The 288,358-nt window shown below is 39.8% G+C and overlaps 1 protein-coding gene across 1 annotated transcript; it reads right to left on the bottom strand.

Moving 5' to 3' along the window:
* Window positions 1–87,426: 87,426 nt before the first annotated feature.
* MAN1A1 (mannosidase alpha class 1A member 1) lies at window positions 87,427–260,962 on the bottom strand. The gene is made up of 13 exons (XM_061427451.1): window positions 260,873–260,962; window positions 259,793–260,660; window positions 215,030–215,126; window positions 212,003–212,118; window positions 197,469–197,549; window positions 160,227–160,321; window positions 114,129–114,252; window positions 112,189–112,282; window positions 104,383–104,498; window positions 97,445–97,664; window positions 96,295–96,467; window positions 90,913–91,028; window positions 87,427–90,102 (listed from the first exon to the last, which is right to left on the bottom strand). The coding sequence occupies exons 2-13, from the start codon at window positions 260,411–260,413 to the stop codon at window positions 89,976–89,978; spliced, it is 1,980 nt and encodes a 659-aa protein (XP_061283435.1). The 5' UTR covers window positions 260,414–260,660; window positions 260,873–260,962; the 3' UTR covers window positions 87,427–89,975.
* Window positions 260,963–288,358: the final 27,396 nt, after the last annotated feature.

The raw sequence follows: 288,358 nt of genomic DNA, 5'->3' as shown, positions 1-288,358 counted from the left end.
GACTCCTCCCAGCATCAGGGTCTTTTCCAATGAGTCAAGTCTTTACATGAGGTGGCCAAAGTATTGGAGTTTCAGCCTCAACATCAGTCCTTCCAATGAACACCCAGGACTGGTCTCCTTTAGGATGGACTGGTTGGATCTCCTGGCAGTCCAAGGGACTTGAAAGAGTCTTTTCCAGAACCACAGTTCAAAAGCATCAATTCTTCGGCACTCAGCTCCTTCGTAGTCCAACTCTCACATTCATACATGACCACTGGAAAAACCATAGCCTTGACTAGACGTACCTTTGTTGGCAAAGTAATATCTCTTTTTAATATGCTATCTAGGTTGGTCATAAGGTTCCTTCCAAGGAGTAAGCATCTTTTAATTTCATGGCTGCAATCACCATCTGCAGTGATTTTGGAGCCCCCAAAAATAAAGTCTGACACTGTTTCCACTGTTTCCCCATCTATTTCCCATGAAGTGATGGGACCAGATGCCATGATCTTTGTTTTCTGAATGTTGAGCTGTAAGCCCACTTTTTCACTCTCCTCTTTCACCTTCGTCAAGAGGCTTTTTAGTTCCTCTTCACTTTCTGCCATAAGGGTGGTGTCATCTGCGTATCTGAGGTTATTGATATTTCTCCTGGCAATCTTGATTCTAGCTTGTGCTTCCTCCAGCCCAGCATTTCTCATGATGTACTCTGCATAGAAGTTAAATAAGCAGGGTGACAATATACAGCCTTGACATACTCCTTTTCCTTTTTGGAACCAGTCTGTTGTTCCATGTCCAGTTCTAACTGTTGCTTCCTGACCTGCATACAGGTTTCTCAAGAGGCAGGTCAGGGGGTCTGGTATTCCCGTCTCTTAAAGAATTTTCCACAGTTTATTGTGATCCACAGAGTCAAAGGCTTTGGCATAGTCAATAAAGCAGAAATACATGTTTTTCTGGAACTCTCTTGCTTTTCCATGATCCAGTGGATGTTGGCAATTTGATCTCTGGTTCCTCTGCCTTTTCTAAAACCAGCTTGAACATCTGGAAGTTCACGGTTCACATATTACTGAAGTCTGTCTTGGAGAATTTTGAGCGTTACTTTACTAGCGTGTGAGATGAGTGCGATTGTGCGGTAGTTTGAGCATTCTTTGGCATTGCCTTTCTTTGAGATTGGAATGAAAACTGACCTTTTCCAGTCCTGTGGCCACTGCTGAGTTTTCCAGATTTGCTGGCATATCTAGTGCAGCACTTTCACAGCATCATCTTTCAGGATTGAAATAGCTCAACTGGAATTCCATCACCTCCACTAGCTTTGTTCGTAGTGATGCTTTCTAAGGCCCACTTGACTTCACATTCCAGGATGTCTGGCTCTAGGTCAGTGATCACACCATCGTGATTATCTGGGCCGTGAAGATCTTTTTGTACACTTCTTCTGTGTATTCTTGCCATCTCTTCTTAATATCTTCTGCTTCTGTTAGGTCCATACCATTTCTGTCCTTTAGTGAGCCCATCTTTGCACGAAATGTTCCCTTGGTATCTCTAATTTTCTTGAAGAGATCTCTAGTCTTTCCCATTTTGTTGTTTTCCTCTATTTCTTTGTATTGATCACTGAGGAAGGCTTTCTTATCTCTCCTTGCTATTCTTTGGAACTCTGCATTCGAATGGGAATATCTTTCTTTTTCTCCTTTGCTTTTCACTTCTCTTCTTTCCACAGCTATTTGTAAGGCCTCCCCAGACAACCATTTTGCTTTTTTGCCTTTTTTTTCCATGGGGATGGTCTTGATCCCTGTCTCCTGTACAATGTCACGAACATCTGTCCATAATTCATCAGGCACTCTGTCTATCAGATCTAGTCCCTTAAATCTATTTCTCACTTCCACTGTATAATCATAAGGGATTTGATTTAGGTCATACCTGAATGGTCTAGTGGTTTTCCCTACTTTCTTCAATTTAAGTCTGAATTTGGCAATAAGGAGTTCATGATCTGAGCCACAGTCAGCTCTCGGTCTTGTTTATGCTGACTGTATAGAGCGTCTCCATCTTTGGCTGCAAAGAATATAATCACTCTGATTTCGCTGTTGACCATCTGGTGATGTCCATGTATAGAGTCTTCTCTTGGGTTGTTGGAAGAGGGTGTTTGCTATGACCAGTGTGTTCTCTTGGCAAAACTCTATTAGCCTTTGCCCTGCTTCATTCCATATTCCAAGGCCAAATTTGCCTGTTACTCCAGGTGTTTCTTGACCTCCTACTTTTGCATTCCAGTCCCCCATAATGAAAAGGACATCTTTTTTGGGTGTTAGTTCTAAAAGGTCTTGTAGGTCTTCATAGAACCGTTCAACTTCAGCTTCTTCAGCGTTACTGGTTGGGGCATAGACTTGGATTACTGTGATATTGAATGGTTTGCCTTGGAAACGAACAGAGATCATTCTGTCATTTTTGAGATTGCATCCAAGTACTGCATTTTGGACTCTTTTGTTGACCATGATGGCCACTCCATTTCTTCTGAGGGATTCCTGCCCACAGTAGTAGATATAATGGTCATCTGAGTTAAATTCACCTATTCCAGTCCATTTTAGTTTGCTGATTCCTAGAATGTCGATGTTCACTCTTGCCATCTCCTGTTTGACCACTTCCAATTTGTGTTGATTCATGGACCTAACATTCCAGGTTCCTATGCAATATTGCTCTTTATAACATTGGACTTTACTTCCATCACCAGTCACACCCACAACTGGGTATTGTTTTTGCTTTGGCTCCATCTCTTCATTCTTTCTGGAGTTATTTCTCCACTGATCTCCTGTAGCATATTGGGCACGTACTGATCTGGGGAGTTCCTCTTTCAGTATCCTATCATTTTGGCTTTTCACACTGTTCATGGGGTTCTCAAGGCAAGAATACACCTGGTATATCTCAGCAAATATTACATTGGTGAATTAACTACTACTGGGCTTAAAGAGAGACTAGGTAGAATTTAATAACTCTTTATAAGGATAAGTTTCATGGATCATATTACCTGACATTATGGACACTAAAAGATTTATCAAGTATTAAGGCAATGGCACCCCACTCCAGTACTCTTGCCTGGAAAATCCAATGGACGGAGGAGCCTGGTGAGCTGCAGCCCATGGGGTCGATAGGAGTCGGACACGACTGAGCAACTTCACTTTGACTTTTCACTTTCATGCATTGGAGGAAATGGCAACCCACTCCAGTGTTCTTGCCTGGAGAATCCCATGGACAGAGGAGCCTGGTGGGCTGCTGTCTATGGGGTCGCACAGAGTCGGACACGACTGAATCGACTTAGCAGCAGCAGCAGCAATGTCTATAAGGTGGAACAAGAGTAAAAAATTCTCATTGTAAAAGGTCAGTAAATTAAACAGTGAAAGGCCTGGGTATCATCCAGAAACCTACAGGGTGTTATTGTTTTCTAGTGGTGTTTAGAGCCTAATTCAACTATCAGGACAACGTGGTTTTACTCAGGAACATATGGTGAAATAAATGATGTTTATTTTGAAATAGTAATTCTTAATGAAATAAATTATGCTTATTACACTGTTTCCCAGGTGGTACTAGTGGTAAAGAATCTGCCTGCCAGTGCAGGGGGTATAAGAGACGTAGGTTCTATCCGTGGGTCAGAAAGATCCCCTGGAAGAGGGCATGGCAACGCTGTGTATTCCAGAATACTCCAGTATTCTTGCCTAGACAATCCCATGGACAGAGGAGCCTGGCAGGCTATGGTCCACAGGGTCGCAAAGAGTCAGACATGACTGAGTGACTTAGCACAAGCACAACACTGTTTATAAAAAAAGAAAGAAAGTTGCTAAGAGAGTGATTCTCAGCAGTTCTCATTTCAAGAAAAAGAAAGTCTGAGAACAAGTGTTCACTAGACTTACTATGTTGATAATGTTACAGTATATACAAATAGGGAATCATTTTACACACCTGAAACTAATATAACTTATGTCAACTATACCTCAGTAGAAAGAAAGAGAGAGAGGGAGGGAGAAAGGAAGAAAGGATACGGGGCTGGGTAAAGTCAGGGAAAGGTATATTACTGAGCTAGTCACCACTGAGAGAAACAGAGCCCTAGTCTCTGAGGAGCCTCTAGTCAATGAGAGGTTGAAACACTTACCCCCAGGCTTCCATGCCCCATCGGTTGAAGTATGCCTAAGGCGCATTCCTTCCTTACATTTTGAGCTTATACAGCTTTGAGCAGGATAACAGCTCCTGCTTACAGCTGTATAAGCTCTTACTGCTTCAGAGAAAAGACTTGAAAAAGGAAGTCAGAGAGATAAAGAGGGCACTTGGGATGGGGCTCTGTCGGCACCTTGAGAACACCCACTACTCCTTCTGAAAATCACAGGTGCGCTGAGTGGAGGTGGCGCAGTTTACTAAAAGCTTCTGCTTCAGCACCAAAGCCAGTCCCATACACCAGTAAGTGGTCTCCTTGAATTAATATTTCCATTCTATGGGCCCTGTTTATTCTTATCAGAATAACCCTGTCTCCTCAAGGACACTGAATGAGAGAAGAAACGATCTATCTACATTTTATAAAGTTAGTGCTGAAGTTAGGAAAGATCCTTGCTCCTAGGAGTTGAGTGATTGTGTGACTTCTTGTCAAGTGTGTGTGTGTGTGTGTGTGTGTGTGTGTGTGTGTTAACCTGTATTAAGATATTGGGGGAAGTGAAAGTGATAGTCACTCAGTTGTGTCCAACTCTTTGTGAACCCATGGACTATACAGTCCATGGAATTCTCCAGGCCAGAATACTGGAGTGGGTAGCCTTTCCCTTCTCCAGGGGATTTTCCTAATCCAGGGATAGAACCTAGGTCCCTTTACCAGGTCCCCCTGGTAAAGAATGCTTTACCAGCTGAGCCACAAGGGAAGCCCAAGAATACTGGAGTGAGTAGCCTATCCCTTCTCCAGCACATCTTCCCAACCCAGGAATCAAACCTGGGTCTCCTGCATTGCAGGCAGATTCTTTACCAACTGAGCTATGAGGGAGAATTAAGCAAATTATCAGTTGTCCAATCTCTTGCTCCAAAATCCAGTGTCCAGAACATAGAACTTTGGTTCACCTTGCATGACAGTATCTGGGGTGGCCTCTTCCAGAGAAGATGCCAAAACACGTAGATGAGAAATAATACAGGTTTTTCTATTCTTTGGTGAACTTTTGGCCTATCTTCCATCCTTCCAGAGAATGGAAGAAAAGGAAGAAAAGGGTATCATTAGTATTGTGCCGAATCTAGGCTGAGAGTCAGTGTGAAGGAGAGAACACTTTGGGTAAATGTTTGGGTACATGTCCCTCCTCCCCACTTGCTCCTCTCGGGTCGTGGCCTGTCCCCGGCATTGGTAGATGTGGGCTGGTCTCCAGGCAGCCCATTCAAGTTCAGAACTTGAAGACAAAGCTGTACCTAATGGCACACACTGCTTGAAGCTCTTTTTTTTCCCCCCTTCATTTGAAGATTTGATGTGTCACCCTGAGGGGATGAGGAATGGGTTAAGAAGAAGGAATGAGGTGGGTACAAAGAGTAGGGGCCAGAAGAGACCGTAAGGAGAAGAGTCCAGATTTAGAAATTTTATATTTAAAGGAATATTTGGGTCAGAACACTGACATTATCTTCCATCCTTTCCAGCCAGTGGTTCACGCTGTTCGCTCTCACCTCTGCCTCATGACGGATTTTATTCACAACTTGGAATGTGCTACTTCCTTTTTCAAAAATGCTTTTTCACTTAAGTAAAGGAGCTTAGTTTTCAGTGCTCCACCTCTTCTCCTCTTTCTTTTTCCTGTCCTACTCTCCAGTGTCTCAGACCAGCTTTATAAAAAGAGCAATTAAAAGCAAAGACGGGAACAAAACGAGAGGCATCACAAACGGATGCCTGTAAAACAAGTTTCACACGTCTACACCAAACTTAGAGAATGGAAAGCCAAGAGGTCTTCCTTTCAGTTTCACCCCAAAGCAGATTCTGCAATAAGGATTTGGGGACAAGGAGTTTATCTGGGGAGTGATCGCAGGCAGCAGGGTGAGGGACTGCTGCTGCTGCTAAGTCGCTTCAGTCGTGTCCGACTCTGTGCGACCCCATAGACAGCAGCCCACCAGGCTGCTGTCCCTGTCCCCTGTCCCTGGGATTCTCCAGGCAAGAACACTGGAGTGGGTTGCCATTTCCTTCTCCAATGAGTGAAAGTGAAAAGTGAAAGTGAAGTCGCTCAGTCGTGTCCAACTCTTCACGACCCCATGGACTGCAGCCCACCAGGCTCCTCCATCCATGGGATTTTCCAGGCAAGAATACTAGAGTTGGGTGAGGGTGAGGGAAGGGGTCAGTGAAACAGCAAATGGAAGGAGATAGGGTAGAACGGTGGATTGTTTCCGCAAAGGTCACTGGGGTGAGCAAATGGCCCTCACTACCACTGCAGGCTCTCGGGGGGATTCTGTAAAACACAGCTGAAATAGTCCCACAGAGGACGAGGAAGTAGAAGTATTTTCCCCTCAAGATCCACTCAGTAATGGTTGAAGACCCGGGAGCCCTCAGGAATCGCTAGAGGTAAGCAAATTGTCTGCCTGAACACAGCTGGCCTCCTGGGTGGGCTGAGGGGATGTGAGCAGGACATTGGTGTCAGAGTTGTATATTTTTGTTTTTTGACTGAGTCTTTAGGGTTTTCTATACATAAGACCGTGTCATCTGAAGAAAGAAACAATTTTATATATTCTTTATCTCTGATTTGGATAATTTCATTTCTTTTCTCACCTGATTGCTGTGATTAGAACATTCAGTATTATGTTGAATAGGAGTCATGAGAATAGGCAAAGTGAAGTGAAAGTGAATTCGCTCAGTCATGTCCGACTCTTTACCACCCCATGGATTGTAGCCTACGATGTTCCTCCATCCATGGAATTTTCCAGGCGAGAGTACTGGAGTGGGTTGCCATTTCCTTCTCCAGGGGATCTTCCCGACCCAGGGATTGAACCTGGGTCTCCAGCACTGCAAGCGGACGACTTTACCATCTGAACCACCAGGGAAGCTCGAGAATAGGTAAACTTCTTCTGAATTTTAGAGGTAGCTTTCAAGCTTTCACCATTTGGTATGATGTTAGCTGGGGGTGGGAGAAGGCAATGGCAACCCACTCCAGGACTCTTAACTGGAAAATCCCATGGACAGAGGAGCCTGGTAGGCTGCTGTCTATGGGGTCGCATAGAGTCAGACACGACTGAGTGACTTCACTTTCACTTTTCCCTTTCATGCATTGGAGAAGGAAATGGCAACCCACTCCAGTGTTCTTGCCTGGAGAATCCCAGGGAGAGTGGAGCCTGGTGGGCTGCTGTCTATGGGGTCACACAGAGTCGGACTTGACTGAAGCGCCTTAGCAGCAGAAGCTGGGAGTGTAAGCATCATTAGTTTTAAAAGATTAATTTGAGTTAGCAAATATTCTAGATGCCATAGAAAGAGAAATGAGGAAAGGATTGGCTCTCTGGATATGGAATCTTTATGATAAGACTTAAACCTCTTGAGGGCAAGGATGATGTCTCAGATTTGTATTCCCAGAGTTCAGCATAGTTCCTGATAAACAAAAGGTTTTCAAATACATAATCTAAAAAACTGGAAACATTTAATAACACACAGTAAATATCCAAATGGTATCACACAGAGAGTATTCCTACAAAGATTCCAAGAATGGGATCTAAATTTTTCAAAGTTTCAAGATGCTAAAATTCACCAGGACTTTCATTATTTAAATGGTTCATACTTTCAAAATTATGAATTCCATTTTATTCACATGTAAAAAGTATATAGCTCTCCACTCAATTGTGAAGTGCACACTTCTTCCAAAAGAGCACTATGGAAAAAAGGGAAAAGAATAAGTTTAGGGTGCAGAAACTGACAAACACTACCTTAGCCAGATGATCAAGATGAACGTCAATGGTGATAAATCATTTTAATAGCATGCACCCTTGATTATAGGGCTTCCCTGGTGGCTTAGACAGTAAAGAATTTGCCTGCAATGCAGGAGACCCAGGTTCAGTCCTTGGGTCTGGAAGATCCCCTGGAGAAGGGAATGGCAACCCACTCCAGTATTCTTGCCTGGAGAATTCCATGGACAAAGGAGTCCATGGGGTCACAAAGAGTCAGACATGACTGAGCAACTAACACACACTCTTGACATAATGTGATGAAGTGGCACTTTAGTTTTGTGATCTTTCTCCCTAAAATTTATAAACCTAGGCTGATTATAAGAAAAGCATAAGGTGAATCTCAGTAGAGAGATGTTCTTCAAAATATTTACAAGCATACCTCAAAACTGTCAAGGTCATAAAAAACAAGGGAAGTCTGAGAAATTGTCACAGCCAAGAGGAGCCTAAGGAGACACATCTATTAAATGTAACTTGGTATCCTGAATGAAATCCTGGAACAGAATACTGACAGTAGGTAAAAAAACTAAGGAAAACTGAATAAAGAATGGACTTTAGTTGCCAGTAACATAATTATGGATGTGCGTGTTCAGTCATGTCCAACTCTTTTCAACCCTATGGACTGTAGCCCACCAGGCTTCTCTCTCCATGGGATTGTCCAGGCAAGAATACTGAAGTGGGTTGTCATTTCCTTGTCTAGGGGATCTTCCCAACCCAGGGATCGAACTCTTGTCTCTTACGCATTAATTTAATGTTAATAACAGAGGAAACTGGGCAGGGAATATTGGGAACTCTGTACTGTCTTCAAAATTTTCATGTATATCTAAAATAGTTCAAAAACTAAAATTAACTTTAAAAATATATGGACTACATTTCAAATGGATAACCAGTAAGGACCTATTGTATATCACAGGGAACTCTAATCAATGTTGTGTGCCAGCCTGGATGGGAGGGAAGCTTGGGGGAGAATGGATACATGTGTATGTATGGCTGTGTCACTCTGCTGTCCACCTAAAACTACCAAAACATTGTTAATTGGCTATACTCCAATATACAATAAAAAGTTTAAAAATAAATAATCTTTAAAATATATATATACCTATATATATATGCTACAAATAGTCAAAACAGAAATATTAACTTTCTAGTTTCCTGTTTTTTACATCTCATACAAAACTGTTTTTGCCCTTCCAATAATAGAAATACACATAGAAGCATATTCATATCACAGAAATTCATAATAATCTGTACTTTGACACTAAGTATCAAATACATTTACTGCCAAGATATAAAGTAAGTTAGTCTGCAAACATTAGTTTTAATTAACTATGTGTAAGGAGATACAGGTTCAATTCCTGGGTCGGGAAGACCCCCTGGAGAAGAAAATGTAACCCACTCCAGTATTCTTGCCTGGAGAATCCCATGGACAGAGGAGCCTGGAAGGCTACAATCTATGGGGTCACATGAGTTGGATACGACTTAGCGACTTAACTACTACTAACTAACCTAAAGACATCATAAACAGCCAAGTGTCAGTAGGTTACCAGTTCTATGTTTAAAGAAATTGTATCACTATCCACTGTTAGAGAATTGTCTTGGTATGCTTTTTATAAACTGTCATTTGTGAACTGGATATTACCAAAAGACAGAGGCTATTAAAAAAATCAAACTGATTTATCTTATAAAAGAATATGTTACACAATAATTTGTATAGCAATTACCCAGAATGTTACCTTTTTCTCTCATCTGTTTTCAGTCTTATGGTTTTTAAAATAGGAAGCCAAGTACTGACAATGCTATTAGGTTATTTTCTTATTTCAACTTTTATAATTAGAGGTCATATGAACTATTCAGAGTAAAGTCAGTATATCTACTTAATTGCTTGGCTCCCATCTTAGCTTTAAAACTAATTAACTGGATGAACTTTGGCAAATTATTTAAACTTTTTGTTTAAATATCAATCTCAGTTTCCTCATCTCAGTTTCCTGAGGAAATCTCAGTTTCCTCATCTCTAAAATTGTTGGCTAGTATTATTTCATATGACACAAAGTTGTCATGATAATAAGTAAAGTAATAGGCATGAAAAGTATACGGTAGGTAAGTTATCTTTCAGAGTACTAAAAGTTCTTTGTAAACACAAACATTCACTGGAAAAAAATCTCTGAAGTTATGGGAATGGGAAAGATTCTGTAAGAAGAAAGATTGGTAACTCGGAGTAACTTTTTCCAAAAATGGGGGGAAAGCCTTATATATATTTGTTATACTAATTTATTCAGGTTACTCACTTGATGAACTGTTTCTGTAGGCCATATATTCCTTTCACAGCTCTCAAGGGAATATCAAACTTTGTGGCTAAATCCATTATCTTAAACTTGTAATAAAAGATAATTAATAAAAATAATTAATTGAAAATACTACTTAACATATAGTAAACATTAAATGTATAAACTGCATATGAAAAAGAATTTCTGCATGATCTCAATTTGCTACAGCCCTTAACTTCTCTCACAGATACTCATGTTCAAACTACTTTCCTAGGTTGTCATGGTTTATTAATATTAACCTGAATATGAACTCAAGGTTTCTGAAGCAGAACAGACTAATATTTGCTTATAGCAAAAAACTGTACCAGTTCCCTTTTGTCCCAGTTCTTAGCCGTACAACAATGCGATGAGAGCTGGATCTGGTATCATCACACACATACCAGAGTTTGTAATATGGTTAAGAACTCTAAGAATATAAATCTGGGCATTTACATAGAGAGGGACAGCTCTTTCCCCTCCTCTCCTGAAAGGTAAGGACAAAAACCTTTTTTCCCTTGAGAAGAATCCTAGGTTGTTGCTCTTACCCTTTGAAATAGAAATAAATCTCACCAGGGGAAGATAAGACTAGCATCTCCATGGAGGATTTTATAGCAATTTTATAGCTTCCCCAAAAGGGTTGTCCTGAAATATGAAATGATAAGTATCCCATTCCTGCAGGCTATAAGGATAAATTTGATGGGCATATTTTTAAAAGAATACCAGAGGTGGAATTTCTGTAGTAAGAAGGATGATGGACTAGAGAATCTTCAAAATTTTCTTGTTTTTGAGTTTTTGGTAAAAGTAAAAAAGGCATTGATTCTTTCCTGCTATTCATAGTCTGAGAAAATTGAAGACATTCATTAGGTAGCAATATTCTTTATAAATATCAACTGAATTGGGAGAAAAAGGTCAGTCAGGTTAGGTTCTCCAGAGAGCAGAATCAGGAGAGAGTGAGGTCCAGAATCTATGTTTTAATGAGCTCTCCATATCATTCTATATTCTATAGTTTGAGAAGCACTAGCGATAATGATGTGATAGTCATGATGATTTTTCATGCAGAGTTTTGCATGATTACCATAATATTGCTTTTCTTATTTGTGGTTAATATAGGTGACGGACTTCATTTTATTTGGCTCCAAAATCACTGCAGATGGTGACTGCAGCGTTACAGTTAAAAGACCCTTGCTCCTTGAAAGAAAATCTATGACCAACCTAGACGGCATATTAAAAAGCAGAGACACTACTTTGCCAACAAAGATCTGTCTAGTCAAAGCTATGGTTTTTCCAGTAGTCATGTATGGATGTGAGAGTTGCACCATAAAGAAAGCTGAGCACTGAAGAATTAATGCTTTTGAACTATGGTGTTGGAAAAGACTCTTGAGAGTCCCTTGAACTGCAAGGAGATCAAATCAGTCAATCTTAAAGGAAATCAGTCCTGAATATTAATTGGAAGGGCTGATGCTGAAGCTCCAATATTTTGGCCATCTGATGCGAAGAACTGACTCATTTGAAAAGACCCTGATGCTGGCAAAGATTGAGGGCAGGAGGAGGAGGGGACGGCAGAGGATGAGATGGTCAGATGGCATCACCGACTCAATGGACATGAGTTTGAGCACGCTCTGGGAGTTGGTGATGGACAGGGAAGCCTGGTGTGCTGCAGTCCATGGGGTCACAAAGAGTCAGACTCGAATGAACAACTGAACTGAACTGATAGGTAGCTCATCCAGACCTTTTGATGCCTTGATATAGGATGTCTGCATTTGCCTTGACACCCTCACTAGTTACTTTTTTGTCAAATAAGGACGTGGAAGTGGGAGGACCTGGAGAACTTGCCTAGAGCAGAGTAGAACCATTGTATAGCCAGGGACCGAAGGTCTTTACTGTCTATTGAAATGCTGTACTCTAGAGATTGTTTTCTTGGATTTTTGTTAGGACTCCATTTGCCTTTTCAAATGGTATAAAGAAAGTCTCTCAGTCGTGCCTGACTCTTTGCGACCCCATGGATTGTAGCCTGCCAGTCTCCTCTATCCATGGAATTCTCCAGGCAAGAACTCTGGGGTGGGTTGCCACGCACTCCTCTAGGGGATCTTCCTGACCCAGGGATTGAACCCAGGTCTCCTACATTGCAGGCAGATTCTTTACTGTCTGAGCCACTACTCCTCTTCAAATTGCAAAAACTAGCTAGTTTTCCAGCCCCTCACCATGGATTGGAAAGGACAATGTCCTCTGTTGGTTAGGCTGGTTTCTATTTTGGAAGGAATCAACCAGGACTTCATGGATGGTTTGATGGAGAATGAAGAGAGCTGCTGGTCCATGAGCTGAGGTTCAGCACAAACTTGGGCACCCTGGGATGCTGCTAGGTTATCCAGTGATCAAGGGTTTGAATGGAGCTGGGAATGATAGAACCAATCATCTCTGTTTTTCAGGAAATAGGATTGCATCCTCCTAGTCCTCTTCAAAGCTTTTCCTTCCTAGCTTTTGAGGGCACCCATGAGTTGATGCAACACTACAAATCTAAATCTATTTTCACCAGTTTCCCTCTCCATCCCACAAAGAAGTTGATTGTGTTCATACCGCTTTGCCTTTCCTTCCTTTCTATTTGGGGAGTTCTTTTTTTTTTTTTTAACCTCTCCTTTCACAGTTTCTCCCTTTTCCCATCTCTTCCATAAAAACCTTCTTGAATATCATTGGTCTTATATTCTCAATTTCTGTAGCACTTATCCCCTGAACCATGTAATTTAACCATTAATTATATGTTCCACCACATTGTTTGCTCTAGCATTAACATGTCTTAAATTTTTTTTCTCCAACTAAATTATAAGTGTCATGAGACTTTTCACATCTCTCACTTTACAAGGGCAAAACCCTGCTCTTAGCATAGAAAAGAAACTCAGGTCCCAGATTTAGATCTGGTTTTAGCACGTGAGCCTCCGCCAGTTCTCCTATTTAATTCTACCAGATGCTCTGATTCTGGAATATTTTCTCTAAACTCTCTTATCTTACTTTGTAAATGATTCCTTCTCTTTCTCTCTCTTGGATGTTGATAAATGTTCATTTCACAGGATGAATGTGTTAGCTACATACATAGCCCACCAAATGTTCTTATAAAATATAATAGAATACTGATGGGAACAACATTATCTTGGCCTTATGGCATTTCACAAATGAGTTATTACAGCATGTGGTAAAATCTGGTAAGTTGAACTCTTTAATGAATAGGGACTCCCACATTCATGAGGATTTTTATGAGAAATATTAAGAAACTCAACTCTACATTTATTGTTCAAAAACGTCATTCTCTTCTGCTATTTCCACTGCTAAATGCCACTCCTTCATTTATCTACAGGTCTCCTAACTTGTTACTTTTAATGTTGCACAATGTTGGCCTTAGCCAATTATTTCTAGAGGCGTATCTGATTAAAATGTAATTCTGCACTATATTTTAGGCACCTTTTCTCGATTGAAAAAATGATCATATTTATTATTTCTATCTCTAAACACACCTTTAACTCATCTACCCATCTCAGAATGTCTATCCATCTGACTAAGGGGTTGGGTCTGCCTCACTGACATAAACTTGACGATGATGATTAAAATAAATAGGGGAACATTTTTCTCACATAACAGGAAGTAGGAAGTCCTCCTAGAAAGCAAGAATCCAGCTAGGGTAGCCCAGGGATGGTTATCACCTCACTTGGGTCATTATCTCCAGTCTCCTTTTCCTACTTTGAACTATCAAACATGTGCCTTTTGTTTTCATCATAGTCTCATGGTTACAATACACCTGCCCCACATTTTGTTTCCCATCCAACTCTGAGGTAGGAAGCCAACAAATTAAGCAAGAAGAAAACAAGGAAAACAATAAGGAAGGAGGAAGAGCCTATATCAAGAAAATAAAACTTTTGATCTGAATAGATTTGAGGCTACATGTCAAGGATAGAACTATGTCACGAGGCCTCCTCTGGCTATTGTGGAGATAAGGAATTATAGTTTTTTTTAGTTGGATACACTGTCAGCTGGGGTTTTTATTAGGGAAGAAGGTGAGAAAGATATTGGATAAGCAACAAGCAGTGTCTATCACAGAAAAGCCAGAGGCAAGTCACTCATGAACGATTTAACCTACTTTCAAAGTTCCAAGACATTGCAGCAAGGAGATTATAATGTGTGTGTGGTTGGCTGAGACATTTCAGACAAGATTGTTGAAAGCTCTGAGCAGAATTTCAACCCTTCAGATACTGCTCGCACTGATTCATTAGTCTTCTACATTTCTCAGTTAAAGGACGCCTTATTAGTTAAACCCAAATAAATGCCTCAAGAGTTCCTTATATTGAATGTAGGAGACTAGAGAAAAATATTCATTCTACTCTGAAGGGCCAAAAATAAACACAGGGAAAAAAACCATTTGGCAAGCATTGTGCTTAGTTTATTGATGTTTGCTGCCACCTGCAGTTTAAACTTGATATTCACTCTGGAGCATATTGACCCCGGAAGTAAAAAGAAAGAATTACACTAAGAGAACCTTTGCCACCGCTGCAGGGGTGTGTGTGTGTGTGTGTGTGTGTGTGTGTATGGGTGTGTGTGTGTGTGTGTGTGTGTGTGTATGGGTGTGTGTATGGGTGTGTGTGTGTGTGTTTTCATTCAACTGTTTACCTTTAGTTGAGTGATTATTTGATATTTAAGTGTAAATTAACTCATCAGCTATATCACTTACACCTGGCTTCATGCTCAACAGATTAGAAGACTAAGTGGATTAAGTGAAGTTGCTCAGTCGTGTCCGACTCTTTGCGCCCCCATGGACTGTAGCCTACCAGGCTCCTCCGTCCATGGGATTTTCCAGGCAAGAGTACTGGAGTAGGTTGTCATTTCCTTCTCCAGGAGATCTTCCCAACCCAGGGATTGAACCCGGTCCCACATTGTAGACAGACGCTTTACCACCTGAGCCACCAGGGAAGTCAAGTGGATTAAGGCAAAGTGATTTCTCAAAAAGGCGCAAAGATCTGAAATGTCAGTGAAGCTGAACGGTGGTATACTCTGCTTTGCTAAGAAAATGATGCAGTCCCTAACAGAATTTAGCTCTATTTATTATCCTTTCTAAGTAGACTGCCACTTTTTAGCGCGACTTTTTTTCTTTGAGAGTTAATTGACCGTTCTCTAGTAGGACTATTGCTCTTCTGTATTGGGTTGTGGATCATTAGAGAAACACCAGATGGGCAGCCCTCCTGTATGGAAACATCCAGACTCAGTGGTCAGAGAAGCGGGGGAAAAAGTCTCCTAAGGGCATGTCCCGCACACAGAGGGCTTCCGGGGGAATTCAGGTTTTGCTGGAAGATGTAGTTCCTTTGTTAAACCTCTGCTATTTACATTGATAAGTTGATTACTGCTCACCCTATTTGCAGTATGCACAGCTGTTTTGGTCACATAATCTTTGGTGAGACAGACTGGTATTTAGGAAATAAATCTAGGCAGTGATTTTTTTAAAACTGTAGAGAAATCTGGAAACATGGTTCCTCTCTATTCTATTTTTAATCCTGTCCGAGTCACCCATTTTTTTGTGGGTTTTCATTATAGTTGTAATATGCAGGTGTAGATGTTCTGACACAAACATTTACAAAGCACACCCCAAAGCATGAAGTTGAAGTGAAGTGAAGATTGCTCAGTCGTGTCTGACTCTCTGTGACCCCATGGACTATAGCCTGCCGGGCTCTTCTGTCCATGGAATTCTCCAGGCCAGAGTACTGGAGTGGGTTGCCATTTCCTGCTCCAGGGCTTCTTCCCAAACCAAGTATTGAACCCAAGTCTCCGGCATTGCAGGCAGGTTCTTTACCATCTAAGCCACCAGGGAACCCCAAGGCATGTTCACTATCAATTGCTATTTATGGAACCCCATGTCACTGACAAGTAAAATTGGTCTTGAAATTTTTCATTTCATTTCTTTTATAAATTGAAAATGTTCTTGGCTATTCATAGCCTTAGCTAATCAGTGTTTATGGAATTAAAGATGACAGTCAAAGAAAATTTTAATTAAAAAGATTCTTGTCTGTTCATTCATTTGGTTTAATTACCTGGCCAATGAACAAGTTAGCAGTCATGTACAGATGTGAGAGTTGGACCGTAAAGAAGGCTGAGCGCTGAAGAACTGATGTTTTTGAACTGTGGTGCTGGAGAAGACTCTTGAGAGTCCCTTGGACAGCAAAGAGATCAAATCAGTCAATCCTAAAAGAAATCAACCCTGAATATTCATTGGAAGGACTGATGCTGAAGCTCCAGTATTTGACCATCTGATGCAAGGAGCCAATTCATTGACAAAGCCCCTGATGCTGGGAAAGAATGAGGGCAGGAGGAGAAGGGGGTGACAGAGGATAAGATGGTTGGATAGCATCACTGAGTCAATGGACATGAGTTTGAGCAAACTCTGGGAGATAGTGAAGAATAGGGTAGCCTGGTGTGCTGCAGTCCACGGGGTCGCAAAGAGTTGGACATGACTTAGCAACTGAATAACAATAAAAATGGATGAGTTAAATTCAGGCAGAGTTTCTACTACTCCAATTCTTAGCCACTTCCTTAAAGACTTTTTATATATGTGTATTAATGATGCAAAGAACTTTACAGTATCAAAATTCATCTTATAAGTTCAACAACTTTTATTGACTGGCAACATTTTATGAAATTTTTGGATTAAGTTAGTTGGAACTTAGGATAGCATCTCTTGAATTTTTAAAGCAAGACAAAAATGATTATAACTAGCCAATCGGCTTCAACTTTGTGCTAGTGACTGTAATTATAATAAAAAAATCTACATTTACTTATGAAATTTTACCTGGGGGTGTAAAAAAACCTCATAGTCTATTAGAAAGATGATAGTTTTATATGCTATTAAAATGAGTCATGCTGAAATTATTGCTTACAAGGGGTCCATCTAAATGATAATGGGTACAAAATGTAGGTTATGCTCTGACAGTAGAGGTCCTATTTCCATCTGGCAAATCTAATGATACTTGAAAGATGTTAAGTCATGAACAAACTAATAGCCCAATTAGAACATCAAATAATCCATGACCCTACTGGTTTATTTTATCTTACACCTTTAAAGTACTTTTGGTAACAATTACTAATCTCTATGTTCCAAAAAGATATAACCTCAGAACCTCTATAGTACTGTGGTTGTTTTTAGCTCTCTTGGGGTTATGTATCTGAGGAGTATTCATGCCTAATGTTGCATAAAAATTCCTGGGATTCATAGCTCTCTAGAAATCCTGTTCTGTTAGGCATAGAAAAGAATACTAAATGAAATGGAGTTCACTTTACTAATGCTTTGAAAGGTATGATTTATAAATGATTCTTTATAAACATTGCTGTGACTTGATATTCAGAAATTTTAATTCATACCCAGGCCATAACATTTATTAATATTTTCTTAGGATAAACCTTCAGAAAATTTGCATACACATCTGGTCTAAGACTTGAGCTAGCTTTATTCTATCATTCAGTCAGTCAGAAAATGTATGGTTAACAATTACTGTTGTGGCCATCTATAAGGAGGTCACAATACATGAAATATTTCCTTCAGGTTTATTCTCTTACATTCATTGAAGAGCTAGTTATAAATTTTAGATGGACACACCAATTTGCTCATCAGTGTTGGGGATTTTTACATTTTCTGGCATAAAAATTACATGTCTACAACTTTGCACCCACAATTGGCAAGCTACGTTTGAATTCTCAGAGTTGGGTCTAATTCTACAGGGTGTCCATTAGACAATATTCTGTGATGAAGAATTTTTAGAGTCTTGTTCATAGCATGTGCCACAGGGAAAAAGCAAACATCAAGCCAACAAGTGGGAGATTTTCCCCAGGAGCATGCAGCCAGGGGAAGTTTGACAGTGGAAATGAGGATACTATCTTGAAGAGTTTCTGAGTGGTGAGAGTACCATTCAGGGTCCCAACAAGAAATGGATGGCACACTCAAATTAGGGTAATTTGAGAGAGGTCCATTTACAAAGAGAGGATTACAAAAATAGAGGTGGAGTAGGGAAATTATTACAATAGTGCAGGAAGCTGGGACCACTAACTGGGACTGTCACCACCCCCAGGTCTGAGGGGCCATGAGGAGGAAGAGGTTGCTAGGAGCTAGAAGGGAAAGTGCGATGGAGGTCAGGTCACCTCTATGTGGGGACACATCAGCCCAGAGTGGCCTCCTGAGATGGAGACAGGGAAGTAACTATCTCTGTGTTAGTCTCCTCCCACCTCTGATCTCTTGGGCTCTCTTTTAGCAAGAACCAATAAAACCCCCTGGGTTTCCCAGGTGGCTCAGTGGTAAAGAACCCGCCTGCCAAGCAGGAGACACTGGTTCGATCCCCGGGTTGGGAAGATCGCTTGGAGAAGGAAATGGCAACCCACTCCAGTATTCTTGCCTGGGAAATCCCATGGACAGAGCATCCTAGGGGACTACCATCCATGAGGTCACCAAACAGTCAGACAAGACTTAGTGACTAAATGACAACAACAATAAAAATCCCTATTGGTCAACCTCCTGGGGCAGAGAGTGATAACAGATAACAGGTGGAGAGTGACTCTGGGCAAAGTGAATGCTCTTCCACCCGGAAGCAAGATGTCTGAAATCCCTCCTTTTTCAATCGTTGATGGTATTTAAAAACTTATGAAAATACCATAGGGGTAGAAAATTTTTCTGTTCTGACCTTTTTTTCTCTGAACCTCATCCTGCTTTTTCCTCTCCTGAACCGAGTAAAACCAGCCGCTTTAAAATCAGACCCTCTGAGGATACAAAGCACAAACCCCTCATTTGCTGTGTTCCCCGGACTGAACCTGAACTATTAGCCATATTCAAACATTTTCCCAAAGTCACTGAGGATCCCCACAGATTTGCTGAGGAATTTAATATAGTCATTTAAACTTATCAACCTGGTTTCTCTGACTTTTATCAGCGAGTTCACGTGCCTCTCTGTGAAGGCCAGGCCCAATGGTGGATGAAAGCTGCTAACTGGGATGATCTGGAGAAGTCTTTAGAATTACATCTTGGAGACAAAGGAATCCCTGCTGTTTACTGTTTGATGTAATCATATGATCAGGTATGGAGAACTGCTAGGTGACTGCATCTGATGGTTTCTAGGGCTTTCCCAAATCCAGTTGATTGGAATAATAGTCAGGCTTTTATTAAAAAACCCCAGTGAGCTCATGCATGATCATTAAAGCCAGCTCCAAACTGTCTTTAAAGAAAACTCTTTTTTGTATGTTGAATCTACTTGAGAAGACCTTAAGTCTATGTTCATTGACAGGCTGAACTGAGATCTTTTTCTTCTAGTTAAAAAGGCCAGGATGGAATGGGAGACTATGTCCTGTCCAGATTTAATTTAGCAGACCAGCTCACCTGCACCCTAGATGATTAGACCAAAAGGAAGATCACTAAAGTCTTTAATTTTCAACTGCAAAAAATGGAGGCCCCTAAACCAAACCAAAACTCTCTTAGTCTCTGCCGTTTTTGCAAAAATCCAGGGCACTGGAGGAAAGACGGTTACAAGCTTAAGCACTCCAGGTGCCTTCAGACTTTTCAGTGTCCTCCTGACCCCCCAGTGATGGGACTCTGAAGAACTATAGGGGTTTTCCCCAATCCTTCCCCTTAAACAACTTGGGGAAACCACTCTCCAGATTGGGAATGAATCTTTCTCTGCCTTTATTGGCACTGGAGTTATACCTTTCGTGCTCAACCCCACTGTTATGGAAGTCCCTGCCTCAGAGTGCTAAATAAAATGGTTCAAATAGTAGGGGTCTCAAACTTGGACAAGTTACTGTTTCTAAACCTATCCTCTTTGGTTTAGGCACTCTAAGACATTCTTACCCCTTTCTCTTTAGTTCCTCCACCTCTTATTTATGTACCGGGGAGAAATTTCTTAGAAAAGCGTCATGCTGAAATATCTTTCTCCCAAAACGGGGAAATAATTCTAGGATTTGATAGTAGCAACCAAAACAGCCAAACAGGCAAAGCAAATAACCCTTCAACATCCCTTCTTTCCTCTGCCTCTGAACACAATAGAGCTAATTTTAGGGACACTAATCATTTGTCCCCATTGGATCAGCTACCACATTATCAACAAAATCCGTAACTGATATCGATAGAGTACACCTTCTTCTGAAGTCCAAATAGATCCCTCAAAGCCTCTCCCCAGAATTAATCAATACCTTATAAATAAAGGCTTCCCTAGTGGCTCATATGGTTAAGAATCTGCCTGCAATGATTTGGGTTCGATACCTGGGTTGGAAAAATCCCCTGGAGAAGGAAATGGCAACCCACTCCAGTATTCTTGTCTGAAGATTTCCATGGACAGAGGAGCCTGGCAGGCTACAGTCCATGGGGTCCTAAAGAGTCAACTAACACTTTCACTTCACTATAAATAAAGAAGTCCTGCAAGCCATTAATCTGATAATGAAAGACTCTAAGACCCAGGACTTCCTTATCCTCTTCACTAGTCCCTCCCATAACCCTATTTTACCAGTAAAGAAACCTAACATCTAAGGATGGATATTTGTCCAAGACCTCTGAACCATAAACAATATTGCTATCCCTCATCAACCTTTTGTTCTTGGTCTCAGTTTATTAGCCTTCATCACGCTGAAAGCAAATTGTTCACCGTGACTGATTTATGTAGCTCTTTCTTCAGTATCCCTGTGATAAAGCTGGTCAGTACCTCCTCGCCTTTATTTGGGAAAGAAAATAGACCTGGAAGTGATATCCCAAAGTTTTACCAAAGGCTGTTCTTAATTCTCATCTTGAAAGCAGATTTAGATAATATAATCTGTGTGACCTGTTGCCATTTCAGTGTAGAGAGTAGACTAGTTTTCTGTTGCCCTATAACAAGTTGCTGTTAACTTAAAGGCTTACAAGAACAATCGCTGATAGGCTCACAGTTCTACAGAGCAGAAATTGGCATGCCACGGTTACGTTCTCTGCTCAGCGTCTTCCTAGACTGAAATTAATGTGTCAGCCAGGGTTGTGATGCTTGTCTAAGGCTTGCGGTCATCTTCCAAACTTATTCAGGTTATTGGCAGAATACAGTGGCTTGTGGTTGTCTGTCTGGGGTTGCCACCTTTTGCTGGTGGCATTGCTCAGCTGCCAGGGACTGCCTATTTGAAAGTCATTTATTTGGGACCCTTGGAGATTATCCTTAGTGAGCTTGACCTAGTCAGATAAGTTACTAAAGGTATTTGACATTTTCTGGAAAGAGATCCAAAGCATGAGGGAGATGTGATGGAAGGGAGGGTCTCTGCTGCTGAGTGTGTCAATAGGAGGAATCATGTGGCCGCAAATAGTGGGCAGATGCAGTCACAGTTCTGAGAGGTGGAAGGGAAAGGCTGACAAGGAGGGGAGATGAGCATGCGGTGTGGAATTTTCCCTTAACTCATCCATCCATCCATCCATCCCACAGATATTCATTTAAGACCACCTGCTGCTGCTGCTGCTGCATCACTTTAGTCGTGTCCGACTCTGTGCGACCCCATAGACGGCAGCCCACCAGGCTTCCCGTCCCTGGGATTCTCCAGGCAAGAACACTGGAGTGGGTTGCCATTTCCTTCTCCAATGCATGAAAGTGAAAAGTGAAAGTGAAGTCGCTCAGTCGTGTCCGACTCTGTTGACCCCATGGACTGCAGCCTACCAGACTCCTCTGTCCATGGGATTTTCTAGGCAAAATTAATGACTAAAAGCACATTTAAGGTGACCCAAATTGTCACAGGTCGCCATACAAATCATGCTGCTGCTGCTGCTAAGTCGCTTCAGTCGTGTCTGACTCTGTGCAACCCCATAGACGGCAGCCCACCAGGCTCCCCCATCCCTGGGATTCTCAGGCAAGAACACTGGAGTGGGTTGCCATTTCACTCTCCAATGCATGAAAGTGAAAAGTGAAAGTGAAGTCGCTCAGTCGTGTCCGACTCTTAGCGACCCCATGGACTACAGCCCACCAGGCTCCTCTGTCCATGGAATTTTCCAGGCAAGATTACTCGAGTGAGTTACAAATCATGCTAATGAGTTTGAATTTTTCTTCTAAGCACAATGGGAAGACACTGAAAGGACTTAAGCAAGAGTAACTTGAAGAGACTGGCACTTAATATCATCCAGGCTTTAGTGTGAAAAATATATTGTAGAGGGTGGCCGTAGCAGAGTCATTGAGATGACTGCAGATGGGTGGGACCAGGAGAGTGAGGAGAGAAGAAGGCAGATTTGAAGGAGATGCATAGGGCTTGGTTGGACTTGCGTGATGATTTGTATATGATCAATTTTAGGAGTCGTAGGATTAAATGTGACTGCATGTAGTTGAGTTCACAGTTCCCCCTTTATACTACTCAAGATGTGTCTTTTCTGTTCCCAAAATCTTTAGGTTGCACCAGACAGCACGTCTTCCATCCACGTTGGGAATACTTGTTCCATCGGTTTGGAATATTTCACTGGGAATACGTTTTTAAGCAGGATAGAGAAGATCTGGATTCCCGTGCCTTTTATTTCCTTGTCTGCTCAATGAGAGGACTGAATTGTAAACCTCAAAGGCTGACTCTAGGACTGACACCCCGGAACTGGGCTCACTCTTGTTTCCGCCCAGGCCAGCCAGAGCTTCTGGCTGTAGTAATAGCAGAACTGGTAGTACCCCGAGAACAGTGCATATTTGGATCAAGGGCTGCTTTTGAACTTTTGTACTCCTCCAGTCCCAGGAGTAACGTAAAGAGAGTAGCCAGAAACAGTCAGGTCTACAGATTTAGCTTCATAGCCTGATGCCTCTGAAAGTTGCCCAACGTGTCACACAGCAGGGTCATCCATCTGAGCACATGGGGGTATTTAATCACTGTCAATTTCCCTTTAATTTCTCCTCTCTTAGTAGGAGAAGGTGCACTGAGTACAGTGAATGACATGAATTCCGCATAAAATTTATATTTTATGCATATATATATATGCAGAATTCCATACTGCATTTATAAACTTCATTTTGCTCTGTCCTCAGAGATTCCAATCAGCAGTGGAGTTCTGTGCCTGGGCAGAAATGCCTGAATGCACACTGCTGAGGATGGCAAGGGGAAAATTCTGTCTGCAGCTAAATCTACCAGTGCCAACCTGGACTCCCCCAGCAAAACCTGCCTTGAGGCAGATATAATGGAGATTTTCCCCTCTTTTAAGACCCAGACTCATTTTACTGGATGCATATTGCCTTTTTGTGAATGCATCTCATACTCCGTATTTCTGTGTATTTTAATCCAATTTAACTCTCCTAATGGCTTAGATGGAGAAGGAAATGGCAACCCACTCCAGTATTCTTGCCTGGAGAACCCTGTGGACAGAGGAGCCTGGTGGGCTGCTGTCCATGGGGTCGCATAGAGTCGGACATGACTGAAGCTACTTAGCATGCATGCATTGGAGAAGGAAATGGCAACCCACTCCAGTGTTCTTGCCTGGAGAATCCCAGGGACGGAGGAGCCTGGTGGGCTGCCATCTATGGGGTCGCACAGAGTCAGGACTGAAGCGACTTAGCAGCCATGGCTTAGATGAATTGTACAAAGTGCATTTTATTTTAATCCACTAGAGGGAGCCAGAGGGATTTAGACAATGGCACAAAGCAGACAATCAAGGTTCTTAAGCTCTAAGAAATTTAGACATTTAAACATTTAGAGAAATATCCAGGGTTTCTCAAAGTGGGCTTACTGTCAGTATTACTGGGAGGTGCTTTTTGTTTTTGCTTCTTAACTTGTTTGCATTAAAAAATAGACTAAGAGAAGTTTAGATTTACAGCAAAGCTGAGCTGAAGGGGAGTTTTAAAAATATGTAGATTTCCAGACCCTGTCTGAGATCCATAACATCAGAAGCTTTGGGGTGAGGAATCGCTACTGTAAGGGTTGGTAGAATGCCTGGCTTATAAAAAAAAATGTCTGCAAGCTTAAAACCAAGAACAGGGGCAGAAACACACTGAACTTTATGTAGCATACACAGCAGGATATAGGAACAAAGACTCACAAAGATTTAAATATTAAAAAAATATAGAGAGATTAAAAACTTAGAGGCTGTCAATATTTAAACTATGGGTCATATATTTTGCTAATTCCACTGTTATTAATAAATATAATCTATGTGATTTACATAGAATCAAAGGAAAATCTGAGAACTACCATTAGGATAAAGTTTCCAAGCTCCAGGATGAGATTTTTAGGGAACCTCCAAATCAGTAAAGAGTATACTATTTCGAAAATAAGCATTTCATGAAAGACTGCCTGATTCCTGTGGATCTTACCCAGGGAATAGAAATAAATGCTCTAGATCCGATTGCTACCAGACCCAGATGTCTCCATAGTGTCCTGTGCAATCTGTCACATTGGCCCCGACACAAGCAGCTTAAAAAATTAAAGAAAGAAAAGAGGGCACATGGATTAACAGAGTTTAACAAATTCTGTCCCTATAGAAAGAAATTTAAAATCAAATGAAAGTAATTGGATTGATTTACAGAAAAGTGTGTTAGAAAACCCAAGTGGTGTGATGAAAATTAGCAATCCAGCCCTTTGGATGCTGTTGGCCCTGTGGATATTTACAGATTTGTTTAAATCAACATCAAATAGCCAGAATCCTTGTGATAAGAATTGGTCTTTATAACTGATGTCTGAAACCTAACTTGAATACCAAATAAAAACTCAGAGCAATGCTTTAACCAACGCTACCAAGGTCCAGCCTAACTAGGTTTTCTTTTTTCTTATCTCAATTTATTTATTTGGCCACACCACCTGGCATGTGGGATCTCAGTTGCCAAACCAGAGACTGAATCCACGCGCCCTGAGGTGGGAGGGCAGTCTTCACCACTGGCCCTCCAGGTATCCCCCTAACTGGGTATTTACTACAATCTCAGGGTCAGAAGCATCTTCCTGATGATGATGCCTTTCCAATATCAAGAAGGAAAAGGGCAAAAAACAAAAACACCTCTTTTTGCCTCTATGTAAAACAGAGATTCTGAGCACAGTCAAACTTGAAATATTTTTCCTCAAAGATTAAATACAACAGTAATTTAAAAAGGAAAAATGGCAAGGCTCAATTGGCCCAACAGACCCTGATAAGTGTGGAAACAAGATTCTTCCCTTTGAGCTTCTGTCTGAGAAACCTGGACAGGTTGGCCACTATCTTAAGAGTTCTTCATTAGTTTTTCTTCAAAGGTTTCTTTCCTCTGTAAGTAGGGCCCTCACACTTTTATAACTGAATCTTCTCAATCATAAAGCGTAACAGAATTGTATTTTATGTTATAGATGTACTTCAACACAGAAATAAAGGGAAGTTATGTGATGGAGAAGGAGGTTATGTGATGGAGAACAATTTAGTAATGTACAGTCAACTCTGAGTAAATCATGCAAATGAATAAAACTCTTTCTAGCTAACTTGATTATATATCCTTCCTCTACATAATCATGTTCCATTTTGAAAATAAAATTTTAAAGGAATATTTTTGTGGATAAAAAATATTTTTGGGAAAATCTTTTGTTTTAAAATAGTGAATGACAGGGAATTCAGGGAACTATGATCCTGCATGCTCCGAGGTGTGACTAAAAAACAAAAACAAAAAATGAATGAAAAGTTCCCTCTGGATTTTAATGATATTGAACATAAGACTATGTGCCATTTTCCTCATAATGAAATATAAATACATTTACACTATTATTCACTCCCTTGATTGCAGAATCATTTTCAGTCCTCTGTCTGCCCCTACCAGCTAAATATTTTTCTCCTATCAGCCTTTGGTTAAAAATGAAATATTTCTTACAATAAGTTAGTTGGCTGCAAACCTTGGCAATTCCTACTAGGCTGGCTTGGCTAGAGGACAAGAGCTCCCTCTTGTTTGAGGTTCTGATATAGAGTCAGGCCCTCGAGATCATTAAAATTGTCAGCTGGTCTGTAACAGCTGCCTAGGTCCCAGGTTCAACACCCACACACCAAATCCACATTTTTGAAGAGAAAGGTAATTCTAATAGTAAACACCATTATTTTTTTCATTTGCAAATTTCTTATTCAATCTCTGATTTTTAAAAAAATGTTAACCACTTTCCATTCCTACCTTAGTTATCCCACCCCTGAGAGGCATATTTAATGGATTACAGTTGTTTTTTCCCTCAGAATGGGGATGTAGACTTGTAATCCATCTAGCATAGTGATCCATAGTTTCCTTTACTGGAAGTTGGCACTTGTGGTGAAATCTATTTACTACTCTGGCTTTAAGTTACATCTTTTGGAAACATTAGATTCCAATTAGCTTTTCCCTTGGTGGTAAGGAGCTTAGAGGAGGAGTTCAACTGGGACGCAGATGCTCATACAATGCTCCTTTCATTTTAATCAACACAGTGTTGAAAATATCAGGGGACCAAAAGTCAAACCTGGCAAGACAGACGTTGTTCATAAATACTACTGGCCTGGGACTTCTCACTGGGTTAAGAAACTGGGTGACATGTATCTTGTTTGATTGTGCTTGTTTCTGCTCAGTTGTAGATATTTTTGATCCACAATTATCTTCAATGAGTGGTAATCTCATCAGAAGTTTGCAAATTAATAAAGTCTCAGGAGGGAACCTGTATTCAAGGGAGAAATCTTGGCAAGTATTTGGCACAAAAGTCAACTCTGATTGGTTATTGCCAACTGCATTCTAAAACTCAGTTCCTATACAGGCTTTTTCACATGAGTTTTAACTGATTCCAAATTGTTTTACTATTCTAAATTATCTTAATTGATTAAAAATGTTAGATAATGTGGTAGATTAGCTATAACTTTCCTATATGAAACAGTCAAATCTTAGTTTTTCAAAGTCTCTCTTCCTTCCCACCTGCTTTGGTAAACTGACATTAAAGTAAGAAAACCCCAAACCTCCCAAACAGAAGAGAAAAGAAGAATTCTGAAAGCTAAGGAAGTTCAAACCAATCTTTACTCTGAGAGTTTCTGCCAAACCTTTGAAACTTTGAGATCTGTTTGATCAGGGCAGAGAGTCGGGGGCAGTAGATAAAACCTAGCATCTGCTCCAAGTGGAAAACTTGATATGAGGCACTCACATACAGCTGAGTCCCCAAAGAGCTTCACCCTCAGTCTCAGGGTGAAGGAGTAAAACTCCTTGCATTGAAGGGGGAGGTGAGAAAATATGTGCCTCTTGACCTTGGCACCAAGGGAGGGCAAGGAATAACTCAAGAATTCATAACCCTACTCTGTTCTTGAGTGGATGTATGTTTTTAATTCATTCTACTCACGTGGCCACAGAAAGCCTTACGTGTAGGATGTAATTTAATGTGGTTTCAGGCTGGTGGTGCTCCTGGATAACTGGCAGAAACAAATGCCCTCTGGAGAGACTCAGGCTATGAACAAATACAAATGGAAAGTTGCCATGAAATGATCCTCATTAGAGCGCCAACAAATTGATGCTTTCAAACTGTGCTGCTAGAGAAGACTCTTGAGAGTCCCTTATATAGCAAGGAGATCAAACTAGTCAATCCTAAAAGAAATCAGTCCTGAATATTCATTGGAAGGACTGATGCTGAAGCTGAAGCTCCAATACTTGGGCCACCTGATGCAAAGAGCCGACTCATTGAAAAATACTCTGATGCTGGGAAAGATTGAAGGCAGGAGGAAAGGGGACGGCAGAGGATGAGATGGTTGGATGGCATCACTGATTCAAAGGACATGAGTTTAACCAAACTCCAGGAGGTGGTGAAGGACAGGCAAGCCTTGTGTGGTGCAGTCCATGGTGTTGCAAAGAGCTGGACATGACTGAGCAACTGAAAACAACAAGAAGAAACTCTGAAATTTCCATTTATGCTGGAGAGAAGGAAGGTCTGAGATGCAAGAAAGAATGGGGAGCTAAAATATCACTAAATATGTGGATAGATGCAAACAAGATTGCCAGGAGAAATATCAATAACCTCAGATATGCAGATGACACCACGCTTATGGCAGAAAGTGAAGAGGAACTAAAAAGCCTCTTGATGAAAGTGAAAGTGGAGAGTGAAAAAGGTGGCTTAAAGCTCAACATTCAGAAAATGAAGATCATGTCATCTGGTCTCATCACTTCATGGGAAATAGATGGGGAAACAGTGGAAACAGTGGCTGACTTTATTTTGAGGCGCTCCCAAATCACTGCAGATGGTGATTGCAGCCATGAAATTAAAAGATGCTTACTCCTCGGAAGGAAAGTTATGACTAACCTAGACAGCATATTTAAAAGCAGAGACATTACTTGTCAACAAAGGTCCATCTAGTCAAAGCTATGGTTTTTCCTGTGGTCATGTATGGATGTGAGAGTTGGACTATAAAGAAAGCTGAGTACAGAAGAACTGATGCTTTTGAATTGTGCTGTTGGAGAAGACTCTTGAGAGTCCCTTGGACTGCAAGGAAATCCAACCAGTCCATTCTAAAGGAAATCAGTCCTGGATGTTCATTGGAAGGACCGATGCTGAAGCTGAAACTATAATATTTTGGCCACCTGATGTGAAGAGCTGACTCATTTGAAAAGACCTTGATGCTGGGAAAGATTGGAAGCAGGAGGAGAAGGGGACAATAGAGGATGAGATGGTTGAATGGCATCACTAACTCAATGGACATGAGTTTGGGTAAACTCCAGGAGTTGGTGATGGACAGGGGGGCCTGGCGTGCTGTGGTTCATGGGGTCGCAAAGAGTCAGACACGACTGAGCGACTGAACTGAATTGTATAAAACAAAAATTTTCCCACAAATAAAACATTAAGATTAACTAAAAGACTAGATAGACAGCAATAAACTTATAAGGTATAGAAAGGTAAGAGAGTTAATAGTTTAAGGTTCTTATGTCTTTCAGGAAGGGAATAAGGATATTAACTATAATTTTTAGGTATGTGAATTAAAATAGCTTGAATTGCCTTTAAAAGGCTAGAAATAGTATAACTCTTAAAGAAACGGAGAAGGAAAAATGGGATGGTAAAGATATAGCAATTTTAATCAGTTTAAAAGAAGGCAAGAAAGCTAGGAAGAAAAAAAGAAACAGAAATTTAAGACAGAGAAAGTACATGATTTGGTGCTAGATTAAATGCAAATATGTAAAAGTCCCTGATGCTGGGAAAGAGAAGGCAAAAGGAGAAGGGCGTAGCAGAGAATGAGATGGTTAGATATCACCACTGACCCAATGGACATGAATTTGAGCCAATTCTGCGATACAGTGAAGGACAGGGGGCCTGGTGTGCTGCACTTCATGGGTCTCAAAGAGTCAGACATTACTTAGTGACCGAACAACAACAGCAATATAAATAATTACAACCACTCTTAGCAAAATTATTACTAGACAAAGTATAATTAAGGGTTAAAGTCACTTTATGATGGAAAAAGTTAAATTGCTCAGGATGATACAAGTCAAAACTTGTATGCACTTAATGAAGTCTCAAATTATATAAACCAAATATACAACTGTGAAGATAAATTGGTAAGTCCACAAGCATACTTGGAAATATTAAATCTCTCTCATAGTAATAAATCTCTCTCATGTGTGTGTGTACTCAGTCATGTCCAACTCTTTGTGACTCCATGGGCTTGTAACCCACCAGGCTCCTCTGTCCATGGAATTTTCCACGCAAAAATACTGGAGTGGGTTGCCATTTCCTACACCAAGGAATCTTCACGACCCAGGGATTGAACACAGGTCTCCTGCATTGCAGGTGGATTCTTTACCGCTGAGCGACAGGGAATCTCCAATATCTCTCATAGTAAACAGTAAGGCTGACAGTATCTGTGAAGATAAGAGAAGATTCAAAGAGAAAAATAAAACTTAAGCCCCAAATTGGAGTATACACATCTTTTTGAAGCACAGATGAAACATTATGAAAACTGACACTTTGAAAATTGGTATTAAATTTCCACACCTATCAATGTAAAACCTCAAGTTAAAGGACTGGTGTCATACAGATCACTTCTCTAACACAAGGCAACTAAATTAGAGATAAGAAAATCCTACATATTTAGCTATGGTTTTTTGAAAAACCACACATGTCTAAGGGTCAAAGAAAAAAATCATAGAAATTAGAAAATGTTATGCTCTGAACAATGATAAAAGTTCAGTTCAGTTCAGTCGCTCAGTCGTGTCCGACTCTTTGCGACCCCATGAACTGCAGCACGCCAGGCCTCCCTGTCCATCACCAACTCCCAGAGTTCACTCAGACTCACGTCCATTGAGTCAGTGGTGCCATCCAGCCATCTCATCCTCTGTCGTCCCCTTCTCCTCCTGCCCCCAGTCCCTCCCAGCATCAGAGTCTTTTCCAATAAGTCAACTCTTTGCATGAGGTGGCCAAAGTACTGGAGTTTCAGCTTTAGCATCATTCCTTCCAAAGAACACCCAGGGCTGATCTCCTTCAGAATGGACTGGTTGGATCTCCTTGCAGTCCAAGGGACTCTCAAGAGTCTTCTCCAACACCACAGTTCAAAAGCATCAATTCTTCGGTGCTCAGCCTTCTTCACAATCCAACTCTCACATCCATACATGACCACAGGAAAAACCATAGCCTTGACCGGACGGACCTTTGTTGGCAAAGTAATGTCTCTGCTTTTGAATATGCTATCTAGGTTGGTCATAACGTTCCTTCCAAGGAGTAAGCGTCTTTTAATTTCATGGCTGCAGTCACCATCTGCAGTGATTTTGGAGCCAGGAAAAATAAAGTCTGACACTGTTTCCACTGTTTCCCCATCTATTTCCCATGAAGTGATGGGACCAGATGCCATGATCTTCATTTTCTGAATGTTGAGTGTTAAGCCAACTTTTTCACTCTCCACTTTCACTTTCATCAAGAGGCTCTTTAGTTCCTCTTTACTTTCTGCCATAAGGGTGGTGTCAAATGCGTATCTGAGGTTATTGATATTTCTCCTGGCAATCTTGATTCCAGCTTGTGCTTCTTCCAGCCCAGCGTTTCTCATGATGTACTCTGCATATAAGTTAAATAAATGGGGTGACAATATACAGCCTTGACAAACTCCTTTTCCTATTTGGAACCAGTCTGTTGTTCCATGTCCAGTTCCGGCTGCTGCTTCCTGACCTGCATATAGGTTTCTCAAGGGGCAGGTCAGGTGGTCTGGTATTCCCATCTCTTTCAGAATTTTCCACAGTTTATTGTGATCCACACAGTCAAAAGCTTTGGCATAGTCAATAAAGCAGAAATACATGTTTTTCTGGAACTCTCTTGCTTTTTCTATGATCCAGCGGATGTTGGCAATTTGATCGCTGGTTCCTCTGCCTTTTCTAAAACCAGCTTGAACATCTGGAAGTTCATGGTTCACGTATTGCTGAAGCCTGGCTCGGAGAATTTTGAGCATTACTTTACTAGCATGTGAGATGAGTGCAATTGTGTGGTAGTTTGAGCATTCTTTGGCATTGCCTTTCTTTGGGATTGGAATGAAAACTGACCTTTTCAGTCCTGTGGCCACTGCTGAGTTTTCCAAATTTGCTGGCATATTGAGTGCAGCACTTTCACAGCATCATCTTTCAGGATTTGAAATAGCTCAATTGGAATTGCATCACCTCCACTAGCTTTATTCGTAGTGGTACTTTCTAAGGCCCACTTGACTTCACATTCCAGGATGTCTGGCTCTAGGTCAGTGATCACACCATCGTGATGATCTGGGTCGTGGAGATCTTTTTTGTACAGTTCTTCTGTGTATTCTTGCCACCTCTTCTTAATATCTTCTGCTTCTTTTAGGTCCATACCATTTCTGTCCTTTATCGAGCCCATCTTTGCATGAAATGTTCCCTTGGTATCTCTAATTTTCTTGAAGAGATCTCTAGTCTTTCCCATTCTGTTGTTTTCCTCTATTTCTTTGCATTGATCGCTGAGGAAGGCTTTCTTATCTCTTTTTGCTATTCTTTGTACTCCCCATCAAATTTGGGGGGATTCAAATAAAGTGGTACTTAGGGAAATTTATATTAAGAAGAATCAGGTTTCAAAATTAGTAAGTTAAATATCTATCTTAGGAAGTTTAAAAAAAGAACAAGAGAATAAAGTGAAAGAAAAAAGTAATGCAATTTTAGAAGAAAATGATGAAATAGAAAAATAAACAAACATACAACAGGGAAATCGACATAGTCTCTAAACTGATTTTTTGAAAAAGAATACAAAAACAAACCTCTGTGAAAATTAAGGGAAAAAGGGAGAGTAGTCTCAAAATAAATGGGATGAACAAAAAAAATGCTATGACTAAAAATATCAAAATCATGACAAAAGTAAATTATTTTACAAACTGGATGAAAATATTTCTTATAGAAATACAAATTGTAAAATATATTTCAAGAAGAATTAGAGAACCTGAATAGTCTTATAACCATTAAAGAAACGAAATAGTTAAAAACCTTTGCACAGAGCAATTTTGATCTTCAGATAATTCCAGTCTTCCCCAACCCTTTCAGAGACCAGAAATGGAGGGAAATACTCCCCAACTTATTTTATGAAGCCAAGATTATCTTGATGTCAAATCTAGACAAAAAGATTACAAGCAAAATGGAAACCCAGGAAACCCTGAAATAAGCCAATCTCAATCATGACCACAAATACAAATTCTGAACAAAATTTATATTAGCAAATTGAATCTGAAAATGCACAAAGATAGTACATTACGAACAAAATGTCTTCATCCCACAAATGTAATTATCAGTTGACTTGTAAATTGTCTACGGCCTCATAAACAATAGAGAAAAATCAGATGATTACTCCAATTGATGCAGAAGAAACATTAGAAAAACTTGATATTCACTTAGATTAGAAAAATTGGAAAACTGAAAATAGTCACTGTCATAGCTTGAGTTTCTCAGGAAGAAGTGTCTGAGATAGAGGTTAATATGGAGGAAACTGATTAGGGAGTGTTCCCAAGGTTAGGATCTTTGGAAGAGAAAGTAGGAAGTAAGACTGGGCAGAGAAGGGAGAAGTCAGGCTGCAGTGTAGACTCAGGGAAAGCTTCACCCAACCCTAAAGAGAGTGCTGGAATGAGGGTAGCCCTTTGGAGTCGATTTGACTTGGGGTGATAGGTGGGCCTTTATACCTTGTGTCAACCAGCCACCCAAGGTGAGCTACCCCAGGAAGTGGATGTGATGTGGGCAGTTTACTCTCTTTAGCTGAAGAAGGTTGACGGTCCAGGGCTGTTTGCCAGTAGTACCGCCAGCTGCTGGAAGAATTACTTCAGCTCAGAAAAGAGGGACCTCAGAGGTACATCACAGAGTCTGTTACAGGCATGTACAAAAAGCCTACAGCAGATGCCACAGTTAATGTTAAAATGTGGAAAGCATTGCCTTCAAGATGAGAAACAAGACAAGGAAAACCATTATTACCACTTCTGTTTAGCACTGTGTGATGAGACAGGATAAACAGAAGGTTTAAGGATTAAAACGGAAATAAAATGAATATTGTTGTAGCCACACATTCCGGGAAACAAACTCACTCAGAAGGACCATGCAGATGGAGTGCAGTTTATAACACTGGCGGGCCCAAGGCAGAGTCTCCTCTTAGCCAAGGACCCCGACCGTTTTTGTGAAAACCTTATATACCCTAAGTGTACTTGTCCAAACCCACCTCCCCAAATTTCTTGAAACTAGTCTGGACAAGGTAAAAGAGAGATACGATCAAAGTTAACCCATGATTCATGTGTCACAAGACTAGATAAACAGTGAACGTTTATCAACAGGCCTGTGGTCATATCCCGATAAATATAATGGAATTTACAACTTTGTTCTGTTGCAGAGATAATTAGCGTATTCTTTTAGGCAATGGAGAGTCCAAGTACAAGTCCCGAGGCTCTTTTATTGGGGGGTCTGGTTTTCCATTGGTATGCCACTTCTATAGACACCAGGCACAAAGTTCAGAGTCCATTGGGAGGGTGACCATGCGTGTAGCCTAATGTTCGCAGCCTGGCCTAAGATGGAGTCCAACTCTGTCTGTTTCCTCCTTCAATATGATTTGCAGGTGATATGATTGTCTATGAAGAAAATAACCTACAAATGAATTATAACAATAAAAAGCTTGTCAGCACTCACTCCTGGATGCAAAGCAAATGCATATAAATGTGTATACATACGTGTGTTGATGCCATTTTTATAGACAATTATTTAGAAAACCTTATTCATAAATGGTATTTACAATGGCATAGAAATATAATAACTTGAAATAAATCTAACAAAAATGTGTGATACTGAAGAATATGTTAAATAAATATATGATGTTTATGGCTAGTACTCTGTTCTATAAAGATTTCAAATCTTCCCCAATTGATCTATAGATATGAAACTCCAATAAGCAAAAATACTGCCGTGTTGTTTGTGGAATTTGACAAGCTGATTTAAAAATTTACAGGGAAGCATAAAAGACCAAGGAAAATGAAAAGTGAAAAGACTTGCATTACTGGATAAAATGACTTATTATCAGATTATATTATTAAGAATAGGATGTTGATGCAGGATGAGATAAATTGACAAGCAAAACCGAGTGAAACAGAGTCAAGAAGGAAACTCCCATATACGCACATATAGAAACTGGATTTTCACAGATCACTGGGAAAAAGTAGATTATTTTGTTAATGGCTTAAGGATGATTTGGTTCCCATACACTTTTAAAAACCTGAAAATTGATTCTAATCTTGTATCATAAGGTCAATCTAGGTGTTAAAGACAATGTAAAAGGCACAACCATACAGTTTTAGAAATAGTGTATAGGGAATATATGAAAAATCTTTAGTAAGTAAAGTTTCTTAAAGAAGACACAAAAGTGAAAATTATGCAGGAAAAGATGAATACACTCAAGTACATTAAAAATGAGGGTTCAGATAGTCAAAGACACAATAAACAACCCCAAAATCAGAAAATTAAAAAAACCCAAAACTAGGAGATGATATTTGCAACCTTTATTAACAAAAATTTAGTATCTGAAATATATATAAAAACTTTGAAAAAAATAAGGAAAGACAAACCAACACAAAAATGGAGAAAACATGTGAGACAGATACTTAAACAGAAAAGGAATACAAGAAGTTCAGAACCATAGGAGAATGTGTTAACCTCATTAGTAACAGCATATTGAAAAGCAGAGACATTAGTTTGTCAACAAAGGTCCATCTAGTCAAGGCTATGGTTTTACCAGTAGTCATGTATGGATGTGAGAGTTGGACTATAAAGAAAGCTGAGCAATGAAGAATTGATGCTTTTGAACTGTGGTGTTGGAGAAGACTCTTGAGAGTCCCATGGAGTGCAAGGAGATCCAACCAGTCCATCCTAAAGGAGATCAGTCCTGGGTGTTCATTGATGCTGAAGTTGAAACTCCAGTACTTTGGCCACCTCATGTGAAGAACTGACTCATTGGAAAAGACCCTGATGCTGGGAAAGATTGAAGGTGGGAGAAGAATGGAACGACAGAGGGTGAGATGGTTGGATGGCATCACCGAGTCAATGGACATGAGTTTGGGTGGACTCCGGGAGTTGGTGATGGACAGGGAGGCCTGGCGTGCTGTGGTTCATGGGGTCACAAAGAGTCGGACACAACTGAGCGACTGAACTGAATAGGGAAATACAAACCAAAACCAAAATAAACCATGTGAATTACATTTTCCTTTGCTTCTAGACTTAGTAAACACTTATTATCTCAAAGTTTCTGTGGGTGAGGAATTTGAGAGTGGCTTAGCTAGGTGATTCTTGCTTAGGATGTGTCGTGAGGTCTGACTCAAGAAATTAGTGAGACAAGGATATCATACATCCAGGGAATATAGCCAATATTTTATAATAACTATGAATGGAGTACAACCTTAAAAAGTTATGAATCACTATGTTGTACATCTGAGACTTACATAACATTGTAAATCAACCATATGTCAATTAAAAAAAAAGAGATCATTTAAAAAAGATTTAAATGATCCTCATAAAATTGCCAAACATGACTGTTGGCCAAAAAAAAAAGAATAACTTTTAGATGTATTGATATCTACCTAGGACTTGTTCATTAAACCCACCTGTCTGAGTACTGTGACTTGATTGGGGTTTTCTTTAAGTCACTCCTGAAGCACTGTGATGGCTTTGTCTAACATTAATAGATTTTTTAAAATGATATGTCTTGGGGTATGGCTACGAATAAAGGGGAGAATCTGTTGCTATTGCAAACCAATTATGGAAGCGACTTAAAAAGAAAATCTGAATTGTAACTCTGTTTCTATTTATGTAAAATACTGTCCTTACCTTTCAGCCTGTAGCTGATGTGCACAGACACAGTGGTGGCTCTCGGGTTGCTGTTCTGCCATCTTCCTGTCTCCTTCAGTCCCTCCACGTGGGTATGAACTTCAATGATACAATGGGGCATTTAACAGAGATTGCTCTGTGCAATGCTGTATTTAGTGTTTCTATTTTAATTTTTCTAGGATGTGAATTCATGTGAATATGAAAATAAAATGCATAATAAAAGAAAAAAGAAAAGAAAGAAAGTAGCTGAGCTGTAGTCTTCTAAAGGCTCGACTGGGACTAGAAGTTCTGCTTCCAAGGTGGCTCACACACATGGCTAGCAAACTGATGTTGGCTGTTGCCGTGGGGAGAAACTGCTTGAGCATCCTTACAACATGGCAGCTGGCTTGTCTCAGAGAAAATGATCTAAAACAAAGGAAAGTCAAACTGTGATGTCCTTTGTGATCTTTCCTCAGAAATCATAGTTCACCATTTTTGCAATATCGTAGTGTTTACGGAGAAGTCTACTTTTAAGACCAGAGATTTATAAATAACCCATAAAAGGATAAACAAATTATGGTATACTTATCAAGCAGAAAATGATATAGTAATGTAAAATGAATGAACCAAGGTACATGCTTCAGTTTTAAGTAATCTAAAAACAATATTGAACAAAAGATGCAAGTCACAAGGAATACGTGCAATATATTCTTTAGAGACCATACATATGAGATGAAACTATCAAGAAAACAAGAGAATGAATGAACAATATAAAATATAGACTAGTGGCTACTTCTGTGGGAAAGGGATCAGGAATTCAAAAGGGGGTTTTGGTAATGTCCCATTTCTCAAAGGCCATGGTTCTTTAAATTCTACTGATACATTTTATACAGTCCTTTTGTAAAAAGGACATGTTTCACAATAAAAATGCAAATTAAAGTGTTCTTAAAAAATAATTTTAAATGTCAGGGCTATTTCAGTGAGCAAACAAATTGTTCTTAAATATTCATCATTACACATCAAGCATCTCCCCAGCCTCCATGCCTCTTTATCAAAAGAGAAAAGTATAAATGCATCAAGCCCCTCAAGGAGGACCAAGTTTCCTCAATTCGCAAATGTTACCACAAAAGTCATGGTAATTTGCCCCCAGAGCTCCCTCTGATTCATTGTCTGGCTCCACATCTTTGATGTGGGTTTTCAGGAGAACACTAAAATAGACTGAGAATAATAAGCCCAAATTCAACTTCATGCAAAAGAAAAATTAGAATTTAACTAAAATTGATGTCCTAGGTGGATTCTTTTATTCCTCAGGTCTGTGACATCATGCCATTTTAATTTTAAAATGTATATACATATAAGACTTGGACATCCCTGGTGGCTCAGTGGGTAAGAATCTGTCTGCCAAGGCAGGGGATGAGTTCAATCCTTGGTCTGAGAAGATTCCACGTGCCTCAGAGCAACCAAGTCTATGTGCGACAACTCCTGAAACCCAAGTACCTGGAGCTTGTACTCTGCAACAAGAGAAGCCACCACAGTGAGAAGCCCAGCAGAGCAACGAAGAGCAGCCCCCGCTCACTGGAACTAGAGAAAGCCCACGCACAGCAACGAAGACCCAGCACAGCCAACGATAAAAGGAAAAAAAAAAAAAAAAAGCAACTCCAAACATATATGATCCTCTTTATTCTCACTGTTTTGTAAATATTTCAGAATAGAAATTTCATCAACTCCAGATGAGTTACCCAGATGGCCCTAAATATTAGGGTTCTCTTGTTGATTAAAAAAAAAATCAGAAGACTATTTCCAGAAACATAGTACATTTTCCTATAGTACATTAATCACTAAACTCTTTTTTAAAATGACATTCTTTCCAAACCATGAGTAGCTTTCAAAGTGCATGCATTTTAGTTGCATAATTATACAAAAATAATTCATTGGCATTAAGATAAGATCAACAGCACAGATTTGACAGACCCACGTATCTGTCAGAGTTTCACGGTTGCAAGCAACCAAAACCAATGCTGACTAGTTAAAACTAGAAAGTAATTTATTGTGAGGATATGGGGTGTCACCAAAGTGAAGATATAATTGACCAAGCAGACTTTGGAAATGGCAGGATTTAGTGTAGCTCCAAGAATCTAGACAGTAGAAACTATTAGGCTGTATTTTTTCCTAGGTATTATCATCAAAATAAATTAGCTCCAGGCCTTCTCTGGTGGTTCAGTGGTGAAGAATCCACCTGTCAATGCAGGAGCTGCTGCTGCTGCTGCTAAGTCGCTTCAGTCGTGTCCGACTCTGTGTGACCCCATAGACGGCAGCCCACCAGCCTCCCCCGTCCCTGGGATTCTCCAGGCAAGAACACTGGAGTGGGTTGCCATTTCTTTCTCCAATGCATGAAAGTGAAAAGTGAAAGGGAAGTCGCTCAGTCGTGTCTGACTCTTAGCGACCCCATGGACTGCAGCCTACCAGGCTCCTCCATCTATGGGATTTTCCAGGCAAGAGTACTGGAGTGGGGTGCCATTGCCTTCTCCACAATGCAGGAGACACAGGTTCAATTCCTGATCTGGGAAGATCTCACATGCAGTGGGGCAACTAATCCCGTGCACCACAACTACTGAATCTGTGCTCTAGAGCCCGCTTGCCTCAGCTACTGAAGCCCATGCACCCTGCAGCCCGTGCTCTGCAACGAGAAGCCACCACAGTGAGCAACTCGTGCACTGCAACTAGAGAGTGGCCCAGGGAGCAACGAAGACCCAGCACAGCCAAAATAAATAAGATAATAAAATGAAAAAAAAAATTTAGCTCCAATATATTCCAGTCCTTATGTCACTGTGCTCAATTTTCACATTTCTGTGATAATCTGGTCTGGGCCACTTCTTGGCAGTAGAAAATATGGCATAATTGACAATTCCACTCAGGCTGCTGCAGTCAAAAGTTTGGGGTGGTAGTGGGAAAAGATTTGGTAGTACCCAAAGTAAAATCAGGTGCTGTTACTAAAAGAACAGGGGGTATTGATGCTGAGCTGGCAAATAGCAGATATCCACTATAACCCTCTTAACAGAAATTAATTTTGCTGTAATCTTCTTATCCAGAACCACTGCACAATTTAAATTAATGCTATAAACATTTGCACATTGTCTTAGTCTGCTTGGACTGCCACAGAAAATAAATAAATAAATGCAATAGATAGGGTGGCTTACACAACAGAAATTAATTTTCTCACAGTTTTGGAGGTTAGAAGTCTGGGTGCCAGTATGGTTGGCTTCTGTGGAGAGATCTCTTCCTGCTTGCAGATGGTCACCTTTTCCCTGTGTACTCACATGGTCCTTGCTGTCTATTTATCTTAAGGCCACCAATCCTATCAAATTGGAACCCCATCTTTATGACTTCATGCAATCTTGTCTTTTTTTCCCTTGACCTAGAAAGTTTCAGTTCATTTTAGCAGTTACTATTTAGGAGTGTTAGTGAAATGATTCTGTTATTAAAAAAGTTGTGAACCTACTATATGATGGGTACCATGGGGTTGTGCAAATAAGTAGAAAGTAGATAATTATGTCTTAATAGTCCTATCTCCTGGAGAAGGCAATGGCACCCCACTCCAGTCCTCCTGCCTGGAAAATCCCATGGACGGAGGAGCCTGGTGGGCTGCAGTCAGTGCGGTCACTAAGAGTTGGACACGACCGAGCGACTTCACTTTCACTTTTCACTTTCATGCATTGGAGAAGGAAATGGCAACCCACGCCAGTGTTCTTGCCTGGAGAATCCCAGGGACGGGGGAGGCTGGTGGGCTGCCGTCTATGGGGTCGCACAGAGTCCGACACGACTGACGCGACTCAGCAGCAGCAGCAGCAGCAGCAGCAGCAGCAGCAGTCCTATCTCCAAATACAGTCATACTGAGGGTTGGGGCTTCAACATATAAATTTTATGGAGACACAATAGTTTTTTGGCAGATACCACTATGGGATTCACGATTTGCTAACTCACTTTGATAGTCTTCTTGTCCTCACGCAAAATTTGGTTGTAAATTCTGGTGAACTCGTGCTGTTTTCTAAGTAATCTGTCAGAGGTTTGTGGGAAACGCTGCTTCTGCTCTTTAAGGACCAGGAAGCACTGTGCTCAAAGCCAGAGTCTCGTGTCTACCGTCCATATGCCGGACTGAGTCCATTACTTTTCTGCGCTTCCGCTCTGGAGCACTCTCTGCTCCGGTCTTGGTACTACTTTCTCTCCTGTTTTTCGCGAGGCCATGTGGAGTCGTGGAAAGATGTGGAAATCGGAACACCTGTGTCTATTCCTAGCTCCAGCACTTCAAGCTGTGTGACTTCAGGGAAATCACTTACCTTCAGGAAATTCATCTGTGCCACAAATGTGCCTTGCTTTCCTACTTGCAAATCTGCGGCTAGGTGTTGAGAAGTCAGATACATGCTATGAAGGAAAATGTGGGATGCCGTGAGAGCGTGTGGGCGGGGTGAGGAGGGAACAATGAATCTGGTGGTGTATAGGCTGCAGAAGGCTTCCTGGAAATGATAACGAAAATGCAGGATGAGCAGGAGTTACCTAGGAGCAGGCTGGGAGCTTTGTGGGAGAGGGAACACTCAAGACACAGGGCCCAGCATGAGTACAGCCCCTGAGGCCGGAGGGACTGGGCACGCTGAACTTCTGACTGGTCAGAGAGAGAGCCGGCAGGAGTGATGTCTGGTGAGCCTGGGCAGGCAGGCAGGGGCAAGAGTAGGGAGCTGCCAGGCTGTTGGAGATTCTGTTCTCTATTCCAGGACCTGGTGGGAAGCGAGGAGAGTAAAGGACACTCCAGTGTGTGTTTTCAAAAGATCCCTTAGTCTAGAATATGGCCGAGTATTGAGAGAGGAGCATGGACGTCCCTGGTGGCTCAGACAATAAAGAATCTGCCTGCAAAGCAAGAGACCAGGTTCTATCCCTGATTTGGGAAGATCCCTTGGAGAAGGGAATGGCAACCCACTCCAGTACTCTTGCCTGGAGAATCTCCTAGACAGAGGAGCGTGGCAGGCTTCAGTCCATGGGTTCGCAAAGAGTTGGATGCGACTGAGAGGCTAACGCTAAGAGGTGGCTGAGGCAAGATTAGTGAAGCAGCTGGGGAGGATGGTGGTTTGGAAAAGAATGGGGAGAGTAGAGATAAGCATACTAGTCATTTCTTTCCATTTTCAATATATACATGTTTAGCTGCACCGGCTCTTAGTTGCAGCATGTGGGATCTAGTTCCCTGACTAGGGATCGAACCTTGACCCCCTGCATTGGAAGCTTGGAATCTTGACCACCTGGAAGTCTCAACCTGTTAAGTCATTTCTAAACAAGGTTACTGTTTAAGTTACCTGTGAATTATATAAGACTACCCGATTGGCCCAGAGTGATGTTTACTGAGTAATACATTCAGCATATATTGAACTAAACACTTCTCTAGGTGCTGAGGACATAACAGTGAACAAAACACAGAATTTGACCTCTTACAGCTTTTTGCTAGTAAAATGGCTTGCAGTCTACTGAGGTTGTTATAGAGTCCAAACGAGATATGTAAACTACCCAAATGTGAATGCTTACCTTGGAATCTCCAGTTCACAGCTTCTAGAGAATACTGGTTTTCAGCTTTTTCCCAGTATTAGTTTACTATGGTTGCTGTAACACATTACCACAAATCAGAGGCTTAAAACACCACGCATTCGTTACCCTCAGTTCTGGAGGTCAGAAACCTGAAATGCATCTCAGTGGGCTCAAACCAGGGCAGGGATGAGTCCCTTCTGGAGGCTCCTTGGGAAGAATCTGTCTCCTTGCCTTTCCCAGCTTCCAGAAACTGCCTGCACTCCTGGCTCCAGCCCTCCCATCTACTTGCCTACAATGGCCAGTCTTGTCTTCCTCACACCCCACCACTCTGGCTCTCGCCCGCCTTCCTGTCTTTGACATGTAAGGATTCTTATCAGGATTCTTGTGATTGCATTGGGCCCAGCTGGAGAATCCAGGAAACTGGCTCCATCTGAAGATCCTTCACTTAATTACATTTGAGAAGTCCCTTCCATCACATAAGGTGCTGGGGGTCAGGACGTGGACACCTTTGGCAGTGATTGTTATTCTGCTGACCCCACTCCCAGTGCAGTTACGGTCTGTCCAAGTCATGACATGGAACCACGTTTTCTCATCTCTCTTGTTGGTGACATCCCCAGGGTGTTATGGAACAGTAAAGTGAATCACAGGGACAACCATGTTGGTTCAGTCCCTTTTTCCTGTGTCTGAGAAGTTTAGAGAATCGTGGAGGTTCCCTCTTTACAAGAGAATCTAGTGTCAAACCCCAGGCCTCGCCCGTGCAGCTGGGGAGGATGGCTGAGCGGGTGGTTCCTAGTTATCTCAGCTGTCTTGCTGCTCTCAGACTATTCCTGACAGTATCCGGAAATCTTTAACTGTGAGTGGTCTATCGAGCACAATGTCCTTCCTACAGGGTTACTAGTGGGGGAAAAAACAACACTCTCAAGAATGTACCCTGATGGTGGCTCAGGTGGTAAAGAATCTGCATGCAAGGCAGAAGACCCAGGTTCAATCCCTGGGTCGGGAAGATCCCCTGGAGAAGGGAATGGCAATTCTAGTACTCTTGCCTGGAGAATCCCATGGACAGAGAAGCCTGGCCGGCTACAGTCCATAGGGTCACAAAGAGTCGGACCCAACTGAGCGACTAACACACACAAAGAATATGCCCTGACACATTTTACAGCACAGAGGTAGGAAAAGATTCAGTTGATTAAGAAAAGTTCTGGAACTTGTTTCCTTAAGGAGGAAGCGATTCTAACCCAATTCCTTAAAGAATTACACTTTCCCACAATGCTGCTATTAAGGGATGAGGAAAACACCCCGGGAGATTTTTATGACCCATTTAAAACTAAATTTATTGGCATTTCTTCATCAGGGACCAGGCTGTAATTTTATAAATCTTTCCCATGGCTGTTAGAGGAGCAGCTCTGAAAAAGAAATAAAGGGTTAAGTTAAAAAAAGGTTAAGTTCAAATTCTCTCTCTTTTTTTTTTTTCCTTCAAGAAAATGACTAGGGTTTCCTGATTCCAAGTAAGAAACTGCCAACTCAGTAACAGCAAGTGAACAGTTACCCGCTTTAAATGCATGCGTTGTCAGAGGTGGGAGTGAGGGCTGGGTCTGCCGCAGTGCCCGGCAGGGTCCTTGGCTGCACTTTGCAGGCAGTTTGATTTGGATCCTCAGCTCCCGTGAGTTAGAGGGTATAAGGGCCAGCAGTAGAGAGTGGTTTCAAATATGTGGATGAAAAGGGCTTGAGACGGAGGATGGGTACTAGAGTGGTGCCAGGAATCAAGGCCATTATCCAAAGGAAAACAAGTCCATCTGCCCTATGAGTTGTCCCCGGTGTGACAAGGGATGGGAGCTGACAGTGGAAAGGTGCTGAGATAGAGGGCAGGAAAATGAACTTTCTGGGCCCATGTCTGGTGTTTTTTTTTTTTTTTGCTGTCATGGGTCTTAGTTGTGGCATGTGGGATCTAGTTCCCTGACCAGGGATTGAACCTAGGTCTCCTGCATCGGGAGGGTGGAGTCTTAGCCACTGGAACAGCAGGGAAGTCCCCCAGCCCCATGTCTTTATTGCTTGCCATACACCACACTCATGGGTCCTCTGGTCAGATTTGCTTCTTCAGTAAACAAGATTCTTCATTTTCCCCGGCCTCTGAGAAGGCCCGTGGGAGAAGCAGACAAATAAATTTCAGGAGGGACGTCTTTGAAGGACAAAAGCACGAGAGGCCCGCAATCCCCACTATCCACTTTCCTGGACTCACAGTGCCCGTCTTTCTTCCTTTCTCAGCCCCTGTCTGAACCCCGCTCTCTGCTTTCTTTCGGTCCTTGTAATCGCATCATCTCGTCCGCGCCTTTCAGCGGCTGGCCGGCCTCTGCTCCCCGAGCGGCGATATCGGTTCTCAGGGGCACCAGCCGGAGAACAGACGCTGCCTCTGCTGGGAGCTGAGTCTCCTTTCCCACACTCCAGGCAGGGAACTGGGTGAAAGGGAGGTGAGGAAGGGCCTCTCTTTCGTTTTCAAAACCCTGGCATCAAACCCTGCTAGGATTTCCATGCGGTACTTCCTCGTGCATTGTGGACTGCAGCCCATGTCCTTTCTATTTAAGCTAGAATTGATTCACTAGGTAACGAATGGAAAACTCCTCCCCAGGCTTCCCAGAGAAATTACATACGCTATTAGTAGCATTCAGCAAGCTTTTACAACTGGAGATAAGCTACCCCGACGTTCTGTCTGTCTCGATGTGTAAAAGCCAGAGCTTCTTCACCTGACCTCAGGTGGGTGACAGGGTCAGAGGAAAATGTGGCCGTTTGTGGCTCTGATTCCCAGCTTGGGTTTGTTCCTGTGGGGTATTGGTCTCGTTCTTTCACTAGAAAGCCATGGCATGTTAAAACCAACTAGACCCAGAGAGCATGAAAAACACACTTTAAAATGCTGACTTTGCTTTAGGGCTTCCCATGTGGCGCTAGGGGAAAGAACCTGTCTGCCAGTGCAGGAGACATAAGAGATGTGGGCTCGATTCCTGGTTTGGGAAGGTCCTCTGGAGGAAGGCATGGCAACCCACTCTAGTATTCTTACCTGAGAATCCCATGGACAGAGAAACCTGGCGGGCTACAGTCCATAGGATTGCAGAGTCGGACATGACTGAAGTGACTCAGTATGCTTGTTAGGGTTTAGCAACCTGCCTAGTCAAATTGCCCTGGTGTTTATCTTAAAGCAAAACTGCCTCTGTAAGTAAATTGCCAGGTGGACCTGTCCAGGCAGCTGAGGAGTTTGTGTCACCGTGTCTGTCGAAATTGCTGTCTGCTGCAGTTTCGACAGTCAGGTGTGGGGTGGGCCCACCTGATTGTAGGGCAGCTGAGCTGTTGAATGGGGGAGATCAGCTGAACTCCTTTAGAAGTCTAGCTCAGGACCCCAGACTTGCATATCTGGAAGAGTCTATGTGATAGATTTATCAGTAGCCCCTTTTTTCAGTAGATGAGCTCAGAAAAATTTTAAGTGAAATCTTTTATTATTATTGTGGCTGGTTGTTCAGTCACTCAGTCGTGTCTGACTCTTTGCGAGGGCATGGACTGCACAGCATGCCAGGCTCTTTGTCCTTTACCATCTCCCAGAGTTTGCTCAAACTCATGTCCATTGAGTTGTTGAGGCCATCCAACCATCTCATCCCTCTGTTGCCCTCTTCTCCTGCCCTCAGTCTTTCCCCGCATCAGGGTCCTTTCCAATGAGTTGGCTCTTCACATCAGGTGGCCAAAGTACTGGAGCTTCAGCTTCGGTGTCAGTCCTTCCAGTGAATATTCAGGGTTGATTTCCTTTAGAGTTACCTGGTTTGATCTCTTTGCCATCCAAGGGATTCTCAAGAGTCTTCTCCAGTTCAAAAGCATCAATTCTTTGGTGCTCGGCCGTTATTATGGCTCGTATAGTTTCATTTAAGGAGTTATTTTCATAGTCTCATTTAAGGAATCACATAACAAATCCTTTATAAACACAAATAATCATCCCTTAATTGTACTTCTAGAATTGCTGATTTTCATATGTTGGAAAATGGTTATTCCTCTAGAGAACAAGTTTCAGGGGTAAGTAAGCTGTTTAGCAGCAATATAGTTATTTAAAGTACCGAGAGTGAATAATTTCTGTTCCTTCTCTCAGTAAATCTGTTTTGTGTGTCTCAGCTTGAAGAACGTTGCAGAGGACACAGACAAACATCTGAAGATAATATATCAGCTAGGCAGCCTAAGCTCCTCTGGGGTGCAGTATTTAAGGAGGTGGTGACAATTAGATAAGCCAGGGAAGGACATGATGACCTTGCAGTCTCTATAGTCTTGCTTTCCAAGAGTGTTCAGGCACAACATTTTTGCCTGTCCTTTGGGACAAGGTGGGCAATGCAAAGCAGCAGAAAGTGTATTCTTCAGAGATCCAAAGATACAGAAAATACAAAGTGTGAAGACCAGACTTGATCTCCTGTCCACCCTTAATGTTCTTCCTTCTCCTAGGGATGAAAATGACATTGAACATTTAACAACACATAGCGAAGGCAGTTCCAGTTAGAACCAGAGGGGCACTCAATAAGCAAGAATGAACTCAGCAGTCCAGACCAAGAGGCAAAGGGAGAAGGAACTCCTTGCAGTCAGAAGACACACAAGCTAAATCTCAGCTTAGACATGATACTCCCACCCAGTATGATTCTTCAGTATTTACAAAATGCACTGAATGCTCACAGAGATCCTGGAGGCTAGCTGTTGGGGGTTGAATTGTCTTCCTGAAGGTAATGTTGAAGTCCTGGCCCTAGTACCTGTGTACGTGTGTATGTATATATGTATGTGAAAGTCGCTCAGTTGTGTTCAGCTCTTTGAAATCCCATGGACTGTACCCTGCCAGGCAACTCCATCCATGGGATATTCCAGACAAGAATACTTGAGTGGGTTGCCATTTCCTTCTCCAGGGGATCTTCCCGCCCAGGGATCAGACCCAGGTCTCCCACAATGCAGGCAGACTCTTTACTGTCTGAGCCACCAGGGAAGTCCTAGTACATGTGAGTGGGACCTTATTTGGAAATAGGGTCTTTGCATGTATAATCAATTTAAGATGATGTCATAGTGGATTAGAATGGGCCCTAATCCAGTGACTGGTATCCTTGTAAAATGGGGAAAATTTAGACACACAGAGAGGAGAGAATGTCATGTAAAGACACAGACACACAAGGCAAGACAGCCGTGTGATAAAGGAGTTGGGTGACAATGGATGCCGCTGAAAGTCACGGAGGCCAGGATTGCTAGCGACCACCAGGAGCCAGGGGGCAGACATGGAACACACTCCACCTCTGAGCTACCGAGAAGGAAGCAGCCTTGCTGACACCTTGATTTTGGACTTTATAGCATCCAGAATGATGAAAGAATACATGCTTGTGGTTTTAGGGCATCCAGTTTACAGTACTTGGTTATGGTATCCCTGAGAAACTAATACTGTGGGTGACGTATTACCAGTTGTATGAAAAAAAAACAAACACATATTTCAGAGATGTTAAGAAACATACCCAACATTATATAGTCAGTAGGAGGTTAGTATGGGCTTTCCTGGTGGCTCAGTTGGTAAAGAATCCACCCACAATGCGGGAGACCTGGGTTCGATCCCTGGGTTGGGAAGATCACCTGGAGGAGGGCGTGGGAACTCACTGCAGTATTCTTGCCTGAAGAATCCCATGGACAAAGGGGCCTAGTGGACTACAGTCCATGTGGTCCCAAAGAGTCTGACATTACTGAGCGACTAAGCACAGCATAGCACAGGGAGTTAGAATGGAAACTTAAAACCCAGATTTATGACTTTCAGTCCTCGGCCCTTCCCTCAACACAGCCTCTGAAACAACTGACATGAAGGTGAATAAAAAAGAGATGTGTAGATATTTCATTTCTGGCTATATACTCAAAAGTATTGAAAGCAAAGTCACAAAGTGACATTCATACACCTGTACTTATAGCAGCATTACAATGGCTAAAAGGTGAAAGCAGCCATAGTGTTCATTGATGGATGAATAGATAAGCAAAACAACGGACTATTATTCAGCCTTAGAACACAACAAAATTCTGACTTACAGTACAACATAGATGAGGCATCCCAGGTGGCTCACTGGTAAAGAATCCACCTGCCAGTGCAGGAGATGTAGATGTGGATTTGACCCCTAGGTAGGGAAGATCCCCTGGAGAATGGGTACTCCACTCTAGTATTCTTGCCTGGAAAATCCCATGGGCAGTGGAGCCTAGCAGGCTATAGTCCATGGGGTCTCAAAAGAATCAGACATGATTTAGCGTGCACGCACATACCATAACATGGATGAACCTGGGGACATTTTGCTAACAGAAGTAAGTGGATCACATAAGGACGAACACTGTATGATCCCACTTATATGAGGGATCTACAGCAGTCAGATCCCTCGAGACAGAAAGTAGAAGCCCGGCTGCCAGAGGCTGAGGGAAGGGGGCGGAGGGGAGTTGTTTAATGGGTATAGAGTTCAGTTTTACAAGATAGATGGAGTTCTGGAGATTGGTATTACAACAAGTAAATGTACTTAACACTCCTGCACTATACACTTAAAAATGATTATATGGTAAATTTTATGTGTATTTTACCACAATTTAAAAAGAGGGAGGGAGCATATTTTGATAACAGGATTGTTAGATTGGATTTTCTGTGAGCAGGCAGCCAGATTGGAAGGGCTGGTTTCTTCCCTCAAGAAAATATTGCTTCTACCTGGGTAGCTTAGCTGGTAAAGAATCCACCTGCAATGCAGGAGACTCTGGTTTGATTTCTGGGTTGGGAAGATCCCCTGAAGAAGGGATAGGCTACCCATTCCAATATTCTTGGGCTTCCCTGGTGGCTCAGAGGGTAAAGAATCCACCTGCAATGCAGGAGACCTGGGTTCGATCCCTGGGTTGAGAAGATCCCCTGGAGGAGGGCTTGGCAACCCACTCCAGTATTCTTGCCTGGAGCATCACTATGCACAGAAGAGCCTGGTGGGCTACAGTCCATTGGGTAGCAAACTACTGAGTTACTAACCACGCACTGCCTAGGCCGTCCACCCTAAGGGAGGCTTCAAATAAGGGGGAGTCACCTGCCTTCCTCCAAGAGGCCTGGAAGCCCACCCTCTGAGGGTGCCGGCCTCACCCTGCAGGTCTGTGCAGGTGCTGGTTATCCGCTCCCGAGACTTCCAGGGTTACGTTCTTCTCTCAGAAGACTTGCACATCCTCAATTTGTTAGTAGGATGGGGATTTTCATTGCTCTGCTTCCTGATTTTGCTGGTTTGTGGTGTAGAAGGGAGGCGTGGGGGTTCTTTGCATGGTTTGTTTCCTTTGCGGTCCTTGCTAACAGAGCTGTGGCCCAGGGCTGAGAGATGGCCTCCGTGCCGTTTCCTGGATGGGAGCCGAGGGCTGAGCTGCTCTGAGCGCCTGGGTGGTGGCCCTTGGCCTGTGTGGGGCGCTCTAGATGGGTGGTACATGCCTCTATTTCGCCTGTGCCTTCACTTGTGTTTGTGTCATTGAGATACACATTTACAGTCTGATTCGCTAAGCATTTCTTCGGAGAATTTAAGGGGCAGGATTTAAGTGGCAAAATTTAAGGTCTATCACATGCAGACAGATAAGCATCACAATATTAGTAAACGTGTTGGTTCCTCTGCATCCAGTCCTCAGCATTTATTTTCCACACTCCTCTGCTGACCTCTAAGGATGACCTGTCCAGTGCTCCCCTTGCCCTCTGGCTTCCAGTTGGGTTTAGCCCCCAGGAAACACTGGGAGGGGATGACAGGCAGGAAGAGAGTCCATTCACGCTAGGTATTTATTCTGTCTGCGCCCTCACTGCCCGACCATGGCTGAATTCCTCCACTAAGGCCACAGCTCCCACTGGGGGCAGAGTGGGGTGACCCTTCTTGGCTTTGGAGCACCCAAAGATCCAGGAACAGCCTCCTCCTAGTGACAAGACTCGGAGAAGGCAATGGCACCCTTCAGTACTCTTGCCTGGAAAATCCCATGGACGGAGGAGCCTGGTAGGCTGCAGTCCATGGGGTCGCTAAGAGTCGGACACGACTGAGCGACTTCACTTTCACTTTTCATTTTCATGCATTGGAGAAGGGAATGGCAACTCGCTCTAGTGTTCTTGCCTGGAGAATCCCAGGGACCGGGGAGCCTGGTGGGCTGCCATCTATGGGGTCGCACAGAGTCGGACACGACTGAAGCGACTTAGCAGCAGCGGTAGCAGCAGCAATGACAAAACGAAAACATTCTAGTTGTGAGTTTGATGCCCTGTATTCAAGAGAAAGCAGTCTGTGGGCTAGAGGGAATACAATGCCTCCAAAACAGTGGCACACTCTTCTCGAGAGAATTTAAACAAGAGCCAGTTTTACAGAATGTTAGAAAAAGCAACTTGGAAACAGGGCATGATTGGCTGGGGTTACATATCTGACCTTATTCAGAAAGGTCAGGGGAATAGGACATAAGTGTAGAGTCCAGATTGGCTTGGCGTTTGGGGATTGGATGACGGCTACACTGCATTATGGGTACACGGAAGTCCAGGCACATCTCCATCAACAGCTCTATTACTGGTCTCTTACATGACTCCTTTGGGTACCATCTAATTCCTGCTGAGACTCTGCCTGATACAGTGGTGTCAGGAGAAAACAAGAATATTATCACTGAGAACCAAGGGGCTGGGAAAGAGCAGGTAATATAAAAAGCTCAAATCAAAAGTTGATTGATATACTTTGGTTCTCTGACTCACCCACTGGAATTTTTAACATGAAAGGCCTAGCAGCTGCATTGACGAGGTCAACTGCATTTCTAGGACATCAAATATAGTTTCTCACCAAGATAGAGAAGGACCCCAAACTCTCATAGAGGAACCAAGATAACCCTATGGAACCGTGGCAGGCTCTGTTTCACATCTCTTGCCTCCCTCAGCTGCCCACAGGATGAGCCGCCCTACCACTATCAGCCCCACTGCCAAAAACACCACTGCCACTTCCTCCTCTTGAAGCTTAAGTTTCTTTCAAGTTCCTCATCTGATCCTGACTAAGACAGCAAGTATTCTGACTCTGGGTACATTTCCTCTCTGCCGCTGCCTGTCTACGTGGCAGTCCAGCAGCCCACCCCTGCTCTGCCTCCAATGGTCTTCTCAGTCCTGACTTTCCTCTCCCCAGCACACACTATTGCTGCATCTATCAGACAGAGGACCAGCCGGCCCTGCTCTCACAAGCCCCCCAACACAACTGTCCATCAGTCAGTCTCCCTGCCAGGCCTGGCTCTAGCTGAATTTTGGAAGACACTGAGAAGGGACCACATGATGGCACTAGAAAGCTGCCAATGCTCTCACAGAGTTGGCAACTGCAAAGCTCCAGGGAGTCGGGATCTGGGCTTTTCTGTTTTTGTGAATGTCACAAAACTGAAAACTGGTAATGGTCAACAGCCTCCGGAAAATCTTAATATTGTTTCACCAAGCACTCTTCCTAATCAATGGATATTGGTGTTTGACACTTGCCAAACGTCAATCCTCCTTCCTCAGCACGCAGCCACACTGCCCAAGGCTCTCTTCTCTTTGCACTCAATGCATTTCCATCCTAAGTAGCCTGCCAGTTGCTATGAACCCAAAATTACACACACAGAGACGTAAGAAAGATTAAAATGTCTCACCTAAGCATGACTGAACCGTTCTCTCCTTTTGTTTTGGTTCATGATTATGCTACATAGTTAGATGTCTTTTCCCTTTACACAAACAGAGCTGGGCAAACAAGCGCAAATGAAAACTGCCCACATTGGGAAAAATCCCTTGGCTGCCCCCGGCTGATTAGTCATTACATATTTACATAACACAGGCAAGGTTACCGGAGTAATCATACAAACATTTGCTAGTTTCCTGTACCTTCCCTGGCTGATTCAGATTCTTAGGAATCGAGATTTGCTCTGTGCATGCTTTTAAAAACAGCAATGGTGAGATTTACTTGGAAGTCTTCTGTTTTAACGTGACTGACTGACAGCCTAACGTTCTCTGAGCTCTGTATCAAACACAGTGAAGCAGGATGGGGGGAGTGGAATATATCTCTAGGATCTAGATGGAGGAAGGGAATAGAGTGAATCCTGGCTCGGTTCTTCCTTTGCAACCTTTGCCAAATGTTCTGTTTCTTTGACCTTTAATTTGCTTATCTGCGAACTGGGGTAAAGAATATTTGACTTCTGGAGTTGTTTGGGGGGATTAAATGAGATGAGGCAAATATGCACAGAAGGTACTCAATCATTTGGAGCTATTAATAGTATTCCTGTGATTCGGCTGGATGATCACAGATCCTAACCTACGGTCAAGCGGCTGAAAGGTCAGGAGACGGCCTTGTGCTCCTCCCAAAACGCCCCGTGGTGATGAAGAGCATGATCTTTTGAGTCAGAAGGTCTGGATTTAAACTGTGGTTCTGCCATTTGTGCAGCAGATGAATTCGGCAAAGGTAAAATAAGAAGCTTTTCAAGCCTCAGTGTCACAGTTTGTAATTGTAACAATCATAGCACTGAACAAGATAATCCCTGTATTGTGGATTGAGTTGTGTTCCCTGAAAAGATGCTGAAGTCCTAATTCTCAGGACCTGCCACAGTGACCTTATTTAGTGACAGTGTCTTTGCAGATGGTCAACTTAAGATGAGGTCATTCAGTTCATTTCAGTTCAGTTCAGTCACTCAGTCATGTCCGACTCTTTGTGACTCCATGGACTGCAGCACACCAGGCCTCCCTGTCCACCACCAACTCCCGGAGTTCACTCAAACTCATGTCCATTGAGTTGGTGATACCATCCAACCATCTCATCCTCTGTTGTCCTCTTCTCCTCCCGCCTTCAATCTTTCCCAGCATCAGGGTCTTTTCCAATTCTAATCAGGTGGCCAAAGTATTGGAGTTTCAGCTTCAACATCAGTCCTTCCAATGAATATTCAGGACTGATTTCCTTTAGGATGAACTGGTTGGATCTCCTTGCAGTCCAGGGGATTCTCAAGAGTCTTCTTCAACACCATGGTTCAAAAGCATCAGTTCTTTGGTGCTCAGCTTTCTTTATAACCCAACTCTCACATCCATACATGACTCCTGGAAAAACCATAGTTTTGACTACACATTAGGGTCATTAGGACAGGCCTTAATCCAATACAACTGATGTTCTTACAGAAAGTGGACATTTGAATCCAGAAAGAAGCTCACACACGGAGAACACCATGTGAGGAGGAAGAGATCAGGGTGATGCACCTACGAGTCAAGCAACGCCAAAGGTTGCCAGCAAACCACCAGGAGCTAGGAGAGAGGCATGGACAGATTCTCCTTCACAGCCCTGGGTAGGAACCAACCCTGCTGAAACCTTCATCTCAAGCTTCCAGCCTCCAGGGCTGTGAGATGCTAAATTTCTGTTAAGCCAGCCAGTTTGTGGTACTTCATTGCAGTAGCCCCTGCCCCCCACAAACTAACACAGTGTGTATGCACTAACCCAGTGGTGGGTACCTCACAAGCATTCAATACATCTTAGATATTATTGCTGTGGTTGTTGGCTAAGGACATGTCTTACCTTTTCTAACATTAGTTCCTTTGCACAAAAATATTCCCAGCTGGTCTCCCCTGCTTGGTTTCTAGAACATGCATTTTATTGTGATGTTTAAACACGTACAGAAAGGAATATACAAATGCAGATTTCAATCAAGCTGTTGTTTGGATTTTTAAAACATGTAAGCACCATGAACAGAGCTTCATTAAATAGAAAGCCCAGGGTATAAAGAATGATTTTATACAGGGTGAGGGTGGAACCAGAAAGCATCCCTGATTAAATTGTGAGGCATTTTGGCAGGTGTCAGGCCCGTGGCCAGCAACAGACAGATCAGCGGCTCAGTGAGAATGAGGCATCTCGACTTGCTATTCACACGTTTCCAGGGAGTGGAAATTCACTTCATGAAAAATACAAGATTCCTAGCGGGGCTCCTCAGTGGCTGTTTTATTTTACACTTGTCCTGTGACAGCACGATAGAAGCAGTTTTATTCTCTCATTTCTTGGTATGACCTGTCTTGCTGATGACAACTACTCAGGAGTCTTGACTGATCTGACCTGTGACTTGATTTTGTATCTTGGCATTTAAACTGTATCTAAAACCACGTACATAGCACAGAAGCTCACACAGTTTCTTACTCACTGTTCAACAATATGTATGTGCTGGAAGAATATGAACTGCAAAAATAAATATGTATTTTACCAATACTTGATTCTTGACCTTAAAGATCATTAGGATGGTCTCACTGGAAACACACTATAAAAGTTTCAGGTGGAAAGCATCGATGGTCTGTCTTTCCAGAGAAATTAGAATTACAAGCGTTCTCTTCCTCTCATACATACAATGTACAAACAATCCCTAGAAATGAACTGTCTGGAGTATTTTATTTCTTAATTAATCCAGTTTTGCTATTTGGTATAAATAGGATGATGTTCAGGCTGAATGAAAGAATAGGAAAGTTTAGGGAATACAATCCAAGGAGGAGTTTTAACTCCCTCCACATCTGCTGCTGTATTTTGCTTTAAATTAGATTTTAAAATTAATTTAATTTTTCATTTGAAACAGCTCAGCTTTCCCTCACCCCTTTCTTTTTTCATTCTATAGCTGGTCCTCCTGTCTGTGTCCCCTTGGAGGACAAATACTACTTTCTCCATCACCTGATAGTTCTTTTCCCATCTATTTTTTTTTATCATTTACCTACATTTCAATAAGAAGAGCATGACATTAGAAATAGGCTTATTGGAATATAAAAAAGATAAAATTCTCCCCCACTACATTAGAAATTCCAGTCCATAACTCACCTGTTTCTGAAAGCACTGCCTGTTTTCCCGTGCAAATACTCAAGGTAACACAATATTACACGACTCGACACACCTTCACCTTAGTTTCCTCACGTGGGAAACTGAGACTCACCACGAGGATAACTATGTCCCAGAGCTATTGCTGAAGATCGTATTTTCATGTATTTATTGATAAATACTCAGTTTTCCACCAAGCAAGATTTTTATCTGCTGACCACACATATAATACAAGAAAATAATGGTAAAATAAAATTAAGGAGCCAGAAACAAAGACGAAATAAGGATATTACATATGATAGTAGAAAGTCAAGATTGAGTTAGGAAAAATATGTTGGGGGTGGGCGGGCTGGGCCACCTAGTTTCTGTAATTAAGCTTTATTTATTTTAATTAATTAATTTTATTTTTTGGGCTGCACAGCATGTGAGACCTTAGTTTCCCTACCAAAGATCAAACCCCTGTGCCCTGCAGTGGAAGCACAGTCTAAACTGCTGGACTGCCAGGGAAATCCCTGAAATTAAGCTTTAAATACAACTTAGATTCTTGAGAATTCATGGGTTAAGGATCAGTTATATGCTCTTTATGATCACAGAGACGATAAGGGTTTTAAGAGATGACATGTGGAACTTGAATGTCCTTAGCCCCAACAGCATGTGATGCAATGAGGTCATGTTTTCGTAAATAATTCACATTCCCGTAACTTCTGGTTGTTGATATTAGCCCCTTATCTTCCACTTACTGCTCTACTTCCTGCATCTCTATGCTTCCTCCAGTCACCCTTGCAAACAGTAACAACAACAGCATATAAAATAAGAACCACAAAACACAACTCGTCACATGGTGGAAGGGATGAGGGACCTCTCTGGGGTCTCTTTTATAAAGGATGCTAATCTCATTCTTTTATAAAGGATGCTAATTTCAACTCATTCAGTTGTGAATGTGACTGGTGATGGAGACAAGGTCCGATGCTGGAAAGAGCAATATTGCATAGGAACCTGGAATGTTAGGTCCATGAATCAATGCAAATTGGAAGTGATCAAACAGGAGATGGCAAGAGTGAATGTCGACATTCTAGAAATCAGCGAACTAAAATGGACTGGAATGGGTGAATTTAACTCAGATGACCATTATATCTACTACTGTGGGCAAGAATCCCTTAGAAAAGACGGAGTGGCCATCATAGTCAACAAAAGAGTCCGAAATGCAGTACTTGGATGCAATCTCAAAAACGACAGAATGATCTCTGTTCATCTCCAAGGCAAACCATTCAATATCACGGTAACCCAAGCCTATGCCCCGACCAATAATGCTGAAGAAGCTGAAGTTGAATGGTTCTGTGAAGACCTACAAGACCTTCTAAAATTAACACCTCCAAAAGATGTCCTTTTCATACAGGGGACTGAAATGCAAAAGTAGGAAGTCAAGAAACACCTGAAGTACTAGGCAAATTTGGCCTTGGAGTACAGAATGAAGTAGGGCAAAGGCTAATTGACTTCTGCCAAGAGAATGCACTGGCCACAGCAAACACCCTATTCCGACAGCACAAGAGAAGACTCTACAAGTAGACATCACCAGATGGTCAACACCGAAATCAGATTGATTTCAATTGATTATATTCTTTGCAGGCAAAGATGGAGAAGCTCTATACAGTCAGCAAAAACAAGACTGGGAGCTGACTGTGGCTCAGATCCTTATTGCCAAATTCAGACTTAAATTGAAGAAAGTAAGGAAAACCACTAGACCGTTCAAGTATGACCTAGATCAAATCCCTAATGATAATACAGTAGAAGTGAGAAATAGATTCAAGGGACTAGATCTGATAGACAGAGTATCTGATGAACTATGGATGGAGGTTCGTGCCATTGTACAGTGCCCAGGTCCAGCCCCGGTGGATCCAGGGAATTCGAAGCAGGGACGGCGTCGGTGAGGATCAGGAAACAATTGCTTAATTACACTTTAATTAAGGATATAAAGGGTAATAGATAAGGATAGCTCAATGGGAAAATTTAGTGGAGAAAAGAGGCTGAATAATTCAGCCAGAAGGTGAGAGAAAGAACGACATGGGGAGACCAAGCTTCTGTGAACAAGGCCCGCACTTATTTTTCAAAGTAGTTTTTATACCTTAAGTTATGCATAGAGGATAGTGGGGGAAGGGGTAGAGTCATGCAGTAAGCCAGGCTTTCTTCCTGCAAACTTATCATATGCAAAAGTTTAGGTGATTTGCATCATCTTCTGGTCCAGAGGCCTGTTAACATTTTAAGACCCTTTCTTCAGAAAACTTACTTTTCTCTAAAGGTGATTAGTCAGGGGCCACCCTCCAAAAGCATTAGATAAAGTTGCATTCCTATAGGGCAAAGGTGTGGTGGGCTATAACAAGAAAAAGAATTAACTCAAGGGTCCCAGGTTACAAACATTAAAGCTACTACTTACACCAATTATATTAATCAATACACTGCCAGGGACACAGCAGGTAAGGGATATGGAAACTTAGCAGCAAACATTGGCCCAACAAGTGAAAAACCCTTCACCAATATAATTTCTAATCAATCTTTTAACTGCTCAAAGGAATCTGTATTCACACAGTTTAGAACATCTCACGCCTCTCACAGTTGTGAACTAAAACACTCTTGTCACGCCCAGGAACTTTATTAACTGGAGCTGTAATTTAACTCTTTTTCGGAGAGAGGTGGTGGGGGACAGCCCCCTGTAAAGTCAGAGGTGTAGGTGAGAGCACAAAGCAGCAAAGTAGGCAGACTCTGGTTTTGGGGGTAGATGCTCAAGAGTTTCCAGGGGGACTCCTGAGGCTCGATCCCGCCTTTGCGTATGCTGAGCCTCCTTCCTCATGACCTTTGCCATGGGCGGAGTTCTCACGCTGGCTCCTTGCAGTACAGGAGACAGGGAGCAAGACCATCCCCAAGAAAAAGAAATTCAAAAAAGCAAAATGGCTGTCTGAGAAGGCTTTAAAAATAGCTGTGAAAAGAAGAGAAGCAAAAAGCAAAGGAGAAAAGGAAAGATATACCCATTTGAATGCAGAGTTCCAAAGAATAGCAAGAAGAGATAAGAAAGCCTTCCTCAGCGATCAATGCAAAGAAATAGAGGAAAACAACAGAATGGAAAAGACTAGAGATCTCTTCAAGAAAATTAGAGATACCAAGGGAACATTTCATGCAAAGATGGGCTCAATAAAGGACAGAAATGGTAGGAACATAACAGAAGCAGAAGATATTAAGAAGAGTTGGCAAGAATACACAGAAAAGATCTTCATGACCCAGATAATTACGATGGTGTGATCACTCACCTAGAGCCAGACATTCTGCAATGTGAAGTCAAATGGGCCTTAGGAAGCATCACTACGAACAAAGCTAGTGGAGGTGATGGAATTCCAGTGGAGCTATTTCAAATCCTGAAAGATGATGCTGTGAAAGTGCTACACTCAATATGCCAGCAAATTTGGACAACTCAGCAGCGGCCACAGGACTGGAAAAGGTCCGTTTTCATTCTAATCCCAAAGAAAGGTAATGCCAAAGAATGCTCAAACTACCACACAATTGTACTCATCTCACATTCTAGTAAAGTAATGCTCAAAATTCTCCAAGCCAGACTTCAACAATACATGAACTGTGAATTTCCAGATGTTCAAACTGGTTTTAGAAAAGGCAGAGGAACCAGAGATCAAATTGCCAACATCTGCTGGATTATCGAAAAAGCAAGAGAGTTCCAGAAAAACATCTATTTCTGCTTTATTGACTATGCCAAAGCCTTTGACTGTGTGGATCACAATAAACTGTGGAAAATTCTGAAAGAGATGGGAATACCAGACCACCTGACCTGCCTCTTGAAAAACCTATATGCAAGTCAGGAAGCAACAGTTAGAAGTGGACATGGAACAACAGACTGGTTCCAAACAGAAAAAGGAGTACATCAGGGCTGTATATTGTCACCCTGCTTATTTAACTTCTATGCAGAGTACATCATGAGAAACGCTGGGCTGGAAGAAGCATACGCTGGAATCAAGATTGCTGGGAGAAATATCAATAACCTCAGATATGCATAAGGACATCACCCTTATGGCAGAAAGTGAAGAGGAACTAAAAAGCCTCTTGATGAAAGTGAAAGTGGAGAGTGAAAAAGATGGCTTAAAGCTCAACATTCAGAAAATGAAGATCATGGCATCTGGTCCCATTACTTCATGGGAAATAGATGGAGAAACAGTGGAAATAGTGGCAGATTTCATTTTGCGGGGCTGGCTCCCAAATCACTGCAGATGGTGATTGCAGCCATGAAGTAAAAAGACGCTTACTACTTGGAAGAAAAGTTATGACCAACCTAGACAGCATATTAAAAACCAGAGACATTACTTTGTCAACAAAGGTCCGTCTAGTCAAGGCTACGGATTTTCCCAGTGATCATGTATGGATGTGAGAGTTGGACTATAAAGAAAGCTGAGTGCCAAAGAATTGATGCTTTTGAACTGTAGTGTTGGAGAAGACTCTGTGAGTCCTTTGGACCGCAAGGCAATCCAACCAGTCTATCCTAAAGGAAATCAGTCCTGAATGTTCATTGGAAGGACTGATGTTGAAGCTGGAACTCCAATACTTTGGCTACCTGATGCAAACAGCTGACTCATTTGAAAAGACCTTGACACTGGGAAAGATCGAAGGTGAGAGGAGAAGGGGACGACAGAGGATGAGATGGTTGGATGGCATCACCAACTCAATGGACATGGGTCTGAGTAAACTCTGGGAATTAATGAGGGACAGGGAAGCCTGGCTTGCTGCAGTCCATGGGGTCACTAAGAGTCAGACACAACTGAGCAACTGAACTGAAACTGAATCTCATTCATGAATGTGCCATCCTCATGATCAAGCACCTCTCAAAGATCCCACATACTAATACCATGACAGGATTTCAATATTTGAATTTTTGGGGAACAAAAACATTCCATCCATGGCAGTGGCAGACTCCTCTGTTGGCAGTGAGTTGGGTACAGACATGGAGAACTCAGATCTCTTTTTTTGTTTTGTTTTCAATTAAAAATGGACTCTAAGTTGCCTTTTGAACACAGTTGAAACCCCTAGCATAGGAGGGATGATAAAACAGTGAGGGAAGTAACATAAGCCAAAGTGGGGTGGGAGAGAGGGGAACCATGAGGAGTTAACCTGAATTTGGGCTGAAGACTGGGTTCCTGACCAAGAGTCAGTTAGGCTTTCTTTCTTTTTTTCTTGGGAGATCTCACACTGCATCCTATGCCTCCTCAGGAGAGTGTTAGTCCTATGCTAGGTATCATCATCTATTAATCTGTCTCTCTCTGGATTCTGGCGTTGCCTGAGAGGAGACTTTTTGTTTTGTCTTTACCTGAGTAACGCTAATTCCTAGTAGCTTCTTAGCTACAAGAGGGCAGGGAATATATTTTGCTATCTTCTCTATCCCCTGCTCAGTCTCCAATAAATATTTGCTGCATGAATAAATAAATTACTCAGCAAATTTTAGGGATTAATAAATATTTATTCAACTAATGAATCATTCGTGGAAATTAAATCATGCTCTGCTGTGCTAAGTTGCTTCAGTCATGTCTGACTTTTTGCGACCCTTTGGACTGCCAGGCTTCTCTGTCCATTGGGTTCTCCAAGCAAGAATACTGGAGTGGGTTGCCATGCCCTCCTCCAGGGGATCTTCCTGGCCCAGGGATAGAACCCACGTCTCCTGCGACTCCTGCATTTACCATTGAGCCACTGGGGAAGCACAAATTAAATCATATTTTCATGCAATAAGGGAGTTAACTGCTTTGAGACACATTAAATATATCCTGTGTTAATTGATTCTTTTATCCACTTAAAATCTCTAGTCTTGTCTTTAGGTTTTCCTGATTGTACAAGTAATATGTATCCCAGACTGAAAACCTAGGAAACACAGAAAATATAAATGATACAGAATCCTCCCACATAAAATTAAGAACTGTTAATATAGCTTATTCATACAGCACACTTAGTTTTTTATTCTGCTTTTTACTTAATCATATTTTCCTTCATTGTCAAATCTTTTGGGTTAACATCCTTTTTAATGGCTATGCAATATTCTGACTAATTGATGTGCCTTATTTTATTTAGCTATTTCTCTTATTCTAATGTAGGTCAGTTTTTATTTTTCACTATTATAAATAACATTGCAAAGAAGACCGAATATAAATTCCAGTCTGCATTTCTGATTATGTGCTTAGAATCGATTTCTAAAAATCTTTTTTTCTCCCAAGCTGTTCAGGGCAGTATATCTGAGTAAACACTAGGACTTTCTGCCTTTTATTAGTGACCTTGGGTAAGCGGAAACATTGTTACCAGCTGTTAGTCTGCAGAGGGTTCTTTCTTCAGGATAGAGACCCAATGATTCCTATTCCTCTAGCCTGTGACTACCCTACTGAACTGTATCGTTACCGCAGCCATGTTTACAATGCTCTGCCACCCCACCCCTGCCCCTCCAGGGCTGTCTGAATGCTCTGGACATTTCCTTAACATCCACAAAAGGGTTTTGAAAAACCTGAGACTGATGGGGTCATTCAGGAGTATGCTCTTCAGGACAGAAAGGATGAAGGTAAGGACATTTTTATGACGGCATTCAGTCACCCTGAGCACCTACTGACCTCACTGATCTTCTGCATTTATGCCCCTTGTCACCCTCTGAAGACTACTTTGGACTCTAGCGTGAACTCAAGGACATGGTGATTCTGTCAACAGTGTGTGGCAGCAGCTCTCATTAGAAGACCAGATGGGTGCACCTTAGCCCCAACATTACATAAAGAATGCCAGTCTCCATAGCAGCAGAGGCAGCTTACCTTGACTGTCCCTAGGTAGCCTTGTTGTGGCTAAGACCTGAGTAGCTACAGTAGATTTTTAAACTGGACTGAACAGAAATTGCCACGAGGCTGAAGACACAGAGCTGGATCTGGTCCCCAGCTCCACACTGGGGCAGCTCCTGTGTCAGTCCCTAGGACTGGCCTATGATCTCCAGCTGCATAAGAGGCCACAGCTGTTGGCACATGATGGCCCTCAAGACGGTCATGGGTCAGGAGAGGGTCAAGAGGGTTAGAAGGCTAAGTGCCCACCTCTGCTTGTAGACATTTTCTGGGTTACCATTCCCTGGTGGCTCAGTGAGAAAAGACTCTGCCTGCAACGCCGGAGACCTAGGTTTGATCCCTGAGTCAGGAAGATTCCCCTGGAGAAGGAAATGGCAACTCACTCTGGTATTCTTGCCAGAGAACCCCATGGACAGAGGAGTCTGGTGGGCTATGGTCCATAGAGTCATAGAGAGTCAGATATAAATTAGCGACTAAACCACCATCACCGATACCTGAGAGATTGGCTGGTCCAGAAGAAAGGAAATCCTTAGAAAGTCAGGGGAACTGTGGTCATTTGTTGGAAAGCTGCATATCCCAGGTATGAGAGAGGCAGAGAGGCAAGGACAGCGTGGGAAACATGGTCAAGGGAGGGTGCAGGTAACTGTCAGTATGCCCAAGTCCATAGCCAACTACTTCATTCGTCTACTACTGAAATTTCTGGTTTTAGAACAAAAGAAACATTCGATCTGGAAATAGATGACAGGCAGGATTAAAGCAGACACTTATGAATTAACAGCATGAACTTTTAAACCGGTGATACACACACTTAACTGGTAGCCCAAACACTGTGGTTTAAAAAACATATCACGTGGCCAACAACCCTTGCCAATATATTTTTACAAGGTGGTTAATACTGCCAACACTCTGTGATGTTGAGCCAAATTACTCTGGGGTATTGTGCAGAGCATGATGCTGTGTTTTTGTGACATACTGGATACCCAGGGAGCAATCGCTATAACTCAAGAATATGTCCATGGGGCCAGAAGGCACTGGTAGGATCCAGGCCCTCGTGTAGAGCATCTCAGCTCCCTACCTTTGATGGTGGGGGGGTGGAGAGTTAGGCTGAGTGAGACATCTTCCTCAGAGGCAGGGAAACCAAGACCTGGTGTTGGCTTATTAAAACCCCAAGCATGTATCTCATAACTAGAATTGGGAACTTCTCCCAGCCTAACGTTTGCCTTAGTGCGTGATACCCGTTAAGGAGCCAGTGATGTTTTCCAAGAAACAGTATGAGCGCTGGCTGGAGCTCCGCTTGCAGGAGCCTGGAGCAGGTCTCCTTGAGGTCATCGATCTGCACACAGGCCCAGAATCCACCAAATGCTCACCACATCCATGGCCAGGCCAGACCTGCTGCTGCCTTAAAGGGTACCTTCCTCACCAGTGCCGCTTCCCCCACTTCCAACGGGACCGACTTCCTGTCTGACCAGAGCTCCTCTGGATTCCCTGACGTTCAGTCAAGCTGCCTAATGAGGATGCCATGGTTCAGTCTGTATTTCAGTACAGGAGATGCCAAGGCCTGCGAGTTTGGCTAAGATTCTCCTGGTAACCAAACCAGATAAGAGCTAAGAGGCTGCTGAGTGGGCAGATGGGTTGTTTACACCTGGCTCTTTTCAGAGGTTCTCTGCAGAGCTGGCTCTTGCCTTATTGTGCAGACATGGTCTCCCAGGGCTGGCAGAGATGGGCAGACCAGAGCTGGGTGAAGGCATGGAGAGTTCTCGGGGTTTAGCAACCACACAGACCATTAACATAAGCATCTAGCACTTGCCTTGGAGCATGGAGTATGTGCGCCCTAGCTATTCATTGCAAGAAGACAGCAATGTTCTCAACAGCGGGTAACTTTAAGGGAGAGGGAGAGAGGATGTATTTTTCATACAAACAGTAGTTCTTTTCCCTGCAGCAACCATCCTCCCTACCCCGACCTTCACCCTCTGCAAGAAGGATAATATGGAATATGTAATGGGAAAACACTTCCCTTTCCTTTTCTTCTCCAGTAGTTTTTCTGCCATCAAGACTAAGCTGTGATGGGAACTTTCCTGGTGGTCCAGTGGTTAAGACTCTGCACTCCCAATGCAGGGGGCTGGGGTGTAATCCCTGGTCAGGGAACTAGATCCTACTTGCTGTAACTAAGAGTTGGAGTGCTGTAACTAAAGATGCTGTGTGCAGCAACGAAGACCTGGTGAAGCCAAATGAATGAATGAACAAAAAAAATTTTTTTTTGAAAAATAAAGATAGACTAAGCTGGGATGCAAAATGGCTGTCTGGGAGGCCTTACAAATAGCTGTGAAAAGAGAAGCAAAAAGCAAAGGAGAAAAGGAAAGATATAAGCATCTGAATGCAGAATTCCAAAGAATAGCAAGAAGAGAGAAGAAAGCCTTCCTCAGTGATCAATGCAAAGAAATAGAGGAAAACAACAGAATGGGAAAGACTAGAAATCTCTTCAAGAAAATTAGAGATACCTAGGGAACATTTGATGCAAAGATGGTCTTGATAAAGGACAGAAATGGTATGTACCTAAAAGAAGCAGAGGATACTAAGAAGAGGTGGCAAGAATACACAGAAGAACTGTACAAAAAAGATCTCCACGACCAAGATAATCACGATGGTGTGATCACTCACCTAGAGCCAGACATCCTGGAATGTGAAGTCAAGTGGGCGTTTGGAAGCATCACTACGAACAAAGCTAGTGGAGGTGATGGAATTCCAGTTGAGCTCTTTCAAATCCTGAAAGATGATGCTGTGAAAGTGCTGCACTCAATATGCCAACAAATTTGGAAAACTCAGCAGTGGCCACAGACTGGAAAAGGTCAGTTTTCATCCCAATCCCAAAGAAAGGCAATGCCAAAGAATGCTCAAACTACCGCACAATTGTACTCATCTCACATGCTAGTAAAGTGGTGCTCAAAATTCTCCAAGCCAGGCTTCAGCAATACATGAACCGTGAACTTCCAGATGTTCAAGCTGGTTCTAGAAAAGGCAGATGAAATTGCCAATATCCGCTGGATCATGGAAAAAGCAGGAGTTCCAGAAAAACTTCTATTTCTTCTTTATTGATTATGGCCAAAGCCTTTGACTGTGTGGATCACAATAAACTGTGGAAAATTCTGAACGAGATGGAAATACCAGACCACCTGACCTGCCTCTTGAGAAACCTATATGCAGGTCAGGAAGCAACAGTCAGAACTGTACATGGAACAACAGACTGGTTCCAAATAGGAAAAGGAGTATGTTAAGGCTGTATATTGTCACCCTGCTTATTTAACTTCTATGCAGAGTACATCATGAGAAATGCTGGGCTGGAAGAAGCACAAGCTGGAATCAAGATTGCCGGGAGAAATATCAATAACCTCAGATATGCAGATGACACCACCCTTATGGCAGAAAGTGAAGAGGAACTCAAAAGCCTCTTGATGAAAGTGAAAGAGGAGAGTGAAAAAGTTGGCTTAAAGCTCAACATTCAGAAAACAAAGATCATGGCATCTGGTCCCATCCCTTCATGGGAAATAAATGGGGAAACAGTGGAAACAGTGTCAGACTTTATTTTTGGGGGCTCCCAAATCACTGCAGATGGTGACTGCAGCCGTGAAATAAAAAGGCACTTACACCTTGGAAGGAAAGTTATGACCAACCTAGATAGCATATTCAAAAGCAGAGACATTACTTTGCCAACAAAGGTCAGTCTAGTCAAGGCTATGGTTTTTCCAGTGGTCATGTATGGATGTGAGAGTTGGACTGTGAAGAAGGCTGAGCACCGAAGAATTGATGCTTTTGAACTGTGGTGTTGGAGAAGACTCTTGAGAGTCCCTTGCACTCCAAGGAGATCCAACCAGTCCATTCTGAAGGAGATCAGCCCTGGGATTTCTTTGGAAGGAATGATGCTAAAGCTGAAACTCCAGTACTTTGGCCACTTCATGTGAAGAGTTGACTCATTGGAAAAGACTCTGATGCTGGGAGGGATTGGGGGCAGGAGGAGAAGGGGAGGACAGAGGATGAAATGGCTGGATGGCATCACCAACTCGATGGACATGAGTTTGGGTGAACTTCAGGAGTTGGTGATGGACAGGGAGGCCTGGTGTGCTGTGATTCATGGGGTCCCAAAGAGTCGGACATGACCGAGCGACTGAACTGAACTGAATTGAAGCTGGGATGACCTAATTGAGGAAGAAGCCCTGACTTGGAGGAAGTCATTGCCAGATGGAAAAAGGAGAGGAGAGAGCTCCTTCCTCCGTGGGTGGGTTTGGAAATGACAGAGGACACGATGGGGAGGGCAAAGGTTGGCTGTGACAGTCTGGCCACCATCTGGTGCTGGTAGGTGAGGCTGCAGCGGCATCTGCCAGGTAGTAACAGACCTGGAACCCGCCTCATTGTCTCCCAGCCTAGCCCAGCTCCCTGTGATGAAATGTTCCCCCGGCCACTCTGGTTGGAAGCTGGAAACGCAGAATAAAAGAACAAAAATGGAGGGTGCCAGAGCCCCGCAGTCTGTGCTTGCCATCTGTGAGTTTTCTGAGTGATTCTGCTTCCATCCTCCCTCCCCTCCAGGGGCAACTGACATTATTTTCATAGGCAGAGCTTCTCATATCCTGGCAGCCTTCTTTGGCTGCCAAAAATAAGAGTCTCAGGGTCGAGAAGCTTCCCCAGAGATCTGATCCACTCAAGAAGGACTTTGTCTGCGGCTGACTACTCACGGGTTCTGGGGCAGAAATTGTTCCCGGTGAGGAGCTGAGAGTGTGATGTGCTGTCTGGGGGGTGGGGTGCGGTGGGGCGGGGGCGGGGGCGGCCTTACGCGTGATGTGGAGCTGGGCTTTTTCCTCGGCCACATCAGCCCAACATATGAAACCTTCAATGACCCTGCATTTCTCAGTGGAGAATGTTAAACTCTTTCCCCCACTTTCATCATGCTACTTAGTCTGGCCCCACCCTGCTTACGCAACTTGTTTTGTACTCACCCACCCTTAGCATCTCATCCTCTGTCCGGTCGCCCTGTTGGCCCTGTTCTTAGATACCTCATCTTCTGTAGACTCTCCCAGGTCTCCTCCTTTCTGATTACTGCTTGGCACACATTTCCTATACACTCTTCCAAAGCTCACTCTGGTCTCTGGTGTCAGTTTTGTCTCCCTCAGCTCGTTTAAAAATGCATCGAGGCCAGAGTCCCTGCCTAACTGCTCCGTATTAGTCAAAACAGACAAGGGCGAGCTTTCGCTGGGGTTCAGGTCTTGTATCTCTGAGCTAAGACCCAATTCTTGAGAGTTGTGACCTGCGTGGGGCAGGGAGGCACAGCGCGTTCTCAGAAGAGGAAGAGGAACAAGGCAGTGCTGGCCGCTGAGTGGGAACAATTCCTGGAAGTCAGTAACAGGCCCCTGGAACAGGACCTGCAGTGGCCACTCCTGCCCGCTCTGGTCGTTCCTAGTCTCTTCTCCCTCCAGGCGGTAAGGTAGGGCTAGAGAGGAAACCAAGGCCTGCGGTCCTGCTGGGAAGCAATCCACAGCACTTCACTGTGTTGGCTCCTCCCTGGAGGCCGAGGTCCATGTGAAGGGGGGCACTTACTGCAAGAGATGGTGCTGTGGGAACCTGGCTTCGGTGGACTCCCATCCAAGCACTGCACCTCTGCGGTAGAAAGCGGGCATTGCTCTCTTCACGTCAGCATTTCACCTCCTCTCATTGGCAGAATCCCAGAGGAGCCTGGTGGGCTGACGTCTATGGGGTGGCGCAGAGTTGGACACGACTGATGAGACTTAGCAGCAGCAGCAGCACTGTCAGTGAGTGGTGAGACATCAGCCAGAGGAATGATGACTAGTTCTCCCTTCCCCAGGAAGCGCCAGAGAGGGGCAGCCAAGCATGTCCTTCTGGGGAGGCCCCCACCTCCCTGCTTGTTGCCCCGTCTTCAGTCTGCCCCTCCTTCTCAGGGTGCTGCTGGTCCACACCTGCTTCACTCGTTAGTGTACCCAGTGGCACCCAATCAAGGGTCAGGCCCCCCGACCCTGAGCTGCAGGATAGAACCCCACGCCCCAGTTCAGGGCCTGGTCAGGCACGGGGGTGGAGGGGGGAGGGGACACCGGCCAGGGAAGGGGACGCCCCCTCCCCTGTGAACAAAAGTGCCTACATTTCTGACTCTCTCCCTCCACCCTGGGTCTCCAGGTGGCCTGTGGTGAGCAGGAGCTTGGACTGCTAGCTGCAGGGTGGCTATGGAGGGTGGTGGTGGTGAAAATGTTCAAATCTGTTGCAAAAAAGACACCTTGTTTTAAGATATTTGCCCTCTGCTACTCTGCTATAGGGCACAGCTTCTATTTCCCAGCCCTGATTTTGGGCTCATTTGCACTAGCTTTCGGAGAAGGCAATGGCACCCCACTCAAGTACTCTTGCCTGGAGAATCCCATGGGCGGAGGAGCCTGGTGGGCTGCAGTCCATGGGGTTGCTAAGAGTCAGGTACAACTGAGAGACTTCACTTTAACTTTTCACTTTCATGCATTGGAGAAGGAAATGGCAACCCACTCCACTCCAGTGTTCTTGCCTGGAGAATCCCAGGGACGGGGAGCCTCGTGGGCTGCCGTCTATGGGGTCGCACAGAGTCGGACACGACTGACATGACTTAGCAGCAGCACTAGCTTTGCTCCTGAGGTGAAAGAGGTGGAAGGAAATTCTTCTGATCTTAACGGAGCTCCACTTTGTGCTCTGCGGAGCCCTTCAGCCCTTATCGCGTTCTCACAGCCCTTCACAGAAGGCATTTCATATCCATCACACTCAGGAGGAGATGAGCGCCGAGAGGAGGAGGGGCTGGCTCCCACAGTGGTCTCCAAGCCCCCGCCTGCAGCCTCTCCTCTCTCTCGTGCCCTCATCCACTCCCCTCCTGGCCTGTCTCCTCACTGTTCCTTGACCTTCATGCCCTGTTGTATCTTTTTTTTTTCCATTGTATCTTTTTTTAAACATATTTTTATTGTGGTAAAAGTCACATAAATAAAACATACTATTTTCACCATATTTAACTGTACAGTTCAGGGGCACTAAGTACATTCGCACTGTGTAGCTCTCACCATTGTCCATCTCCTGCATTCTCCATCCTCCTAAACTGAAACTCTGTCCCCTTTAAACACTAATCCCCATTCCCCCAACCTCTCCCCCTCAGCCCCTGGCACTTACCAGTGTACTTCCTGACTATGAATTGGATTCTTCTATTCTAGGTACCTCGTGTAATGGAGTCCAGTAGTATTTATCTGCACCTACTGTATGCTGGGATGCATTTTCCTCCTGCGTTATACAGTAGATTCTCATTGGTTATCTATTTTATACATACTAGTGTATATGTGTCATTCCCAGTCTCCCAAGTTATCTCCTCCCTCCTCCATTGTATCTTAAATCCTCTGCTCTAGCCAGTTGCTCTGCCTGGAACACTCTTCTCCTGGGTGACCCAAAAAACTCCCTGCCTAATTCTTCGTATCCTTCATGCTTTTCCACCAGTCTCCCGTTCTCCATGGTGATCCACCCTGACCACTCGATCTTCATACTGCAACATGTACAGAAGGTATCATCCCCGGCTCTTGTGATGTCTTAGTCTTGTCCCATTTTTATATTTTCCTATCCTTCTCATCTTCTTCATGTTTCCCTATTTTCCTATCCATCAGTTGCTAAATAGTGTCTGTTCTTTGTGACCCCATGAACTTCAGCACGCTAGGCTTCCCTGTCCTTCACTATCTCCTGGACTTTGCTCAGATTCATGTTCATTGAGTCAATGATGCCAACCAACCACCTCATCCTCTATTGTCTCCTTCTCTTCCTGCCCTCAGTCTTTCCCAGCAGCAGGGTTTTTTTCAGCGAGTCAGCTCGCGCATCAGGTGGCCAAAGTATTAGAGCTTCAACTTTAGCATCAGTCCTTCCACTGAATATTCACAGTTGATTTCTTTTAGGATAGACTGGTTTGATCTTGCTGTCCAAGGGACTCTCAAGAATCTTCTCCAGCACCACAGTTCAAAAGCGTCAATTCTTCAGCGTTCAGCCTTCTTTATGGTCCAACTCTCACATCTGTACATGACCACTGGAAAAATCATAGCTTTGACCAGATGGACCCCTGTCAGCAAAATGATATCTCTGCTTTTTAATATGCGGTCTAGGTTTATCACAGAGAAGGCAATGGCGCCCCACTCCAGTATTCTTGCCTGGAAAATCCCATGGATGGAGGAACCTGGAAGGCTTCAGTCCATGAGGTCGCTGAGGGTTGGGCACAACTGAGCGACTTCACTTTCACTTTTCACTTTCATGCATTGGAAAAGGAAATGGCAACCCACTCCAGTGTTCTTGCCTGGAGAATCCCAGGGATGAGGGAGCCTGGTGGGCTGCCGTCTCTGGGGTCGCACAGAGTCGGACACGACTGAAGCGACTTAGCAGCAGTAGCAGCAGCAGGTTTATCATAATTTCCTTATTTATGAAATTTATCATTTTCTGCTAGTGGCCTGTTTGTCCACTGCTGTCTCTGAAGTGCCTGGCATTGTGACTGGCAGGTGGCAGGCACTCAGTCCATGGCTGAGGAATCAATTTCATGAAAGGTCACCCTCGCCTGGATCTAGACAGAGACAGAGCTGGATTCGAATTCTAAGGGTGTGATCTTGCTCTTCCATCTCAGAACCCAAAGCCTGTCCAGGTGGAGAGCAGGCTATTGGCTGCTCAAGAGATGCCTGTTAACTGGATTTCCCCATCAGACTGCTACAGCAGGGATATCAGAGGCTGTGAACACAGGGCCTGGCCTTGTTTTTCCTGGTTGACAGGTTTGCTGGCATCCGGAGATGGTGGCACACTCCTGGTCACAGGGCACCAAGCTCTGTGGTCCTCAGGAATGTTCTGAATGAGCTCGTCCAAACAACATTAGCCGCTAGGCCCGTGCTGCGTGCTCAAGACACAAGCTCGCAATCTCTCCAAGTCAGACACCTGTCAAATCCAGAATTGCCTCCCAGCCTTGCTCGAAGGATTTGCTCTTTAAGAAATGATGGAGGGAAACAGCTGGGGCTTGCAAGGCATGAGCTGGAGGTATCAGGGCAGACAGAGCTAGAGAGGATGCGAGGAGAAGCCGGTGGAGCAGGGGCAGCAGGTATCTCCCGAGAGGCTGCTCTCTGGGCAGAAAGGCAGCTGAGCCTAGAGGGCTGCGATGCGACAATGGTTTTGTCGTTTTTGTTTTTAATGAGGGTCTGGGGATGGAGACTATGAAGAAACTCTATAACATGAGGGTAGACTTGGGTCGGTTGGGGTCCACCGGCTTAAAGGATGAAGACATCTTCCTGCTCATTTCATAATCAGTTTCCTCAGAACAGATTCTCCCCTGAACTCCATTTACCTGGTCCTTTTACTTGTTATGCTGTGGTTCTGGCTTCTATTTTCTTTTTTCTTGTTTTTGTTCCTGTTATTAGCTGACCTTGTTTATGTTGGCATTAAGGACAGTTTTCTTCCTAATCTCAGTGGCTTGGTAATAGAAAGTTACACATGGTTTGGATTCTGGGTGAAAGGGAACATTTGTATTTATTCTCATACTTACTGGCTATGTTAGTGTTTCTAGGATAGCCCCAGAATTAATGTTTTAATGAACACTCCAACTGCTAGGAACACCATTCTGGAACATATTAACCCAGTCAGAGAACTGCCAGTTAGGCTGGTATTTGGTCAACAACAAGCATTTTCTTCCCCACAAAAGAGAGTAATGGAATTAATTTACCATTTCCTAGCTTATGGCATCTATCTCAACATAAATCTCTATATAGAGATCGATTGCACATATAACTATAAAACAGAGTATTGGGGGAAATATTATGATGAGGAAAATCAGAACAAAAGCACAAATCAGGCCTGGCTGATGACATACAGGCAACCAATACATGTTCTCAGGCACAGCATTTAGAAAATGGACTTAGGAACTTCCCTGGCGGTCTAGTGGTTAAGACTTTGTCTTCCAATGCAGGGGGTGTAGGTTCAATCCCTGGTCAGGGAGCTAAAATCCCACATGCCTGCAGCCAAAGGGCCAAAACACAGAACAGAAGCAATATTGTAACAAACCAATAGATTTTAAAAATGGCCCACATCAAAAAATCTTAAAAAAAGAAAATGGACTATAATGAAAATAAATCACCTCTCTATGACTTTTCATTGCAGATAATCTCAGTATTTGGAATGAGTGTGTCATTGTTTCAGTGAGTTCTGGGTAATTCTGGGTGATTTAGTCTTGCTCCCAGTGGATATACATTTTCTGTTCACGAGTTACTTTGTAACAGAAGTGCATCTTCGGATTGAGACTGTCACTTTTTGATGACCTAACAAGTAAATAAAATAGTTTTTAAAAATAGCATCCTGGTGACCTGAGAAAATCTGCTTGGCTTCCTAAAGGGTATAGCTTACCTGGATGCAGTTTGCCTCTGGCCCCAGACTGCCTGGTCTAGCAGAGCACACAGGGTGTCGACACAGTAGCAACAGCCTTCTTCATATGAGCATCTCTTCCTTGGTATTCTCACTAAAGCTCCCAGATGAATAAAAAAGAGACTCAACTTCTTCACCATATGCTATCTGGGATCACAGGAGAAAACCGAACAATTTTAGCGGAATTCTCCAGATCCAAATAGTGCAGTGAACCGACACTTGAGAGCGCCTAGGTTAACCGAGCGACTTGTTTTTACCTTGTTAACTGTAGCATCTATCTACAACAGTGGTTTCTAGTCTTTTTCCGGTCACAGACTCTCTTTCTCCCACTTTGGGAATCTGGTTAAAGTTTTAGATTCTCATTTCTGAAAACTGCACATAGAGGTATACCCTCATGTTTGAAAGTTCACTTTAGGCCATTTTAACGAAGACTTACATCCATTCTTTTTTCACTAACCGGAAGAAATCCAAGGAGGATTTCTGATTTTACAAAAAAGACAGAAAGTGAAAATAGCATTCAGCATGTGTCTTGCAGTGAGCTGTTACAGAGGCAGCTCACACCTTGAGCAGCAACAATGTCACCCCAAGCTCCTTCCCTGGGAACCATGCTCAGCATCTCAGCAACCAGGCATCATAGCTTTGAACTGTGTCTGCGAGCATCTGGGCTTTATCTCAGTTTGTGTATCCATTAGCAAGATGCCTCCTAAGGTAATTGCTTCTTTGCTTACACCATTTTGGCGTACAGAAGGTTTTTCAGATAACAGGGAATCCTATACATTCACAGGCCCCATTCATAGACTTCTAGGCCAACAATTGCTCATCTGACACCATGCCAGAAATCTCTTGTGTTTATGTTCTTTGGTGTGCTCTCTAGAAATGTGCTAAAATTTGCTGTTTATATTGAAACATGTACACATACTAAATATATATATACATGAAGACACACACTTGAGAGTCCCTTGGATAGCAAGGAAATCAAACCAGTCAATCCTAAAGGAAATCAACCCTAAATATTCATTGGAAGCACTGATACTGAAGCTGAAGCTCCAATACTTTGGCCAATACTGATGCAAAGAGCCAACTCATTGGAAAAGACCCTGATGCTCAGAAGGAGGGAAGGTACGAAGAGAAGGGGGCAACAGAGGATGAGATGGTTGCATGGCCTCAGCAACTCAATGGACATGAGTTTGAGCAAAATCTGGGAGATGGTAAAGGACAGGGAAGCCTGGTGTGTTGCAGTCCATGAGGTCACAAAGAGTTGGACACGACTTAGTGACTGAACAACAACAACATATATATATATATATATATATATACACACACACATATATATATATATGACATTTTCTCTATTAGAATGAATAAATGAAATAATATATGAAAAGATTTATCATAAAAAGCCAAATTGAGAATGTTGATATTGTTATTATTATTTGAATTGGCCATTTAAAATTCAGCACTAAAACTTTAGCTTCATATTGCAGCAGGTGGTATCTTTTATGGAAACTGCTCTATGACCTTTTATATTCTTATAATCCAGACTGCCTCTTTATTTTTATTTCACTCTAATCAATTATTTAAAAAGTCATGACACACCTGCTCACCAGTCTTTGTGGGACAGGTACTTTTGGGGTGTGTACTGTATGTGAAGTCTTTTTCATTCTGTGAAAAAAACCACTTCTCAATAGTACTCTGATGGGCCTGCACCTTACTGTAACTCCAATACAGGTCCTGACAAAAGCAATTAAATTCTGACCTGAATTAGAAATCTTATTAATTACACTTAATCGATCAGTTGCTTGTTTGTTTTGCTGATTTCTTATTATAAACTGATTATAGACCATTAGTGTTCATTAATATACCAAATTAGATTTCACATCTTCTTCATTATACACTGGAAATAACACCAGTTCACACTTTGACAGGGTCTGTTAAAAAGAATGCCTGTTGTAGCCATACTCTCCTATGTGATTCTGGAAGTAGATAAACCACTCAAGAACAATTTATGAGCTTGCTAATTCTTTTTTTTTTTTTTTCTGCTCCTTGCCTTTAGCAGTAATATACAGCTTTGATATGGAGAGCCCTCAGGAGTGCTGTCTCAATGAAATTCTTAGAGTAGGGAGGAAAATAACTTATGAGAAGGATAACTTTATTCCAGCATATGTTTTATGGAGAGTGAGACTTTTACTTAACATTTGGGGAGGAGGGATACTGAATGGGGGGAACTGGGAGTTGGAGAAATACACAGAGAAGAGTAGGAAGAGAAACAATATTTCCTATTTTGAAAAATAGCATCTCAGTTCAGTAGAATCAAATTTGAACTAATGAACTCATGAAAAGTTTTTGTTAAAGAAAGACCTCTCAATATACACATTTGTTGAATACATGAAAGAGTGGGTGCCATCTGTAGATATGGACTGAATTTAGAAGGAAAAAAAACCACAAAATTATATTTACAGTTAGTCCATTGGGGCTGCTATAATAGAATACCATGGACATTCGTTTCTCACAGTTCTGGGCTGTTTGAGATTCTGAAGATTCAATGTCTTATGAAGGCCCTCCTCCTGGTTCACAGATGACCTTGCTGCTGTGTCTTCCATTGGTAGGAGAGACGAGAAAGCTCTCTGAGGCTTGGGATCTCTTCTTATAAGGACACTTGCCCTTATAAGAGGTCATGAGGGGCTCCACCCTTATGACCTCATAACTTCTCAAAGCCCCACGTCCAAGTACTATTGTATTGGGAATTAGGTTTCAACATATGATTTGAGGGACACATATTCAGTCTATAGCACAAACTCATTTATTAGGTGCTTACTATATACTATGCGACTGCTAAGTCACTTCAGTTGTGTCCGACTCTGTGCGACCCCATAGACAGCAGCCCACCAGGCTCTCCTGTCCCTGGGATTCTCCAGGCAAGAACACTGGAGTGGGTTGCCATTTCCTTCTCCAATGCATGAAAGTGGAAAGTGAAAGTGAAGCTGTTCAGTCATGTCCGACTCTCAGCGACCCCATGGACTGCAGCCTACCAGGCTCCTCCGTCCATGGCATTTTCCAGGCAAGAGTACTGGAGTGGGGTGCCATTGCCTTCTCCGATTATATACTATGAGCTAGAGTCAAAGATGAATACGCATCATTATAGTATTTTCTATAAAAAGGAAAACAAACCTTAAATATTGTTTTCTAGCAATCAATTTTGGACTTCAAAATTGTTTCAATTTGTCACCTAGTACTAGATACTTGTCTTACCCAATGTCCTAAATTGGTATTTTGGTTGTTTCAACTTTTATAAATAATACAGAGTAGCAACTAACAGAGAAAATAATTTAGCAAAATGAGAAAAACTCCACTCCCAATTCTGGAAAAAGAAAAAGACCAAAAGAACCTCCCAAAAAACTAAAACACTGTTCTACAACAAAATGATTAAACTTGGCAACAGTGAATGAGGATACTATTTTTTGACCAAATTATAATGCAGACTGGCCTTAATTGTTTTTGATAGATTGTTTTGGTGTAAATCACTAGTAGAGAGAGATGGACTGGCACAAATAACTGCAGTATAATGTAATAAGTACACCCATTTAGGCTTATCCAAGATGCCAATACATCAAAAAGAAAGAAGACAGGGTTAGAAAGGTTCACAGGTAACATTTGAACTGGACGTAGCAAAGGAGGCATTCCCATCTAAACCCAGCCAAGAATGCAGAGAAAAATACTCCAAAATGTCTCCAAATAATTTTTTTTTAAATCACAGGATTCTATGATGCTAAGTATTATTAATTTCTATCCTTTATCTCTAATTTCTTGAAGAGATCTCTAGACTTTCCCATTCTGTTGCTGCTTTTAGAAGAGGCAGAGGAAACAGAGATCAAATTGCCAACATCCGCTGGATTATCGAAAAAGCAAGAGAGTTCCAGAAAAACATGTATTTCTGCTTTATTGACTATGCCAAAGCCTTTGACTGTGTGGATCACAATAAACTGTGGAAAATTCTGAAAGAGATGGAAATCCCAGACCACCTGACCTGCCTCTTGAGAAACCTATATGCAAGTCAGGAAGCAAGAGTTAGAAGTGGACATGGAACAACAGACTGGTTCCAAATAGGAAAAGGAGTACGTTAAGGTTGTATATTGTCACCCTTCTTATTTAACTTATATGCAGAGTATATCATAAGAAACACTGGGCTGGAAGAAGCACAGCTGGAATCAAGATTGCTGGGAGAAATATCAATAACCTCAGATATGCAGATGACATCACCCATATGGCAGAAAGTGAAGAGGAACTAAAAAGCCTCTTGATGAAGGTGAAACAGGAGAGTGAAAAAGTTGGCTTAAAGCTCAACATTCAGAAAACGAAGATGATGGCATCTGGTCCCATCGCTTCATGGGAAATAGATGGGGAAACAGTGGAAACAGTATCAGACTTTATTTTTGGGGGCTCCCAAATCACTGCAGATGGTGACTGCAGCCATGAAATTAAAAGACGCTTACTCCTTGGAAGGAAAGTTATGACCGACCTAGACAGCATATTAAAAAGCAGAGACATTACTTTGCCAACAAAGGTCCATTTAGTCAAGGGTATGGTTTTTCCAGTGATCATGTATGGATGTGAGAGTTAGACTGTGAAGTAGGCTGAGCGCCAAAGAATTGATGCTTTTGAACTGTGGTGTTGGAGAAGACTCTTGAGAGTCCCTTGGACTGCAAGGAGATCCAACCAGTCCATCCTAAAGGAGACCAGTCCTGGGTGTTCATTGGAAGGACTGATGCTGAGGCTGAAACTCCAATACTTTGGCCACCTCATGCAAAGAGTTGACTCACTGGAAAAGACCCTGATGCTGGGAGGGATTGGGGGCAGGAGGAGAAGGGGACGACAGAGGATGAGATGGCTGGATGGCTTCACCAACTCGATGGACATGAGTTTGGGTGAACTCTGGGAGTTGGTGATGGACAGGGAGGCCTGGTGTGCTGTGATTCATGGGGTCGCAAAGAGTCGGACATGACTGAGCGACTGAACTGAACTGAAGTATTATTAAACTAATAGAGTCAGTGTTTTGAAAAAAATCTAAGTTCTTTCTCTTGGAAGATCATTTAGCTTTCATCATTTTTATGTTCCACTAAGTAGGATATAAAACTAAGCTGATGTATATGGGTTGGCAGATAAAGGCTTAGAAAAGTGCTACTATTAGTCATGAGAAAATCTGGAGTTAAGATCAATTGTGATCCAAAGCAGGGTAGCCAAAGTTTAATCACTGACATCTGAAATGATCATTTTGATGGCCAAGCTTTTTTCAGGTTTTATTTCAGGTTCATCTGTCCCTCTATTCTCTGAGAACAGGTGCTTCATGGACTCACATATTTCCTTCTCTGAAGCCTATTCTTTGACTGAAAGCACATGCTAAACTTCTTGGATCTTTCATGGATAAGTAAATGTGACTTCTCACCAGCAAGTTCATCACTGAGATACGAAGGCTCAAAAATACATTCAATATTTTTGCTCTGCAGCTCAGGGAGGACTCATGGACTGTTGCAATCAAGGCTTTCAATCTATTAGTTTCTAGCAGCTGGTAGTCTTAAGGCTTATTTTTTTTCAATGAGGATCTCTCAAGCTAAGCGGAGGTTCCAAATGGTGAGTCTAGCTATAGCTAATTTGGTGACGTTTACCTGTTTCCTCTCCTATCTATTCCTTGAGCTTCTTAAGGGTAACTCTGCATCTCAGGGAACTACAGTTCTCAGACTCCTTTGTTCTGTTTTCCTGGTAGTCTTGGTCGTCTTGGCCAATGGGAAGCATTGGTAAAAGACTGTGAAGTAGGAGAAAGGAAGAAGCCAGGGTATTTTCCTTTCATTGTGCTTCTAGCCTAGCCATTGCTGTATCACCTTCATGATTCCAGCCTCTCCTGGACCATTCCTTCCCGCTGCGGTCTCGGCTTCTGCTGAGTCCTCCATTGCTGATCTAGCTCACGCTCTGGCCTTTTCTGCTCTCTTGCAGCATCACCTCCAGCTTGTGTCTTTCCTCCTCCTGCCCAGAGAGTGGCATATTGCAGTTGCTAATTTCTGAACTGCCATCAGAGTTCACCATCCATTGTTTGATGTCTCAGTTCTTGTATCAGCAATGTAACACGTTCTTCGTGTTAAATTTCTTCATTTTGAGACTGAGTGGTTTCTGGTTCCCTGGCTGACCCCACTTGTAATAATTACAAAGATAATGACCAGAGAAGAAACTGGAGGATTTCTCACTTTAAACAAATCTCTTCACAAGGTGATGCCTGCCTCTGAGAATCTAGGGATCTTGTATTGTAACCATGAGAATCACAGAAGAAAGAAGGTTTTGCCAACTTCCTTTGAGATGTGGGGCATATTAGCAGTTTCACCAAAGGTCTCAGGGAAGCTCCTAAAATGTACTGAGGAGCCACCAAGTAACCTCTGTACAGTGGAGCAGTAATTAACACTTGGTCGTGGATTTTTTCTCATGAGGTAAAATACGATCTCATTGCCAAACGTATTTTTTTTCTTGCTTCCAACTTTTTATAAAAATATCATGGGCAAAAAGGTAATACAGCATATATTTCTAGAGTAAGGGAGGAGTATGTATGTCTCATTTTTCCCTTCACACCTTTTACTCCAAAATAGAATAAAACATTTATTTTACAGCGTATTCAAGACTCATTTTAAACAGAATAGCTTCTACAGTTAATCAATAGATAAAGACTCTGGAGAAATCTTTGCTCTTGCTCAGACGTGCTGAATCTCCTATTTAAAGAATAAGCTGTGTACATGAGCCAAGAATGCTTTTTGGTTTGGCAGTCTTTATCTGATCTTTGGGAGAGGTTAAAAGCCCAGATACACAATGTGGAAATTTTGAAACTTCTCCTTAATGCACTCATCATTGTATGAAGAGACAGAAAGAAAACTAAATCTATTCTATACCGTTTTTACAATAGAAAAATAAATCCAAGATCTTGTGAAAATTCATTATATTTATTTACCTTTCAATCATGTTTTTGATGTATTATATGCTTTTATCTAGTGTTTAAAAGAAATTGTGTATATTGATTGATAATAACGACAAAAGTCGCTTTCAGATTTTCAGGGACTGATTAATCTCTTTGAGATCTCTTGTTACTCTCCCTCTCGGTTATTTGCTCATTTATATTAGCACTTCCACCAGAAATAAAGAGACAAGAAGATAAGGTTGACGACAGTGAAAATTCTAGCTAGCCATTCTGTCACCTGTTATTATCGCTGAAGACAGGCCAGCTTGCGAAAAGGAAGATGAACTTACTAGGAAGAATATAACAATGTCATTATTAAGGGATTTGCTTGACTCCTAAAATCCTTGATCCTATTTCTAGAGAGGATTACAAAAAGGCCGCAGTAGCTACAGAGGCGTTCTTCTTCCTTTACATCACTGACAGTGTCTCCCACGTGTTTCACTGACCAAAAGAAGGCAGTCTCAGATGTGTGAGCAGCCTTTAACTATGACGGCTCAAACAACAAAAAAAAAACCCATCCCCTCTAAAACAGAATAAACAAGCAAGCCTAATCCTAATGATGAGAGAGTATCTGGTGTGTCTGCTGATCTTACCAGCAGTGTGTAGTCCAGAATCAATTAAAATGGAGGGATACGGCTTGGGCTCCTGTGGGTTTTCCCTGAGATAACTGATATATTTTGAACATGCTAAGAGATGAGAAAACTGTCCTATCTTTGGTGAGTTTACTGTTGCAAGTACTGTGATGAGAATTTTCTAATGACAGATTATAATTAGGTATCTCAGTTAAGGTAAACATGAGATTACCCACTAAAAATAGAGTCTGCATTCAGTCTTGCAGAAAGAAGTACCACTTGGCGTTAATAGGGCCTAGCAGAGGCTGCGTTCTGTAGCAGGCAAACTTAAGATGAAAATTCTGTTTTTATCTTTTCAACAAAAGTTTGAGACTTTTCCTTCGTAATACTTTGTTTGTATGTGCTGAGTTACTTCAGTTGTGTCTGACTCTGCTACCCTTTGGACTGTAGCTCTCCAGGCTCTTCCGTCTGTGGGATTCTCCAGGCAAGAATATTGGAGTGGGTTGCCATGCCCTCCTCCAGGGGACCTTCCTGACCCAGGGATCAAACCCCTGTCTCTTATGTCTCCTGTACTGGCAGGTGGGTTCTTTACCACTAGTGCCACCAGGGAAGCCCTTAACACTTTGTTCAGTCTTTACTGTATGTTCTCTGAGTGCCTTCCAGTGCAGGATGGAAGGATGTAACCAGATTGAAGACAAATACATGCCAGATGCCACATTAAATCTTGTATTTTTATTCATTAATAAGCCACGGCAACTTCCTTTTAAAATCTTATATATTTTTGCATATTTGCCCCTTTTCTAGCCTCCAGCTCTGTTGAAGCAAGAAGCAAGTCTAACTTGCTCTCTGCTGAATCCCTAGGAACCCGGGATAGTGTCTGAAACACTCTGGGAGCTTAATGAATGTCTGTGGAATGAATGAGTAAAAAATAATGACCCAAGAGTGTGATGAATGTGAATAGGAGTTTGCATAAAGTCCTTTGGAGACTCACAAGAAGCAAGAACAAATTGGGGGACGAGAGAGGCAGACAGGTTACAAACATGTAAATTGAGACTTAAAGGTGAGTAGACATTTTTCCAAGAAGAGTAGAATACAGACAGGGAGGGCCATTTCAGGTGGAGTCCAGAAAAGTGAAAGCCAGCAGGGGTGTGGCAGGGGAGGAGAGGGGAACTGCGTGTACTTTGTTAGGCAGATTCTAGGGCAGAAATGCAAGCCCCTCTTTAGAAGTGCACAGTCTGCTTCACTGGTGGGGAGTACTCGATGAAAAGGCAAGTGTCACTCTGACATAATTCATGTCCTCAATGCTATAGAAACTCTCAGTTTCTTTTATTTTTTTTTTTATTTTTGAAGGTGGGGGACAGGTAACGGGACTCTCAATCAAAATCACTTTTGCATTTGTCTTTGAAAGGATGTGATTAGTTTTAAATTACTATAAGTACATTTCAAACATTTAAGCTGAGGAGCTTCCAGTTCAAGATGGGAGAGTAGAAGGATACGAGTGTTCATCTCTTCCTGCCAGAGCACCAAAATCACAACTAGCTGTTAAACCACCATTGACAGGAGGGTGCTAGAATCCACGAAAAAAAGATACCCCAGTCCAAAGACAAGAAGATGCAATGAGATGGTAGGAGGGGCACAATCACGAAAAAATCAGATCCCATAGTCACCGAGTGGGTGACCCACAGGCTGGAGAACAATAACACCAAAGAAGTTCTCCCACTGTGAAGGTTCTAGGCCCCAAGTCAGGCTTCCCAGCCTGGGGATCTGGCAAAGGGACTGGGAATCCCCAGGGAATCTGACCTTGAAAGCCAGCAGGGTTTGATGACAGGACTTCCACGGAACCGGGGGAAACAGATGTGACTTTTGGAGGGCACAAACATGTAAGCTGATCTTGGAAGCAATACTGGCTCTTTCAGAAATTATTTCAGCAATCCTTCCGAGTTCATTAAATTGATTTTGTTGGTTTCCAAAGCTACTTTTGGATGAAAACAAAACTATACTTCAATTTAAAAGCAGTTCTTAACTTGCAGCCACTGTTTTATTTTCATGGCATTATTTGAATACATCAATGACACAGCTGATAATAGTGCGCTTACTAGTGCGGCAGTCAAGCAGGTTGATCTCTATTTCTTTTCTTCTACAAATGCTGAAAGAAAACCGCCTGTTCTTTAATAAAAAGTATGTGGAAAAGTCAATTAGTGCAGCACACTGGTGTGAAGAAAGAGCTGGATATTTCTGTTCTCATCTTAGAAAATAAGAGCTAAACTCTGACCTTGGAAGATGAGCAATAACATGTGTTTGAAGCAGTCTGATTGAAGGACGGCATCCAAAGAAGCCTAGGGTAGTTGGAAACTGCAAGCAAAATAATAGCAAATGTGTTGTCATAACAAAACAAGCTGGAGGCTTCCCAAGGCAGAGGAGAGATGATTCTTTTGCAGGAGATGATTCTCTTTAGCTCTTTATAAAGCTAGAAATAGGGACTGGGATTCAGGGATTGAAGCATAATCCTACCAGGTACAGAGATAAGAACACATACATATATGAGCTGTATTAGTCCTCATGATGTAGGTGTTATTATTCCCATTTTACGGATGAGAAAAGTAAGGTTTTTGATGTCTCATAATTTGGGTGCGGTGGTCTCAAGTCCATGCATGGAACATTCCTTGCTTGTGTATTGCATTTCCTGCTCCACCATCCACAACAGACATTACTGAAGGGACAGCCTAGCTGCTCCACCTGGGCTGATCACTCCTCTCATTTTACAGATGAGCAAACTGAGATGGAAAGACTTGTTTCAAATCATACAGGAAGTTAATGCTATAGCCAAGTCTGGAACTCAGTTGTCTTGATTCTTAGTGAAATCTGCTTGCCACTGGCCCAACTATACCTATGTTCTTCTTCTCTACTGCATTATATAAAGAAAAGAGACTAGATGGATTTTTAGTGGTGGTATTTAAAATATATAAAATTTTGCAGCTCCTGGCCAACAGTTCATTAAGTCACAAAGTTATCCATCTGGAAATAGATGGCAAGGTGACCAGTACTTAAAATGTACTTAGGGTTTATTTAACCAGTGAGGCTAATGTGCGGTATTGACCGGCAGGGTGGTGGTGAGGTTTTGCACAAAGAAGGAAGAGACAGTTCGCTAGTCCTTCTGTCACTTGCTAAATAGATGCCTTGGGTCCCAAGAGTCAAAGCTGTCATGCCCACGATACGGGGCCAACAGCACCGTGCCTGCCTTAAGAAGCTGGTGTGGTGACTCTTCAGCTTAGTTCTAGGGCCGATTTGACGCTGTGTTTCTACTTTCTACCAACAACCACACAAATTCAAAGTCAGGAACAAAGTTCCTAAAAATTCAGTGAATGAGAATCATCATTTCTCCTTGGAGAGTCAAAAAACAAAACAGAATAGAACAAGCAAAACAAAAAAACTCTTAGGTGCCAGTCATTTTTTGGGAAAATGTTACTTGAAAATCTGTACATTTTATGGCCCTTTGTGCAGAATTATGAATTAATGTGTGTTCATAGCCTAAGGCCAAAATAACCCAGGATGTGGAAAAGTTGCTCTGCATCTATCCCTGTTCTTCTCTAGGCTTTCATGGTAATTTGCATTCACTGGGGAATTAAATGAATCTGTAACACAAGTTTACGTTAATTTATTAGTAAGTAATGTTTTAAGGGCATTCAAAGTGATCATAACAATGACAAGTCAAAAAAATCTTTGGTGATTAGCATTACAATGAATGTAAAAATAGGGCGGGTGGGAGGGGCAGAGGTGGGTGTGGATGGAAATGAAGGTGCTTTTCAGAGGTCATTTCCAAGAACATTTTATACATTTACTCGACACATGGCCCACTAGGAATTCTGTGTACTCTGCACAAGTGACAGCCATGTTAAAATTCAAGAAAAACAGAAGAAACAATTTAAGAATTGACTTTAAAAGCAGCTGTTGGGAGAAGAAAGCAAATGGAACAGTCATTGAATTAAAAATTGGGGTGATTGAAGTTAATACTTTTAAGATTCCTTCAATAAGAAAGCATTGTTTAAAAATCCAATATAAATCTGTTTCTCAAAGATTTAGGTATGTATGGCTTACTACTTAGAAATGCTTTTGTAAAAGGATGAATCTATGTTTCCAAAGTGATCCAAATTTTGTTTCAGGTTGCTGTTGTGCTTGAACCTTGAAGTAGAAATAAAAATTCAGAAGGTACATAGGCTTGTCATGACTTGCTAATTAATTACTTCTTCTGCTATTTTAGGACTTCCACTTACTTATAACTTAAAATTGTGGCTCTTGACTTTAGAATGGATGGGAATTACAGAAACAGCTCACTAAACGTGGATATTCCAGGCCACCCCTTAATTTTGATTTGCTTAGTTTAGACTAATGCTCTGGAATCTGCAGTTTAACAAGACTTACAAGAGATTCTGGCACAGGGGAACTGCAGCCGACACCTTGAGAAATACAGCCTTAGACCAGTTTCCAACAGTGAACTGAATTTACACCTTTATTTTGGAGTAGGCTGGTTGGATATAATGTACGCTCTCATATATTGTTCTTTCTTATAAGCATAAATCTTACTAAATCTCTGTGTCTGGTAGCAGAGCCAGGATAGAAAACAGTTCCTGACCTTGGGAGAATTTCCCAGTTTCCTCATATTTAAAATAAAAGAATTGGACTAAATGCTGTCTAGACTCCTATGTAGTTCTAATACTTTATGTGCATATCTGATGCCTGGCAAATATTTTGTAAAGGTTATGACTCATGTATTGGCCAATGTAGATGGAATGAACAAGAAGAAACAGAAATCAGTCTTTGGGCCATTAAATCAGTTAAAAAGATTTAAAAAAAAATTCTCTTCATCCCATTCTGAGTCCCCCCCAGATGTCAGGCACAACCTAAGGAGCTAGAATGGCAATTAGATATATGAACTCTAGGCTTAAATAAATTCAAAGAAAAAGATCTACATTGTTTTCTTAAAAATTTAAGCAGCAGTCTACATATAACTGGGCTTCCCTGGTGCTTAGTTCGGAGAAGGCAATGGCACCCCACTCCAGTACTCTTGTGTGGAAAATCCCATGGACGGAGGAGCCTGGAAGGCTGCAGTCTATTGGGTCACTGAGGGTCAGACACGACTGAACGACTTCACTTTCACTTTCATGCATTGGAGAGGAAATGGCAACCCACTCCAGTGTTCTTGCCTGGAGAATCCCAGGGGCGGGGGAGCCTGGTGGGCTGCCGTCTGTGGGGTCGCACAGAGTCGGACACGACGAAGTGACTTAGCAGCAGGTGCTTAGTTGGTAAAGAATCTGCCTGCAATGCAGGAGACCTGGTTTTGATCCCTGGGTCAGGAAGATCCCCTGGTCAAGGAAATGGCAACCCACTCCAGTATTCTTGCCTGGGAAATCCCTTGGGCAGAGGAGCCTGGAGGGGCTACAGTGAATAGGGTCACAGAGTCAGACACGACTTAGTGACTAAACCACCACCACCACCTACCTACACAAAAGTATCAGAAATTAGATGTATTGATTGCCAAGTTGTCATCTCTGTATGGATGGTTGATATTAGTGTAAAAAAAAAATCATGCTTAGAATCTTTTTAAGTAATCCTGTCACCAACAGAGTAAACAAAACCAACATTTGTGTTACAAATAATTGAATTCAGAAGGTTCCCTTTTGATTAATTCTACATCAAGTAAAAAAAAAAAACAATTTATTTGCTTGATGCTATTGAAATAGGTTCTTTTTATGATATAGTGACTGGGAGATTAAGTTACAGAAAATAATAGTAGGCTATTCAAATAGAAACACTGAAAAAACTCAATATTGGAGAAATCATGACTTACACTTTTTTTGGTATGTATTTTACACAAGTCTAGATATACACAGTACCTTAATGATATAAATGTTGTAAAAAAACATCTGTTGGTTGAAGGTTATTCCAATCATAAATACTAATTTATTCTATATTTCCCTAAAACTACTATGTGTGCTAAGTTGCTTCAGTTCTGTCCAACTCTTTGTGACCCCATGGACTGTAGCCTGCCAGGTTCCTCTGTCTATGGGATTCTTCAGTGTTCTCCAGAATACTGGAGTGAGTTGCCATGCCCTCTTCCAGTGGATCTTCCCAACCCACGGATCAAAGCCATGTCTCTCACATCTCCTGCACTGGCAGGCGGATTCATTACCACTAGTGCCACCTGGGATGCCCCAAAATTACTTTAGGGAGCAGTTTTAAAAACTGCCCATTCTTGTGATTAGTTATTTAAAACAATAGCAGGTAATACTGGTACTTAGTATTTTTTTTTTTAATGTACTACTTATTAAGACATTTGTAAATAGCTCTAGCAAAGCCTATGAATACAAGGTAGAATTTCATTCATTCATTCACCCGGTAACCAAGCATTCACTGTGTACACCAGGTATGAGGTGCCACTCCAGCACTGAAAACGGCAGGGGGAGAAAGACCCAATAAAGTAACTTTCTGTTCATATGGAGCTTAAATTCTAAGAGGTCAGGCAGACAACAGACACATAAGGAAAACAAATGTGTTACATAACAAATCTAAATAGAAAATAAAACAGAGTAAGGGGCAAAGGGTGACTGGGAATTTTATACTGATTTGTCAAGGAATCCACTCTGATAAGGTGCTAATTAAGCAGAGGCCTGAATGAAGTCAGGATGAGCCAGAAAAACATCTAGGAGAGATCTGGGCAGAGAGAACAGCAGCCCAAATGTTTGAAACATTTTAAAAAGTACAACCTGAATCTGAAGAACCTAGCCTTTTTTTTTTTTTTTGTAAATTTTATTTTTAAACTTTACAATATTGTATTGGTTTTGCCAAATATCAAAACGAATCCGCCACAGGTATACATGTGTTCCCCAACCTGAACCCTCCTCCCTCCTCCCTCCCCATACCATCCCTCTGGGTCGTCCCAGTGCACCAGCCCCAAGCATCCAGTATCGTGCATCGAACCTGGACTGGCGACTCGTTTCATATATGATATTATACGTATTTCAATGCCATTTTGGGGGTCTCCTGTAGCTTAAGTTGTTCTTTTCTATTAAGCCTCTTTGACCACTCAAATCCTAGTGACCTCCTTCTGCTCTGAACATCTATAGCAGAATTTAACTTGTCATTTAACATGATGAAATGTTTTGTTTCACTGGTGGTGGTGGTGGGGTTTGATCTCAATTGGACTGTCAACTGAAGAACAAGGACCACTGATGTCTCCCTGGTGGTCTGGTGGTTGACAGTCTGCCTGCTCAGGTGGGGGACACAGGTTTGATCCCTAGTCTGGGAACTGGGATCCTACATGTCTCAGGGCGACTGAGTCCCTATGCAACAACTACTGATCCCATGGGCCACAATTACCGAAACCTGTGCACCTAGAGCCCACGCTCCGCAACAAGAGAAGCCACTGCAATGAGAAGCCAGAGTACTGCACCTAGAGTTTTTTTTGCTTTTGCTCGCTGCAGCTAGAGAAAGCCCATGCGAGCAATGAACACCTAATGCAGCCAAAAATGAACAAATACATAATAATTAAAAAAAAAACAAACAAGAAACACACTTCATTTCTGATGCCAACTCCCTGTCTCTACTCCATGTGCCCTGGTGTTCAACATATGTCAGATTCTTAACAAAAGTATCTGATTAACCAAAGGTGGTTATGCAACATTATTTGCAATCTAAAATTTTTAATGGGAAAACTGTCCTTGTCACAATTCTCTGGGTATGGTACGGAATCACTGTTAGAATTTAATATGTCCATTTGCCATGGTACACACTCATCCCAAAACATCCAAAAGCTTACTTAAATGGAGAAAAACAGAACAAATGAGGAGATATATCAAAAGACTTTATTTACAATAGAGAAATTTTACAAATATAGTTTTTAAAAATTATGTGTCAATCTATTATGTTTCCCATAACATTAGAGATTTATATAAAGTTGAAAATGACACAGTGGATTTAAGTACAAATAAAAAACAATGGGAAGAACTACTGGTACACATGAAGGTGTCATGACAAACATCACTGAAGTTCTGTAAACTGCCATATAACTTACATGTGTGTCACACAATGTATACCAAACATGTGCAGAAACAAAATTAAGTGCTATTTTAATTATTCACCTTTTGGAATGTGAAAACATATGTAAACATAATTGCACAGTTTTTGCTGAAAATGAACGAAAGACCACCTCTACCTAAGGACTTCAGTTGTTTAAAATAATTAACACAAAATATAACTTTAATTAAATTATATCACCATAATAGTAATCTCTTATTTTGCTTACATGATTGGTATTTTGGGTCCTAGGCTAAAAATATCCAAGTTCTAGAATTGAAATAACTTTGTTCTTGCTATTGGCTGGGCAGCATGTAGTATAATCTTCTTACCTATTTATATCAGAAAGGAAAAGGTTCATCATAGTACAGTCCTATGTGTTCATACAACCTGACTTTAATATCCTATCTGCTGCAGAAATACCTATCAGCTTGTGCTCTTTCAAATCAGATTGAAAAGCAAAGAAAATAAATTATTTTAAATTGCTAGTTCAAAGACATTCATATGAAAGTTATAATCTAAATACATATGGCCCAATTTTGATGAGAATCTTCTACGTTTGCCTTTAAGTTTTGGAAATAGCAATCATGATGTCCTAAAGGATCTTTTCCACTTACTAACTTTACTGATTTATTTTTTGACATATACCAATGAATAACATTGAAAAAAGGGGCAGGTCATATGCCTTTCAGACAATGGAAAACTTTTGAAAAGCTTTCAAAAGCTGAAATAGCTAAAACAACTCAGTCTATTGAGATCTAAGAAAATAACTGTCTTAAAAACTATTAGGCTGAAGCATATGAAATCGCTGATACTGAGCAATTTTTAAACTACAAATGCCTTAATTTCATATGCTTCAACCTAATCTATGGGGTTGCACTGATCTATGTGACCGCTGTAGTTGAAAAGTACAGATGGTCAAAATCTCTGTACCTCAGTACATGCATCATCATATTAGCCCTTTCACAGGAATATATATAAAATATGAACCAATATGATAACCAAATCTATTTCTGGGAAAACGACTCATATCTCAAAAAATGTTTTGAAGACTCATTTAATTATAATTATTTTGATCTGCTACAGGACTGTAGAGGATTGGGAGTGTCCATTCCTATGCATTACTTCTAAGCCGAGATTGCTACGTTGAACTTAACCAGACAAAATATACTATATCCTAATTTGGCCTAAAAGTTTAATAGATTTTTCCTCAATCGAGGAATAGACACATTGCCAAAGATTCTCTGAGTTAAATCCTGCTTTCATAAACTGAAATGAATAATTTACTAAGTTTGAGAAAAGACCCTTTTCAAACCTGAAAAACCTAAACAAATGTAATAGTTTCTTTTTTTCAAGAAAAATACATTACAGATGAAATGCAAACAAAAAAACCATATGAAATACCCTCTTTCCAGAGAGTGGGCCCCGATTTCTTTACATATTCAGATAAAAGCAAAAGCTAACTCACTAAAAGTTATACAGTTTCCCTTTAAAAAATATAATTCGGTAATAGCAGAGCTCTGCAAAACTGAAAAGCTCACTTTGTTGTGTGGTGGAGAATGGAAGAAATTAACCAGTACATGATCCAGAGATGACACAGGGCATTTAAAATAAAATCTGAAAACTATTTCCCAAATTAGGAAACACTAATATAATTAACTGACAAAAATATACCGTGGATCTGATGAAATGAGGTCGACAGGAGATGATCCTTTGGGGATGATATTCTAATTTGAATTACAATGTGAGTAAAGTATTCTAGAAGATATTCTATCAAATAATGATAGACCCGCATAAGGACACTGTCACAGTTATAAGATCTGTCTCTGGTGGATAGACAAACCTGATTAACATGAAATTGAAAAGGAAAAAAGCTTTTTTTATTATTTAATTCATTATTATGGCTTTTTGCAACATGGCAAAACATTACAGCTTAAAGCAGACATCATCTCCTCATAGAGGAGGAAAAAGTTTTGCAGTCAAATCAAAATTGTAATTAAGAGATCATAGGTATACTGTTCTATTCAGTTTATTAAAAATAATACTACATCTTCATAAACTCTAGAGATAACAGATTACTTAAAAACAACAACAAAAAACCCTGTGATTCACTGGCTGAATAATAAAGGATACAGTAAGGAATTTAGGTCCATCTATATGTATGATAATAAACATAGAAGACTGCAAAACAATTTTAAAACTTAGAATAATCACAGATCTATTAATAAAAATTCATCATGTGCCTGATCACCAGAAAAAGAATTATTAAGGTATGCAGTGAAAGGAGTGGAGGAGAGTAAAATATAAAATGTCTTTTTATTTCCCATCGTCTTCAACTTTCTTTAAATTCCTAGAGAGTACAGGGAGAAGATGTGCCTCGGTGTTGAAGATCCAATGTTCCAGAGGAAGTAGATCGTCATCAGAAAATATTAAGTACAAATATCTGGAGAGAGAAACATGGGTATGTGAGGCCTGAGGGACCCGGTTATTCAGTGAAACCACAAAGACACAGAGAAAAACCACATCAGCGTCTCCCTTCCCCTTGTGGAGAAGTGTGGACAACAGTCAAGTACAGCAAAACCTTAAGAAGTACACTCGTTAATGCTGAGGAAAAGAAGCTGCTGTGTGCTTTGGTCCGTGGACAAGAACCATACAAAGCAGTCCCAAGGGGCTCCCCTGGTGGCTCAGTAGTAAAGAATCTACCTGCCAACACAGGAGACACAGGTTCAATCCCTGACCAGGAAGATCCCACACTTGGAACATCTGAGCCTGTGCACCACAACTATTGAGCCTGTGCTCTGGAGCCTGGGAGCTGCAACTCTAGAGCCTGTGCTCTAGAGCCCTGAGCCCATGTGCTGCAAGGACTGAAGCCCAGGTGCCCGAGAGCTCGTGCTCTGCAACAAGAGAGGCCACCGCAATGAGAAGCCTGCTCACTGCAACCAGAGTGTAGCCCCTGCTCACCACAACTAGAGAAAAGCCTGTGCAGCAATGAAGACCCAGGACAGCCAAAAATAAAAAAAAAGGTAGTACATGTAAAAATGTTAACTTTAAAAAAAAAAAAAAGGGTAGTCCCAAGCCGCCGAACTTACACAATGATGAAAACACACCCACAGTTACTGCCATGCATGTAGAATGGATTTCAGAAGCAGTCATGCTTGGTATTATTTGAATGTGCTCATGATAAAGACAACTTTCAGAAAGAAGGTCTGTTCAGGTATCTCGGTCACATGCACTGAGAATAACTTTTACTTACTTCAGTGTCTCTGCCAGGAAGAAGCTCTGCTGTACATCATCGTAGCTCTCCTTGGTGAAGTAAACGTCCCTGAGGCCGGAGTAGCCTCCTTTCACCCTGCAGTGTTTCTCCAGGGCCTAACCCGCAAAGAGGAGGGGAAAAACGGTCACGTTTCAGGAAACTGGCTGTCACAGAGTTTTACTACCAGACTGTCATGTTTAAATAAAATAAGGACTTAAACTGACCGGCTGTGCCACCCCATGGACTGAGGCCCATCAGGCTTCTCTGTCCATGGGAGTCTCCAGGCAAGAATACTGGAGTGGGTTGCCATTCCCTTCTCCACTGGATCTTCCCGACCCAGGGATAGAGCCCAGGTAGGTCTCTTATGTCTACCTGCATTGGCAGGAGGCTTTTTTTTTTTTTTTTTACCACTAGCGCCACCTGGGAAGCCCATGGACAGTATATCTCATCTAACTGGAAACATTTTTACATTTAATTTCAGAATAATTTTTAAACCATTTCATCTTATGGTCTAGAGCAAGATTCGTCAAACTACAGACCACAAAGTACATCCAGCCTGCTTTTTGTTTTTGTAAATACAGTATTATGGAACCACAGACACACTCATTTATATATTGTGTATGGCCATTTTTTCACTACAGTGGCAGAGCTGAGTAAATGCTTATGGGCCCCAAGCCTAATTCTCTTTGGCTCTTACAGAAAGTTTGTTGACACCTGGTCTGGAAAAACTGTTAATGTCAACTGGGACTCTAAACCGCTGGTTGAGCGTGCTGGGCTGCTATGGTCATCAGAACTTCTTATCTTTAAAAAATCGATGGCAGAGCACTAATGAGTGATACTGGTGACTGACAGATATAAAAGGAGAAAATGAAAACCAGTGGAAAAAACACGGCTGGCATCTATTTCTGAAATATATTTTTCTTTTCTTTAGACTGAGATGGAAGAAGATGGGATTAAACCACTGGTAACTAACCAGAGAGAAAGGATCCTACATTCTTATCACTGACTGACTACAAGTTCGTATTATAGTCAGAGATGGGAAAAGATAAGGGATGGGCAGTGTGAGAATGAAAATTTAGGTAACAGAATTTTAAAATGACTTGCCTTCCATTGTGTCAGTTACTGCTAACCTGACTGCTCTTTGTATTGGATATCTGGATATTACACTGGTTTGCCTTACTGGTTACCAGGCACAATCATCTCCAGGAAGTTATTTTCTACTCACTACATCCTATTAATTTTAATAACTATATGGTAAAATAAAGATTCCCACTGTATACAAACTCTTACTGGAAATCTGGTTCTAATTCATAGAATGTTGACAAAAATAATAAAGTGTAAGACTAAGTCCCTTACAATGTTTAATGAGATAAAGGAAACATGAATAAGATCAAGTTATTCTTCAGGTTCTTTTTCGGTTTTCTTCTATAGATCACAATCCTGTCCCTTTTTAAAAAAAAATTTGTATAATTATATTGCATTTTCCTCCTATTTAGCTAAACTACCAAGAAGCTAATGCATAGCTCTTGCCATATTAATTGAGAAAAATCTTCATCGGTGAGAAAAGGGTTTCGGAGGAAAGCATGGCTCTAAGAATGCGGAGCCTGGAAAAGGTGAGGTGGAAGGCGAAGGCAGGGAGCAGGAGTGTGGTGCTGAGCGACCCACTTCCATCTGCAGACACTGATAATGAGGATATTGATTCCACACCCTAGGGCTGGAGGGCAGAAGGGAGACAGCATTGGTCGGGAGAAAAAGCATTTAATTACCAGGTGAAAGAAAATCCAAGTGGCAGGCTACGTGAACATGTCTCCTAGTGTAGAACTTTTTAAAAGCCCTAGGGAACATAAGAACAATCAACTTAAAAAAAAGCAGTTTCGATTATACTCTTAGTTTCAGACAAAGAACTAAATGGAGGGAAAGCCTGAAGAAAGGAACTTTCAGGTTCTATTATATTTTTCCTTCCTTCCTTTTTTGATAACTGTTCTGTTTGATAAAAAGTCAAATGCCAGATACATGGAGTAGGCCAAAAATTATTTGTAAAAAAGGGTAAAAAAATAAAAAGATTCAGAAGAAGTAGGTAAATTTGTTGTTATTGAACGTAATGAAATCCTATTTCCAGACATTTCCTTAAAAAGAAGAATTTATCCGCAAAACTTTTTCTTGATTTTTTCCCTTGAAGTTCTTTGGTACTGTGATAAACTAAAGAGAGGGCCAGGCATGATAAACAGCTAACCCTCCTTTCTACAGAAATTTCTGTGTGATAATGTATTAGTTGCTCACTTGTGTCCAGCTCTTTGCGACCCCATGGACTGTTCTGTCCATGGGATTTTCCAGGCAAGAATACTGGAGTGGGTTGCCATTGCCTTCTCCAGGGCATCTTCCCGACCCAGGGATCAGAAATTTCTATAAGCTCCTTCTTCTGTTGTAGAAAAAAAGAGTTGTTTTGGGGGCTGGTGCTGCCCAAACAGTTTTCATCTTTTCAGTTCACTTCCACTCATTCTTTTTTCTCTCCCATGCCTAACGTGGTGAACCAGAGTAGTCAAGAACACAATCTGACATTTTAGAGGTGGGGGCTAAGTCCCAGCTCTAGACTTCCTCACTGTGGCCTCAGTTTTCTGGATCTAGGGAGCATCCTTTTTTTCAACATGAGGTTGTCCTGAGAATAGAACCAGAAGATGACACACTTACTATTATTAGCACAGTGCGGGCCTTTCAGAAGTTTAGAGAGGCCTGCCTGCATGCTAGGTCACTTTAGTCTTGTCTGACTCCTTGTGGCCCTATGGACTGTATAGCCCATCAGGCTCCTCTGTCCATGGGGATTCTCCTGGCGAGAATACTGGAGTGGGTTGTCACGTCCTCCCTCCAGGGATCTTTCCAACCTGGGGATCAAACCCCAGGGATCTTTCCAACCCGGGGATCAAACCCATGCCTCTTATGTCTCAGGCATTGGGAGGTGGGTTCTTTACTGCTAGGGCCACCAGGGAAGCTTAGAGAGGCCTAGCTACTTTAATATTTTGACATTTTTGGTAAATTAAAAAGAAAAACAAGGCTGGGAGAAATGCCAAAGAGGCATTTTTAACTTTCAAAAAATAAAAAATCCCTCATGTCAAGTCTAAATTTTAAGACTTCAGAGATGTGAAGCTGGGGACAAGCAGCTCTCCTGGGTCCCCATGACAGTCCCTGGCTTTAGTTTCTTGACAGTGGAAGAGGCCACGTACCCAGGACGCTTAGTCTGATCAGAACACATCATTTCACTACAATCTTTGGGACTCTCAGCCTCTGGACATGGGTTCCTCCAAAAACAGAGCAAGAGACATGGGCTGGATGCAGCGAGCTTTGCTTTTTACAGAGGTGACATCAGGAAGTGATTGAGCTGGTGGGAAAAGTGAAGTAAGGAAGGGAGGAGGGCCAGGGAAATACACACGGAGCAGGTCACAGCTGTGTGCATGGGGGCTCATTCCTGCCTGAAACCCTCTAAAGAGCCAAATAGAATGCCTCTCAGAATGATTCTTCGGAATAACTATTCTGGGATAGTGATGTATCAACTCCAAAACCTCAGTGGCCGAGGGCGGCCCTTGGGGCTGCAGCCTCCCACACGTCCCAGACCTCCGCCAGCTGCCTCAGAAGAGGCTCTGAGTCACAACAGCTGAGAAGCACTGGTGCTGGGCAAGACAGGGCCAGCAGGCCAGGGTGTTGTCCACTGAAGCTGAAGCCAGGACACAGGGAGGGCCGATGGGACAGGACACAGCACAAAAGGAAGAAAAGGTGCTGCCGTACCTTCTGAGTCTATGATCTCCGTGGCTTTTCACAGAAGGCAAGAGGCCCCAGCACTACCACCCCCCACTACATTTCAAGTTCTAACAGAAGTTACCACAGGCAAAAAACGGGAATTCCCGTGTTGCGACACAAGCAAACAATCTGACATCATATGCTACGGTAAAAGGAGTCAACAGATAAAAACCCTAACACATCAAACCAACCTTCATACCCTACAGACAACTCCCTCCCCAAGAACCAAGCAAATCAAAGCTTTCTGCCCACACGACAAACTACCGTCATACGATTTTTTTTCACACTTTAACATGTCTAAAATTGGCATGGCATAATTTAATTGGTATTGTATTTTCTTAATGGTATATAAAATAATGGTGTTTCTTATCAACTATGGTGTTTCATATTTGATGAAATGTTATTACTGAAATTTTTAATTTAAACTGATACTTGCAAGTGAGTATTAACCTTAATTTCCTTGCTGGCCTATTGAAGACCAAAATAATTCCCAATTACCAAAGCTTAGCTGAATCTCAATTTTAATATACTTTTTATTCAGAGGAAAAAACATAAAGAAATTGGAATTACAACTGACTAACCATAATTAGAAAATTTTTCAAAAAAAAAAAAAGAGGCATAAAGAATTGCTATTACTTAAAATAACTGACAACTGGTGATAAGATACATACCAAATGAAAAGAGTAATAAGCAAGATTCATCAACAGCTTCCTAAGATATTAGTTAAATTTTACACAAAGGCAATGCTCATTTTAGATTTCCTAAGAGAAGTTATTCCTAATGGTTTTAAAAGACAGCTAACTTTCTAACAAAGAGTACTAGACAGTAAGAGAGTGTATTGACAATTAAAGCTTTTGCCAGTTCTTATCCCCTGAATTTCCTCCCACTCCTTCTGAAATAATAGCTCTTAAAATTAGACATTGTTTGATGCATATAGTAAAGTGCACCTCCTCTGGCATTCAGCACACAAAGTGTTCAACAGATTAGTTCAGGAAGATTATACATCATATTCAGCAGGAAGAGACCCATGAAATGCCAGGATAATCCAAATAACACACTGGACAGATAGAAAGCTTACAGATATTCCGAGGATTCTGAGACCCGTGTTAGAATATTCATGTACAAAGTAGTTCTTCTATAGGTACTGTCTAAAAGTTAGATCTAAGTAGCTCATTTGCTCTAATTAAAAGCATACATTACCACTATGATGCTCAAAGACTAAAAGAAACAATCATACAGCGGTTTCTTGAAACATACAACAGGTAAGGGTGACTATTCCCAAGTTGCCAGATACCCTTTGTGGGATTAACTGGTCAATATTTTTATAAACATGAGAACTTAATTTTATAATAGGTCTTTCCAGATTCTCCTTCAATACCAGAGGAGGTATATTTATATACAAAAAACAGAGCTGAAGGCAGGGATGTGGGATGACTTAACTGAAAACACTCAGTCTTGAATGGAAAGATGGCTGGTCAAAGCTTTAAGCTCTAAGAATCATAGGAGAGTTAATATACTAGATTGATAGGGATCACTGAGTATTTTTTCCACACACATATTCCCATAAGAAACACAAGCAAACTAAAACGTCACCTCCACAGCTTCCCAGGCCCATTTCCTGTACTTTGGATCATGAGTCAGTCGCCACATGTACATGTAAGTCTCAACAACTTCTGGCCGTAAGATGTAGTATTTCTCATTTTGCCTCGTAGCAATGGCTTCAACACCACCATCGAATCTGAAAGCTTCTGGTCCCAGTTTCACAACTAAAAGACATGCAGGGGGGGACAAGGGTTATTGTCTCTGACAATGCTTAGTGTCTATAACTTAAATGAAATTAAAAGATACTTTAGAACACTCAAGAGGGGTGCCAAAATGATCATTTTAAGGAATAGCTATAAACACTGTATAATAAGCAATGTTCAATATATATTTTTAATTTATCTACTGAAAAGAGTACATTTAAGAAAGTGGTAATAATCCTTTACTTTCTTTCATTTTACCACCATTTACCGAGTCCTCACTGGGTCAGCGCAAAGCACCACCTTATTAGTGAGCTAAAAAATTAGTGTTTGAGAACTCTAAGTCATTATGGCATGAAGGTTATATAGTACTTGTGCATCAAACTTTCATAAGAAGGCAGCTAGACTCATCATATGGGGCTTCCCAGGTCATGCCAGTGGTAAAGAACCTGCCTGCCAATGTGGGAGACTTAAGAGACATGGGTTTGATCCCTGAGTCTGAAATGTTCCCTGGAGGAGGGCATGGCAACCCCCTCCAGTATTCTTGCCTGGAGAATCTCATGGACAGAGGAGCCTGGTGAGTTACAGCCCACAGGGTTGCAGAGTCAGATACAAATGAAGGAACTTAGCATGCATGTAGATTCATTGTATATTTCATGCAGATTCTGGGAAGATTAATAATGGTTTATAACATACCAAATTTCTTCTGTATTAGGACAGGGACTCTCGCCCAATGTTATTTACATAAAGCAGGGTCAATAAGTTAGACTTGACCTTTTATGGCCTGGATTTTTGTTTATTGGTAAACTAAAAGTAAATGTTTTTATGTAGAAAAGCAATGCCTCTTAAAGTAAAAATGTAAATTCATTTAAGATATTAATCATAATCATCAAATATTCACCAGGCACAGTGGATGTTTTTTTGATGGCAACAAATGGACAAAGTTACTTAATGAAATAAAAAAGCACAAAGACCATATATGAAGAGTAACAGGGACTCACAGGTGCGATTGTAAGATTCGTGACAGGTCCGGGCAATTTCAGCCCCAAGTTGAAGGTAGTGTTGGGTCATTCCTTCAGGAGCGTCGTCTGCCCCGAGTGCAAACATGCCTCCAGCAAAGCAGGTCAGGTGGCCCATCTTGTGTTCCAGGAGGCCCCCTTTCCACTCTGCGATGTAAGTCAGCCCGTTACGGGACTTCCGGATCAAGTGAGTCTCAATAGCCTGAAAATAATACTTATTTTCAACATTTTGTAATCTTTTCTCAGATTTATACTAAAAGAACATTGTGACTCAGATGGTAAAGAGTCCATCTGCAATGCAGGAGACCAGGGTTCGATTCCTGGGTCAGGAATGTCCCCTGGAGAAGGGAATGGCAACCTACTCCAGTATTCTTGCCTGGAAAATCCCATGGACACAGGAGCCTGATGGGCTACAGTCCATGGGGTCGCAAACAGCTGGACACGACTGAGCAACTAACATATTCACTTTTACCACAACAGTATGTGTATATATATATATATATATATATATATAAAAGAATAAAACCACTCACAATTTGAATTTGGTTCCATAAATACAACTCAACTTGAAATTTCATTTATTGCTCTTGTATATCTCCTCTAATCTATGCTTTGTTAGTTTGGTTCATTAGAATTAATGCTGTTGGGCCAGCCCCATAGGTTTTGCTTGGTTCCATGATCAAACACTTGTAGTCCTCAGACCAGAAAAGCTGTCTTCTTTTCAAAGACAGGCCACTGGTATAGTGTTGAGAGCTGCTTTAATGCATTTCCATTTTCAAAAATAACACAAAGCACTGGCTCAGCTCTGAATAATGAGGACAGCATATTTGTATATAAAACCCAGGCTAGTGCTATTACTCTTCCTTTCTCTCCCTTAGGCTTGAAAGGGTGGCAAAACAGAGTGGAGAAAAAGGAGCTGTTCTTTGGTCAGTCAGATTTTGTGTATGTATGTGCTTAGTTGCTCAGTCGTGTCTGACTCTGCGATGCCATGGACACCAGGCTCTTCTATTCATGGAATTTTCCAGGCAAGAATACTATAGTGGGTTGTCATTTCCTATGCCAGGGGATCTTCCTGACCCAGGTATCAAACCAGTGTCTCTAAGATCTCCTGCACTGGCAGATAGATCTTTACCACTGCTTGGTCTGGGAAGCCCCAATTGCTCGGCTTCAAATTTCAGCACTGACATTTACTATCTGCAAACTTTGTGGGTAATTTGCTTACTGTATCTTTAAATCTCAGTATCCTTATCCATGAAATAGGAATAGTAGTATCCATTGAGAAAACAGCAACATTTTGTTTATAAAGCAGTCAATACAGTGATTCAGTTCAGTTCAGTTCAGTTCAGTCGCTCAGTCGTGTCTGACTCTTCACGACCCCATGAATCACAGCACGCCAGGCCTCCCTGTCCATCACCATCTCCCAGAGTTCACTCAAACTCACGTCATCGAGTCGGTGATGGCATCTAGCCATCTCATCCTCTGTTGTCCCCTTCTCCTCCTGCCCCCAATCCCTCCCAGCATCAGGGTCTTTTCCAATGAGTCAACTCTTCGCATGAGGTGGCCAAAGTACTGGAGTTTCAGCTTTAGCATCATTCCTTCCAATGAACACCCAGGACTGATCTCCTTTAGAATGGACTGGTTGGACCTCCTTGCAGTCCAAGGGACTCTCAAGAGTCTTCTCCAGCACCACAGTTCAAAAGCATCAATTCTTCGGCGTTCAGCTTTCTTCACAGTCCAACTCTCACATCCATACATGATCACTGGAAAAACCATAGCCTTGACTAGACAGACCTTTGTTGACAAAGTAATGTCTCTGCTTTTGAATATGCTATCTAGGTCGGTCATAACTTTCCTTCCAAGGAGTAAGCGTCTTTTAATTTCATGGCTGCAATCACCATCTGCAGTGATTTTGGAGCCCCCCAAAATAAAGTCTGACACTGTTTCCACTATTTCCCCATCCATTTCCCATGAAGGGATGGGACCAGATGCCATGATCTTCGTTTTCTGAATGTTGAGCTTTAAGCCAACTTTTTCACTCTCTTCTTTCACGTTCATCAAGAGGCTTTTTAGTTCCTCTTCACTTTCTGCCATAAGGGTGGTGTCATCTGCATATCTGAGGTGATTGATCTTTCTCCTGGCAATCTTGATTCCAGTTTGTGCTTCTTCCAGCCCAGCATTTCTCATGATGTACTCTGCATAGAAGTTAAATAAGCAGGGTGACAATATACAGCCTTGATGTACTCCTTTTCCTATTTGGAACCAATCTGTTGTTCCATGTCCAGTTCTAACTGTTGCTTCCTGACTTGCATATAGGTTTCTCAAGAGGCAGGTCAGGTGGTCTGGTATTCCCATCTCTTTCAGAATTTTCCACAGTTTATTGTGATCCACACAGTCAATAAAGTCAATATTGACTTTTTTGGCATAGTCAATAAAGCAGAAATAGATGTTTTTCTGGAAGTCTCTTGCTTTTTCGATGATCCAGCAGATGTTGGCAATTTGATCTCTGGTTCCTCTGCCTTTTCTAAAACCAGCTTGAACATCTAGATTAGCACTTGATAAAAGCCATTTATTATCATCACATCACTACTGGTAACACATGAATTAAATTCCTCCCTAATAATTCTATTAAAAAGGATATTAATATATGATGAATAAGTTTTTTTTAAAAGAAAAAAGGTCTTTAAATTTGGGAGAAATGATTTTACAAAAATGACTAAACATCTTTGGCTATTTCTGCCCCAGAACTGTTGATATTCTTCTGAGTATATAAACAAAATAAGCCTTATTAGAAAAAAACAAAGTTGTAGTATAAGGGCTTGGGATTACTATTTTTATTACTTAAATAGGAAATACCCCCCCACACTCTCAATTATTAATACTTCTTGGAAGGAGAAGGGCTATGACTGTGTCTATAACTGTTAGAGTATCATCAAAAAAGAGATTTTAGGAAGCACATTTGAGAATACAGGCATACCTTTTTTTATTGTGCTTTGCTTTATTACACTTTGCAGATACTGTGTTTTCCACAAACTGAAGTTTTGCTGTGACCCTGTATTAAGAAAGTCTTCAGCATTGTTTTTCCAACAGCATTTGTTCTTTTCATGTCTCTGGGTCACACTTTGATAATTAGCAACACTTCAAACTTTTTCAATATTATTATATTCATTATGGTGATTTGTATCCGTCACCTTTAATGTTACTATTATGATTCACTGAAGACTCAGATGATGGTTAGTATTTTTAACTAGAGTATATACATTGTTTGCTTTATACATACTGTTATTGTACACTTAATAGCCTAGAGTGTAGTGTAAATATAACTTTATATGCATGGGACAACCAAAAATTTCATGTGAGTTGCTTTACTATGTTACTTGCTTTATTGCAGTGGTCTGGAACTGAACCCACAATATCTCTGAGGCATGCCTGTAGTAGATACAGACAAAATTGTGATAGAGAAGAATGAATGAAAATGAATGCATAGGTAGATCAAACCTCTTTTACCTTTATTAGAAATAAACAAATGAAACCAAGATGGTAGGAAATAAATGAACACACTACTGTGCTCATTAACTGTGGTTAAGCTAATTTTATTGATGGTCTAGATATTACATTAATATTTCATTCTTATTTAATGCAACTGAACATCTTAGTTATTTACACTTCTCATAGCACAAATTGCAATAAAGTCCTTCAAGCAGATACTTGTTCATCACCCAAGAAATTATTCTTTCTACATGGCAAGAGTAATAGCTTTGAGCATGCATTAGAGAAACATTATTACCCTGTTATGGATCCTGAATAAAGTACTACATTATTTTTGGTATGATTCTGACCAAGTCACTATCTCTCAAAACAAACTACAGTGAAGTTTCAAGACTTTTGAAACAACGTTTGTGTGGCAATGGGAAAATGTAAATAAATATAAAGGAGGAAAAATTAGTCTTCAGTGGTTTTAAAATATGTTCTGTCAAACCTATAGAGAATTGATTAGGAAAAAATAAACTTGTATATTTTGTGATTTCATCCTTCTATATTTGAAAAAAATTAGTTGGATGTGCCTCTAGAATCCTAAATGCCTAATACGTCACCTGTCCAGATCACTCCAATGGACTTTCTGGCAGCATGAGAATCTACCACCTTGGATTCTTAGTATGGCTTCCAGATGAGGCCACATTAACAGCCAGGTAAAAACTCAAAAGTATCTGTTATTAACACAATCCAAAAAAAACATGCCACTCTGGGATTAAATGATCTTCAAAAGGCACTAGAAGCTAAAGCTGATGGACTGCACGTCCAGTAAATTACCTGTCCAGAACAACACTGCAAGGGATCCTCTACTTCACAACAATGATCTTTTAAAGTACAACCAGGCGGTGATAATGCTAAAGAACTTGCTCGCCAGTGCAGGAGATGTGAGACGCAGGTTCGATCCCTGGATCGGGAAGATCCCCTGGAGGAGGGCATGGCAAGCCACTCCAGTATTCTTTCCTGGAGAATCCCATGGACAGAGGAGGCTGGCGGGCTACAGTCCATAGTGGCACAGAGTCAGACACGACTGAAGCGACTCGGCACGCATGCAAGCAGCAAAATGTAACCAGCACAAAGAAATTTTACTATGTAAGACGTGACTACTTCTTCAAATCAAAGTGCAATTGTTCTAACTTTGCTTTCTAAGTTGAAAAACACAATATGGATTGAAAGTGTTTTTACTATTAAGAGAAAGAGGAAACACTTTGACTTCATTTGCTCTTAATGGATTTTCCTGTCAATGGTTTGTCTAAATACAATATGTTAAAAGCTGGGGGCGGGGCGGGGGGGTATAGTTTTAGAAACCAAGGGAAAAGTATTTGAAAGAGTATTTTAAAGTTGTCTTTCCTGGAACATCAAGATCTTAGGGGGCCACTTTAAGATTAGAATAATTAAAATGTCTGCCAGGACAGTAATTAAAAATGATATAAGGGAAACCATACTGTATGGAGAACTCCCTGAGTTAAAACCTGAAACCTCACAGGAATGAAGAAAAAATAAATCTGGAAGAGGGCATATGGACCATATCCTAGTCTGCTTTTAATGTTTATCATGTGTCTTAAAGGCTGTGTGAAATGAAGGCCACGGCTCTAACTAAGGTGTCTGGTTCCAATACCTGAAATATTAAAGAGCTGTATCTGCTCTGTGTAGTAAAGTTCACTATTGACCTTGGAGGGAACCAATGTAATATTAAATCTAGAGAGAGGGGATATATGTATGCATATGGCTGATTCACTTCATCGTACAGCAGAAACGGACACAACACAGTAAAATAATTATATTCCAATTAAAAAGCGGTGATGGGAAAACTGGACAGCTACATGCAAGAGACTCAAACTGGACTACTTTTTCACACCATATATAAACATAAATTCAAAATGGATTAAAGACTTAAGAATAAGATCTGAAACTATAAAGCTCCTAGAAGAAAATATTGGCAGTGCATTCTTTGACATTGGTCCTAGAACTATATATATATTTATATGACTTCCTTGGTGGCTCAAATGGTAAAGAATCTGCCTGCGATGCAGGAGACCTGGGTTCAATCTGTGGGTTGGGAATATCCCCTGAGAAGGGAATGGCTATCCACTCCAGTATTCTTGCCTGGAGAATTCCATATATCGTTTTTTGATCTGTCACCTTAGGGAAGGAAAATAAAAACAAACAAGGGAGACTACATCAAACTAAAGAGCTTTTGCACAGTGAAGGAAACTAACAACAACAACAGCAAAAAAAGAAAGGCCACCTACTAAATGGGCGAAGATATCTGAAAATGTATCTGATAAAGGATTAAACAAAATCCACAAACTCATACAACTCAACAAACAACCCAATTAAAGTGGACAGAAAACCTGAATAGACATTTTTCTGAAGAAGAGAGAATACAGAGAGATGGCCAACAATCACATGAAAAGATGCTCAACATCACTAATTACCAGGGAAATGCAAGTTAAAACCACAATGAGCTATCACCTCACACCTGTCAGAATGGCAATCATCAAAAAGACAACAAATAACAAATGTTGATGAGGATATGAAGAGAATATGGTTGATAATACTGTAATAACTTTGTATGGGGACAGATGGTTACTAGACTCACTGTGGGTGATAATTTCATAACATACACAAATGTCAAATCACTATATAGTACATTTGAGACTAATATAATATCATACATCAACTACATTTCACTTAAAAAAAAAACTAAACTAACATAACATTGTTAATCAACTATCAGATCAGATCAGATCAGTCGCTCAGTCGTGTCCGACTCTTTGCGACCCCATGAATCGCAACTCCAATAGAAAATAAAAACACAAAAACTATTTAAGGAAACATATTATATATTTACCTAACACACTACTTATTACACAGTAAATCAACAAATATTTGTTCCCCCTTATTCCTCTTCTATCACAAGGACCTTTGAAAACTATTAATAATCGTCCCTTACAGATTAGTTTGGTTAGTTCAGGTTTTTATTTCAAAGTACTGTCCATAATTAAATGGAAGTAGCCATTAGGACTGTCTGTAATTGTGGGTAATTTTAACTTACTTAATTTTTAGAATATAAATTCAGGATTTTACAATAATTTTAACTGTGACTTTAACAGGGAAGTCACACTTGTTGAAGAAAAATACCTCATTTTCAGATGTGTGAATCTTAACTGAGGTTTGAACCATGAAAAAACTTTTAACTGCCCTATTAGAACGAAACCATATCAAGTATGATTATTATTGGTATAATTATACTAGCACATATTGAATTCTACCTAACTGAAAATATTTTGCAACCCACTCAGGTAGTATTTCATTTTTTCATTAAAGCTTGATTAATATGCAAGTTACAAGTTAGTTGAGTGCCAATAATGATTTAAATTTGTGTTTACCTTAATAGCATCAAAATACATTTTCTTAGCCTGGAGATCTGTCTTGTCAGACATTAACCATGCCTTTAGCAAATATTCATAAAAACTGTCTCCAAGTCCTCCAACTGATACATGATCTGCAAAGGAAATGAATTTTAGACTGATTCAGACTTTAATTCAGATAATGCAGTAAAATCACATCAGTAAGTAGGATACAAAACTCTAAGTCAACAGTAAGTCAATGTTACATTTAAATTCCAACAAATCTCCTGTTTTCAGAAAGATATTCTGAAATGAGCAGATGTGCTGTTAATTAATGTGATATACTTTAAATAATAACCAGTGTAGTTTTATAAGCATGCAGATAAAAAATAATCAACCCTAATTCTAAAATTCTGTTTCATTAGAAAAAATACTAAATTAAAATGTTTCATTATATATACAGAAATTTTAATTGCTTTATCTCTCAGTAAGATAATAAACCATGTCAAAGCTATGAGTATCATCATATCTTACAAAAAACCCCCAAAAACCTGGCCTGAAATATAACCAGAAACTCCTCAGTTTCTTCTAATTATTATTATTTGATAGCTTTTGTAGTATTATCAATCTGAAGGGTCAAAATCCTTCAGGGGAGGCCAGTAAGAAAGAAGACAGGGTAGAAGTTTTTCTTCCTATACAGTCACTCTGTATCTGTGGGCTCCCTGTAAGTAGATCCAATCAACTGTGGATTGAATATACGGAAAAAAAAATTTGAGGAAGTTCCAAAGAGCAAAACTTGAACTTGCCATGCACATCCAAATATTATTTTAATAGCATTACACATATTTACATAGCATTTCCATTGTATTATGTATTAAAGGTAGCGGGTAGTGCAGTGGTAAAAAATCTGCCTGCCAGCGCAGAAGACATGGATTTGATCCCTGGGTTGGGATGATCTCCTGCAGGAGGAAATGACAAACCACTCCAGTATTCTTGCTGGAAAACTCTTGTGGACAGAGGAGCCTTGTGGGCTACAGTCCATGGGATCACAAAGGCAGACATGACTGAGCAACTAAGCATGCATGTGCACACAGGTATTAAACATACTCTAGAGATGACAGGAGGATATGCATAGGTTACTTGCATATACTATGCCATTTTATATAAGGGAATGAGATCTGTGAATTTTGGTATTGTGGAGTCCTGGAAGCTACACTCTACAGATAGGAAGGATGGAATGTACTTCATTCCTACAATCCCCCTCCACTGTCATTTATTATGCTAGATCCACTATGTATGTTATAAACAATCTTGTAACTTGCAGGTAGGTAATCCTCTTTAAAAATGAGATAAGAGGCTTAGAGGAGCTAAATGAGATTTTAACACTGGTAGGTACCAGGTGACTCTCCAGCCTGCATAGGGTGTCAAATCTGTAATCACTCGCTCTCCAACATATACACCAATCATACGTATTCTTTTGCTTACTACTTGAATTAATACATTTTCCAAGCACATTTACCTATAAAAACAGAGACACAACTCTCTTTGAAAGGTCATTCCTAGAGTTCACAGACAATTTGAGCATTAATAATACAGTCTTATTTGGGAAATATGCATTTGAAGTTTCAAACCTTAAAACTAATTTTATGTATCTATTAAAAAAATCTTTTATTTGTTGACTTAGTTACAAAAAAGTAAACTGATTTTTATACCACTATCCAAACAATTTTCTCCTGAGTCCCACCCAACAATGAAACTTGGACATTGGGACCTAAAACTGAAGAGGTGATAAGAATGAACATACTATCTTTCCCTCCTCAACCTTATCTTAGCCTTGATCCCTACCTCACTAAGTGGCACCATCACACTTCCAGGTCTGCATAAGTCAGACATCAGATGGTCATTCTTTACTTCTCTCCCTCACTCCCATATTCACTGAGTTACTGAACTCTACTAATTTTACCCCCAATGTATCTCTTGAGTCCATCCACTCCTTCCTGTCTTCACTAATACGATTTTGGCCTGAGCTACCACTATGCCTGAGTCTGCAATGGCAAATTGTCTCCTGCACTGTGACAGCATTTTGCTATTTAAACTAATTAAAAAATCAGTTCCTCAGCCATACTAGTGCTCAAGAGCTACATGAGGCCTTGGTTACAGCACTGGAAGGAAGATACAGAACATTTCCACCATCACACAAAGTTCCAATGCCAGTGCCATTCCAATCTCTCCTCCACATTAATGCCAGAGCAACCCTTTTAACATGTGAATCAGATCACCCCTTTCTTGATGTCTTTAATGTTAAAGACTCAAATCCTGGGTGTTTGGAGACCAGGGAGGCCCTGCATGATCTCAACCTTCCCTATGTCATCAATCCTGCTCTCTACCCTCTCGATATATGGCCCTTCTTTTGGGTTTTCAAAACAATTAGACTCCTTCCCACCTCAAGGTCTCTCAAGGTATTGTTCTCTCTGCCTGAAGGGTGCTCCCTGACTCCTCTCCCCTTCCTTTAGTAATCCTTACTCACATTTCATGTATCAGACTACCCACTAGGCTCTCCATGCGCTTTCTCACAGCACACGTTTGCCACATCTGCACTTTCATAAAATGGTGAAATTTGTGTGTGTGTGTGTGTCTTCTCCATGAGATTATGGTTCAGGAGGGCAGGGACTAGACCTGTTACGCTTTCCAGTCCACGTCAACCCCTAAGAAGTATCTTGCACATAGTAGGTACTCAGTAAATAACGACAAACAAGGCCAAATTCTTTTAAGTTAATTTTATTAAGGACTACACCTATGAAGCCTAGAAGGGATATATTTTTAATGTGTGATTTTCTTTTGCAGAAAGCCCAGAATTACAGTTTAAGTTTTATTGTAAAATTAGTATTTTTATAATTCTAGGGTTGATTCTTAAAATAGCAGTTTGATATGACCTTTACAATTTCTTAAATAAACCGCCACAGAAACCTCTGACATTTACAAACTAAACGGACTAAGTACTATCTCATCAATAAGAAGCCTGTTGTTATAAACATGATCACAGGAGACAAATGCAAGCGATGCGTGGTAAAGCAAATCTCTGTTCAGTTACTTTCAAAATAACAGGGACTAAATGAAGTAATAGGAAATGATGGCCATGATTCAGACATGTCCTTCAGAGTTAAGGCAATAACAGTTGAAAACTAACAGCCAGAAGCAGCTTCATTTTCTTCCCCCTTGGGTTATTATGATTCTATAATGGAGGAAGATGCAAGCTTGGGCATTTGGTGATTTTTTAAAAAAGGAAAAGGGTTTACATATTTGCTTTAATGCCAGTTAGTTTTCTATTTTTTTCACCTATAAAATTTTTATATTTAGAAAGAATCAAAATAAAGGAACATAAAGGACTATGGATGAGAAACAAGAAAAATTCTTTTTAAATAAGTTAGTATTTCACTCACTAAGCTCCCCCCACCCCATGTCTGGATGACTATTTGTGTTGGCAACAAAGTCCTGTGTGGCTTTGTGGCTGTAAGAGAGAACATGCCTCATTTTATCAGCAGGAAAGGACTGTCTATTAGAAGGAACATATATGGTATTCTTATTCCCAAATGCTCTAAACATAATGTGTATGACAGCCACTCAAATATTATGCTCTTCTATAAAAGGGGCAATTTATTCTTTTCAATAGGAATAGGTCCCAGAAAAGGATGTCTGCTACTTTAAGAGAAAAAAAAAATCAAAAGAATCAAGACAAAAAGGATTATATACTCAATATCTTAACCCTTTAATTTTACAGACTTCATCTGAATGTGAACTTCTCTCTTCAAAGCAATCCCCCAATGATGCTCATTACACCATATTTTATACATAATACTGTGTTACTATATGTATATATAATAGGGTGTTACTAAACACACACAATGTTGTCTCTGTTAATTGAAGAAGGATGACAGTTGTTCTGTTTATAGACATGGAACCCCATCTTTGGCCTCAACAGTCATGACATATTATTAATGATCAGGACTAGATGCTGCCTCTCAACCACAACTGAGGAGCAGGAGACAAATGGTTCGGAGAGGAAAAACAGAACCATTACTAAAAGCAGAGGCAGAAGGGGTTAGATTGGATACATACTGGATGAGTATTCACAAAATTCAAGTAAACTTCTACTAGCTGTAAGACACTGGGTTAACAAATATGACTAAGCCACTGTCCTCAAAAGTTCTGGATCCCTAGGAAGATGGAAATGTATATGAACCATTAGGAAAAGGACTGTGACAGGAAAGTACCCAGAGTGTTGGGATGGGGGAGGAAGACGGGGGCAAGCAGAGGAGGGGTGGGTGAACAATTCCCAACAGTGTCTTGAGGAAGGCCACGTAGAAAAAAGGGTGATTGAGTTGGCTCTTGGTAGAGTTAGAAAAACAGGAAAAGGGCTTGAGGGAAAAGGCACAAAAGCCAAGACCCAGATATGGCCAAGCAGAACTTGATTAATGAACAAAAAAAAGTGCATCTTCCTTGTGGCTGGAACATTGGATGGGGATGGGGGAAGAGAGGCAGGAGATGCATGAACCCTATTTGTTTTTCCATCAGGAAATTGGCCCATAAGCAATTCAATTACAAAGGGCCCTTTGTGCCAGGAAGCATGGACAAATATATAGTACACTGGTGACCCAGAAGGTGAAACTGAGATGTTCCAGAATAACTGACTCTTTTTGTCCTTCTTCATAGTGACCTCTGAATCCTACAACACAGGAAGGAGAGAGCAACTCACAGAGACTTTTAACTTTTGAAATCTTTCATGAGGATAACTTTAAAAATAGTTTTCCTTTCAGAGAATCATATCTAGTTATCTTGAATTGAGAAAGTTACTCAAGTTCTATTTTTCCAAAATATTACGGTGGCCCTCCCATTTTTAACCTCAGTATGCTTTAACACTCTTAAAAATGAATAAGCATGCTGAAGAATTCATTTATGTAATATCTATCAATATTTGGGCTTCCCAGGTGGTGCTAGTGGTAAAGAACCGACCTGCCAATGCAGGAGACACAAGAGGCATAGGTTCGATCCCTGGGTTGGGAAGATCCCCTGGAGGGCAGCCCACTCCAGTATTCTTGCCTGCAGAATCCCATGGACAGAAGAGCATGGCGGGCTACAGTCTATGCAGTAGAGTCGGACATGACTGAAGCAACTTAGCATGCGTGCATATCAATATTTACCATATTGGAAATTAAAACAGAACTGAAAATATTTTATTAAAGTAATAATATACCCATTATGTTAATATATAGGCTTTTCAGAAGAATATGCTATATTTTACAAAAAAAAAAAAAAACTTAGTGGGCAGACACCGTTTTACATTTTTGCAAATCTCTTTTGCTGTACTAGAAGACAATTGGATTTCCATATCTGCTCTACATTCAATCTGTTGCTATGTGTTGTTCTGGCTGAAACATATGAAGAAAATGCAGCCTCACACATTTGTATAGTTGGAAAGCAAAGAGTATTTTGATAGTCTTTTCAGATAATAGCAGATAATTTTTTTGGTACTACAGCAAAACTTGACAAGTGGTTAAAGTTTCTAACAGTTACAATGTGGAGTTAGAAATCACATCAATGAATTTTTGCACTATTACATTAAAATCCACTGGGCCATCTTGCACTTTAAATGCACTTTTCCTCACACATGATTTTGCAACATCATGCATGGTCATTTGGGACATACTGGTTCCCTGAATTATGCACATCTTCCAGATGATGATACATTTGACTATATAGCATCACAAAAACCATAGTTGTTATATCATCACCAATCTTAGCAGAAGAATCTTTCAGTGTTGGTGAAAGGCATTAAGCTTATGGTGACATGTGCAAATGTTTCAAAATTCTAATTATAAGCTCAAGTTTTATCTTTGGTAGAGACACTCTTCATTATCCCTGAAGCAACATGCTCATTTTTGTGACATCTACCAATTGCCCAAATAATCAATTTGTCTTCAGCACTTCTTTCAAGTAAAAATGATGACCCATGAAACAGCACGGCAGCTAGTTCAGCTTGCAACTCGAATCACAACACAAGCGCTTTTCTATGAGGTTTCTCATCATGCAGCAGAAGCGTTTTGTGTCTTTTTCACTTAATCATACAGAATATTACAAGGATGTGATCTACTCAGTGATTGAGATTTACTAGAATCAGTAAATGTCTTGCTTCATTAACAGCATTCGTGAGTGAAAGTGGTATCTTTTTATTTGTCGTGGTTATCTGTAGTGAAGGACATAACCACAGGCAAATCTCATGTTACTGCTCTGCATTTTACTGCCCTTTGCAGATACTGAGTTTGTTAGAAGTTGGAAGTTTGTGAAAACCCTGCATTCAGCAAGTCCGGCATCATTATTCCAACACCACTTGCTCACTTCCTGTCTCTGGAACACAGTTTGGTAATTTTCCAATATTTCTAAGTCTTTCACTACTATTATATTTTTTATGGTCAACTGTGATCAGTGATCTTTGATGCTACTATGACTTGCTAAAGACTCAGAAAATGGCTAGCACTTTTTAGCAATAAAGCGTTTTTACATTAAGGAATGTATATTGCTTTTTAGATATAATATTGTACTATTGCAGGCTTAATGGACTGCAGTATAAACATGACTTTTATATGTACTGGGAAATTAAAAAATTTGTGTCACTTGCTTTATTGTGATATTTGATTTACTGCAGTGGCCTGAAACTGAGCCTGCAATGTTTCTGAGGTTTGCCTGTTAGTATCTGGTGTCTCTGACATGATTCTCACCATGGCTTCAGCAGTTTTACCCACTACTGCTTTTGCAACATAACTGCAAATGTCAACACAGTGGAAAGTGTTATTATAAAAATAGCTTTGATTGTAGAGATCCCCTGAGAGGTCCAAAGAACATCTAATGACCTAGCAGACCATGCTTAGGTTAAGTGGCAACCTTGATTGTGGAGTTATGATGTCAATGCCAAGCCTTCCACAGACATTACTAATGCAGACATAGATTTTAGCGCATTTTTTCCTACTAAATTATTCTTTAAGAAAAATACTTGTAAAGTAACAGTGAGGCATACTCATCTAATACCCTATTTAAATATAAAGAAAAAACTTGAGTAAAATCTCAAGGCGTCACTAACATCCTTGGCACTGCCAGACATCTCACTTAGGACTCTTCATTTGCTTTCAGGTGCTGCTTAATCTACCACTGTTTTCCCCAATCAGCTTGAGAACATTTCTTTCAGCTACTCTGAGTCTTTATAGCCTTGGTCAAAGTCCCTAAGGATCTTAAGTGAGGGCTTCTAGCACAATACTTTCTCCTATGGTAAAGGTAGCTCTCCTGGCGAGAAGCCTTTATCTGCCACCTTAAAACTGACTAAAGAAAAGAACCCTGTTTGCTCCTTCAATTTCTCAGCCCTTAAAGATTCAGGCTCCGCTTTCATCCTGTAGCCAAGCAGAAAGAGAAAATGTTATGAAATAGAATGCTCTAACTACTCTGGGCAAATCCTGCTAGTCATTAGCACAAAGGAACACTTTTCTTATCTGCATAATCAGTTTTTTAGAGGCTATCATCCCTGCACTACCCTGACCAGATCTTCCCTTTCTGATTAACACCTTTAAATGTGCTTACAGATGATCAGGCTCACAGTTATGCATGAAAAATAAAACAATCTAGCTCCCCTGGTAACATTTATAGTCTGCCTTATGACAGAAGCTTATTTATGAAGGGAACTTTCCTCTTTTCTAAGGATTCTCCAACAAGATTTGGGCTATTTTGGTGTTCCTTTTCTCTGTTACTAGAACAGTGCTGGGTACTAAAAAGAGCTGAAACAAGGCTTAACTCTTGACTTACATTGAGCCCACTGTCCACTATTGGGATTCAGATAGTTAGGGTAAAGGCCTTCTGGTTTTTCCAGGTTGTTCAGTACTGTTCGAATATTCATTACCTACAACAGAAAATGAAATGTTACTATGAAAAATCTAAAGAAAAAAGTTTGGTGCCATTCTTCTCTTTCTTGATTACATTTTTTCCATGTTAGAATCAAAGTTGATTTAAATGATGCCATATTAGAACAAAGATAGTTGCCACCAGCTTACAAATAATAACAGTAAGTGAATACAGTCACATTGATAACCATATGCAAGACACCATATAAAGAAGTAGAATGTATCAGTGGATATACTGGATAAACAAAGTCATTACTGTTTTAGAGTTTGCATCCAGTGGAGTGAGACAGCTAAGAAACAAATAAATACGTCAAGTGGTAATAAAAGCTATAAAAAATACAAAAGGGTAATGGGACACAGTGATAGGAGGTGGTGAGGCTGCATTCGGTTAGGGTGCTCTGGGGAGGTTACTGGGAGAGTGTTTAAGCACAAATTTAAAAGAATAAAAGAGGAAGTAGTGCAGAGCAATGGAAGAGTAAGTCCACAAAAGCCCTGAGAAGAGAGTGGGTTTGGCAAGACCACCGAGGCTGGAGGTGAGGAAGCAAAGGTAGCCAGACCCACACTGTGCAGGCTTCTCAAACCATATCTTAATCTGAGTAAGATGCAAAGCCACTGAAAACTTGTATTTTTACAGGATCAGTGTGACTGAGGGGTTAAGAGAGGACGTGGTAGTCAGACAAGCTACTGCACAGTCCAGGTGAGAGATGATGGGTCCCTGAACCAGGGTAAAGCACAGGGGATGGGACACAAAAGATGTCCTGATGGTTTGGACCTGAGGTTTATAAAAGAGAAGAACCATGATAACTTCAAGAGTCCTGGTCTGAGCCCTTGGGTAAACTGAGGTGTCTTTTCCCAGAGAGTAAAGACTAGAGTAGAGGCAGGTGTGAGGCATTTTAAGTGGGACTTGTCTGAGCGACCTCACAGTGAGGATGTTGAATAGGTACTTGGCTACAGAGCTTGGAGTTCAGGGGGCAGCTTGGGACTGGACTTACAAACGTGGAGGCAGTCAGCATACAGATAATACGTAAAGTCATGAGACTGGGGAGAATAACGGAGAGAGTGAGAGTAAGAAGAAGAGCCCCCAGTTTGAGTTCTGGGCTTTTCCAGTGTGTAGAGGTTGGGGTGATAAGGAGGATCCAACAGAAGAGACTGAGAAGGAAGCAACCTAGGGGAATACTGTGTGTCTGCATCCAGGGCCAGAGAAAGCCTCCTGGAGAAGGAAGTGATCCAGTGCATCAACGCTGAGAGGGCGAGGAAGACGCAGAGGCGAGAAAGGCCACTGGACGTGGCAACAGGGTGGCTGGGACAAAAGCCGGGCAGGAAAGCGCTCCAGGGAGTGGGAGTCAGGCGGAGGAGACAACAGACGCAGACAATGCGTCCAAGGGACTCTGCTGTAAAGGCGAGCAGACAAAGCGGGGTGAAAGCTAGATAAGGGCAGAGTGCTGGGGTGGTGGGTGTGTTTCTTGAAAATTAAAAATCAATTCAACTGCTACCTTGCATTTGTAAAACCGAGCTTAAAAAAGTCTTTCACATGTGTGGATCACATAGTCCACAAAACACTATGTTTTTGAGAAAAAGGAAAAAATTCAGAGAGGTAAAGTTACTTACTGGAGGTGCAGAGAATCAGACATGTAATTCAGGCCCTCTTGCGCTGAGTTAGACAGTGCCATGAAACAGTGCTTTATAGTTTGGTTACAAGCAATGCTGCATGTAACAACATTTCATGAAGGCTCCATTAGACTTGGTTGTTCTTTCCCACATTCCATATGCCTAAATCTCCCCAGAGAGGATATTTTTTTCCTACAAGTACTCTTTTGCAATGCCGGGTTGACTGGAGAATCTCACCTTATCAGCAAAGATGGGGTTTCCTGATAAGTAGCTCAAGTGCATAAACTCCAAGTGCAGAGTTCCAAATTCTGCCAAAATACTGCTTCCTCCTGAGGCCCAGGGCCAGTTCCTTCCAATCCCACTACAGAAGAGAAGAGAGTGAAGAGTTATGGGTCAGACTAATTCCATGTTTTTGCAGCTCTAAGTAGTAGAAGCTAAAGAGACAGCTTTTGAATAACGGCATCTTAGCTAACAGATCACTTTATATATTTTAAAATATTCACTGCTCTTTTCCTTGGCTACTGGTTTCAAGCTTTGACCTTTATCTCCAAATGGAAAATTACTTTTGATGTAAGTCAGAAAGAAGTTGTTATGTGCTTGCTATTGATGAACAAATATTTTAGAAGGTATAGGTGCCACATAGAGATACACACCCATTCCAGTTAGAATATAAAACAAAATCAGACCAAGATACCCCCACCGTGTTCCAGATCCCACATAAAGCCTTTCAACATTTTATTTAATAAATAAAAGTCCAGAGGTTTTATAGATTTTACATATAATATTTTCTATAAAACATTATTCTTGGATATAAGACCCAACACTCATTCCAACCCACTTCAAACTTCCTCCCCATTTACTTGATGTCCTTTCTTATGTTTCCCTTCATACAATATTACCTATTCTCTAAGGCACTCATGTATTATTCCATGATCTAGTTAATTTATGCTCAAAAATTTCAACAAAATTATGTAATTCAAATCTGAAAGAGGTCAAATGGATACACTTAAAAAATGATTGCCTTGTGCCTTATCTTAGTGAAATGCTTTTTAGAAAGAGTTAGTCCCAAACATGCACTGACACAAATACGCATAAGTGACTCTTGAGACACGGTCATACCCTTGGGTATGGTTTATTTTTGGAAGGCTATTTAAAATGTCAAACACAGGTGATAATTCAAATAAAAAATAAAGCTAATGATTCTCCTGACCAATAGATTCCCTTCCAGAAACTGAAAATCCATATTTTGGTTTTCATTCAGGCTCACGTTTATTGTATGCCTAATATGCAGATGACACCACCCTTATGGCAGAAAGTGAAGAAGAACTAAAGAGCCTCTTGATGAAGGTGAAAGAGGAGAGTGAAAGAGTTGGCTTAAAGCTCAACATTCAGAAAACAAAGATCATGGCATCTGGTCCCATCACTTCATGGGAAATAGATGGGGAAACAGTGGAAACAGTGGCTGACTTTATTTTTCTGGGCTCCAAAATCACTGCAGATGGTGACTGCAGCCACGAAATTAAAAGACACTTACTCCTTAGAAGGAAAGTTATGACCAACCTAGACAGCATATTGAAAAGCAGAGACATTACTTTGTCAACAAAGGTCTGTCTAGTCAAGGCTATGGTTTTTCCAGTAGTCATGTATGGATGTGAGAGTTGGACTATCAGATCAGATCAGATCAGATCAGTCGCTCAGTCGTGTCCGACTGTTTATGACCCCATGAACTGCAGCACGCCAGGCCTCCTTGTCCATCACCAACTCCCGGAGTTCACTCAGACTCACATCCATCGAGTATGTGATGCCATCCAGCCATCTCATCCTCTGTCGTCCCCTTCTCCTCCTGCCCCCAATCCCTCCCAGCATCAGAGTCTTTTCCAATGAGTCAACTCTTCGCATGAGGTGGCCAAAGTACAGGAGTTTCAGCTTTAGCATCATTCCTTCCAAAGAAATCCCGGGGCTGATCTCCTTCAGAATGGACTGGTTGGATCTCCTTGCAGTCCAAGGGACTCGCAAGAGTCTTCTCCAACACCACAGTTCAAAAGCATCAATTCTTCGGTGCACAGCCTTCTTCACAGTCCAACTCTCACATCCATACATGACCACAGGAAAAACCATAGCCTTGACTAGACAGACCTCTGTTGGCAAAGTAATGTCTCTGCTTTTGAATATGCTATCTAGGTTGGTCATAACTTTCCTTCCAAGGAGTAAGCATCTTTTAATTTCATGGCTGCAGTCACCATTTGCAGTGATTTGGGAGCCCAGAAAAATAAAGTCTGACACTGTTTCCACTGTTTCCCCATCTATTTCCCATGAAGTGATGGGACTGGATGCCATGATCTTCGTTTTCTGAATGTTGAGCTTTAAGCCAACTTTTTCACTCTCCACTTTCACTTTCATCAAGAGGCTTTGTAGTTCCTCTTCACTTTCTGCCATAAGGGTGGTGTCATCTGCATATCTGAGGTTATTGATATTTCTCCCGGCAATCTTGATTCTAGCTTGTGTTTCTTCCAGCCCAGCGTTTCTCATGATGTACTCTGCATATAAGTTAAATAAACAGGGTGACAATACACAGCCTTGACGAACTCCTTTTCCTATTTGGAACCAGTCTCTTGTTCCATGTCCAGTTCTAGCTGTTGCTTCCTGACCTGCATACAAATTTCTCAAGAGGCAGATCAGGTGGTCTGGTATTCCCATCTCTTTCAGAATTTTCCACAGATTATTGTGATCCACACAGTCAAAGGCTTTGGCATAGTCAACACAGCAGAAATAGATGTTTTTCTGGAACTTTCTTGCTTTTTCCATGATCCAGTGGATGTTGGCAATTTGATCTCTGGTTCCTCTGCCTTTTCTAAAACCAGCTTGAACATCTGGAAGTTCACGGTTCACATATTGCTGAAGCCTGGCTTGGAGAATTTTGAGCATTAGTTTACTAGCGTGTGAGATGAGTGCAATTGTGCAGTAGTTTGAGCATTCTTTGGCATTGCCTTTCTTTGGGATTGGAATGAAAACTGACCTTTTCCAGTCCTGTGGCCACTGCTGAGTTTTCCAAATTTGCTGGCATATTGAGCACAGCACTTTCACAGCATCATCTTTCAGGATTTGGAATAGCTCAACTGGAATTCCATCACCTCCACTAGCTTTGTTCGTAGTGATGCTTTCTAAGGCCCACTTGACTTCACATTCCAGGATGTCTGGCTCTAGGTCAGTGATCATACCATCGTGATTATCTGGGTCATGAAGATCTTTTTTGTACAGTTCTTCTGTGTATTCTTGCCATTTAAAGAAAGCTGAGTACAGAAGAATTGATGCTTTTGAACTGTGGTGTTGGAGAAGACTCTTGAGAGTCCCTTGGATGGCAAGGAAATCCAACCAGTCCATCCTAAAGGAAATCAGTCCTGAATATTCATTGGAAGGACTGATGCTGAGGCTGAAACTCCAATACTTTGGCCACCTGATGCAAAGAGCTGACTCACTGGAAAAGACCCTGATGCTGGGAAAAAGATTGAGGGCAGGAGGAGAAGGGGACGACAGAGGATGAGTTGGTTGGATGGCATCACTGACTCACTGGACATGGGTTTGGGTGAACTCCGGGAGTTGGTGATGGACAAGGAGGCCTGGTGTGCTGCAGTTCATGGGGTCGCAAAGAGTTGGACACGACTGAGCGACTGAACTGAACTGAACTCTTTGCCAGGGACTACAGTAGGACATTAGGTTCCAAGGATTTTTATAATGAAGAAATCACTCTTAACTGCCTTCTAGTATAATGGGAGAGAAAGACCTAAGCATAAATAATTCTAATCACATACGATAAGAGCCAAGTTAAATGTGTGGAGTGTTCTGAGAGCCCAGAGCCAGGACATGCAATCCAGCATGGCAGTGATCAAGATAGCTTCTTCAAGAAGAGTCTTGAGTTGATTCTTGAAGGGTTAAGTAAGGAATAGTGAGGGAAGAATGGAGAGAGAATCCAGACAGTGAGAGACTCATAGCAGAAGGGCTAGCCAGGAACTGGAGGAAGCTCCAGAGATTGGTAAGTCGGGGGAGGGGAAGGCGGGAAGGAGAGAAGGCTACAAGGTTAAGTGCAAGCTGGCACCCAACTCCAGTACTCTTGCCTGGAAAATCCCATGGACGGAGGAGCCTGGTGGGCTGCGGTCCATGGGGTCGCACAGAGTCGGACACGACTGAGTGACCTCACTTTCACTTTCATGCATTGGAGAAGGAAATGGCAACCCACTCCAGTGTTCTTGCCTGGAGAATCCCAGGGATTGGGGAGCCTGGTGGGCTGCCGTCTCTGGGGTCGCACAGAGTCGGACACAACTGAAGTGACTTAGCAGCAGCAGCAGCAAATCTTGGAGGCTAGAGAGCCTCTTGATGAGGGTGAAAGAGGACAGTGAAAAAGCTGGCTTAAAACTCAACATTCAAAAAACTAAGATCATGGCATCTGGTCCTACCACCTTATGGCAAATAGATGGGGAAAAAGTGGAAGCAGTGACAGATTTTATTTTCTTGGGCTCCAAAGTCATTGTGGACAGTGACTGCAACTATGAAATTAAAAGAAAGTTACTCCTTGGAAGGAAAGCTATGACAAGCATATTAAAAAGCAAAGAGATCCCTTTCTTGACAAAGGTCCATCTAGTCAAAGCTGTGGTTTTTCCAGTAATCATGTATGAATGTTAAGAGTTGGACCATAAAGAAGGCTGAGTACTAAATTGATGCTTTCAAATTGTGGCGCTAGAGAAGGCTCTTGAGAGTCTCTTGGACTGCAAGGAAATCAAACCAGTCAATCCTAAAGGAGATCAACCCTGAATACTCATTGGAAGGACTGATGCTGAAGCTGAAGCTCCAATACTTTGGCCACCTGATGCAAAGAGCCGACTCACTGGAAAAAACCCTGATGCTGGGAAAGACTGAGGGCAGGAGAAGCGGGTGACAGAGGATGAGATGGCTTTGAGCAAACTCCAGGAGATAGTGAAGGACAGGGAAGCTTGGCATGCTGCAGTCCACAGGGTCACAAAGAGTCGGACACAACTCAGCAACTGATCAAAAACAGCACCTGGAGGCTTGTGGATTTGTCGCTTTCCTCTTTTTTTAGTTGGCTCCACTGACATACTGCTATTGGTGGGCCCTAGGTTTCCCACCTGCTTTGTTTTTCATCTTGGGCATTCACAACCCTGGGTAAACCCTTCTGTTCCATCACTGCTTCTGCCGCAGGACTTCTAAGGACACTCAGGAAAAGGAAAATAATGACGACAAACTGGTATCTGACACGGCATGCCTTCCTCTCATTCCATTTCTTTTTAGAAAAATCTAGGTTTTGTTTCTAAAACATAGACTTATATAGTAAACCTAATAAAAAGAAATAAAAGACAGAGATCTGAAAATATTTATTTTAGAAAATGCCTTACATTTACTAACTTCTGGGACTGAGAGTCAGTTTTTATTTTCATGGTTGGCTTAGGTAAAAGGAATGGCCAGTCATCCAAATAGGATGAACAGCTACTTTCAAATTTTATTAACATATGGCAAATGCATAGAGTAACTGGTCATTAATTTGCTGTCATGACATATTATTTTTTTATTGTAACCGTTTTATCACTGACCAAAGTCAATAAGCCTATTTAGCAAAATTACAAATTTCCATGTTCCAGAGAATCTATAAAAAACAAAGCTACAAAACCAAGCAAGAGGGAACAATGACTTCATGCTAGAGAAGGAAGAGGACGGCACGTTTCCAGATCTTCAGGGACTGGTTCAAATTCAGGGTATCAGAGGGTGTGGGAGGGCACTCAGATGCAAAACGAGCAGTACAGGTTCTAAATAAAATTCAAATTACTTTTGTATGCAGGTATTTGCTCTCTGCTATTAATGTGGTTAATCAAGAGAATATCAGATACACACTGAAAATTTTTCAATGTGTTAAAAGATAAAGATTTTAAAAAGGGTTATACACACACACACACACATATATGTTCTCTCCTTCTCTGTCTTTGCACTCATTCGTATCAGAAGGAAAACAGCACTGTATCACTAATTATATAGGAAGCAAAACATTAAAAGCACTAGCAAAGGATGTGTCATATGAACAGAAAGGAAGCTGGGCTTCAAATGCATGTATTATGCTTATATGAAAGTATAGTTTTGGTTGCCATTCTTTCAACCTACAAAATTAATATATTTCAGTAAAATTATAAGATCAATGGTTACACTGGCTCTTAAATGTAAGTCCTGAAAGGGTTTCAAGAAGTCAGATAAGGCATCATTACATCTTTATATTAAATAACGTCAAAATGAATTTCATTTGAGAGAGCAAGGGATTTTAAATATCTTTAACTTTAGTTCTGTTGTCACAGTAAAGGAAATCATGTTCTTTATTTTTATTTTACAAGCACTAATATTTTAGAAAAGTGTTTTAAAGATAAAATAACAGTTTGTGCTCAGAAACTATAAATTCCATAAGGCAAGCATGAAAGGAAAGAATATTTAAATACTGCCAATCCTGTTATAGTGACTGCATATTAAGCCAAAATGATGACTCAGCATATGGAAATACATACACAGAAAGGCAATTAACATGATGTGAAGAGCTGCCAAGTGTTTGGTTCAAAGAATCCTAGAACAGAACTTCAAACTTTGGTATCATCCTAATTTTGTTTATTTCTATTTCCTCCAATCTTCAGTTCTTCCATTTTAAATTGGAGTATTATTTAATACATGTGTCTCAACTTTTAATTTAAAACATCACAATTCTACAAAGGTAATAATTCTTTGAAAATAAAACATCACATCAGAAAATAACTGATTTTGGCAACCGCAATTAGAAACATGTCTTTTAAAAAACTGAGTTGCTATGATTCTTTTGAAAATGTGGATTACTGTTTTGTTGCTTTAGAGACTGTAATTTGAATGTAGTTTATTAGCAGCTGTAATATACTTCCTCATTCGACCGCACTCGAAAGCAAGAAGGTATAATTATTTACTGAACTTATAACTCTGATAAGCAATGGGCGTTATGTGGTTCCCTTCTCTCTCTTGGGAATAGTTAACAGCACCAAAGAAAGGAAGTACAGTAGTAATGATGCTATTCTACTCACGTTTGAATCCTGTGAGATTCAACTCAAAAGAGATGCTAACTCTTTCGCCAGAGCTTATAATGAATCACGTAGCCGGAGGATTGCTCAGGATTGATGGTATACCCCCTCAAATTAATCTTAAATCCAGGTACCTGAAGTTGTATGTTACAGTTACTTCCCAGACACAATTTAGAACATTAACAAATGCACCTGTTTTCTTAATATCATCAAATGTAACAAAGAATTTATAGACCTGAACAATTCTAAAAAACTGCCAGATGAATATACAAGCAAAACATTAAATAGTTACAAAGTCCTGCTACAGACTTTAAATTTACTCTTCCTTGCTGCCTGCTCTTCTTTGTAAAATGGGAAATGGGCCAATAAAGAAATTTCTTGAGGATTCTTGCCTGAATAATTTCTGATTAGCTGATTAGTAAACAAACTCTTTCAAGTTCACAGTCCAAAATACAGCTTATTCCTTGGGGCTATAGAGTTAACAAGTTTTGGAAGAAAAAAAATTTCCCATGTTCTATGTATCATGGTAAAGCTTTACTTATGTTTGCAAATGAAGGGGGCACACGAGGATATTTAATTCAGAACAGCAGACAATCCAATATTATTCCTTTTGGATTTTAGCACAAATTAGGAAAAAATAATTAGAAAGTTCATGATGATTGTTTCATTTAAACGTATTCCCAAAGCTAACTGATTTCGAGACTAAGCAATTTCAGCTTCACTTATTACAAATGCTTCCTTCCTGCAAAGGTTCGCACAGTGCTGATCTTTGAAGTTTCTAGCCTAAGACCTCATTAAGACTTGGACTACAATTCCAGGGACTAAGACTAGTCATGATTCCACTGTAGCTCATGCACAGAAGTTCTGATTGGGGAGCACTGATCTCCTTAGGGCTATCCTTCCAGGGAAAGCTGTCTTAAAGGGCAGTCACTTGACTGAATTAATTCATAATCCAATACTTAACTGTTTCTGAATAGTAGCATGTGGATTATACGGCTAAAGAATTTTCATACTTGAAATTTTTTAACCAAGGGCCCATCGTAACTTTTTAAAAATTATTCAGATCTTGTTCCACTTTGCAGGTATTTAGTTTAGACAGAATTGGAACTGAATAGCTATTATTTTAGTTTATTCTCACCCTCAATACTGCTATCCTTGAACTTGACTATCTTGGATTGGAGGATAAGCTCAGGGCTACAAAGACTGAGGTGTTAAGTCCTCTCTAATTCCATAACGAATTTGCTCTCGAGATTCAAATATGCTAAAACTCTGTTTTCCAGCTGCTCTTTGGGTAAGGCCCCCCTGCTAACCACTTTCAACAGACTGAAAATAAGCTGAATGTAGTTTCTTCCCCATTATGGGGCACATGGAATATCCTACCATTAGGTCAGGGAACCCCACCAAAAGGCAGTACTAATGAGAAAATATTCCAGTGACTTTAGGATGTGTGAGCATGCTCATATATTTACTTTATCATACTTAAAAAAAATTATATTCTACTTGTTTGCTTTAAATATACATTACATTTTTTTTTCCACAGACATTTCCCATGTCAATCAATGTACATCATTGTTGTTGTGGGGTATTGAATGCATAGTATCTGACTGAATGGATATATTCTACTTTACTTAAATATACACCTACTGACTCAATGGACACAAGTTTGAACAAATTCCGGGAGACAGTGAAGGACAGGGAACCCTGGTGTACTGCAGTCCATGGGGTTGCAAAGAGTTGGACGTGACTGAGCAACTGAACAACAACCCCTACTGATGGACGCTGAAGCTAATTTATTTTTTATTTATGATTTTACCACTATAAGTAATTTGCTGGTAAGTGCAGACCTTTGATAAAGCTAACTTACTTTTACATAAAAAATGTTGACATCAATTCCAGCTGGAAGCTGTTAGCTTGTCTAAACTGCTAATGAGGATGGGCTTGGGAATGTATACTGGAGGCATATATGTCCACTGTTTACAGAGATATTTCTCCTTACCAAGTGGGCTCGTTACATACCATCACATTTGGTAGCTTCTAGAACTCTTGGGGTAGCTCAAATCCATTTGTTATAAATCCTCACAGTAAGTCCTTTAAAACTGGAGTGGTGGAAGTTACAGACAAGGACTCCACATCCAGACACTTTTCTAATAAACCTCGGGGTGGAACAGAAGCATAGGATGTTCCATCTTCCAAATGGCAATTCACTAATAAAATTAATAGTTTGCCAGACATTCCTTTCCTTTGATTTCAGATATAATTATTCCACTACTGTAAGAGTTTAACATATAACATCATTCCAAGACATTACTTAAGATCCAAGACGACAGTCAGATTTGATTATGTTTGTTATAGTGGCCAAGTTGTGTCTGAGTCTTTGAGACCCTGTGAACTGCAGCACGCCACGCTTCCCTGTCTTTCACTATCTTGTGGAGTTTGCTCAAACTTATGTCTACTGAGTTGGTGATGTCATCCAACCGTCCCATCCTCTGCCACCCACTCCTCCTCCTGCCCTCAATCTTTCCCAGTATCAGGGTCTTTTCTAATAAGACAGCTCTTCACAACAGGTGGTTGGAGCTTCAGCTTAAGTATCAGTCCTTCCAATGAATATTCAGGGTTGATGTCCTTTAGGATTGACTGGTTTGATCTCCTTGCAGTCCAAGGGACTCTCAAGAGTCTTCTCCAGCACCACAATTTGAAAGCATCAATTCTTTGGTGTTCATTCTTCTTTATGGTCCAACTCTCACATCTGGTACATGACTGCTGGAAAAACCATAGCTTTAACTAGACGGACCTTTGTTGGCAAAGTAATGTCTCTGCTTTTTAATATGCTGTCTAGGTTCGTCATAGCTTTTCTTCCGAGGAGCAAGTGCCTTTTAATTTCATGGCTGCAGTCACCATCTGCAGTGATTTTGGAGCCCAAGAAAATAAAGTCCGCCACTGTTTCCACTTTTTCCCCATCTATTTGCCATGAAGAAATGGGACCAGATGCCATGATCTTAATTTTTTGAATGCTGAGTTTTAAGCCAGCTTTTTCACCCTCTTCTTTCCCCCTCATCCAGAAGTTCTTTAGTTCTTCACTTTCTGCCATTAGAGTGGTATCATCTACGTATCTGAGGTTGTTGATATTTCACCCAGAAGTCTTGATTCCAGCTTGTGAATCATCCAGTCTGGCATTTCACATGATGTACTCTGCACAGAAGTTAAATAAGCAGGGTGACAATATATGGCCTTCACATACTTCTTTTCCAATTTTGAACCAGTCTGTTCTTTCATGGCCGGTTCTAACTGTTGCTTCTTATCCTGTACACAGGTTTCTCAGGAGACAGGTAAGATGGTTTAGTATTCCCATCTCTTTAAGAATTTTCCACAGTTTGTTGTGATCTAGACAAAGGCTTTAGCATAGTCAGTGAAGCAGATGTTGTGTTGTAATTCCCTTGCTTTTCTATGATCCAGTGAATATTGGCAATCTGATCTCTGGTTCCCCTGCATTTTCTAAATCTATCTTGTACCTCCAGAAGTTCCTGGTTCACATACTGTTGAAGCTGAGCTTGAAGGATTTTGAACATTACCTTGAGAGCATGGGAAATGAGTGCAATTGTATGGTAGTTGGAACATCCTTTGGCACTGCCCTCTTTTCTGCCTTGCATTGTATGGGTCTATGGCTCATCTTGGGGCTTCCCTTGTAGCTCAGTCGGTAAAGAATCTGCCTGCAGTGCAGGAAACCTGGGTTCGATCCCTAGGTTGGGAAGATCTCCTGGAGAAGGAAATGGCAACCCACTCCAGTATTCTTGCCTGGAAAATATCACGGACAGAGGAACCTTGTGGGCTGCAGTCCATGGGGTTGCAGAGTCGGGCACGACTGAGTGATTAACACTTACTTATGGCTCATCTACAGATCAAGACAAATGAAATCAGTACAGACCCCAAGTCTTTGATTCTCTGTATGCTATACAATAGTCTCTTTCCATAACCAGAATGGCCAGGATTTCTTCCTTCTACTTGATTCTAAATCCTCAGGGAGACAGATTTTGCTTTATGTACCTGTGCAACCTCAAAGTCTAAGGCTCTGCCAAGAAAGAGAGGTGCTCAGTTCAAGTTTCATGTAATAAAATTGAAAAAAAAAAAAACAAACATTAGCTAAAAGGTGTTTTTATTGCCTCCTCCCCCTAATTTATATAATCCTACATTAGTGTCACCATACACCTGCCCTCTTAAAGCCAAGTTAAGAAAAAACATACTCGCTGGGTTAATCATATAGTTTTCTACTATATACTTGAGGTAGTCTGAGGTTGTGATTTCTAAGAACTTAGAGGTGAAATGAGGAAAGTATGGACAGTATGGTAAATTTTTATGAAGGCTAAATTTTATTCAATTTAATGACTTCTAAATTCTGAATCTATGACTTTCCTATTTTTGTGATTTTAAGCATGTCTTTTTCTTTCTAAATGGAATAATGATAGGAGGTGATTTTCCTTTTTGTTTTCTTGAGCATCTTTTTTTTTTTTAATGGAAAAAAAATGCTGGCAATGTAAGGCTGGTCTCTCAATAACTGGGGAAATTTTCCTCGGTCCATGAAAGCTAAAAATTTGGCACCACTAATTCTAAGATACAAAGCTACATAGCAATTACTACTGGAAAGCTATCAGTTACACCAAAAAATGGATGATATCAAGGTAATCAGGGCTAATTTAGATATTTTTCTTACCATCTAATGGAAATCTAACTAGCCCAAAGAAACTAGATGGTTAGTTAAACTACTCTGTCATTTGAAATGGTAGTTTTCTTAGTTTTGAATTTTTACATAAGAAGTATCACACAAACAAAAATGTGTGTATAGCTTGTGGGAAGAACAGACAGACTATGGGATTACTCTGAACAGATGCTGGAGAATAAAGCTACCAGCTATTGCATTCTCATTTTCCTGCCTTCTGCCTACAACGTATGCTTCCAAGACTGTGGAAAACAGTGTTATGAAATAGTGTGGCAACTAGAGGTTTGAAAACACAAAGATAAGGAAAAATTATGACTAAAGAATAAAGAGGACAATAGAAATAAAGAGGGAGCATAAATTGTTGAGGAAAATTCAGCAATAAAGACAGATGTCCTCAACGGAACATTACCTACTACAATGAAATCAACGTCTGTTCTGTTCTGACTCTCACTGACATCCTTATATAAAATAGAATTGTGCTAAAGAATCATCTGTGTATAATTAGCTATATGCTGCCTGGTGACACGTTCTCTGTTATTTATTTTTCCGCATGCTGAAATTCATCTCTCTAACCAGAAAACAGAGAATAAGATCTACAGGGGGAAATAAAACTGTCTTTTTTTTTTTTTTTAAACCACCACCACCCCTTCAAAGAGATACTCACATAGTAGAGGCCATAATTTGATGTTTGATGCATTTATATATTAGGGCAACAAATCCACTTCTAATATTACTGTAATCCAAATTCTGAAAGTATTCTGAGTAAGGTTTATTATAATTAAAATATTTTATATGTATTGACACTTTCAGTTTATGTTTACCTTTAATTTACAAGTGTGAATATTTTCAGTAATTAAGATTCTTTCTATTATAGGAAAAAAATACTAAAAGAAATGTAACTTATCTCCTAAAAACTTTCACAAAGTAAAAATAATCAAAATGGGTAAACTACATGCTCTGAACCGTTGGTAGTCTCCTAATGCTAATATGAACATTCACAAAATATTTCAAAATACTAAGCAAATAGTTGGTGGAACTTTGATAGTAAAACTGTTTCCCAGTAGAATATTCAAAATATGAGCACTGACAAACATAACTAACTTTTAAAATCTATAATGTGTGTTAGTTCTATAAAATGCCACAATGAACACATGAGTATAATATTTTGAGACCATCCAGTCATATTTATTTTACCATTAAGGAAATAATCAGATAAATGAGTGCCATCACAAAAATGTAGCTTTTGATAACTTTAATGTTAGAAAACATTATGAAATGCTAAAATGAAAATATTAAAATAGCATTTCAAAGTTAGAAATAATAGCCACTCTCATTTTATCTATTTCTGTAGTTGCTAAGTCATGTCCAACTCTTTGCAACCCCATCAACTGTAGCCTGCCAGGCTCCCCTGTTCAAGGGATTCTTCAGGCAAGAATACTGGTTGCTTTGCCCTCTTCCAGAGGATCTTCCCAACCCAGGGATCAAACCCAGGTCTCCTGTATTTCAGGCAGATTCTTTACCATCTGAGCCACCAGGGAAGCCCAAGAATACTGGAGTGGGTGGCCTATCCCTTCTCCAGGGGATCTTCCCGACCCAGAAATAGTTAGGCTTTATATTTCATATAAGGTTCAGTGCAAACATGATGGCTCAGAGAATTTTACGTAATTAATAGGCCCCAAACACTGCTCTTTGGATCTTCCCTGTAACTCAGTTGGTAAACAATCTGCCTGCAATGCAGAAGACCCAGGTCAGGAAGACCCCCTGGAGAAGGAACTGGCAACCCACTCCAGTATTACTGCCTGGAGAATCCCATGGACAGAGGAGCCTGGCAGGCTATAGTCCATGGGGTTGCAAGAGTTGGACTTTGTGACTAAATCACAACCAAACACTGCTGTTCTTAACCCACTGAGGATAGGGTTTGGTGATGTTATGAAAAGAATATATAAGAAACAGAGGAATCTGGAATGAAAGGGGAGAGGCAAGACTTAAGACAATCTATATTAGACTAAGGTAAGACTAGACTTTTCAGGTAGATCTGGTCTGAAATGAGCTGTTGTGAAACAAAGCAATGAACTAGTAGGGGGGATTCCAGGGTTTTATGGATTGGGGTTACTCTTGGTACAAAATAAGTCTTAGAGTTCTGATGAGTGTCATCTTGTCCCGTGAATGCCAATTTAAAAACAATCACGATGTTTATGGTCTCTTCCCTGCCGCCCTCATTCAAAATGAAAATGCTCTCCTAAGGTCCTTGGGGAAAATGTACTTTCTTGGAATTTAAGATGACTTACTTCAGTTAAGAGTAGGATTCCAATGTGGAAAATGGCACAATTACCATGTAATGTTAAGCACCAAGAAGAGAATAAAACAAGCCGATGTGACAGAGTCTGATGGGGAGCCTTTTTAGATGAGTTTTTTGGGAAGAGCACGTTAAAGAGGAGATTTCCAAGTGCAGATGAGCAAGATAAAAATGAATCTGTCAGTGAGGACCTGGGAATGGTTTCTGCAGGTGCCCTAAACGGGGACATGACTCTGCAAAGTATGAAAACAGAGGTTGGTTGTGTGGCTGTAGTGACACGGACACTGGAGAGCTGACAGAGGGGCAGATCACCCAGGACTGGTAGGACAGAGCAAGCAGTGACTTATTCTAAGTGCAATGGGAACTCATTCTAGGGTTTTAAATAGGAAGTGATTTGCATTATTAAAGTTCACGCTGGACACTGTGGAAGAACGGACTATGGGAAAGCAAGACTGGAAGTAAGCGAGCAAGTGTAGGCATCCAGGCAAGATCAAAATGGTGGCCTGCACGGGTGCTGGCAGTGGCCATGGACAGACGTGGAGGGATTCAGGCTGTGTCTGAGGAAATGGATTTGGGGATGAGGGAAGACCAGAATTAAGGCAGATTTTTAATTTTTTGGCTTTAGCAGCTGAGGGAATATTGATGCCACTTAAGATGCAAAAGACTGATGTAGGAGCAGCCATGATAAAATATGAGCTCTCTTTTTCAGAGTTTGCTATAATAATCATCATTTATAATTAGAAGGACAAAGCCAAATTTGATCATTTTAACTTTCCTTTTTTAGTTTTTTTATAAAGATCAATTTACACAATTTAAGGAACTTTTACAATGCTTTTTCTGAACTTTAAAAATTATGAAAATAACATGAATATGGCAAAAAATTGAAAACACAGAAAAGAATATGTAATCAAAACAAAATTTGCATCATTTTCTAAGTCATAATTCTAACGGACAGAAGAGCCTGGCAGGCTACAGTCATGTCTGACTCTTAGCGACTTCATGGACTGCAGCCTCCTACCAGGCTCCTCCATCCATGGGATTTTCCAGGCAAGAGTACTGGAGTGGGGTGCCATTGCCTTCTCCGACTGAATCCCTACCCCCTTGTAAATGTTTCCCACCTGTCAATCTTAGTTAACCAGTGTCTTCCAACTGCATGCATACAAACATACAGATATATATCTATATAGATATATGTCTCTCAAGGATTTGTTCTTCTCAATAAAAGAGATTACTTTATATACACTATTTTGTGAGGTACCTGTCTTAATTAACAGCTTATTACAGACACTTTCTGGGATAATCATTTTTAACAGCTGCATAATAATATTCCATAAAATGGATAATCACATTTCATTAAGCCAGTCCTCTACTGATAAACAGGTAGAGCTCTTCAAATTTTTAAATACTGCAGTTATGCCATGTTAACCATCCATGTTCATACTCATGCTTGTAGGAATAGCTTTTTACACGTTAAGAAAACTTGCTTTTTATCTAGCATGTGTTTTGCTAATTTTTCCCCAAGTTGCTGTTTGTCATTTGATTTTGGCCATTTTTTTTGCTTTATTATTTTTATTTAGTAACATTTTCAATTTTCCCCCTATATATTTAATAAGTTCTAGCTTCTGTGCCCTATCTATAAAGTCTTCTCCCTCCAAAATTATGCTTTAAAAATCCTGAAAATCTGGGCAATAAATCCTTTATTAAAAAAGTTAGATTCAACAGTGAAAACCAAAGTATTATTGTATATAAGTAAGAATAAAATTTACATTTTTTAACTATAAGTATTTTTGTTTCTTAGGTCATGTAATACTTTAAAAAAACTGTATTAGGCTCACCTGTTCAATAGTTTAGCTAATTATAGCTATTGAATATTTAAGTTTCTAAAGTTAATTTTCCTCAGTATTTTTTTGGATCCTACTGCAAATTTAGTGATTTATTTCTTCCTTATAGAGATTTAGTAGTTTCATCAATATTTCCTCATTAATAAAGAGAAAAAAAGCTGCATTTAAATGATAATGGAGAACATTTTATCCAGAACAACAACGGACAGGCTATAGATAAATCAGAAAATGGGCCACAAAATCTTTAAACCTTATGTATTTAGAGAATTTGCAGGTGTAACCATAGCCAAGGCCCTTAAACTCTCCAAGGCAGCCATCTTTTGCTTTTTAAAACAAAGTGACACCTGTGCAACCCAACTCCTATGATTTCAGTGGGATCACATGGGATAACACACATGAAAGTGCACAGAAAACACAGGGTTTAGCCCAGAAAAGTATTTTTATCTTTTGCATTAAGCAACTGACATTTAGCTAACCAAAAGAAATCTGTTTTGGGTTTTTTTCTCTTCAATTTTAGAGATATGTACTCAATAAAAATAAATTAACCAAATGTTCACTTGGAGATAGAAACTATAACACAAGTAATAGGGAAACAAAATAAGGCATTCCCAAAACTTAAAAATGTAACAAATTACAACCATTAACACCCAACTTCCTTAAAGCAATTTAATTGCTGTAAAGCTACCGAATAAGCAGCACTTTAAGAAAGCTCTTATATGTTGCAAGTCCTCTAGAAAAAGGTAATTCCAAAAATATTTCCAGGAGTAAGAGACAACTGCACAGACCTATGACATATATATAAGAAAACACAACAATCCCTGAGTGATTCCTCCACCCCCACTCCAGCGCCAGCCAAAGGTGAGAAATCTTCATTCGTTCTGGACAGGCACAGTATATCCCTTGTGCAAGCTGGATAAATAATCAATCATGAGTCTTTAAGGAATCATTTTAAAAATTCACATATTTATAAATATCCATATACACAGCAAATTATTAGAATTATTCTCATAAACTATCCCCTGCCAAAATAGAACTTATACAACAACATCCATTTTAGAATGATTTCCAAAGCTTACCAGAAAAATCTTTCTTAGGCCCAAACTTGCTCATTATGCTAACTACTTTACTGTAGTAATGTGTAATGTCTGTGAAGCATATTATGATTTCCAGAGCTGCCGATCTAATCAACTGTGAATCAGTGGGTTAAACCCACTAGAAAGTTTAAAGCTTAACTTTAAAGGGTAAAGATTTGATAACTCAAAAATTTGTTTTACTTGGCAAGTTTGAAGAGTCATTGGTATAAATAATTTTTTGAAGTTAACCTCAATTTTTAATTTAAAATTACACTTACTTTCATTAAACTTAACTTTGCAAGCGAAATAGTTTAAATTTCATTCTTATTAGAAATATCTGTAAATAATGAAGCACTGCAACCAATGTCAAAAACAACAGTCTTTCACAGACTTTTATTTTTGACATTGGTTACACTGCTTCACAGACATATTGGTAATTCACACTTAAAAAAAACAAAAACAAACGTATCAGACTAGAGGTAAATTCAGAGAAGAGAGAATGGCAAAAAGGAAGTGGTAATCAACTTCACCTGTGGAAAGCAGAAGAGACTCTGGTAATGCTACAATAAGATAATTAAATTTTTATTCACAGAAAAATGAAATAATATGAGGCTCCTAACTCATATCCTAAAAAGCTAAATGAGGTGCTGGCTGTAAAAATGACTTGAAAGCTTCATGTTATCAAATTGTAATTGTTCTGTTTATTGTAATTTTTAAAAAGTGGTCCTTACTTGTTTGTTTAAAAAAAAAATAAAAATAGGCAATGGGCGCTACCTTTAAATGAGGGCGGACTGGTAGGAGGTTGTTTATATAATTAAGTTAATCTTTACAACAACCACATAGGTAATATTACCTTACTGTTTACCAAAGGAAACTGGTAAGGTTAAGAGACTTCCCTAAGGCTTTCAGTTAAGTGGCAGGAATGGGTGGGTTTCTAAGCCCATTTCTACAGCGTGTGTTCTACTCATTTCACATAATACATCATGTCATTTTTCATGCTGCTAAAGATGGTAGGGCCATGAAAATAAGCAAATAACCTGAGTCTAGGACAGCAAAAGGAATTTATTAAGTGAAAATTGAGGAATGACCAATCAGTATTCATTTATTTGAAACAAGACGGTGTTTTAAAAAAGAAAATACATACAAGACTGACTCATAATATACTTTTTCTTTAAATTAAAACTCCCCAGTACAAATATGCTATAGAGATAAAGAGAAAAATGATGCTGATATCTTGCAACAAAATAAAACAAGTTCAGTTTTTTAATGACTCCAAAATAAACTAAATGTCCAGGTCAATGACAGTTACTAGATCTATAAGCCTAATGCTTTGCCAAAATCTAAAAAGTCTTTTGGGCACGAAAAAATTTTTAATTTTTTTTAGGATCCAATTCTTAATGGCAATTTAGGGCATAATCTCTCTCTTTTAATGCATATTTTTGTTAGACATAAAATGTTTCAAAATATTGAAAAGCATTAAAAATGAAAAGTTTGACTTTCAATTTGTGTCTCATCTCTTTTCCTATTCTCTTTCCTCCACAGAGAATCACCGTCTGTTGAATCACATTTACAGAAATTTTTTGCATATGCTAACAACTATGAATAAATATTCATTCCTTTTAACAGAAATAGGGCTTCCCCAGTAGCTCCTGGTAAACAATGTGCCAGCAATGCAGGAGACCCTGGTTCGATTCCTGGGTTGGGAAGATTCTCTGGAGAAGGGATAGGCTACCCACTCCAGTATTCTTGGGCTTCCATGGTGGCTCAGCTGGTAATGAATCCGCCTGCAACGTGGGACATCTGGGTTCGATCCCTGGGTTGGAAAGATCCCCTGGAGAAGGGAAGGCTACTCCAGTATTCTGGCCTGGGGGACACGACTGAGTTACTTTCACTTTTACTAAGACCATATTCTTGTTTCATATTTAGAATACTCACTGATCTACTTTTAAAACTTAATTCTTAACAAAAAAATTCCAATACAAAGACAAGGTAAAGCAAAAGTTCAATAAGCACTTAGATTTATCCGTATACCCACCACCTAGATTTAATACTATTAATATTCATATTATTATATTCGCTTTACTTACCCACCTATATGTAAGCATATTAGTATTCTTTTGGGGAATTATTTTAATGAAATTATAGATATCTAGTCACGAAATAGTTCAATATTCGTCTCCAAAGAGTAGGGACATTTTTCTTCAAATCATGTAATGCCTAGTCATTATCCAATCTCATCAACAAACTGACCTCAGCATGTAAAGAACCATTACTTTTTACGGAGCTCTTTTTGCCTGCAGTACTGCTGGCATAAGAGAAATATTACCAAAAGTTTACAGTGTTTATTTTTCATTTTGGTTGTTGTTGTCACTTTATTTTTATTAGCACTTTTCATCTCTATTAAAAAAGTACTGTCTAAACGTCACTTTGACATTGACATAGAAAACTGTCCTCACCATATTTAGTCTTCTGCAGTTTGACATGGACAAAATTGCCTTAAAAATGTTACTTATATAATCATGGCTAACATCCTGAGCAGTGATAGGAAGTGCAAAGGAGAAAGCCCAGTTGCTCTTGTGGCAGAATCTTCCTTCTCTCTGTTCCACAAATTCTCTACTCATTGACCTTGCAGGGACTTTATCTTATATTCTCAATTTATTAATCAATAGGAAGAGTGATTAGTGGTGGTGAAATCTCACAGCTCTGTGTATATATACTAAAAAACTTTGTATACTTTATATGGGTGAATTGTATGGTATGTAAACTGTATGTTCATTAAAGCAGTTTTAAAAAGAGAGGGAATACATATAAAATTCATTCTGAAGTATGTTCTAAACAGAATTAGTTCCCTAAAGTGAAATTTAGGATTTTTCTATGTATATTCTTAGTACTAAAAAAAGCCTATCAATTAAATGAACTAAAGTTCCTATTTATTCTATTATTTTGATTATGTAACCATATTACAACCATGATTCTTACAAATGTAGGCACAGTATGCGGAGACGGTTTATAAAAAAATATTGTTGTTTAGCTGCTAAGTTGTGTCTGACTCTTTGGGACCCTATGGACTGTAGCCCGCCAGGCTCCTCTGTCCATGGGATTTCCCAGGCAAGGATACTGGAGTGGGTTGCCATTTCCTTTTCCAGGGATCTTCCTGACGCAGGGATGTAACCTGAGTCTCCTGCATTGGCAGGCAGACTCTCTACTACTTAACCACAAGGGGAGTCCATAAAAAAGTACAGTTAGAAACAATCTTTAAAGCTGTGTGACTTGAAGGGAAGTAAGTAATCTTACTTTCACAGGTAACACTGACAATTGGTACAATCATTCTGCATGGGTATTTGTAAAAATATATAAAAAATATTTATCATAGTCATACTCCCTAATAATTCCATTTCCAGAAACTTATCCTGAAGAAATAATTTTATTCTCAAGTATAAACACTTATATTCCCAAGTATAAATAAATGACTTGTATATTCAGGTACTATTTATACTAATGTAAGACTGAAACGTAGAGAAGGCAATGGCACCCCACTCCAGTACTCTTGCCTGGAAAATCCCATGGATGGGGGAGCCTGGTAGGCTGCAGTCCGTGGGGTCGTGAAGAGTTGGACACGACTGAGCCACTTCACTCTCACTTTTCACTTTCATGCATTGGAGAAGGAGATGGCAACCCATTCCATTGTTCTTGCCTGGAGAATCCCAGGGACGGGGGAGCCTGGTGAGCTTCTGTCTATGGGGTTGCACAGAGTCGGACACGATTGAAGCGACTTAGTAGTAGTAGTAGTAGTAGTAGTAGTAGTAGTAGTAGTAAGACTGAAATGAGCTTGGCTATCTAACAACAAGAAAAAGTTTAAAAACTATAGAAGATCTTATAGTATGCAGCCACGTTGTTAAGAAAATGTTTAATAACATGGAGGACCCTTTCTAATATTTTTGTTTTAAATGAAAGGACTTTTGACTTCCAGTAATGGTGAAGGGAGTTGGTTGGCAAATCCTCCAGTAGGTAACAATTATAAAATCATGTTACCTATCTATCTATTAAAGGCACCAGAAAGTCACCAAAAGCAGGCTTAACATAAAAGAAAAGCTGACACTGAAGACACCACTGCAATGAGCTAGGACTCAGGTTAGTGGCTTTTCCCCAGACCTCCTGAGGCCTCCCAGGCGGTGCAGTGGTAACGAATCCACCTGCCGATGCAGGAGATGTAAGAGACATGGGTTTGATTCCTGGGTCAGGAAAATCCTCTGGAGGAGGAAATGGCAACCCACTCCAGTATTCTTGCCTGGAAAATTCCATGGACAGAGGAGCCCGGTGGGCCGAGTTAAAGGTTGATAGAGGAGCTGAAAATGTGTGTGTTTGTGTGTGTCTCTGTGGGTGTGGGGGCACAGTCCATAGATGCCAAAGAGGATGTGGGACTAAAAATCTGAGTATACTGTCTGCCCAAATCCCTGTTGGACCACTAAATAAGATACCACTGGGTCACCAGGAAAACAGCTAACAGAAACCAGAGGAACATTTACCACTGAAAGGCAGAACTGCAATAGGTGAGATCTGTGAGTTTGTGGCTTTGTCTGACTCCTGAATCTATGCCTGACTTGGGAGGCAGAAAGCTAAAGCCTTACTGATTTCAAGTGTCAGAGGACAGAGATTACTGATGGCCTACCACAAACTTTGCCCCAAACCGTGACTGAATGCTAAATTGCACAGGTACAAGAAAGTTCCCCGGGAGGCCAGATTGAAAACAATAACATCTGGAAACTAAAAGAACTGAGCAGAAATCTCAGCTGTTGTACACTGCAGGGGAGACAGAGTTTATGGTTTGAATGCAAAGGAGCTAGCTGCTTACTAAACAACAAACTCATTCTCAGAAGGACATAAAATGTCAAAGGTCACATCCACAATATATAGTTCTTAACCAAAATTCACTAGATATGCAAAGAAATAGGAAAATATGATTCTTACTCAAAAGAAGGATCTAGATGCTGGATTTAGCAATGACTCCAAAGCAACTACTTAAATATATTCAAAGATTTAAAGAGAAACTTGCCAAAGAAATGGTCAGAAGAAACAGAAAACTTGAAATTATTAATAAAAATTCATCTGTCGAACAGAAAGAAGACGTCTAAACATATATTTCAGGGTCCAGAGGAGAACATTTACAGGTCAAACAGAAGTGTAAAGGAGAGAAGAGTGGAAAAAATATCTGAAGAAATAATGATTGAAAACTTCCCAACTTTTTTGGAAAAGCATGATTTGCTAATCTAAAAAATGCATGGAAGACAAGCAGGATAAATACAAAGAAATCTACACCTAGCTAGGTACGTTAGGGTCAAACTTACACTAGCCAAAGATAAAGAGAAAAACTTAAAAGCAGTCAGAAAATAAACAGCAAATTACATACAGGGCAACAGTGACAAGGTAAGAGCTGACTTATTATCAGAATCAATGGAGGCCCCAAGCTGAAGGAATGATATTTAAAATGTTAGTAAGATTTGAAAAAGTAAAAATTCTATATCTGATGAAGCCTTTCTCCAAAGGTAAAAGAGAAATAGGTATTTTCAGATAAGAAACAGATTGTTTGTGGCCAGTAACAAAAACAAACAAACAAAACCTAATACTAACACTCAGTGATTATGAAGGGCCAACTATACTATGCCATTTTATGTAAAGGACCTGAGCATTTCAGATTTTGGTATCTGAGGAGGATGCCCTTGGATACCAAGAGCTGACTATATATTGTTGGAAAGTTCCTATATTTCACCTGAAATAGAATATTAACTCTAAGTAGACTGTAATCCTTAGAGCAATATACATTATATCTAGATACATAGATTATATACCAATATATAAAAATATATGTTCACATATAATAATACAGGAAAGGAGAAAAAGAGGGGCAGGGGACAGCATGCACTTCATAGGGACATCAGTTCCTCTGTCTTCACGTTCCACAGGGATGACATGCAGAACCCTGAGTGATGCTACACGTGGTTGGCTTGCATTCCTGTCAAGGCGCTTTAACCTGATAGCTTGCCCAACGTTTGCTCAAGAACAAGACATTATCTTTGCTATCTTGAACAGCAAAAACCACAACAAAACCATACAAACAGAACTTCCCACTACCCTAGAAGACATGTTAGATACTTTATCTTCTAAGGTTGTTGAAAACATCTTTGAAAACAGAGTCAGGAACAAAAACTGGTATGATTCAACAATTCCATCCCTAGGTATTTACCCTAAGAAAACTAAATGACATGTTCATGTAAAGACTTGAACTTTCATAAACAGCTTTATGCATGATAACCAAACATGGGAAATATCATAAATGTCCATAAACTACAGAATGGATAAACCATAGTATATCCATAAGACACTATTCAGCAATCAAAAGGAACTATTATACACAGAATAATATTAATGAACCTCAAATACTATGCTATATGAAAGAAATGAGAAAAGAGCATTTATTGTATGATTCTCTTTGTATAAAATTCTAGAAAGGGCAAAAGTCATCTATGGTGACAGCAACATATCAGTGGTTGTTGATGATCAGATGAAGGGGAGTGATGACTGCAAAGGTCACAAGGAGAGTTTTATGAGTGATGAAATGCTGTATACCTTGATTGTGGTAGTTACAAAGTATATATATTTGTCCAAATTCATTGAAATTTATACTTAAAATGGGTACATTTTTGCCTATAAATTATATCTCAAAAAAGTACATGAAAAGGAAAAAGAACAAGGGAAAAAACTATATGATTTCAGTGCTGACTCCTTGAAAATGAGAACTGAATGATTTTTAAAGTATTTATTTACACTGGATTGAAGTTGTGAGTGAATATTTTATTTTTTCTATATTTTCTCCAATTAATATAGTTTTTTTTTATAATAAGAGAATAGGAAAATATAGTTTATTAAAAAAACAGACTTACCAAAGATTATTTTACTAATTAAAAATTTTAAAAAATATATTATCTAGAGCGAAAAACACCTATAGTATTTCACTGCAGGTGGCACCTGCCAATGCAGAAGACACAAGAGACACAGGTTTGATCCTTGAAGTCAGGAAGATCCCCTGGAGAAGGAAGTGGCACCCCACTACAGGATTCTTGCCTGGAGAATCCCATGTGCAGAGGAGCCTGGTGGCCCATAGTCAGTCCATGGGGTCGCAAAAAGTCAGACACTGCTGAGCAACTGAGCACATGATATGAAACTAATGTTTAGAAAAAAATTTTCTAAATATGCAAAAATACCTATTGGACTAAAAAAAGAGACAATAAAAACGGCCTGATTTTCTCACTCTTAGGTTAACATACTCAACTGAATGTTAAACAATGATGGAATACTAAACTTACTAGACTTGTGTAAGTGACATGGTCAGAGAGACCCTTGTAATACAGTGCTGGGGTAATTACTTATTGATTGTTTGCCAGCATATTTATCCCTTGATAACTTAATTGAAGAAAGTTTTATCTTTAGTTCAGAAGCAAAGAATCTGATTAACTTCATTCTAACACTACTGGTATTTCATGTGTTTACAATGAATCCAAAGCTTTGGTCAATAAAAATGATTACACTTTGAAAATATCATGATATTGTGGTATTGACTTAGGATTTTCTTTAATATATATTGATCATTCCCAAACAATTTTTAATGACACTTGTCATACCTTTTTTTTTTTTTGCTGAGAAACTCAACCATCTTGACTGACCATTCAAAAATGCATCATGGAATAAATTATTAGCATACAAAAAGTAACTGTAATTCAGAAAAAGAGTTTCTGGAACAATACACCTTAAATTTTTCTTATAAAATAAGTCAGACTTTTTTGGGAAGCTCAGACTCTTAGAAAACTAATTGTTAAACTAATATCTTAGTCACAGGATTACTGGAAACTCAGAATAAATCTAAAGAGTTTTAAAAAACAAACATGGAGGCAATACTAAATTTTTTCTAAATACAAATACAGATGCTTGACCTACTCATAGATGAAAATGAAATATAGTTTGTATCAATCTTATACCTTTTAACCTCCAGGGTTCAAACCTCTCACTGAGGGCAAACATATGAGTCTGTTCCTTTTTAATTAGAAAGCATCATAAATATAAGCAATAAGGCTAATTTTCTACAGTGGGTACTTTTTGAGATTAAGACTTCATATTGCTAAACACATGTTACTTTCATTAGTAGCGAACGTAAATGAATAGTACATGACATTTCAATTCATTTCCAAATATATTCTTGGCAATAAGTTTATTATACTAGAGTAATGATATATTTATCAAGATGACTATGTGAAGAACATGTAGCAACATTCATCTGAATCACTAATTTATGAAAGTGCATTCTGGAGACAGGAAATGTAGATCAGAAATGGCAATAGTTGTTCTGGATCAAAGAGGTTCCCAGTGGAAGAAGTCTGGGAGACAAAGTTATAAAAAAGCTTGAACCCTAGTAACCACTCTGAGAAGTTTACAGTGAGGAAGGCTGTGTAACAGTGTTTACATTCACCTACAGAGCTGTTTTCTCTCCATAGATCACCTATTAATATCTCATGAGCATTTTATTCTGTGAAACACAGTTTGATATTACTATCAATACAACTTATCAATACATTCTGCTGTGCTGATATAAAAATATAAATTTCACAAATGTGGTTGAGTTGCAAGCATTTTTGATTGATAATCAACAGCACACACATTCTTTGAGGATAAGTGCTTTATCAAGACCAGAAAAGAATGCTACATCTTTTATGAACCTTTCACTCCTTTTTATTCAGTCCTACTTCTCTGTCACATCCTCAACTCATGTAATTTCCTCTTCTTTATCTATTTTAAACATATGTAAGATGAACTGAAAAAGATACGCATATATTCCTGCACCTTCTGAGTTTAGGCTTTTGGTAGCAGGACTCATCCTAAGCTATAGCAGTTTTGAATCTGAACCCACTATGGTGGTTTCTTCTACAAATTAAATGAACAGGTTCCTTTTTTCAGTCTTCATTTTTGACTAACCGAAACAAGTAAACAGAACTGAAAAATACAAATTCGCTAGTGGCATCAAACACAGGCTTTTTCTCTCACGTCAAGTCATTTTTGGTAGCAGTCCCTTGTAAACAATCTGATTTCACAGATTATTTCAACTGAATGGAAATCTTGGAGACTGCTGCTTGATGGCTAAACTAATGACAAAAGATCAAGTTTAAAATTGTTCCCAGCATTTTGAGGACTGGCAACCTACTCCAGTATCCTTGCCTGGAGAATTCCATGGACAGAGGAGCCTGGCAGGCTACAGTCCACAGGGTTGCAAAGACTTGGCCGTGACTGAGTGACTAACACATGACTAACTGTGAACTTCCACATGAAGGCCTTCATGGGTTTGTGTTCTGGGGAAAACTTAAATACAAAAGAAGGAAAATATAGAGATCCCAAACCATCAGCTCCTGAAAGTGGGCATGATTTGGTCCTATGTTTTATGGCTTTCAAGACAAGGAGAGCAGTAAATCTAACTCAGCTAAGCTCAAACCCCATTATGTAGCTCATCCTGCTTAAAATCTTCAACGGCTTCCCACTGACATCAAGAGAAACAAGAAACTCCCAAGAGGAGCCTGTTGTTGCTCCTTTCCAGATGCTGCTCTGGGTTCCAGGCAGCCTTGCCTTTGTTCTGCATCTCAGCCTTACCCTGCCCCTTCCTGACATGGAGATTCCCCATCATGGGCCCCACTGCCTGGAACGTCCACTCTTTCCTCTTCACCCAGATTTCATCTACACATCCCCTTGTTCTCACCTTGAAAATCACTTCTTCAGGGTAACTGTCTCCGATCTCCCTGAAATTTGATTGTGTTTTAGTGATTAATTAATGCTTGTTGGTCCCATAGACTGTAAATTCTGTTAAGAGTCACCAGGAATGTGTTTGTGTTTACCAATTCATCACTGGCACCTAGCCCAGGATCTATAATGAAGAGGATGGTCACTTGATGATTGCTGAGTAAGTGAGCAGGTTCCTTTAACTCACTGCAATGGAAGCACAGGTCTAGTTCCCAGACCACTTTCCTGGAGCAGCTTCTCTGCACCAGTGCTGCCCTGGTTTAATATAACTACAGTGACTATGACAAATATATAACTGGACCTCAGATAACAAGCACAAGAATATTTCTTGGACCACATGGTCCTTCTACTGATTCTACAATGCTATGCTTGCTCTGCACCAGCCTGCTTGCTTTCTTGTCTTGCCAAAGCATTACTGAACTTATTTTACCTGATCATGAACCCTTGAAACAGCCTATCAAAATGCTCATGAAAAGTAGAGTCTTACTGGATAAAGAAATAAGTGGTAGTTTTGAGCCTTAATTTTTCATATGAAAGGAGCCTATCCAGAGTTTAAAAGGCAAAGACAAGAGAAATGTTGTGCTGGACCACAGTCTGGGCACGGGACAGTGATTACCGGTGAGTATCTGCCACACTGCACTGTGATACTCCACTTTGATCATTTCAGACGCACTGGGCCAGAGATTCATGCATATACATATTCTTAATAGAACTTACCTTCTACCTCATCTTCTAGTTAAAAATGCTTTCCCACTAAAAAATTATGAAGAATATTTTTGCAAGGTGGTCTCTCTACTTTTTTCCACAGATTTTATTATTTTCTTAGAAACTGGAATATAATTGCTTCTGCTTTACAATGTTGTGTTAGTTTCTGTTGTGCAACATCATGAATCAGGCATACGTATACACATATCCCCTCTCTTTTGAGCTTTTAAAATCAGTCTAACTGAACCAAACATCTTCCATCCCATTCTTCTTATATCCTTGAAGTATGCAGATATAATTTAAATCCTTCCTAGGAGTCCTGTTTTCTGATCATGCCAGAATAAGAGAATCTAATCATTATATAGATAAATCACTGAACCTGGTATATCAGTTTTTAAGGTTTAGATGATGGGGTGGCCTCAATCTCTTCTCTAGCTATGTAAAACAGGAAAAAAAGCACACAGTGAAACACCATTTTGTAAAAAGCTGCCTACGCTATTTTTCACTACATAATTAATGTCATATTTACACAATAGAGATTGACCAAAAAGACACTTTTGGTAATTATACCTCTATGCACCGTTTTTTGTTTTAGGGGAGAAAAATGATCATATTACTTCTTTGTTCACTCAGGAGCCTTCATCTTTATGCATTCAGTACACAGGCAGAACTATGAGAAACCTCACAACTAAGTGGTAAAGCTTGTATTTGAAGAAGGAAACAAAATGTTAGGAGAACAAAGAAAGGAATGTGATTAAACTTGTCCAGGGTGGGGAAGGGACAAGGTAGAAAGGAAAAAAAAAAAAACTTCCACAGAACAAGTAACGTAACTGGCCCTTTAAAAACTGCAGACAGATGATCCATCAATCCCACTCTTGGGCATATACCTAGGCAAAAGTATAATTCGAAAAGATACATGCACCTCTATGCTTATGACAGCACTGTTCAAAATAGCCAAGACTTGGAAACAACCTAAATGTCCATCAACAGATGACTGAACAAAGAAGATGCAGTACACATATATAATGGGGTATTACTCAGCCATAAAAAGAATGAAAGAATGCCATTTGCAGCAACATGGATGGACCCAGGGATTATACTAAGTGAAGTAAGTCAGAAAGAGGAACATAAATACTGTATGACAGCATTTATATGTGGAATATAAAATACAACACAAATAAACATTATCTATGAAACAGAAACAGACTTACAGACATAGAGAATAGATGTGTGGTTGCCAAGGGGCAGGAAATGTGGGAGGAAGGACGGATTGGGAGTTTTGAGATTAGCAGATGCAAGCTAGTATATATAGAAAGGATAAACAACAAGATCCTACTGTATAACACAAGGAACTATATTCAGTATTCTGTGATGGAAGTCACAATGGAAAAGAATAAGAAAAATACACATATGTATAACTGAGTCACTTTCTTGTACAGCAAAAATTAACACAATATTGCTAATCAACAATATTTCAGTAAAATTTTTTAAATGGCAGAGTTTTGTTGAGGGTAAGAGGGCCCTTTCAGGCAAAGGGGAAATATACATAAACATGGGGGTTTGAAAGCACAATACCTATTTGAAGAAAAGCTCTACAGCTCTTGAAATTAAAAGATGCTTGCTCCTTGGAAGAAAAGCTATGACAAACCTCGACAGCATATTAAAAAGCAGAGACGTTACTTTGCCGACAAAGGTCTGTATAGTCAAAGCTATGGTTTTTCTAGTAGTCGTGTATGGATGTGAGAGTTGAACCATAAAGAAAGCTGAACACCAAAAAATTGATGCTTTTGAACTGTGGTATTGGAGAAGGCTCTTGAGAGTCCCTTGGACAACAAGAAGATCCAACCAGTCAATCCTAAAGGAAATCAGTCCTGAATATTCATTGGAAAGACTGATGCTGAAGCTGCAGCTCCAATTCTTTGGCCACCTGATAAGAAGAGCTGACTTATTGGGAAAGACCCTGATGCTGGGAAAGATTGAAGGAAGGAGGAAAAGGGGATGACAGAGGATGAGATGGTTGCATGGCGTCACTAACTTGATGGACATGAGTTTGAGCAAGCTCTTGGAGTTGGTGATGGACAGGGAAGACTCGTGTGCTGCCGTGCATGGGGTCGCAATGAGTCAGACACGACTGAGTGACTGAACTGAACTGAATGGTTCTTGGGAAGCTGTTAAAGATTCTTGAGTAAGGGGAGAAAGTGTGGAGAGCAGATGGATAACAGTTTGAGATTACTCTAGCTATGATAGATAGATGCATGGACTCTAATTGGAGGGAAGAGAAACTGGCGGCCAGGAGAGTATTTCCAAACCTATTGCTCCAGACCAGAACTGAACTGACCGGGAGTTGGTGGGGGTGGGGGTGGGGCAGGGATGAAATGAGAATGGGAAAGGAACCTGGCTGTGAGAGGGGTCAGAAATATTACAGAAATAGAGTACATAGGATCTGATGACAGACTAACTATCAGAATAAGTATTTCAAGATGTCCTCGGGATGAACTGAGGTTACCGGTATAACAAAAGGTCAGTCTGGAAGCGACACTGGTTTAGGGAAATAATGCAGGTGACTTTCAACATTTAAGTTTAGGAGCTATCTGGCACTCAGCAGGATATAGGGATGACATTCTATAGGGAGGACTGGGCTAGAGATTTGGATCAAAGGATGGCTACTGCCACAAATTTAGGACTTAACAATAGAATATCCAGATGTTTCTATCTAGAGAAGGCTCATAGGCAAGTATCATAACATCTCGATGGAGTGGGGAGGATGAGGTGTAAATAAATAGGTGGTGTGAAAGATGAAGAGGAAAAGACTGATGCCTTGAAGAGTCAATAATGTAAGAGAGGATGCAAAGACCTCCCTCACTGCACAGAGGGCCTGGACACTGTACTGAAAGAGGCGGGAAGAGGCTGAGCCACAGAAAAATGCTTTCACCCTTTCTACACCCCTAAGACTCTTAATGAACACAGTTCCAAATTCTGATTATTTTGACATTATCACAAAGATGAGGAGAACATACAGGAGAAGAGTAACTAAGATGGTAGAAGAGAAGAAAGTGTATTTGTAACAAAAAGGGTTGAAAAGAATTCAGGTTCTACATGAAAGACTTAAAAATATATTCCTGTAATTTATCAAAGTATGTCTTTCAGTTGATTCCACTTGCAAAATAAATTTTTTTGGGGGGGGAAAAAAGAAAAAAAAAAAAAGAATACAGATTCTTTAAAAGAGGATAAAGGGAAGATTTACATAATCCTAGCTCTTACATCCAGATAAGAAAGATGCTATGCATATAATTTTTCATTTTAACTCTTTAGAAAGGAGATTATATTTGTTTACCTTTACTTTTATCTTTAAATAGTGAAAGTGAGTTTAACAAGAGATATAGTTCTAATAGTAGGGTACTGGTGAAATTTCATTCTGGGAGGTATGTGGAATTCTATCAGACCCAATGAATACATTTTTAATAGCCAGGAAGTACTCAATGATCAATACAGCACAAATAGACAAACATGGTGATAGCCTAAAATGGTGGTAAAATATCAGGACAGTTTTCTATTCCCTGTCTTTCTGAAAGCGTAAAGTTATTTCTTTTTTCCTAAAAAAAAAAAACAAAGAAAAAAATCTTTTTATTCCAATTGTTAACTATTTCAAAAAGAAATCTGAATTATAGAATTGGATATTTATGTCTGTGCCAGACTAGATTAAATCACATTAGTGAAAAATTTAAAACATACATCTTTTTGGGACTCCTCTGTAGACTATAGAGAACTGCAGAAGCATAAGGCATTAATATTAGCTTGTCTGGTGGCCTGTAGTTTATACACTCATAATTCCTCTTGCTTCCCATCTCCTCCCCTTTACATCTTTTCCTTTAGGATCAACATAGTAATAAATGAATTTTGTAGCACTTTTAGTTTGAAAAGAGACCCTAGGCTTTACTGTCTCCAATTTTAAAAATTTCTTTAAAAAACATAAACATGAAATCATTTCTCCTTATAATTCTCAGAAACATGAGTGAATTCCATAATTTGAAGCCCTTTGACTCTTGTAAAAATTTTGGATACTAGCACTATATCTGTTGTTCCTTTAAAAATACCACTCTTTGAGTACAGACTTACACCTTCAGCCATTTTGTTGCATAGCTAATCAATATTAAAGATTAATGTCTTTAAGCACTTTCTGACCTATTTCATCTTAAAACCAATAACTCACCTAAGAAAAGCTCTTGATCTAATTAATAACTTTTTCAGGCACACTTCCATGGTTGGCCCACTTTAAAGTGGAGAAAATTAATACCACAAGATTATGCAGTCTTATAATATTTAGATCTAGTTAAAGTAATTTAGAACTTCTCTTGAAGCCAATTTTAAAAATATTCTCAAGAGTAATCTAAACAGGATCAAAGTCCACTTAATATATTAAGACAATATGCCCAATTATAAACTGCCAAATGATAAGACATTGGTCCAGGCTTGATAAAGGCAAACGACATCTAGATATTTATTGTTTATGGCAGCGGCCTTTGAAGCAGAATGCAAAACTCTTAATTAGAGTGCAGGAAGAAACTATCAAAGCTGCTGTTTCTAAATTTTTTATCTAAAAGAAAAAAGCTTTATTAAATTAAATATTCAGATATACATTATTCCCCTCCCTTGGTGCTTATGTAAAAGGTTTCATATAAAAGATATTCAGAGGTTTCCATAGAGACTCCAAAATGAGGAGAGGTCGGCAGTGGGTCCTTCGCTTGTTCTACAGCTTTCAGGGACTGTGGATGTAGTGGGATTTATCAGCACAGAATGTCATTGATGCAGTTAATTTTAAAATTCAAGATCTCTACACAGTAGAAAAATTATAATATTGTAACAGTTGGTAAAAGGATGGAAAGCGACCACACAAATATTCTGCACTAAACAAGAGATTTCTTTGATTGTCTTGAGGCAAAGTATTTAATTAAGAGTCAAAAGAAATGTGTCCCTATTTGCTGATGTTTTCTAGTATAAGTAGCTGTTTGTAGTTGCTACCTACCAGATAATTAAAAAACAGAAACAAAGAAAAATGGAAGAAAAGAAATAGAAAACATGCTTAACCTATCATTTGAAGATAAAAGTAACATTTGACATGAATAAAAAAAATCTGAATTTGAAAGCAAGTTTTTCTAAGAAAAGATCATTTTGAAATTGGATATCTATGAAAATATGCGTGACTGTGACTCACCTTTAAAATTCATAAAAAATATATCAAATTTATACAAATTGATCAAAATTTGTGTCAAACTTGAGAATGGAATTTGCTATCCTGCTTTAGAATCTTCCAAAGGAAGAGTTCCAGAGGTTTTTCTTCTTTTCTATTAGTTTGCAAGAAGAAATAATAAGAAAGACTGAAATTTTCCAGCAGAGTTACAAGAATATTCTTTGCATAATTAAAGAACAGGATTTAAAACAAGCATCATGTTTTTAGATCAGCCAATACCACACTTCTCTCATCAACACAACTTTAAATCTTTTCCATCTGGACAAAATTAAAACCAAGTTGAAATAAACACAGAACAAGAACTTTGAATCACTTACTGTATCACAAGCATTAAGTTGAATTAAAAAAAATCATATGACTCACTAAAAACAAATAAAAATTTATTTCCTCATCTGTATCTTTTTACAATTTTATTTTTTGGAGTGTTTTAAAGTGATCATGATATTAATATTCTGGTATTTGCATATAAAATGTATAAGTAAAAATACATGCTCTGGGGTAAGTGCTCAGAAATATATTACTGATAAGAGAGCAGAAAAGCTTAAAAACCATGGACTTATGGTACTGACATAATTGTGCAGTACAAAATTACATGTAAATAAATGGCTAAAAGTGATATATTTATATAGCATTCACATTAATTTTTCTCGTTAAGGAACCATAATTTTTATACCTCATGATGAATGAAACTGCCACAATTATAGCCCTTATTTTAGAGTATCTCATAACTTAAAGATAACCTTCTTCAGCTGGGCAGTTCCACTGTGTACTTCCCTTTGTGGTCCCAGATGATGACAATTATTATGAAGCCTTTTAATATTTCCCTTGTTTGAGGAATGGCAGAAAGTGAAGAGGAACTAGAAAGCCTCTTGATGAAAGTGAAAGAGGAGAGTGAAAAAGTTGGCTTAAAGCTCAACATTCAGAAAACGAAGATCATGGCATCTGGTCCCATCACTTCATGGGAAATAGATGGGGAAACAGTGGAAACAGTGTCAGACTTTACTTTTTTGGGCTCCCAAATCACTGCAGATGGTGACTGCAGCCATGAAATTAAAAGACGCTTACTCCTTGGAAGGAAAGTTATGACCAACCTAGATAGCATATTCAAAAGCAGAGACATTATTTTGCCAACAAAGGTCTGTCTAGTCAAGGCTATGGTTTTTCCTGTGGTCATGTATGGATGTGAGAGCCAAAGAATTGATGCTTTTGAACTGTGGTGTTGGAGAAGACTCTTGAGAGTCCCTTGGACTGCAAGGAGATCCAACCAGTCCATTCTAAAGGAGATCAGTCCTGGGTGTTCATTGGAAGGACTGATGCTAAAGCTGAAACTCCAATACTTTGGCCATCTCATGTGAAGAGTTGACTCACTGGAGAAGACTCTGATGCTGGGAGGGATTGGGGACAGGAGGAGAAGGGGATGACAGGGATGAGATGGCTGGATGGCATCACCAACTTGATGGAGATGGGTTTGAGTAAACTCCAGGAGTTGGTGATGGACAGGGAGGCCTGGTGTGCCTGTGATTCATGGGGTCGCAAAGAGTCGGACACGACTGAGCGACTGAACTGAACTGATGAGTTTTAAGGGATTCCCAGGGGACACTAGTGGTAAAGAACCTGCTTGCCAATTCAGGAGATATAAGAGACATGGGTTAGATCCCTGGGTCAGGAAGATCCCCCGGAGGAGGGCATGGCAACCCATTCCAGTATTCTTGCCTGGGAAACCCCATGGACAGAGGATCCTGAAAGGCTACAGTCCATGGGGTTACACAGAGTCAGACATGACTGAAGCAACTTAGCACACAGGCATGCATGAGTTCTGTGGGGAGAAGTCTCACCCAGGGAGCGGATGAGCCGCCTGGGAACCCTCTGCCCAATCAGAACTCCAGATGTGCTGTGACACAGGACTTCCCAGTGCTGATTAAGTCTGGATGTTGGTCAAAACCCAATCTGGTGATGTATCCTCTATCTTCTGTTTGATCCATGGGTTGGGAAGATCCCCTGGAGAAGGGAAAAGGCTGCCCACTCCAGTATTCTGGCCTGGAGAATTCCGTGGACTGTATAGTCCGTGGGGTCACAAAGAGTCAGACATGACCTACCAACTACACACACACAGATATACATATTATACTCACACACATAAAGAGACATACACTCATTTACTTGAAAATCCATTCTTCTCTCCTAACTTAAACACAGGTGATATGGACAGCTACCATAAAGATGTCAGGGTTCTGAAATTCCATAATGATCCCCTCTTTTGTATCTAAAAGACCTCCAACTTCTCAAAAGTCTAAGGGCCTGTCATAAACATCCTTGTAAAATTGATACTATTTATTAATAGCATTTAAGAAATGAGAAAGCCAAGGCTGAGAGAAAGAAGAGATGTGATCCCGTTATTTTTAAATAAAAGTTATACTCAGTAAACACAGCATCTTAAACATATAGTTTGATGTATTTTTGAGAAATAAATCACACTGTTAATGTAGCAGAATTGGGACTTATGTTCCTATTCCTTCTGCTGCCATTTTCTTACACACAATCAGCCAAGTTATAGAAACTGGCAGTGTCAGATACTAAAAAATTATGGCACATATGTAATTCATAATTCATTTATTTTCCAAAGTCCATTTGTAGAGTGCTGGCCCCAAAAAATCACTACTCTGACAGCAGTTTGGGACAGAGAGAATGGGACAGGACATTCCCTAGCTCTCTAAGGAGAGAGGGTACCAACCCCAGGGTCTAGGCACAGAAAATACAAGTGAGAGAACACAAGAATGTATAATAGGTTTGTCCAAAGCATACAGAAGATCATTTATAAAATCATAGGCTTTAAGGGTCTGGCAAGTAGATTCGCTGACCTTTGAAAGAAATGCAGTCATATTTTAAAAGAAAGAAACACAAAAAATCCAAGCTCTTTGTACAGTGTATTCACACACAGCTATACGAATGATATCCACCTTAAAATAGAGTATGTAACTTTTATTGTACTTCCAGGGGGATAGAATAGATTTATGCTTAAAATTTTGGAAAAACTGCTCACTGATAAAGCCATTATAGTAATTGCACTGGGTCTGTTTATTAATTTGTCACAATTAAGTCAATAAGAGCTTTACTAATGTCCTATTACTTGATTAGTTTTGAAAGTGATTATCTTAAGAACTAGACTTAATTGGAAGCCTCTCAATTTACAAGGTACATTAAACTCTCAGTAGCATCTTAAGATTATTCAACATATGCAGGTCAATTACCAGTAATCACTGTTTTGTACAAATGTTCCATAAAAACTATAGCATGACATGACAAAGAGGGAAAGTGAGATTTAATTAATAATGCCAGACTCCAATTGACATTTCCAGGATAAAAGGGCAACATGAGCATTCATATAAAGTCTTCCTGAAACTGGGTCTGTTACTAAAAATCAAATAATGGAAAGCTAGCAACTCTACACCTTATGGATGAAGATAATTTGTCATGATTGCTAAATCACCAAATTGCACTGCCTCTACTCATGCCCAGCTGCATATTAAGTTCCAGATTAGTAAATTACAATTAATTCTTACTATTGCTCTACCACTTTTCCAGTTAATAAGAGAGACTTCAATTAATCAGTGTTCATCCCCATTTTCAGAACAGATTAACTACAGCTATTACTGCATAAGCAAGAAACCTGGAGTGGTTAATGTATTCACCAAGATTGTGAGGTCTTTAAAAACATTTTATATTGCCCTTCCAATTTTGACTCAAAGATTCAATGTGGTTAGTTGAATATTTACAATGACTACAATTATAAGGTCTAAGAAAGTACCTTGAGACCTAGGCTGATTTGCAAATACCTATTCAAACAATTTCATAACTTTTAAATTAAACTTTATTAGATATTTGAAAGGTCTGCCCCACAGTAACAACATGAGCCTGGTCTTGAGATTCATCACAGGAAAACTGCTGCTTCATTAAAAACCTGGGATGGTAGCTCCTTGAGAAAACCATTCCACTGCTGACTTGTAAAGGCACCCTATGAATTATGTGTTCTGACTTGTTCCTAATCTAAGTTCTGTACACAGAATACATTTCAAATTGCCAAAGCTGATTTGCCACCAATTGTGTGAACACAGTGAACAAAGCTGAATCTGCAAAACACTAGTTCTGTGCATTTGAAAATCTTGAGATGAAAGGCGCTTTGAGTTTGTTGCATTCAAATAACTATAATTGCCCTTAAACAAAAATTTCCTGGTGCGTTAACCACTTAAATGGTGGGGATGCTATGGGGAAAGTCATGGTCATATTTAACCATCCAATTCCATGGATTTTGTGCCAAGAATCTATCTGCCTAAAATAGAAGAGTGAGGAAGGTCTCTTAACAGACTTCCTACATACCACAAGTCCTTTTTTAAAGGGTTTTAAGCAATCGTCTTAGGATAGATTGTCTCTAAATTGCCTACACATCACCTCTGATACATTTCTGGACTTTACGCATTTGCTGTAATTGAGCTTTAGAGGCAGGACATTATGAAAATATACAAAAAATATTTTTTCAATATCTAATCCATGCGTGCGTGCATGCTAAGTCACTTCTGCCATGTCTCATTCTCTGTGACCCTGTGGACTCATAGCCTGCCAGCCTCCTCTGTCTATGGGATTCTCAGGCGAGAATATTGGAATGGGTTGCCATGTCCTTCTCCAGGGGATCTTCCTGACCAACCCAGGGGTTGAACCTACATCTCTTACCATGGTGAGTAAGATAGCCAGTTTATTCCATTCACAGCTTATTTTTCTGTCCCTGTCCTACCAGAAGCACACAGAGGGGTCTATGGCAGATGTGGATTCATGGAGAAAGGGTGGGTGATGTGCAGAGGTTAGGAGGACTGTTAGCACCTGTGTTCAGAGACAGATTACATCTGCTTTTTCCTCCAGTGAACAAAAGACACTGAAAACCCCATTTACCTGGGCATTAAGTTCAATTATGACCAGAGGAATGGGATAAAAGGGAACAGTCTGCCTACCTTTAGGCTCTTCAAATTCCGTCTGCCTCACGATGCATGACTAAGAAACAGCAAAGCATCTTTTGCTCAGGATTGCTCGTCCCTTAAGTCCCAATAAAAGAGGCTATACACAAAGTACATTTAAATTAAGTGCTGCCACCCTTACTGTCCACTTGCAATGAATACATGCCTTGAGCTTGGTCAAGCCACTGAGTATCTGGCATGGACTTAGTGATCTGAAGCTTGCCGAGAGGATTAAATGATTCAGAAAAACCCTAGATTCCCTCTTCCTCTGGTGGAAGGATAACCTTAGCCTCTTTTTCATGGGTGTGGAATGTCCTCAGGTACAAGAACTGGTTGCCAGCTGCTGTTAATAAAGTTGCTTTGCCTTGAAGCAATGAGAAGGTTCTTCTTTTTACAGTTACCCTGAGGTCCTTAATTAAAAATGCCTTTTTTTTCTCCTTCTATGCTAAAATGGCCCAAATCTTGCTTTCTAGTCTTACGGGATTAAAAAATATATATTGCAAGGGGACAAAGGCGATGCAAACTCTTTTTTGGTAATTAATGTTTGGAATTAGCTGTTTTCCAGAAGAAGCAACAAACTGCTTGGGGATAAGTGAAAATACTGGGCAATTATTAACAAGAGTGAATTAATCATAGAACTCTTCCCCCCTCCTGATCCAACCCCTCACTTTCACCCTACGGAACTTTGGAATTGGCTGTCCCTCTGAGCAGCTCTGAGATTTAAGAATCTAAACAGCTTGGGCGTCTCAGTCAATTCTTCTATTACAGTGCTTCTCAAAGTGTGGTCCTAGGACCAGAAGCATCAATCAACCTCTGCATCAGCTGGGACCTGGTTGGTGTTGTTCAGTTGCCAAGTTGTGGTGACCCCATGGATTGCAGCATGCCATGCTTCCCTGTCCCTCACCACCTCCTGGAGTCTGCCCAAGTTCATGTCCACTGCATCAGTGATGACAATGTAAATTATCATACCCGACCAAAAACCTGCCCAATCAGAAACTCTGTGGGTGAGGCCCAGCAACAAGAGTTTTAACAAGCCTTCTAAGCAATTCTTGAGGCTTCCCAGGTGGCTCAGTGGTAAAGAATCTGCCTGTGAATGCAGGAGACACAGGAGATGTGGGTTTGTTTCCTGGGTCAGGAAAATCCCCTGGAGGAGGAAATGACAACCCATCCCAGTACTCTTGCCTGGAGAATCCCATGGATAGAGGAGCCTGGTGGGCTACAGTCTATAGGACTGCAAAGAACTGGATAAGACTGAGCATGTATGCATGCTAAGCAATTCATACAGACTCTAAATGTCGAGAATCATTGCTCTATTAGAGCTGGGTGTTTTCAAATCAATTGTCTATTTATTTCAATAGTTAAATTGGCCATCAATGGGGAAGGAAACGTTTCCAAAGGTAACTGAAAACAGAAATGAATCTATACTTAGGATAAAAATATTAGACTTCCAGCAGTGATTATCAACCCTAGATTAATAATGGAATGGCTGAAGAGCCTTAAAATATGCAAGGATCTTACTCCAAGCCAACTGAAACAGAATGGAGGATAGAGAGGTAGTGATGATATTTAAAAAATGCACAAGTTAGTGGAAAGCACAGGGAAGGCTGAGAATCACTGATAGAATATAACTACAGTAGTCAGACCCTCTAGAAGTAGGACAGCCTAAGAACTAGAAAATAGGGTGATGTGGATGTTTCTAGCAAAAATATATATACATTTTTATAGACTCATGTCATATTAATTAAACACTAACTGGCATGTGGGACTTGGGAAAATAACATTACATTTTATTGGCTCACATGCTTCTTAAACCTCATAGGTTTAAGTTCCTCTTTCTAGTAGAGAAAATTCACCAATAAATATAATTTGAGAGAAGTATCTGGGTTTTGACCCTACAGGCTGATTCTAAAATAATTTTCAAAATAATATATGTTGGAGCATAAAGCCCCCACAATCCTACATGGACTATGGGGACACATTCTCTCCACACTTCTAGCTGGTTCTACTAATACCAATTCCATTTCTGACCTAGAAAAATGGGACTTGAGTTTGAGAATGGATTAGAAGCACTGAATGACTTAAAAACAGAAGATTACCATAAAAAGGCATCAAAACCGTCAGTTTTAGTTATGTATTATTTTATTGCTCTATACACACACTATTTTATAATGAACATTTAGAACAAGGCCATAAATTAATAATTTAAATTTATATTTATTTTACAGCACTCTGCAATGACTAATCTTCTTTTACATATTAATTCACTAGATTTTCACAAAAAATGCCTTATGAGGTCATCAGGACAGATACTATTATTGTGGCTATTTTAGTTTTACTTATGAGAAGAGAAACTCAATTAAGTGAATTATCCAAGGCCAACCTGGTGCAAAGAACTGACACATTTGAAAAGACCCTGATGCTGGGAAAGATTGAAGGCAGGAGGAGAAGGGGACGATAGAGGATGAGATGGTTGGATGGCATCACCGACTCGATGGACATGAGTTTGAGTAAGCTCCCGGAGTTGGTGATGGACAGGGAGGCTTGGCGTGCTGCAGTCCATGGGGTTGGCAAAGAGTCAGACACGACTGAGCGACTGAATTGAACTGAACTGAACTGAAGAGCTATCCTGACAATCTTAACAAGTAGCAACTTTAACTTTGATATTTTGATGTCTGATATTAGTAACTTTATGCATGTAAGTTTCAAACCTCAAAATATGGTTATTTTTATTTCCAGAAGAGTTCAGTTCAGTCGCTCAGTCGCTCAGTCATGTCTGACTCCTTGTGACCCCATGAACCGCAGCACACCAGGCCTCCCTGTCCATCACCAACTCCCAGAGTTTACCCAAACCCATGTCCATTGAGTCAGTGATGCCATCCAACCATCTCATCTTCTGTTGTCCCCTTCTCCTCCTGCTCTCAATCTTTCCCAGCATCAGGGTCTTTTCAAATGAGTCAGCTCTTTGCATCAGGTGGCCAAAGTATTGGAGTTTCATCTTCAACATCAGTCCTTCCAATGAACACCCAGGACTGATCTCCTTTAGGACGGACTGGTTGGATCTCCTTGCAGCCCAAGGGACTCTCAAGAGTCTTCTTCAATACCACAATTCAAAAGCAGAAGAGTATAAATGGCCAAATGAATTAAAACAGATAAAAGAGGGAAACCCAATAAAATATCCAATCAGAAAAAATAAAAACATAGTTTAGCATAAATACTTGGAAAGACTAACTTCTTTTTTACTTTTCTAGAGTTAGTAAAACTTATTTTCGAATTCTTAACAGATCCATAAAACATATAAAAGATAAACTATAAGACATAGCTCTAATTTTATACTTAGGCTATATAACTGCTACAAAACATGTCTAGGATAACTAAGTACTATTTTGCTTCTTAGAATATTAGCAAATCATTAAATAAGTTTGATCTCCTCGGGGCAGAAAATTTGTTTCTTGATTTTTTTTTAATATTTTTATTATGATGTTAAACTATAGAATTGTATTCTGCTTTATTTTAAAACAATATGCCTCTTTCAAATCTAAAACCAGATACTTTAAAAAATGGTTAGCAAATTTAAAAATGTAGATGTTTATATATTAATGTCAGGTAAAAATGCAGGGAGACATATGGAAAATACTTTTTAAAATATTTAACCTGATTAGTCTGTCTTTCATAGTTTGTGTCTATTAAAACTAATTATGATTTAATATTCAAGCATTTTATACCACCGAAGTATTAAGAAACCCCAAATCGGGGTTTATTACAATACACAAACTACCTACTTCATAAAGGATAATGTTTCACTATTAGAAAACATTAAGCTATGTACTACTCTTAATTAAGCCCCCATTTCTGTTAAAGTAAAGTAATTTGCAATTTAATTATTATAATACAAGCTAAAATGTAACTAATGACATAGTATACATTTGTGTTGGATAATTAGAGTAGTCAGTAAATAAAGCTTTACAAAGCAGGAAATAAAAACAGGTGAGGGAGTTGTGGCTCCTTCATGGCCTTGCTTGGGCTTCCCTGGTGGCTCAGACAGTGAAGAAGCTGCCTGCGATGCAGGAGACCTGGGTTCAATCCCTGGATTGGGAAGCTCCCCTGGAGAAGGGAATGGCAGTCCATTCCAGTATTCTTGCCTGGAAAATTCCATGGACAGAGGAGCCTGGCAGGCTATAGTCCATGGGGTCACGAAGAGTTGGACACGACTGAGTGACTAACACATGTGGCCTTGCTTACTAATGAGAATTGGAGTAGAGATCAGTCACTTGGCAGCATGTTTCCCTGACGTGTGCAATAAAAGCACATGCTGTAGACAGATCTGCTAACCTAATATAACCACCAGGTGAGTGTCTGTTCAGGGAAATCCACAAAGAGAAACAACTGATGGAACAGTATAAACTAAAACTCACTCACAGGAAAGACAGAATAATCACTAGGAATACCCAGACTATATGCTCTGTGATATAAATGAGTAATGGGAATATTAAACATACTTTTTAAAAGTAAAAACACTCTTTAGAAAACTTCAAATGACTACATTTATTCTATTTAGGCTTAAATTATAACTAGAAATATGGAAATGGTGAAACATTTGATTTTACAAACCACAGAAGTGATTTTTCTTCTTTAGGTTGGGAAAAAAAAATGCATAGAGCCTCTTACTAGTAGTACTAACAAGATCAGACATCAGATTTTGACATTTTCACAGTAGCGAAATTGAGTTCTACCAAAATCTAATCTGTGAAAAAGGCAATGTTTTCCTTTTACCAGAGGTGTTACATAACGTACACATTTTCCTTCTACTACTGTACTGGTGAAACAAGCATGTTATTCTAATCAGGTACTGTGTGTAACACCCAGGTGTTTGTACAATCAAATTACCACTTACTATTAATTCATAATTTCAATTCACTTACAACTTCATATAGCAACTCTTGAATTAGGAATTTATTATAGATGTACCAGAAGAGATAATTAAAAACATTTTTTTTGTGTGTGAACAGATTTTTTGGGACAGACTTTCTCATGTAGGATATGCGTAAATTATTTAGATTCTCTGCTATTCTCAGTTTGCACAAATACTGAAATCTAATTTGGTTTATTGGTGTTTTGGCTCCAAATACATAAACCTCCCAAATTCAAAATACTGCTTGCTTTAAGTTCAAACTGATAAAACCTGCACACTAGAGGAATGTGAACAGATAATACCAGTAAATTCACATTTCTGTTAACCTATAGGTGCTGGCAAAGAGTAGCCTCCATAACTATTTTCAAAACTGACATGGAAGAGCAGAATTATGTTACAGACAGCATATTGTGGCTCTCCCATCATAATTATTGCCAAGAGTTTCAAAGCCAGTCAATAGTGAATAAGGGGCTGTTCTAAACAGCATTCTTGAACACTTTTTTTCCTCTTAGCATCCTTCCATTGATACTTCCTAAGTTTAAGAAGGTAATTAAGAAAATATTATTTTGCCAGATATATTTTTCCCCACCTCTTTCGAAACTTCAGTAGTGACAGGTTTCAAAAAACTAGAAAATAAGCTCCAAACCTGCTGTCCCTTGTCCTCTGGCCCATACTGTGAAAATACAGAGATTCAGAGAAAACAGCAGATATGCACTGCGTGACATCAATAACACATCCGGAAGTGTAATTATTGCAGATTAATATCAAATGCTGGTTTGGTTCCCTAGAGAGAAAATTCTTCAAGACGATAAATCAAGCTGATTGGGCAAAGGGTAGGATGAATTTCAGTGGGTCGGTATTACTATTAATTTTGCCAAGGCTTATTGTGTAAATTGTGTTCTTGCCTGGAGAATCCCAGGGACAGGGGAGCCTGATGGGCTGCCGTCTATGGGGTCGCACAGAGTCGGACACGACTGAAGCGACTTAGCAGCAGCATTGTGTAAATTTGGGTAAGTCACTGCTATTTAGTAAATGAGATTGAGAGTGGATAAAATAATAAAAAATTCATACAGGTTGCCAGGAAGAAGTTAAGAGTGTTCCTGTCAGTTGTAAAATGGTTACCTAATTTCCTCTAGTTCAACATGAAAACATCATAGAATACACAAATGAAATGGCACATTATTTCTGACCCAAAATAATTTTCCTGTAATACTTAAAAATCAAATAAAAGTTCTAAAGTACAGTACTGTAAAATAATGTACAATACTGTAAATTTGAAATAAGGTCTGATAAAAAAAAGGTAAAACCCCAGTTAATGAATTTTCAGGAGATATAAAGATAACAAAGGATTCAGTACTGAATAGTTTTTAGAAATATTTCTTTATGTGTTGAAAAAATATCTCCACTGTACACAAAGGATAGATTTAACTAAGGAAAAAATCCTCTCGGCTGTAAAAATAAACACTATGTTAAATATGTTTTAAAAGAATCTAATTTCTTATGAGTATTTCAAGAGAGGGTAGAACTAATTAAATGATATCAGCACCTTATAATAACTGACTTAACTTTTGCAAAGATGTAGACCCACACCTCAATTAGTTTTAAGAGTCTTTATCTAATTCCATTATCTTCCACAAAGCAATAAGAACTACCTCTATAGCATCCTGGGCTTCCCAACAGCTCAACGGGTAAAGAATCTCCCTGTAACGCGGGAGACACAAGAGATGCAGGTTCAGTCTCTGGGTCAGGAAGAGGTCCTGGAGAAGGAAAGGGCAACCCACTCCAGTATTCTTGCCTAGGAAACCCCATGGACAGAGGAGCCTGGTGGGATACAGTCCATGGAGTCACAAAGAGTCAGACACAACTGGAGCAACTTAGTATGCATGTACACACTTAGAACCAGGTCTCTTGGGAACCAGTTAAGTCAGTGGGTTATTATGCCCATATCATTCCTCTCAGAGGGTGGGGAAAATATGTGTTAAATGTGCACGAGGTTTTCATAACTAGATCTTATTTCAAGCATTAGAGAAGTTTCTAGGTCTGAATACTATCTGTATACTATCTGAATACAAAGTCTGAGGATATGGACAGTATTATAGGTGATCCACATGAGCCAAATAAAAAGTTCACAGATCTCTAATACCATGCTGCTCAAGCCAAGCATATATACCCACTTCCACCTTAAGACACTGGAACATGTGCCATGATCCCCAAGCTAACAGAGAAAGCCGGAGGAACCCAAAGGGAAGAATGAATCCTGAGATATCACGTTATACAACAGAAAGCAACTTCAACTTAACATGGCCCAGGGTGTGAACTCTGCCCGTCTCATCACCTCAACACCTTGGCCTCTGCCCCAAACACACGCACGCACACATACAGAGACACACACACATAAAATTATAGATAGGTACAGGGTGATTTCAAGGTATAGATATAACATATAGACAAAGCGTGACATTTAACTGATACATTAGCCAATTAATTTCATGATTTTCCATGATTAATTGGAAGGAATTAATGTCACTAAAGGAAGGAATGTCACTAGAATAAATAATTAAGGAAAAATGTGCATTAATCTTGCCAAGTCGCCCTGTGCATCCTCTTGGCTTTTCTAACATAAGAAAGCCATTTAACTTTTGCCTATGAATCCATGCATCTGAGTACTCTGGCTCTACCATTTACACACGGCATGATGTTAGGCAAATAACTGTCTCTGTGACTCAAGTTCCTGATTAATGAAATGGATATAACAGTAGTATTGACTTTATTGGGTTGCTGTTAGGATTAAATGTGGTAAAGTGTCTACACAAAACTTCATATTTTATGATGACCAAACAGCTGTCATTATCATCATCACAAAGAGACACGTGCAATTACTTATTTATAGGGAAGAAGGAGTTAGAAGGAAGCTTAAGATAAAACTATTAACAAAATGCTCAGGCTATCATGAAAATTCAAACTATTAATACTTTCCGGGAGAATATGAAAAATTTGGTTAGCCCAAGTTTTTCTTGGGGCCCCATTCCTATGAACTTGGCATGCCAGGGTTCTCCACCCACATGGGATGAGGAGGATGGATTGATCTGGGTCAGTGGAGCAGTTCCCTTCCCTCCTTATAACTGTGGGTGAGCAGCCTCAGATGTACCCAGTCTCAGTTATACTTAGTTCGTTGCGTGGTTGTTCCACATGTTGTATCTGCTGATCTACATCTTGTATTATGCTGATTGATCTACATGTTATATCTTGGCAATGTCTCTGACCAGCAGCTTAATTGATGGAAGTGATCTAGGAACTGGCTTCTTTTGAGAGTGAAAAGCTTTGATGATAAAGGGATGTTTTTGGAATTTATGGCAAGACAGTATCATTGACACAATGTCACCATGAAATAGTGAAAACCTTGAATCCTGTCTCATGCGGATGACTCTCTTGAGGTCATTTGATCTCACGATGGGAACCCATGAACACTGAAAAACACTAATAACTTCCAACACAAGGACATATGCCAAGACTCCCAATGGTGTCAGTCATCAATACCATTCAAGTAAATATCCATCTGGCGTCTGTTTGTTAGACCACAATCTTGACTATTTCAACTTAAAACACGTTGAAAATGAAGAGTTTTACCTTTTTATATTCAGCAATGCCCAAGGTATTCCAGAGGGTGTTTGAAATGCAGGTAGCAATTTTACCCCAAGTTCCACTGCTTTCTTTCGAAATATCTGAAAAGTTAAACAGTTAAGTAAGCTACTGTTGTAAGAAAAACAAAATGTGCTACTCTACTATCCCACATTGAGTACATTTCTAACTAACATTTAAAAAAAAAAAGTGTTTCTGAAATTAATGGAATTACCCAGGAAAGTAAGAATGGTCCAGGGGCCACTGTGCTGTAGAGTATTTATTACCAATGCTGGTTGCACACTAGACTCATGTGAAGAGACCTGAATAATACTGACGTCTTGGTAGTGCTCCTGATGTTCTAATTTCTATGGCGTGGGGGCTCCCAGATCAGAACTTCTTAAAGCACCACCTGTGATGTCAAGTGATTCCAATGTGCATGCCCAGGGGAGAACTGCTGCTGCCGGTTAAGTCTTGGCCTGAAAATCCCAAGTTCTGGTCCTGTTCTGGTTTCACTTATTTACTAGGGTACAGAGAAGGGGGAAGTTGTAAAAAGATATATTATCTTACAAGTAATCTGTAAGTCCTCTTATCCCTCTGCAGTTTTAACTTCCTCTTATGGTTAAGTGCAGGTGATACAGAAAAGACAAAGTTAAAATAGGTACAAATTCTGCCCAGAATTTAGTAAAGAAGGCAATGTATGAACATAGATATCTGACACACAGATAAAATGAGAGCCTGACATAAAGTCATCTAAGAGTTCCGATGAGTTCAGCAAGGCTGCACGGCATTTAGATGAGGATTGTATGCAGCATGTAATGGGGGGTTCATAATTCCAGAGGCAGGCTGAGAAGGAGAGGGAGCACTGTGAAGGCATCAGTGTTAAGCGCTGATGCAGGCAAGTGCGGGGCTGCAGAAGAAATGGACCAGGTCAGCTTCCCTGTCCAAAGCAAGAGGGAATACTGGTAAATGAGGTCTGGTATGCACAGCATGGGCCCAAATCACAAAGGGTCATAAATATAAGGCTAAGAATCTTACTCCATTAAAATGGAAAAATATTGAAAGTTTCGAGCAGCCAGTTCACTTGATCAGAACTGTGCTTTAGGAAGATTAAACGACATCCAGTCACAGTTTTAGATCCAAAGAAAAGCACCAATTTATTCACTGAAGGAAGGACCGCTACAGCGTTCCCTGCTCGAGCTGTGGCCACTAGCAGATGCCTTGTCCCTTCTCCTTGCCACGCTGTATGACTGAGTGTGGTGGGCTGGGAACTTACTATTTCTTCCTGTCTCTTCCTCAAACAAGAAAGATGTGAGAAAAGCTACGGGAACCCTGAAAAGCATGGACAATGAGCAAAGTCCTCTTCCAGCCTGAGAAGGGGTTCATTAAAGCCATGGTCAAAGAAGCCTCTTGTGGCTTCTCCAGAGGCAAGGGTTCCAGTCCTTGGAACTCCTGCTGCAAGACCTAAGCCCCCACAGAGAAGTCTAGGCACTGGGGCTTCTGGACTGAGAAGAATCCAGTGATACCAATATTGATGCTGCTTCTGAAACCCTACTCTTTTGGAAACTAACTCCTACTCTGTAATGAAAGTTGAGAAAATAATGAGTTTTAATGTAAGAATTTGGCTGACAGTCAATCTAGATAAACTAGCATTCCTGGAATACAAATGAGGACAAAGACATTTGTGGTATATAAGGCACTAAAGAAATAGAGATATCATTTTCCCCATAAAATATTATCATAACTCTTTGAAGTAGACAATTTACTGTTTTAACAGCTGATAGTGAATGGAAGAAGAAGAGAAAGAAAAGAAGCCAAAAGGTATATTCTTTCTTTCCAGTCTCTTAGTCTAGAGCATTCCAAGTTCTCTTCTGCTGTAAGGAATTATCCAATCACTGCCCAGCCATCTGCCACCTTTCTAGTTTCCACCCAACTTTTAAAACTGTTAATTAATTAACTCCTTTACAAGAAACTTACATAAGACTGGAAGTCAGACTTGTAATTAAAACACCATCATGGATATTATAGCCATATGGCTCGGGAGTTGAGGGCTCAGGCTTTGAAAACACAATGCCTGCATTGGAATCTCAGTTCTCCTTCAAATTGGGTAATCTTGGGCAAACTGCTTAATCTACCTATGCCCAAACTTCCTCCTCTATAAAATGGGGATGGCCATGTCCAAGGCCAACTTCCCTAGTTCCATCACTGACACTACTGTTCAGCCAGTCCCTGGGGCATGAGAGAGCACACATTCTGACTTTCATCACCCTTCGGTTATTAAACATCAACATCGAAGTTCCCAGAAACATCTCATCTATGGCTCATTCCCTTTCCGTGATGTGAACACAGTCCATATCTTCATTACCAGGGGCATGGCAGCAAAGAAGGTCTTCCTACCTAGGCTCCCGTTCTCCAGGATTTCCCTTCCTATCGACATTAGCCTCTATCTATTTTACCATGTTTTTCTTTTTATCATGTGATTTTCTTATTCAAGAAACCATCATGATTCCCTCTGTTGTGTAAAACGTCAAGTCAAAAACTAACATACTGGCTAATCTACTGACCTCTATGAATCCGACCATCTATTATCTTCCGTTTTTACAAAGGCCATCCTGGCTCCAGCTTGAGTCTTCAGGGTCTCAAGTACTCATTCAAGTTCAGTCTACCTTAGTATCTTTAAAAAAAATTTTTTTTTCCTTCAGATCTAGTGAGATATAATTGACATACAACGTTGTGTTAAGTTTAAGATGTAACACGATTATTTGATACATGTAGATATTGTGAAACGATTCCATAATGAGGTCAGTTACTCTCATCCTCTTGCGTAACTATCTTCCGTATGCATGTATCATGCCAGTTTAATATATTTATTTACACGGTTTTCTCATCCTAAAACACGCAGTGCTGTCTCCAGTTGGCTAATCCAAACTCACCCATTCTCCAGGCCAAGGTATTTATTAACACCTTCAGTGAACTTCTACTTGACAATTGGCATCACCCAGTGCAGCATTTGATTACAGAAGCCAAGATCCAGATCTCTGTTTTCCTGTGTTACTCTCTTATATCCTCAAGTACTTTTCTTCTTCAAAAGTAGAGAAAAAAAATCTCCGTTTCTCCTTCACTACCTATTATACATATCCAACCCAAATTTGCTCACTTTGTATTAAATTTATTGATATCGCCACAGTATTCCTATGAGTAGTAGGTGGGAAGACATTTATAATCTTAGCTAATATACAGGAAGGAAACAGCAACCTTCCCCATTCCAAGGTTTTTGACTTTGCTGTTTTCCCTGGCAGTGATGCCCGTTTCCTAGCTCTTTGCATACCTGTTTCATCCTTAACTTCAGGAATCTGCTTGAAAGTCCCCTTTTAAGAGAAGTCTTTCTTAAAAACCCCACATAAAGCTGGCCATCCTCATCATTTATCATATCACCTTATTTCCATCCCACTATCACACTCTAATTATCTTATCTGCTTGCTGGTTGGTTGACTGACAACCCCACTAGATGTAAACGTCATGAGGGCAGGACTTTTGTCTTGTTCCTCTTTGCTGTACGTATACACCTAGTATCCAGCAAAGTGGCTGGTCCTCAATGAATGTTCATTTAATAAAGGAAAGAATCAATCAAATATTAAATATATCTGGAGCACTCTAATGAGAAACCACTAATATTCTAGTGTCTGCAAAGTGTCTGTCCTATTCCATGAATTTCTATCATCTTCAATGTCTGCAAGTAATTATACCAAGTACTCTGCAGTCTCTATGTTGGGCACAATTACAAAATAGTTTTCGGATGAAAACATTAATTAACCTATTGATACTTTAAATGAAATCATATGTGAGCCTAAATTAATTCCAATTCTTAACGTTTGATTTGTTACCTCCTCTTGAGACATGAAGAGGTTAGTTACTTGGAGGAGGAATCCAGATTCTCAAAGAGAATATCTTTCTACCCAAAATGGTGACTAATAAAATTCCAATTTAGCTTACAAAGTTAATACTGTTAAAAGAATGAAGGAGCAATGTCACAAATCATTGTAAACAGCAGTTTTTTTTTTTAATTTTATTTTTAAACTTCACATAATTGTATTAGTTTTGCCAAATATCAAAATGAATCCACCACAGGTATACATGTGTTCCCCATCCTGAACCCTCCTCCCTCCCCATACCATCCCTCTGGGTCGTCCCAGTGCACCAGCCCCAAGCATCCAGTATCGTGCATCGAACCTGGACTGGCATCTCGTTTCATACATGATATTTTACATGTTTCAATGCCATTCTCCCAAATCTTCCCACCCTCTTCCTCTCCCACAGAGTCCATAAGACTATTCTATACATCAGTGTCTCTTTTGCTGTAAACGGCAGTTTTAACTAGCACATTTTAGTTAATGTGCTCAAGAGTAAAGACCACAGAAAGCACACTAAATGGTACTTCAGTGTCTCTTCCCAGGGGGCAGGCATGATGGAGGGTGTGCTGGACCCAGGCCAGCACTAGGTCCAGGACGGGTTTTACTATGGTTCAGTAGAAGGCCTGGGCCTGCCACTTTACCATTTTCATCTCAGTTTCCCGAAATTGGAGAGCGGGGTTGGTAACTTCTAGTTTTGACTTATTCCTGAAAAAACTAGCATCAGAAGTCACAAAGCTAGTATTAAAATGAGACTGGCAAAAAAGCAAAACTATCATAATTTTTTAATAAAGATAGAAAGTATTAATGTGCCACCCAATTCTTAGTCTGTCTTGGTTTGTTGGTACTTACATTGGGTAGGGTGGATTTTATAAAGTTAAGAGGCAAAGATGAAAAATGACAGGTAATAAAATGTAATCTGTGCTGATAATAAAAGACATACTCTTTTTTAAAAAAAATGACCATTAAAACTAAATATGGCCTTGGGTAACTTTCAGCAATCAGCTTGAAACAGGCAGATATCTAATGACCCAAAAGGAATCTTCAAAAAGATTCTGCATTATAGAAACTCTGGTTACATTCACATCAAAAAAATTCAAAACTAATAAAATTTACTAGAAGGGTGGTAAAATATTATGAAATAGCTTCTGAAATAATCTTTCAAGCATGTAACTAACAAATAGATTTAAATAAAAACATTTATGGTCTAAAGTTAAGAATTTCAAAATAACTACATCCAAATTGTATATTTTCATTATACTTAAATAACATCATCACAGTCTTATTGCTAGAAAACTTCAGATTTCAGAATCTATCAAATAAAAACATTTATCTTTTTACTTTACCCTTACAGATAGGATTAGACAGGCTGTAAACAAGATGTATGGCTTTCTTTGCCTTTCTAGTTTGCAGATCCCTGAAGAACTGCACAAGGATATTTACACACCAGAGCAAATAAGGAAAGAAGAAATGAATAACAACAGACAGCTCTAGAAAGAACCAGTTTCAGTTCAGACATGCTTCGATTTGAAATGTACAATTAATATAAAAGCCTTTCTTTAAACGCTCCTGCTGAAAACTTCACTGTTAAAAGATCAAACACTAATTCCCCATTAGTACAAGCAGAGTTTACCTATTACTCATTTTTGCTACATAAAGCTTTCAGCACAAGATGCCGCTGATCTCATAAATATCTTTGGCTTAAAATAACTGAAATAACCCACATATCATTAGCTGAGTTGATTAACACATATAATATGGGCCAAATTTAATCACTCAACCAATAAGCTACTGTATTGAGCTACTCTGGCTTTTCAATTTAGAGTGGAACATGGAAAGGTTTAAATATTTGAATAAAGGTATAAAAATAGTTAATCCAGGAGAAATTTAGAGCTAAAAGGGACATCAAAGGTCATCTAGTTACATAATCTTGGCTTACAGATGAGGAAACTGAGGTTCAGAGAGGCCCCATTCCCCTAATTAAATGCTCCAAAGTGGGATGGTTTGGTGAGAACTGCAGCCAAGTGAATGCCAGTTTCATGCCATCCCAGATACATGTAATTCTTCTGATCTGGGGGGATCGCCCCTGTGAGTCCCTTATGTGTAAGTGTGTACACATCTTTCATTGCCTCTTTCTAATCTTTGCATTCTCTCTACAATTAAGCAAAACACTAAACTGAAGTTTTTCTAAATTAAACAAACTATTTGTTGTATTTGTCAAACTGTACTTTGAACTTCATTTTTAAAATTTATAAATTTAATTAGATTAAAATTGTTATCAACTGTTCTTTCTTCCCTGTGATTCAGTACAATTCAATTTTTAGCCTGTAGGCCATTAGATGAAGAAAGTATTCTTTACTTCTTCATTCTTCTGAACAATTAAAGCACTAACATCTTCCCAACTTGTTTACTGAAAATAACAAGGATATGCATACTAACCTACCAGTAATCACAGGTTATAATAAAGAAGAACCACAGGTTTTAACAGGTTATAATCACGGGTTAAAACAAAAAAGAATAACTCTATCTTAGACTTGACTTTCTAAAGCACAAAGTTTGAGTGAAAAGAAAAATTTTCTGATAAATTAAAAAAAATCTAGCCATAGAATGCTCTTACTGAACAGGCATTTTAGACTTGCAAGTGAAAGTCGCTTAGTCATGTCCGACTCTCTGCGACTGTACAGTCCATGGAATTCTCCAGGCCAGAATACTGGAGTGGGTAGCCGTTCCCTTCTCCAGGGGATCTTCCCAACCTAGGGATAGAGCGCAGGTCTCCCACATTGCAGGTGGATTCTTTACCAGCTGAGTCAGCTTTTAAAAGATCATTATCCTTATGAAATAATTAACAGCTAGTGAAACTTCTAAGTTTGCTTTTATACTATCCCCTTGTCAAAATGAAATAAATGTTAATAAATGAATTAACAAAATTGCATCCTGATACTGATTTTTTCCTGAAGGTTCAATCTCATTCTTTAGCATGGAACATTTTACAAAGTTGAGAGAGCAAGATGAAAAATGGGGAGAAATACTGGGAAGAACTTCAGGGTATTGTTCAAGGTAGACATCACTAGCATCCATGTTGGCAGAAACCAATGCCACCTTACTCATAGAAGTAGTCCTGTATTTTTCTTGAGCATAAGCCACAGTCAAGGTGGCCTGGTAGCAGACACACTAAACAGGGCCTGAGTTCTAGCTCAGGGCTTACTACTTACCTGTTCTGTCACAGTAACGATGCGTCATTTCAATTCTCTAGTTTTTTTTTTTTTTTCCTTGTAAAATGCGGGCACTAGATAAGACACTTTCTAAGGTACTTTTCTGCTCCACAGGAAGTGGGTTTAAGACTTAAGAAGAACTTACTACATGCTTCTCAGTGTGGTAAGGGCGATAAGGGAGATACACAAGAAAAAATAAGATCCCTGATTCCAAGAAACTTATATCCAGAAAGGCAAGTCAGTTATATAAAACTAGATAAACATAAAATATACACCAGAAAACAACCGTATGAACCAACATAGAAGTAGAGAATAAACTCAGTGATGAGAGACTTCACTTTCACTTTTCACTTTCATGCATTGGAGAAGGAAATGGCAACCCACTCCAGTGTTCTCGCCTGGAGAATCCCGGGGACGGCAGAGCCTGGTGGGCTGCCGTTTATGGGGTCGCACAGAGTCGGACACGACTGAAGCGACTTAGCAGCAGCAGCAGCAGCAGCAGGGGAATAGAAAAGAGAGACTGAGTTAGGTCATGGCGGAGAGTAAGACTGAAGATGGCACTTCTGTGGGTGCAGATGCGTATTCATTTGGGGGTTGGTATGTACATATTTGTGCACACTCTGGGTTAATATCGTGGAGGACGGGAGACACAGCAGAAGGGGAGAGGAAGGAGCCTGACTAGAGACGAAGATTAACAGGGTCTAGAACATGATAAGACAGAAACAGATGAAAGAAGGCAGGCTAATGACCTTAACTGTCAGGGACAGAAGTTAAAGCGCTGGTTAAAAGAGCACATCAGTTGGGTCAAGAAAGTCCCAACACTTCTGGTCTTGGTTCCTCCCATTTACAAGTGGAAGGACTTCTCAGTCATCAGGGTTCTGAGAGACGCGGCAGGGAGAAAGGCGGTGGTTCTCCCTGGGAGCTTTTCTTAGTTGTAAGGGCAAAGATACATTGACAACATTAAGAAACATTACAATGTCTGTCTGAAGGAAAGACCTTGAGAAGTAATTAGGGTCCTTTTAAAATAATGTTTTCTCAAGAAGAAAGTATACATGTGTTGTAGAGATAAATGTAGCAGGGACTGGGAAAGAGGAAAATAGAGTGATAATCAAAAGGTATATGTTCTAACATACATTCACTATGAAAGTTAAAAATGCACAGTAAAGGAGAAGAAAATCAATGGCTAGATAGTTCTCACACTTAGAATTATTGTGAGGTGTACAACAGATTGTGTTATCTAGATGTTCTAACTCCTAAAGCACTGGCCCAGGAACTGTTATAAATAACAGTATAACAGTCTGAGCCATTACACAGGGCTTAAAGATAGATTTCTGAGCTGATCTTTCCAACTCAATTTAAGTTTAAAAAATGGGCAAGTTGCCAACAAAATGTTTTGAAAATACACAGTTTATTGTGTATTTAATATTAGGTAAGCATGTAAAATAGTTTCTGGACTATTTGCATCAAGAAGGAAATTAAGAAGGAAATTATGAAAACATGAACCCTATTCTGGTTATTATTTCTAAAAGAATTTGTGTGAACCATCACACAGAGGTTGTTAACATGTGATATCATAGTGTTAAAAGAGGAACTGTTTGGTTTACTATTATGTTTATAGGTAAACCTCACAAATCACTTGAAATATACAGAATCCAGGCTTAGAAACCTTTGCTTCAAAGAAAGAAAAGAGAAAGAAAATGAGAGCCTCATCCAAGTAAATACATTGTGATTTCCTAGCATTTTTGAGTTATGAGGCATTCTCTGCTAGTGAGTTTCTCCAGATACTGAATCTTACTTCTAAGAGTATTGAAATATTCATAGTTTAACCTTTTTGTCTCAGTTTTATAAACATGTTTATCTGCTCTTTTGATTTAGTGCAATTACACAAATCCTGTCTTGATGACTCAGCATCAGCATCACATGAGTTGGGGCTAGAAGATCTAATTCTTGGTCATCAGCTGACTGAGTTGTATGATCTTGAGCAGCAGTCCTTAACCTTTTTGGCACCAGGGACTGGTTTCATGGAAGAAGATTTTTACACAGACTGGGGGAGGGGAGAGGAGGAGGGTGGTTTCAGCATAATTCAAGCCACATTACGTTTATCATGCACTTTATTTCTATTATTATTACATCAGCTCCACTTCAAATCATCAGGCATTAGATCCCAGAGGTTGGGGACCCCTGATTTCAAGAACTCACTTAACCCCCTCTCTGCCTTAGTTTCTAAGTATGTGAGTAAGGGATCATTCTTGCAAATCACAAGATGATTAAATATGATTAAATGCATAAGTGCTTTTTAAAGGGCATAATAGTTAACCATTATCATTGTTCTTTGCTATAAGACACTGGTTCCTTCAGGAAAATGGAAGCATATTAGACTTTTTGTCCACATACTAAATGGTCCAAAAAACTGCTGAGCTTTTATGTCTGCTTTCTATAACACTACTGTTTCTTTTGTTATTAGATATCCATTAATTACAATGAAGACTTCTCACTACAACAGCCTGCAACAGTAACTGTCTGCTTTCCCCTAAGTTGCAGACTAATTTTTGTAAACAGCTGTCTGTAGTAGGGCTTAAGGATAAGTCAAACATCTCTTCTTATGGTGTGGGGTGTGAATTTCAGGAAACATGCCCTCTTTGTCAGATGACTACATTTGAACTACTAACTCTACTGGTATGAAAAAGAATTAATTAGTATATTATTTAGGAGTAATAGTTTGCAAGTTTACAAAGTAAACTAAACACCCATATCTCCATAGATTTTGTTTTGCTTTTTGTTTAAAAAAAAGTGCAAAATGGAAGCCACTCCTTTTTCATTTTATCTAAGCAAATGTAAACCTATCTGGTTGTGCATCTATTCCCATTAATCGGGCGTTTTTTGATTTCTGCATGACCTGCCTTTATTTATTATACATGGATACCTCCACAGTACCTATGGGCACAGAGTTCATAATTTCATGTCAGTTGATTGATGAACATTTTAAGTTATCAAAAGGTACAAAATTTGGAAGCAGTGCTATTTTTGTCTTATGCTTGTGTCCCTCTAAGCAAGGTGATTAATTTCTTTTAACCTCAGTTTCCTTGTCTACAAAATAGAGACATATACAGTTGCATTCTAGAACTCAAGAGAATTTTTTTCCTATTCTTTTTCCCATGCCCAAACTAAAAATTTTAATTTTCTTATTATGCAATAAAACTATTCTCACTATTGAAAAATCATAAAATTAGACAAACAAAAAATAGAGCCCCATTAATCCTATCTGCAAAGAGTTGGACACGACTTAGTGACTGAATAACCACATTCCTATCCACCCAAACACAATTATTCTTAACATCTTAACTATCTCTCTTCTAAATGGAATTGATTGCATTTCTTTTGAGAAATGGCATCTTTCCATATACACTATTTTGTAATGTTTTAAATTCATCCTCAGCAACTAAATCAACATTAAATACATCATTCAACATCAGAGGTCAGCAAACATTTTCTGTAGAGTGTCAGATAGCATTTCAGGCAGGCACATATCTCATGTCGTGATTTTTAAAAATAATCTTTTAAAATGTAAAACCATTGTTAACTCTGGTAGTACAAATCAAGTCTCAGACTGAATTTGTGCTGTAGGTTGTTGACTTTTGTTTTATATCAGTGGATAGATCTCTGTATACAGGTGTATGGATATGTCAGAACTTAGATACAAGTCCCATATCATCTGACACTTAGGTTTCCACTGTCTAGATGTTGCCAACAGTAGTGAATAAACATCCCTGTACATACGTATCTGTATGCATGATTATTTCCTCAGGTTAAATATTTGAATGTGGAATTTCTGGTCAGAGGGCATTTGCTCCTTCACTTACTCATTAACTCTAGCTGTAGGGTCAAAGCAGCCATAGACAAAGTGTAAATGAATGAGCATGTCTATAGTTTGCCAATCCCTGGATTATACTAACTTGATTGAAAGCATCAAGCATTAAACATTTTTCATTTAAATGAAGAGATTTAAAAATATATTCATATATCCTACTTCAGGACAACACTACTGTTTTTAATAGATCAGTGTTATATTCTTATAGTACCATAAATAATTCAATGAAATGTCTTGTATTAACAATAATCAGACCAGAATACAAAATGTCACATAACTCAATACTTTTCTTATTAGAAGACTTTTGAAAATATCAACTGAAATAATTCAGGAGGCATTTCCTCTTTAAAATATGAGCATAAATAATAACACTACAAAACATAATTCATCTTGTGAACTGTGGTCACTCTTGTACTATGTGAATGTTTTTAAAAATAATTACACACATAGACACACACACACAGATACACACTTCAACACAGCTTAAACTTCCTAAATTATGAGCATTCAAAAAGGAACCTGTACTATAATTTTGACCTTTTAGAGATGTCAAGTCATTTATTCAACAAATATTTATTAAACGCCTATGAACTACATGTCAAGTTTCACAAGGTACTTGGAATACAAAACTAAACTTTGCTGTGGTCAGTGACTCAAACACTCGTTTTTGAAGAGTGATAGTCGAAAAATATTCAGAGGAGTATTTTCTGATATACAGGGAAGGCTAAAGTAATAACTTCTATTTCTTCTTCAAAAAAAATGAAGACATATTTTTAAAGGTATTAATGGCAGAGGCTGTGCTTCAAGAATGTCAAGCAGAGCAGAAGGCTATGGTCCTGCCTTAGCACATCCTCCACCTGTCTTTAGAGGAAAAACATTAGCCGAAGAATAAGCTTTACCAGAGAATTATGAAAATGCAAAAAGAAAGGAAAACAGTCAAAGGAGGCCAAATAAGAATAGTGTAGTCATTAAGCATAGTCAAGGACTTTTAGTATCTTCACAAAGGCTAATAGTATTCCAAGCCATATCCTGTGAGTTGTCTTGTAAAGATATTGAAACCCCCAACAGGTGGAGGAGGTTAACTACACGATGTCCAGACTGTGGCCATGACAGAAGATGCCACCATTACGAGAACTGGCCTCAAAGATAAGGAAACAAACTGACATTGGAACTGAAGATTAACTATACCTAAAACAATCAAGATGACACTGGTCAAACCAGCATCTGCATGACCAGTTTTTCAAGATCACTGTTAGAGCTGACTGTACTGTTTCTACATGTAGCCCCTCCCCCCTCCATCTATAAGAGCGCTTACCCATGATTTTTTGTTTTGTTGGTGGTGGGTTGAGGCAAGGCAGTTGGCTTTTGGGTAGGAGTCTGCCCTCCTCCCCAGTTGCTGGCATCCAAAATAAACTTTCCTTTCCAAAGAAAAAAGAAAACGAAGACAAGTACAATACTGTTGTATTACTTCACAAAGTAATCAGACAAATCCTTGCCATTAGTCTGACCATGCAAAATTGGCAAAGGTATCACATATATGGAAAAACTACAAAACTGTAGAGAAAGCTACCATTTAGGTGTTTTTGAAGATCTCAAATGCAGCTTTAGACCAAACTGAACACATACATTTGTGTGTGTGTGTGTGACTAGTCAACAACTTGAAGGTTATCATTTAGATGGGAATCACCTACAGGAGTTAAGAATTGACCTATTAGATCTGTAAAAAGAACTAGCTCCAATAGAAAACACTGAAATAGTCTTCTGTAGAGACTCATGGCGGAGAAGGCAATGGCACCCCACTCCAGTACTCCTGCCTGGAAAATCCCATGGGTGGAGGGGCCTGGTAGGCTGCAGTCCATGGGGTCGCTGGGAGTCGGACACGACTGAGCAACTTCACTTTCACTTTTCACTTTCATGCATTGGAGAAGGAAATGGCAACCCACTCCAGTGTTCTTGCCTGGAGAATCCCAGGGATGGGGGAGCCTGGTGGGCTGCCATCTATGGGATCGCACAGAGTCAGACATGACTGAAGTGACTTAGCAGTAGCACTAGCAGAGACTCATAGACAGGGAAAGACTATATATCATTTATATGTGGAATGTTATAAAGCTGAACTCAGAGCAACAGAGGAAGTGGTCAGGTGGGATGATGGGAAAGTGGAAAAATGTTGATCAAAGGGCATATAAGATGAGTAAGTTCTGGAGGTCTAGCATATGGTATGGTGATTATGGTTAACAACAGAATATTATTAATATATACTTGAAACAGGCTAAGAGAGTAGATCTTAAATATTCTCACCACAAAAAAGAAATGATAATTATGTGATGGAATGCAGGTGTTAACTAACCCTACTGTAGTAATCATTTTGCAATATATAAATGATCAAATCACTTTGTACATCTTAAATTTACACAATGTTATATGTCAGTTATATCTCAAAGAAGGTGGAAAACAAGTGAGACTTAAAGTTCTGAGAAAGCACAGTGGAGAAAACACGGCAGTCAAAAGATAAAGCAGGAATAAAGCAGTGCAGTTGAAGGGCCACGAAGTAGACCCACAGAATCAAGATGCAAAGGAAACGGAGTCAAGTTCATTTAACATTAAACAAAAGCAACCCACAAGAGTCAGACATGACTTAGTGACTAAACAACAACAAACAACAACACAGTGGGTTGAAACTTGACATGAGAACAGTAGTAGTTCAGTTGCTAAGTCGTGTCCGACTCCTGCAACCCCACGGACCGTAGGCTACCAAGCTCCTCTGTCCATGGTATTCGCCAGGTAAGAATACTGGAGTGGTTTGCCATTTCCTGCTCCAGGGGATCTTCCTAATCCAGGGATCGAACCCAGGTCTTCTGCACTGCAGGCAGATTCTTCACCAACTGAGCTATGAGAGAAACCCAACATGAGAATAGATACATGTGTATGTGTGGCTGAGTTTCTTCACTGTTCACCTGAAGTTATCACAACATTGTTAACTGGCTACACCACAACACAAAATAAAAAGTTCAAAAGAAAAGCCAAAAAAACAAAAATACTTGACATCTATGTCAAAAATTTCATCTGTAACCAAACAGTAAGAGTGGGACATTCTTGAGTCACTTATAAGGCAGTACTGTTGAAGACAAAAGACTGAGAATCCTAGGAAAAAACAAATGTCTCTTTTCAGTTCAGTTCAGTTGCTCAGTCGTGTCCAACTCTTTGCAACTCCATGAATCGAAGCACGCCAGGCCTCCCTGTCCATCACCAACTCCCGGAGTTCACTCAGACTCACGTCCATGGAGTCAGTGATGCCATCCAGCCATCTCATCCTCTGTTGTCTCCTTTTCCTCCTGCCCCCATCCCTCCCAGCATCAGAGTCTTTTCCAATGAGTCAATCCTTCGCATGAGGTGGCCAAAGTACTGGAGTTTCAGCTTTAGCATAATTCCTTCCAAAGAAATCCCAGGACTGATATCCTTCAGAATGGACTGGTTGGATCTCCTCACAGTCCAAGGGACTCTCAAGAGTCTTCTCCAACACCACAGTTCAAAAGCATCAATTCTTTGGCGCTCAGCTTTCTTCACAGTCCAACTCTTACATCCATACATGTCCACAGGAAAAACCATAGCCTTGACTAGATGGACCTTTGTTGGCAAAGTAATGTCTCTGCTTTTCAATATGCTATCTAGGTTGGTCATAACTTTCCTTCCAAGGAGCAAGGTCTTTTAATTTCATGGCTGCAGTCACCATCTGCAGTGATTTTGGAGCCCCCCAAAATAAAGTCTGACACTGTTTTCACTGTTTCCCCATCTATTTCCCATGAAGTGATGGGACCAGATGCCATGATCTTCGTTTTCTGAATGCTGAGCTTTAAGCCAACTTTTTCACTCTCCTCTTTCATTTTCATCAAGAGGCTTTGTAGTTCCTCTTCACTTTCCTGCCATAAGGGTGGTGTCATCTGCATATCTGAGGTGATTGATATTTCTCCCGGCAATCTTGATTCCAGCTTGTGCTTCTTCCAGCCCAGAGTTTCTCATGATGTACTCTGCATAGAAGTTAAATAAGCAGGGTGACAATATACAGCCTTGACGTACTCCTTTTCATGTTTGGAACCAGTCTGTTGTTCCATGTCCAGTTCTAACGGTTGCTTCCTGACTGATCTGCATATAGGTTTCTCAAGAGGCAGGTCAGGTGGGCTGATATGCCCATCTCTTTCAGAATTTTCCACAGTTTATTGTGATCCACACAGTCAAAGGCTTTGGCATAGTCAATAAAGCAGAAGTAGATGTTTTTCTGGAACTCTCTTGTTTTTTTGATGATCCAGCGGATGTTGGCAATTTGATCTCTGGTTCCTCTGCCTTTTCTAAAACTAGTTTGAACATCTGGAAGTTCACGGTTCACATATTGCTGAAGCCTGGCTTGGAGAATTTTGAGCACCACTTTACTAGCATGTGAGATGAGTGCAATTGTGCGGTAGTTTGAACATTCTTTGGCATTGCCTTTCTTTGGGATTCGAATGAAAACTGACCTTTTCCAGTCCTGTGGTTACTGCTGAGTTTTCCAAATTTGCTGGCATATTGAGTGCAACACTTTCACAGTATCATCATTCAGGATTTGAAATAGCTCAATTGGAATTCCATCACCTCCACTAGCTTTGTTCGTAGTGATGCTTTCTAAGGCCCACTTGACTTCACATTCCAGGATGTCTGACTCTAGGTGACTCTTTTAAAGGGTTAGAAAACAAAAACTATTTCTTTTTTAGAGATAGACGAAGAAAAACAAAAATTCTGGCCAGGTCCAAAGATCTTGGACTTTGAGGAAATAAGCTTTCAAAAGGCTCTTAAAAAAATCTTCATTATAAATTAGAGTAATGATAGAAATTAGTGTCACATATTCCACGGGGATTATGACAGGGTTCTTCTGTTTGCTTTATTCAACTAGAGTTGTCCCTAATATAAATGAAAACCCAAATAGCTTATGGTTCCTTTGATACGACGTTTGTCAGATTTCAGGAAAAAAGCTTTATTATAATTCTTTATCTTTACCAATTCTTTATCTACCAAATTAGGACACGGTTTCCTTACCAGTGCTGAAGGCCAAATTTGGATGTCTATTTTCTTAGTTGATTTTTTTTAAAAAGAGGAATCCTGTTAATTGCAAGGGGTCAGAGGTTCTCAAACCAGCAGCATTAGCATCACCTGGGAAAGGCAAATTAGCAGCCCTGCATTGAGATCTACAGAATCAGAAACTCTGATAGTGGGGCCCACAAATCTGCATTTTAATAAGGTTTCCTGGGAAATCTGATACATAGCACAGTTTAAGAAGCACTGAACTAGGTGAACTCAGGTAATTCAATAAGAATGGGAAATAAATTGATTGGAATGAATAATAAAAATATTTATTGCCATGGGTATGATGTACACTGTTTCTGTAGTGAACTAAGCAAAAAAATCTTTAATAATCTTCAAGTTTAGCAAATAGAAGAGGTATTAGGCCATGTGATGCTGAATCTGCAGTTTAACAGCCAACTCTCCATTTGCTGCTTGCCTGATATTTAAGAGCAAATGGGACAGCCAATTCCTAAACGAATAGCAGTCATCGCGGCATAATTTCAGTCTTATGTGCTTGCCACTGTGGTTTAGGAGCTTATTTTACTGTTAAGTCATGTCTCTAAGTCACTTAATAGCATTAGAATGGAAAGATATGGTCAAATTTATGAGGCCAAGAATGAACCTCCTGTGAGTACTTTACACCACATTGAGAATCTAATTATTGGTTAACAACACAGCATTTATTAGTTTTCTCTCTCTTCATACAGACTCTGAGGCAAATCAGCACACAATAGTATTGTTTTAAAGAGCCATTTATATGTAAAATAGCTCTTGTATCTGTTTTTGGTAGTTCATAGGTTAAAAAAAATCCCCCTTTTAGGGTAAGACTGGTCATACAAGGTCAAACACGTTAGAAAACAATAAAACAACTATTTTCAACCATGAGAGCTATGCCAATACCGTAGATTTGAAATCACATAATTGAAAAGTGTTTGTAAAATAAGGCACAGTATATGAACAACGGGAAGAAGATTTACGTTCAGCTTTCTTAAGATATATTTTGGGCTTTTTTTCATTAAGGTTCTTAATAAGGAAATCAACAAGAAAGAAATGGAAACTAGTGGAACATATGTAAATATTTCTTGATGTCTAGATTCCTTAGAAAACCTGCAAAAGTTAAATATATAAATATTTTTAGGTTTCCTAAGGCCTTTCCAAAGGCTAGGCTTTACTTATCAACGATTGGTTAGAATGTAGAATTGGGGTGGAGGGATCAAACATACTGGGTTTGTGCTGGTTGAATAATTTCTTACATTTAAAACAATCACGATAAACATTTTTCACTAAAAAATACAAATACAGTTAAATAAAATAATCACACAGCTAATTATGATCATGGACCCCATGCATCTCAGTAGATCGCAAATCAGGTGTTTTAAGGCTACTCCTTTTCCTCATGAGTTGTTTTATTTCCTCCCCCCTTTTTTTCTTTTTTGCCTTCTTCCTCCTTTCCTAGATATCTTCCTCTTTTATAGCTCTTGCAATAATATATACTTACACTGTGAATCGATAACATTTCATGATAAAAAGAACATAAAGAGATTTCACCCCAACTACCTCTAACATGCTAACTGTAAGCAAATATGCAGACATAAATTATAAAATCTGAACAATGTGCTTTGTTTATATTTCTGTCCTGTAAGAAGTCATTTAAGTAGGATGAGAACCTCTGAGAAAACACATTTAGTAAGAACTCTCAAGTTCAGGGATGCTAGGATTGAGAAAGTTTAAGTAGGCTTTCAGCCATATGATTTCCCAAAGACTGATCTGCATAAATGATTTTGGCCAAGTAATAAACAGCTGATGCCTATGTAGAATTCACTATATTCCAGGGACTCTTCTGAATGTCTGCATTTACTAAGTTGCTCTATCCTTCCACAAGGCTTCTGAGGTGGGAAAGGTTATCATCCCTGATTATGTTCACACAATGCCAGCAAGAAGCAGAGAAACAGAGATTGGAATGCCACAATCTGGTCCCAGAGTTTATGGTCTTGACCACTACTCCACACTGCTGAAACTAAATGTTGTTAACAATTCTGAACAAAAAGTAACATTTCTTGTAAAATGAGAAATGAATTAATTAAAAAATTGTTCAGTGTTCTCTATATATGTTATATCATAGTGAAAGTCATCAGTCGTGTCTATTTGCGACCCCATGGACTATATAGTCCATGGAATTCTCCAGGCCAGAATACTGGAGTGGGTAGCCTTTCCCTTTTCCAGAGGATCTTCCAAACCCAGAGATCAAACCCAGGTCTCCAGCATTGTAGGTGGATTCTTTACCAGATGAGCCACAAGGGAAGCCCAAGAATACTCGAGTGGATAGCCTATCCCTTCTCTAACGAATCTTCCCAACCTAGGGATCAAACTGGGGTCTCCTGAATTGCAGGTGGATTCTTTACCAACTGAGTTATCAGAGAAGCCCTTATATCATAGTGCATCCTATTAAGTATATAATAAGTTTATGACTAGAAAATTTACTACCAAACCTAAAAGTGATAAATGAAAAACTGTTTTCAAGTTATTTGGACAATCTGTTTCATAAAGTAAAAAGATGAATGCTGTAAGTCAAAGTATCTGTTCAATCAGCACTTTAAGACAAGTATTATAGAATGAATATTTGTTGTTGTTATTTGGGAACCAAGTAATGTCCTACTCTTTGCAACCCCACAGACTGTAGCCCACCAGGCTCCTCTGTCCATGGGATTCTCCAGGCAAGAATACTGGAGTCTGTTGCCATTTCTTTCTCCAGGGGGTCTTCCCAACCCAAGCATTGAACCTGCCTACTGCATTGGCACGGAGAAGGCAATGGCACCCCACTCCAGTACTCTTGCCTGGAGAATCCCAGGGATGGGGGAGCCTGGTGGGCTGCCATCTATGGGGTTGCACAGAGTTGGACACGACTGAAGTGACTTAGCAGCAGCAGCACTGCATTGGCAGGAGGGTTCTTTAACACTGAGCCACCAGGGAAGCCCATATAGAACATTGACATGTACTTTACACTTGGATTAGGCTTGTTTTATATGTGAAATATGATCTTTAATGTATATACATCAAGCTAATGCAAATACATTAAATATTCTTTCAAATAAAGAATATTCTTTCAATTAAGAAAGAGATCCAAAATAGATCCCAAGATTCAAAATTGATTCCATCAAGCTTTGACTGTTCTTCTGGGTAATCTCTTTTATTATTGATATGTTTTAAGCATATTTAAATTCCAAAGATACACAGAGGTGTATACATATCTTCCCACCCACAACATACATGCCTACAGAATGCATAACTAAAGACACACATCCTAGTAATTACCATCTAGGTCAAGAAACAGGGCTCTGTCAGCCCCACTAAAGGCCATCTACCTGTGTGCCTCGTCCCACCCATTACTCCTTCCCTCTCTCCAAAAGTAACCACATCCTGGCATTTATTCTTAACATTTATCAACCAAGAGTGCATCCTTAGACCCTATAGTCAGCCTTGCCCACTTTAAAAAAAAAAAAAAAATTACTTAAAGGCCTCTTTTAAACCATAGGTTGCCTCTTTTCCCCTTTCATTTCTTTTAATTTATCTGGACAAATTTAAGTCATTGCAAACCTAGGAGCCTCACTCTGCACATCTATAGTGCAGTTGAATACATTCTTCTCACAGTGTTTCTGACAAATTACAAGCTGGATCCAGGGACTTGGTTCCTTTGACAAGGTTCTAGGTGATACGTTCTTTTATCAGGAGGTTTGTATGTGGTTTGCTTTCCTTTTGAGAAGTCAGCAGCTTTGATAATCATGGCCTGGATCCATTAACTCATGAGGAGTTGTAAAAATGGGTGTGCCTTCACCTTTATCATTTCATTTTCATTTATTAACAGAAATAATTTTATTAAGACACTTGGCTTATCTACCACCTGGTTTCCTGTGATACAGTTCACACAGGAAAGCTAAGTCAAAGGCTTGGTTCTTTTTACCAATTTTCATGGTAATAAATTGCTTTCCTTTCATTCTTTGAAGGTGACCAATTGTTTTTGATTTTTAATATCATTAAGAACTTACAAACTTAAACATATTTGGTGGGTATTAATCTGTTACATTTCTTATTTATACTGAAACTCAAAATGTCCATCTTTTGAAGGAGGGAGCCTCTTTTAAGTTGGCCCCTGTGTCCTTTTGACATTACTCTCGTAATCTTTGTCCGTGTCTTTGTCACCTGGTTCGATGTTTCAGAATGATACTGCACGTTTTTTAGATTTCAGCCATTTCTCAGAAGCCCTGGTTAGTAAGGAATCAGAATTCAACACCCAGTCTGGGCATACTTCACTGTTTCCAGGCCTTTTCAGGGGATACACACACTTATTTATATATTTTAAGATAAAGTATCTCGTAAGTTCTTACCAATATTTTCAATTAAATTTCAGAGCTATGGTGTTTTTCTTTTTAACATTCACATCATATAATTTACCCATTAAATTACACATTTCAGTGGCTTTAGTATAGTCATACTAAATTGATTCCCACAACAAATTTTAGAACATTTTTTATCACCCATCCTAAAGAAACACCATGTTCATTAGCAGTCACTCCTCATTTCCTCCAACCACTTCAGTCCTATGCAACCTCTAATCTACTTTCTCTCTATAGATTTGCCTACTTTTGACATTTCATAAAAATGGACTCATGATACACGCTCTTTGGCTGTCTGAAGCTTGTTGCTTGGTATATCCATCAGGAAGGGCTCTTGGAAGCAATACTCCCCAAGTTCCTGCATGAAGATAATAGTTTGTTAGTGCCCTTCACACCTGAAAAGTCAGTTTTGCTGGGTATAAACCCTTGTTTCTCATTCTTGCTACAGCTGCCAGAATTGCCTTTGAGTTTGTCATTAAAATGGGAGATTTGTTTATAACAAAAAGCAATCTGCATTCAAATTTTGCATAAGAAAGGAGTTAAGACTGTGGGTGTTCATTAAGTAAAGAACCAGTGCATATTCCTCATTGTTTCTGTGTCTACAGCAGTTTATTGTTTTCCTTGCAGAGCTTCTCTAATTTTTAGCATCTCCCTTCCACTAACAACCAGCCAATTCATCTTCCATAGGACACAAGGTTTTTCCAGAGCATAAAGAGGCCAACTTTCCTATTTCTATTACACCCCCAGGTATTTACATATCTGGACAACCTAAGAAGCACAAATCTGTATTTCACCAGAAGGAGTTACTGAATTTATACCCAAAAACAAGAAGTTGTGAGTTATGAGGAGGAAACTTCTCCCACACACCCACTCCTCCAATTTACAACACTCTATGAACTTGAAAAATCCATGTTTCATAGTTCCAGAACACTGCATTTAGAGGATACTTAAAAGACATTTATTTCCCATTCCATAACAGCAAATTTAAGAAAAAAAAATCTGAAAGTGATAAAATGGCTTGTTCAAGGTGAGGCAACCACTAAATAGGGTCTGAGAAGCCAGGATTCCAGAGTCTAAGAGCAACGTTGCTTCCACTCCATATGAGCTACTTAAGCTCACTTGGTAGATGCCTCCAAAACAATGAATATTTCAAGTAGCCCCCTATTTACAGATGGTTTACCTGTAGGCCCCAAATGTGGCAACTTTCCTGAGAAATACAATTTTAACTAATGAGAGCCTCAGATCATTACTCGGAAGTCTACTCCTATTATAGGGTCACAGGGAGTAGCTAATCCTTATAAATGGAAGGAGAGGCAGAGTTTTAGGGTGAGGAGAGAGTGAAGTGAAAGAAGACACTTGGCTTTTCATCACATCTATAAATTCTTCCAAACATTTTTTAAAAGTAAAGTATTTCAAAATATAGAAACTGCCAGTATCTGTGTACCCATAAGTAAGTTCTATCAATTCATATAGTCACATTTGCTTTGGATTTTAAAAAATAAAGGAAACTATTACAAATTTGAAATAGTTTCTAATTACCTTGGGTTTCCGTCATAAAGTGAGTTCTAGTTTTTGATTTGAGAAGTCTCACGAGTGTCTGGTAGTCTATACGCTCCCCTTTTTATAGTCACTTTCTTTATCTCACAGACAAGGTTTTCCTTTTTCCCTGGCTCATTACTGAACAGCTTTTCTCTTACTCTCTTCTTCAAGCAAGCATGCATGTTTTTGAAGTTTCTTAAGGATATTTACGCTGTAACAACAGGAAAAAGGCTCTCTGCTATGTCTTCCCTAATACCTTCTTTCAATTAGATCCTGTAGAGAAAGACAAAGTCACAGATTGAGCCAAATGCCTCAGTAGTTCCAGATTTCCTTCTATGTTAGTAATGAACACAAACTTTATTACTGAATCTATAATAATAATCACAAGTAATTCCACTCTTTTGACTTTTAAATGGTTGAGGATGGAAAATGCAAAGAGATTTTCCATGAATGTATTTTTTTAAGAGTATGAAATACTGTACATACTATTTTGTATCACTTTAGACAGGCGTGTGTAACAAAAAAGTTTTGTTACTATCATCAGCTTTTGTCTTTTTAAACTGCTCTTGAAAATATAAAGATTAAGGATTGATGACCAATCTGTTTACTTAAACTTTGTGTCACCTCCATTTCCATGTGAGCTGAGGATGATACTAACATCTAATAGATGTTGCTGTAAATAAACCCACCATCTGAAATGGAAATCTATAAATTGACTATAAAGAAGGAAATTCAATTATCACTGAGTAAAGTCATTTTCTTTATGAAACAGATGTCAGAAAGGGAGAAAGGTGACTTTCAAGACTTCACAGGCTGGATTCTTATAAGAAAAGTTAAAAATATTCAAGTTTTAAAAAAGGCTAGAACATATCTCGAAATAAATTTAATAAAAGCAGGGAAACTCATTTTTTAAAAAACCTTCAAAACTTTTCTTTAGAAACAATGGATAGACCATACCATGCAAAGATCCAATACTGTAAAGCTTCCAACCCCAAATTATAAATTCAATGAATTCTAAGTAAGACCCCAATGGTAGAAGATTTCAGTGGGAAAAATGATTCTATAGCTAAACTGGAAGAGAGAACATGTGATACTTTTCAACTATTAATACATTTGGGAGGAAAGAGTATGAGAATGCAACGTGAATATGAGATTTTCAGACCTGCGGATCCGTTCCACGGCTACAGTGGTTGAAACACTGTGACACAAGCACAGAATGGTGTGACAGAGTATAAAGCTGTTCAGAAGCAGAGATACGTGTACAAAAACATTTAATATTTAATGAAAGCATTCTTCAAGTCATTGGGAGCTGTCTTGGGAGCACAGGCTATAGAGTTAAAAAACATACCATTGTATCCCTATGTCAAATTGTGTACTAAAATTTTGGATGGAAAAATGAAAAATGTAAAAAATAAAGTTATAAAATACATAGTAGAAAAAAAAAAAAAAAAGGCTAGAACAACTGAATCCTGAGAAAGTCTAGGGGAAAAAGTTTGGTAAGGATTTTTTTCAAGTTTATTGCAATTTTCTTTTAATATTTTTCTGATCATTAGATTGCTACTAGTTCACTCTGAAAAATCTGATAAGAAAAACAAAAAGACATGGGAAAGATCATATAACAATTATAAGCAAATATTGTTTACATTTAAGAATAATTCCCTATGTAGTTATTCTATCTTTTTGTAGCTGAAAACAAACAAAAACACTACGTTCACAGATATAGAGAACAGAATAGTAGCTGCCAGAAATGGGTGAAGGGAATCAAAAACAATCATATACTTAGTAAATTTTGTGTCTTGTTTTATTTATCAATATTTGTCTATGTCATCAAATAAATTAACAAGCATAAATTTTAATGGTTGCGCAACATGACATTATGTGAGCATTCCATGAACTGCTCCACCATTCTTTTACTGTTGGATATTGCAGACGTCTCTTCCTATTTTACTGTTTATATAAAATATATTCATTAACTGCTTTGGCATAATAAGATTACATTTTGGATTACTTCCTTTGGATAGATTCCCCAATGTTGAATAACTGGAATTAAATAAATACCTTTATAGTAAGGATCTTCTTCTATGCATAGTACTTAATTGCTTTTTGGAGCAACCAAATCTAGTTACATTTCCTTCAGCAATGTTGAGCAAATTTTTATCCTATTCTCACCAAATTGGGTATTAACATGTTTTCAGTCTTTGCTAATTTGATAGGGAAGAAAGAGGGGGAGAAAGAAGTTGGAAGTGTTGCTACTTTATTGTGAGTGTTTATAAGGAGAATCAGTGATTATTCTGTATCTGTCTGGATATGTGGGTGGGGAGAAGGCATTGAACAGGTAAGCAAAACTAGAGGGAAGTGCATGCCAGGCAGTGGTGACATGAGACTGGCAGTCTTTGAAAGCAGCAACTACCCATTTATCTGAGTACTAGCTAAACCCCATTATTTGAAGTAGCATCTTGAAATTCCATAATGGAATGAACTCCCAGGAAAAATTGGAGAAATGTCAGGTCCCTGGATCTAATCTTAGTTTAACTCAAGGGCCTGGTTTTGAGTCTTATCTTGTGACAACAGTTAACTTAATGGAAGGAAAACCTACTAGAAAATGGTTCACTGCATATCTTTAATGACTATGAGAAGTAGATATTTTAATCATTTTTTTGAAGTTACTTTTATGATATATGACAATAAATATGAGCTTTCCTTCTTCTCTTTGTCTAATATAAAAAGCAAATAGGCAATATTATTCCAAATTTTTATTCACAGTCAGGAGAAATTTATTAAAGTGCTCTCAACATATGGTAAATTTATGAGCTATTTCTAAGTTCTTTTTGGAATTCTCTAATTATATAAAAGCATTCCAATTGTATTGGTAAACCTTCACAATTTATGTGCTAATAAAGCCAAACTATTTTAATTTCATTTGAAATGACAATGTACTACCTTTTCCCCTCATATTTCTTTATCAAAAAATATGATTCAAAACTTGAAAGTAATTATTCTTTTTTCTAAATTGTATACATGTACATCATTCAGTGCTCTCAATTACTATGATTTTTAAAATATATTTTATTCTGAGGAAGAGGGTGAGAAAATGAAGAATAAAACCACAGAGAAGGAAATGAGAACGATAGCAACTCAAAGAACTATTTGGAAAAATTCAAGGACAAGTTTGTTTTGGAAAAAGACATGAATATGATGAATACATAATTTCAAATATGATTGGAATAATAAAAATCCGTTATAAACTCTTAAGTGTTACCATATCATAGCTTAGTTTTCATACATCAATTATTCCTTGTTGCTCAGAAAAGCAGAAGATTTCATGGGTTTCAGAAGATTGCAGCTGGCTCATTACATGTTGAACTGATAAGCAAGTAAATAAGAAAGGAAGACTGTGGTAACTCTGGATTTGGGAATAATATGTGGATAGGTCATTGTGCAGACAAATCAGGGTCTAATTCCAGTTCTCTCACTCACTATATGACTCAGGAATCAGCCAGTCAGACCTTCAGTGTAGCTACAATATGGAGTTTATGAAATCTCTCCAGTATCGATACTGTGTACCTGGCATACAATAACCCTAAGATAATGGTCTTACTACCACCATTATTATCACTACCACTGTCCTCCTCCTCTTCTCTGTTCCAAAGAAAAGAGAAAAATCTACTATAAACTCTGAATTCTTAGGTTCTTCTGTTTAGAATGTTATTTTCTCCCAGTCTTCAATGGTGTCATTCCAATCTGAGCTCCATTTCATGCTAAAGCAGTCCTTCTTGTCCCATCCATCTCTGTCACTCTTTATCCCATGATTGAATTGTATTTTCCTCATAGCACTTACTGTTATCTGACAGTATACTGTGAACTTGTTTAATATTTTATCTCACTAGAATGCACATTTCACGAGAACAGGGATTTCATCTAATTTGTGCATCACTGAATCCTCCAGATATAAGAACACACTTTGGCACATAATAGATGCTCAAAATTATCAGAGCTGGCACGTAGTATTTGCTGAATAAAGATGTGAATCAAAAGCAACTAAACATGTTAATAACTGCAAGCCTGACAAGATGAAAGAGCTTTAAAGTTCACTATATCTAATTCTTCAGAGTTAAACTCCAGGTTAATATTATTCCGGGCTTCCCTGGTAGCTCAGATGGTAACAAAAAGTCTAGTTATAAAGCACTATATAGTATTATATAGTTATAAAGACTAGATAGCAGAAACTCAACACACATACTATGGTTGTTATTTGAATTAATAGTTAAATCTAAATTGAATAATATGTGTACTTTCTACCTGACCAGAGGAAGTTCATGAGACACAGTGGTTTAAAAAAAACAATATTTAATAATTTTAATACCAAGTGAGCTGTAAGAATTGAAACACAGAAGTTAGCAGCAATTTGTACATTAGAGTAATTGTGGTTATTATTATATCAAGAACTTAAATATGTTAAAATAATATTAAACAAATAAATGCATTAACCAAACGGAACTTAGAAGAAAAGGTGACAATCTCTTTTGCTTATCTGTTCTAACCCTAACTGTATACCTAATGGCATGAATGAAAAACAAAAGTGTTTATAACAAAGAGCTGTGAGAAAATTCTTGGGTTCTCTGCCCTATCATTAAATATCTTGGATTTCCTCATTTTGCAGGACCCTGGAATTAGTCATTATTTGTACTGCTCCAGAAGAATTGGATAACTCAAATTAAAATAAAGATCAATTATTAAGTTAAAAACAAACATTACCCTCAAGGCTTAGGTTCTCTTTATTAACAATGGAAAAGAATTTTCAGCTAAATTATAAGATGAACTTCCAAATGCAAAATTAATGGTGGTATATCCAGAGAAGGGCTTCTCAAGTGGTACTAGTGGTAAAGAACCCATCTGCCAAAGCAGGAGACATAAGAGATGTGGGTGTGATCCCTGGATTGGGATACATGAGCAGATCTCTCTAGGAGAAACACTTCATGATGTAGCAGAAATGGCTGCAGTTACTAGGATAGTTAACCCTAAAATCTGTCAATGAACTATCTTCTAAAATGTTTTAAAGAAAAAACTTTAAAGAAATACATAAAACTATACATCTGCATCATAAAGTGGTAACACAAGAAAGCTTTTTAAATGAAATCTTCAAAAGACTTACTTCACACTCACTTGCTATACACTGAATGTTTCCTCTCCTCCCAAAATTCAAATGTGCAATCCTAATCCCTAATGCGATGATAATTTGGAGATAGGTGGAGGCTTTTGGAGGTGGTTTATGTCTTGAGAATAGAGCCCCCTTGGATGAGATTAGTGCCTTTATAAAAGATACCCTAAAGAGCTCTCTCAACCTTTCTGCCATGTGAGGATGCATAGAGAAGACGGCCATCTATGAAACAAGAAGCTGGCCATCAGGAGACACCAAAATCTTCTGGCACCTCGATCTTGGATTTCCCAGCCATCATAACTATGAGAAATAAATGTTTCTTGTTTATAAGCCACCTAGTTTATGATAATCTACCATACCATTATAGCAGCATGAATAGACTAAAGGAAATTCAAAATGAATTCACATCATTACAATTAAATTTACTATAGTTATCACAGACAAAATTTCATCTAGTTATAGCTGAAAAGAAATAGCTTAGCATAGGTACATAGTTGCATTAAATCTAACTAGTTAATATGCATTTGTTTACATTTCTACTGCCAACTCCAATCATCTGTACTAACTTAACGCTCTACAGTCATGAATGTTTATCCAACAACCATATACTTAAATTTCATACTGCATGAATATTCTTCTCCTTTTTGTTTAAGTAGTGACCTTTGTTCAGTACACATTTCCATATGGATTTATAAATATTATGTAAAGTGTTTATATCTTAGGAAATTTAAAAATAGGTTCACTGATGCTTGGAAGGTTTTTTTCTTTTTAAGACCAGTTATGTTTTTCAATTAAAATACATTGCACAGGAAGCCATGCAGATAGTTTCTGGCAAAATCTCCTTAGTCACTCATCCTTGTGATGTCATCCTGGACTATGACATCACTCAAAACTGCCCTATTTTTTACATCTCTTATTTATACATTCTACTGTACAGCCTTAACTTCCAGAATATCTAGTTATTTGCTAAATTACTGCTACTACTGCTATCCTACTTCAACTAAACAGGCAATTTAATCAGTCGATTTTCTATCACTCACCTGATTTTTTTCATACTGTCTTAGACTTGTTCTTGGACTTCATGGTCTATAATTTTAATACTCTTTTTTGGACAATACCATATAAAATCCATGCCCTTTTTGGTGTGTCTGTCTCATCCGTCTAGCAAAACTCAACAAAAACAAACCAGCTACCTTCTCCATGCTTGTATCTGAACTGCTGAGTACTGCTGGAGAAACAAGTATCATACACCTGAGACTGATGCCACCATGAAGTCATGGTCTCCCACCAAGATGCTGTCCAGAAGCTCTACCATGTTTCTCTAGTCAGCCCTCTCTAGGATGACAATTTCAAAGTATACAAAGTCATCTGAAATGTCTATTCTCTCCTCGTGAACCTCAGCAACACTCTGATAATTCTTCATACAGTTAACAGGGACCATTGGATAATAAATATTTCATATGTTTGCCACCAAATCTGCCAAGGCACTCACACATATGCCTATCTTCTCCTCTATTCTCTCATACTGCAATGGAGGTGGAAACACTCTATAAATTTGTCCTCTGAATCCTCCCCTCCCCTACCTTCTTAAAGATCTCTTCAATCAAAATCAATTTGGATTATATGTTATTACTCTACCAAAAGTACTTTCAGTAGAGTTATCCGTGACCTCTATATAGCTATGTCCAAAGCTACTTTTCAGTCCTTAGACATCCTGCCCTAGCAGCAACCTTTGACACAACTGAATATTTACTCATTTTTCAAATATTACTTTCCCTTTGCTTCTGTGATAATCACATTTTATCGGTTTTCCTCTTACTTCTGGGATTACAACTTCCAACTTCTTAGTCTCCTTTTCTAGCTCCTTTCTCTCACTAATGCCTACATGTTTAGGCTATCTCTTTTCAATCTATATATATTCTTAGCAGCCCCATTCCCTTCTATCCATTCAATTATCATTTAGCTGTTGATGACTCATAAGTCTGGGCTTCCCAGGGGGTGCAGCGGTAAAGAACCCGCTTGCTGATGCAGGAGATGCAGGAGAAGTGGGTTTGTTCCCTGGGTCAGGAAGATCCCCTGGAGTAGGAAATGGCAACCTACTCCAGTATTCTTACCTGGAAAATTCCATCCATGGTCAGAGGAGCCTGGAGGGTTACAGTCCTAGGGTCGCAGAGTCAGACATGACTGAGCACCCATGCATGACTCATAAGTTCAAGCCTAGAGCCTATTTCTAGCTCCTGTGTTTGAGATCCCTAATGTCTGGCTGCTACTTGGTATCCTAAAGCTAGACTGTCCAACTTTGAAAGCCAGCTCTGCTATTTTGTATGCCCTTGGGTAAGTTACTCAACTCTCAGTGCTCTGTTTCTTCCTATATAAAATGAGGATAAAAACAATATCCACTCTTACTTTATAGGGCTCTTATAACATCTGGATTAATATTTGTCAGCAGAGACTACTTCCCTTGTTCACTGTTTCTGCAGCACCAAGTGCAGTGCCTCAAAGTAGGTATTCAATAGCATATGCTGATTCACTCAATACATGAACTCAACAGATGGTAAATTATCCCAATTCTCAGGAATTTTCTACCAGTCCCATTAAATTTAAAATTCTTTGCTATAGCTGCCTCATGATACCTTTCTAAAGGACATCATAGTAATTTCAAAAGAAAAAACATACACAGAAATATTCCTGGAAAAATATAGCATTTGTTTAAATCACACACATATATACACATACAAATTTAGTATTAGAAATCCATGTCAATATAATTCAGGCAATAAAAATGATACGAAGCACTGGTTTTAACAGGTATTGTAAATTATGAAATGATTCAACATAAATCTAAATGTAAACATATTACCTCATTTTTACATTAGGTTTTACAAAACAAGAAGTACCTGGCCTTATGAAACACTTTAACTGAAGAGAATAGTGGCTGGACGAAAAACATCAGGTCCACAAAGAGGGCTCAACACAGCAGGTGATGCCAAAGAGCAACGACCAGCTCACCCACCAGACAACTCAGGGCTGGTGACAGGTGCTTCTGTTCTATAAAGTACTTTACGTCTGTTTCTCAACTTTGCTGTTTGAAATTCGGAAAGTTAGACAAGTCTAGAATGATGTTTCTTAGAGAAACAGAATTTTTGCAGACATGTGCTAGAAGAGTAGCCTTTTACTTGAAAAGTTAGTGAAGATATGTATTCCTATCCCACGATGATTCCTATTCCTATCCCTATCTCTACTTATTAACCTAGGGCCACAGGATAGAAGTCTTTTCCTTGTGGTGCAGGCTAATTCCAGTTTGGGAACCCTTCAAAAAGGTCTCCTCCTCACAAATTCCTGTCTTCTTCTTCTCCTGGCAGTTGGGAAGGCTACACAGTTTAACCCAAGTCAGTGGCCACTGGGGCTGTCATTAACACGATTTACTCCAGGCAGGCAGAGGAACCAGAGATCAAATTGCCAACATTCGCTGCATCATCGAAAAAGCAAGAGAGTTCCAGAAAAACATCTATTTCTGCTTTATTGACTATGCCAAAGCCTTTGACTGTGTGGATCACAATCAACTGTGGAAAATTCTGAAAGAGATGGGCATACCAGACCACCTGACCTGCCTCTTGAGAAACCTATATGCAGGTCAGGAAGCAACAGTTAGAACTAGACAAGGAACAACAGACTGGTTCCAAATAGGAAAAGGAGTACGTCAAGGCTGTATATTGTCACCCTGCTTATTTAACTTATATGCAGAGTACATCATGAGAAATGCTGGGCTGGAAGAAGCACAAGCTGGAATCAAGATTGCTGGGAGAAAGATCAATAACCTCAGATATGCAGACAACACCACCCTTATGGCAGGAAAGTGAAGAGGAACTAAAAAGCCTCTTGATGAAAGTGAGAGAGGAGAGTGAAAAAGTTGGCTTAAAGCTCAACATTCAGAAAACGAAGATGATGGCATCTGGTCCCATCACTTCATGGCAAATAGATGGGGAAACAGTGGAAACAGTGTCAGACTATTTTTGGGGGCTCCACAATCACTGCAGATGGTGACTGCAGCCATGAAATTAAAAGATGCTTACTCCTTGGAAAGAAAGTTATGACCAACATAGATAGTATATTAAAGCAGATATTACTTTGCCAACAAAGGTCCATCTAGTCAAAGCTATGGTTTTTCCAGTGGTCATGTATGGATATGAGAGTTGGACTGTGAAGAAAGCTGAGTGCCGAAGAATTGATGAACTGTGGTGTTGGAGAAGACTCTTGAGAGTCCCTTGGACTGCAAGGAGATCCAACCAGTCTATCCTAACGAGACCAGTCCTGGGTGTTCACTGGAAGGACTGATGCTGAGGCTGGAACTCCAATACTTTGGCCACCTCATGCGGGGAGCTGACTCACTGGAAAAGACCCTGATGCTGGGAGGGATTGGGGGCAGGAGGAGAAGGGGACAACAGAGGATGAGATGGCTGGATGGCATCACAGACTCAATGCACCTGAGTTTGGGTGAACTCCGGGAGATGGTGATGGACAGGGAGGCCTGGCGTGCTGCGATTCACGGGGTCGCAGATTTGGACACAACTAAGCGACTGAATGACTGAACTGAACTGATGTGGTGGTAACACTGCATTCCCTCCCCCAACCCTTTAAGTTACAGTGACCAAGTGACTTGCTTTGGCCAATGAGAAGAGAGCTGAAGTAACAGGTGTTTTCCCAACAGCTGCATTAAAAGACAGTGTGTGGTTTTCTAGGTTTTCTTTTGCTACCTCCCCACCCTCCAACACCCTGACTCCTGTCTTGGCAAATGCAAATGACTCAGATGGCAGCTGGTCCATCTGTGTCTGGGCTCCAGGGGGAGGTTGACGAGAAGCAGAGTCGTGGGCAGACCATGTGGCATGCACCGGACAGAAAGTGGGTACAGCATATTCTTGTAAACCACTAGGATTTTTGAGGCTGTTATTGTATCATTCTAGTCTCTTCTAACTGATGTGAATTTGCAGCCCTATTTCATAAAGAAACAAGGTAATTTTCTGAGTTTCCCTCTCCTTTAGGTGCCAAGCCCTCTTGTTTGGTCTATCATCTTTATCAATCAGATGCAAATCTATACCAGCTTCGGGCATTTATATATTAGCCATGTATAAGTTTTGGAGCTGAAATTATTGGCACTCTGTGGAACTGCTTTCATGAATTACTGAGATAAAGTTCTCATAGCTAATAAAACTTCTGTGCTTTCAAAAACAATCATAAATACAGGATAGAGCTTTGTACAGAGTGAGACATATAGCAAACCCGAGTTAAGCAGTAGGGATGATTTCTATAACTCAATGCAGTACAAAAAAAGTAGTATTTTCATTTGACTAAAGTGTACATTATTTTAGAATCAATTCCACGTACTCCTAGATCCTTTTTAAAGTATAAAATAAACTTTCAATCTTAATAAAATATTCAACATGAAACGATTTAACTCATTAACCATGGAAACAATGACACATTTAAGCAAAATTACTGTCATCTAATATTATTTTGCTAAGTTAAACATTTTTAAATGAAAATATTACTTATTTAGTTTATCATACTTCTTTTATTTTATAAAAGTTTCAATAGTAAATTAATATTTAAAGTATATGTAAGGAACATCACTAAATAAACTCTACAAAATTGATGTCTAGCCCCTGAGGCCACCCCAAATGCCTGAATCCTATTATGAGGAAAAGAAAATAAATTTTTCTACCACTATATTCACATTCTCAATCTTATTTCCCTCCTCCCCACTCCACAATCCTTCCCCCTTCTTTTAGGTTTACCCCCTTGATATTTTTAAAATTAGTGTTATTAGCTACTTCTCTTTTTCAGGAAGTTCTTTAGCAGTCTTTCCTACTGGTATGTCTGGAGCAGTGGATTTCTTTTGGTTAATTTGGTAAAACATTCTTTTGCTGCCTTCAAAATGAAGGCTATCTGAGTAAACTGATCTAATGTAAAAATCCATTATACGTGTTTCCCCAGTCTTGGAGCAGATGCCCTTGTTTCTTTTATTCACTGGAAGCTCATTCAATCTTTTTAGCTTTGATGAGTTGACTTTTTGTTTTTCTACTTCACATACTTAAACCATATTAACTGAATGTTTCCTCTGAGAACAAAATACCTGGTCAGTACTAAATGTTCTCTCTCAATTTATAGTTTTTCAAATCAGGAAAAGCTTTCCTAAGTATTTTATTAAATTATCAGTTTCCATAGAGCTTGTATATTTCCTCTGATCCTCTTACCCACCATAGTGAAATTATGTCCTTTTTTTTTTTTAAACTCCCATTTTTTCTTCATACCCTTCCAACAGAGCCTGAATTTCCGGTTTAGAAATTATCTATATTTGGTCTTCATGGGATACAGAATTCAAGCCACATGGAAGACTCCTATCATATCCTCCCTTTCATTTCCCAAGACCCTCAAGGGGCCACATTAACTAAAACAGACAACTGACCTTTCTGATAGGGCTTTGCATCTTGACAAGGGTAGAGAAAATCAGTGATATTTATTATTTCTAGGATGTCCCAGAGTGATTGTTCAACTATAAAGATCCTCTCTGGCACCTTGAGAGTGTTAGGTTCAATTTGTTCTTCAGCCTTTTTCTACATGTCTGTGACACGACTGTATCCCATTAAATTAATTTTCTGCTCAACACAACCATCGATTTCTGTGGTAAAACAAACAATAATATTTGATATAGTCATACGTGTTATTTTCTACATGTATCATTGTCTCTTGAAATGCCTTGTTTTGCATTTGCCGATTTTCAGTGTCACTTTTGCTTTGTTACTCTTAATCAACATTTCCCAAAATTTGTTCTGGGAAACAATGTTTGTAACTCAGTGTTAGCAGATGTTACATTAAAAAAAAAAAGAGTTTGTAGTTAAGTAAGTATGGGAAACACAAAGATAAATAAAATTAGTTTCTTTTTCTGTGACTTTGAATTTCTAAGAAAAAATATAGGATGTAGTTTTTCCTAATTTATTTTTAGAACGTACACAGATACAGATTTATTCTGCCATATCTAAGGTGATCTGTAGAATATAATTTGGGGAATGGTATTGCAGAGGTTGCTATTTACTATCTTCAATACAGACTTTAGTTTCCCTCAAACTTGTAATAATACAGCAATGCTATCTCTTTTATTTTTAATACAATTTAGTGTTTGGTATTCATCTTATTCTTATCCCATTGGTTTGTACTTTTTGTGGTTATCTGTATTTCTTACATAGACTCTGGAAATCCTGTGACTTGGTTTTAAAAAAAATATTACAACATATTTTAACTGAGCTAGGGCATTTTAAGTTTTGAAAATGTATTTCATGTGTCTATTGTTCTTTTGGTAGGTTTAGAAATTCATTGACATTCTTCATTATTGCTCAGTGTTTCTAACTATAATTTTCCTGAGGTATGTAACCCAAAGCAGTGGTTCCTCTTCTGTTTTTGCAGCATAAATTTAAAAATCTTGAGCTTATATCAATGTAGGCCTATATACTTCTGAAGGTGATTTATAAGATGCTCTCAGAACACGCCTGAACCTCAGCGATGAAATGAGAATGTTAAATTATGGTGATTTAGCAGTCCCTCTATGAGATAATTTAGGAAGATGAATTTTCCTAGACTATCTTAGTAATACCTTGATCTACATAAAAGTGTGTAGCACAGAACTTTATTAACAATCAAAAACCAACTAATTCATAATGTGGCCATGTTGATGTTCTTTCTATTAAATGAATGCCTAATTTTTCATTTTGATATGGAGACAAATAGATCAAGCTCAGACTTATGGTAAATAATTTTTCCTTGATCCTATTCCTGTTATTGGTCAAATGAAAGGTAACTATCAGTGATGAGGTAACTGGTAGGAAAAAACAGGAGATAATGGTAAAACAGTCTAATACTAATTGTTTCTCATCTGGCAATCTCACTTTAAAGAATAAATATATTTATTGGTGATTATAGCTACATTATTCAAACTATAGGAATACTGAAAACAACCCAACTGTTCAACATTTAGGGAACAGTTAGCAAAAACAGTGGTGAGAAGATGAATCTTTAAGAACTAAAATTAAAAATATATTCTATATAAACACAAAAGTATATAAGAAAGGAAATTAAGCTAAGTTAATTTTTATCATAAAATTAAAATACAGAAAATATAGATAAAATTAATACAATGTTTGCACATGGATAAGGACAAAGCATATATACTAAAAGAATAATTATTTTCAATGGAAGTGTTCTTTATGGTCTTTTGCTTACTACAGTTAGCTAAGCATAGAATTTTAAAATACTCTTACAAGGTCTTAGACAAATGATTTTATCCAGGCAAACTGTATCTGTGGGTATTATATTTTTATCAGTAAATAAATATGTCTCTAATAAGAATACTCATATATAGAAACAAACACATAAACTTAAGACACTGTTATGGGTGAAAAAGTACCCCAATTTATATGATAAATATTTAGAAGAAATACATAACTGCTTCTCTTTGCATGTTCTATTACCCTATCTGAGTCCAGATACAATGAAGCAGTCCTATTTCCTCCAAATTGTCTCACCCTCACAGAAATGATGACGAGAGTTAAAACCAAGTATGCCACATCAAAAGTAATGAGAATATGCAGACACTGGGTACGCAAAGACACAAATGCTAAAAGCAGAAATTTGTTCAGTAAAAAACCAGTAGCTAATTTTAAGTAGGAGTTTTTAAAATTATGGATTCCCTTGATTAGTGTTTAGAACATCCTAAACCAAAATGAACAACTGAAGTTATTTGGGACTGGAAAAAGGGAAGAAGAGGGATAACGAAGAACAGGATTTAACACAAAGAGGACACATTAAAAGGAATATAGAAGCCATCTATATACTTTGAAAACCTCTATGGTAGAATAAAATCTAAAGTGAAAGACAAGCTGTTTTGCTATTAGTAGGAAAGTACCTGAGAGACAGAAACAAAGGAACGCAGCCTTTCTCATTAAACGTTTATTGCTCTGCTTAAGCTTATTTGAAGGAGCACAGAAACACATGGACCAGTATGCTAGGTCAGATCCACTCTTGCCCCAGCCAGACTGCTGAGACTAACACAAATCTGATTGATATGCAAATAAAATATGTGACTGTTTTTCCTTGATGTCAGCTTCTAACACTGTTGACATTAAAAGTGAGGTCCACTAATAACTCTTAGTGGACACTTAGGTTGTTATTCATAAAGTTGCCCAAAACCTTTTGAGGAAATAGCATCTATGCTCTTCATGAGCATGATACAAAAATCTCTTCTTAACTACTGATAAAAAGCAGCTAAAAATGAAAAATTTCTTCTTTGCCCTGAGCAGCAGATAATTAATGAAGCCTAACTTAGGAAGAGCTGCAAAACACTTTACAAGGACTTACTGGCCTACAGGACTTCTAACTGGGAAGCAGAATATCTCACTCATTTTCTTAAATACTAGTTTTTATATCTCACTTGCCAAGCTTTCTTTATTTCAATTTTTTTTTTTTTATTAAGCTAACATTATACTAACATGTCTGATGGCTCAGTGGGTAAAGAATCTGCCTGAAATGCAGGAGACAAAGGAGACAGGGGTTCAATCCCTAGGCTGGGAAGATCAAAGGAAATGGCAATCCACTCCAGCATTCTTGCCTGGAGGATCCCATGGACAGAGGAGCCTGGAAGGCTACAGTTCATGGGGTCACAAAGAGTCAGACACGACTCAGTGACAGGGATATATACTAACGTTAAAATAATTTTTAAAGAAAGAAATCCACAAGCTTGCCACTCCACTAAACCTTATGACTTTGTCCATAGGCATATATAATTTGTAGTTTTAATCACATGATACGTAACCTAATAGAGCCAGGCTTTTTTACAGGCATTGTTTAACATTTTTCGACATGCATGTTCTGCTGAACTTTCCCAGTGTGCTCACTTAATTAGTATATGATAAAAGAGTTCAGTATATGCTAGAGGCCAATCAAAATGTGAAAATTTAATGGATACCACAAAAGCCATACAGAAAATATGATATTAAGACACTCATAATTCCCATTTATAAGCCACTTTCCATCTTACCTCTGCTCCAGACAGATAGTAGGCTGAGATTAGTCCACCAACAAAGCGTATATTTACTTCAAAAACAGAAACTTCAGCATTCTGTAGGAAACAGAATAAAGGATGTTCATATGTAAATGGTAGGATATAATCGAGAAAAATATCAGCATGAAAAGTGCATGAAATATTTAAATTTTCTTCAATCTTACATGCTTGCTCAGAGAAATTTATACACAAGAGGAAAAGCTTTGTCTTTTAACTGTGTCAAATATATGTAAATATTATAGATAATTTTGACTCTTAAAATAACAATTATAAAAATATTTATAAAATGAAGTTATTTCCTCTCTCTATTCAGCAGAGGTTCAGTTCAATCGCTCAGTCATGTCCAGCTCTTTGTGACCCCATGGAGTGCAGCACACCAGGATTCCCTGTCCATCAACAACTCCCGGAGTTTACCCAAACTCATGTCCATTGAGTCAGTGATGCCATCCAACCATCTCATCCTCTGTCGTCCCCTTCTCCTCCTGCCTTCAATCTTTCCCAGCATCAGGGTCTTTTCAAAGGAGTCAGCTCTTTGCATCAGGTGGCAAAGTACTGGAGCTTCAGCTTCAACATCAGTCCTTTCAATGAACATCCAGAACTGATCTCCTTTAGGATGGACTGGTTGGATTCCCTTGTAGTCCAAGGGAGTCTCAAGAATGTTCTCCAACACCACAGTTCAAAAGCATCAATTCTTTGACGCTCAGCTTTCTTTACAGTCCAACTCTCACATCCATACATGACTACTAGAAAAACCATAGTCTTGACTAGACAGACTTTTGTTGGCAAAGTAATGTCTCTGCTGTCTAGGTTGGTCATAACTTTCCTTCCAAGGAGCAAGTGTCTTTTAATTTCATGGCTGCAGCCACCATCTGCAGTGATTTTGGAGCCCTCTAAAATAAAGTCAGCCACTGTTTCCACTGTTTCCCCATCTATTTGCCATAAAGTGATGGGTGCAGATATCATGATCTTAGTTTTCTGAATGCTGGGCTTTAAGCCAACTTTTTCACTCTCCTCTTTTACCTTCATCAAGAGGCTCTTTAGTAGAGGTTATAATACTCAATATTCTCTGTGCAGATGTGACAGGCTCAGGATATTCTATTATTCTGTTCTGTGTTCTTTTATTTTATTCATTTGCCTGTTTGGCCATAAGGGCTCTTTATACATTGGCTGGTAGTTCAACATCATTCTATAACTCTTCCTGCATCAGGATCTGAACTTGGAGCGGCTTGGGTTCTAATGCTGAATCTCAAATATACTGCTTTTGGTCTGGGATGGTCATATTTCTTTGAGAATAAGTTTCATCTCTAAGTAGAGGATTATATGTTGGACTTCCCAGGTGACTCAGTGGTAAAGAATAGTTCTGCCAGTGCAGGAAACGCAGGAGATGTGGGTTCGATCCCTGGATTGGAATGATGCCCTCGAGTAGGAAACGGCAACCCATTCCAGTATTCTTGCATGGAAAATCCCATGGACAGAGGAGCCTGGTGGGCTACAGTCCATAAGGTTGCAAAGAGTCAGACACAACTGAGTGACTGAGCAATAATATATGTTGAACCTTTTTAAATTAGCTCTTATATACACCAATAATAGCTTGCTTCTATTATTATTTACAAAGTACTATATCCTGCATTATAGTCATATAGTCTCTTTATATGACTAAGTCTTTTAATCCTCATACCAACTGTATGAAATAACTGCTATTCTTTTGTCCCTTTTACAAATGGAGAAACAAAATTATAGTGGTTATTGTGACTATTTTAAGGTCAGACAACTAGTATGTGGTTGAATCAGGATTTAAACTTGAGTACTCTGATTTGTGGTCTAGGGCTCTGTTTTCCTCATTCCTGTCACCTCACGTGATAATGCATCAGGTATCTTTGTTAATGGTCATATAATTCTGGCATATAGTTGGTAAATATCGCCAATAATCGTTTCATAATATTTGACTATTACATTCTATTATAGACAATTTAGCACAGCTAACCTACAATAGAAGTTAGATACACTTTGTTATCGAACCAAACTTTGGGTCTGCTTGCCCACACAACAAAGCCAATCTACTGATACTGGATTGCAGGGAAGGAAAGTACAGTGTTTACTGCACATACTAATGAGAACAAGGGCAGCTCATGCTCAAAAGACCTGAACTCTCGATGGCTCTGAGGGAAGGGGTTTTAAAGGCAGTGTGACGGGGGGGGGGGGGGGGGACTGTAGGGTGCATGATCAGCTCATGCACCATTCTCAGGATTGGACGGCATCAAGGTAAAATTTCAAGCATCATCAATATTCTGGTTTCAACTAGACTAGGGTCTATGTGCTTACAGTCAGCAGTTTTCATCTGGGGTGGGTCTGTTTCCTGTAAAAATAACACAGGAATGTGTGCCAGGCCTTTACCTATATCTTTCAGGGAACTGGGAGTTCAGTGATTATGCTATGTGGCAGATTTATAATCTAAATTGCTACCAGGTTCCAGGCCCAATAGCTATTTTTTGTTTCTACATTTTCACATTTCCTAATCATTAACTCTTGAGCCAGCCTTTTGAGACTCAAGAGAGGCCTGGAAGACTAAAGCAAAAGTCTTTTGCTTCAAAGGATAGGGACACAGGGGCTTGTGTATTGTTTAAACTCCAAGCTTTTGTTAGCTTCTTTTCATGGTCATTGGGCCTACGTGATAATTGTTCACTTTTGCCTAACATCAAATCATTCACTGAAATCACAGAGGCTAATAGCAAACTAATATATGGAGTCAATGCCCAGCAGATGAGCTTAGTCACAATTTTTGGAGAAATTATTTCCTTTAACAAACATTTATTAAGCAACTACTATGTGCCAGGCACTGTCCTAGGTTCTAGGGACACAGCAATGAAATCTCAGGTCCTCAACTTATGGAGTCTACATTTTAGTGGGAGTCTACATTTTCAGGAAAAAAAGAATATGTATTTTCATTTAATTTCCACATGTTCTCTCTAAAAAGGTGTAAGGATCTCACAAATTAAAGCTAAGTAATTGCATAAGTTACAACTTTGTTTTTTTCTTGCAAAAGGAAGATCATGAAAATTACTTATAAGAGACAATAACTAGGTTAGAGTTAGGAAAAATCATCATAATATATGACTCTCTGGTGAGTTCATTTAGTTGTATTCCCTAATTTCTAATATGTACCTAATACCTAATTTGATTAGAGAACTTTACATAGTAATAGTTTATCTGTGATGTGTATCACTCTGAATGAGTATCATACAAATATTGGTAGAAGCTTTAATATTCCACAAAATTACTGATATGGAAAAAGGAAGGAAATTATTAATTTATTTTTGCTCACACAGCCATACTTCTTATGTCTAAAGGTAATGTCTAATAATAAAATCTAATAAATAAAACCCTCAAATCTTATCACTCTCAATTTGTACTTGTGGTTTTAGTTTTTAAACCTAAGAATAGTCCTCCACATTTCTGCCTATTGAAGCATGTTGATTTTATATTCTTATTCTAGCTTTGGGTTCATTTGCTATACATTCTCTTTTCCTCCTTTGAAAACTTTGGATAACTGGGACTTTTCTATAAATATCTGATAAAAATTATTGCAAAGTAGAGGACTGAGCCATGTCAAACATCATCATAAATATATCTTCAGCAAGACATCAGTCACTTACAGGTTACAGCTGTTCAACCAGTTATTGATCCAGCAATGTGTTCTTAGAACCTAAATTCTATTTATCTTCCTCTGTCCGAAGATATTGAGAGATGGTTTTGCAAAGTGCCCTGCTCAAGATCAGTGCTTTGTCTTTTGAATTTCTCAGATCTAATAGTTTGGTGAGCCCATCCAAGAAGCAAATCTGGCTTGTTAGTGAATCCATACAGGTTCCTAGTTCCTTGTGTTCCTGTCATTGAAGATCTCATTCAGGAATGTCAAATCACCATTAGTCATACACAATAGTCATCATATTTACCTTCTTTTGAAAGCCAAAACTACATTTGAATTCCCAATATATAATTTTTTATCCTTTTTTCCCCCCAAAGTTAAATCCAACTTATTTGAAGCCTAAGTTTGAGAGCTTTTAACATTTGGGGTTATACTATGTTTTAGGTAAGAAGACTGAAATTTGCATACTTTAGGTCACTCTTTACAGATCTGTAGATGAAAAGGACTAAGAAGATAAAAACATAACATCTTGCTTGGCTATAGTGGGGGCAAAAGACTATAAAAACACTGCTCTAGAGGCAGAAAGACCTGGCATCGAAGGTTGGGTTCAGGAGACAGCTAAATGTGAGATCCCAGGCAAACCACATATCCTGAGTCTTGGTTTTCTCATTTGTAAAAAGGGACCATGCACTTCTTACAGGGCACTATGAGTCCGTGCATTGCACACACTGCCTGGCACAGGTGAAAGTACCCAGTAAAGAGTTGCTGCCCTTACACTGCACAAACCTCAGCTGAAGTAAACCAATAAGGCCTCGCTTCCTCAGGGATGAATAGCAAATCAGAAACTGCAGAACCATAATCTTCTAAATACTAGAATGCAAACTGATCCTTTTGGGAGTCATGTCCCATACCCTTATAAGTGAGTTATGTTTCAAATCCTCTTTTTGAATATAGTATCCTGACCAAATTTCCTTTTGTGCTTAAAGTACTTTATACGATATCTGGATTTTCCAAAGTGAACTTCTACAATCTGTGGGTTTGAGGCCAACTTTATAAATGTCTTGATTCTAATTTACATGAAAATAATCTTATTAAATTTGAATGAAGATACGCATCCTATTAATATTAATGCAGCATCTTTTCAGATGCTCTAAAACTTCTCCAGTGATTCACCCTAATGACAGAAGAGGGGTCTGGGCAGGGAGAGAACAGTATGTGAAGGATGGGAGCCCCAAACAGCCTGCAACACTAAAATTTTGTGTGATTTATCTTAACAATGTAGATTTTGTAATCTCCTTCAATCCGTGTTTGGTTTTTTTTACATATGTAATCTTTAAAAAATTTAAAAAATGGGAGTATAAGTGCTTTAAATGTTGTGCTAGTTTCTTCTGTACAACATCATGAATCAGCTACATGTATCCATATATCCCCCTCCCTCTTGAGCCTTCCTCCCATCACCCGACCCCATCCCACCCCTCCACATCATCACAGAGATCAAGCTGAGCTCCCTGTGCTATACAGAAGCTTGTGTTTATTTTAAATGAGATTAAATTCCTTAAGTCTTTAAGTCAGGTCGCATTTCAGGAATACGCCCTACGTATCCTATGGTGTCTAGTACACAGTGAATGTACACGTGTGAGTGCCAGTTTGAGAAGTAGATCCAGTCTTTGTTTAAACTGCATGCACAATGGATGAGCAAGGGGAAGGTGGACATTTTTGGCTTAAAGCCTACCCACAAAACTATGTGGGCTGGAAAAACTGCTCTTTCACTTTGACTTTCCTCTACCAATAGCTGTTGAATCAAAGAACACACGTAACCATAATCACACATAAATTAAATAAGATATGTAGTATAATTAACTTTGCAACTAAAATCAAGAGGTAAAATCATGCAAAAACTAAGCTTCCCTATTAAAGTCTCATATTGCCCAGGATGTCTTAGACTGGTAATTTCCACATTAAGTTAACCCCTTTCCTTAGTATTGCTGTCCTCTGGCATACTAAGTATGTGTATATGTGCTTGCTATATACAAATATATACAGGGAAAGTCACTCAGTCGTGTATGACTCTATGCAACCCCATGGACTATACAGTCCATGTAATTCTCTAGGCCAGAATACTGGAGTGGGTAGCCTTTCCCTTCTCCAGGGGGTCTTCCCAACCCAGGGATCGAACCCAGGTCTCCCGCATTGCAGGCGGATTCTTTACCAGCTGAGCTACAAGGGAAGCCCTGCAGCTTAAGAGAAAGATAAAAAACGTCTGACACTTGCAGCCTATTTTCTCCGTTTGGGGGCCGCTAGCCTTCCTGCCTGTTATCCTCTCATTCTCCCCGTTTCTTTTACGAGAATTATGTTGCCAAGGGCAAGGGGTTTTGTTCTTGTTCCGTAACTGCTTCTGTGCTGATAAGGGGCGTCGTACCTAAATTGGTGAGGCAACATATTCTCCTAACCCTCATATTCAGGGTCTCTGATCCACATATATATATCAACCTCCTTCTACGAGACAGGATGGTATTTTAAATAACTCAAAGAAATTTATTAGGTTGCATTTTTATAAGCAACTTATTCACTTTTATAAGAAAATTATAAGATGATAGATTTTAGTAAGTGAAATAACAGTCTTGACTATTTGAATAACAAATTAAGGTTGTAGAACAGATTCAGCCATGGATTTTGATTGAGGAATTATAGAGGCACAAACTTTCCTTGATAGATATATTGCTCCTTTGCACCTTCAGGCTTTAAGATAATTATTTAGAATCAAATCTGCATCAAGTTTAAGGAACTCTCCTTAATTCTTAACTTATGTTCCATACAGCAGAACAGACTGGATTGCTTTAAACTGAAAAACACTTCTTAGGAAATAATTTTTATTTCCAGAAATATCTTAATTTTAAATATCTTAACCCTATTCTCTATTCCAATTATTAGAATTTTTTTTTCAGACTAATTCTCTGAGCCCTAACATCAGAGAATACTTCTCTGCTAGCTATTCCTCTAAACTTCCTGTCAGTTTTCTATTCAATGAAGTATAAGTAACGAACAAGCAAGTATTAATAACAGCTGCCCCAATACAAACCAATGCCATAACTGTTTAATAACAACTGCTCCACTACTAACATGTGCTAACCTAGACAGCGTATTAAAAAGCAGAGACATCATTTTGCTGACACATTTCCATATAATCAAAACCATGGTTTTTCCAGTAGTCATGTATGGATGTGAGAGCCGAGAAGGCTCTCAGAGCCCAAGAAGGCTGAGTGCCGAGAAATTGATGCTTTCAAACTGTGGTGTTAGAGAAGACTCTTGAGAGTCCACTGGACAGAAAGGAGATTAAACTAGTCAATCCTAAAGGAAATCAACCCTGAATATTCGTTGGAAGCACAGGTGCTGAAGCTCCAGTACTTTGGCCACCTGATGTGAAGAGCTAACTCACTGGAAAAGTCGCTGATGCTGGAAAATACTGAGTAGAGGAGGAGAAGGGGGCAACAAAGGAGAGATGGTTGGATGGCATCGTTGATTCAATGGGCATGAGTTTGAACAAACTCACAAAGATAGTGAAGGACAGAGAAGCCTGGCATGCTGCAGTCCACGGGGTCGCAAAGAGTCAGACAGACTGAGAAACTGAACAACTATGCTTCATCTTACTGAGAACCAGTGGAAACAGCATTATACTTTTCAAGACAGGCAACTACCCATAAGCTTTGTCTATGTTTAGGCTTAGCATACACATTCATTTGTATGTGGTTCTTCAAAGTGTGTGTTGTAGTAACATCTTGAGGATTACATCTCCTCTTAATAGATTAAATTACAATATTAAACAGTATAGCTTAGTATAATATGTGTCTGAGCAGCTTTTAACTTCATGTTTAAGTAACATGATAGACCTCTTAAGATGAATAAAGTACAGTTCTTCGAGCAACAAAGATAGGCAAATCACCTTCTTCTCTCTGTTAATAGGTTAGTTTTACCAAGCAGGTCCAGAAAGGCCCTCAAGCAGCAGTCCACTCTATCACTGATTACTGACAGAGGGATCATAGCTCAGTATCCTCATAGCCAAAACCGAAATCATCTCCTTTGGCAGACAGTGATTAGCATTCAGAGAGAAAACACTGAACAGCTCCATTTGACAGGATAATTAACTCAGTTATCTACACCATCAGGACGTTAAGGCTGCTCGAAAACAGAGCTTTTATAAAAGCAATACTAAGGCAAAGGTCACTTCTCCTATACTCCATGTTATGGAGCTCTGGACCTAAGCCAAGAACTCATTCAGGCACTTGAAGAGATCCCAATTTGCTTCTTGAGGTCAACTTACAACCTTCAGATAGAGAACCCTACAGCTTATTTTCTAAAAGTAGGATGGTATTCCAATTGGGTAAGAGAATAATCTGGATCTTTAAAAATACAGTCACTGTTGCTACCAATACCTCTGTTATCTAAAACATATGGTGTTCATTACAATTAAAAAGCACAATTCAAGTGCTTGCCAAAGATCAGTCTCATTGTGTTGCTAGTTAGAGTCTGGAACAAGCTAATCATTAGCCTTTGTCATTCTCAAAGCTCATCCTCTCATTCAGAGATATCACTTTACCTCAATGCAGAAAAAGGCTTTTTAATAATATTTTAGTATAGCTTTGATTTTTACTGAGGGTTTAATATAAGAAATTGTTATCTGGAGTAAATGTCTATGACATAGAATTCATTATGAAAGTCAGTTTTCAATATTCCTCATGGAAGGATCTAGGTGATCAATACTTTTTTAAAGTCACAGTAGAGAGGAGGAAGCAGAAGGCAATGGCAACCCACTCTGGTACTCTTGCCTGGAAAATTCCATGGATGGAGGAGCCTGGTAGGCTGCAGTCCATGGGGTCACTAAGAGTCGGACATGACTGAATGACTTCACTTTCACTTTTCACTTTCATGCATTGCAGAAGGAAATGGCAACCCACTCCAGTGTTCTTGCCTGGAGAATCTCAGGGACGGGGGAGCCTGGTGGGCTGCCGTCTATGGGGTCGGACTCTGTCAGACTTAGCAGCAGCAGAAAGGAGGAAGTTCAGAACTGAATTTGCAAAGGCCTAAATATGAAACTCCTGATCATTTGTTCTTAGGTTAATGATCTTCCTGTATCAGGAGCCACCACAAACCTGTTCTGGAAGTAGGTTAGGTAAAAACAAACATATCAATTGCACCTGAACTGCAGATCATTTCTAACTATTTAAAAATATGACACAGTGCAGCTACCCATGTTCCATGTCAGCTTCTCTCCTAGCTGAGTCTAGCAAAGTTTGTCAGTAAGTAGGACAAGGTAACAACACATCATTTCATTAATCTTTAGTGAATACCTATGGAATGATATATCCTAATGAGTACTGAGATATCAAGATTACATGCCTACTTTTGAGGGACTCAAATTCTTTGGCTGCCTATGTATTTTTCAACTCTTGGCATTTCCTTTCCACTAAAAACAGGGTCACTGGGTTAGGCAGATCTTATTAAAAAGCACAGCTCTTATCTGATGCATGATTTGGGGCAGATTAATTAGTTACCGCTTCATCTATAAAAATAGGGAAAACACCACTTACCCCCTGTAATGTGTCACAAAGACTAAATCAGGTAATCTATGAAAAAAATCACCTAGCATTAACACTCGGAGAAGGCAATGGCATCCCACTCCAGTACTCTTGCCTGGAAAATTCCATGGATGGAGGAGGCTGGTAGGCTGCAGTCCATGGGGTCGAGAAGAGTTGGACATGACTGAGTGACTTCACTTTCACTTTTCACTTTCATGCATTGCAGAAGGAAATGGCAACCCACTCCAGTGTTCTTGCCTGGAGAATCCCAGGGACGGGGAGGCCTCGTGGGCTGCCATCTCTGGGGTTGCACAGAGTCAGACACGATTGAAGCAACTTAGCAGCAGCAGCAGCAGCATTAATACTCTGTATGTCTCAGGACTCTTTAAATAGTAATTTCCTTTGTCCTTTCTTCATTTCCTAAAAAACCTGGCCTGAACTAGGTAATTTGACTATTATTCCTGCTAGACTATAAGCTTCATTAGGGTAAGAACTTGACAATTAAAAGGTAATTACTATAGCTATATTTAAAATGGATAACTAAAAAGAACCTACTGTATAGCACATGGAACTCTGTTCAATGTTATGTGGCAGAGTGGATGGGAGGGGAGTTTTGGGAAGAATGTATACATGTATATGTAAGGCTGAATGCCTTTGGGGGTTCACCTGAAAATATCACAACATTGTTAATGAGTTATTCTCCAATACAAACTAAAAAGTTTTTAAAAAGGTGATTAGTAATAATTAATACATGCATGAATTAATGAATGAGTAATGAATAGCCAAGGATCTGCTTTGGATTCCTTGTCTGAGGATTACTTTGAACTAAAACCAGAAAACTCAGCCACCAGTCTACCCTTAACGTTTTCTGCCCAGACCTACGTGCCTTTAGAGAATTGGAATAAATACAAAGCTCTACCTGAAGCCCCTGCTCCTACAGATTATCTCAGTGATTTAAGTCAGTTGTTACAGCCATTTGTACTTTGTACTACCAAGTATGCAAATTCAATCAACTTGCTATGCCTTAATTAAAAGAAAATGAGTTTTGGTTAACGACAGTATAAACCAATAAAAGATATGTACTTTATACCTGTAAGTGATGCAAATTGAATATTTCACATATAAACAAATTTATTCTTGACTGTAAGATTTGTTTATACTCAGGAGCACCACAAGATAAAACAACTCTCAACAACAATGATTCTATTTCAGTTTCATTCTTATTTTTACCTTGCAATAAATTTGGATGCATTAACTTTTTTTTTGCATTACCTTTATACTGTCAATTAAAATACCTTATCAGGAAAAAGCATTAATTTGAAAACAAGCAATAATTTATTCAGGCTGGAATGACACTATACATTATCCATAAAAATAAGTTTTCTGTCTCTGTTTAAGCTTTTCCAATTTGTCCTTCCTTTACATAAATGGAACAATGTTTTCAGCATTTTCAGAAAGAAAACTATAATTGCTGACACAATTGTCAGAATCTCTGGGTAGAATGACTGAATACAGGAAAGATTCTTTTATGGGACATAATAAAACCAACTAGAAGACTGTAAGCTGAAGCACTTTAAATCAATACAGTTGTCCTGAATTTATATGTGTTATTAATTTTAATATGGGAAGTATTATCATTTGGATGTTACTGATAAACTTTTATATTTTTAAAGAAAAATATAGCAATACCCAAAGTTGTTGTTCAGTCACTCAGTTGTGTCCGACTCTTTGCAACCCCATGGATTGAATACTCAAAGAGAGAACTGCAAAAAATACATTTCAAGACCTCTCACATTAGGAACGGTAAAATAAACTGAAATTTGAGACCTGTGACTATGTTTTTAAAAGTATATTTTGAAGGGTATAGCCCAAGATTATCAATAACAGTTCTAAAATTATATTTTATATAAAAGTCTGTGAAGTCACTGAAGAAAATCTTACAGAAATACAAAAATACAATTTTAAAGAAACAAAGCACAGTATCTTAGGCATCATTCAACTGATAGTCTAATTCCTTTACCTGACAAGTAAAGAAGTCAAAGAATTTGCTCTTCATAAGTTCTAAATAGCCTGATATCCCCTATTAGATTCCCTTTGCCTCCTCACAGGCTCCTATGGTCCATGGAACACATTCATGTCACCTGGTCGTGGTCTGAGGCCCTCCAACTGCCTTCTGTTACCTTGACTATTACTGTGCGAGGCTTTTGTGCTTCATCCTTTTAAATAAATGATTCCAGAGTTTCTCAGACCGCCACTGGACATGAAAAGCAAGGAACTGCTGCAGTGTTCGGGGAAGCTTTGTGGCAGCAACGGCGTAAGTGCCAAACAAGGGACCTGGACACTCTTTAGGCCTATGTCACTACAGTCTCCTCTCCTGCCTTCCATCATTAGACTCTGGAAGAATCTAGGTCTCATTCTCCTCCTTTTCTGGAAGAGAGGATGGGGAGGGAATACATTCTCCATTCTCTCCTCCATATATAGCTGAAGACATTCCATAGTTCTTTGCCGGTAGGTAGTTGAGTTTACTCAAAAATAACGTGGCAGGGCAAAAGTACTACTAAGAAAGAACTGCTGTTGTTGTTCAGTCGCTAAGTCGTATCCGACTCTTTCCAACACCATGGACTGAAGCACAACAGGCCTCCCTGTCCTTCACCATCTCCTGGTGTTTGCTCCAACTCATGTCCATGGAGTCAGTGATGCCATAGAACCATCTCATCCTCTGTCACCCACTTCTCCTCCTGCCCTCAATTTTTCCCAGCATCAGGGTCTTTTCCAATGAGTCAGCTCTTAGCATCAGGTGGCCACAGTATTGGAGCTTTAGCATCAGTCCTCCAATGACTATTCAGGGTTGATCTCCTTAAGGATTCATTGATTTGATCTCTTTGCTGTCCAAGGGATTCTCAAGAGTATTCTCCAGCACCACAGTTTGAAAGCATCAATTTTTTGGTGCTCAGCCTTCTTTGTGGTCCAACTTTCACATTCATATAGGACTACTGGAAAAATCCTCAGAAAGAAACCTTTTGGTTCATTGCCTTAATTTTTCACACTCAGGTCTATTGGTTATATCTGAGCTACCACAGGTCATATCCAACCAAAGAGCCATAGAACCTTACAAAATCACTCAATCCTTGAGCCTGTTTTTTCATATTTAAAATAAAAAGACAGAGCACATCAATTTCCAAGGTCCCTTTATGTTGGAATACTGTGTCTTTTATATTCTAAATTCAGTTACAGGCAGACTAAACACAGACTCATCTGATTATTCAACTCAGTGATTTCCAAAGTGGGGTATTTATGGCAATTAATTAGAGGAATAGGAATATGTTTTTAATTCAAAGAGGTAGGAAAAGGACTCAGTGTTATGCTGCCTTTAATACTCTGGATGGTGCTGGTAAGAAGAGCTCCACAATGCAGAGGAGTCAGCAGGGAGATAAAACTTTCTCTGTCCATTCTCAACATACAGCATGGTACTTGTGCCTAGTTATGGGGATTTACAGATATTAGCAAACGCTTAGCAGACAGAAAGAGGCTTACAAGAATTTCTGCAAAGTAATCTCAGATTAAAAATAATACAGTGAAATAAGTCAAATACCACATGATATCATTTATATGTGGAATCTAAAAAAGTGACACAAATGAACTTATGAATCAGAAACAGACTCACAGACATAGAAAACAAACTTCTGGTTATCAAAGGAGCAAGGGGGAGGGATAAACTAGGAATTTGGGATTAAGAGACACATATTACTGTATATAAAATAAACAAGGACCTACTGTATAGCTCAGGGAACTCTATTTAGTATTTTGTAATAAACGATAATGGAAAAGAATCTGGAAAAAAGTATGTGTGTGGGTATGTGTATGTAACTCAACTTAAAAAAATACCAATGAGGCAAACGTTAAGTGAATGACTAAAAATCACCAGGGCCAACTGTTCCTGTTCTGAAAACAAGTTCTTTGCTAATCTCATTACGAGGGTAAAGCAATGACTGTGGAATTAGATTTGCTCTGACAAGATGTAGTCCCAAACTATCATGAAATGTTCACTACCCATAATTATGAAGCTTTTCCTTGATGTACAGTGGGTACTGAGGTTTATTAAAAATGATAGTATGTGGACAAAATTTTAAAACTATTTCATATAGAAATTGATAAAACTTTATATTGGGAATTCCCTGGCCATCCAGTGACTAGGACTCTGTGCAGCCACTGCAGTGGGCACAGGTTCGATCCCTGGTCTGGGTACTAAGATCCTGCAAGCCCCGTGATACAGCCAAAAAAATAGTTTATACTGATAAGGGTCTACAATCAACAAAGTTTAAAACCTTATTTATGGGAAAGTGGATGCAGCTGCTGCTGGATGCATGTGGTGTGATTAGATAAGCTACTTCACGGTGTTACTGACTCAGTATCCATTTTGTTCGGCCAAGTGGCTGGCAGGGGCTTTAAATTGACACTAGCCCCTCAGGCAAGAGTGTGCCCTTGAAAACAGCCCAAGGGTCACAAGCAAACGTCAGTTCCTGGTAGGACTCTGTCTTGTGATCATGTTTCCCCCACCACCAGGCCCGCCCTCTGTGTGCCCTTCAGAAAAGACCTTACTGGAGCCTACAAAGTTGGTTTGAATTCACCGATTCGGCCTTACCTTTGCACCCTGAAGCACTCAATCTACCGTCATAAAGGCATGTGCCCCAGGTCCTGTCTCTCTGTCTATACTCTGCCTTGACCTCCCTGTGTGGCCCCTGGAGGTGAGTCATGTACCTTTTCAGGACCTGTTAAGTAATAAACTTCTCTATTTTAATTTCTCTTATGGTCTTGCATGGAGCCGCAGCTTACCATACAACACCCTGGGTTCTAGCTAACAAAGCTTCCTCTAACAAAGCCGCAGTATTGCACCATGGCGCAGTGCAGAAGCACAAGGCTTTTGTGAGGTCACAGCTCTGAGTACAACTCTCTGTGTAGTCTAGATAAGCCCTGAGGCTCTGATTTCTAATCTGTAAAGGTGTGAAAATAATACTCATTTCTTGGGGGTGCTGTGGGACTTGAACAAGAATACTTGGCACGTGTGGGTCTTAATAAATATTAATTTCTTCATTCTTACTCTTAATTTGCCCCCAAAAACACAAAGACATGTATTTGTGTAGTAAGGGAGGGAAAGTTAAGAATATAGTAAGATACTATTTAAAATTGCATTATTTGTTTCTGCTAGGGTACAACACAATAATTTACCCCACAGGAGAATTTGTCCACGTTAACTGCGATTTAAGAACTGAATAGGCAGCTTTTATTGAACTTACCACATTAAAATTTAGATTTTCTTCAACCCATGCTTGAGCCTCTTCAAATTCATCTTTCATATTCATAATAAAAAGTGTATCCAGGGCATCTACTATTGTTGCTCCTTGGATATTACCTGAAAATATCAGAAAAATACTTACTCAATAAACACCTTTGACAGATCCATATATCCACACTGAGCATACCTTGAAGAGGAAGTGAGTAATACTGAATTTATTAGTAAACAAGAATATTGAATACAGTCTAAAGTTCTTTCAGTGAAAGAAAATTTAAATGTTGAATCAAACCAAACTAAAAATTATCATAGGCTATTAATTGGTACACTAATCTTTAAAGTCTTTTCTGAGTTGCAGAAAATAAATCTCTTAGAAATTTCATTTGTGATCACATTCTCTAGCAAGAAAAAGAAAAGACCTGAAACCAAGGAGCAATACACATATTAATTTTAATGTAATTACATCAAAGTGCACCTGCACAAAACTGTTTTAATTATAATTAGATCTAAAATTGTTTAGTGATAGCTCTAAGAAACCATTACTCAAAAATGGAATTCAACCCCCTCTCTGCAGCTCTGACTGATCCTAGCCTCTCCTTCCATGCCGTAGCCAGGCCTGACTCTCATTTATTTCCTCTCAACTCCCTCAACAGGAAGACTTTACATTGCTCTTTCACTCATCACTTTCTATCTCCCATTGTAACTACATATATGCATCTCCTTTTAGTCTGTGAAGTTCCTCAAAATAGAGAAGTCATGTCTTATTCACCTCCACATTCCATGCTAAAAGACTCGGTATGTTTCTAAGGCTTAACAATAAATTTAAAAATCGTCACTGTATTAACACAGAACTAAGCAATCTCTTCGATAAAGATTATGGCAATTTTACAACTAAACGATTTCTTAATGGTATGAACAACTTTCATAGAGATAAAAGCAAAACTGGAATTATTTTTTTAAAAAAGTTATAGTAAAAAATAAAAAAAATTAAGAACTCTGAGTCTGCATAAAGTGTCTGGGTTTCTCTCTTTATTTACCATCACCCATGTTAACTGGTCACCACGTCCTCAAAACATACTTTAGAATTATCTGAAACCACGTGTACTGCTACCACTCCAGGTTTGATTCTCTTCACCTCTAAAATGAGCTGCTGTGATGGACCAACCAGCCTTTTTCCCTACTCATCCAGTGCTCCCTAACTGTTCCTGCAATGTCCTTCTCCCTACCAGAGAGTCTACTGTTTTTCAGAACTTCCAATGATTATCTACTGAATCCACCCAGTCCAGTTCAGTTGCTCAGTTGTGTCTGAATCTTTGCAACCCCATGGACTGCAGCATGCCAGGCCTCCCTGTCCATCACTAAGTCCCGGAGTTTACTCAAACTTGTGTCCATCGAGTCAGTGATGCCATCCAACCATCTCATCCTCTGTCGTCCCCTTCTCCCCTGCCTTCAATCTTTCCCAGCATCACGGTCTTTTCAAAATGAGTCAGTTCTTCGCCTCAGGTGGCCAAAGTATTGGAGTTTCAGCTTCAGTATCAGTCCTTTCAATGAATATTCAGGACTGATTTCCTTCAGGATGGTCTGGTTGGATCTCCTTGTAGTCCAAGGGGCTCTCAAGAGTCTTCTCCAGTTCAAAGAATCCACCCAGTCCTTTGGTAATTCACTATCTGTACATATGTCTTCTGCACTAGGTCATAAACTTTGCAAAGATTTGTGTTTATTAATAGCAGTGCTGGAAAGGGAGCCAAACACATGGAAGGTCCTAAACAAATGGAAAAGTATAGTGGGGTGATTAGGAGCAGACTCTGACCTTAGCCAGTCACAAGGGTACCAGTTCAGCCAGTTAGTAGGTGGCTAGCACTGGGCAAGCTGTTCTCTGTTTCATATTTCTCATCTCTAAAATGCACGTAGTAACAGGGACTAAATGAGAAGATGCACAAATGGCAGCGTGGCACGTAGGGTCAGCTGATACTGTTATTTGTTACAGAATGTGATCTATTTAACAGGGGGCTTCCTGGGTGGCGCTAGTGATAAAGAACCTGCCTGCCAATGCAGGAGATGTGAGAGATGCAGGTCTGATCCCTGGGTCAGAAAGATCCCCTGGAGGAGGGCATGGCAACCCACCCCAGCATTCTTGCCTGGCAAATCCCATAGACAGAGAAGCCTGGTGGGCTACAAGTCCACAGGGTGGCAAAGAGTCAGACTCAACTGAAGTGACTTAGCACACGCTATATAACAGCTTCAGTTAAAAGACAGAACATCACCTTTTCCATGGTGATTTCAGAAGCATCAGACCAAGATTCACATCCTCCCCCCGCCTTTCATCCTGTTACTTACAGACGAAATTGTGAGAACTGAAGAGGAATGGAGTTCAGGGAGAAGGGCGCTGGGGAGCTCTGTGACCCAAGGAATCCATCTAACGCTTCTGTTACTTAGCTTCTGCACCTCCACAATGTGAATGTTATTAATACGTGGAGAAGGTATTAATCACAGAAGCAGGCTGTGAGGACCCAAAGCAATAAAATGATGCCAAAGTGGATAAATGGAAGTTCATATAACAGACGACTCCATCCTCCCTTTCTCTCACAAACAAGAGAAATTCAGAGCCAAAGCTGAGAGTCACTGAGACACAGTGAAGGTCACCACGGCTGGCTGCCTTGGCCAGCTTATTGATAAAGACACAGCTTTTATCTGACAGGAAGCAGTTAATGCAGCCAACAAATACTGCTCTGCTATGTACCACATGGGAGCTAAAAATCAGGATACTGTGCCCATATCCATTAAATAAGGATCTTTGGAAGTGTGCCCCAGGCATCAGTATTTTTTCAAGGGACGCAGGTGGTTCCAAAGTGCAGTCAGTGCTATGTCTGAAGGACACACTACGCACAACCCCTGCAGACAACTCCATCAGGTGTGCAAGTCTCCTAGCAACACAATCTGGAGGGTCACACAGACTTTCTCCACCACCCACAAGTGCAGTCGATTGAAGAGAAGTTACTGCCAGGAATAAGCCAAAGCACATTCTACTCACCAAACAAACTGCTTGAATGGCCTCCTTTGGATACAGGCTTCAGTTCATTTTTACCCCAGGCATAACGTTTATAATTTTTCCAAGCATGTTTCATCATCTGAGAAAAGAAATAAAAATTGGATTATAATTTGAATTTGAGATGTTTTTGCTTCAAGACAGATCATACATTGAAGATCTAAAGGTTAAAACACTAAAACTCACTGCTTAGTTAAAAGGATGATGATAATTAAAAGGTGGACAATGATATAAATAAGCTGGAACACACACATAACATACAAATACACATCATCCCTTTATGTCTACAAATGGAGACTTTTTTAATCCATTTAATCTTATTTCATGTATTAATACATATCATTTTCAAAAGTCAGTTCCCAGCAACAGATAGTTTATCATAAAAGGGTGAATCATTCTTAATAGATAAGTCTAAGTAGATAAATCATTCATCTATTTCATCCTCATAATGCATAAAATCTATAAGGATTGTATACTTAAAATTCCCCCTTTTCTTGCATAAAGTTCTCTGTACTTAGTATACAGACATCCAAAGTTATTACTTTAAACACTGATGTATCTTGACCAAGACTATATGGAGAAGTATTTTTAAATAAATATAGGAAATGAAAAAAAGAAGCTAATTCTATATATTCCCAACCTAGATGTCTTGTACTAGGAATGTTTTTAAAGTTCAAAACTCTCTGCCATAAATTAGTTGTATACATTTTTCATTTTCAAATTTTATTAATTTTAACAAAACTAGTTTACTTACATATAATGAAAATCAATCAATTTTTCCTGGCTTAGAAACTAAGCTCTGACCTATTATGCTCGATATTAACTCTAGTAGAAAATGAATAATAGTCAAGGAAAGAAATTATTCTCTAAGAGCTTATAAAAACAGTTGTGTAACTATTATAGAATAGTCGTACAGATGTTTTTAATGACTCCAAGAATATACTGCACCTATTTTTGTATACATTTTTTTTAAAAGGGTTGAGGACTCCTCACCTGTCTGAAATTTATTCATGGCATTATCCCCAATCTGTTAGCAATAGTAACTAAAATATGAACATAATGGGGAAATATTCTAATCTGGCTCCGTATTTTAAAATATCTTTAAAAGCATCACTAAAGTCATACATACTATATATAGGCTGTTTATTACTAAAAATCTTCAGTGAGATCAGTACGATTTTATTAATAAGAAAGTCTTCCTATGTCCCCCCAAATAACAATGCACATCTGTCTTCAATCACTCTGTATCAGTATAGTATCTCCCTAACTCACCACTACTGTTAGTAATAACAGCTACCAAAAAATCTGTACTATCTGCTGGGTACTCCACTAAATGCTCTATGTTCAGTATTGTATTCAATTCTCGTTACCACTCTATGAATGATGTTGTACTGTCACTGTTTGGTAGATGAAAAAATTGAGACTTTGAGAAGTTACAACACAAACATGTTTACTCAAAGTCATGACATTTCTCCACAGCTGTGGAGCCTGGGTTCACCCATGTCTTGGCCTGACTTCAAAGCCAATGGCATTAATCATACACTGCATAAACTTCCTTTGATGAGTCAGCAACAGACCCTTCCTATGATGAATCAGATTGTTGATCTTCTAACCATCAACAGAATGCGTATACAATAGTGTTTTAGAGATTTTCCTCCTTATAAATTAATTTTGTTGAAAAGTATACTAGGTTTGAAGGGGAAATAACTTGATTTATAATGAGCACTGATTAGTCACACAATCATGGATGAGTCAGGCTTTCTTTATGTGAAAATTTGGGATAATTCCTCACAGGATGCATGTAAGGATTACATGAGCATGACCTGTGTGGTGGCACCCTGCACACATGGTGAATAATCACACACCTACTGAATTTAAGCCTATATTGAGACCAATTAAACTCACATCACACAAATAGAAACCAACGAGCCTCTGAAAAGACGGGGTACATGAACACTAGGTACAAAAACACCTTGAGATTACATCTCAGTTTGATTTGGTTTTCCCATTAAATGTACTGTATTTGGTAAACTCTTTATTCCTGTTTCAAAGATACTTTATAAATCCAAAAGCTTTTGGAATACACCTAATACAAGAACAGAAAAAAAAAAAGTTATGATGATTTGTTTCCACTCCAGGTCTGAATGGAAATCTGTGCCATGTACTACTAATGACTCAAAGACAGCATAAAGCTTTCCTATAGAAGACTGTTGTTTAGTCAAACATGATCATTTATACAATGCACCACTGGCATAGAACCTCACTGAGTTACTACTGTAGTATATATTAACTTTCCTTATCTTTTTTTCCCCAAGGGAAAATCAGACACTAATTGCTTATCTGCCTGTATTTCAAAAGCTGCTGTGACCTGTTTCTCAAAATGGGTTCCTCATCCCATGGGATTTTCTACGCGTTAAAGTTAGAAAAGAAAAAGAAAACAGTGTGGTCAAAGTGCCCTGTATGGAGCTCTAATATTGATTTCTCCAGGAATTCGTGAAATAAAGAGGAAGAGCCATCCTGTTAAAGTATTCCAGTGGTTGGTCACCTGGGGTGAAACCATGGGGGATGTGGAAGGCAAGGAGAGAGAGACTGGGAAGCAGACAGGGGTGGTCAGTTATTTGCATGGTGCCCAGGGGAATTAGGTCAGGTTTGTAGAGCTGCTCAGTTCAGTTCAGTCGCTCAGTCGTGTCCGACTCTTTGCGACCCCACGAATTGCAGCACGCCAGGCCTCCCTGTCCGTCACCAACTCCCGGAGTTCACTCAGACTCACGTCCATCGAGTCAGTGCTGCCATCCAGATACAGAACGGCAAACAAAGCTGCTGAATGCTCAATGTTGATGAATTATCTCCCTCTCCTCCATGAGGCACAGCTCTTTTCCTGCTGAGACTGTTTACTTACTGCCCAGTGGTATGTCCTCATAGAAAAATCCTCTTGTTTATTGAGGAGGAATGTGTAAGAGCAGGTCACAGGTACAAGCATCTTAAAAAATGGGTTCATATCTGAGCTCTGCCATCATTGGTGTGACTCCAAGTGAGGCAATTAATCTGAGTCCACTTTCCACACCCATTAAGTGTAAACAAATAAACATACCAGTCCAGTAGACAGCAAGGAGATCAAACCAGTCAACCTTAAAGGAAATCAACCCTGAGTACTCTTTGGAAGGACTAATGCTGAAGCTGAAGCTCCAGGATTTTGGTCACCTGATATGAACAGCTGACTTATTGGAAAAGTCCCTGATGCTGGGAACGATTGAGGGCAGGAGAAGAGGGTGTCAGAGGATGAGATGACTGGATAGCGTCACTGATGCAATGGACATGAACTTGGGCAACTTCCGGGAGATGGTGAAGGACAGGGAGGCCTGACATGCTGCAGTCCATGGGGTTGCAAAGAGTCGGATACGACTGAGCGACTGAACAACAACAACCAGTTCAGAGACACTCACATTCCAGCTGTTCCAAAGGACATGGAGGGCTACATTTGGTTCAGCTGAGGACTAGCGGAGAAAGGGGGAGGGTGTTGAATCTACCGCCCTGATAAGGTAGAAATTGACGGCCTTCGCTCTTAAATTTATATTTACAATCGATGCTTTGAACAAACTGATTTTAAAAGCCTGTCAGTAATTTCCACCAAACTTTGACATTAAACATCCAGATAAAAATCTCAACTGAAAAGATTTTAAGGATCACTCTATCAGTCTTTTCTTTAATCTTTGGTGGAACAGGGACATGGCAGAACGGAAACAAGATAAAAAGCAAACTTCAGGAAATCAAGTCACAGCTTGGCCAAACCCTGCTCATCCACTGAAAAACAACGTCTAGATTCGTGAACGTGAGAATCTAGCCGCCCCTGCCTCTCACCTGGTGCAGCCCCGCTCCCTACATTCCCCTGTGGGAAGAAGGCTGAGGACCAGAAGGAGCGCCGAGCCCCCGGGAGACCCTGTGCTGTGGGTGCCGTCACAGGGAGCAAGGCAGGAGGGCTTCAGCTGGGGGAGCTGGAGCCCTGCTGTCTAAGGGTCGGATCTCTCAGACCCTCAGTTTCTCATCTTTAAAAACAACAACCGAAGGAGACAAACGTCCCACCGCAGTGCAGGATGTTAACTGTGTGGGAGGACTGGGTTGTGCTAGGGCAGGGATCTATGGGAATACGCCATACTTTCCACTCAATTTTGCTGTGAACCTAAAGCTGCTCTAAAAATTACAGCCTACATGAAAAAATAAATGAATAGCATTATCTTCCTCACATCATGGTCAGGAAATCAGATCTGATAACATCTGGCTACAGGGAGACATCTGAAGAGTGTTCCTGGCTTTCATGCCCACCTCCAGTGGCCCCACCTGGTGCAGGAGTTTAAACAGAGATAAGAACAGCGCAAAGGAAAGCGGACACGGAGCTATGCACACAGTGGACAGGGCAATTCAGCAGGAGGGAAATTCACAGGGGAGGGAGGAGGTCAATGTCACTGAGAGGTGACAGACGCAGAGCTCGGTATGACTCGGCACTCACAGACACTGCAGGCCTGGAGTCTACCACAAGTACTGCGTTTGGCACCCTGTTACCCTAAATGGAATCAGGATCCTGCCTAAGGCAGTCCTGGGAAGATTCTCCCCTTAAGACGGCATACTGGGCAAGGTCCGAGTCCACCCACCTTCTATCTGTCCTCGCCCTGCACAGAGAAGAACCCTCCCAGACATGAGAGCTTCCAACTTTACCCCATATCAAATTAAAACATTCATTCAGCACCTTGCTCAATTTATCTCTTTCCAAAACTGAAATACATCAGTTCTCTCTCCCTTTCCATCGGACAGTAAAGAACCCACCTGCAATGTAGGAGACCTGGGTTCGATCCCTGGGTCAGGAAGATCCCCTGGAGAAGGAAATGGCAACCCACTCCAGGATTCTTGCTTCAAGAATCCCCATGGACAGAGGAGCCTGGCAGGCTCAAGTCCATGGGGTAGCAAAGAGCTGGACATGACTGAGCGACTAACACTTGCTTTCTGCCTTTCCACAAGGCTGTTTGTGTGCCTGTGCTCAGCTGTATCCATCCGACTCTTTGTGACCCCGTGGACTGTAGCCCACTCCAAATTCAACACAGTCCTGTACTTCACCCAGCAGCCCCTGGACAGAGGGACAGAACACATTCAGTTGGTTCTGGGTCCAGGGCCAGCTCCCTGGCTTGTGCCCTGCTCTGCTTTGGGCTCAGAAGAGGGATTGAAAATTCAAGGGCCAGACAGAAATAGAATGGCCAGGTTTAGGGCAACTGGAAATGATGGGGGAATTTAGCCAAACAAGAGTGAAGGCCCTGGCTAAAGCCATTTAAAGAAATACTCTTAAAAAAAAAATACTAAGCTTGCTTTCAAGGTTTGAGCTAGGTTTTCCAGGGGTCCAGAATAAGAACAGTATACAAGTGAAAGGGAAAAAATATCTGTGAGCCACAGATGGCCCACAGACCAGCGGTCTGCACTGCAACCTCTGGTTTAAGGGCACATGTCTAGACCTGACTGCTCTGTTCTCAGGCCTGTGGGCATGACACTTCCCTCCAGGCTGCCCCCCAAGCTCAGTGAGCAGTGCCTGGCCCACTTCCAGCCCAAGTTGCCTCAGTGCCTGCTCTTGACCGTTCAGGGCCTGTCAGGACATCGGTGTTGACTCTGCCTAGAATTAGTGAGTCCTCGAGACCTGAGATGTATAAAGCATTATGCACATGCCTCTCAGTAATCCTCTTCTTGCTGAATGAGTGGTAAGCTCCCATTTCAGAAAGCATTTGTAATTCTAAATCCTACACGGTTCTACACATACAAGTGCAGAAGCTGTAAAGAAGAAAGTGACTTAACTTTGTCCCACACCTACAAGGCACTGGGAGAGGAACCTGGTAATGCTTGGCCACACACTTAATCCTCCTTAATACCTCTGGGATCAGAGAAGGTAATGGCACTCCACTCCAGTACTCTTGCCTGGAAAATCCCATGGACGGAGGAGCCTGGTAGGCTGCAGTCCATGGGGTTGCTAAGAGTCAGACATGACTGAGAGACTTCACTTTCACTTTTCACTTTCATGCACTGGAGAAGGAAATGGCAATCCACTCCAGTGTTCTCGCCTGGAGAATCCCAGGGACAGCAGAACCTGGTGGGCTGCCGTCTATGGGGTCGCACAGAGTTGGACACGACTGAAGTGACTTAGCAGCAGCAGCGGCAGCAATGCCTCTGGGGTACTATTAACCCCATTTTACAGAGTAGGAAGCAGAGACCCAGCATAGCACAGAGAAAGAAAAAGGTTGTGAACTCTCCCATTCTGATTCTTTCCTCTGCATCACTTAGAATGCCGTGACTTTTTGTTGCTTGCAAACCTTAAGACTGAGCTCCCCTGCTTCTCCAGGCACAGGGGACCTGGGGCCCAAGGGACACGGCCGGGTGTCCCAGGCCAGGTGTCCCCCTTACCGGGGGTCCAAAGGGACACGGCCGGGTCTCGCAGCAGAAGGACACACACCAAACTGGACTTGTAAGCTGGCTCCAGGACGGGTCCTAGCAGCATTTGTTTTTCTCATCTGCATTGTATCCTTCAACCCTCAGGACCTTCGTTCCCTCTGCTTCAGCTCTCTCTCCAGCTCTGCAGCCCAACTCTTCTCCTCCCACTGTGTAGGCTACTAAGGCGGACAAGATGGCTCTGCCTTCCTCTGACCCTGCCTGTCCCTGGATTTATGGAGAACCGTGAACTCGTCTTCATCACACTGAGCTGCCAACTGTGCTGACACCTGATCTCTTCAGCTGAAGTATTTCGTGAGCTTTATCACCACCTCCAGGGCTGAAGGTGGCCACTCTCCTTTCCTCTTCTCCACTAGCCGACTACTTCTTCCTTGTCCCGGTGTGTGCAATTAGTCCCCAGGCACCCCAGGCTGCCTTATAACCAAGGAGTGGAAGATGTGTGATCATATTTTCTTCAGATTCAGAAGAGATTCCTGAATTCTCCCACAGCCGATTTAGTATTTTTTTTTTTTAAGAAAGCAGGAGATACATAAAGGAGGAGTAATTATTAATGCTATTATTGTATGAACCCTAATGGGCTACTAAACATTAATTCCTCGAATTGAAACAGCAGTTAGAGCAGTAATCTCTTCTGAAAAAGACTCAGAATGCCTGATAAAGTCAGTTTTAAAAAATGAGAAGTCCAGTTAATCACCACTTATAGAGGACAGATTGTCCTGTTTCTAAGAAGTATCTCATACCCTAAGAAAAACCCAGTTTTTCTATGTCTGGCCCAGAGAATTGGGTTATAAACTATGTAATGGTTCTTTCTCTGTGACCAAATTCTGACACTTTTTTATAAAATGTCTGTGCTATTACCAAATGGAAGACGGTAGAAGACACCCCTCTCAAGCCCCCCAAACGTGACTACAATATAAATATATAACTCTAAAATATTCGAAGAAATAGTAATTTCACATCTGAAAAGTTAGCTGTTAGAAAAAGATTTGTTCATATATGACTATCTAGTACATTCCTTTTTTTGCAAAGTATTTATTAGTGAGAGCGTTTTCTTTACGCAGACAAGCTCTGGATCAGCTGAGGGTCTATGACTTGCAGTTATTCCCTTCTCAAAAATATCTGTCTTGTGGTCAGTGACTGTGGTCTCTTCCCATAGAGTTCAAACATTCAGCATCAGAGTTCTTGGTTTTTCTTTGGTTGATTTTAAATTGATCTAAATCTGCCTTCATTAGATTATCCTTGCTAAGTAAGACCTCTGTGGTCAATGGGAGGCTAGCAAGTGGTCCTTTGCAGGCCAGGTGCCAACTGATCTTCCCCGTGCAGTTCCCAGGCAAAGGCCTAGAAGTGCTTTTCCAAACCTGGGAACCATCCGTGCCTACAGAGCTTTTAGCAGGCAAGAGAAAACGATACCCGCCGCTGGGATACCACGGACCTTCCTTTTATTCTAAGAAGGTCTCAAAAACATATCTCCATAGGAAACAAATCCTATTCTCAGTGAATCTCTTCTCTCAAAAGACATTGTTTTTTGTTTTTTGTTTTTTTTAGTTTTAATATTTGTAATGAAATAAGCTTCCCTGGTGGCTCAGTAGTAAAGAACCCACCTGCCAATGCAGGAAATGTGGGTTCAATCCCTGGATTGGGAAGATCCCCTGGAGGAGGAAATGGCAACCGACTCTAGTACTCTTGCCTGGGAAATCCCATGGACAGAGGAGCCTGGAGAGCTGCAGTCCACGGTGCTGCAAGAGTCGGACACGACTCAGCAAGCGACTACACAACAACGGCAGAGCAAGTCCAAACATCCCTTTAGCTCATGTGTGTCACTCTATAGCTTCAAATTTTCACTCCATTTATCTTTCTGCAGGAGTGACACAGTGTTTTAGAGCAAATACGCTCTTTAAGAGATCTGTTCATAAGGTTTGTCAAGTTCAGGAAGACTAATAAACTTTTTATTGGTTCTTTTAATATCCCTTTTTTAAATGTTACAAATACTATGAAGTTAGAATATAATTAATGAGAAAGAATATATAAATAATGAAAAAATAAGCAAAATTTTTCTAAAAATGAGCAAAAGTTAGAGATATCTGCCTTTTAAAATTTACATTCTTTTCTTCTTATTTTCTTAAGCAAGCAGAGTAGCCCTAGAGAGTCCTGTTCTGCTTCAGTTATCAAGAGGAGAGTTTCAGGACACAGCATTTCTTTTTTTTCTTTTATATGTATGTGTTTTTAATAGACAATTTTTTTAGAGCAGTTTTCGATTCACAGCAAAATTAAAAGGACAGTATAGATTTTCCATATACTCCCTACGCACACACTGTAGTAATACTAATAATATTATGTTTCTGAATGATACATTTGTTACATTAGTGAGCCTACACTGACAAGTCACCATCACCAGAAGTCCACAGTTTACATTAAGGTTCACTCTGGTTATCGTACATTCTCTGAGTTTTGGCAAATGTATAGTGACTTTTTATCCATCATTATATTATCATACAGAATAGTTTCATTGACCCAAAAATCCTCTGGGCTCCACTGTTTTCCCCTCTCCTCCACCCTACCCTACAACCACTGATCTTTTTACTATCTCCATAGTTTTTCACTGTCCAGAATATTACATAGTTGAAATCATACAGTACAATCTTTCAGACTGACTTCTTTCACTTGGTAAATATATACTTACGGTTCCTCTATGCCTGAATTTTTATGACTTAGTACCTCATGTCTTTTTTTTTAAATTTAAATATACTTTAAAATTTTTACAATGTTGTGTTATTTCAGCCATACAACACAAATCAGCCTTAATTATTCATACATCCCTTCCCGCTCCAGCCTCCCTCCCCTCCCTGCCACCCCATCCCTCCCAGTGAATAGTACTCCAGTGTCTGCATGTATCAGTTTATCTATTCACCTTCTGAAGGACATCTTGGTGGCTTCCAAGTTTTGGCAATTATGAATAAAGCTGTTATCAGTAGGAGAATTGCAGGGCACAACTGTTCCCTTTTCAAATTAAAACTAGAAATCACTATCTTAACTAAAGGATTATAAATTATTGATATAATTTTGTAAGTTATTACTTCTTGAAGGTAGAATTCACACTATATTGCTTATAAAATGTCACATATTATAGGGAAATATTTTTTTTTAATTTCTGAAATAATTACCCTTAAGACCGTCCATTGTTAATACATAGTTTGGATACTCCTTGTCATTTGAGATTCTATAATATTATTAAAGTAATTTTTGTATACTGCAGATAACCATTTTAAATATTAGTATCTAGTATACCAAAAAAATGTTCTAGAAAAGGTACTATTTAAAAAACTACCTATGAAATGTCAGCTATATATATTCAATATAAAAAATGCTCGTTCTTAAGTATAATCTTGGAGTAGCAGCTAGTGCTTCTGTAAGACGTAAAATTCATAATTGATGTGTCACAAAAAGGTATTTTCTTATCATCCTTAAAAATAGAAAGGGCCAGCATTCATTGAACACTTATATGTCAGGAAATATGTGAAACATTTACACATTCTCTCAGTCCTTCACAACAATCCTACAAGGAAAGTAGTCTCTCCACTGAGAGTCCCATCAACACAGATTAAGAAATCAAGAGGTTAAGTAATTTTTCCAAGGTCAGCCCTCCATCAGGGTGGAGGCTCTGAATTCAGGCTGACTCTGAAGCCTGTACAGTGTCCTGAGTTAAACATGTGACCCATGAAATCTGGGGAATATGCCTTACAAATAAGTTTCCAAACAAACTGTTAACTCATGTGTTATTGGTACATATAATGCATGCTTTCTATTATTTATTTAATTATCCTGGATAAATTCAACTTCCAGTAGTGAGACTTCATTAACAGGCTATGCAAAACCATCTTCCAATTTTTCCATTTTTAAAACCTTGCTGATACAGGACAGCAACATTAAATATATTGGCAGATTGAGAAACTAGAATAAAAATGAGAATATCTCTTGCTTCTGATGCCCTGTGGGAAAAGATATCTTACGTACACTGAAAAACACTTTTGCTTTACATATTATTTTAATATCTAAAATTTCCTTCCAGTGAAAGGTATTAGTTTATTTCCTTCTGCACATCCTACAGTGTTAGAACATAATCTTTATTCTTGGTTTCATAGTATACAACATTTCGTCACCAAAAAAAACCCTAGTAATTTTGTTTATTGAGAACTGAAAAAACATATTTTGCTCAGAATGAATTTAAATGTCAATATCATTCTATAAATTTCCCCTAAATTGGAAACATCAGGTTTTTTCCCAAACACCTACCGAAAAAGTATAGCAATACTGATTATCTTCCAATGCTCTATTACAGGTTTATTTAGACTTCTGCTATGTTTCTAATACTGAATATGGCAAACAATGATTTTGGACTATATGTGGTACCACTGCTAAGGCAAGCATTAACATATAATACGGTCATATCCTTACCATCCAATAAGCCATATTTTCTATGGGTTGAAGATCATCTGTGATGTTTTGCAAGTGATAGCAGTATTTAATGCATTACTCTAACCATTCTGTTAGAACTCTAAATTCTGATAAGGCTAGAATTTTTTTTTCTTTTCGAAGAAGGAGATAATCATCATTCATTCTACAGTTGCTGGATGGCAAGTGCCCAGAATTAAATGTACACCAGATTTTAAATGTACACCAGATTCAGTGACCTGTTAAAGTAGATGGCATTACTTAGAATTAGCTTTGGGTACAATGACTTTCAATTTTGTTCAGCTATTTCATGGCTTAAAAAATTGGGCAAAGACCTTCAGAGATTTAAGAAGGAAAAAAAAAACAGTGCCAAGTTTATCAGCAGAGGTCAACTTATTTCACTGTTCATAAAACTACAAAACAATAATAAAACAGGAAAATGATGAATATATATTCTATCTATTGCAGACTGACTCACCCCACACCCCAGTCTCCTTCTCCCTGCTTGTCCAGAAGCTATAGAAGCTGAATGCGTTTTCCTAATCTCTCTACAGCTAGAGATGGCTATGTGACGAAGCTCAGGCCAATGAGACGTGAGTCGAGGCTGACCAACAGCCCTGCTGTTCCCCTTCTTTCTGTCTTGAATGGAGGTGTGACGCAGGTAGACATGCTGTCACTGTGGCTGTTCTGCTACCTTAAATGAGTGTAAATCCGGTACTACAGAGCATCGTCCTGAAGAGGAGATGGCGATAGCCTGCCTCATTATGTTTTATTTTTAAAATTAATTAATTTTATTTTTGGCTGTGCTGGGTCTTCATGGCTGCACACAGGCTCTCTCTCTAGTTGTGACAAGGGGGGCGGGACTAGTTGGGGTGGGTGGGTTTCTCATTGTGATAGGTTCTCGTATTGTGGAGCACAGACTCTAGGGTGCATAGGATCAGAAGCTGCAGCTCGAGGGCTCTACAGTACAGGCTCAGAAGTTGTGATACACAGGCCGAAATGCTTTGTGGTATATGGAATCCTCCCGGACCAGGGATCAAACCTGTGTCCCATGAATTGGCAGGTGGATTCTTCACCAGTGGACCACTAGGGAAGTCCCCCGTTATGTTTCAAATTCAAACTAAGGTTATTTTGTCACTTAACTCACTGATTACCAATCACTGATGAATTTAACGTGTAACTACCACTTTAAAAACCTGAGTGATCAGATCAAAATTGGACTTATACCATACCCCCAATCTGGGGAAATAGGAAGTTTTTCTCTGCATTATTTCTTTTCATCATATTGTTTCGTAGCTGAAACTATTCTGAAGGTTTGTTCAGAAAAGTTGTATAATAATAAATAGTATGATTTGTCAAAGAAATTATGGGAGCTTGAGTCCTTTGTTCAAGGTTTAAAAGACGGGGGACATGCATAAATAATTTAAAAAAGAAAAATTATGTAGTCAGGATTCCGGGATTTACTCAGAAGACAATAACTTCAAGGCGCAATCTGAGTTGTTTTCATCCACCTTCCTTGAAAAAATAATTTGTTCAAAATGGGATAAACTGTTCAAGTAACTTATCAAAGAAGAAGATTATATTTTTGGATGAAAATCCCAAATATTAGTTCAGGCATCTTCTGTAACAGAATTTATCCACAGTATGGTAAAAACTGAATTACCCTAATAGCTGCATCACATTCTTGTTATCTTAAAAAGGGCTCTGGTTAACACATAATATAGTATTTTCACTAAATATTGTGCTTCTGTGAGTAAAACTAACAACACTAGTTGAAATGTTTAATTTTTATCTACTTTTATGAAGCATCATAGCTGAGTTACAATTTCTCTCAAATGTAAAATTTATCTCATCACCCTCAAATATATGTGTGTATATGAAAGAACACAGCCTTTTCCTATTTATTATAACTACACCAAATCTTGTTTAAAATAGGTCAGTGTATTTGTGATCTTCAACTATCAATTTCCATATAAACCAACTGTTTTATACCGTGTATTTTCTTCTCATTGTTTGAACAATATTAGAATTCCATATCCTTCATTTCTGGAAACAAGACTGTTGTTCCAAATAGAGAAGTATGACCTTCTACTGTCGACAGAAAATACCTTCCTAGCCCTGAATATAAAACACTGTCCTTGGCTTAGGACTCTCTACCATGATTTAGAATATCCTTGTTTAAAATGCATCTCAGAAGCAGGAGAATATTCTACCTTCCCCCAGGATGCTCTGTCAGGACTTGTGAGGGATGTGTCCCTCCTGCCTGTTTCCGGATACCTTCCTAGGAACTAACTACTCACTTTAAAATTTTACTGGCAAAGATCTGAGGTCTTGAAACGCAGTAAGAGGTCAAACACATAACTGGTAAACAGGTACCCTGGGCAATAGTGAGGGCGATGCAGTAGTCTTAGCCTTGGCATGCTAGCCGCTAGCCAGCTCCTGTAGGACATGCTCACACAGAAGGAAGCAGACCAAACCCCTGTCAGCCAGGCAGAGAGCAAACTCCAGAACAGATACAGTGGGGCAGCGGGGTGCAACCGCTCCCATACAAGACTCTCTGGACGCCAAGTCCCAACTTCATTTCCACCTGTTTCCTTCATTCCTTTCACGAGCATCTGTGTGTCTATCTGCGTTCACTTCCCGTCCACAAGGGGCTAACCAGTACACAGCTGTCTGTCATGTTGTAAGTCTCATCAGTGTTAGTAAGTGCTGGAATTCTGGTCCTACTGTTTTCTCCTTTGACTTGGACTTCTGGGTCCCGGGCTCTGCTCAGCTTAGACCCAGGACTACTATCATATGCCTTGCTGCTGGCCATATGCCTTGCTGCTGGCATTCTTCTTGAAACCCAGATTCACAGCTTAGCTCCACCCTTGGGACTATTGGTAGCCAGTTCTTGAACTGCCTTCCTGGCATGATCTCTATCTTCAGCCCAGATAGAGATCTTTATCTCTGTCTCTACCCCTCAAGCCACTGGCCTGGTCCATCACAATAAAATGCCATTCTCCACACTACACGAGCAAGAGGCATGGTCCTGTGATGTCTGCTGCAGAGCCAAGCCTGTTTACCAGTCCTTTCCATAGAAGAACACGTGTAAATGCCGATTCATTGTAATCCAAGGTCTCCCTCCCCCAGATCAACTAATTCTCCAGGGAGAAACTTAAGCAATTCCCTATTACCAGTTTCACTGGTAAAGCTGTTAAAGAGTTTTTCCACAATGTCTTCATCACAAGGCTCTAAATTATGAAGGGCCAAATAAGATTCAGGTAACAGTCATTTCAAAACTGAAGGAAGGCCTTAATTCATTTTCACCTGTTGTGTATTTTGATCTTTTAAGATTCGAAGATGCAGCTAAGTCCATAGCGAGGTGGTCACCGACGGATAAAGTTCTCCGTTCTAACAGTCTGAGATCACAGAAATGATCCAAAGCCTTGAAGGATGCCAGTTACTCCTAAAACTAATCCCTCTTCATCATGAAGTCTGTGAAGAATTAGTTATCACAGTTCTACCACTTCTAAAGAGTGTCATAAAAACAAAGTTTTGAAGTTTAACAAAAGACCACATTAAAAAGTGTAATCCTGCTGTAAACTGCTTTTCCCAGTTTCTAGCTGAAGACAAAATATGGCTGATATGGTGTGTATTCAAAAACATTTTGTTTGTTCCTTTTTTTTTTTGATCTGATATTTGAGTTTATTGCAAAATAATCACTACAATAATCATAGCTAACATAGGACACCATGTAATTACAAAAATTTTTCCCCCTGATAAGAACTTTAAGATCTACTCTCTTAACAACTTTCAAATGTGCAATACGGTATAATATAATTAACTATATTCAATGTTAACCATGCTGTACCTTACATCCCAAGACAGATTTATTTTATAGTTGAAAGACTGTATGTTTTGACCCTCTTCATCCATTTTTCCAGCCCTTCAACTTTCACTTCTGGCAACCACCAATCTATACACTGTATCTATGAATTTGATTTTGCTCTTTTTTGGATTCCATATGTAAATGAGATAATAAAGTATTTGTCATTCACTGTCTGACTCATTTCATTTATCATAATGTCCTCAAGGTCCATCCATGTTCTCATACATGACAAGATTTTCTCTTTTTTTATAGCAGAATAACATTCAATTGTGTGTGTGTGTATGTGTGTGTGTGTGTGTGTACACATTTCACATTTTCTTTATCCATTTATCCAATAATGAGCTATTAGGTTGTTTTCACATCTTGGCCATTACAAGAAATGTTGAAATGAACAGGGGGGTTAGATATCTTTTTGAGTTAGTGTTTTCATTTTCTTTGGATAAATACCTAAATGTAGAATTGCTGGATCATAAATTAGGTCTACTTTAAATTTTTTGAGGAATCTCCATACTGTTTTTCATAGTGGCTACATCAATTTACATTTCCACTAACAGTGCACAACTGTTTCCTTTTCTCTACATCCTTGCCAACACTTCTTTTTCCTTTTTTAACAGCCATATCGACAGGTGTGAATTGATTTTGATTTGCATTTCCCTGATGATTAGTGATATTAAGAATCTTTTCATGTGCTGGTTGCCATCTCTGTATGAAGTGTCTGGGTGTTTCTCTTTAAACCTCTACAGGTACATAATACATAATATGTGAAAGCGTTAGTCACACAGTGGTGTCCAATTCTTTGCGACCCCATGGACTGTAGCCTGCCATGGAATTCTCCAGCCAAGAGTACTGACTGGAGTGGGTAACCATTCTCTCTCCAGGGGAATCTTCTCGACCCAGGGACTGAACCGAGGTCTCCTGCACTGCAGGCAGATTCTTTACTGTTTGAGCCACCAGGGAAGCCTAATACATAACACAATGACCCAAAAAGGACAGAGTGGATGTCATCCTCACTGCAAGAAACACTCCTTTTGCTGATATTTATGAGCCAAGAATTTGTTAATTACAACAAGAAAAATCTATTTCTATTACATACAATCACAAGTTTTACCAATACTTAGCATGTGCATCATGTAATCAAGTATTTCTGAGCACCTACTAGCACCTACTTGGTGCCCAGCATGACCATAATGATTTACAGCTGCAGGTTGCTGTGTTTCTGTCCTCTGGTTCTCCATTTCTTCAGGTGGACAACAGAGAGGAAGCTAAGGGAACGCACCCAGATTCTTTGCTTTCCTTCCTGGAGGTCAGTTTCCATACTTCCCTGCAACCTAGTTGCAGCGCAGGTGTTGAAGACTAACTGACCCAGTCATCAAAAGGACAAATTCTGTGAAAAGGGAGAATGGATAAATATAGTCTTGGATAGTGAGAAAGATGGCCTAAGTAGCTAAACTTGAGGTAGAGGTAACAAGGTTGGGGGGTAATGGAGAGAAAGGACTAGTTGAAGCATATTCTAAGTCATCCGATGCATGTTAGAGGGAGGTGGGGAGTGAAGACAACACACAAGCTTTATGTAACAGTCAGAAATAAAAATGACACTGGTGCAAATGTTTCTGGCCCTTCTAGACCATGCACTACAATGCAGGTAAATTCTAAATTGCTAACTATAATGGGTATTTATCTGGTCTGTACTCTGTTTCAACATACATGCTGCTAATGCTAAGTTGCTTCAGTCGTGTCCAACTCTGTGGGACCCCATAGACAGCAGCCCACCAGGCTTCCCCGTCCCTGGGATTCTCCAGGCAAGAACACTGGAGTGGGTTGCCATTTCCTTCTCCAATGCATGAAAGTGAAAAGTGAAAGTGAAGTCGCTCAGTCATGTCCGACTGCTAGTGACCCCATGGACCACAGCCCACCAGGCTCCTCAGTCCATGGGATTTTCCAAGCAAGAGTACTGGAGTGGGGTGCCACTGCCTTCTCCGTTCAACATACATAGTAACAGCAAATATCCAAATTCAAGTCAAATTCAAGTAATTTCTTTCCTATGATCTCCAGAAAAAAGCTCACTGGAAAATTTGTAAATTAGGCAAATTAGAAATTCTGTCAATATATCTAACACCTACTTGTGTCTTCAGAGGTTAAGCACGTTCTTGTAAACTGTGTGTTACATATAAAAATGAGAAGTAGATAAAGTAAGATCTTTTTTAAACACTGGAAAAATATTATTACTACTATTATTATTATTTTATTGTAGAACTCAGAGCTCCATGGCTGTCAAGGATGAACATATTCAGTGCTAAAAGTCACTACTGAAACATGACTATCTCATTTGCAAATGAAGGTGTTACTAAAACCATATAAGGTCACTGGTTTAAAACAGGGTTTCAGCCTCTGTTTTACTGACATTTTGGGTAGACAGAGTTCTATGTTGCAGGGGGCTTTTATGTGCATTGCAGGATGTTTCTAGCAGGATCCCTGGCCTCTATCCACTAGATGCCTGGAGCACATAATCCCACTGTGACAGCCACTGTCTGGGGGGAGAGGACAAGATATCCCTGGTTGAGAAGCAATGATTAAAACAAACTGATTAGAACAATAATCCTAATACTTACACAGCACATGTACTAGGCACAACTCCATCTGACCATCAATGACAACTCTATAAAGTAGGGCTTATTTTACAGATGAGAAAACCAAGAGGTTAAGTTAGTTTCAGAGTTAAGTTAGTTTCAGAGTTAGTACACAGAGGTTAAGTTAGTTTCCCAAGGTCACTGGACACATAAGGGGCAAACAAGGAAGTCAAGCCCAAGGAGTCTGGCTCCAGAGTTTGTGCTCCTAACTTGTATACTACACTTGCTATGACATATGGAGAACAGACACAAATCAGGAGTATTTTTCACTCAAGATTTTTAAGTCTATAACTTTGGGTACTACACATATCTGAGTTCAGAATACTCATTTGTAAAATAAAAACGATAATGAAATTAAAATAAGGTACTTTATCAAAGGCTTCAAGAAAAGCTCTAAGAATAAAGAGTAGAATATTTTTCCTATTTACCAATACTCTTTTACATGTGGATACATTTCTGGTTTCTTTTTCCTGTTTACCTGCATACAGCAATTAGAGTTGGGTATACCTTGTGGCCAGAGAAGGCAATGGCACCCCACTCCAGTACTCTTGCCTGGAAAAATCCCATGGACGGAGGGCCTGGTGGGCTGTAGTCCATGGGGTCGCTAAGAGTCGGACAGGACTGAGCGATTTCACTTTTACGCATTGGAGAAGGAAATGGCAACCCACTCCAGTGTTCTTGCCTGGAGAATCCCAGGGACAGGGTAGCCTCGTGGGCTGTTATCTATGGGGTCGCACAGAGTCAGACATGACTGAAGCGCCTTAGCAGCAGCATACCTGGTGGCTCAGCAGTAAAGAATCTGCCTGCAATGCAGGAGACACGGGCAGCAGATGTGGATTTGACCCCTGGGTCAGGAAGATCCGTTGGAGAAGGAAATGGCAACCCACTCCAGTATTCTTGCCTGGAGAATCCCATGGACAGAGGAGCCTGGCAGGCTTTACAGTCCATGGGGTTGCAAAGAATTGGATATGACTTAGTGACTAAATAACAGCAACATACACAAAACGACTATAAAACCTGATTTCTTTTGGTTTGCTTTCCTCTACCCGTAACCTGAGGCACAAAATACCTCTGAGGTAACAGCTTGGTTGATCACAAACCACAGCAACAGGCCACAATGGCTGTTGAGTAACTTTTGTACGTAAGGGGCTGCACTGCAGTTAGTGCCACATACAGGATCACACGTAATACCCACGGGTGGTTAGAAGAAATCCCCCAAGGAGGCCCATTCCCTTGACCTGTAAATATGTTGTTTCACATAGCAAAAAGAAAGTCTGCAGATGTAATGATAATTACTCAAAGATAATTAAGACAACTTTAAAATACAGAGATGAGCAATCTTAAAATACACAGTATTTGGGCACACCTCATCTAGTCACCTGAGCCCTCAGAAGCCGAAAACATTTTCCAGCTGGAGGCTGAGGAGATACAGCAAAGGGACAAGTCAGAGGTTCAGTGAGAGATTCGTCACACTCAATGTGATATCGCCAGTTTGAAGATGGAGGGGTTATCTCAATGTGAAGGCAGGCAGCCTCTAGGAGCTGGGAGGCTCCTGGCTGACAGCCAAGCAAGAAAGTGGGGACCTCAGCTCTACAATTACAAGGAACTGAATTTTGCAACAAATTTGAATGAAACTCTGAGAGGATCCTCTTCCAAAGTCTGCAGATAAGACCCTGGCGCCTTGATTTTGGCCTTATGAGACCCAGTACAGATAAACCCAAAAATAAGCCCTCTCAGGCTCTGTGAGATATTGATTTGTATTGTTTTAAGTTGCTATGTTTGTGATAATTTGTTGCAGAGCTACAAGAAACCTAACAGCACAGGATACACCTGAGACAAGAAAGAACAGTAATTCACCCACTGCTATGCCACAAATTACCAAGTGGTAGATAGGGGTTTTAGAAACCTGGTTCTTCAACCTCCAAACTATTTCCTTAAATAATCAAGATTTACATCACAGTGGAGGCAAATAGTTTTGCATCCACTCATCACTGGGTCCTAACAGCCAAGGAAGGCAGGCATTATCCTCCCTTTTACAGATGAGAAAGGTTCAAAGAGTTGTGTACTTAACATAGGGTAAGGCTGTCCGTAAGTGACATAGGCATGAGCTCCTTCATCTCACTCTCTTGCATGTGCTGCCTTTAACAGTAAAAACTGTAATAAACATAGTATAGAGAATTAAACAAAGCAGGCCATCAGAGCACAGCAACACAAATGATTTTCTGCTGAAGGGGGATAGGAACAGGTTAGAATTTGTGGAACTGATAACATTTAAGTCGTCTTTTGATGGGTAGGTAGGATTTCAAAAGAAGATGATTGTTAGGACTTTGTGTTGTTACTGTAAACTTGGAATCAAGGCAGCAGTACGGTAGGCTATTAGATAATGAACATCTCAGGGAAGGTTTGGCTCATGCACTGGTATTTTTCAGGCAGGTTTATCTCACAGTTACTGGAACAACATGAAGATACTAATACTTGTGTGTGCGCTCAGTTTCTAAGTCCTGTCTGACTCTTTGCGACCCTATCAACTGTAGGCTGGCCAGGCTCCTCTGTCCATGGTATTTCCTGGGCAAGAATCCTGGGAGTGGGTTGCCATTTGCTCCTCCAGGGTATCTTCCTGATCCAGGGATTGAACCCATGTCTCTTGCGTCTCCAGCGCTGCTGGTGGATTCTTTACTGCTGAACCACTGGGGAAGCTGGGGAAGCCCCCAGTGATACTAATACTAGTGAACTGCAATTTCATGACAGTAGAACTGTCCGTAGTGAATATACAGCAGAAACCCAATCTGCCTCTAACAAGCAGTCCCACAACAGAGAAACTTCCAATAAGAAAAATGCAGCTGGGTGCAGCAGAGATGATGGAGACCTCCGTGCAGCCAGGCAACCCTCTCCTCCCCAGTGCTCAAGAGGCTCTGCACCCTGGCTGTGCTGGGGCTAAAAACCAATTCTCCACCCCTTGGCCACAGCTGATTATAGACACCTAAACTACAGCTAGATCTGATTCTCTGTTCTGGAAATTTGGAACTGAATCTCTGAGATGCTTTTTAGAACCTCTATCAGTCCTTAAACCCACTGGCCACGTAAATTTGTTTGCAGAGGAAACAATAAAGCAGGTATGTCTGCAAACGATCAAGCAGCCCAGGAGGAATAACAGACTTGGTTTCAAGTGTTCTGCAGATTCATAACTCCAGGCCCTCTGAGGTTCTGGTGCACCACCTGACCTGGATCCATGAGATTAATTCCTCTTATCTTTATAATATATATCTCTCCTTATTTTCTCTAACCTAAGTTGAGTGAATTTATATCTTTATAAACATGAGACTCTAACAGATTCTCCAAAAAAGCACTTGGGACCATGTATCTTCTGTTTCAAACACTTAGGGAAACCCCAAGACTAGGTCAATCTGTTTTGTCCACCTTCTCCAAACATGGCAGAATGGCTGAATCCTGCTAAAGGAAAAAAAACAAAAACTCAAACAAGTGAGCAGATGGGGCCATAACAAATCCATGGCCACTAGCCCCACATGTGTGCTCAGCAGGGCCCAGCAGGCTACTTTGTTTCTCTCCTCAGCCTTCCCATTGTCCCTTGTCATCTTGCAGCTGCCATCCCATCTCTAGAGTTCTGCTCACGGCAGCCTTCCTGTCTCTGTCCTTCTTTACCTCCATTACAACAAGGCTCCTATCCGAAACAGTCCACTGCAGATGCTCCAGCCTTCTACCTGCTTGTTACCAAACCCAAATTCTCAGCCCTCTTGCCTTTCAGCAACATTTGACACTGCTGAGACTCACCACTTAAAACAGAAAATATCCAAAAATGCTCTAGGGTGTCATACTCTAGTTTATGGCTAAGGTTTTCTGTTGCCTCTTTCTCTCTGCATCCCGTAAATGTTGGTGTTCTTCAGACTTTAGGCCCTGAACTCTTAACAGGACTCTCTACCCTCAACGGAACTTATTTACTTCTGCAGATTGATGATCTTAAGATTGATAACTCCAGTTTACCCCTCTCTTTGCAGGGCTTACTGTGTGCTTCCAACTGCCCGTGAGACCTTCTCCACGTGGATGTCTTTCCCACTTAATGCAGAACACCAGAAATCAAAGCCACCACACCTCCCCCACTTCTCTGCTTCACTTGGGTCCCCATTGTCACCAAAACTCTTGTGCAAGCCAGGAACCTGAGAACCATTTTTGACTCTGTTCCCCAGCCCACTCAATAGAAATACAATGTTCTGTAAATATTAAAAAAAAAAAAATCTCAAGGACCTGTTCACTCTATCCTCACTACTTTTACGCATTTAGGCCATTATTACCTCTCACCCAGATTACCACAGAGTCTCTTAACACGCCCCTGACTCCAGTCTTATCCAAAAATGCAAATTTGATATTATTTCCCCAACTTAAAACTTCCCATGGCTCCTAGTGATCTCAGGATGAAGTCTGAACACCTTTCAAGATCCATTCTCTGTTTTACTTCTCTGGACCACTTCTTAGCATTCTCTTCTCAACTGCCATGTCCCAGATTCAGCTCCTTGGCCGGACCTAATAGCTATTTTCTACAAGGAAACGGCCCTTCAGTGGGCTAGGTCCTACTCATGTTCAGGTTTCTCTAATCCTTTACTGCTTTTAGAAAGTATTCCTGAACCCCCCAAACCTGAGCTTACTGTCCCGAGCAGATGCCCCCACCACACTCTGCAATTCCCCCACCAAAGCATTTATCCTTGCTCTTTATCCCTCTGGATTCCAGACACACAGTGGTTCCATCTGTCCTGCTTACTGCTGTTTCTCCAATGCCTTGCACAGCATGGTACTCCTAAATAGTTCTATGAGGACATTGTTGGCTAACATTTCTTAGTTTATTAAAGGAAAATGATATTAAGGTTATTTTTTAAAAAAAATTCACATGTGTATGATTACTGCATTGACCCACTTGCATATACTTTTAGAAAGAGTTCTAGGATCTGGTGCATCATCACAGGACCAATTAAACAAGTCTTTGTGATCATTACTATATAAAACCTGAGTGTCAAGTCAGTAATGATGTGTTGTGTTACTCTGACTCACAGATCTGTTTTGGCAATAAACCTCATTATGAATTTAAAATTCACATCTCATTTAATATGGTCACACTTAATGGAAAGTCTCACTTGAAAAGTAAGTTACTGCAAGATTATTCACTCTAAAATTTAAGATCTGTCTGGTGGTCCAGCAGTTAAGAATATGCCTTGCAATGCAGGGGACACAGGTTTGACCCCTGGTCTGGGAAGATTCCACATGCCGTGGTGCAACTAAACCTGTGTGCCACAACTCCCAAGCCTGAGCTCCAAAGCCCACGAGCCCCAACTACCCAGCCCACAGAGCAACTAAGTTCCAGAGCCGCAACTACTAAGTCCAGGCACCACAACTGCTGAAGCCCATGAGCCTACAGGCCATGCTCTGCAACAAGAGAAGCCACTGCAATGAGAAACCCTCCCACCCCAACTGGAGAGTAGCCCACTCACTGCAACTAGAGAAAGCCTGCATGCTATAGTGAAGATCCAGGGCAGCCAAAATAAATATAAAGAAATGACCCCATCATCATCACATCAAAAAAAAACTTAAACTATAGGAGTCATAGTTGTCCCAAGATGAGGGTGAGGAAGGAAGCAAGTTCACACTTTCTTTCAGGGACCACTTTTCCTCTCCACTTTGATTTAAACAACTTTCCAGAACTCCCAATTTCTTCCATTAGTGCATCAAGTATTATTCAGATAATTATATACATACACATACATAATCATGTGTTTATATATATTATCACATACATATTATTAACGTCTACACACATACATTAATACACACTAATAAACTTATGCTTAATGTTGGACATAATATTACTCTTAAGAAAAGCATTTCCAAATGAACTGATCATGGGTTTTACTTTGAGAATTAAGTATAAAAAACCCAAACCAAAAAAAAAATCCCCCGAACCCCAGCATGCTTTTTGCCACAAGCTGAGATGGAAACAGTGTCAAGCTTCACGCTCCTGCTCCCCCCGCCATACTTCTCAGGCAGAGGAGTGACTCTGTCACAGGTGTTCCAGGGCTTCAGTCCAGGTGGGTAAGATCCTCAAGGGTCTCAAGGTATAGGGGTCGGGCTGGGGAGGCTGAGGGGCACTGACTGTGGCGAGCACAGTGAGAGTGGGACGTGTGCCAGGATGGCCAGATGAGCCACGTCCAATGCCAGGTAAGGACCCAAGAGCTCTGTAACCCTGGGCAACCTGCTTGACCTTGTCTCCCTCAACTTCCTGTATCTAAAACTGGGAAAATAATACTGAACTCACAGGGGCTGTTCTGAGAATTAAATGAGTTTATGCATGGAAAGTGGTTAGCACTGTGCCTAATAAGAAGTAAATACTCCACAAATGGTATCATGTAATTTACTTTCATCTCACCACTCTAGAATTAAAATCGCAGATAAAGGAGAGACAATCTACACAAAGATGAAGACTGTAAAAATCTAGTTACTGGTTGTTTTAATTATATATAGATCAAGCTACACAGAAAATCACTTAAGGAGAGACTGTTCTCAGAACAAGGAAAGTTAACACATGCATTCTATTGGGAGAAAGAAGGGAGCATCTTTTAGAGTATAACTGAGAAGCTGTATTTTTTATTAAATATTTAGTCTTGACTGCCATTACAATTTTAGAGAAAAAGTGAAAATTATCAGGTGTGTTACAGTTGTTGTTGCTATTCATAAGGAAAACATTCCTTTTCACACTGTTCAGTTTTATACATCAGGGTCTTTCCTAAGTAAGAAAGATTGCTGGGAAAGATTGAGGCAGGAGGAGAAGGGGATGACAGAGGACGAGATGGTTGGATGGCATCACTGACTCAATGGACATGAGTTTGAGCAAACTCCAGGAGATGGTGAAGGACAGGGAAGCCTGGCACACTGCAGTCCATGGGGTCACAAAGAGTCGGACACGACTGAGTGACCCAACAACAACAACAACAAACCTGCAAACTAATAGTTAAGGTTTGAGTCAACTAAGCAATTAAAAAAAAAAATTCTCATTTTAAATATTAAGGCAGAGTGTTAGTCGTGTCCGACTCTTTTGTGGCCCCATGGACTTTTTGTAGCCTTCCAGGCTCCTCTGTCCGTGGAATTTTCCAGGCAAGAATACTGGAGTGGGTTGCCATTTCCTCCTCCAGGATTAAGGCAAAATTTGGTTTAATAAAGAAATAGCTAACTTGGGGTCTTGTTATTTGAGGACAGAAAACCAGAGTGCATTATATACAGACACTCTCTTTTAGGATCACTAATGTGTGGTGTGCCCCTGGGGTTTGTGAAGACAGGATACTCCAGGTGAGGTACAGGTGCTGTAATCTACCTGGAAGTAGAGGAAGAACCTTCCCTCCATGCCAGTTTAGTTTATCACTTTCCCATTAGCTCCTGAAAGTGCTGTCTGCAAAAATCCTCCAGTGTTTTAGAAAATTTGAGCAACACTATGATGTGGAGAAGGCAATGGCAACCCACTCCAGAACTCTTGCCTGGAAAATCCCATGGACGGAGGAGCCTGGTAGGCTGCAGTCCATGGGGTCACGAAGAGTCAGCCACGACTGAGCAACTTCACTTTCACTTTTCCCTTTCATGCATTGGAGAAGGAAATGGCAACCCACTCCAGTGTTCTTGCCTGGAGAATCCCAGGGACGGTAGAGCCTGGTGGGCTGCCGTCTATGGGGTCGCACAGAGTCGGACACGACTGAAGTGACTTAGCAGTAGCAGTAGCATGATGTGGCATCATCAATCAAAGGCATTCCTTCCTGAGATAGCTTCCAAGCAATTCCATTGAGAGCCAAAGACCCACAAATATGTTAACCAATCATGTAACCGGACAGCTTTCTCCCTCAGGAATTCTAAAACCTAGCAGCGAATGCCGGCAGGTCAGGGAAAAGGTGATCTGTCTGCGTGCAGTGCTAACGTCTGGAATTCACTTTTTAAGGTTCCAGGAAGGCAGAGTGCTCCTTGGACCTGGCTGATAAGCACAGTCACTTCCGGATTATTAAGGACACTAGTAATGTGACATGTAATATGTGTAATACTGTTTGTGCTACCCTCTGCTTCTGCGTCATCAGCACCACTTCTCCAAGAGAAAACAAAAAAGGATGGCTGACGATTAACAGCGCGGGTAAAAAGAATGACAGGAAAACACAGCAATGTTAAGCTCAATTTAGACAGCTAAAACTAATACCTGAGTACTTGTATGGTGTAGTTAGCCCTAAAATCCTAAAAGTGTATTCCCACATCAAAGTCAAAGTAGGGGATTTAGGTCAAAACCTTCACTTATCAAAAACACATACATGCAGACAGTAGTTTTCCTGATAAGGAATCTGCAACTAGTTAACTCATCCTGGTATTACAGTTTATCAAACTTCTTCCTAGTCCCCACAGAAGTCCCTTCTAAATGCCCAAATTCTAGTGCCTGTACCTTACAAAAACCTAGAGTGTAATTCTCCAGATCACAGGTGGGTGGAGAACTACAACCACAGAAACACATACACAGAAACCCAGATTTACAGGCATATTCTAGTGAAACTGTATTTAAAAAGCATTAAGAAAGAAAGATATGAATAGCGCCTCTCTTCCCTACTCCACTAAGGGCAGTTGTTCTTAAACTTCTGTATTTAAGCTTATCATACCATGTTATATCTTGGAATAGGACTCTTTCCTATTTATAAAACTAGGATTATCTATTGGTTTTCAATTTTAGAAGCATTTGACAAGGCATGGGCAATGCAAATGCCTCTTGATTTTAACTTTTCCTATTTTCCTTTCTACCAATGGCAAACAGGTTTAAATTCTAAGATAGGGAAAAACAGATGGCCTAGGGGGTGGGGGTGGCATGAAAAAAGGAAAGCTAGAAAAAAAAGTAGAGTAAATAAACTCATGGCAAACAAGCATACCTTTACTTCTTAATTGTTTTTATTAAACAAATTCTGCTTTGAAAATCTAACATTAAAAAAAAACTTATAGATATCATGGATCAAAAGTTTTCTATTGTTTTAGGTTGAATCATTAGAATTTAGATATCACCGCTTACGTTAAAACTAAATTCAGCCAAAACATTCTTCGGAAAGTCTTTAATATAATGTTCCAATAAAAAAAAGTAAACTTTAAGAACACTAGTTGGTGTTCTGTTTCCAAATCTAATCCTCCAGGCATAAACTACAAAGTTAATAAAGAGCAGATTAAAACTAACCAGGAACAAGTTATTAATTTCGTTTTCCATTTCACTCTTCAATTCTTGTTTTAAATGCTCTAGGAATCTCTGCTGCTGATGTAGTTAAAGCTGCAGCAGCTCTAATAATCAACGAATCTTATCACACAGGGTGTAGATACTTTCTAAATGAAAGCACCATATGCCTAATTATTCAGCTAAATTTATACCCGTAGCTATCTCTGAATGAAACATTTTCAGCTTCTTCGGCTCACAAAACATTTCCTTCTATGCCCTTAAGGCATTTTAGATTTCATTCTTCTCCTCTGCCTTTTTTCCTCCCTGCAAATCTGAGTGTTTGTGCGGCACCAGACCAGGAACCAGAGGTAACTGGCCACTGATGAATGGACGCCCTCTCCCTGGTTTTCCTAAGATGAGTATCAGTTCTGTGAGATAACAACTGAAAAGAGGAAAAGAATGCTTTCTTTCCCACCACAGGAAGCAAGGATTTTAAAAGGCAATACCATCTAAAAAGGGAGGTAACAACAGAAAATACAAGCTATGGATTAACAGGGCAATACTGCAGTTCAAGCTTCCTTTACTTTCCTGGAAGGGACTTCTCAAAACCAATTCTCACCAACAACCTCTTTTCTCAACCCATTCCTTGAATCAATCCCTACTTGCCAGTAAATACTATTATTGACTAACGCTATGTACCAGGAATCATGTAGAGATTCATCTTCTACTTTAATTCTTAGAAGAAATCTGCAAAAGGGAACGACCAGCCATTTCCATTTCACATGTGGAAAGGGAAGCTCAGAAGGGTTTCTACTCTGCCATCATGCCTCACCATCTGAGTAGATTGTAAAGAATTTTGGTGATATACTTGTTTCTCATTTTGGTTATATTTAAGACACACTGTCTTCCACTGTTAAATTCTGGGCCATGAACCTCATAGGTGTCTAAAAAAAGGTGTCTCCATACAGAGGAGGAGTTTAGACTCTAGTTGGAAGATAACCAAGCCCATGAAATTAGCAACACCCAGGTCAATGACAGAAACAATCAAAGCCATGTGATTCTGGAGATAGCAGAGACCAGTAAAAGTTGGGAATGAGAGAGAGCTCCATGGTGGCACAGAATCTGAGAAAACGAAAAGACACTCCATTTGAGAAGGATAAAACAGGGTGTGGTTTGGAGACAGTAACTATGCAAGTTTTGCTTTTCAGCAAACACAGAATCCTTCCTAATTTAAGGGATGTGACTCCAGCAAACGGAGCTAGATTTGTAGAAGATAATGAATGCCAGCTAGAACAATGTTTTTTAAACTTTAGTCAAGGAACCAGAAGTATCAGCATCACCCACAAGAATATGTTAAAAATGCAAATTCTGTGTGGCCTAACCAGATCTAGTGAATTAAAAATTTTGGAAGCAGCAACTTGCAATCTGAGTGCTAATGTGCTTTCCAGGTGACTTTAAGCTGTCTAAAGTTTGAATCAGTGCTTCATAGGAAATGAAGCCCACTAAAACCTCTGAGTTGGGCAACATGAGGGAAGGGATATTTTTGAAGGATGAATCTAATATGCAGAATGAATTGGAAAACCGACCATGTACAAATTCATGAAATTCACAAAGCCTCTACCATGCAATTATTTATATGAGATAACACTTTTCAGGAGATATAACATTAAACTGAGAAACAAAAGAGTAAGGTTCTTTCTCAAAATACTACACCTCTTACAGAGAAAGTTTTATTAAACTCTAACTTTTCTAGAGGAAATGATATCTAACCCGTGACTTTTCATTTCAATGTGATATTGTAGGCACTATTTATAAAAACACCATTGTCTCTCAAAATTTTTTGCAGAGATAGGGGAAAAAAATCCACAACAACTTTATTAGGGTGTAACATGTATAAAATTGAAATGTAAGAAAAATGACAACTCTTATTAAATGTAGTCCACAACTTTAGATAATAAAGAACACAAATGAACAAGGATTACCTAATTTAAAAATCACAGACCTGAAAAACAAAATGCTGGGTTGTAAATATAAAGTAGATTAACTTTTAAGCAAAAGAGAACTTTTTATATTCAAGTGTTGACCTTCAAAAGAATCTTATGAATATCTACATTTATTTCAGTGATGTTACATCTGCTTAAAAGATTTTTTTTTGAACCTCCTTCACAGCCAGTTACAAGTCATATAAGAAAATGAATACAGCTTTTCATTTTATAAATCATTCTAAAAACTTTAAAACTAGAAAAGGTGTTTCCCATATTTAGACCTGCTTCTGTATGACTTTTGACTGTTATAAAATATCACATCTCTCCTCCAGACAATGGCCTGTAGTCCCTGAGAACAGGTAGCAAAGGTTCCAAAGAGGCAAGGACACGACTTTTGGAATACATGCTTAAACAGGGGCGGGTGTCACACGTAGCATACGTAACCCCTCTTGGTTGCTGCTGTTTAGTCACTAAGTCGTATCCGACTCTCTGGGACCCTGTGGGCTCTAGCCCACCAGGCTCCTCTGTCCGTGGAATTCCCCAGGCAAGAATACTGGAGTGAGTTGCCATTTCCTCCTCCAGGGGATCCTCCTGACCCAGGGATCAAACCTGCATCTCCTTCACTGGCAGATGGATTCTTTACCAGCAGGCCACTAGGGAAGCAACGCCTCCTGGTACGCTTGTTTAAAAAGGTGTATTCATTTAACACATATTTACTGGTTCTATTATGGGTGAGGCCCAGGGCTAGCTGCTCAGGTGGATGAATTCAGGGAAGCACTTTGTCCTGCTCTCAACACGACAGTCCTGCTGCAGATTCATGACTATGAACAGCCAACATCACAGACTCTGCACTCTCAGAGTAAGTGAAAACAGGAGTATTTCCAACCTCTGTGGTATCTTATTACTAATAGAACACTTAATAAATCATAATTTTTATTCACCCTAACTGCTAAAGCAGCTTTTCCACAGTAGTTAATAAATCATCTTCATTTCTTTATGCTCCTCCAATTGCACCCCTCCCACCCCACCTGCTTTTTTTTCTCTTCATCACACATTTTAAGTTAAGCGAGCCCTGCCTGTGTGCCTGCTCAGTTGCTCAGTCATATCCAACTCTTTGTGACCCTGTGGGCTGTAGCCCGCCAGGCTCCTCTGTCCATGGGATTTTTCATGCAAGAATACTGGAGTAGGTTACAATTTCCTACTGCGTAGGAACTTTCCGACCCAGGGATAGAACCTGTGTTTCCTGCATTGGCAGGCAGCGTCTTTACCACTGTGCCACCTTGGAAGCCTAACTAAGCCCCTGCTGCTGCTGCGTCGCTTCAGTCGTGTCCAACTCTGTGCAACCCCATAGACGGCAGCCCACCAGGCCCTAGGAGGATTAAATAATGAAGAATAACGGAGTACTTAATATGAGTGAATATATACTATGTATTAAATGCACATCAATTATAAAATACATTTTTTACTACATAAACTTACTAAGAATGCCTTACAGAATTGCTGACTCAGGCTAACTCTTAAAATCACAACATGGACTGCTGAAGCACTTCTAATCATGAGATGAAAACTTGCAGTTCTAATCATGAGATGAAAACCTGTAGTTCTAATCATGGGATGAAAACTTGCAGTTGACTAGATACATTATAACACTCCACATTGCTAGTTGACTACAAAAATAACACGTTTCAGAGAACAGCATCCAAAACAGTCTAAAATTACTATCATCTCAAACCACAATTTATAAAAATAATACAGTATGTTTATATCCATCATTATTCACCATGTTAACTCAAAGTGAAATTTAAACAGTTCTGGCATTTGGAAGACTTTTATGAACTAATCAAGGTTAGAGTACAAATACATTTTGAGATGTGCAGCTCCTCACTATATCAAAAAAGCATGGCTAAAAACACATTTATTTAAAGAAATTTGCCAAAAATAAGAAAGAAAAAACCCAAAGCCTAAACTTCATAATCATGCTTTGCTTTTATTCTAAAACAAAATACCTTAGACAAAATGCGGATTTATCCTACTTAAGTCACCAAAGGCCTCTAATATACAAAAGATCAGCCTGCTCCTTCAAACATAAAAATGTGTGTTGCTTTGAAATTTTATCAACAATTTCCCTTTGGTTAATTTTTCTTCTGTAAGAATTCAGCTTTGTAAGACTTGCCATCTTCTGGAACCACTGGGGGGAAAAAGTCACTTCTGAAGTTCTATCTGGATTATTTTTGAGCTTCAATTATGATCTTAAAATATTAGGAAGCCATCCTCATGAATTCTAAAATAGAAGATTCACTCTCTCTTTCCCCAGCATCTTCCTCAAATATCTGATGCAAAAACCCAACGATAACAGTGAAGATGAGCCAATGGGAGTTGGCTGGCTGGGTCTTGGCTGACCGAAAGTGGGCTGTTCTAGTGTGCTTGGCAGATACTCATATCAGTAAAGAGTACTTTTAATTCTAGGGATCCAGCCCAGGAAAGAAGCAAATTTTGTTGTTGTTTTTTTAAATAAAATGCTGTCTACTGCCTTTCAAGACACTGCCTCCTTCTAGCTGGCTTGTTAGATCCATCTTCTTTGATGTCCCACTTCTTAGGTCTCCAAGCTGTCTTCATTCCCAACCCTGCTCCTTTAAAAACTTCCTTGTCCTGTACATTTCATAATAAGGAAATCCAACTAGTGAACCAACACAGGGAAAAGTGCTGCTGAAAGAAGGGTAAATTAAACACACGCGAGACTGTTTCATCACCCACGAAAATCAAAAAGAGTCAAGACCAGGTTCATTACATGGAAGTATAAGAAAAATCACCCCTCAAAATGTACTAAGATTCTTTGACCTATTCATTTCCCCTATTAGAAACTTAAGATTAAAAATCCTAGTTATGGGGTGAGGGCAATGAAAAATCAGCTGGAATCTTAACAGACAAAGATGTTTATCTCAGCCTAAGATAAAAACAAAAAACTGGAAATAATCTAAATGTTCAGGTCCCAGGGGAGGGTTAAATAAACTTGATGCTTCTATTTCATATATTATGCTATCATAAAATGATACTTTAAAAGAAAAATTAAAAAAATATGTATCCATAGTGTGGTTTTAATTGTGAGAAAAAATAACTAATATGCTGGGGTGAAAAGTGTTGACATTGCTTGGGACTGAATGATTGAACTATGAAGAATTCCCCCCCGCCCACCTTTTTTCTACTCCTATGTACTATCAAAATGTTCTTTCCTAAGCTAGTATTACTTTACAATGAAATAACACAATGGAAGATACTTGCTTGTTTTACAAACCCATTCTCACTCTTGCTAAGATAAACCTCAAAGAATAATAATTTCTGCTGGGCAAATTTAGTGATATCGTTTTAACAGGAGCCTTTAAGAAATAATACATGATTGAAAGGGAGGCAGTGATGGTGAAATTTCAGGCAGCTGGGAATGAGATTTTTGAGACCAGGTATATACACTATGCTGCCTTCATCATTCCACAGATCTGTCCTTTTGTCTTGTGGCCTAACAGACAGACAGACAGTGAGGAAATGCAATCTTTTAGCAGTTGCAGCACATATTCTTGTGAAAGAGGAACTAGAGTTAATCTTGCCCCGAACATCAGCTCAGAGAAGGTGGACATGGCCATCCCGAGTGTGAGCCACGAGTCCTGGCCTCCTATGTCTGAATCCTCTCATCCTTTAAAAGAAACAAGTGCTCTTCATAGGACTTTACAAAGACCTTTCCATGAAGAAGGATTTGACAGGTACGAAGATACCAGCAATAGCTCACGGTCTCTGGATGGCCCAAGTTCATGTCTCAACCAGTTATTCACAGGTCCATCATTATTCTCTGCACCTTCTCTCATAAACTCCTGGCCTAGGCAAACAGGTATCCCCACCAGCGTTGCAACAAAGGTTGTTTTAGGGTATAGTGTGCTGTATTATTGAGCTTCCTTGGTGGCTCAGATGGTAAAGAATCTGCCTGCAATGCAGGAGATCAGGTTTGATACCTGGGTTGGGAAGATCCCCTGGAGAAGGGAATGGCAACCCACTCCAGTATTCTTGCCTGAAGAATTTCATGGACAGAGGACCCCTGCAGAGCTTGGCGCCCTTGACCACATTTTTAATCCCCTCCCTTTACAGGCCCCCTCTCATACTAAGCACCTTCATACTAGAGACTGGAGACAGGACAGTCGAATGGGAGACCGACTAATAATTACATGAAAAAATGCAAATAAACGTTAATACAGTATGCCTGAGTATCATCGTATGGAAGGATGCGGAACAAGGGGAACCGGAGTGTATCAGAGCAAATAAGGGACCAGGTTGCTGCTAAGCTTAAGAGGGAGGGAGATTAAGACACTAACAGTTTTTAAAAAGGAAGTGAGGGTGGCATTTTACTGATAGTTACAAAAGTCAAGCAAATACAAAGGCTACATGGGCTCTTTAATTTCATTATCTCTAGTCTGGATTATCTGCAGGTCTGCTGGGCTCTAATGTGCCTAAAGCAACTGCCAGACTATTCATGACAGAAATGAGGGCTGTGACTTCTAAATGCTCTTAAGCCTTAATCTCATTTGGTTTTCTTTCAAGTACCTAATGATCACAGAAGTCTTTATCAGGACTCAGTGGAGGTGGGGCAGCGCCTCTGCATTCTGCAGAGCAAAGGAACTAGCCAGGATTGCTTTCTCAGGGAATGCCTCACCAAGCAAAGATCTTCCATCTCCTTCTAGGATACTCTCAGTGGGGTTTCTAGCTGCCAGCCTGCTATTTAGGGCTGAAGAGGAGGGAGGGCCAGGCCAGCCAGCCTCCAGAGCATATGTTCTCATTAGAGTCAAGTATCGCGGGCGGAGCCGGCCTGAGAACTTAAGAGGCAGTTCCCAGCTCTATATAGTAAACACACTTGGGGAATCTCAAGAGCTCAGGGCTCACAGAACCCTATTTTTCATATGTAAAATGAGTATGGGCTTCAGGATCTCCGAGGTCCTTCTGGGCTGGATACCTTAATAAATCTAAATTCAAAGCTCTCAAAAAGGCCACGATCTGTTGAGTTACAAACTAGACCTGATTTATGCGAATTTAGACTACCAGGTAACAACACATTGAGCTCTGATTATAGAACTGATCATAATTACATACATTTTTGCTAAATCTAAAATAATTTTCTTTGTACTTCTTAAAAATATTCCTCCAAAGACAAAACAGGTTAAAATGCATTTTACTTAATCCCTCTTCTTCTCTATCTTGGAGAACAATTTCAAGGCTTAAGGAGGCAACTCAAGAACTGTGCTCATTCTGAGAAGACGGTACTTCAGGAACAAGCACATGAGACTGTGAGAAAGAGACAAATGAATTCTTTCACACATATTCTGAAGTACAGAAGCTGAAAAAGTATGCAATTTTTAAGGATACCGAAAGTTTTTTGGATTTGGCAAGAAGGTGAGAAAATCAGAGTTGACAGTAGCACAGTAAAATCATAGCTGTCTGAAAGATCATCCTGAATTGGAAGTGTACCCTTTAAGCAAACCTATTTTGAACTTTGTTTTTGATAACTTTTGGAAACATCATTACCCACTTTCCTGATGCATTAAACCGTATCTCAAACAATGTAATCTTGGCTTGATGGCTTCAGGTAGTGACTACTAACAGTAATAACAGCAAGCAACATTTATTATACACTCCCTGTGTTTTATAATAATGTGTGCTAAGTCACTTCAGTCATGTCTGACTCTTTGTAACCCCATGGACCGTAGCTTTCCAGGCTCCTCTGTCCATGGGACTTCCCAGTCAAGAATAGTAGAGTGGGTTGCCATTTCCTATTCCAGGGGATTTTCCTGACCCAGGGATGGAACCCGAGTCTCTAATGTCTCCTGCACTGGCAGGCGAGCTCTTTACCACTGGTGCCACCTGGGAAACCCATGTATAATAGTAATACCATTTTAAGTGCTTTGTGTGGATGCTCACATTTAAGCTTTCTGATCCAAGAAAGTGCGTACTTAATTATTACTGCCATTTTACAAATGAGAAAACTGAAGCTCTGACAGATTAAGCAACTAGCTTAAGGTCACAACAACTAATACCTGGTAAAAGCCAGATTCAGGCCCAACTTGTCTGACTCCAAAACTAGCCCTTCTCACCATACCATGTTGCTACAAATGAATGTAGCAGGGGCACGTAAAAGCACCTGGAGAATCTCCAGGACCTTCTTGGGTGAAGAGAACTGTGTGCTCCTATAACGAAGAGACCCCAGATTGGTGCTTTTTAAATGTATGTCTATTTGCTGTTTTTTAAAGGTAAGTATAGTTAATGTGCAAAATTATATAACTTACAAGTGAACAATATAGTGATTCATAATTCTTAAAGGTTATACTCCATGTATTGTTATTATAAAATATTGGTTATATTCCTCATGTTGCACAGTATCTCCTTGCAGCTTATTTCATACCTAATACCTTGCATCTCTTCATTCCCTATCCCCTCCCCCTTCCCTCTCATCACTGGTAACCACTACTTTGTTCTCTATACCTGCGAGTCTGCGAGTTTCTTCTCTATACCTGCGAGTCATTTTTGTCATACTTCATGAATCCCATAGACAAGTGCTACTATTAAATATACGTCTACTTTAAAAAATATATACTCTGTCAGGGAATGGCATGATATATTGAAATTGATGAAAGGGAAGAACCTACAACCAAGAATACTCTACCCAGCAAGACTCTGATTCAGATCTGATGGAGAAATCAAAAGCTTTAGACACAAGTGAAAGCTAAGAGAATTAAGCACCACCAAACCAGCTTTACAATGAATGCTAAAGGAACTTCTCTAGGCAGGAAACACAGAGAAGGAAAAGACATACAAAAAATAAACCCCAAACAATTAATAAAATGCTAATAGGATCATATATATCGATAATTACCTTAAATGTAAATGGATTCAATGTACCAACCAAAAGACATAGACTGGCTGGGTAGATGAACCCCACAAATTGTATGTAATTATTTTATATTGTTAGGTTAATCATGTTTCCACTATGGCTTGCAACTGTAATTATCTTTTTTTTTTTTTTTTTGGTCTGGCTATTGATTGTGAAAACTGATAAACATCTTTTACTATTGTGATTCAGTTCAGTTCAGTTCACTCGCTCAGTCGTGTCCAACTCTTTTCGACCCCATGAACTGCAGCATGCGAGGCCTCCCTGTCCATCACTAACTCCAGAGTTCACCCAAACTCACGTCCGTCGAGTTGGTGATGCCATCCAGCCATCTCATCCTCTGTCGTCCCCTTCTCCTCCTGCCCCCAATCCCTCCCAGCATCAGAGTCTTTTCCAATGAGTCAACTCTTCCCATGAGGTGGCCAAAGTATTGGAGTTTCAGCTTTAGCATCAGTCCTTCCAAAGAACACCCAGGACTGATCTCCTTTAGAATGGACTGCAAAGATGGGCTTGACACAGGACAGAAATGGTATGGACCTAACAGAAGCAGAAGATATTAAGAAGAGGTGGCAAGAATACACAGAAGAACTGTACAAAAAAGATCTTACAACCCAGATAATCACGATGGTGTGATCCCTCACCTAGAGCCAGACATCCTGGAATGTGAAGTCAAGTGGGCCTTAGAAAGCATCACTACAAACAAAGCTAGTGGAGATGATGGAATTCCAGTTGAGCTCTTTCAAATCCTGAAAGATGATGCTGTGAAAATGCTGCACTCAATATGCCAGCAAATTTGGAAAACTCAGCAGTGGCCACAGGACTGGAAAAGGTCAGTTTTCATTCCAATCCCAAAGAAAGGCAATGCCAAAGAATGCTCAAACTACCGCACAATTGCACTCATCTCACATGCTAGTAATGCTCAAAATTCTCCAAGCCAGGCTTCAGCAATACATGAACTGTGAACTTCCAGATGTTCAAACTGGACGTAGAAAAGGCAGAGGAACCAGAGACCAAATTGCCAACATCCGCTGGATCATGGAAAAAGCAAGAGAGTTCCAAAAAAACATCTATTTCTGCTTTATTGACTACGCCAAAGCCTTTGACTGTGTGGATCACAATAAAGTGTGGAAAATTCTTTAAGAGATGGGAATACCAGACTACCTGACCTGCCTCTTGAGAAACCTATATGCAGGTCAGGAAACAACAGTTAGAACTGGACACAGAACAACAGACTGTTTCCAAATAGGAAAAGGAGTACATCAGGTTGTATATTGTATATTGCTTATTCAACTTATATGCAGAGTACATCATGAGAAATGCTGGGCTGGAAGAAGCACAAGCTGGAATCAAGATTGCCAGGAGAAATATCAATCACCTCAGATATGCAGATGGCAACACCCTTATGGCAGAAAGTGAAGAGGAACTAAAAAGCCTCTTGATGAAAGTGAAAGAGGAGAGTGAAAAAGTTGGCTTAAAGCTCAACATTCAGAAAACTAAGATCATGGCATCTGGTCCCATCACACTATTGTGATTACGTAATTATTATTCATTTAATACCACTGTCTCATGACTGTGTGCTCAGTTGCTCACTCATGCCCCACTTTTTGTGACTCTATAAACTGTAGCCTGCCAACCTCCTCTGTCCATGGAATTTTCCAGGCAAGAATACTGGAGCAGGTTGCCATTTTCTCCTCCAGGAGATCTTCCTGAATCAGGGATCGAATCCACGTCTCTTGCATCTTCTGCACTGGCAGGCAGATTCTTTATCACCAGCGCCACCCAGGAAGACCATATCAACAGAAATCAGTAAAATTCTATTATCCCCAAAACTATCATTTAAGAGAAAAACCTGTAATTGCTTTTTTAAATCCAGATGCACATTAGAATTATCTTGGAATATTCTGAAAAATACAAATGCACAGGTATTGTTTTTTTCTTCAAAGCTCCAGACCTGATTCTAATGAACAGCCATGTTTAAAACTACTGGACTATATGATTATCTTTTAGTACTACCTAGTTTGTTTCATTTTTTTCTATTTCACATTCAGTGCTCCTATTTTGTTTATGTTTTCCAATTTCTCCATCTCTCTTTTTTGTTGTTCTTTCTCAAGCCTTCATCAAGTGTAACAGAAATCTTTTGTATACATATATGTACATAAATAGCATGCACAATATATTTTAGAAAATTACAGATGTTTGCCTTGCTAAAAAGTTTACATTTTGATTCTACTTGTTTGACTATGAACAGAGTGTTAGATTTCTAATTTATATTCACTCAAAACTTTGATATAGTTCCATTTATTCTGGCATCTAGTATCACTGCTAATAGTCTAGAAAGCTTATTATCTTGGTGATTTAAAAAAAAATTTTTTTTGAATGAGGCTTGAAACTTCTAATCCAATTCTGAGAATATAAAGAAATACTATGTTGCAAAAAGAAAAAACCAGGAAAGTAACATGTGATACAGTATTATTGTATCACATTGTATTATAAAGTGAAGATTTTGTTCAAATATCAAAAAACTTTATGTTAGTGTCCATTATTTGTTTTCATACCTTATACAAGATTCCATATTGCATTTAGTTGTATTGAGCAGCTTCAGCCTCATGCAACAAATTCTGATAACTTCTCTTTTCATTTTTATTCTGTCACAAATATTTTCTTAATTTCCCTTGTTATGGTTTCTTTGATACACTTATTTAAAAATAAACATTTAATTTCCAAACACATGGGGTTAAGTATTTTTTATGTTAATTTCTCATTTTGATCCTTTGATCCTCTCATTTAAATCCTTTTTTCTCTGCAATCACCCTTTTCGTTTTTTCAGTCTTATAACTTTATTGAAGCTTTCAATGGCTAAGTAAAGATCGTTCTTGGTAACTGTCACATTGCACATGAAAATATGTGGGTTATTTTCAAATATCTTTCAATACTGATTTCTAACATAATTCCATAGTGATAAGAGAACAGACTCTATGATTTCAATATCTTTAGACCATGAAAATTTTGCATCTTGTTTTATGTCCCTGGATATGTCCCAGTGTCTCCAGGTTTATAGTCTATGGGAACTAGAATAGAATTTGCACTCTGTTGTGTGAAAATTATATAAATCTTAATTACATTGAATTGATTCATAGTGCTTTTTCAGATCTACTATATCCTTCTAATTTTCTGTCTATCCATTCTATTAATTTTTGAGAGTTTGAAACTGAAACTCCAACTAAAAATCTTAATTTATCTACTTTTAGAAATAATTATAATACATAGTGGAACTACATATAATTGCTCTTTATTTTCCAAGTCTCCTGCAAATGTGTTATCATACTTTCACAATTTAGAAAAGAAAAAATATATACTTCTTCAGGTTAACTTTCAATTCTTCTGTTATGCATTGCGCATTGTCAAAACAGCACCTACATTTATGGTTTGAAAGAACTCTCCCACACTGGTACACCCTTTTCCTCTTTTTTTTTTAATTTCTCCCCCAGCTCTCTTTGTAAAGAATGCCCAATTGAGTAATTACTAATGCCTCTGTTTCCCTGCAGGTATTTTCATAAGGAGAAAAAGATGTCATCAAAATTCCCAGGATGGCTTTAAAACGAAGAGGCCTTCTTAACCATGCCCCTAGTAAGATCTTTTTTTAAATTATAATAGTTAACATAATTCATATGAGACCAAAGTTTTAGTACTACAGGATTGTACATGTTTTGCAGTTACTTGACATTAGTGTCTGCAAATAATGAATATGAGAGTCAATTTATACACCTCCTTGACATTTTACTTAGGAGGCAAGTCATGTCTGGATAACGAACAACGTTCACCCAGGACTGGACTTCCATGCTCAACTCTACCACTAACTAACTAGCAAAATGATTTTCAGGGCAATTTTTGTGTCTCAGCTGCCTTTATTGTAGCTATCTTTAAAGTCTCATTCAGATACAATATTTTATGGCTTAGAGCACATGGGAAAGATTGAAGGCAGGAGGAGAAGGGGATGAAAGAAGATGAGATGGTTGGATGGCATCACTGACTCGATGGACATGAGTTTGAGCAAGTCTGTGGGAGTTGGTGATGGACAGGGAAGCCTGGCGTCCATGGGGTCACAAAGAGTCTGACACAACTGAGTGACTGAACTGAACTCCATGTTTACTTTCAAAAATCAGAGTTATTTTTATAGCATTTTTTGGTAATAGGAAAAAATTTGGCAGACTTGTTTGAAGGACCTTTAAACATATTTAGTAGTAAAGTGTGGGGGACTAGAGGTAGTGCAATTATTTAATACTACACAAGACAAAGAATATTGAGGGAAAAGTCAAGACTTAGTTTCCCCAAAGAAAGAATCTCTTTCTTAAAATACCAAACACTGGCTTCTCCTTTATCATTCTGTCTCCTTAGGGGAAAGGCATGTCATGGTATCCACGGAGCCCAGCAGGGGAGCTACTCTTATTGTGACCAACCAAAACTCACCTTTGACAAACACATTTTTGTGGTTTTGTAGGTTATAAAGGACTTAAAAGGCCACAGGTCCTCTACTGGGTTATAAGATATAAGGGTCCTATGCAGTGCTGATCTACCCATGTATATATAGGCCTCATCACTCATACTGACCTGATGGGTTTCCTCCTGTCTGACCTTTAGACCCATGCTTTAAACTCGCTCTGATAATGAATTTGTATTACCATAGCTTATTATATAATTTAATACAAATAAGTTAACTAAGCTGCTGAAGTCCAACAAAGTTACTCATCCAAAGACACTTTTTACAAACGTGAATCATCAACACAAATTTCTCAAAGTGGTTTATTAGCTCACTTAAGAAATAAAGATGCATTTACTTGAAAATGCATTTTTTTAACCTCTTTTCCACTGAATTAACTAGGTTCTAGATCTTATATAGAGCTCCTTTATATGAATGTTAAGTTACCCAGTAAGAGAAAAATACTCCTCCCAAACAAATTATCAGTAGCTTACAGAAAATTAAGCTGAGCATAACTGATTATCCATTAACAATCTTTTCCTGCTTTTGTACATATATTAATGTTCAACACTCAGCATCTACTCTAATACTTACACTGCTGAAATCTTGAATTTATTCATTTACTTGTTAAAGAGAGAAATTTTTACAAATGCTCCATGACCTACCTGCTCTGCTGCTGCTGCTGCTAAGTCGCTTCGGTTGTGTTCGACTCTGTGCAACCCCATAGATGGCAACCCCATAGATGGCAACCCCATAGACCAGGCTCCCCTGTCCCTGGGATTCTCCAGGCAAGAACACTGGAGTGGGTTGCCATTTCCTTCTCCAATGCATGAAAGTGAAAAGTGAAAGTGAAGTCACTCAGTCGTGTCCGACTCTTCAAAACCCCATGGACTGCAGCCCACCAGGCTCCTCCATCCATGGGATTTTCCAGGCAAGAGTACTGGAGTGGGGTGCCGTTGTCTTCTCCGCTACCTGCTCTGAGGAAGGTCCTAAGAGTGGGAAAATCTTGCATTTGCTCCTGTTCAATGTCTGGTGTGTTTCAGAACTTGGTGAGCTGAACAGGCAAGGTAACCCAAGGGCATCCAAGCTCCTTCAGAGTCAGGTCTTCAAATTGTGGCCTTTATTATTTTGCAAATATTATTTTCCACACTACTACTCATACAAATAAGTTTCAAAATAAAAATGTCTTGTTTTAATATGTCAAGGTAGATTATTCCTATGTCTGATTTTTAATAAAAGTTAATTGTCAGTAGTTAACATAAATTATAGACTCATGCACAACCTAAGGCTAGTGTGTCAGGCATAAAAATATATCCTCACCATTAGCTATCAATACGAAAATTTGCTTTCAACTTTTAATTATGTAACAGTTCTGGAATTAAAAACTAAGGCCTGTTTTGAGAAACCTAGAAAGAAAACTGTGACCCAACAGTTACCTGGTCCTAAAACCGTGCTTGATAGACCCAAACCTGGCTGTCAGCCTCTCCACTACCATCCCATTTAGACTGGAGGGGGTTCCAGTCTAAGAAGGGAGGGATCACATTGATGGTTTGACTGTCTTCAGGCCCTATTACTCAGAAACCCTCCCCATAATTACACAAAAATGGGGGGAAAGTTCATCCTCTAAATTAGGATTAAGGTTCTAATTCTAAAGGATAGTATAGATGCTTTGGGTAAACTCCCCCTAAAAGCTTCCTGACTTTAAAAAATGTTGGGGTAGAAAAAGAAATTAGTATTTTTCTAAAAATTCCATGGTGTTCTTTCACTTCTGTGCTTCATTTGCTTTTTAAAGTTAAGGGCAACTTGAGCACAATTTTAAAAAGATCAGCCTCGTGGGAATACGTACTATGTATATATTATAAATTTCATGGAAGTCCCAGAGTTGATTTATTTACGAAGTTTTCATGGGGTGGGGGGATGTCTTAATTTCAGTTTTAAGTTTTATGACAAATATTTATCATCCATCCAGTTAGTACTAGAAAGCATGTAGCTAGCACTTTTTGTGAAGGGTGCTAGGCAATAAACATCCTGAAATTAAAGACTGTTTCCCCTTAACACAAATTTTTAAAAAATTTACCACAATACCAGTAACACAACTGCGTTGGCAAAAAAAAGCACTGGCTGTTTTTAAACTAAATTTACAATATGAAAGTTTGGCTCAGAAATTATAGTCCAAGCTCCCAATATGTTAGAAGACTTGCTTATATCAATACTTTCTAAATTTTACCTATAACACTGTTAGTACCTCCAGGTATGATAGAGAACCTAAGTAAATAAAAATCACTAGAAAAAACAGGAACAATAAAAATCAAGATCAAGGCAAAGATCCATTGGTTCATGACAAGGCATACATGGTACCTGAAACTGAATCTAAATGTATCAAGTTGAAGTCCATTCATAATGGGCAACCACTCTTCCCTCTCTAAAACTGAATGTTTACAGCATAGTTTTATAATAGTATCAGTTAACCTTTTTTTTTGGTTTACAAACAAACACATCTGCCTGAACTAATCTGATGAAAAACCATAATCCATTTCTTCCCATTAGTCTTTGACTAAATACTGAAGCTAATCATGCTGGCTTTCTACCCCCACCTCCCTACCCCGCTTGGTTCTCAGGGCAACATGAAATTTTAAAGAATCCATTTAGTTCCACCACTTTATGCAAGACTGGGCAGTTTCAAAACATCCAGGTACAAAGATGTTAGCATCACACTGATACAGAAAGCTACATAAATTTCCTTTACATGGTTAATTAAGACCTTTTGATCTACAGACAAATATAACGGTGGATCTAATAGCAACAGATTCGTGAGGAACACATACTGTTAATATTCTGTCCTGAATTGACTGCTACTGTCCCAGTGCTTCTGGTCTAAATGCACTTTTACTCAATACTAATCGGTACCAATAGCTTTTTCACATCCATGGATCTATAATATTTAAAATAATATCCTGGGACAATTGTGATCTACACTGTCAGTTCATAGGAATTCAGAGGCATGAAATGTGAATTACACCACTTCAAACTTAAGGAAAACATAAGCAGATACAGATTTGGGGCTAATTTATCTATGGGTTTTGGTGGGATATTTTCAAGGAGGCTGAGAGATGAAAAGGAGAGGGAGATGACTGGTGAAAGCAGAGCTTTTTTCCATCTTCCTGGAGAGTCGGAGAAGAGTTTCATGGAGAAGGAAAACTGCTAGATAGAAGTTGTCACAGGGAGTACAACCCACTTCCCCAAGTCTGGGAAGGTTCTAGGCCTGAGGAAAGGTCTCATAGTTCAAAGGCTGATGGGCTATATGGTACAGGAGGGATGACTGCAGGCAGCTTGCCTAGGGTAAACTGAAAGGGACCCAAATCCACCTTAACTTGCTCAATTACAGCTTAACCAAATTCATTGGGTCATCATATTAAAATCACAAATTCTACAATGATCAAGCTACCTCCAATTTGCAGCCACTTCAGCTAAGTACCTCTTCACAACCTCAAAACTCTTTTTATGCTCTTTAAATGGGGGTGGGGGGGGGGATGCGGAATCAGGAAGCTTCCTTTCCTGAGTGCCTGGTCCAATGTCAAAACACAGCATTTATTTTCAAACCCTGTGAAACTTAAAAAAATGAAAATTCATAGTGTATTTCAGAAATTGGAATCAAAATTTGGGGTAACATGCTTTTAACATGGTTCCTACAGTCGTTGGATTGTGCAAAAATCCAGAATGGTATAGTTTCACAAGGAAGAGCAGCTGAGAAAGGAGGCTTGTCCACAGACAGCCTGGTTGCAAGAAGTCTGGGCTTCAAGTCCTGACTCAGTCACTAACTGGTTCTGGGGCTCTGGGCCCTTCAACGTTCATTTTTAAAATGATAGTCTGAAACGATTTTTAAGGTCCTCTTCAGCTTCAAGCTAAGCACAAACTGACCATGTTTCAAGTTCCAACCGAAAATTACAGGAAAGAAATTAGGAAAGACTTAACAAAGTCCATGTTTGCTCGAGATTAAGTCTGTCATCATTGTGCTGCTGTGGAGGAAAACCTGTTGCATCACATGGAATACTCTTTTTCTAGCTACACTAGAAATGCAAGAAGCAGTAGGCTGGCTTTTTACATTTTTTTTTTTTTTTTCATTTTGTGAAAAGTAAACAACAGTGTGCCCCCTATGATAACAAGTTCTCAAGTTTCACCTTTATAGTCTGTAAGTACACCTGGCGGAATGGGGCCACGTGACTGAACGCGGGCTGGGCTGGCTTGCTGTTGGAACATTTCTGTGATGCGTGATCGATGCTTTGCGTTTACATTCAAGCTTCATTCCAAACCCACGTCCAAGCTTTATTAGAAGGCTGTTTGGGACCTTCACTGTTGCTGTTTTCAGGGACGATTAACTACGTATTGGCCAGTGGAAGAGGAAGTTTGCACAGGATCTGCCCATGTATTAAATACCTACTTCGTGTGGTTTATGCTCACTCGAGCATGCAAGTTAAAAACAACGGGATTCAACCTCAGATCCTAATTGGTCACATCTACTTTGACAATAAAAGGGAAGTGAAAGAGCCTTTGACACTGCATCTGGTGTAAGTGGAAAACCTCCCTTACTCCCCACACTAATGTTACAGACATGCCCTCCGCCCCCCACCCCCAACACTGTAATATCACACAGTTAAGAGTTTCAAAGGTCTGTCATTTCTCCCAGAAAAACACCGCGGGTCTGGAGGGATTTCTAGCTGGGTGCACTCACCTCTTTGATCTTTTCCCTTTTCTCGCGGATGGCGGCGTCGGCGGGTTCCCGGTCAATCGCCCCGATTGTATTCACGGGCGCTAAGTACACTGGGGGCAGCCTTCTGAACCCCGCCCTGTTACTCAGCTGGTCCTGGGCCACCTTCTCCTTCTCCATCAGGATGTCTCTCTGGATCTCCTCGGGCAGCTTCTGCAGGGTCTCCTTGGCTTCCCTCAGAGCCCGCTCGTGGTTTTCGCGGATCCTGGCCAAGTTGTCCTCTAGGGAGGCCGCGGGGTCCCCCGGAGCGTCGTCCTCGCCGCGCCGGGCGCGCCCCTCCGCCGCGTCCTCGGCGCGCGCCCCGGGTCCGGGCTTGTGGTCGGCGGCCGGCTGCAGGGCGGGGCTGGAGTGGAACAGGACCCCGCTGAGCAGCTTGGAAGAGTCGGGCAGGAAGAAGATCGCCCCGAAGCAGAGTGTGATGAAGGCGCTGAACACCAACAGCAGCACGAACTTCTCCGTCAGGCGGAAGGCGGCGGGGCCCGACCCCTTCCTGCCGCTGCTGCCGCCGCCGCCGCCGCCGAGCCCCCCGCCCAGGCCGCCGCCCGCCGGACTACTGAAGAGCGGCAACAGGCCCCCCACGGGCATCGCGCCCGCCGCCCCGGCCGCCGGGTTGCCCGCTGTCCAGTGGCCTCGCGCCGCGCCGCTCAGCAGCCAAACTTCGCCGCCGCCGGGCGTCAGCGGCCGCGGGGCTGCGTCCTGGGCATCCAGGCCGCCCAAATCCCCCGCCCGGGCTGCAGGTATCCCCCGGGGAGACAACTCCCCTCAGGGTCTTCTCCCTGAGGCGGCTCCTTTGGCAAACAACGCGCGCGCGACAGACCTCTCGCTGCAGCCCCTGCGGGGAGAGAAACAGTAAAAACACAGTAATTAAGAAGGATGGTGATAAAGTTTCCACCGGTCTCCACCCTCCGACGGCCGCGAGAGCCTCCAGGACAGCTCCCCCGGCACGGAGTCCGGAGTCCGGCTGCCGGCACCGCCCTCAGAGCCCACTCTTTGGACTTAGGGGTGAAGTTGGCGGGTCTCGGGGGCGGGGTGTCCCGCGCACACCTGGAGCAGGGCCGCGCGCGGTCACCTCCTTGCAGAGGGCAGCGCGGAAGAGGCGCAGCAGGGGTAGCGGTGGGGGACTCGTCAACTTCGCCTGCTCCTCATCCCGAAGCTGGGACCAGCTGTCTCTCCGCTTCCCAGGTGGCGTCTGAGCGTGCCTCCCCGCAGCCCCGAGCACCGCGCGGCTGGGCTAGCGCGCCGACCCGCGGGCGAGTCGGAGCGAGCAGGGCAGCGCGACACCCTCCACCGCGGCCCCGCGAGCACTAACACCACTGCCGGTCTCGGGGCGGTCGGAAACGAGGGCGGTGACGCGGCCGGAGAGTGACGGCGCGACCGGGCCAATCACGCGCCGCTCAGGGCCCCCCGGGGGAGGAGCCGAGGCGGGGAGGGGGGCCGTGCCGGGAGGGGAATTTACGGGAAGCGCAGCCTCGCGGGGGCCCGGCCGGGGGCTGGGAGGTAGCCGGGGCCCCTGAGGCACGAGGCGGGCGGGAGAGGCGGCAAGAAGGCTGGCAGTCTGACCCTCCGCGGAGGCCATGGGCCGGAGGCGGCGGGCGGGACCCGGGGTCCGGGAGTTTATCCCGCTCTGGCCTCGGGCCCGGGTCCCAGAGGGTGGCTGGTCTCGAGTTGCGGGGGAGGCGCCTGGGCTGCTGCGGGACTTCCCCGCTGCCCCCTCGGACCTGCTCCTGGCAGTGCGGGGCCCGCTCCAGAGGGCTTGAAGGACAGGGTCTTGCCAAGAATTGCCAGATCTCTATGAAGCGTGGTTTCTCTTCTTTACCCAAAGCAGGGATTCCGCCAGTGCTCGGTAGCAGTTAAGCCAAAAGTCCCTTGATGAGAGGCTGTGATTTGGAGAGCTCTTGAGCTCAGCTTTTGAGCTCTTTGGTCGAACATCCTTTCACCTAAGAGGCTTAATGGTTTTGTGGTTGCTCCGAAATCTTCGACTGAATCCTCTCCCCCTTAAAAAAAAAAAAAAAGTGGTGTAGCTCCCCCACCCACTCCCACTTTCAAAATTCACCTACCTCATACAAGTTGGTCATATTTTCCACTTAAAGAAGACGTTTTATGCTGCCATAGCTTCAAGTAATAAATTTCAACATTGGATTTGACTACTTCCAGGGAAATAAGGACTTGGTCCAACAGAGATTGTCTTCTAGACAGCATTATTTTGCAAAACGTGTTTGTAATTCCCCTGTTGCTCTGCAAATAAAGGGTTATCAGAGAGGAGAAAGTTGACTAACTTCCCATTTCCCACTTCTGAAAGCTAGTTGATAGCAGGCTTATCTTCTATCCAGCATGCTTCTCTAGAAAGGTGATTTTAGATGGTTCTGCTTGTTGTCTTTAGAAGAAAGGAAACAGCTGACACCTTTCAGGAAGGTGCCCACAGCATAATTGTTCTCAGGATTTAGACTGTGTGAGAAAATCTAAAATTAAATTTAAAAATCCTTATTACGGATTTCATTTTAGTATTCATTTTAACCATCATTACAGTATTTGTTTTGTGTAAAATGAATCATACACCTAAAGTTTTTGTTAATGGGAAATTATTGTTCGATAAAGCCAACTGTATGGCTTTTTTGGGGATAACTGCTGTGAAATTCTATGCCCAGAAGAGTGCAGCATATCCAAGCAGGGTAACAAAGTTTAGAAGGACTGAAAAAGAAAACAATAATTTTCATTTTTAATAATGGAAGGGTAATTTTTGTTTCAAACTACAACTTGTAGATAGGTTGGAAAGTTAAATCATTGGGAATTAAGGTCTGTCTCTTTATCATCATCTTTTATGGAATGCTTTATTATTTCAACTATTGAATTATTTCTTGTAACCACAAAATATTTAGTAACATTAAGATTAATGTTACTAAGTATTCCAGAGAAGCAATAAAATCTACTTTTAAGTGCATGTTAAAGTGATGAAGAAAGAAAGTTACAAATCTGATGCCATTTCTTTAATTTTGATATCAAACCAATTTGAGTTTAACCCATATCCTGTAGTGGAAGCATTTAAAATTTAGTGTATGGACTTAAAGATGATTTTTTTTCCCCTAAACACCTTAAATTTTATTTATCTGTATTGTGTTTAGGGCTTCCCCAGTGGCTCAGTGGTAAAGAATTTGCCTGCAATGCAGGAGATGCAGGAGAGGTGGGTTCAATCCTTGGGTGGGGAAGATTCCCCTGGAGGAGAAAATGACAACCCACTCCAGTATTCTTGCCTGGAGAATCCCATGGACAGAGAAGCTTGGTGGATTACAGTCCATAGGGTCACAAAAAGTCAGACATGACTGAGCAATATTGTGTTTAAATCTTTTACAGTGACTATTATATTTATTTGTGTTTACCTTTATGTAGCTTATTTTAAGACTGCTTTCTTACTATATGTTTTTCTTATGAAACAGGTTTATTAAGAGTGAAGCCTGCTTTTAATGACTGGTTAAACCAAGAAATTAGCATGGGTGGTTGATTATGGGATACATATTAAAGGGCGCCAGTCCATGTTAGGTAGGATAAAAAACATGTGGGAATGCTCACATTTGGGCTAAAGCAAGTTTAAAAAAAATTCACAGAGAAGGTATTTGAAGAGACATACCAACTAAATCAACCACATTAAAACCCTGAAAACCAACTATGTGTATTCATGGTAAGGAAGGAGGACAGAATGTTCAATAAGTAAAAATGTACATTTTGTAGAAGTGAAATATAAGACTTTGCCCTGATTTCAAAACCATACATACTCTACAGTTGGAATCACAATACTTTGTATCCTCATATATAGCAAAAATAAAGGAGACTGTTCTGGTCTCCAAATAATAAAACTTCCTATAAATCCAGACTCCCTGCCTTGCCTACCTGAAGATGTATGATCTTTGTGAATGCAATGATTGTGATAAAGTTGCTGTTTTCTCATTATGAATAGTCTAATGTAAACTTAGCAACCTTTGTAATTTGGTGCAATTTTCCTGTTCAGATATTTGCCATGTTTTCTTATGTGGCCAGCTAGTCCTGAAGCAACTCCCTTTTAACTTCTTGCAAGTTTGCTTGCAAACTTAATTCTTAATTTTTCCTTTTCTAGAGCTTATATCTCTATATCTTTGAAAATTTGTAAAATGTTTCAAGATAAAATCTTTAGCATCAAGTAATTTTTTAAAACTTGATTTTGGTTGGAGACATCCCCCAAAGTACAAAAAACCTCCAATTTATTTGACTGCTTGAATTTCTCTGTTTCTAAAATAACATTTTTAGCAAAGGGTAGATTTAACTTTTACATACTGCTAAGTCGCTTCAGTCGTGTCCGACTCTGTGCAACCCCATAGATGGCAGCCCACCAGGCTCCCCTGTCCCTGGAATTCTCCAGGCAAGAATACTGGAGTGGGTTGCCATTTCCTTCTCCAATGCATGAAAGAGAAAAGTGAAAGTGAAGTCACCCAGTCACGTCCGGCTCTTAGCGACCCCATGGACTGCAGCCTACCAGGCTCCTCCGTCCATGGGATTTGCCAGGCAAGAGTACTGGAGTGGGGTGCCAGTGCCTTGTGCTAAAATTAAATATAATGATAATTATAAACAGGATTACAAAGGAAAAGGGACAATATTTTTATGAAAACTGTGGTGAATAAATGTTTTTGTAAAGCTATAAGTTCTTAAAAATTAAATTGCAAAAATCTTTTCTGAATAGGAAGTTTCTAGAAGGTGCTTCTTGTTTTATGGAAAAATCTTTTTGACATTCTTTGTTCTTTAATTTAAAAATATAATGTAATCTAATGAAAGAATTTAACATATATGTATAATAATTAATACTAAGATGTTCCAACAAGTTAGATTTTTGATAAAAACAAATCTTCCTATAGCTGATTTTCTAATTGTCTTCAAATTCCAGTTCAGAATAAGTTTTTACTTTTATTTTAAAAAAACCAAAACATAAATATGAAAAAAATTGTTCATTGTGAACATTAATCTTGAAATTTCAAGAATTCAATGAGTAATGCTGAATTTTAGATGAAATGTATTATAATGAGAATAAACCAAAGTCTAAAATAAGCTATCAATAATATTCTTAGTTATTTGAGGAGTTACAGTCATATATCTGGTCCTTTTTTTTCTCCTCCTCAGATTACTTTGGAACAGCTTGAGTAGTAGATTATTTTTACAGAACTTCAATCATCTTTGTGTGTGTTTGGGGCCAAGGCTGGGTGAGGGGTGGGCAGGAATAAGAGGCTGAATCAAGGAGCCCCCTCTGTCCCTGTGTGCTCCTGTTGAAAGATGTTTTTGTTTTGAAAACTCATTTCATCAATATTAGCAGTTTCCAACTTTAAAACATTGTGTTCCACAAAGTATTTGGGCATAGCTCTTGGAAATTTTAGAGCATTTCTCTCCATAGAAATAAAGTTGTAAATGGTGCTTTGGTGCTAGTCTGCTCTATAAAGATCTAAAACCCTAGGGAAGAATAAAACATTGGAAAAAAATAATGTTGCAATGCTAGTAATCAAAGTAGCATTAAATTAGAAAGTGTTATATTTATCATGATTGTTGGAACCTCAGGACAGATTTATCTGGAAGAAGCAGCAATATAATGATTGTTTCAGGAAGATTCTAAACTAACTTGCACGGTTGTAAGGTTTGTGGAAGTTCTTAGGTATAGTTTTCCTCCAAGTAGATTTCTTTCCATGTCAAGTGTATCACTAGTGCTACCCTTAGGGTGTTTTGTTTCTGTTTTCTTTTGATTTGATTAACAAAGGAACTGAAAGAGATAAATAAGTTCCTGGAGAGGTTTTCCTGAAGTAATTGAGCAAGGGTTTGAATGAGAGAGTGATTTATTATAGAAGACATGCATGTCCTTGGCTGTGTGACCATGGGTGATAAGTCACCCATCTTCTGTACTTTTCATTCTTCATCTATAACATTGTGGTGGCTCTTAGATTAAGTGATATAACTAACGTGTCTGGCCCAACAGCATTCAAGAAATTTAATTCAGTTTCTCACCTCTCCTACAAAGGGAACTAATGAGTTTGGGTAAACTTTGGGAGTTGGTGATGAACAGGGAAGCCTGGCGTGTTGCGGTTCATGGGGTCACAAAGAGTCAGACTGAACTGAACTGAGCGACTGAACTGAACTGAATGTCACTAGTGGCAAAAGAACAGTGTATATGGGATTCTCCTAAGCAAGAACCAGAAAAAGTGGTGGGAAGAAATTTTGGATTATGTGGTTCTTCATATGGTTGTCACTTTCAAACCTTTATTTTCTATTTAAATAGTATCCACTGGACTTGTGGACATGGTGGGGGAAGGAGAGGGTGGGATGAATTGAGAGAGTATCATTGGCATATACACACTACCAAAGGAAAAAAGGAAAGATACACCCATCTGAATGCAGAGTTCCAAAGAATAGCAAGGAGAGATAAGAAAGCCTTCCTCAGTGATCAATGCAAAGAAATAGAGGAAAACAACAGAATGGGAAAGACTAGAGATCTCTTCCAGAAAGCTAGATATACCAAGGGAACATTTCATGCAAAGATGGGCACAATAAAGGACAGAAATGGTATGAACCTAACAGAAGCAAAAGATATTAAGAAAAGGTGGTAAGAATACACAGAAGAGCTATTCAAAAAAGATCTTCACGACCCAGATAATCATGATGGTGTGATCACTGACCTAGAGCCAGACATCCTGGAATGCAAAGTCAAGTGGGACTTAGGAGGCTTCACTACAAAGCCAGTGGAGGTGATGAAATTCCAGTTGCACTATGTGAAATATTAAAAGATGATGCTGTGAAAGTGCTACATTCAATATGCCAGCAAATTTGGAAAACTCAGCAGTGGTCACAGGACTGGAAAAGGTCAGTTTTCATTCCAATCCCAAAGAAAGGCAATGCTAAAGAATGCTCAAACTATTGCACAATTGCACTCATCTCACACACTAGTCAATTAATGCTCAAAATTCTCCAAGCCAGACTTCAAGAGTACGTGAACTGTGAACTTCCAGGTGTTCAAACTGGATTTAGAAAAAGCAGAGGAACCAGAGATCAAATTGCCAACATCCTCTGGATAATTGAAAAAGCAAGAGAGTTCCAGAAAAACATCTATTTCTGCTTTATTGACTATGCCAAAGCCTTTGACTGTGTGGACTGCAACAAATTGTGGAAAATTCTGAAAGAGATGGGAATACCAGAACACTTGACCTGCCTCTTGAGAAATCTATATGTAGGTCAGGAAACAACAGTTAGAACTGGACATAGAATAACAGACTGGTTCCAAATAGGGAAAGGAGTACGTCAAGGCTGTATATTGTCACCCTGCTTATTTAACTTCTATGCAGAGTATATCATGAGAAACACTGGACTGGATGAAGCACAAGCTAGAATCAAGATTGCTGGGAGAAATATCACTAACTTCAGATATGCAGATGACACCACACTTGTGGCAGAAAGCGAAGAACTAAAGAGCATCTTGATGAAAATCAAAGAGGAGAGTGAAAAAGTTGGCATAAAACTCAACATTGAGAAAACTAAGATCATGGCATCTGGTCCCATCACTTCATGGCAAATAGATGGGGAAACAGTGGAAACGGTGGCTGACTTTATTTTTTGGGGCTCCAAAATCACTGCAAATGGTGATTGCAGCCATGAAATTAAAAGATGCTTGATCCTTGGAAGAAAAGCTATAACAAACCTAGACAGCATATTAAAAAGCAAAGACATTACTTTGCAAACAAAGGTCCATCTCATCAAGGCTATGGTTTTTCCAGTAGTCATGTATAGATGTGACAGTTCGGCTATAAAGAAAGCTGAGTGCCGAAGAATTGATGCTTTTGAACTGTGGTGTTGGAGAAGACTCTTGAGAGTCCCTTGGACTGCAAGGAGATCGAACCAGTCCATCCTAAAGGAAATCAGTCCTGAATATTCATTGGAAGGACTGATGTTGAAGCTGAAACTCTAATACTGTGGCCACCTGATGCGAAGAACTGTCTCATTCGAAAAGACCCTGATGTTGGGAAAGATTGAAGATTGGAGGAGAAGGGGATGACAGAGGATGAGATGGTTGGATGGCATCACTGACTCAATGGACATGAGTTTGAGTAAACTCCGGGAGTTGGTGATGGACAGGGAAGCCTGGCATGCTGCAGTCCATGGGGTTGCAAAGAGTCAGACGTGACTGAGCGACTGAACTGAACTGACACTACCATGTGTAAAATAGAAAACTAGTGGGAATCTTCCACACAGCACAGGGAGCTCAACTCGGTGCTCTGTGATGACGTGTAGGGGTGGAACGGGAGAGTGGGGGAGGGAGGAGGCTTAAGCCGGGAGGATTATATGTATGCATAGAGCTGATTCACATTGTTGTGCAGCAGAAACACAGTGTTGTAGATCAACTATATTCCAATTAAAAAAATAAAATGGGAAAAAACTTTCATTTCTACCAATAATAATAATATCCACCAGAGGAAAAGTGGGGGAAAGAGCCCCGGGTTTTGTAGGGAGAGGGTCCTACAGTGTTTCCCCACTCTATAAAAATAGGACCAAAAGGGTTATGAAAGAATCAACTTTATATTTCTTAAACTTGAGAAAATATGACTGATGGCAGAGTCTGAATGTGAGGAGAGTGTTATTACTGCTCAGTGCTTGAAGAATCAGGAAAAGAACAATTCAGGCAGAAAGCCTGGCTAGAGAAGGCCAACAATGATTTTTCGGAACTCTGGTATATATATGTTTGAATTTTATGACTTAAAGAGATAACTCTTTTATTTATTTATTTTTTTAGAAGAGATACTGTTGACTGAATGAAACTGAAGGAAAAAAGTTTTCTTCCTTTGGCTAGAGAAAGAGTTTTTCTTAGTTTTAAATTCATTCAGTTCAGTTCAGTCGCTCAGTCGTGTCCGACTCTTTGCGACCCCATGAATCGCAGCAAGCCAGGCCTCCCTGTCCATCACCAACTCCCAGAGTTCACTCAGACTCACGTCCATCGAGACAGTGATGCCATCCAGCCATCTCATCCTCTGTCGTCCCCTTCTTCTCCTGCCCCCAAACCCTTCCAGCATCAGGGTCTTTTATAATGAGTCAACTCTTTGCATGAGGTGGCCAAAGTATTGGAGCTTCAGCCTCAGCATCAGTCCCTCCAATGAACGCCCAGGACTGATCTTCTTTAGAATGGACTGGTTCGATCTCCTTGCAGTCCAAGGGACACTCAAGAGTCTTCTCCAACACCACAGTTCAAAAGCATCAATTCTTCCGCGCTCAGATTTCTTCACAGTCCAGCTCTCACATCCATACATGACCACAGGAAAAACCATAGCCTTGACTAGATGGACCTTTGTTGGCACAGTAATATCTCTGCTTTACAATATGCTATCCAGGTTGATCATAACTTTCTTTCCAAGGAGTAAGCGTCTTTTAATTTCATGGCTGAAATCACCATCTGCAGTGATTTTGGAGCCCCCAAAAATAAAGTCTGACACTGTTTCCACTGTTTTCCCATCGATTTGCCATGAAGTGATGGGACCAGATGCCATGATCTTCGTTTTCTGAATGTTGAGCTTTAAGCCAACTTTTTCACTCTCTCCTTTCACTTTCATCAAGAGGCTTTTTAGTTCCTCTTCACTTTCTGCCCTAAGGGTGGTGTCATCTGCATATCTGAGGTTATTGATATTTCTCCCGGCAATCTTGATTCCAGCCTGTGCTTCCTCCAGCCCAGTGTTTCTCATGATGTACTCTTCATAGAAGTTAAATAAGCAGGGTGACAATATATAGCCTTGACATACTCCTTTTCCTATTTGGAACCAGCCTGTTCCATGTCCAGTTCTAACTGTTGCTTCCTGACCTGCATACAGGTTTCTCAAGGGGCAGGTCAGGTGGTCTGGTATGCCCATCTCTTTCAGAATTTTCCACAGTTTGTTGCAGTCCACACAGTCAAAGGCTTTGGCATAGTCAATAGAGAAGAAATAGATGTTTTTCTGGAACTCTCTTGCTTTTTCGATGATCCAGAGGATGTTGGCAATTTGATCTCTGGTTCCTCTGCCTTTTCTAAAACCAGCTTGAACACCTGGAAGTTCATGGTTCATGTAGTACTGAAGCCTGGCTTGGAGAATTTTGAGCATTATTTTACTAGCATGTGAGATGAGTGCAATTGTGTGGTAGTTTGAGCATTCTTTGAGATTGCCTTTTTTGGGGATTGGAATGAAAACTGACCTTTTCAGTCCTGTGGCCACTGCTGAGTTATCCAAATTTGCTGGCATATTGAGTGCAGCACTTTCACAGCATCATCGTTCAGGAAATTTATTTTAAAAAAATAGCTTTTTATTTAAAAAAAAAAAAGTTTTTTTTCCCTCTCCATTCTATGTTCTGTAAAGATCACACTCTTTTCCAGACAAATCAAACTCAGAAAATGAGAAAAATTATGATACGTTATTCTGCCCAAGTGAAAATTTTTTCATGAAATAAAGCGAAATGAAACCACATGTGCTTGTTCCTATTCCTATTTTGGAGAAACTCTCTACAGCTATGACACGGCAACACTTGCCTTCCCAATTGTATTGCAAAATAAATGTGCTCTTTGCACTATATATTTGGTCTTTCATATTGCCCTTCAGGGCAGAACTTTTTCTTAGCTCTTGGTCTCTATAAATGAATAGGAATTCACTGTGGTTCTTTGTCCACGGAACAAAGTTCACTTGAAGCACTCTCCTGCAACATATAGTTTCATTTAGGGGCAAAAGTTAACGCAGACTTGTTGCAGAGAGAACCTGAACAAATTATATCTATTGAGTGTGTGACTGGTAGTCTGATTGTTTGGTATAATTAATAGTGGTCTAGACTGTGGGAATGGGATGGACACACTGAAATTAACATAGGAAAAGAGAAAGGAAGATTTCCAAATCACTGACCCATATATCGATTAGACTTAATGGTCTGAAACTGACTGGGTCTCACATAGGGTTTCTACAAATTATTGGGCTTAAAATGTGTTGAGCTTGAGATATGCAATCTGGCTATTAGATTATAAACAGCTTTTGAGCATCCACTGAGATCATTTGATTCTCCAGTTTCTCCCAAATATTAAATGGGTATAATGTATTTGACTATTCTGATATATTATATCCTGAACAGCAACCAACAAACAATGAAAATATCAAGTTCCTAAACATGCCATTCCTTTAAAAAAATTCTTAGTATTAAAGCCCATCTCTCTCTCTCTCTCTCTATCTATATATATACCAAGAAATTAATTTCGGTGTTTTTAAAAGTAAGAATTAAGTTTACTTACGAAGTAATTGATTGCTTAGTCTGGGGTCCTGAGAAAATGAAAGGTCACTGCTAAAGGATATGAGGTTTCTTTTGGGGGTATGATTGTGCTGATAGTTGCCTGACTCTGAATATACTACAGTTGTATGCACTAAATAGGTGGCTTTTATGGTATGTGAACTATATTTGAATAAATTTATTATAAAAAGTTGTCCTTTCAGAACTCATTTATAAGAATCTTGAGAACAATGGAATACCTTAAGCAAAAAAAAAAAAAAAGGTAAAAATAAAAGGATGAAGTTGACATCGTACAAAATGGTATTAAATATTTGAAAAGTAGTAAGTGGAGAGTATAAAATCAAAAAAGATTTTCAAGTACATAGAGGAAAATGCTATAAATTCTCAGCTTGAGAAGTATGTATTTTTACTGAGTAGTCAAACCAAAGTAACATTTTAAAATTCTGAATCACTTGTACACTCTACACTCTTTCCTATTAAGTAAAACATGGACAAGTAATATCATTCATATTTTTTGTATACATGGAAAATTGCTATTAAATTAACTGTACTTCACAGCACTGTAGTGACCAAAATGTTTCCAGAAGTTAACTGCTTAGAGGAGCACTTTATACTAAGCAAAATGATGCATGGGCAAGAGAGATGGATTAGGAATCAGAAGACCTGTCTTTAAAACTAGCTCTGATTTCTGTAGATTTTTAAACACTCAGCTTCCATTTTTCTTTTTCCTGTAAAATAATGGGGACTCCTAGTTGAAAGAGTTGTTATGATGATTAAATTAGATAGTGTTTGTCTATCAGAGAATGTTCTATGACTATAAGGTATTATAACAGTTACTAATAATATTAATTATTAACACAATAACATATAATTATATTAATTATTAATACAATAACATACAATTATATTAATTATTAACACATAGCATACATTAATGCTGCTGCTAAGTCGCTTCAGTTGTGTCCGACTCTGTGTGACACCATAGACGGCAGCCCACCAGGCTCCCTTGTCCCTGGGATTCTCCAGGCAAGAACACTGGAGTGGGTTGCCATTTCCTTCTCTAATACGTGAAAGTGAAAAATGAAAGTGAAGTCGCTCAGTCGTGTCTGACTCTTCGTGACCCCATGGACTGCAGCCTAACAGGCTCCTCTGTCCATGGGATTTTCCAGGCAAGAGTACTGGAGTGGGGTGCCATCGCCTTCTCTGAACATACATTAATATTAGATAATTATTATTATTAATCACTTGGACAATCATCTAGCATCAGAATTCTAACACAATGTCATTGAGAAGACTAAAAGGGTAAAATTTGTATCTATTATAGAATTTCTTTCTTTCTCCCTTTCTTTCTTTCTCCTATCATCTATCTTCAAGATCTTTAACTCAAAAAGCTGAAATATTTTGAAGAATTGACTACTATTATAATTTTTTAAAGAACTCACAACTATTTAATAGGATGTATTGTAAAATTTGCAGCAGAATCTGTATCTGACTCTTCTATGTTCCGTTAATTCTGCCAAAATGGAAAACAGTATTTCTTAAAAAAAAATAATAAAGCCCAGACATTCTGAGAAATTTTCTATTTTTATGCTTTCATATACTATTCATACACCCATTAACTCTATATTTTCTACTCAAATTGTTTTTACCTTTTGCATTTCTATAGTTTTATAAGCTTATCACAAGTATAATACATGTGTTATAGAAAATTTAGGATATATGGTCAACAAAAAGAAAAAAAAAATTAAAATTTTTACCACAATGACACTTTTGTACATATCTTATGTAGAGAAGGAAAACTTTTCCCTTTTCCTTTCTAGGTTCTTTGGCAGGTTTAATAATTAAATTGACAGATAGATTAACAGGAGAAAAGCAAATTTAATTTCATATTTATAGGACCTCATAAAAATATGAGACTTAAAGAAGTAACCAGTGCAAGCAACTTTTATACTTTTTAGATAAACTATTATTTGTGAAGATTTGACAGAATGAAGGGGTTTAGGCTTGGGGTAGCAATTTAATAAAGAAGTAATAAGCTTTCCTTATACAGCCTTCTCAGCCTTGAATTTCCTATCTCTGGTGATAAAAATGCCTTCTACCTTTCTGGTATAGGGAGGACACTTTCACATGGGACATTTATTTCTGGCATTCAGGGAGACAAAGAGAGTCAGAGTGTAATTCTTGCACTGGCTATTTCTTGAATAAGTTTAATTAAAAATAATCAACATGCCAAAGTGGCATATTTTTGACGTAGCCTATTTTGTTCACCTTCAATCCTGCCTTTGAAACTTTCCCAAGAAGTTTCACTCTCACAAGTTGAGTTGGTAGATTGTTGCATCTCATTGAACCAGTCTTCTATTCCTAACAATAGGTTGGTTCAGATAAATTCATTTCAGGAACTGGTGATGCAACACGTGTATGCATGCTCAGTAGTGTCTGACTGTGATCCCATGGACTGTAGCTCACCAGGCTCCACCGTCCATGGAATTTTCTAGGCAAGGATACTGGAGTGGGTTGCCATTTCCTACTCCAGGGAATTTTCCCAACCCAGGACTCGAACCTGCTTCTCTTTCATTTCCTGCAATGGGAGCCCCAAATTAGACCTATATTGTGCTAGCTTTCAGGTATTTAAATGGCACCCCACTCCAGTAATCTTGCCTGGAAAATCCATGGACAGGGGAGCCTGGTAGGCTGCAGTCCATGGGGTCGCTAAGAGTCGGACACTACTGAACGACTTTACTTTCACTTTTACTTTCATGCGTTGGAGAAGGAAATGGCAACCCACTCCAGTGTTCTTGCCTGGAGAATCCCAGGGACGGGAAAGCCTGGTGGGCTGCCGTCTTATGGGGTCACACAGAGTCGGACACGACTGAAGCGACTTAGCAGTGACTTTGCATGTCTATGGAAACAAAAGAAAAACAATGATTAATGACTGAAGTAGATCATACGTCTAGTTTCTGAGTTCTGCAGAAAACCAATAAAGAAGATTTCTAGATATCAAACTCGAAGCATTTTCAGATAGATGAGGATAAGTAGCGGCAATTTGCGGAGAAGGCAATGGCAACCCACTCCAGTACTCTTGCCTGGAAAATCCCATGGATGGAGGAGCCTGGTAGGCTGCAGTCCATGGGGTCGCTAAGAGTCGGACATGACTGAGCGACTTCCCTTTCACTTTTCACTTTCATGCATTGGAGAAGGAAATGGCAACCCACTCCAGTGTTCTTGCCTGGAGAACCCCAGGGATGGGGGAGCCTGGTGGGCTGCCGTCTATGGGGTCACACAGAGTCGGACACAACTGAAGTGACTTAGCATGTCTATGGAAACAAAAGAAAAACAATGATTAATGACTGAAGTAGATCATACGTCTAGTTTCTGAGTTCTGCAGAAAACCAATAAAGAACATTTCTAGATATCAAACTCAAAGCATTTTCAGATAGATGAGGGCAAGTAGCGGCAATTTGATAAATTTTCCTGGTTTGTGGATAGAATATCTGTGATGATTTGAATGGTTCACAAAGCAGTAGGTGCAAAGACTGTGCATATACGAGCTGTTGTTGTGGTGATTTCTCTGAAGTTTATATCAAGTTGTCCTATTTTAGCTTGCATGGCTTCAGGAAAAAGGGCAGTTTTAGTTTTCAGTGATTTCAAGTCAGGAAGGTGGGGGAAAAATTTGGAAATAATAGTTTGGAGAGTTGTAGTCAGATATTGAAGAAAACTAAAATTCAGGATTCAGTCCAGTTTACAGGTAGAAAACAAAACCTCAAAGACAATTAATAGCACAGATCTTTGATAACCACAAATCTGTAGTACTGAAACATAATTTTTCTCCCTATCATCACTCCATTTCTATCAAAGAGAACCACAGTAAGACTAATTTGCTTGCAAATAATTCTAGTTTAATAAACTTGACCTGCTTGTTTACATATGTGTAGCAAGAATGGTGGATGACCATATAGGGTCTTTGAAATATGCTGGAACTTTTCATAAAAAGACTCATATTGAACTCTAAAAAGCCTCTTGAGGCTAAGAGCCAAACCAAGAACTTGCCACTGGACTTTGCCTGCAGTCCCTATAGGTATGGGTACATTCCTCTCAAGTTCCCCCAAATCCTGAGCTTCCTGAAACTATCAGGAAGTGACCTTCCTTCCTCACCTGATAAGGCTCTAGGAACCCTGTAGGCAAGATATCAGGTTGTTTTTCCAAGTGACTTTATTGACTTCATTAATTCAATCTTAGTTTCTTAAAGCTGTCTGGTCAAATTTTAAGTCTATGCACATCTCTCTTAAATGTGACATTCTGGTCAAAGCCTTGATAATATGACTAATGTTTTCAATTGTGTCCTGTTACAAAGAGAAGAGATTCTTAATTGAGCTTATGCAAATAACTATATTGCCATGAAAATAAGAATGCTCACTGAGAGTTTTCAAATTCTAGAGTGATCAGGTAGAGAGAAAAAGAAATTGTTTTATCTTTGTTCAGAAGGGTATACTTTACCAAGCTGCTTTAAGTTAGGCATAGCTTGAGAGAAACAGAAATGTTTTCTTAAATCTGAAAAAAAAAATAAAATAAAAAGGAACCAACAACTTTTCAAACAAAAATTCATGAAAATTATAATCATCCTCATCATTTCATTCAGTCCCATATAATTATTTCTTGTTGCTCTTGATCTTTTGTTAGCAGTTTTATGAAGCCATTAGTTTCTCCATTAGAGTTTTGTAAATTCTTGCCCAATTCAGTGGTATGATCTGTAAGTTATCAGTATTCTATAGTACTTGTCAGAGTCCTTTCCATGAATCTCTCTGAAGATGAAACACTTTTGCAAAATCATCAGAGTAAAACAGTAAATGCAGAAGACTTTAAAATGCCCACGATTAAAGATCTGATGAAAGTTCATTACAAGGTTCTTGTCAAAGAAATTTTAGTTATTTCTGTGACATACATTTTAAGATAGTAATTAAGAGTTATAAGGGACAACATCATGCTAAGACATATTGGATTTGGAAGTATTTTGTACTATTTCTGGAGCACTTATGACATATGCCTATACAAACACAACATAAAGAAAGCCTAGTACTATTCTCTTCTTTGACAAAATAAAAATTGTATGTCTGCATTATACTTAATAACTCTGAAGACACATTTGTTTTAATCAAATCAACTTAAATTAGTTTCTATTTATGAAAGATTATCCCAGATCCTATAAACTTGAAACATTTTATTTTCTCTATTTCTGAATTTTAGGTATGTTTAGTTTCAGTTCAGTTCAATTGCTTAGTCGTGTCCGACTCTCTGCAACCCCATGAACCGCAGCACACCAGGCCTCCCTGTCCATCACCAACTCCCAGAGTCTACCCAAACCCATGTCCATTGACTTGGTGATGCCATCCAACCATCTTATCCTCTGTCATCCCCTTCTCCTCTTGCCCTCAATCTTTCCCAGCATCAGGGTCTTTTCAAATGAGTCAGCTCTTCGCATCAGGTGGCCAAAGTATTGGAGTTTCAGCTTCAACATCAGTCCTTCCAATGAACACCCAGGACTGGTCTCCTTTAGGATGGACTGGTTGGATCGCCTTGCTGTCCAAGGACTCTAGGGTCTTCTCCAACACCACAGTTCAAAAGCATCAATTCTTCGGTGCTCAGCTTTCTTTATAGTCCCTCTCACATCCATACATGACCACTGGAAAAACCATAGCCTTGACTAGACAGATCTTTGTTGGCAAAATAATGTCTCTTCTTTTTAATATTCTGTCTAGGTTGGTCATAACTTTTCTTCCAAGGAGTAAGCGTCTTTTAATTTCATGGCTGCAATCACCATTTGCAGTGATTTTGGAGCCCAAAAAATAAAGTCTGATACTGTTTCCACTGTTTCCCCATCTATTTGCCATGAAGTGATGGGACCAGATGTCATGATCTTAGTTTTCTGAATGTTGAGCTTTAAGCCAACTTTTTCACTCTCCTCTTTCACTTTCATCAAGAGGCTCTTTAGTTCTTCTTCACTTTCTGCCATAAGGGTGGTGTCATCTGCATATCTGAGGTTATTGATATTTCTCCCGGCAATCTTGATTCCAGTTTGTGCTTCTTCCAGCCCAGCGTTTCTCATGATGTACTCTGCATAGAAGTTAAATAAACAGGGTGACAATATACAGCCTTGATGTACTCCTTTTCCTATTTGGACCCAGTCTGCTGTTCCATGTTCAATTCTAACTGTTGCTTCCTGACCTGCATACAGGTTTCTCAAGAGGCAGGTCAGGTGGTCTGGTATGCCCATCTCTTTCAGAATTTTCCACAGTTTATTGTGATCCACACAGTAAGGCTTTGGCGTAGTCAATAAAGCAGAAGTAGATGTTTTTCTGGAACTCTCTAGCTTTTTCGATGATCCAGAGGATGTTGGCAATTTGATCTCTGGTTCCTCTGCCTTTTCTAAAACCAGCTTGAACATCTGAAAGTTCATGGTTCACGTATTGCTGAAGCCTGGCTTGGAGAATTTTAAGCATTTGTTTAAGCATGTTTAGTTTATAAACACTTAATTTAAGCCAATAAGATACAGTTCTTTTACAAATTAATTGGCAATATCATCTGGAACATAAAGAAAAACGCCATATCTGTAATGTATATACATAAACATATGGGCACAGAGATCTGAACTTTTATTCTAGGGGTTCCCTGGTGGTCCAGTGGTTAAGAATCCATCTGCTAATGCAGGGGACAAGTGTTCGATCCCTGGCCTGGGAAGATTCCACAGAACACAGGGCAAGTAAGCCTGCATGCCACAGCTATTGAACCTGTGCTCTACAGCCCATCAGCCACAATTCTCGAACCCACCAGCCACAACTCCTGAGATCTCCTACCACAATCCTGAGCCCTTGGTGCCCAACAGCCCATGCTTGGCAACAAGAAAAGTCACTAGGATGAGAAGCCCATGCACTGCAATGAGGGAGAAAGGCTGCTCACAGCAATGAAGACCCGACACAGCCAAACAAATAAATAATAAATAAACTTTATAAAAAGAAAGAAAATGTTTTAAAAAATAACTTTTATTCTAAAATTTTAGTCATGAATCAAATATAACAATATAAAACTTGCTAGTTTATAAATAACAGTTGAATTCAAGTTATATCTCTGCTGGACAGAATAAGTTAAGGTTACCTTGCTGAGATGGCTAAAGCTTTTTATTAACATTTATGGAGGAGGTTTTTAAGATTTATATTTGCCCTTGACAAGTGATCTTATGGAGGCTCTGTGGACTAGATTTTGGGCAAGGCAGTTTCTATAGCAGTCTGTATTTTAAAAAGCCTCCCCTCTTTGTTTTCAGTCCCTGGTAAATGGGGGCTGTGTTGTATTTATTTCCTGAGGTGTTACTATTTCAAAGACTTGGTAAGATTTATAACTTCATAGGATAGGGAAAGAATGTAAGCTTTTTCTCAGGAGTGAAGGAGTCTTTTGGGCCTAGAAAAGAAAACAACAGTTTCAAAGGCCCTTGCTGAATCATCTGACTTCAGAGAAAACAGAGCTTTAGGTCCCACCCTGATGCTCCAGGCCGGTTACATCTATCTGGGACTTATCACCCACTGTCCGGAAACCTTCCACCCCCTGCACCTGCCCAGAGGACTTATCACCCCCTGCCCAACTACAAATGCCATCTCATCTAAAGAATACCCAAAACATCCCACCTGATTAACGTTTCCCTTATTGCTTCCACAAACCTCCCTATAAATATGGAGTCTCCCTGATCCCTCTCAGCGCTCAGCCTGGTCTTTAGGTCGACTGTCGCCCCTCCTTGCCTGAATAAAGGTAACCTACTTCTGTTGAGGTCGTCTTTTCTCTTTCCGCCTCGGCTGAACTGTACCTTACAAGGAATTTTGGAGTCTATTCATCTATTATCAAAAGTCTAGGACAATTGCTATTTACATTTTTTTTTCTCTGTGCAGGACAATTGCACAGTCATTGTCTGGATTTTTTACACCTGCAAATGTCTGAAGGCGAGTAGGAAGGGGTGTGAGTGGATTTTGAGTTGCTCTCAGAGTTGTACTTTTGTTTCTCTAAAGATTCAAGTTGCAAATCAAGAATTACTGACTTTAACTCTTCTTTTTTCTATAATCTATCTTCAAGGAATTGGGGAGCTGCTTTTATCATAATGCTCAGAGATGGGTTAACCCACCTAACCACACTATTTGAATTTGTCATTTTATATCAGGGAGAAAATTTTCTACCAAGGTGGAAATTAGAGGATTTTTATGTTCTAGAGCTTTAGGGTTTTGTGCAGTGTGGCTTTGAAAAGTTTGTACAAAGCATTCAACAGAGGTGTTTGTGTGTGCTTCTGTTTGAGTGCACAGTTTAACCTCAAACCAATTCACCTTCGAGGACAAAACCTCTTCTTGCGTTTCTATTTGTCCCTAAATATCAGCTTCCAGTTAAGCCATTTCCTGATCATTTGCAGAAGGGCCTGGGAGAATTTTTGGCCATCTGTTTCCTCTGAGAGGAGGGTTTTTTCCAGGGGGCCATCTGGCTTGTCTGATAACTACAGTATAATCATGGGTGGGAAGAACACCCCTTAGCAGCCAAACAAGGTTCTTGTGAGTAGGGTTGTAAATGGCCATTAATCTTTTTAATTCCTCTTTAAATTTGGTAGGATCTTCTGAAAGTGGAAGTAAAAGGGTCATATAATTCAAAAGACTTGTTGTGGTTTAGGCAACATGAACTCTTTGGTGCTGGTGCTGGTCTAGGTCATATCTGCAAAGGACATTGCTTAAGAAGACCTGAAGCTGGCAGAGCCTAAAAGCAGGAGGAGCCCTGGAAAGCAGGAGGAGTTTTTAAGGGACAGCAAAGCAAGTTTTACTGTCTGTCTTGGGTGCTAAGTAACTTGTATACCCTGGGCTTTGAGACTAGAGGCACTAGAGTGACTCCAGTGCTCCCTGTAAATCTTGTAGGAGAAGGAAAGTTAAAATAAGTAGCTGGGTGTTTAAGGCATTTTTTAAGGAAGCTGGAGGATTTGAGCAGTTAAGGGATTCATTGAGGAAATGGGGGAATTTACATTGTATATGGACTTTAATTCTGTTTTAATTTCTATTATTTCATCTTGTTAGGGGAATCCCTCAGGCTAGTGTTATATTCCTTTGTATTCACTTTTCAACTTGGTCTTTCTACAGGTATCTTCAAGACAATTGTTTAGGACAGAGAGCCCAAAAATGTTTTTTTTTTTTTCTCCTTTAAGTATAATCAATTTAAAGAATCCATCATTTGGCCACTGAAAATAGGATCTTAGGTTAATCTTAATGCTATGCTGTGCTTAGTTGCTCAGTTATGTGGACTCTTTGCGACCCCATGGGCCATTGCCTGCCAGGTTCCTCTGTCCATGGAATTCTCCAGGCCAGAATACTGGAGTGAGTAGCCGTTCCCTTCTCCAAGGGATCTTCCCACCCCAGGAATTGAAACCAGGTCTCCTGCATTGCAGGCAGATTCCTTACCATCTGAGAATGAGGGAACTCCCAATCTCAATAGCAACTCAAACTAATAAGCCTATTTATAGCTTTACCAAGGATGCAAGAGGTGCCCCCAAAGAGGGTGCAAAACACCCGTATAACATCCAGAAAATTCACTCTTAGAGTTAGCCTGAGAAAGCAAAGACCTTTGCTGTCATAAGCAGTAGGACTTGGGCAGTGAAAACAGTGACTCCAGTCTATCTGCCATGGGATGGGAGACACCTCTAGTTACACACTGGTTAGTCTTTGAGACTGGACAGGTGCTAGCAAGATGAGACTTTCTCAGTACTAACAAAGTCACAGAGGTTGAGATGATAAAGGCCTCTGATGGACAAGGATCCCTTATGACTAACTCCCCTGAGAGCTAGTACAACCAAAGAGAATGCTGCTTGTGACTTTGAATCTATTCAACCGGCCACCGGAGACACACTGGTAAAAGACCTTCTGAATGCTGGAGACCAGAGAAAATATTCTCACTGGTCACAGAGCCACACTCTCAGCACTTAGAGTAAGATGAAAGGAGAACCTCCACTGGTTTTTATATAGGGGACCCATAGCAAAGTCCACACTAGTCTGCTGAGAATCATGAACTCTCAAATCTTTGAGCCCTGCTCAAACAATTTATAAACCTATTGCCTTAGATGGCAATACTGGTATTCTGCAGCTGTGGTTTTTATGTTCTGGCCAGATCATTCCTTCCGTTTATGGTCCTTTGTGGTTCTAAGAGCTCAAGGGTGGCCTCAGTTCTTATCTGTTTTCCAATTCTGAATAGTCGGAGAAGTAAGGATTGCTTCTGAGGACAAAGGTGTGTTTAGGGGAGGTTCCCCAACAGGATCCAGATTCTTTTGGTACCAATTGCAAACAATCAGCTCTGATTTTCATGTGAGAACTGGATAGATGGACATAGAAAAGTAGCAACCCCCAAAGAATTCATGTTGGGAATGGTAAAACCTAAGTTTGGGCTTAGGTTTGCCAGAGATGAGAGATTCTGTTAGTCAGACTGGAATAGTCACTTCTGGAATAGTCACTGGAATTTCCTAGGTTTTAACTCATACTGTGACCAAAGCTTTAGGTATTTGTATTTAATCATCTGTTTCTTTAAGATTTCGAATGCTGTCAAAAGCCCTAATTTCCACTCGCATTCACTGAATTTGTTGAATAATTCATTGGTACTGGCAACATTGTCCCCCAGATCTTTATCCCTATTGGATATACTTGATGCAGGTGACCAAAGATGATAGTTTATTACTTTTTGGTCACTGTATACCAGATTTCTGGGTTATCTTCCTATAACATGATAAAGGCATTCATGGGTTTTCTGTTTTCTAATTCCTGGTTCCAAATTTTGACTGCAGATAACAGAAAGCAATACTGGTTTCCTTCAGCCAACAATAAATTAAAGTGAAGGGATTTATCAGAGGATGCAGAGGATTCATGGAATCAACACGTGATTGTTGTTGCTTAGTCACTAAGTTGTGTCTGAATCTTTGTGACCCCATGGACTGTAGCCCGCCTGGCTCCTCTGTCCATGGGATTTCCCAGGCAAGAATACTGGAGTGGGTTGCCATTTCCTTCTCCACTTCTCCAGGGAATCTTCTGGACCCAGGGATCGAACCTGGGATCGAACTCCTGCATTGCAGGCAGATTCTTTACCATTAAGCCACCAGGGAAACCCCAATGTGTGACTACTAGGCCCTTAAATGAGGCAGTTATGCTGCTAGTGGGAACTAGAATTATTTGCAGACTTGTATCCAGAGTTAAAACCCAGAAAGCCCCAGGGCACCAGTTATAAAAGTGAAATCTGGGAGGAGAAGGTTTAGTTATCAAAAGATGGTGGGACTTGATCAATTTACTTCAGCAGGCATTTGCAAAACATATGGAAGAATAGAAATTTAAGGTATAGAACCAAAGATGGAGAACCATAATTTTATATTAGACTGAATTTATTGATATGAGTTCACTTGTCAGAGATTCCTGATGGCATGTGAAGGTAAAGAACTGGGCTGGTGAGCACTACCCTAGACTTACAAATGAACGGAGGTGTCAGACATGTCTTAGAATAAGGTAAAGAAAATAATTCAAAGAATTGGGAGATTGGAATACTGGATTTGATTTATTATAGATGTCTCGTCCACTCATCCAATAAATATGTTCCTCCAGCAGGCCCTGAAGACATTCTGTTCACTAGGACTTTGAGACATACATTGTGATTGGATCTCTGGCTTATTATAAAAGTGGTGTAGTAGTTGTTCTCTGGACTGTGTGGGAGAAGCTGAAATAGAAATGAATTTCCTGATTTCAGTAGGAACAGTGAGTCCTTAAGGCAGCAGGACCCATATAGGTCACTTACCACTGGAGGACTGGTGGGCCTGGTTAATGTAATGGCAGCAGGGAATGAAATGGGCTGACTGCAATGAGATTATTGCCAGTGGTCATGGAATCCTTGGGGTTGAAATAGAAAAACAATCCTTTAAGGTCACATTTTATTTCTCTAGCCCTAAACTGCAGGTCTGGTGGAATTCTTTGCTCTATGCTTTATTCTAGAGTATAATATGTATGGCTTATTATAAAATAGTAGCCATTTCCTTACCCAGGGGATCTTCCCGACCCAGGGATCAAACCCAGGTCTCCTACATTGTAGGCAGATTCTTTACCATCTGAGCTACTAGGGAAGCTCCATTATAAAATAATAGTGGTTAACTCTAAAATTTACTTTTGAGGCTAAGGAGATCAAACCAGTCAATCCTAGAGAAATTCAAGCCTGAATATTCGTTGGAGGGACTGATGCTAAAGCTGAAACTCCAATACTTTGGCCACCTGATGCAAAGAGTGGAAAGACCCTGATGCTGGGAAACATCGAGGGCAGGAGGAGAAGGGGATGACAGAGGATGAGATGGTTGGATGGCATCACTGACTCAATGGACATGAGTTCGAGCAAATTCTGGGAGACAGTGAAGGACAGGGAAGCCTTGGTGTGCTGCAGTCCAGGGTCTCAAAGAGTCGGACACAACTGAGCGACTGAAAAACAACAACAGAATACATATCACAATAAAACTAGAGGAGGAGGGGACATTACCCAGAGTTTGTAGACTTGTGATTTTATAGAGTAACTGATGAGATTTGGGACTGTCTTCATTTGGAAAAGGAGTGTGTTTTTGTGGTACAAGTAATGAATTGTATTAGGAAGAACAATTCTGGGGGAAGTGTGATTTGGGGAAGAAGGATATGAATACATGTTTGTCTGCCAAAGGTGTGGACTGTACATTTTTCATTTTATTTCTGACTGTCTAGTATCTAACCATATTTCTATTTGGGGAATTCCTCAGTGAATATTCTCTTGGAAAGGATAAGTGTTTCACCTCCCACTACTGACATTAAAGATACCAGCTCCTCTTTTTGTTTGCCCTTGGAAGACAGGCTTGATCCTATAACTAGCCAATTAGACACTGATACCTTGGACTGTAAGTTTTAATATGGAGTACATACATAAAGATAGGATGAGGTTTGAACTTTGGTGGTATAATGGAATAATTCTTGCAGTGTCAGGGTGTTCTGCTCAGATGATTCTTGTTAAAAGATACTTCTTATGACTCCTGGTTCTTCAACTTCTGGACCTGCTTTGATGCCTGCCTGGTTACAAGGGCTTGTGGTTCGGAATTTTTTGACTTGGTGAGCTCTTGATAGCATTTATTCTCCATTTTCGTGCACTTAAATAGTCAGAATTCATTTGCATTCCTTGTGTATGATGCTGTGCTGTGCTCAATCACTTGAGTTGTGTCCAACTTATTGCACCAGGCTCCTCAGTCCATGGGATCCTGCAGGCAAGAATACTGGAGTGAGTTGCCATGGCCTCCTTCAGGGGATCTTCCTGACCCAGGGATCAAACCCAAATCTTTTGTGTCTCCCACATTGCAGGTGGATTCTTTACCACTGAGCTACCAGGAAAGCCCCACTTGTGTATGGTATTTGCATCCTAATAAACACAGAATTTAAAGGGAGTGTTCTTTCCGCCATAATCCTGGTCCTCTTCTATTATCTCATCTCAGTAAATGACACCATTATTTATCCAGTTGAACAAGCCAATAGCCAGCCTTGACAATCCTCACCTAATCCATCATTAAGTTTTATTGATTTTTCCTCCTAAATATCCATTGAGTCTATCCACCTCTCCACAGCTCTAACCCCAATCAATATCAACACCCTAGTCTAAGCCACCATCATATTTCACCTGGACTACAACAATCTCTTTGGTCTACTTGCTTTTTGTTCTCCTCCTCTAATCCATTCTAAATGTAAAATCTGATCATGTTACACAGTGTTTCTGGTGAGGGCCTGCTTCCTAGCTTTCAGACAGCTGACTTTTCATTGTGTTCTTACATGGCCGTTCCCGAGTGCATAGGCCTCAAGTTATGTGAGGTCAAAGGATCTCTTCCTTTTCTTATAAAACCATCCATCAGATTAGGGCCCCACTTGTACAACCTTGGTTAGCCTTAATTACCTCTTTACCTTATCCTCAAACACAGTCACATTGACTGACATCAACAGATGAATTTTGGGGGACACAATTCAGTCCATACCATTCTGCCCCTGGTATCCCCAAATTAATGTCCTTATTGCATGAAACGCACATCTATTTTATCCCAACAGCTGCCAAAATCTTAACAGATTCCAGCATCAACTCTATAAAGTCTGAAGTTTCATCTAAATATCATCTAAATCAGATATGAGTGAAACTAGAGGTATGACTCATCCTAAGGCAAAATTCCTCTCTAGCTGTGAACCTGTGAAATCAGACAAGCTAGGTGTTTCCAAAATACAGTGATGGGACAGGCGTAAGATAGACATTGCTATACCAAAAGGGAGAGATAGGAAAGGAAAAAGGGATGATGGATCCCAAGCAAGTTCAAAACCTAACAAGGCAAATACCGTTAGAGCTGAAAGCTTGCAAATAATCCTCTTTGGTTTGATGCCCTGCCTTCTGGACCTACTAGGGTGGTGGCCCTGTCTTGAGGGCCCTTAAGCAGGGTCACAACCTCATGTTAGGCAGGCCATCAGGCCTGTTGAAACTGAGTTGATAGCCCTGATGATCTCTGAATGAACTTTGGGGTCATTCTTCCCTTTTCTTGAAGGGTAAAGCATGTGCACAGCCAAAAAATTCTATGGTTCCGTCCAGTAAAATTCTAGGTGACAGCTTCCTTCATTCTGTCCCACTTTCTCAGCCCCTCTTTTGATCCAAACTGGTAGTGTCACCACTGATATAATTGCATCTCTATTCCAAGCCTCTGCTGAGATGGTTGATTGCAATCCATGAGTCACATCCTTTACCAGAAACTGTTCAGTCATACCTCTAGTGTTGTCTTTAGGACAAGCCTCCCCCCTCCCTCCTTTTTTTTTTTTTTTTGGCAGTATGGTTAGGCTTAGCATGTTTCAAATCTTCAAATTCCAGTTCCTTTATGCTTACTAATTGCTTTCTTAATTCAACTTTTTCCTCTCACATTTTACTAAAGCAGTAAGGAGGACCCAAGCTGCCCCTTTAATACTTTGCTTGAAAATCTCCTCTGCTAAGATCCAAATTCATTGCTTGAAAGTTCTACCTTCCACAAAACACTGGAGCATAATTCAGCAAGTTCTCTGCCACTTTATAAGAAGGACCTTTCTTTCAGTTTTTAAAACCCTCTTCCTCATTTTTGTCTGAGACCTCAGCAGTTTGGGTGGAGTAGGGTTTGAGAATTTGCATTTTTACCTTTGAATGTCATTTCTATAAGCTAGCAAAGGGCCTCTCAAACTTTAAAATGCATACTAATTCCTGGTCATTTTGTTAAATGTAGATTCTGATTCTGTAGGTCTAGGGATTTGCAGTTCTAACAAATTAATAGGTAAGTAGCAAGCTGCCTCCAGGTGAGTTGTACTTGTTAGAAATATAAAATGTCCATCTGATCCCCAGGGGTCCAAGTTGGAATCTGCGATTAACAACGCAATTTAACACAATCCATGTCAATCAGTATTGGAGAAACACTATTCTAGGTACTTTGAATCATCAGAAAATTAGGAGGGAAACTTCCATTGAGGCTACAACAGACTCACAGAAAACTTGTGGATAGATGCTTTGTTCACGGTGGATGATATTTAGTTAGACAGTCTGCTCACTTTGAATACTTTTACAGCTTATAACCACATCAAGTATTTCTAGTTCCATTTTATAGTTGAGAAACTGAAAATTAGTATAGATAAATCACTTATTTAAGGGCACACAACTAATGCATGTCAGGTCTTTAGTTTGAACCAAGTACTCTGCCTCAAGTCAAGTTTTTTTTCACTAAATTATACTTTCAGATCCTTCTTTCTATTAAAAACAACGAAGGTGGGAACAAGAAGATCAAAAACGCTAAAGCTTATGTAGTTTGCTCGCAGGTGAACAGTCTCTTTTGTAGAAAAGCTCCTAGAGCCGAAATACTCTGGTACTTTCCTAGAAGTATGGAAATTTCTGTCATTCTCCCTCCTGTCCCCAACCCAAAGCTAAAGCACATAACAAGAAGCATTTGGAAGGAGAAGAGTTCCTGTCACAGGCAGATACAGTGACAGAGGGGAAAAAATACTGGATTTTTTTTTTAACTGTAGAAAGTATACAGTTACTATAAAAAGTGAAGGAGAAAGAAAAGAAGAAGGAGGAGGGGAGGGGAAGGAAGATGAAAAGGAAGAAGAGAACTCAGAAAGCTCAGCCTTACATAGTCTTATGCACCACAGTAGGTCATGCATTCATCACTGCAATACACTAGAGTGGAATTTTATTTTAAAATAACAGTGATTCTACATCATCCAAGAAAAGGTTAAGTTATATTTAGAGTACCTTTTGAAGAAAGCAGTAAAATATGCAATGCAATTCAGAAAGATTTCTACAAAGAGATTTAAGTGAGCAAATCTCCAACATTTCAGAGTGACACATCCTCTAAGGATTCCTGATAGATGAGATTTTATTGTATTTTCTTTCTTTTGTCTCCCTTTCTATTATAGTGTTTTAGAGTACAGAGAAGACATATCACACTTGAATCTCACACCTGACTTTATATATATATGTATATATCCAGAACAAAAAAAAAAAAAAGGAAAAAAGGAAAGAAAAGGAAGAAAAAAATCACGGTGGCATTTCCACCAGCCATTCCATCAGTGAGCACATATTTTCTGGAGCTTGGGATGGAGGACAGGCCTTTGCTCTTATTTCAGTCTTGGTTACTCTTGGGGCTCTCATGATGCCTGCATCTTCCTTGCGATTATAGTGTTTGAAAGCATGTATTTTTTGTGCTCTATTACCAAATACATGTTTTATCTGTTGAACAATGGAGAAAAAACATTAAACTCTTCAAATGCTAGTAAAACGTGATTTGTGTTGTTCAGTCGCTCAGTCGTATCCAACTCTCTGCGCTCCCATGGACTGCAGCACGTCAGGCTTCCCTGTCCTTCACTATCTCCTGGAGCTTGCTCAAACTCGTGTCCATTGGATTGTACTTATTGAGAGGTACTGAGTTGGTTTCTAGTGTTTCGTGTTAAATAAAAAACAAATCCAGACTTAGTAAGGAGAAACTTTATTCGAAAGGTTTAAGATGAGGGAAGGGCAAGCATCTCAAGAGTGAAGGAAAAGGAATTGATTTTATTTTTATGGAGAGGTGTAAACAAGGCTAGAAGGAACCAGGTTGGGAGAAGCGAAACGAGATAACAGTATGATCAGATAGTAGTTAAGAGGATGTTTTATTCTGAGACCTATCTGTTTAGGTGGGTT

This window comes from Bos javanicus, chromosome 9 (genome assembly GCF_032452875.1).
Source record: "Bos javanicus breed banteng chromosome 9, ARS-OSU_banteng_1.0, whole genome shotgun sequence".
NCBI lineage: Eukaryota > Metazoa > Chordata > Mammalia > Artiodactyla > Bovidae > Bos > Bos javanicus.
This window is presented reverse-complemented; position numbering and strand designations above follow the sequence as displayed.

What these genes read in the sequence shown, in the direction of transcription:
- MAN1A1 (XM_061427451.1), bottom strand. Translation starts at nt 260,413, where the DNA reads ATGCCCGTGGGGGGCCTGTTGCCGCTCTTCAGTAGTCCGGCGGGCGGC. An exon ending in ACCCCATCTTTGCTGATAAG is followed by an intron (nt 112,283 to 114,128) that starts GTGAGATTCTCC and finishes TTTCTGTTGTAG; the next exon opens with GTAATGAATATTCGAACAGT. An exon ending in CGAATCTTACAATCGCACCT is followed by an intron (nt 96,468 to 97,444) that starts GTGAGTCCCTGT and finishes CATGTCTTTTAG; the next exon opens with TTGTGAAACTGGGACCAGAA.